Here is a 243,664-nt window from a genome sequence, read left to right on the forward strand (position 1 = left end):
CATTCGTTAATTTATTGTCTACTCCTTTTAAACACATGTCTTCTTTCATACACTCCAACCATCACTTCTTTGAACTTCCTCTGCTCTAGTTCCTTTCTAATTTCATCATTCTTCTGGTACTTAATATGACTTTCATCCCTCCTCCTCAGAAGTGTGTACCAAGCCAAATTGTATCTAAGTTGTCCAATGTTCAATGCTGATAACATTTCAAGAACCGACTTATGTACAATTTCTAAACACACTAAAATTTCTTGTCATACAATCGTAAATTCGCTCACATAGCACGTGAGAGTCAGAAGTACGGAACCGTTGGGGCGGAAATTGTTCCGGAACCAAAAGGAGTTAACAGGAACGCCATCGTTGGCGGCAATTTAAAGCAATCATTATTTGCAGCCAGCGAGGCGTGAACCTGCTAATGTCAGGGTTTCAAAACCTTTTAACTGGGAACGGCTAACGATCGCTTACGGGATCAACTGGTGCTATTACGATGCTGTTTTTAAGAGTTAAATGGTTTCGACAATTTCATCTGAAGCGTTTCCAATTCTGTGGCAGGTCCACCCACACATAATCTTTGAAGTTTAATGTTCATTTAACCAATATTAAAAAGTAGGAGGTTCTATGCTCGGTTGTACCTACGTATTGTGTTTCAACCGGCGAATAAACGGTTATCAATTCGTCGCGTATTTTTTTTTGTAAGAATACCTACGCATATTTTTTTACCAAGTGGTCCAATTTTGATAATTCCTTTTTTATTTAAAAAGTAAAAAGAGTTCAAACTCCTAAGGAAAGAAAAGATAGGAATAATTGATTGTTTACCATCGATCTCCTATTAAAAGTAGATGCACAATCAGCGACCAAAAAACGTCCCCACTCAATGAGTGCTAAACACAACTTCTTGGCACTCAATTCAAGTAGCCGCATTTGCAAATTTAACCTTAAACTCAATCATTAAGGTAGAATTTGCTCTAAATTTGGGATGTTATGGATGAATATTGGACTATATTTAAAAGCCTTTAAATATAGAGCTTGGTAAGAGGATCTCAAATATATGTTTTTGGAACGACGAAAATTTACCATCCCCCCCCCCCCTTTTCTGAAACTACTGAATCTAAAATTATCTTAATATCTCTAAATAAAAAAATATCTTAAGCTAACGTGGTAAATCATTCAATATTGTGCCTACCAACTTGCATATTATTACGAGTATAAAACCTATTCATCAAAATTAATGATACATTTTGTTAAATACTATACCTACTACTGTACTGTAAAAATAATTTGAGGTTTAGCTTTAGTTAATAATATTTAAAGATGCCCGAAAATTATATAATAATAATAAGTAACAATTTCAGCTGACCTATTTACTATTTTCGTCTTGATTATCATTATCAACCTATTGAAGTGGACAGCAAAGTAATACTATATTATGATATCTGTAAGCACCGGATGACATTTGTAATTTGTATCATAATATGGATGACATTTTGTCAATTGATTTGTTTATTATTTTGACGGGTTAATAATAAATACCAAAAGAGGAAATAGATCTACAGGTCAGTTTTAAAAAACGTCCGGAACCCTCGTCACGCGAGTTCAACTCGCACTTATCCGGTTATTTATAATAAGGAAAGTCTGCTCTTGTGAACTCGTTCTGTAATAATATTTATTGATCCACTTTACAAAATATTTTACAATCATTTCAAATACAATGAAACAGCGAAACTAAAATTAAAACTTATACTTGTCTACCTACTTAGTCTAGTCAATATACAATCAATCAGTCATGTTAGTTTAATTTAATTCTGTTTGTATTTACAATGTCAATAAAATTAATACTTAGTGCTACACTACGAGTAATTTAAAAATAAAACTAAGAACAATAGCTATATACTTATACATTGCATAAACCTACTACTATTCAAATAACTATACTTAAGCCATTCTCGGTGTGCACTGTTTAAAAACAAACTAACTAAAAACATTTGACGTTTGCTGTCAATTGTCATGTCATAATTGCTATATGGGCGCCGTCTTGATTTATCTGAAAAACACGGGTATTAATTTTATTTAGTTAGATTTAATCACTTAATTAGATTTTAATAAAATCTAAGTATTTTTAAATTTTAATGATACGGGGTACAAGAGTGGATCTGAAATGGACCATCTCCTTTAATTTAAGTAAATTACAATATTTGTAACTAGAGTTATTATCAATATTACATAAAAAAAAATTTAGTGGTCCATAATATACCTAGGCGAGTAAATAATAAATATAACTAACATTAAGATTTTTTTTAGCTGAGTTTAAATAATAAACAATGAAATAATACTTAAACACTTCTATGTAAAGAACATGTCCCAAAATGGGTCTTTATTATTTATATTTTATAAGCAGGTATTTTTTTTCAGCGATAGTATTTTTTACTATTAGAAGATACAAATTGCTATTCAGAAAATTATTTTCAGAATTTTTGGAACCTGCATTAATAACATAAATATTTTTTTTGTTTCCCTCCCTTGTTTACAAATTAAACATAGACAATACAGTAAAAGTGTTCAAAACAAGTGTTCAAAAATTCATGTCCGATGTAAGCTGTCAATATCATGTAATATTGTCAAATGCCAAAGACATAAGTTAAAAATAAATATTAATTTGTAGACAGAGAAGCAAACAAAAAAAAACCTTAAATTGCTTTAAAAACGCCATAAACGAACATTACTACCACTACTACGCGAAAATGACTGATAATCTGTCAGCGTATGAGTTACAAGCATGTTGCCATGATAAAAATTCTTAATTAATGTTGTCAGCTAATGAAAAAAATACATTTTTTCTAATTAATTAAAAATGTGGGTCCCAAAAATTTTTTATATTTTGGGTTTTAAGCCCTATATTTTACATTCTTTTAAGTTAAAAATAATTTGTTCTGCTTAGTTGACACTCAGAATAAAGGCCCAGCCTCCATACAAAATTCCTGGACATGTCCTTTGTATTTCTAATATGTTATATCTATGTAATATGTTATATTATTAGGTACATAATATAATTAACTCCATACTATAGTGGATAATGTATTAATAAAATGAAGTTAACTATACATTTTTGGAACAGAGGGCCTAGTGGCAGTTTGATACTGTTACTGTCACGTAACGTAAACGCGAATTTCTAAGGAATTGAAACAGCGCCATCTAGTGGCACTACTGCACAACTGTTTCAATTCCATATAAATTCGCGTTTACGTCAACGTGATGGTAACAGTATGAAAATATTGAAAACTCCCACCAAGCACACACTATACACCCGATACGGCTCTAATTCCATGGTTTACGATTACGCATAGTTAATTAGTTAGTGTTTTTGTTTTATCTTCACACAAATCGTACGTAAACGCAGCACATATCCTTCGGAGCATTTTCCTTCAATTTCAAAATTGGATCTACCGTTTAGTTCGGGTATATTTGTTGTAATTTGAATATCACTACATATTTCTTTCCACTGGTCAATGTTGTCACTAAACACTATTATATCACGGCAGGATTCTTGGTTTTTTAAATCGAAATTGGGCACTTGACTTCCTTTGATAGGATTCATCGTATTTCTTGCTTTAACACTCATTATTAATTGTAAACAAAAAATTATATTGACGGCACATAAATGCATTGTTGTATTGTTAACAAGGTTTTCCTTGCGTTCCGGTTGCGTAATTCTGTTTTCGTGTATTTATTAATGCTTTGACTAATTAAAAGTTCATATTTCACTACAAATTAATAGTAAAATCACTTGTTGGGCGATGTCACATGTAAACAATGTCGACTAGCCTCGAGATGAGACAGGAATACGAGTAGATACGAGAATCATAAAATATATACTGATGTATTATTATTGGTGCGTCACTAAAGATAAACGAAAATAATAACCTGAATGAAATAAGTGTTATTATACATCAGCGGACGCCCGCGACTTCGTCCGTTTGTCCCTTATGCTAGCCACTAATGATCAGGCGAACTCACATGCCTGCAGCGCTAACGGCTTGACCGCCGTTAAATCTGGTCGTGTGTTGATCGCTATCGGCATGATGTCATGTACATTGCGACCAATACACGGTCAGTTTTAACGGCTGTCAAGCCGTTAGCGCTGCAGGCATGTGAGTTTACTGGATCGTAAGTGGCTGACATTACACCTCCTTAATCTGGCCTCACGCAAAATCTGTTCTGAGGGCCTAGTGGCAGTTTGATACTGTTACTGTCACGTAACGTAAACGCGAATTTCTAAGGAATTGAAACAGCGCCATCTAGTGGCACTACTGCACAACTATTTCAATTCCATATTAATTTGCGTTTACGTCAACGTGATAGTAACTGTATGTATGAAAATATTGAAAACTCCCACTAGGCACACTGGTTGTAGGTTCCTTCTTGTCTTTAAAATTTTTACGTTAAGCGGATTACGTCGTGACCTTGTCGTAAGGGTAAGCGAGCGATTTTGGTAGCATGAAATTCTATTTTACAGAAATTTCGTGGGAACCATGGATTTTCCCGAGATAAAAATATGTGAACCAGTGTACGTATATTTTGAGATGCTACGGCGCGGCGTGAAACAGAAATAAACTTACACGCACACTTACATACAAACTTTAGCTTTAATTAATGTGATACGTACATAAATACTCGTACAATCAACAAAACAACCCTCTTTTGGGAGTTGGTTAAAAATACAATCTTATACATAAATAATTTAGAGGACAGTTAGGCTACACAGTTCAATATTCTATAAACGCTGTATCTATTCGGCCGGCATTTTATAAATCCCCGTAGTTCGGCGGTGGGCCGTTTTGCATTACCTAGTTCCAAATTCAAATAATGAGCGGCAAATGTACGAGCGAGTGTGAACTGCATAATGCATCGTCATGTTACCGTAATGAGGCCTTTATGTGGTTACCGGTGTGACGTATTCATACCTATGCTGCGACCGTTTGCGGGTTATTTTCATTTATGTATTTTTATATTCAACTACTTCCCTATCCCTACCCCTATAGAATCATCATCATCATCATCACATCAGCCGATGGACGTCCACTGCAGGGCATAGGCCTTTTGTAGGGACTTCCAAACATCATGATACTGAGCTGCCTGCATCCAGCGAATCCCTGCGACTCGCTTGATGTCGTCAGTCCACCTGGTTGGGGGCGGGCCTATAGAATAAATCTTAGAAATTGTTTTCGGAAATAGAAACTTTAATTTACACAAAATAAATTTATGAACGCCCGCGTAAATGTCAATTATTTGTCAGTATTTCTGAACGCACGTATAAATGACAATCATTACGGATGGACAAGATGCCGGATGGACAACAAATGTTTGACAGGTACTAAACAAAGTAACTTTTATGGGAAAAATATTGAACTTTCATAATAATTTATTCGTCGACTTTTTATTGTTTTTACGATGTATTTTGCTATACTTGACGGAGACAAATCCAACTAATCAAAAACCATGAAAATCGGTCCAGCAGATCAATTTCTCAGGTATGCAGGTTTCCTTACAATGTTTTCCCTTCACTGTGAGACACGTGATATAAAATACACACAACTGAAAATTTGGACCACAACTGAAAATTTGGGCCTCTGACCAAATTCGAACCCACGTCCCACATACTGGGCTATCACGGCACATTTGAATGCTTAACTATTAAATAACAAGGATCGGAATCTCACGTATTTATTTCTTTCCTTTCCTTTCTTGAAGATTACTGTTTGCCAACAAAGAAATTAGAAGTGAAGGTAGTAAACGCATGTAATTTCATAATTTATTTATTATTAATTTGTTTGTTTGGTAAACAATACTCATTAAGAAAGGCTGTATAGTATAGGTACCTAAATAATACCCATCGAATGCTTAGGTAGGTACGTACTTTAGTTTATATCTTCCAGTGAAAGTCCCATTAAAATCGGCTCAGCTGCTGAGATTAGCCCGGACAAACAGACAGACAAAATTTAAAAAATGCTTGATTAAATTTTTATGTCGTGTATATATCTATTACAATAAAAAACACAGTTATGTATATTTTGTTAAAATCACAAACAGACACTCGAGTTTTATTTTATATAATACAATTATTTTAATCTGTTATAAATATAATTATTTATATCCTATTAAATGTTTATGTTCTGTTCTTCCCTCAATATGGTGTGACCAGATAGCAGGAAGTACTCATAACAATATAAGCTGAGTCAGATCTGTTTTACTGGCACAACCAATGATTTTATACTAATACATATGCCATCAAAAACAACACTTGTAAAATATAGCAATTCTCGCAACTCTACCGTAAAAAGTTGTGAGATCCATGTAATACCAAGTCGGTATTTTTATTCAGTCCGTAATTATAAGGTCTTTTGTCTCAAGTTATTACGTAATTAGATAACCTAACAACATTTTAAAGTGACCATATCAATATTTAAAATCTTTTATCCTACTACTAATATAATAAACGCGAAAGTTTGTATGAATGTTTGTTTGGATGTTTGTTACTAAGACCACAACTACTGAAGCGATTTGGCTGAAATTTGGAATGGAAATAGTTTTTATTCTGGGTTAACACATAGGCTACTTTTTATCCCGGAAAATTCATGGTTCCCGAGGGATTTGTAAAAAAATTGAATTCCACGTGGACAAAGTCGCAGGCGACCACTAGTTTGCTTGCTTAGAGCGCTTGCCAAGACAATCTATTTTGAATCCGATATCAAGCCGTTATGTCAGCCACTGACGATCAAATAGCCGATAAAACTGATCGTGTGTTGGTCGCGATGTGTATGTCATCATGCCGATAGCGACTAACACACGACCAGTTTTGTCGGTATCAAGCCGTTAGCGCTGCAGGTACCTATGTGTGCTTATTGGATGGTGAGTGACTAGCATTATAAGCGAATAAATTAAATCATGTAGCGATTTCATACTGTTTCGTCATTTCGTACCTACTTTTGAGGTTATAATAGTATAACCTTATCTCGTTTGTTTCTTTATGAAACAATATTATTTGAGCAATGTTCCAGAAACGTTCTTATAGCGTGAATATACGAACACGGCGAAATAAACTCTTATCACACTCTAGATATTATATAAAGTTTTCGAAAAAGCACTTCGGGGAAATTAAGCGACTTTTCAATAATGGCTTTGTGTATCACCTAGCGGCACACGAAATTCCAGCAAAATAAGTAATTAGTCACCAAACGAGCGCGCCTCGGAGGCAACTTTAATTCGAATTTATGTACGTTAATTTACTTGTGAAATATTTATGAGCTTATTTAATACGCCCACGTGGTACAGTTGGTTCTATTTGTTACAAGCGGAAGAACGTGACTTCGTCCGCGTGGAATTTAGTTTTTCACAAATTCGTCGGGAATCATGGATTTTACGGGATAAAAAGTAAGTAGTAAGTAGCCTTTGTGTTAATCCAAACTATAATCTATCTCTATTTCAAATTTCGGGTAAATCGATTCATACCATCAAAATCATCAGTTTTTTCAAATCTCAGGAAACCACAGATTTTTTCGGAACAAAGAGTAGCCTATGTGTTAATCCAGAGTGAAATCTATTTCTATTCCCAATTTCAGATGATTTTGATGATATGAATGTTTGTTACTCTTCACGCCGCTACTACTGAACCGAAACACCTGAAATTTGAAGTAGAGATAGATTATAATAGTCTGGATGAACGCATAGGCTTTATTACTTTTCATGCCGGAAAAATCCATGGTTCGTGCGGGATTTGTGAAAAACTGAATTCCACGCGGGCGAAGTCCGGTAGTTTATTTATATTTTACAATTGGAACACAAAATTAACAGTGACCCTAAAGTTAGTGTACATTCGACTCGACTAACAACTCGACTGGCCAACAAAGTGATGACTTCAAAGTAAAGTCTATCTAGTCGAAACAGTGCCAACCTCTAAATGGAGTAAGTTTCCCGACTTAAGAGACTTGTTGAAATTGCTTGTAAATCGAAACCTAGTGATCGTTGGAAATCTTAACCGCAAGTATTTTGTTTCAATCTATTTTGTTTACCTTAATTTACTATGATAACTGTCGGATTGTATTGACGGGAGCTTTGTCATGACTTTAATATCGTTCATCATTAACAACCACGAGCTCGAGTCTCTTCTCAGAATGAGAGGAGTTAGGCCAATAGTCCACCACGCTGGCCCAATGCGGTAGACTTGGGCCAAAGATCGGAGGAAAAACAAAATCTGCTTCACTCATCATAATACTTCATTATACGGCAATATCATTTTTCATATGGCACCTCTAATTTACAACAAATTACCAGCAAAACTAGCTGATAGAAAAAGTGTTGCTTTATTTTAAACTAAACGAAAAACTAAAAAAGTGTATTACACTATCAAAGACTGACTTAACTGACAAAGGATAGTAATTATTCGTACATTTTGTTAACGGACATAATAATAAATATAGTTTTATTCATTGTATTACATAGTTATTAATTTTAACATCAAATAGTCATTATTTAAATTTAAATAATTATAGTGTATTTTAAAGATTGTAATTTAGTTATAAGATTTTTTTTCTAAAATTGCATGCTATTTTGTAGCAAATTGTATGCCAACATTTATTGTATCAAGATCTGTAATTAACAATTTGCAAATAAAGAATTTTGAATTTTTGAATTATGAATTTTGAATTCACATACGTAGAGAATTAAGAAAATTCTCAGATATGCAGGTTTCTTCTCGATGTTTTTCCTTCACCGTTTTAGAGATATTTAATTTATTTAAAAGCACATAGCCGAAAAATTTGGAGGTACATGACCCGGATGTCTCTGCCTTATTTTATGTCAAATGACAATTACAAAACTTGTCAATAAGTATAATGAATAAGCTAACCAAATGCCGAATCAGAATTGAGAATCTAAATAGCTTACCAAGGACTATTTCAGAATATTAATTGAACTGTTGAAACAAATAGCTGTATCGGTCACAAATCCATATAAAGTAACCCGAACTACGAGTACATTGAACGGGGCCTCGACCGCCATTTATTATCTAGAACATCTAGCTAGCTTTTCCCAAATTGTCCTCGCAAAGCGGCGACCGATAAAAAGGAAAAGGGTCCCTAAACTGGGGAAAACTGTAGTTAGCTTTAAGTGGAGTTAGTGAGCGTGGCTTTCGTTGAAAAAATATTTGGTATGAGTGATGTTTTTTGCGCCATGTCGTTAGAATAATGACCCTTCACCGGGGTTTTATGATGATTCACATATTACAGTGGTAAAACAACAGATGTCACCACTGATGTGAAGTGTAAAACCTTGTAAAACTATCACGCGCTAGTGTTTGTTTGATTGAACGCGCTAATCTCAGGAAGTACTGGTCCGATTTGAAAAATTATTTCAGTGTTAGATTGCCCATTTATCGAGGAAGGTTATAAGCTATATATCATCCCCGTGTTCCTACGGGAACGGAAACCACGCGGGTGAAACCGCACGGCGTCAGCTAGTAAGGAAATATAATAAAAACGCACCAATTCTCATGAAATGCAGATTTGCGTTCTATCTATTCTTCTTCTTACATTTTAATAACTTGAAAGTAGTAAGTAAGTACATAAAGCACACAAAGCGAAACGGAGAAAAATGAAAAACTCTCCCATAAGAAGTTTGCAGAGAGTTTCTTCGAGGGCCTTTTTAAAAGAACCGCTCATTTTCAACCGTCCACGGCTCTCTCTGACGGCATTTTACAAGTATGTTTTTTATATGTTTTTGTAGTGGTGTTTTCTTCAAGAATTTTTTTTATTATTATTTACAAATTAGCCCTTGACTACAATCTCACCTGATGGTAAGTGATGATGCAGTCTAAAATAGAAGCGGGCTAATTTGTTAGGAGAAGGATGAAAATCCACATCCCTTTCGGTTTCTACACGGCATCGTACCGAAACGCTAAATCGCTTGGCGGTACGTCTTTGTCGGTAGAGTAACTAACCGCGGCCGAAGCCTCCCACCAGCCAGACAGCCAGACCTGGACCAATTAAGAAAATCTCAATCGGACCGGCCTGGAATCGAACCCAAGACCTCCGTTTTGTAAATCCACCGCGCATATAATTTTTGTAAGTTATTTACCTTTATAATTGAATTATAGATGATTATAATTTCTTGGAAACGTAAAAAAAGTTAAAATTACGTTTAATAGATATTCTATTATACGTAATTTTAACTTTTTCATTTAAGGCATCCAGAATTAAAAAAAATTTAATTCCTTGTGAAGAACATACGACAAAACAAGTTTTTATTTAAATAAAACTCTTTATTCCCAAAAGTTAAATTAATTTACAGCGCTCTTTTCAAAAACAGTAATCAAAGAGTTACCTATAATAATTAATTTAATTGTAATCTTAAAACAAATTTAGTAAAATAACTGTCATTAAAAATATTAGTCAACTAAGCGAGCTAGAAGTACCTAACACCAATAAAAGGGCGGGGATCAAACCCACAACCTCTCCTTTACACACGAAATTTTCATCTAAACCTAGTCATGATACTAATTGCTATTATAATTGTGTAGGCGTATATGAAGACAAACATGCTTTTCATCGAGCCTTAGTGAAAGAAATTTTTCATATCAGATTATGAAATACCAACATCTACCCACGCGGGTATCACCCACGACATTTGCCTACGTCTCGCCAAGTGAAATGAGCCATGTAGCCATGTATAATAATATATCCAGGCTATTTATTAGACTAGACCAGTGGTTCCCAAACTTGTTTGGTTTCCGGCCCACTGCCCACAAACAAATACTGCCAAAGCCGGAAACCATCTTTTTGGTCATCTTAAAAATGGGGCATAAAATATTGGTAACGTTCAATTTCCCTATTCTTTGTTTTTTGATTGAATTGGACTGACTGAAAGTTTGTTTCAAAGTAGGTACCTACCTATTTATTTCATTTGTTTCATTAAAATATCATCATCAAAGACAACAATACATTATATATTACTGTAATTTCATAACTTTAACCAACTCTTAAATAATAAAAGATTAAGGGTTATATGGGCCGGTCTTATTATGCCGTTTCAAGGCCCACTGAATTCGCTCGCGACAGAGTATGAAACCCACCTTTGGGTCGTGACCCATACTCTGGGAACTCCTGGACTAGATTATTTTATACGCCTTATTGTGAATAACAAAGTATTGCTACTAGGGTATTTGTACTGCCCACGTATTTGTCAGAGAAGATTATTGCTATTTTATTTTATTACAACAGCATTTATATAGCAGCATAGTCACTCTTGCTTTGAAGGTGTATATTGTATACCTATATTTATAAGTATCAGGGAATTCTGCGCTAACAAGGGCATTTAAAATTTTTGCTGTGCGAATAGAAATGTGGATACTAATCGTTTATCGTGAATTGCCCGCATATCGCACTGTTTGCGGCGTCTTGCTGTTTTGAAAGGAGAAGAAGGAACGAGATAGTAAAGTCCAAGTTTAAATTATCATGTTATCAACAAATGGATTTAGGATTAGGATTGGCTTAGGATCCCAAAGTCAACCTTCACCCTCAAATGCCATTCCTCAAAAATATTTATATAGGTAGGTTTTTTAAAAGCTGGCAAGAATGTCAAAGAAATGATGCACAGATTATAAACTTAAAATACCCCTTATTTTAATATGGTTATTCTTTCATAAAATTACCCATGAACTTTTCAAGATGACGTCATGATAGCGGCTCCACGAAAGGTCATGTCTAAAGAGATTTTCTTAAATACTAGAGGGGCTTTTTACCTTTTACCTTTAAATCAAATAAAAATAAGTGTAAGTAAATTTATTTATTTACAAATTTTAAACAACTTTGATGATAACACATACACTATGTCATCCTCGATGTCCTTATCTAGTCTGTACACTATAATAATATACTTACATACGTTTCGCGCTATCTACTGCAGTCTATTTTAATGTCTTAGATTAATCGTGAAAGGAAAGTTACGAGCCATGAGAGCTACCAAGAAAGCAAATGGTTGGACGATATGTGAGTGCATCGGATTTGACGGATTTCTTCTTTCTACCAGTTGTACCACAACTAGTTGGAGTTGTGAAAGAAAAAAAGAAAACCTTTAGCATACAGCCCGCCAAACTTAGTATACCTGAAAATTTGTAAGTAGAAATAAAAGCTGAATGTTTCATATCCCGCCCCAAGACATGGAGCCAGGACCTCGTGAAATGAAGCCAAGTAGTCTAGCCACTCTACCAATTAGGCAGTCGAAAACTTAATATGTCAACATTATTCGTGTCTGCTTATCCTATATTGCCTCATATAAATTAACTAGACAGTTCATATCTTCGCTTATTCTCGTAGCTAGATGAGAAAATTTTCTTATAAGTTAATTACACTATCGTAGGCGGTTACTTCTATTAATAAGGAAATATCTAGAAAACAGAAAGCTACCACGGCTAGACTAGCGTAATAATTTTAGTCTAGGCGCCTGTAATGCGGATCGTCTACGTACTTTGTTGTATTTTTACATAATTCGTTGATACTGGCAGGACAGATATTCCTTTTTGATTTCTAGTAGCAAATTGTATGGATATGTTTGTAACTATATTAAAAAGCGATGGCGCTGTTTTTTTTAATTTTTAAAGCCGAAAAGGAAAAAGTATCAAATACTTGGACCTTGCTCAAAAGATTTCCGCCAATTTCGGACGGCCTCCGTGGCGCAGTGGTATGCCTCCGTGGCGCAGTGGTATGCGCGGTGGATTTACGAAACGGAGGTCCTGGGTTCGATCCCCGGCTGGGCAGATTAAGATTTTCTTAATTAGTACAGGTCTGGCTGGTGGGAGGCTTCGGCCGTGAATAGTTACCACCCTACCGGCAAAGTTGAACCGCCAAGCGATTTAGCGTTCCGGTACGATGCCGTGTAGAAACCTAAAGGGGTGTGGATTTTCATCCTCCTCCTAACAAGTTAGCCCGCTTCCATCTTAGATTGCATCATCACTTACCATCAGGTGAGATTGTAGTCAAGGGCTAACTTGTAAAAAACAATGACAATGACATTGACAATGGTCTTATAATGAAAAGCTTCGACCAACATCTTAAGAAGTTAAGAAGAACATCTTAACTTAACTGTTGGATCAAGAGTCGGATACAGAAGGTAGTGATTCTTGAGACGGCGCGTATTGTGAGGAGGTTCCTCACTCTGGAGCCCTGACCACCGGGCACTCAAATGTCCCGCAGCGGGAGGATTGATTTTTTAAAAAAAAAATTATTAGTGTTTTGTATTATATTTTTAACCGACTTCAAAAAGGAGGAGGTTCTAAAGTTGACCGGCATTTTTTATGTATGTACATCGATTACTCGAAGATGCCTGAACCGGTTTGAATTTTTTTTTTGTTTTAAATGTGGGGTAAAACCACATGTGGTTTTATATTCATCATGTCAGGATCTGATGATAGAAACCTGGAGAAATCGTAAGGAATGATGACTAATGTGTTCGTAATTATTTTTATTGAGTATTTTTAAGCACTACGATTTGACGAAGGTTTGGAATCAATTTCATGATGGAGCCAAAATACAGACGAGGGAACTCTTCAACGATTTACAGCAATTATCTTCTGTTTGGGCTTGATAAATTCGTATTGATGAGAAATTTCCACCTACATGGGTTGTGATTGTCAATAGGGGTCTGGTGATTAAGATCAAGGTCAATTAAGGGAACTCCTTAACGGTTTACAGTAGCTACCATGTGTTTGGGCTAATTTGTATTGATGAGAATAATCCACCTTGATGGGTTGTGATTAGGTGTCTGGTTATGAAGATAAGGGGGTGGTAGGGGGTTCATTATGTGTATGAAAGTATTTTTTACACGTACTACGTACGTACCTATCTATATATTTTACACTAAAAATGGAAAAATAATAAATATTTAAAAAAAAATACAAAAATAGTACAAATGCTGATAAAAATACAAATGCTGATCAGTTTGAAGACGGTGCTAAGCCAGTGTCGTATTCATTTAACGTACAAAACAATATAATGTTATTTTTCCCTTTTCGTGCGTAGATACGTTAATATTTTGATTTCGGTAGCATATAAAAAAAATAGACTACCTACGCATTAAGGGCATCAGTAAGTATTTTCGTTCTGATCACTGATTATCTCCGTAATTCAATTTCCTTCGTAATTGACATTTCAATTACCCACGGAGCGTTTCGCTTCCTCCTCCCTAATAGGCGCTGCTAAGTTAAGGAACACCTTTCCGGCATCCCAATCGCACTTCTTATAATTTGGGCTTTTACCTACAAATTGTCATTATTTATTTAACAGGGTTCAGTGTAAGTCCATTAAATATAATTTATTAACTTTAAACTAATATTAACTTTTATTGAATTTGTTAGTTTATTTGTATATAGTCTTCAAAGTTAAATTAGAAACGCATTTCAGGCGCTTGAAGTTTTAATTCAAAAATATCCTTCTGCCTCTAGCCCTAGTAGTTTGCGCTGGATATAATTTAATTTGTAATTTATTTTTTTGAAATAAGTACTCGTTATGTAAATCGAGTCAAAAACAAGACCAAATCTAGCACAATACTCAAATGGGGAAATCTTTAAAGAGAAAAACATAAACTCGATCACCTTTTGCGAAAGTTTCCCAAAAAATTAAAATCCTTTTTTGGGGAACTTTCGCATGGTCCCCGCAGCATTTTTTTTATCCTTTTCAAGCTAGCCCTAGACTACAATCTCACCTGATGGTAAGATATGATGAAATCAAAGTTGAAATTGGGTTAACTTGTTGGAAGGAGGATGAAATCCCCTTTCGGTTTCTACACGTCACTGTACCGGAAAGCTAAATCTCTAAGCGGTATGCCGTTAGAGTTTGTCTTAGAATCTACACACAAAAAAGCAGAAAATTCCATTATGGTAATTAGTTAATTGAATACTGACTACTTTATTATAGGCTATATTTTTAGGCGTAACAAAATTATAGTGCGTTAGTACACAGTAGCAATGTAAGAACATCAAGTCATAAGTAATGTAGAACAATTGGCTGTCATCCAAAACCATAAAATAAGAAGAATATTTACGAGCAAGCTTTCCCCCATCGTCTGCAAAACCCCTCGACCTGATACTGTAACTGGGTCAGTATAGGATCATTCCAGAATTAGATTAATATATAATATCTTTCCTTTTCTTTTATACTCGTATCTTTTGACAGATGACGTGTAAAATGTGGCTTGCTTACAAAGTTGTTCGGAAGCACCGTTGGTTTTATTAAGCGACTTCAAAGAAGTTGCCCTCTGAGTAAGGGTCTGAGAGGTAAATTATCCAGGAGTCAATAGCCCGTACCCTCCTATTGATTACAAAGCAACTTGACTTATGAGGGGATTCATGTAGAGCCGTAAAGGAAAAACTTGTAACAACTTTCTTAAACATTCTCCTCCGGGTTTCGAGGAGTTTTGAACTAAAAGTGTCTTGTACAGTTTTTAGTTGAAAACGACATTAACAGCAGACTTTTCATGCAAAGGAAATACAACTTGTTCTTAAATAAAAGACTTTAATAATGTTAGAGCAGAATATTCACTTTTTACGTGGGGTAGACACGGCTCTTCTTTCTGACGAGTTTCGAAAAGTGTATGCACAAATTTTGTCTTTGTCTTCTAAACTAATATTAGAAAGAGGTAAACTCTCTGGATCCACTGAACCGATTTTGAAAATTCTTTTACCAATAGAAAGCTACGTAGTTTGTGATTATCATAGGGTAAATTTTATCCTCGTAATCTCAAGGGTACGGAAACTCCGCGGCTGAAACCGTGAGGCGTCGGCTAGTTTGACATTAAGTAAGAAAGTGACTTGAACACAACTTACTTTTAGTCTATCCGACCGTAGAAATAAGTGAAACCGGCCCTTAATGTTCTCTGCAATCCATGTAAAGATCGAGTTCATCGGTCTAATTTCATTTTGGTCGTCGCCGTACCTGTGATAAAGGTCGATTTTCCAGACGGAATTTTGTTAGAGGTTATACCTATTACGTCGGACTGTCTTTCCGCTTCCGTCGACTTCGCGAGAAACTCTTATATTATCCTATTAATCACAAGTCTATTGAACTGTGTAGTGATAATTTGAAATATTGTCTTAGGTTCACGATAAAGACGCTTATTTATTGTTGCTGATCAATTTTGTGCGTATCATCACCTTATCCTGATAACTGTCTTTATAGACTATTGCATAAATTGAGTGGTTGAACCTTAAATATTTAGCCTAGGGCACGCCATTGACGATCAATTATTCTCACGTCTCTTCAGCACCCACGACTAAAACTGATAGTGATCGTGTATTGGTCGCTGCGTGCATGACGGCTCGATTTATGAAACGTCTTCGCTGCTGTTTGCGCTGCAGAAACGAGAGAATAATTGACCGTCAATGGCTGACTTAGGAACTGTGTTGACCTACGGATCCGAGACTGGTCACTAACTATGAGCCTTATTAGAAGGCTCAAAGTCACTAAGCGGGCGATGGAGCGAGCTATGCTTGGAGTTTCTATAGTTCTAGTTGAGAACGTTGCACTCGAAATTGTAGGCATTCACCTAGGACATATGGTCTAGTTAGGTAGGTCTAATTTTGAGAAAGAGGTGAACCACCGAATCCATGCGGCTGGGCCTATGCGGGAAACTTCGCGATGTCTTTTCGTCCGATAATCCTCAGTGTCTGAAGACAAAGTCTTCGAACAGTGCGTGTTTTCAGTGATGACTGATAGTATAGTTCTGAGACTTGGTCGCTAACTATGGGCCTTATTAAAGGCACTCAGCAGGCGATTGAGCGAGCTATGCTTGGAGTTTCTCTGTGTGATTGAATCATAAATGAGGAGATCCGCTGACGAACCAAGGTCACTGACATAGCTCAGCGAGTGGCAATGGGCAGGCCACGTAGTTCGAAGTGCCGATTTACGTTGGAGTCCTAAGGTGCTGGAATGGCGATCGGAAAGCGCAGTATTGATCGACCCCCTACTAGGTGGACCGAGAATATCAAGAGGGTTGCAGTGAGCCACTGGATGCTGGCGGCTCGAGGACGTTGTGCTTGGAAGTCCATGCGAGAGGCCTATGTCCAGCAGTGGTCTCTGTAACTGTAAATTAATATATTTTCACTCACTCTTCTTTTTCGTGATGATAAATAAAAGTAAGTAACTTGCAAGAAATTGCAAAATATTAAGTTTTACTACTACTGTATTTTTCGGGGTATCATAATATCTTTTAACTTTTTACCTAATACTCGTTCACCTGCGAGTAACTAGCCACGGCTGAAGCAGATCGACCGAACTTATACCTACGTATCTCTTGTAACAACAAAAATTACGATAATACAAAAAAAAAATAGATAACAGTAAAAGAACATACATTATCTATTCATACATATATGTCCATAAAACATTGTATTTGTTTTTAAATAAGAGGATCTTTTAAATATGACCAATATTCCCTTTCCCCTCCAACTAGTCGGGAAAGACTGTATAATATGAAATATGTTTTTCTAATCTTAACTATCTAGTTTACTTAATACTTAAATTCGATTGAATAAAACTTAAGATTGAATAGGATGTATGCTCACCAATCTTTGCCACCCGGTGACAAGCTTAAAAAAAAGATACTACCATACACGTACCAAAGAGGATACAGATGACTACAATTTTAACAGAACGTGCTAGCCACAACCAAACTATAAATCATTTGAATTTAGAACGACGCAGTCACTTCACACGCTTGACTGACGCCGAATCGCTGACGTACAATTTTTTTTGACATTTATTAACAAGTCGTGTAAAAGTTTCGCAGTGAAAATAAAATAGTAATAAATTAGCCAGGATGCAGTCTGTAGTAACATTCGAGAAACCATTACCACATTTAAGTCTGCCGGATTGGGATGCTCGGCTGTACGGGCTGCAGGTGATTTAGCATTAGTTTTACTTGGTTTTACAGATAGCTCTAGAGTTCTAGACTAGGTCTTACTCTTGGGGGGGTGCTACTACACGGCAGATTTCCATACGATTTTGTTTAAACTGTAGGACAATAAAATTCCTTGTAGTTTGTGTTATCGCCGCGTTGCAACGACTTGCGGTACGGACGGCTTCAGTGTGCTCGTGGCGTTCGAGCCGTCCACATCTCTTGTTGTGTAATTCTTTATGGGTTACTTGGGATAGGCGGGGAGAGTGACTTGAGTGGAAAAGGGGAGTGTTTGTTAACAGTCAAAGGATCCTTAAACCCTACACACAACGTTCACAAGTACGTGACTTCACTCAAGGTCATTCTCTGCCATTCTAGGGTTTTATTTTGGTTACAGTTTCATTTGTTAATTAAGTTGTCTTGACAAATGTTGAGAACCTTTGTTCGACATTAGTTTTCTTATTTTTGTAATTACTTTTGAGTCTGCTAAAATTTGTTTGTAAAATACTTAAACGAATAATGTATAGTGACATAATTATGCCTCTCTGATCAAGAGTTACATATTTGTTCCGTTTGCCGTGGAGGTTCTTGGGCTATGGAGTCGCAGTGCTAAAAATATTCACTGAATTATTTGTTCCAATAGTTGGCGGGCGTAAGGTGATATTACAAATTATTTGTAGACTGGGACTGACAATTAATTGTTTCTGCTAATGTCAGATTTACAAATTATCATATACTTATCGCGTCGCACGTATTTGCAACTTTGATACACTGTCCACGGCATAGACGTATTAAAAAGTCCAGACAGTGTCTCCAAAAGCAAGAAGTTTTGCAAGTTGCTGTACGACGTACGTATACAAGCCAACACGAACACAGATGGACATATGAAGAGAAAGCAGACCGTCATTAATTTCCTATATCTGGCAATACCCGTCTGCCTATTTTATTAGTCTATGGTCCACGGTAAAACTTCGTTCACGTCTAATAAACGATCTTACTTTTCACAAAGAGTTTACTAAATGTACTACCTACTTGAAAACTGTGAACAGCACTTCTGTATTGTCGAACTCAGAAAGCAATGTACAAAGTGCAAAGTTTTCTTTCGCCATGTCGATAATATTTTTACAACTATTCCCTAGTTATAGAGACAAAAACTACCTTAATGGAAACTTTTCCGTTCAAGTTTCCTCTATTTCCATGTTTCTTAAAAATCAATGTTTTAGGGTTCCGTCAAAAAAGAAAATAAACGGAATTACTAAGTGGAATTACTATGTTGGACATCTGTCTTTGTCTTTCCGTCTGTCTGTCAAAACTTTATCTCAGAATCGCGTAGAAGAATCTAACTGAAATTAACACCAAAATGTCTGCTTTGAAAAAAAAATATTTCTAATTAAATGTCAACGTAAAAAGAGATCGTTATAATATGCTGTAAAAAAGTTTATTTTGACACTCATGTAAATACTTACTTTCCGCGTTTTGACTGTAGGCCCTATGCATGCAGCATAGTTTAGGTACCCACTTTCCCACCGAACCAGGCCTTCTTACTAATCATCATTATTAGCCTATTCTAATGACCCAATGCAAGGCCAGGCCTCTCTCCATATAGGAGAGGGTATATGGAGCTTAGAACCACCAAGCTGCTCCAATAAGGATTGGCCAGCTTATTACTAATGCCCAAATATACCTAATTATTTGTAACCCTGTAACTTAGGTGATGCAATTATATTTTAGTGAAGTATTAGGAAATATTATAAAGAGGAAAGATTTTTGTTTTGTTTTTGTTTATTTAGTGTAGCGAATAGGCTCTGAAACTCCCACTTATCTTACCAATTTTTCAGCAATAGAAAGCTACATTATCAGCAAGTCACGTAGGGTAAATTTTATCCCCGTATTTCCGCAGCAACGGGAAATGAAACCGATGAATGATCAGAGGGCATATTCCGTAGCGATGTTTTGGATAACTCGCAAATGCGAGCTTCGAATTCAAATCTGTCTTTCTCTTTCTATAGTATCGTGACAGAGAGAGAGAAAGAGATAGAGGTGACTTCGAAACTCGCACTTTCGAGTTAAAGAAAACATCGTTACAGAATAGCCCTGCTGTTCTATATATTATTCCGTTATTCGTAGGCGAAACCACAATTAAAAATGGTAATCTAACGAAATTCAAGTTAAAGTATTGAAATAAACCGAATCGTGCTTGTGTTTCAAAACAAGAAACAAATTACTACTTCGGAATGAAAATCCCTTAATTAACTTTATTAGGATCAGCTTTGCGAGTAACACCACAAATTGTAGGGGCGCGTTTACATGAATTTTTGAATGAATTTTACGCAAAATATATCTTTTTATTTTGATTGATTATGATTAATTGATTGGACTTATGGATACGTATGAAAAACATTATCAAATTCCAGAGGATATCGCTATTTCGAGATCTAGACCAGACATTTTCCTTTTTTTCCAACCAAACTAAACGTAGTCTTGAAGAGCTTACTGTGCCGTGGGAGACTAACACCGAAGTGGTTTCGAAGGACAGTGTGAAAGTGAATAAATTGTATGACCTAACAAATGAACTAAAACTGGCTATGTGGTTAGTTTTTACACCGTAGAAGTAGGTGCGAGAGGATTGCCAGCAAAATCTCTCTATAGCTTGCTTAAAGACATCACTAGCAAGCAAGTTCTATATTAGAAAGGGTATCCAAAGCTGCTCTAGTAGGATCTTACCAAATTTGGCTAGGCAGGGAGAACAAAACTAGCGAAGAATGGGAGTGTTAGTTAAAAGTCAAAAGTCAAAATCAAAATTCATTTATTTCAATTGGGCTTAGTTTACAAGCACTTTTGAAAGGTCAAGAATTTGTCATAATTTAATTTAATTTAATGGTGATAATAATAGTCGAAAACTTAAAACTATAGTTACGAGGGTTCCAAACGCCCCTTGGTCCGAGAAGAGCCTCCAACAAACTCAAACGTTAACTGTCAAGCACGTTCTTAACCCTACACCATCGGTCACAAGTCCGGGGATCTACTCGGATTTTTCTCTCTGGCACACTGATGGGCCGGAAACCGCACGGTGAATCCATGGAATGCTAAAATATTTTGTCTCTACTTGACAGCAGGCTGGCAATATTAGGGTGATACCTAATGTTAAATTTTTATTCCAAGTCAAAGTCAAAATTCATTTATTTCAATTAGTCTACAAGCACTTTTGAAAGGTCGAGTATTTGATAATGGTGATAATTAGTCGAAAATTTAAAATAAAAGTTACGAGGCTTTCAAACGCGCCATTGTCCGAGAAATGTTAACTTTAGATTACATCAGGCAAAGCTATCAATAAGCATGTTTTGATATGCATTGTGGGTCGAAAAGAAACCACGTAGAGTCCAAAAGTAAAAATAATATCATCAACCATATTATCAAATGACTTTGATAATTTACTGAGTATTTTTGCAAATTGAGAAAAATAATCACGGTGTCTGTAAGGAGCTTATCCCTTAAAAATAATGAGAAACATGTTATTTGGTTCGCTCCCGGTAAATCCTGTAAACATTTCGCTTGTACGTTGTAATAACCGCGGCTTTACAACGTTTCACCAATACCCAATTTTATAATTTTATGGGCGATCTTGTTTTTGACCAAATTAGAAAAGTTTTACCTGTCCCTCGTAATACCAAATTGCCTGGTAAGCCCTTTATAGGTAGACTCCACGGGGAAGCAACGTTTTCTCAATTTTCATTCACTTTGAATAATGTGGCAGTAAGTCTTCCAGCAATTTTTGACTTATCTCGAGATCTTGAGTAATTGCCTCGTATTGTCCGAGGAATTTAGCAACTGGAGAATTTTTTTGTGTTAAAAATATTTCTGCCGCTTGCAATTAACTGGGCAAAACGATAATATGAAATGTAGAAAACAATTTTGAAAGTTTTAAAAATATCTTTAATTTACAAAGTTTTGTAAATATCCGGGGATGGGCATGCCCTTTTAAATTCCCGACACAAAAAAGGCTATGTTTTCTCTTGTCTCCTACTTAAATTATTCAAAATTATTACAGCTGTTCTTGTTCCAAACAATGATAATTTTATACTATAGATCGGTTAAGTCCCTACAAAATCACGGAAAAAAGTGCTCCGAACAATAGGTTACAAAACTGAGAGCACACATGCACAATTTTGTCTTGAATTCCATTAATTATTTATGTTTATATAGTTTTTACACTTCCTGAACACACAACTCGTTGTTGTAAACGATATTTAGGTAATATTTGTTTAACTAACGTTCGTTGTAGACCACAACTAACATTGAGATGTGGAAATTTCCTCTTTTGAGCGGCTTATTTTTCATGACCTAGTAACACATCTAACAGTATTTAACATCATTGGTTTCAAAGATATCAGAAACGCCAAAGAATATCTTAGCATTTCATGGATTCACTGTGAGAGAAAAACACCAAGCAAAGTCCAGGACTTGTGACTACTGGATGTAGGGTTAAGGAATATATATGCTTTTATAATAAGCGAAAAGTCTAGCAATAATTTACAAATCACATAAATCAAATTTAACAAATTGAATTTGCACACTTTACAAAATAATATCTACTGATACTTATGATTGGTTTTAAATTTCATAAGTCTAGACAAGATTTCTTTCAAACAAGTGTCCCGTCATTCTAAATTCAAAAACTTTTGTCTCCGACGACATAAAGGAACGGCGCTTTTTATTCAGAGTTGCGACGCTTCGTCGTAAATATTCATTTGAGCAAAGTTTATTTTCAATGAAAAGTTGAAATGATCCCGTTGGCATTCATATTACCGTGATATTGATCGGAGTACCAATACACGGTATGCAAATAAAATATTGTAACAGCGTGTTGTTGAAAATTATAAATTACACGAACATTTACGGTTATATTGTTCAACAAATTATCAATGTAGAATTTACATATTATTGATACAGAATTTGCATATATTTGGTTTATTTAGTTATGTGCCATGTAACTATTTAGTCATTTTAAATACTTACGTATACTATAACTGACTAGTTGGTCGACCGCGGCGATTCGCTGGATACAACTGGCTCAGTATCGTGATGTTTGGAAGTCCCTACCAAAGGCCTATATCCTGCAGTGGACGTGCGTCGGCTATGATGATGATGATGATGACTAGGCCTTGTTCAGTGGTTAACCTGTGTAACTTAGGATCACATGGTCCTGGGGTGCGATTCCGCTATTTCACACTCGTCGATGTAATATTCGCTTTTAACAAGTTTAATTCGAATTTGTAACTTTATTTCTATGGGATGCCAAAATTTAAATGTTAGTAACAACGAAGTTTCCATGGAAACCAACGATGTCGCAGCGCTGTAACTTTACAAAATGCGAGGCAGGACTCAGGAGCTTACCGAAAATGAATTTAAAATGTTCAAATAACATGTGCTCTTAAATTAATATATTCGAAGTAAATAATATTTCTTTTTTAAATATATCTTAAAATGTGAAAAAATCCTTATAATTATGAGGTAGCCAAACTTTGAAATTTTAAAATGCAAGGATTGATACAGGCGTATGTCAGGATAGTCGGAATTACTTGAGTTACTTTGTATGAAAACATAAAAAGTTTTTATTTTATAGTTAAAAAATATAAGTTAAGCAGTTCGGCTCCTACAAGTGGACTCGTCAACACCTTTAAGTTATGGGAAATACTTCCCAGCACCCTGTATATATAGTATGGTATTTCCTGTGAAATACGAAGACATATGGGTGGAATTGTGCAACTAGATTCGACAAAATAATAAATGTAAAACTAGCTCGTTCAAAATATTAGATGAGAGACTCAACTACACTGTGAAAACTAAATATTCTCAATCTATATTGACAGGTGACCGCTGACACAAGAAGGGCTGATGCTTTCGACCTTCGGCACAGTTCGCATCAGCTTCGCAATGAAACCACGATCAAGACCAATTGGGACAGCTACCACAATAATAACCGTCTTAGTGCAAGGTAAGGTTCCTCCAGGATAATTGTATTGACGCGGTATATCGACTATTTTAAATTTGTTTTAGCGGTGAGCCGATAGATGGCACTGTTGGTATTTAATATCGCGATATTGTGTGGTTCTTACAGTATATGGTATGGGTATATGTATATTGTAATTTTTTTTAACTTATAAATAAGATTCGCATTGGACCTTGTGCCTACTGTCTTGGTTGTTTTATATCGCTACTGTGCGATTCCCGTACAATATGCACTATATTGTATTGACGACCTCTTGGATTCAATTTTGAATGCCTTGGCTTACAAGAGAGATATACTTAGGTTTTTTTTTTGGGGTAGGTACATTCCGAACAAGAATTTTCAAAGATGGTTCAGGGATAGGGCTTGTTTGGTGGTATTGTTTGACCGTGAGTCTTCTCTGTCGACAAAAACAATATTAATAGGATAGGACAAACCTTAACTCTTACACTACCACTACAATCTTAAACTCTATTGTTTTTTATTTTGTAGAGTATACGAAATAGAACAATGGAAGTCAACCCTGCAAGAGTTATTAGATCGTATAGAGAAAGAGATGGGCGCTTTGAAGGAAGAGAAGGCGTCAACTGAACGAGAGCTCGAGCAGCTTAATTTGCCACTTCTAGTGTGTTCCGAATGCCTGTCAAACAGAGATGGCAGGAGAAGCAGTGAACTGACTTATGATTTGGCTGATACGGAGTTGAAGAAAGTAAGATTTGACAATCAAAAATTATTATATTTGTCGGCGTGAGTAAGTCATTCGATCGGTCGACTTACGTCGTCATGAGCCGAGATAGTGCAGTGTTCCGTGAATAAGGTGGGGAGCAGTGGGGGACCGAGTCCAGCTCATTCTTGTCGTGGTGTTTGATCCGTCCACACCTTTTGTTGGATATAATCCTTTATGGGTAAAACAGCAAAAAAATAAAGTTCCAATCAACAGTTAAAATATAGGCAAATTTTTGCTCAAGGTGATTGACATTAGCTTTACTTGTCTTGCCAGTTTTATATAAATAAAACACTCTCAATTAAGACATCAACATTCTCTTTCAGTGCGCTTTCATTTGAGACCCCATTGCAGACATTCGGTTATTCTTCCCTTCATCAAACATATCTAAGAACACTCGCACATAAGTCACCATTAATACAAAAACTAGATTGAAATTGCTTCATCCGTTCGGGAGCTATGGTGCCACAAAAGGGGTGTTATACATTTGACGTGTCTGTATATACACGTCAAATGTATAACACCCCTTTTTTTGCGTCGGGGGATAAAAATTGTAATTACAATGGTAAAGCTATACAGTGAATCGTATAGCAAAGGCCCCTGACATCGGTTAGCTAGAGACAGCTAAAGCCGCTTTGTACAATATTTCCCAATTAAACTCTGTGTGCGCTGTAGTCATTACCACTCACATAAATACAAATCTCATATCTCTTACTCAGTAAAAGGCACTCGTAATTTGTGGATACTGCAAATCCTTGAATAGTTTTGAATATTCAGTGTAGGTGGTACAATTTACTTATGAACGGCCTTATGATTAGTTATTGACGGCCTCCGTGGCGCAGTGGTATGCGCGGTGGATTTATAAAACGGAGGTCCTGGGTTCGATCCCCGGCTGGGCATATTGAGATTTTCTTAATTAGCCCAGGTCTGGCTGGTGGAAGGCTTCGGCCGTGGCTAGTTACCACCCTACCGGCAAAGACGTACCGCCAAGCGATTTAGCGTTCCGGTACGATGCCGTGTAGAAACCGAAAGGGGTGTGGATTTTCATCCTCCTCCTAACAAGTTAGCCCGCTTCCATCTTAGACTGCATCATCACTTACTATCAGGGGAGATTGTAATCAAGGGCTAACTTGTAAAGAATAAAAAAAAAATGAAGGGTAGGGATTGGAAAAGTAAAAGTTGTCTCATAAGTCATAAACAATATCTTTGTATTTTATTAATTCGAGAACAAGAAAATATCCGTACAGGATATACGATTAGTAAGCTATAATTTATTGTTTTCCGATAATTAACACCGTAAGAATACGAGGATAACATACAGCTTATAGCCTTTCTCGATAAATGGGCTATCTAACACTGAAAGAATTTTTCAAATCGGACCAGTAGTTCCTGAGATTAGCGCGTTCAATCAAACAAACAAACTATATAGATAAGACAAAAAATAAGTTTCTATTTTTACCGATCTCTAAATAAGTAATTATCTGAATTCTGAATAATCTGAAGTTGTTTTTTTTTATCCCAATAAAATGACAGGTAGGAAAACCGTCACTCAAACAATTTAGTGAGTGTAAGAGTGAGGCCACGCGGGTTCATAAATTATGACCTAAACATTGAAATATCATCAAATGAGATGTATTTTCATTTTCAGTCATTGTACCCTGACGGTAATAAAAGATTTTTTTTTAACTATTTTTGATTAACTATACAAATCCACGAATTTACTTTAATTCTTTCGAAATAATATTCATTCTCTCCCAAGAAATGCAACACCAATAAGGGCGGATTGATGACTTTTTCAATGCAATAGTCGATTTGACGTTTTCTGTCAATTGTCTTGTCATAGTTGATATAACTCAAAAACTTGGGTTTTAATTTTATTTATATCTTTTTATTTTGTTAGATTTATTCACTTATTAAGATTTTAATAAAATCCTTGTATTTTGTAAATTTTAATGATACAGGGTACACGAGTGGACCTGAAATGGACCATCTCCTTTATAAAACTGTTATATTTTGTGATTTCCAGGAACTGTGCGTCACTGAAAGCAATAAGAAATTATTGATTGACAGATGTCAGTCGGCCTGGGAGAAAATTAATAAATTGGAAGTGGTGAAATTCAAACTACAACTAGACCTTAACGATAAGAATGAAACGCTTCAAATTGACAAGGACATGCTTAGTTTGGACAAGGACTGTGCTAACATCACATATAAGACTGATTCTTTGAAAACTCCAAAGAGGTGAGTCAGTGACGTATATCAATCAATGTCAAATAAACAATCCTGTGATTGTAACACCACCAACTTCCCAACTCTGGGATGAATTTTAATTGACTCGGAGAGCAAATTAACCATCGGTTCTGGTCATTATCATTAACATCTGATAGTAGTCGTTAAGGAATGAAACATTATCACCTTAAACCAACCCAAATTGGAGCAGTGTTGTGGTTCTAAGCTCTTCCTTTTTCCTATAAGGGCTAGAAAATAAGCTGATAATAAGGTAGATAAGTGACGAACAAATAGCTTTATCCAAACAGTGTATTAGAAAATATTAATTTTCAGAATGATCACATACGATCAGTGGTTAGACAAGTGTGAAGCTACAAAAAAAATGGCGGAAGACGAACTTCAAGACACTCTGTTTCTTCGAGAGTCGCTGTTTGTCGCTCGTGGACGCGCGAGGAACACGCTGCGAGCTCAGACTGATGTGACGAACTACATGATGAGACGGCGGATTTATGACACGCAGAGGGCTAGGAATGAGTTGCAGTGGCAGAAAATGAAGGTATGTTCGGCGATGCTGTGAGTTAGGGAGATGCCTCATTAGTGTGTTGCGTTGCTTTGTCGCAACGGATCATCGCTGCCACACCTTCCACATTTTAGCGACCACTCTGGCGCAATGCTGTGTAAAACTTACCAACATTGAATGAGTAGGTATGTAAACATGCTAATTTTTTAAACCTGCCCTACTTCCAACTATGTTGGAAAATCGTACGATTCGAAAGTCGATAGGATGCCGACATAACCTGATTGTTTCCCTAGAACGTATAGTATTCATGAGAATTTCCCTAAGAAAAAAGTCTAGGAAAAACACTTGCGAGTTAAACCCTAAGTATGATAGACATTTCGCTAGTCTAATAAACGTTTCTCTAGTTTAAATATTTCGTAGTAAAACCTAAATAGCTGTTAGGAACGTCGCCTTAAAACTTACAATTATGTGTTTTTGTAAACTATATTTTTTTTGTGTAATTAACATTTTTCTCCCCAGATGGAAGAGAACATGGACAAACTCGCTACAGAGCTGAAGACTATCGGTGAACAGTTTGCTAACAAAGTAAACGCCTTGAAGGTGGCCGAAACGCGGCTAGAGACTCGTGGCTATCGCCCTGGAATTGAGCTGGCTTCCGATGAAGCCGATATAGGTTTGAAGGAAGAAGTGCGCAACTTGAGGGAAACTATTCGTCAGCTGCAAGAGAAACAAGATTGTGCCAAGTACGTATCTATTCACTGGTTTTTAATTTTAGGAAATATCATACTTATTAACAAAGATTGTAAACCTTACAGGATGGTTAGAGTAATCGAAACTTAATGGCAATAAAGATAAGTACAATCTGCTTCACAATATTGTATATAATGTTTGTATGGATTTTTATATTTGGTAGGAATGAGAATAAATCGTAAAATATTTATTTCTCACCTATCAATATCAACCCCCAAGCGTCAGTTCAAGCATGAAATGCATGATGAATTTAATATTCTTTGATATTGAGATTTGTCTCACATTTGTGTATTTACTTACCTCACATTTCTTTGAGACAATTAACATTTTATCATTTAGATATATAAGTTTCATGTTTGAACATATTACTAGTATCGCGTACATTTTTTTTTATTCTTTACAAGTTAGCCTTTGACCACAATCTCACCTGATGGTAAGTGATGATGCAATCTAAGTTGGAATCAGGCTAACTTGTTAGGAGGAGGATGGAAATCCACACTCCTTTCGGTTTCTACACGGCATCGTACCGGAACGCTAAATCGCTTGGCGGTACGTCTTTGCCGGTAGGGTGGTAACTAGCCACGGCCAAAGCCTCCTGCCAGCCAGACCTGGACCAATTAAGAAAATCTCTATCGACCCAACCGGGGATCGAACCCAGGACCTCTGTCTTGTAAATCCACCGCGCATACCACTGCACCACGGAGGCAGTCAAAATATGGTGGGCTGTGTTTAATTTTTTAATTTAGTACATTGTCTAAACAACAACACAACACACAAGCAATGTTTCGTTCTTAAACAACACACACGATTTATTCTTACACAAAATGGGCCGGGAACAAAATACACGAGCTAAATGACAATAAAACGTGATATACTCGTAGATCCTGTTTCCTAATTAAAAATCCCCATATTTCTAACGAGCTTTTAGGCTTATGTCCTTTTGTCGCGAGAATTAAGTGAAAGTCTGTCCGAATTCCGCCGGGACACTTTCATATATCTAAAATCCTATGACGCCATATTCGCTTACTTAGACAGACTTACTTCACTCTGTCAATAGATTGCAGATAATGATGCTGTAAATTTAAAATATAGCGTACGGATGAAAATAGTACTATGTTCTCTAAAGACATTATTTATGACAAGTACCTAGTTATAAATACAACCTAGCCTAGGACAATACGTAAACCTGCATAATTGGGTACGCCATTTTGCTAAGTTGTAGATTCTATGTAAAAAATGTCATCCGGTGGGTATCATACAGTAGTTAGATGGCATATTTCAAATTGATTTGATGTTTATTTAAACAAGTTTTAAACAAGTTAGTTTCAAGAGAACGTTATCATCACGGATCTAAATAGCATCACTTGCTAGTTTGGTGATGAAGATATTGCGTTTTTCTTTAGTTAAAATATTCTTTCGCTGAGCAGGATGTCTGATGCCCTTTTCCCTCAGACCAATTATTGTATAGGACCTGCCTCGCTAGACGTTATTTTTCTGCCATAGTATATGATCAACGATCTAATGCGATTATAAAAACTGTCTCTATAGAATCGATGTTAAATAGTTGTAATCGTGTTCGTCGGTTAAAGAGCTCCGTAAAAATAACTTTTTGTGTAATTGAATTGTGTAAAAAACGGTCAAAAACTTCTAGTTTATTATAAGATATATACCAAATCTACGCTAAGTTTCCCTCAGAAAATGACAGACAATTTTGTTCGTGACTATGAGTGCGATACAGGTCCTTCTATAATTGGTCTGAGCCTTTCCCCAATAATATTATCTGTAGTCAGAAGTACTACAATGTGGTGTATTCTATCCCGGCATTCAATTTACGCATGCCTACGACAAAATGTACGGGATACGTATTAACATTGATTCCAAGAGCTTTGCACCCACTTCCCTAATGAAATGCCTGGGACTGCGTCCTTTTTGGAATACATCCAAAACCTCGGGGCAGGCGAGTTTGCGACTAGTGTAATTGCGCTTTATTTGAGTGTACTGTTTGTTTCTTTTTGTTGCAATTAACTAATTCCACGCTTTAATTAAATGTTTTTTTTTTAGTTTATATGCGATCCTGATTCGTTGTGTAGATTCTAGAATCCTTCTCAGCGTACTCCGGAGACTGAAGTAGATATGAAACGTTTTCAGTTTTAGACAACTAAGTCCCGTATTAATAGAAGATTTTTTTTTTATTCTCTACAAGTTAGCACTTAACTACAATCACTGATGGTAAGCGATGATGCAATAAGAAAACCTCAATACATGTGCGTAGTGTTGAGTTTCTCACTACAATTGTCATCACAGTTGATGATTTTAAATGACTTGTACTTTTATTGCTACGGGCTTTAGTATTCAGGTCTTGTATCAACTTCTTTGTAATTATGGTATAGTGCGTTATTTTAAAGCAAGATGACTAACCAACTTTAAAAAAACGCACTATTCAAGACTTTGAATTCGTAAAGAAGTAAACAACTTATTTTACAACTTTGTTGACGTTTCTATCAGACCTCCGCGGTTTTACACACGCAGTTTCCGTTCTTACGGGGATGAAATATAATGATGCATTATATTTCATCCCCGTATAGGCTTTATTATTTATTTTATTATTTCAAGGCTAATAAAGGACTTTTACGGTGAAAGAATTGTTCACATCGGTCCAATAGTTTCAGAGCCGATCCAAACAAAAAAAATCCGCTTCATAATATTAGAGTACATTATGTTATTAGAACATAATATATACAAAATATTTATGTATGCATACTAATGTAGTAACATTAATTCTGAGCTTTGCACTTGTGTACGTAATGTAACGCCTGGGACTGTGTCCTTTTTGGAGTATGTCCAAAACTTCTTGCCAAAGGAGTCTGCGTCGAGTCGAGTGTAAGAGCAATGCGTCATTAGTGTGTTGCGTTGGGTCGACGCTGCGTCGTTTTAATACATTTTAAAAGACATGCCACAATATAGCGTTGCGGCCTCGCAGCGACTTTCACAAATAGAATAGAAATAATTTATTTGTCAGCACAACACTTGATTATAAAATAACTTAAAACTATTAACTACTACATAAAGTACACATCACCTAGTTGTCCTTAGGTTGCCTGAAAGAGATCGCTACTAAGCGATAAGGTCGCCTTTTGTATTCTACTTCCTCTTATGTTTCTGTTTTGCTTGTTCTTTTTTTTGTGTAAAAATAAAGAGTAATAATAATAATAACGACCCAGAATCGTGATGTTTGGAAGTCTCTACAAAAGTCCTCCGTCCGTCCGTCCTGCAGTGGACGTCCATCAGCTGATATGATGATGTTGATGATTAAAACTATACTTTCTTAGAATTATTTAATGTTCATCCTAGAAATTGTTAAAGGAGTTCCGTTGCTACGACGAGCAGTGTTTCACTTGTCCATCCATCCATCCATTGTTGAGACTGCTTAGGTGCATGTATCGTCCTTTTACTGTGACGTTGTGCGTCATAGCAACGCAGGTTTGGCATTCGATACGTAGATGAATTGCGACGATGCAACGCAACGCAATGATGAGGTATCTTCCTTAGCGGTTTCCTGTTTTATTTGCACATTGTTTAGGAATTGCTTTCTGCGATAATCCTAAATTCTTTTTATCATTGGAGGTTTTGCTAATTGAACGAGAGTCTGTCTTGTCTAGATATTTTATAAAAGTTAAATGTTTATCCTACCATTGGTAAGTTCGATAGGTACTACGAAGTTTGGACCGTGTTTGGTTTGGGAGGTAGAAAGTCGTAATGGACAAGTTTTTAACCGTCCCTCTGAACTCAAAATATAGTTACCTATAAAAGTATGAGCTGACAAACTCTTCATCTTTATTAACAATCCATATTCGGCTCACTGTTGAGCACGAGTCTCCTCTGAGATGATCTGAGATGGTCAAGGCTAATAGTTCACCACGCTGGCTCAATGCGGTTTGGCAGACTTCATACATGTAGAGAATTAAGAAATTTCTAAGGTATACAGGTTTCCTCGCCATGTTTTTTCTTCACCGTTTGACACATGATATTTAATTTCTTAAAATGCTCATAACTGAAAGTTGGAGGTGCATGCCCCGGACCGAATTCGAACCTATGCCTTCTAGAATCGGAGGCAGAGGTCATATACACTGATTGGCAGATTTCACACATATAGAGAGAATTGGGAAATTTCTCAGGTTTCCTCACAATGACCTTTTGAGACACTTGATATATTAATATTAATTTCTTGAAATTTATAAGTGATAAGTTGGAGGCATACTCAGGACCAGATTCGAACCTACGTCCTCTGAATTGAAAGTATATATCCGCTATCACTATTACGGTTCTATAACGTACAACTTGCTATTATAATCTTCGAAATCTCTTCCATATAACTAGTCAGAACAACAACAAAACTACGTTGTCTTGTGGGAAGATGCCTTTAATTAGTTTACACTTCGTTAGTAGCTGTACCAGGAAGCCAATCCTCTTTGTGGTATATTGTTGTACAGCGTAGAAACCGATTAGTCTATTAATATATTGCTTTTTAAATATTTGCCATTAGTAGGCCTTTTAAATATGGCCAACTATACTATGTGGCGCGCTGTAGCATGGAGCGGGTGACTATTGCCTTATGACGTTCTTAACATGTACTTTTATCGCGGCAAACTTTCAAGAGTGAAATGAACTGTCACCCGCACCATGCTACATATATCGACTCCGAAAGGGATAGCAACCGTATCGGAATGCGGATTGGCAAACTTCACACACGCAGAGAATCAATAAAAGTTTTCTCACAATGTTCCTTCACCGTTTGAGACACTTGATATTTTATTTCTTAAAATGCACATACTCAACTGAAAAGTTGTAGCCCCGGACCGGATTCGAACCTAAACCCTCCGGAATTGGAGGCTGAGGTCATATCGACTGGGCTATCACGACTCTACTACAGCAGTACAACTATAAAATTGCCATAAAACTCCTGAATCCATACGATAATATTTAACTAGAGATTTACATGATATACGAACGTACAGAATAATGGACGCAAATTCACAGAACCTAGAAAAAGTTTTGAGATAACAATAAACATTGCAGATAAACGACATTTACAGACAAAAATTCTGACGATAGACATGAAAATGACCTCTGATAATAAAGGGGTATGCCAAATCTAGGTCAATCTTTTCTAGCTCTTGTGAAAAAAACAACAGACATACTAATTTATAGAGTTAGGATTTCAGATGAGAAACCCATTTTTAAAACTGTTTTGTTTATTTCAAGACATTGTGTTAATATAGCAATTAATACCATAATATTGGTTAATAATTTATTATTTTATTATTTATTTATTATTTAATTAATTAGCACGGATAAATCCAGTTACACTAATTAAAAAAAATATAATGACGTCATGACAACTTGAAACATTTTATTACAATACCCGAAATCACCAAGGTCGCTCAAGGTTGTTGTAAAACTGAAGAAATACATAACCAAAATAAGAACGTACTTTATTTATTTTTAGTAACAAATAAGCACATAGGTAACTTAGCAAGAATGTAGTTTTCGACCCGAAATTAGTTTGGGATATTCCTTTGGGAGGTTCATGATTAATTGGGATGGTTGCAGGGGCGTAGCCAACACCGTATAAGACATACCTTTTAGTGTTTGGATAATGCTCCTGGGTTCTTGTATTTATATGCAAAATTAGCAAAATTATATTTGCAATCTTACTCAAATTCTTCGGCCTTAATGCTAGCTATTCATGATCACCCTCCGGATTCGGAGGGTGAGGGTTCGAACCTGGTCCGAGGCATGCACCTACAACTTTTCAGTTGTGTCCATTTTAAGAAACTGAATATCACGTGTCTCAAACGGTGAAGGAAAAACATCGTGAGGAAACCTGCATACCAGAGAATTTTCTCAATTCTCTGCGTGTGTGAAGTCTGCCAATCCGCATTGGGCCAGCGTGGTGGACTATTGGCCTAACCCCTCTCATTCTGAGAGGACACTGGAGCTCAGCAGTGTGCCTAATATGGGTTGATAATGATGATTCATGATCAAGTAACAAGTTAACGTCTGCAGGAAGTTTAGGGATAGGTATGGTGAATGAAAAAAAATATAACCATATATAAATATCACCATCAGTAACAGCCGATGGACGTCCATTGCTGGACATAAAGGCATGGATTTTTAAACACAACGGTCTCGCGTCACCAGCATCCAGCGGCTCCCTGCAACCCGCTTGTTGCCTCCGCATGTCCTCGGTCAAAACACTGCGATTTCTGGTGCAGGATAGCCATTTCAGCACATTTTCATTTAACACGTAAAGCAAGCTACGAGTACGTCCCTTCTAAGGTACTCCTATCTTAGGGTTGTTTTTATGGCCACGGGGGTAATAGACTTTGATCGAGTTGGCGCGGTAGTAATATTATAAGTGAGTAAATTAGTAATCTTATCGTCTATTAATGAAAACATTTTGGGGATCCATTGCTCAAGACCCTTAAAGAAAGAAAACCTCAATCGGCCCAGCCAGGTACCGGGCAAAAGTGCCCGCCAAGAAAAAAACTGATACGTATCGTTAGAACTGCCCATTTGGAGCAATAGTTAGTATGGCACAACACAAAGATTGTATTTCTAGTTTATTTTTCTTAGCGGGCACTTTTAAAAGTTGACAAAATGTATGGAAATAACGAATCATCGAACCTGTATAATTTGGTTCAGAGCCACCTGACAACTTTTATGCCATATTAGCTACTACTTCAAATGATTAGTTCTAACGATTCGTGCAATTTTTTTTCGTTGGCCGGCACTTTCAAAAAGGGCCCAAAATGAATGATCTCCTTTAGTGGTTTAAAATACTTAATGAAAAAATTAACAATCACACTGCCCGTCTTTACAATTTTCGAAAGTTTTCCTCAATTTCTCTAGTATGCCATCATCAGATCCTGACATGAAAAATATGGGACCACCCTGGAAATGTTCCCACGGAAATATCGCTAGACATACATAAAAAAATAAACATACATACAGCCGAACGTTTATAAAAAAAATAAAAAATCATGTAGTGATGCAGATGACGTAATTTATAATGAGGACTTAGCAAACGTCCACTATTTAACTCGTAAAAGTGTCAAATTTTGTTTCTTTTCCAGGGCAACGTACAACGCGCTAGAAGCGGCATCAATCAAGATTGCCATAGACCTTAACGATAAGGAACAGTCGTTAGAAACTGACACGCGCGCGCTTGAGATGCGAGCCGCCTTGGAGCCCAAACGTCCTACTGGGACTGATAAGAACCTGGTGCTAGCCAGCATGGCAGATGAAGTGCCGAAAATGGAACATTGATTTGAACACGAAAATTGCATCCGTTTGTTTGATATTTTATTATTTTGTTTAGTAAATTTTTATTTATTATTATATAGAAAGTATTTTATTGACTTATAATTCTTTACTATTATAAAGAGAAAAGAATTGATTGTTTGTTTGCATTAAATAGGCTCTGAAACTACTGTCTAGTAGTTTTAGAGCTTTTTTGATTGATTATATTTCGAAAATTATTCGAAAAAAAAAAACCATCAGTGAGTAACTTAAGCTGTACCTATTTTTAACCCCGTATTCCTTATGGGAAGGGGAACTGGTGAAATCGCATGGGGTCTGCTAGTTCTTTATACATAATACCTATAGGTTTTTAAGTATTGTCTATAAAAACGTAATGGATCAAGTCACATAGGAACTAAGTGTAATATTATCTGCCTTTTTATACGAGTAGGAGAGGGTATATGGATCATGGAACCACTCTCCATTGCTCAAACGCGGATGGGCGTAATTAGGATGACAAACTTACACTTCATTCATTAACAATCCATATTTATTTTGCTCATTGTGGAGCACGAGTCTCCTCTCAGAATGAGAGGGCTTAGACTGAAAGACGACCACGCTGGCACAATGCGGTAGACTTCACATACGTAAAGGATTGGTAGAAATTTTCAGGTATTCAAGTTTTTTTACTCATCGAGTTATTAATTAATTCATACTTATTATTTAGTCATATTTAATTTCTTAAGACACAACTGAAAACTTGAGGTGCGTGACCCGGACCTGATTCGAACCTACGCCCTCTGAATCGAAGGCAGGGGTTATAGCCACTGGGCTATAACTTTTACTTATATTTATTGTTAATTTTTTTATAAGACAGTTAACGTAGATCTCAGAATTAACTGTAGATATATTTTAATTTAAATGAACTGCAACGTCGTCATATCTTTAAATATTGCTTTCTGAGAATATTAAAATCTTAATATAGAAAGTAAATTAGGCTAAGTAGGCAGTGCCTTGGCAGACGTAACCTGCCTAAGTACGAGTCTTTCATAAATTTCTTATTTTCTGAATGCTACTCTAAATTTAAAACTTTTTAATTTAAGTACTACTTAAATACGCCAATCTTACTAAGAAGTGCCTAAATCAAAATCTTACTTACTTACTTGAAAAATTGTAAAGCTTGAACCTTTCAATAAATGGCTTTGGTTTGAAAGTACCAAACCCGCTATATGGGATATCAGAAATCATGTCTTTAGGCGTTCAGTAGAAGTAGCAAGGCAACCCTTCGCTAAAAACCCCTTTGAAACGGTAAAACTTTGGTTTATAATGGTATTGTTCGAAGGCCTGAAAATGAAAAACTTTCAACCTTTATAATTTGAAGTAGTCGAAGCTATCGCAGGCTCTTAGACTATAAGAAAACAAAAATCTTCGAATGCAGTTGTGGCGCCATCTGTGTTGCTTCCAAAGAATCACAACGCAAACGGCATTTTCATAATTTTACACTAGAGGACGCTAAGTATTCAAGATCGCTTTAGATTATAGCGATCTATACAGCTACTATCGAAGATGGAATGGAATATTAGATACATTCAAATATAAATTATTTAAGTATTTATTAATCTACAAAATACATTTATTGAAATTAAGCCTAACCATAATGCAACACAAACCCCGGTCGGATTTACTGTTTTTTTATACTGTAAATGCTATTCACCGTTATAGTAACTTAGTACGATGGGGGAAATCCACTGAAAATACTATACTTGGTGAGGTAATACCTAGAAACAGCAAGGAACTCGTTGGTTGGATGCATGATGCTCCTGGATAGTGGTCTTTACCCATGCCGTCATGATAGAGTACTTCAAATTATACGTGAAGCTATAAGCTCAAAAAGGTTTCTCCTAGAAAAATGAAGATAAAATATACTACGTTACTCGGTAATAAAATAGCTATCCATTTGTGAAAACATTTTTAAATCGGTAACAAACAAACTCACATTCGCATCTATAATAAATTATTATTATTATATTAGACACCTACATTGCGTGTTACTCGGTGAAAATGTAACTTTATAATGGTGAGAGAACTTTTAAATAGATCTAGTACCTAGTTTGTAGTTTAATCGTGGACAAAGAAACAATTAACAGAAAAAAAAGTTTATATTATAGAAACTTTTTGCGGAAAAATCTGTTACTCACACTCAATATCCTGTAAGTTAATTAAGAAAATGTCTCCTAAGTAATGGATAAACCATCATCTCCTGTGGTTTTCTGTCACAGTTCGTTTAATCAAATGGATAGCTTGTATAAAATGGCGACTCTACATCCAGAGATGATTCACATCATAATTGTCTTTCTTCAGCTGAACACTGCTTTGGTAAGTGATACTCCTACTGAAGTCCCTTATATTTTAAAGGGTCATGGCTAGGGTTGCCACCATTGTTAGTCTTTATTAACGAACCATATACGGCTCCTAATTTAGCACGAGTCTCCTCTCAGAATGAGAGGGTTAGTCCACCACACTGGGTCAATGCCCAATATAAGAAAAAGAAATTAACTATAACGTATCTCAAACGGTGAAGAAAAAACATCGTGAGGAAGCCTGCATATCACGGAATTTTCTTAATTCTTTGAGTGTGTGAAGTCTGCCATTCCGCATTGGGCCAGCGTTGTGGACTATTTGGCCATTCTGAGAGGAGACTCGAGCTCAGTAGTGAGCCGAATATGGGTTGATAATAATAATGATGATGATGATGATGATGACTCTTACAATAATCATGTGGCTTTATATTTATTACTACTGAAGCGATTTGGAATGGAAATAGATTTTACCTTTTATCCCGAAAAGATCCATGGTTTCTCGAGATTTGCAAAAACTGATGATTTTGATATAAATGTTTGTTACTCTTTCACGCCTTAACTACTGAACCGAATTAGCTGAATTTTGATATTGAGATATATTATAGCATGGATTAACACATAGGCTACTTTTTATCCCGGAGAAATCCATAGTTTTAGATCCATAGTTTTAGATTTGTGAAAAACTAAATTCCACGCGGATGAAGTCGCGGGCGACCGCTAGTGATTTTATAAATGGAACTATTTCAAATATGTCACATATCTGATAATAGAAACCTGTTATTCATTTACCGTAATATAAAATTACCATTTTATCGTAATCTAGCGGCTTCTATGAGATTCCATGTGATAAAATCCCCGCGATCGATACGACAAATAATTCATAATGAGCTCATTTGCATATGCCGGCAAAAGAATGAACGTAAATAACAAAATATCTTACACACAACAACCGGTATGTTTTATTGAGAGGAATATTTTGTAGGCATTATTGTCATCCTTTATTTGGTATACGATAAAATTAAGTCATTTCCACATAGCGGTTTGACGTATGCTACTCTTTTGGACATGTGTATTTACGAGCGTCTGATTTCATAGCCGGAAACTGTTGGTATATAAAAAAAAATCAATCATATCTACCGGGACATGTTTTCCGGCAGGTTTACGAATCTTTGTATTAGGAAGTATTTGGATCACAATTATTGTGATTTAAACAGATCGCCCGATAAGAAACCGCTTCCTAAATGCTAGTAGACGAACCCGTATCTCTATTCGGAAAGTCCGTCTTTGTTAGAACTACAACAACTGTGTTAGCTGACCATTGCTGTTGCAAAACTGTAATGTATTGAACAGTTGCGTGGAATGCGAGCTATGTATTACGAGAATGCATGTAATTATCGACGCCAAGTCACGTGGTGGTGAATTAATATCTACAGGTTATTTACATTTGACTTTTTGTTCTCCGATGCGGAAGTAAAAATCTCCTTTGTCCTAAAATAGGGTTATGCTACAACAACTTTTACTTGAAACACTTTGATTGTTCTTTCAAATTTAAATTCCTTTTTATTCAAATCAAAGTATGCTTTATTTTCAATCAGTAAGTAAGTAGATATTTCTTACTCATTTTTTCATAAAAATAAAGAAAAGCAATTTAGAAAATCACCCATTTTCTTACACATTCTTTTTGAGATTATAGTAGGTATGTGATGGTAGTTTAAATCTCACATAATTTGTTATAAATATTTTTAAAATAATATAAGTATTAAACTTCTAGGTTCCATCAGATCATAGACATACCTTAAGTTACATTTATAATTTTATAGCACAAAAACCGAAAAAAAAACAAAAATAATTAAAAATGTTATTATAGCAGCGAATTCGCTACATACGGTATTAAATTAACACCTAAATATCTAAAATAAATAAAGCTGTTACCTATTTAGCCAAATAGTTAGAATGTAAATTGTATTGTCATTTAATGAAGTTATAGAGTGCCCCCTAGAGTATCATCAATACACAGGCATACAAGCGCCCGGGGCTAGTCACGAAGGTTGGCCGGTCAGAGCGGATACTAAAGATTAATGTGGATTACTCAACGTAGGAGTATGTTTACAAATTTTAATTTTACAGCTAAAAAAAATAAATTAATAATAAAAATTAAATTAAAGATTATACACGTTAAATATAATATAAGTTAAATATGATATTTTTACTTCTAAAGGCATACGTATTAACTGTGTTTTGGCATATGTACTTAATTGATAACTAACCTTTTAATTATGTATTTGCTACAAAAATTCAATCATTAAATAACGTCCTGTGCCTTAAAATCATACGTAAAATAGCTGTGTATTAATCTGGGTACCACTAAAATCATTTATATCATGATCTCCGAAACTTATTATATTCGTATTATATTTTTAGTAATCTAGATATACTGCTATAGTAATATTCGTAAATTATCAAAATAGCAACTGGCCTGACGCCACTAATCTTCGAACACCTTTACATAAAAATATTTTACCATAGTGTACAGTAAGTATCGCTTGAATCAGTAGGTAATAATAAATGTGATGTGATGCAAAAAACTGGTTTCACACTAACGCAGTGCCATTCGTGATGACGTAAGGCATATTGATCATGTTACATAAGAAATTGACACAAATGGAGCCAAACGAAATACTGTGGCTGATTATTTATAACTTGGCACTGTATTCAATTGAACGTTCGAACGCTGATTTCTGGAAGAGAAGGCTTTATTTTTGAATCATTAGGTATACTATATTTAATAATCGGAACTTTCATCTTTCATCATTATCAACCTGCTGCTGACTCACTGCTGAGCTCGAATCGCCTCTCAGAATGAGAGGTGTTAGGCCACCATGCTGGCCCAATGCGGATTGGCAGACTTCACACACGCAGAGAATTAAGAAAATTCTCTGGTGTGCAGGTTTCCACACGACCTTTTCCTTCACCGTTTGTGACACGTGATATTTAATTTCTTAAAATGCGCACAACTAAAAAGTTGGAGGTGCATGCGCCGGACCGGATTCGAACCTACGCCCTTCGGAATCGGAGGCAGATTTTATATCCACTGGGCTATCACGGCTCACTTTTACTTTCATTCTTGAACATATTCTTTTCACTTTCATCTTTGAACACAGTAAATTAGATAGCTTACTTGTCTATAGTATGATTAGTGCAGCTTACGGCGTAACTATAGGTTTAGTTTTCTAATGAACATAATGTTGGCAACTGTTTAGTGTTTTCCTTTTGTTTGCATACCCGATTGCAAAGCATTTATTGAAGTAAGTAAGTCAATTAGGTATTTAAAAAGTGATATTGATTTCACTATTCAAATAATTGACACGCTTACAATGTAAGGGTGTTATTCAAATAATTCCCATGATCATTCTTGTACTATTAAATTTACTCCTAGCACTCGTTATGTCACGTATTTGATTTTTTTTTTAATTGCGAATTAATCAATTCATAGGTATATTGAAGAGAAAACTAAAAGGAAAAATAAATTGGTCATGTCTATACTAGCCCTCACGTGACTAGTACGTCAAGTAAGGTACCATGGGCTTAGAGAACTTTCGGCTTTCGCAAAGTACAAGATCCGTTTCCTGGGACTCCTTACCCATAGTATCGGCGCCCCACCCTGCGATCGTGCGAACATAGTAAACTCAGTCGATATTTAAGCACAAATCTTGTACAACTGACCGCGGATAGGCGAATTTTTCAACCACACAATAATTTATAACAATAATAAGGGCCGTGTGTGACAAGTCCCAAGTTTTCGTATTAATGTTTAGAGTGTGGTTCAATCGTGAATACCTTTTGATATCGGATTTAAACTATTTGATTTTGAGATCTATGAGCTGTGAAGCGGTGAGTGTCTGATGTTATTGACCGGTATCGCGAATGAGTGAGTGAATGCTATTATAGAACCCTAACGAAGTTGTTTCTTGGTACTTTAGAGATATTATAGAGACAGTGCTTAGTAAGTAGGCCGTTTCAAAGTCTACATCTAAAATAAGTTGCAATATTTTTTGCAGCAAATTTTTTTTGTTAGATTATCGTAAACATTTGGACGGATTTAGAAGAGATTCCACAGTTTTGACATTTTTTTAAAAATCTAAACTTCATCAAAACTTATTAGAAGATTGATAGGTATATAGGGTGTATAAAAATCCTTTCATTGAGATAGAAGTTTTGAGGAAAGCTAAATGCAAAAGCAACCTTTAGTTGCGTATTGAAATCAAATGATAAACAAACGAGAAATTCAAACGTTGTTTATTAAAACATTTCGATAAAGACAACTTGGTTTTAACTTAAAAGATACATATCTGGAAATTATGCGAGTTTTTGCGTACCGTACCTATTTACCGGTACCGCATATAAAGCCGCCTGGAATACGATTAGGGTAGGTAACTTGTAAGCCTCTTCCAAGTTAGTTCGATAACATCTAAGAGGCGCTACAGACCTTCAGTTTTTACTGTACAGTTTTATCTTCTCGAAATTTTTCTACAGTTAAAACTGTTGAACACTATGCACGGACGTTAATAATAATAATACGGCTAATCTTATGGTGAGATTAAACATGCATGCATGAGATATTATAGTGCACAAATGTGTGCGTAAGCACAGGTGCATTCTCTCTTCCCTCACTCTTGAAATCCGATGGGACTTTAAACCGATACGACCGGTGAGAGATCAGGCGCAGGACCGACTGCTTTACGTGCTCTCCGAGGCACGGGGGTGTACTAACTCCGCCAACTTCCCAACTCCAGGCTGTTATTAAGTTTTTCTTGTAAGAAAAATCCCAATAACCAATTTTTTTTTTGTTGGCCTGACCCGGGATTCGAAACCTGGACCTCATTGTCCGTAACTGAACCAGCTAACCACGTGATCAATGAGACAGTTGTAGTTGTACGGACGTATTAACTGACTCTTCGAATTAACAGTTCGACTGTTTAGTTAAAACTGCAAGTATGTAACGCTTAAGTAACGCACGGGTTAAAGTGCATTGTCAACATTAGTTATTCGATTTGATAACTGTAAGTAATTTTGACAAGTAATGTTTTATCATTTTGATTATATACTTATTCTCATACCTACCACATTTCCATTTAATATTTCATTAAAATCTGTAAAACATTCCTGATCCGTGATATTTACATTAATAGTTCAGGATGTTGGATTCCAGTTGAGATTAAATTGATTATATTTTTTAATTCTCCCTTATTTTTAGACACAAATGACATGCCGGTTGTAAATACTTCATATTAATATAATGCCGGTTCGTTTGTACGTATTTACGTCGTTGTTTCGTTAAGGTATGAAGGAAGTGAGAATATACCTAAGTGATTGTAAAATAGGAAGTGTTTTTGTCGTGCAGTACGTAGAGATTTCGAGAAGTTTGCTAGTTTCCTTACTATAACATGTTATTGTTTACAACACCATGTTCTGTTAACACCTCTATACAAGTATTCCAATTGAGTATTTGGACAAAGGATTTGGTAATTTCTAAATAACAAGAAATCAAGCTGTAATTTTTTTTTTTAATATTTTTTTCATTTTTAATTTTTTTTTACAGTTTTTCCTAATCATTTAAATGGACGCGAAGTTTAGGTAGGTAGACACGAAATATTAAGTCAAAAGTAATCAAAATCAATGATTTTAGTTAGTCTGTTTTAAATATTTTTTTGTCATTTTTTTGGGATTTTTTAATTTATTGTATTAATGAAATTTTTGCATTTTTTTTCAGATAAACCCAACATGTCTGCCAAAATCACCACCGCGTTTACCCTCTTTGCCGTGATACTTTCTTTTATAAACCTGGACCGAACAGACGCTAACCCTGCTATTGGTAAGCTATTATCATGATATTTTTTATAGAATCGTCTAAACAAAAATATTTGTTGAAACTAAAAGTTATAAGCTATAATTTATCCTTTTCAACTATGAACTATTTTTAGATTTGTTTAGTTTTATTTTAACTGTTGGTTAGTAACGATTTGTTGATCAATATTATTCTAATTGTACCGTTTAGTTGTTCCGCGCGTATCTTGTTTTAGCATTTTTATTTTTTTACTTCAAAAGTAAAAATATTTGAAAATCCCCTGCCAATCAAACGTGAGATTTAATTTGGGAATTTAATCGTTTCTAAACTGGCAAACTGGGTAATTTGCCTAGTTAAAAAACGTGACGTTGTTAACTCAAACAATCATACATTTATATAGATAAGACATACATAGAAAATCTGTTAATTTATCAGAGTTATTTTTGGAATAAGTAGATGACATCAATATTACTTTGCAAGATTAGTCCAGTCGTATTAGGTTGTTCTAGGTTAAAAATATTAGTGAGTTGAATTTTTGATACATACAAATATATATATACAACGTAACGGGATTCACGCGGGTGAAACCGCGAGAGGGCTAAGATATGATATAGCAATAATTACTAGCAGGAAGTATAAGTATAATGCTGTAATAGATATATCTATTACGGAAGGGTAACGAAGCAATAACTCGACAAATTCACGTGCTACCAGTATAATAATCACGAGTTCTACAAACAGGCTGCACGTGTTTTGTAATAGGAAGGAAACTTCAAACAAAACTTACAAAACCTGTCGCACTGACTGACTGTAAGTAAATAGTTACATACAGAGTTATGTTTAAACAAAAATACTGCGAAATCTTTTGGCCAATGTCCATGAGAAAAGTTTGAAGTTAATTTGCCAATATTTTATTGACTTGGGTAGGAAAAACATCGATTAAAAATAATTTTATCAATTTTAATAAGTAAATATTTTTGATATCGTTTATTAAAATCCGTTTAGCAAATTGTAAGATTAACATAAACGGATGGGCCCACAAATATTAAAAAATATATAAGCGTAGATAATATCTATATGTACTTAATATCTGAATAAGCATTCATATTAAAATTATACAATTCGAATATATCTAACTACCTAAGTCTGTCTGTTATGTAACTTTACACTGCAAAAAGCTGAACCGATTCAAATTATATTTGGCAGTGATATGGCTATAAAAATCACATAAGTACAGAAAATTTGTATCATTATCAATCACGTTGAGCTCGAGTCTCGTCTCAGAATGAGAAGGGTTAGGACAATTGTCCACCACGCTGGCCCAATGCGGATTGGTAGACTTCACACACGCAGAGAATCAAAAAAATTCTCAGGTATGCAGCTTTCCTCACGATGTTTTTCCTTAATCGTTTCGAGACACGTCATACTTATTTATTTTTTTAAAATGCACACAACTGAAAAGTTAGAGGTGTTTTACCGTATCAAACCCACACGCTCTGAAATTGGAGTAGGTCAAATCCACTGCGCTATCACGGCTACGGCCATTAACAATTATTTTGTTCGTGGACCCAAGGATTAACCTTGTTGGTTGGATTTAGTATGCTTTTGGCGCAAATGTATACTCTGCCTTAAGGGACAATGCGAAGAGGCGCGTGCGAACAGCGCAAGGCAATGACCCCAATCCGCGATTTAGCCGGTTCACTTTCGCTGTATTGTTACGCAATTTCACCTTACGCTTACACTTGACCTCGCGACGTCGGAGCTTGAATGAGCAAGGAGTTTGTATCGTGGACGCTCAACGCGTAGATTAGGTAATAAGTATATATTTAGGAGCTTGGAGAGTTGCGCAAATTATTTGTGGACTAAGGTCAGTAACTGAAATCCTGTAGGTACATCTACCTACTATTTTTAAGTAAAAAAGTTAAAGTTCTTTACGCACGCTTGACTTAGGTGTACACTGGTGAATGCGTTACGAAAAAGTATAATCGGGTAAGACGGACGGACGTTAAGAGGGAGATATAATAAAGTTTACTTCAGTTGTGTGGTCTGATTTCTTTGACTTTGACTTCAATGATGATGACGAATATTAGAATAAGGACAATTTAAGAAAACTAAACCGGAGTTACTATTTTTGTTTTCACAATTTTACAAGATTGCTTTAAAAAATATATACGGTCGAATTGACAAACCTTCTCCTTTTTTGCTGTCGATTATAAAGTAAATCATCATTATCACTTATCACCCTATTTTACGTCCACTGCAAGGCCAGGTCACCCACCTTATAGGAGATGATATAGAACTTTAGCCCTGAGCCCATCACGCTGCTTCATTGCGGATTAGCGGGCTTAACGTTTGGCTTATTTATTAACGATCAGTATTCGTTGTAAATAATAATGACCGGGATCGACGGTTTAACGAACTCTGTCACAGAGCTGTCTAGCTCCGACTACCCAACACTGGGCTGAGAATCACGGGAGGGCAACCACTGCACTTTCTAGTTCGGGGTCGTCATTCCAGCACCTTGGGACTCCAACGTCCATTGGCTCTTCGAACAATGTGGCCTGCCCATTATCACTTCAGCTTTGCGATTCGCTGACCTTTTTGCTTATTCAACTTTTATTTAAAATTTAATAAATAAAAATTACTAGTTAACTGTCGTGTTAATACCAAAAATACTAACATGTTTTCTAAGCGTTTTACTTTATAACTCTTTGTAAACTTTTCCACAGCCACTGGATACGACCCTCTCCAAATCTGCATAGAAAATTGCGCGCAATGCAAGAAGATGCTGGGAGCGTGGTTCGACGGTTCCCTCTGCGCTGAATCCTGCCTCAAATTCAGGGGAAAAGTTATACCAGAGTGTGAAGACTTCGCCTCAATCGCCTCTTTCATACACAAAAATTAAAAGTACCCCAAACGTTTGTCTATGGAACATAGACGGAGAGATCAGTAGACCGTAGACAGAGAATCAAACATTTCGAACAAACAGAGAAATTCGTTGCACTCTCGAAATAGATACTAACTTACTAGTGGACTCGAATAAAGAAACAAGATGAGGCAATTCGATATTTGGTGTCATGGTTAAATATGTTAAAATGTTTTATTAGTGAAAAGTAAAACATGATTCAGTGTAGTGTGCCGGTATGGCAAAATCGTATATCTATTGACTTACGCTATGCCACTACTTGTCTATTTACTTATCTGTCTACGCTGTGACTTTTTTTATGGCTTTTGTTAAAACTTGACATTTATTATAAAAATATTATGATAACCGACAAATTATATAGGTTAACATAGCTTATTTTTTACATATTTGGACCTCATGACTATTGAAAAAAGAATATAAACTTTATTAATCTACTATATAGTTTACTTGGTAACGTTAGGTTCTAAAAAAAAAGATAAAAATTGTCTATAGGTTTCTCAGCCTACGCGTCAAACACATTTCATCTATGGAATACTCTTTTGTTTACGAAGTTTAATTTGCGAACTTCGAATGTAACGCCAAAGCATTTAATACTTTAATTGTAATAAGATTTTATTGTTATTTATATAGGGTGAATAATATTTTAAGTATTATAAATAAAAAAAAATCCATTTGAATAAACCTTTTATTATTAGTAATTGATTGTCTTAACCTAATAATTATTTTAATTTTTTATGCTATTACAAGATATTGTCATATTAAGTTTATTTGGAATCAGATGTAAGTAATATCAATAAAGAAATTATAATTATTTTATGTCAGGAAGACTCATTGTCTTTGGTTGTAGGTGTCAGTTGACAGTAATAGCGCGTATGTGTGCGTGTGTGTATGCGCTTGTGTTTGTAAACTAATGTGACGTCAGCAAAGCAAAACAAGTAAAATGTTATTTATAGTGATGCAGGACGCCGTCTTGAACCTGTTTACCAAATATGAGACGAATATCTAAGCAATCCATAGATTCACCGTTCAGGTGCCGGGTCCATCATACAATCAAAAATTTATTTAACTTAGGTAAGTATGAAAAATCGTATAATTTCGTATAATGGTTTCTTACATTCAATTTGGCTTTTTTATTATGAAAAGTATAAACCCAAACGCACAAATCGCAGATACACTGTTACTTCTGCAAAATTACACTGCTATTTTTACATATACTTTTAATGTATAAAAAAAAAAGTCAATTACCCAATTACAACAAAAACCAAACAGCCTTCCGAAAATAAAAGATCTAGAAACAATGTGTCACAAAATATGTGCCCTTAGTTATAAGTGTACAGTCTGTTATATCATATTGTCTATGATCAAGTAATAGTAATATCTCAGACCAATTATAGAAGGACCTGTATCGCACCCATAGTCACAAACAAAATTGTCTGTCATTTTCTGAAGAAAACATCCAATACTAAACTAGAAGTTTTTGCCCGTTTTTTACACAATTCAGTTACACAAAAAGGTATTTTTACGGAGCTCTTTAACCGACGAACACGATTACAACTATTTAACATCAATACTTTAGAGACAGTTTTTAGAATCGCATTAGATCGTTGATCATATACTTTGACAGAAAAGTAACGTCTAGCGAGGCAAGTCCTATACAATAATTGGTCTGAGAGTAATATTGGCATAGAGAGAGTATCTAATAGAGATGACATGGAAGTATAATACTGAGTGTAATGAATAAGATGTAGATTAAAAAAAAATTCTTTACCGAGTGAAAAGAACACGAGGAAAGTTATTTGTCCTTATCCTACTTTATTCTGCTTCCCACAGTTGGGAACCTTCAAGACAATATTATATTAAAAATAGTCCGGCCGCTCATTAGGTGTGAAATTACATGCGTTTTCTAAAGAATTGAAACAGCGCCCTCTGGTGGCACTACTGAACAACTGTTTCAATTCCATATATAAAAACATTGAAAACATAGACACTATGTTTTCAATGTAAGTATATACACATCGATATATGTACCATATGTATTTAATAGTAAATCTATTAAATGCTCCCTCTACGATTGTTAGTTTTATATCAGGAGATCAGTTGACAGGCACTTCTAGAGACTGGCTTTCAGATTCGGCGATAGATGGCGCCGTCGGCGGGGAGATTTCCACTGCAACAACACACAAATAAAAATAATAAAAAAAAACATACATACAGCCGAACGTAGAACCTCCTCCTTTTTGGAAGTCGGTTAACTACTGTCTACTAAATTTAAAAAACTGTCATCATCCCTATTACTATGACATTGATTTTAAGATTGATGTTATTGTTTTATTTAGTTAGTGTAAATAAACCAATAAATAAAATAAAACAATATTAGCAGGTACAGACAGACTGCAAACAGCAATTTCTGTTAATTATATTTAATATTATTATAATAATTCTGAGAGGAGACTCGAGCTCAGCAGTGAGCCGAATATGGGTTGATGATGAATGTTGATATTTAATATAAAAAGCATTCCGTTACCATTTGACGAGTCTGCGGAAAATTCTGGAATAGTTGTGTCCATTGGTATGTCTGCATTGGACTCCGTAGTTTCTAATGGTGGTAGCTGAAATTAAAGAAAAATTACTTTTCAGCATTCTGTTCCCAAGAATAAACTGTTTACAAGAAGTTCATAATTACTAACTAAATAAAAAGAAATAAACAAAATTAAAACCCAAGTGTTTGAGATAAAATAAAGATGGCGCCCTTAAAGCAACTATGAGATGACAATTGACAGCAAACGACAAATCGACTACTGCATTAAAAACGTCATCAATCCGCCATTATTACACATGTTAGGAGGTGGACGGAGATAATGAATATTATTTCGAAAGAATTAAAGCAAGTTCGTAGATTTTTATAATCAGAATTAGTAATAATGAAAAATAGATATCAACCATTTTAATGAAAAATAGATATCAACCTAAAGTTAACAATATTGCGTATTTATTCAATTTTTCCAAACGCCAAAACACTGTCTTCCATTTTGTGATGTCATAGTCTTAGTAAACAATAGTAGGAAATAGTAGTCTGGCACTGATATGACGTCGCTCGATCTCGGGTTGGCTCGTGCCGACGCTAGGTGGCGCGACTTGTTTCATAAGGAGTAGGGATTTAGAGAGGGCTAGCGATCAGTTGGCGGGCACGACTTGCGATATAAGGCACTCGTCGTCTGGTCGGCTTCAGTGTACTCGTGGCGTACGAGCCATCCACATTTCTTGTTGTGTAATGCTTTATGGGTTACTTGGGATTGGCGGGAGAGTGACTTGACTAGAAAAGTGGTGTTAGTTAACTGTCAAAGACGTCTTAAACCCTACACACGATGTTCACAAGTGCGTAACTCCACTCAAGGTCATTCTCTGCCATTCTAGGCTCTTATTTTGGTTGCAGTTTGATTTGTTAATTAAGTTGCCCTGACAAATGTTGTGAATCATAACCTTTGTTTGACATTGGTTTTTTTTATTTTTGTAATCCATTTCTGAGTCTGCTAAAACAATTTTTTTTTATACACATCAAATTTAAAGCATCTATATGATGCCAATCACATGTGATTTAATAGTTCAGATCTTATTCTGGTCTATTAAAAGTCATAGAGAATGTCAAATGCCTAGCCTGGTTTAAGAATAAAAACTCACTTCAGGTGCAGGCCTGGCAACTCTTCCTGTAGGGTATCTGACACTGAACGGGGCACACTGCTCGTAGTAACTGATCACAAAGTCCGGGAAGGCCTGTCCTAGCTCGTGTCCCAGGACTACATCCACCTCTGTGCAGTCGTGCCTGGAATTAAATAATGAAAGATTGATATTAATTCTGCTATGATGAGGGAAGCCTGGCCCTGTAGTGGGTAAATAAAATACGCTGAAATTTTTGATGATGTTGGATGATATATATACAGGTTTTTATTACATACAGGTACACACTGGTAAACCCGAAGGGGTTATGTTTTTCGTGCATATCTTGTATGTATGTAATATTCTTTATTACCTCATAACTTCCAAACCGCTGAACGGATTCACATAATTAAGATATTGTTAATAATAATAATAAGCCCTTTATTTTGTGTTAAGAAATTACAGTATTATATACATTACATTTTGTTTTAATTATTTTTTTTTTAAGAATGTCTCTTAACATAGTGTGCCTTTCGGCATAGGCCTCCTTCAGCGACTTCCACTGTTCTCTATCTAATGCTTTAAGTCATCCTCCCATCTACAGAAGATATTGTTAAATTCGTCTTAATAACCCAAGTGTTCTTAGATAGATAAAGTTAAAAAAACCAACATGACGACTGTGAGATGCTACAGACTCGAGATATTTTTTTTTTAAATATTGCGATATGGGTATCAAATTCTAGCGTTTATGAAGAGGACCTTAATGACATATATGGTATATTGTCATTGAGGTCAAAATATGCGAGGCAGTTGACCAGGTGCGACCATGTTAGGCAGTTGGGTTTTTATTTTCTTAATTATTTACTTGTTGTTTTATACAATCGAACTCTCACAGAAAATTCAAATAGAAAGATAGAGATAGCTAACTTAAATGAAACATACCACTTAACCAAGAAGTAAAGTGTGCCGTGGAACAGTTGCCCGGCGAGGATTTTCTCCGGCTGTAGTCCCCGAGACAGACCACGCGGTTTCTCAATCTCCTGAAAATTATATAAATACAATATATTAATAACTCCACGCATTTAAATTGTATATAAATATAATATAACAATAATAATTTATTTGCTGAATTGTCCGTCTTGCTTATTTTATGGCTATGCATGGTTCTGCTCCAAGATACAATTTAATAATAATAATAATAATAATAATAATAATAATAATAATAATAATAATAAGCCCTTTATTTTGTGTTAAGAAATTACAATTATATATACAATACATTTTGTTTTAATTTTTTTTTAAAGAATATCTCTTAACATAGTGTGCCTTTCGGCATAGGCCTCCTCCAGCGACTTCCACTGCTCTCTCTCTAATGCGACCCTTCTCCACTTTGGACCTGCTGTGAGCTTTAAGTCATACTCCCATCTAATGAACTGTTTACCCCGATTCCTTCTGCCATCTCTAGGGTACCATTCCGTCACCAGTCTGCTCCACTTCCCCGTAGTGTCCCTTAGCATGTGGCCTGTCCATCGCCACTTTTGCTGGTCGACACGAGTTAAAACATCGGTGACCCCAGTTTTAGTTCGAAGGTCAGTGTTTCTTACCCTATCCTTTTTCTTGTGGCCAGTCATGCTCCTCTCCATGGATCGTTGGCACCTGGCCAGTTTAGCCCTTTGAGCCATGGTGAGCGCCCAGGTTTCACAGCCGTATGTTAGGCATGGCAAGATACACGTGTTGAAGGCCTTCCTCTTAATTACCATGCTCAGTTCCTTGGATTTCATTATCTCCTTCAGGGACCAATATCTTTTCCAGCCAACGGCAATTCTCGTGCTGATTTCTTTAGTCATTTGGTCCCTGAAGGTAACAACTTGTCCAAGGTATGTGTATTCTTGCACATACAATAATGGGTTGTTATCAATGCCGATGTTGACCTCAGTACTGTTCGTCATTAGTTTGGTCTTCTTTGTGTTCATTTTGAGTCCGATTTTAATGCTCTCTTCATGTAGATTCGAAACCATGCACCCGAGTTTGATTGGATCTTCTTCAAATAGTACGAGGTCATCTGCGATCTGAGATGATTAAGTTTTTTACCATTAACATTGATTCCGAAGTCTTCCCATTCTAAGTTGCGGAATACGCTTTCCAACACGGCTGAAAACAGTTTGGGGGATAAAGGGTCCCCTTGTCTGACACCTCTTTCAATTTTAAACTCGTTTCCTAAGCTTTCTAGTTGGATTTTAGCTTTATTGTTGTTATAAATCATATTTATGATGTCAATGTATGCTGCGGGTACTCCTTGCTGATCTAAACTGTCTAAGAGGGATTCATGGCTTAAACTGTCGAAGGCTTTGGCGTAGTCGATAAACGCTATGTATATTTTTTTGTTATGCTCCGTGTATTTTTCGAGTATTTGTTTGACAGTGTGGATGTGGTCGATTGTAGAAAATCCTTTTCTGAAGCCCGCTTGTTCCACTGGCTGTTGTTCGTCCAGAGTTTTAGTGATTCTGTCAAGTATTATCTTCGCAAATACTTTGTACACATTAGACATCAGACTGATTGGCCTGTAGTTTTCCAAGTCGTTTTTATCACCCTTTTTATGCAGTAGAATAATGTGGGATTTGGTCCACTGCTCTGGAATTTTGCATTTTATTATGATTTCGTTGAATAGTTTTGTAAGGATAGGAACCAGTTCTTCCATTGTACCCTTTAGCAACTCGTTTGCTATTCTATCCGGCCCTGGAGATCTTTCTGCTTTTTGGCTTTTTATTGACTTTTCAACTTCGCATTGTAATATTTCAGGTATTGGTTCCTCAGGGTTTACCCGCGTCGGCTCCAAAAGTGTGCCACTCTGTTTGGTCTTTGCATTGTGACTTTGTGTTTGTGTGGCATAGAGCTGGCTGTAGAAGAGCGTGGCTAGGTCCTTGATATCCTTTCTTTTCGAAGTAGTTGTTGTTTTCCTTTTAAGCCTAGGTATCCATTCCTTCCCTGATTCTCTTAGTTCTTTCAGCGCCTTTTTCACTCCTCCCGTCCTCGTTATGTGGCGTTCTAAAGTCTTAAGTCTTATTCTTTTCCTATCCTTTCGTATATTTTCCCTTATTTTTTTTACTTTAGATCTGTTATCTTTTTAATTGATTCCTTTCGCTGTTTGCTTGATATTAGATCTTTTCGGTCCTTCAATAGATGTAGGGTGTAATCGCTTAGTTGGTATTTATTATTTTGTTGATTTCTGTAAATGTTGATTGTTTTAAGTCTATTTTCTAGAAGTTCATATTTTTTTAGTGGGTCTAATCCTTCGTTTGTAATTTGCTTTTTGATTTCTTCAAAGTGGTTTTCATCTACAAGGGTCGGAAGCACTTTCTGTTCATATCTATGATTTTTCATGTGATGTCTCGGTGTTTTGATCTGTTCCGTTCTTAATGAGCAGCGCACCATTCTATGGTTTGTGTTGAAATTTAGCTTGTTTATGACCTTTGTGTCAGTGAATGCTTTAGGGTGATTGCTTATAATATAATCAATTTCATTTTTATAGGAACCATCGGGTGAGATCCAAGTCCATTTATTTCGTGAGTTTTTCTTAAAAGTTGAGTTAAGAACTGTGAGATTATGTTCCATGAGAAATTCAACTAGTTTTTGGCCATTGCGACTTCTTTTTCCGTGTCCGAACTTTCCAAGCACATATTCTTCGTTATTTTGTCGGGCCCCAACTTGGGCATTGAAGTCACCCATAAGTAGGATGTGCTTATCTGCGTTGGTCCTTATTGCTCGTGACATCTCATCATAGAAAGACTCTAATACTGCCACATCAGATTGTTCGGTTGGCGCGTATGCTTGCATGATCGACCATTGCTTTTTGTATCCTGGTATTTCTATGTTGAGTATCGCTAGTCTGTCGGAAATTCCAATCAATTCTCGTATGTGTTTCTTCAGAGACTGTTTTATTAGGAAACCTACTCCCTTTTGACCGCCTGGTTCTCCTTTTTGGTATAATATGTACTTTTCATGTTCTTCTATCGTTTCGCCTGCTCTTCGCATTTCACTGATGCCTAGTATATTGTAGTTGATTTCTTCCAGAGCTTCTTCAAGTTCTAGAAGGCTTTCTTGGGTTCTAAGTGTTCTGGTGTTTAGGGTTGCGATTTGTAATGTTTCACATCTTTTGTTGTTTTTCCTAGCTGGAGGGTTTTGATCGGACATCCCACGGTGATCAGCCGGATTGGGATCTTTTGCTGCTTTGTTTGTTGTGTTTTTAGTTGTGTCGGTTATGATCTTCCGGTTCTTAGCGTGCAGATTTAGTTTTTTGGAGTTTGAGTTTCAGATAGTGTGTTTGTTCTGTAACGACTTGTGAATTCGAGTTTGTTTGCTCTGTTTATTTTGTTTGGAGCCGTTAGGCTATCTCCCTCTCTATTTAATTGTATGTTTTCTGGTGTTTTTGTGGGCGAGCGTTTTCGTTTATCTTGACTTTTCCCTGGCTTATTTTTTTTAATTATGAGTTTATCGTAGCGTATAATAGCCAAGTTTCCTTTCTTTATCTCGTCTTGTTGAGCTGCTTTTAGCTCTTTTCTGACTTGCAGGACATCCTTTGGGAAGTCTTCCGTAGCGTACACATTATCTGGAAAGTGTTTGTTGTTCTGTAGGATCGCAAGTCTTCTCCAGGTCAGGGTAAGTTTTATTAATATCGGTCTTTTTTTCTTGTTGTCTTTTCTTCCCAGCCTGAAAGTCTCGCTTATTTCCCATTTGTCAAAGTCTTCTATTTTCGCAGCCTTTGACATGTCGTTAAGGGTTTTCAGGACCACCTCCATAAGATTAGAGTGATTCTCTTCCCGCTCCTCAACGCCGTGGAGAATAATATTATTTTTCTTCGCAGTTTTTTCCAAGTTATGAAATTTTTCCTTCAAAAATAGCACAATAGCACAATCCAAGATACAATTTATCTCTATACCAAATTTTCTCCAAATCGGTTCAGTTAGTTTAACTGTGCAAATATAACAGAGAGTTTGCATTTATAATATGAAGTATAGATTTATAAACAACATACCTCAACTTTCTTCTTCTTCTCCCCCCGTTTGGCTCTCTTGCGTGTGGACTGCCCCTCATCTTCCACAGGTAGAGGAGCGGCCTCTCTCTCTCTTTTCAGACGTGCCTCTTCATATGCTGATATAAGTTCTGGACAGTCCAGATTATCTTCTGGCTCCCATGTGTTGTCTTCACTAAAACCATATTTAACATTGATTTATTTTTTCAACAATCACACCATAATTTGGTTTAGAGTAAATTCTTTGCAAATTCGCAAATTACGCGCTGCAGGTGAAATTGTTTTGTTTTGCGTAAAACGTTAAACAAAACTGTTAACATCACATCTCCACATATGTGTTGAGCTGAATGTGTCCAATATGAATCTTTTGACACCTCACTCATCAAAAATGGGTCAGTAGTTAAGGCTATGGTGGCACATACATACATACATAGACTGCCAAAATCATTACCCTATCTTTTGGCTTTGCTGTAGTCCAGTAAAAACAATACATATAAAATAAATTAGGTATAAAATGACATGAGTTTTTTTTACCTTCATTTCTAATTTGTTTGTTGAGAAACATTGAATATTGAATTTGGCTTTAATATAAAAAACACTTAAAGTTGTTTTATGTTTAAAGAGTAATGTGTATACTAAACAAGGGACTTACTCAGAATAACCTTTCCACTTCAGCAAATATTCCACTTTGCCATTCTTGATCCTTCGATCTAGAACTTTCTCCACAGAGAATTCTTCATGTCTGCCACTCGAAGGCCCAACACCTTCAGAAGGCCCAGCTGTGGTAGGCTTATCTGTCTCCATGGGTAGCACAGGCTCCATGGGCGTATCAGCAGGAGGAAATTCCAGTGAATCCATTGTTTAGCTAAAACATTAAATTAAAAATAGGCTGATAATGAATAGCTTATTTATAATGGCCCACTAAACGGAAAGTGCAGTGTTGGACGACCAACCACTAGGACTGATGAAATTGGGCGTCACAGAAGGCTACTGGACACAGGTGAATCATGACTGAAGTGTTCAAAAGTTTGAAAGAGGACTATGTTATGGAGTGAATGTCCATCGGCTGACAGTGTTTATGATGATAACTGTAGGCCCAGCCTCTCTGTGGCTATAATGTTTGACTATTATAACAATCAGTGTCAACTTAATTAATCACTCTTGGAATTAAGGAGCTCTCCAGAGCACAGGGTTTTACACCATCAACCCTCCAACTGCTATTACGAACTTATTGGAAAAAATAGAAAAGTCAGAAAATAAACTCATCCACAGACAACAGTAGTAGATTTAAGTAGGTACGTTAACTTTTTTAAAATAAGATAAGAATTTATCAATTTCGCTCTTGTATTCTGAGAATTTCGCAAATGACGCGCTGCCGGTGAAATTGTTTTGATAAGTAAAAACATAAACACAACATTTAAACCTAATGATTAGTTGACTAACCTGTTGGTAGTTAAATTACTTCCAATCTTTTGAAATATATATGTTAATTTAATAAGCTATATCCATAAAATAAGAAAATTCTTGAGAAAATGTATTTTACTTACAATATTTACCAATTGCAATTTTCCACAGACGACAAATGAAAGGCAATTTCCTGAGATGACAAGACCATAGACATAGACACAGATTAATAGATACTAGATTTAGAGTATTGGTGGTACTCTGTGGTGGTGTTCGACAACAATGTATTATGGCCTATAAAAACTAGTATCCAGGGCCGTAAAATAAATTAAAAAAAACAATGGTTCTTCTTTACATTGCTCAGACCATGTAAATAACAGGACCTGCCTCGCAAAGATCAAAAATCTATGATCTAACGCGTTTATAAAAACTGTTGCTATAGAATCGATGTTTCATTGTTGTAATCATTTTCGTCGTGTACCTATAGAGCTCCCTAAAAATGCCGGTTTGCGTAGTTAAATGGCATAAAAAACGGCCAAAAACTTGTAGTTTAGTAAAAGATGGAGTAATGTTTCATTTGAAAGTATTTAAAACTTAATTTTATCAAATTTGTAATAAAAACAATTAATAAAAGAATCGATTCTTTTGACGAAACAGCCAAACATCGATCAGTAATAGAATATTCTATGTATTTAATTTGTGGATAGTCTAAGCAATGTGTTTGAGCAATGTGTGTGAGTCCCCCTCAAAAACAATTTTGTTCGTGAATTTAAGTGCGATGCATCTCCATTTTCTAATTCCTGTATGCTTTGTTGACAAGAAAAGAAAGATCTCGTAGAATCCTTTAACGATAAGACAACTTGGGGCTTACTATGTAAGTTTTTTGGAGTCTAGTCTGATGACTGTTGACCTTAGACCATTAATAACTGGACGTGGTTCGCTAACCGTTACCCCTCTGGCAAAGATCAAAAATCTATGATCTAATGCGTTTATAAAATCTGTTGCTACAGAATCGATGTCTCATTGTTATAATCGTTTTCGTCGTGTAAGGAGCTCCCTAAAACTGCCGGTTTGTTTAGTTAAATGGCATAAAAAAACGGTCAAAAACTTGTAGTTTAGTAAAAGATGGAGTAACGTTTCATTTGAAAGTATTTAAACCTTAATTTTATCAAATTTTTAATAAAAACAATTTATAAAAATAATTGATTCTTTTGACGAAACAGCCAAACATCGATTAGTAATCGAATATTCTATGTATTTCATCTGTGGATAGTCTAAGTAATGTCACAGTAAATATGCAAGCAGTAGTTTGACTTCATACTAGACATAGATGATACATTATATATTGAGATAGATACGCAACTCTCATTTCAGTTAAAAAAGTTATGTACCGTGATCACTAGATGGCGCATTCTAATTAGATTTATTGGCTACGCATAGATGGCGTTCTCTCTACGAGTACAATCTATATTTTAGTTGTATGACTATTGCTGTTTGTTTTCCTTAATTCCTATATATTATTAATGAAAAAAATTTAACATAAACATAATATTTACAAAATCACCTATTTCACTATATAATACTAATATACCCAAATATTTAAAATTGCCAAATTTTATAAATATATAGAAATAAGGAAAACAAACTGCAATAATCCTTCAAATATTAAAGGATTTTTAATCAAAGAAAGAAAAGAAGATTCTTATTATTCAACGATTTATTTTTTCTTTTGTGATTATGAAAATATCTTAATGCACTTGCACCAACTATGAATATTGACGTTTATGATTATAAATAACCACTGATAACATCTACACACTGGTCACCTTTAAAAACACGTAAAATTGCTGCCGACATTTTCGCCACGCCGTTTCGCGACACACCGGGCCGCCTTCTGAGCATAATTCCAATGGTGGTCGAGCATGTTCCATGGTTAATTATTAACTATGCACACCAAATCCACAAGTAATACCCATTATAATCACTTATTTGTACCGATTACATCTTATTTTAATATTTTTCGTTCACCACTGTCACCAAGTTTCAAACAACATGTCACTATAGCAACAACAGAAAAAATTCAAAGACAGCTAAACTCATAAACTGTCAAATTTGAAACTATATTTTTTTAAACTTTTTAACTAGTCTGAACAGGAGTGATTTTAATCAAATAATGTGCTTCATGATCATGCGTGCCATCTATATTGTGCCTGAGAAAACTTCGCTTAAGTTTTTGTACCGTGAGCGCTGGAAGGCAGCACTTCATACAAAATATTTTACGTAAGCGAACTGTGCGGAAGTTTCACCCCCATGATACTAGAGGTCGAAACGCGAGCTATACCTCAATTTCAATTTCAATGGCACATTATGAAAGATGGCACTCTAGACATCTGTCGAGCGTGTCATCGCCCTGGGGAGTCCCTCAGGCATATTGTGTCCGGGTGTTCTCACCTTGCTAACGGCGAATACTTGCACAGACATAATCAAGTAGCCAAGATAATCCACCAACAGCTTGCTCTTCAATATGACCTTATCGATTTTGAGATGCCTTACTATAGGTACGACCCAGCGTCAGTTCTTGAAAATAGCAGTGCATTGCTCTACTGGGACCGAACGATTATCACTGACAGGTATATTGTAGCCAATAGACCTGATATAGTGCTAATCGATCGGTCAGTGCGTCGTGCAATAATTGTTGATATTACAGTTCCACATGACGATAATCTGGTTAAAGCCGAAAAGGAAAAAGTATCAAAATACTTGGACCTTGCTCACGAGATCACCGCCATGTGGAATGTTGAGTCAACTATTATTGTTCCGATAGTTGGTTCAGTCGATGGTCTTATAGCGAAAAGCTTCGACCAACACCTTAAGAAGCTTTCGCTTAACTGTTGGATCAAGAGTCGGATACAAAAAGCAGTGATTCTTGAGACGGCGCGTATTGTGAGGAGGTTCCTCACTCTGGAGCCCTGACCACCGGTTGCTTGGGCACTCAAATGTCCCGCAGCGGGAGGGTGATTTTTTTTTATAAATTTTTAATAATGTTTTGTATTTTATACTTATATTGTTAAAAATAAAAAAGAAGTAATAAATAAATGAGAGTAACTTAATTGCTAACATAGAAAAAAAAATTAAAACTGTTACTCTTATTAATTGAAAAACTTGTTTAATGTAAGGAATAATAAAGGCTTCGAAATTGAGAAAAACATAAGGGATTAAAGGGCTAACATAATCTACGGAACCCTACACTGCGCGTGGCCCGACACGCACTTGACCGGTTTCATATTTATATCATCAATTCATATTTTTTAGGGGGACAACTCAATAATTAAGGCGATTTTAGGGGTTTTTGACACAAACTTTAGGGATAAATATTTTGGAGAGTTGGTAACACTGGTCCAAACAAATTGTCAGTATCAATGTCAACTGTCATGTCTGCTTAACCTAACCTCTAAGTATATTTTTTATTTTTATAATTATTAAATATAATAAAAACTAAAACGTAAAGTACAAACACATTAACACAAAAACTTAATTATAATTAGTACTTTATTAGATTATTAATAAAGTTAATTTCGGTTTGTACATTCAGCTTATTGCATAGGCAGAAGGAATATCAAGTAATCTCAAGTTGCCCTGTCCAAGTATTAAGAGGCCCGAAGTTATAGAAAGTACCTAACCTAAATCAAAATGACTGAAGCCGCACCGTTTAACAGTAGTACAGCCTTTTGTGCTAAATGTGGCTCTATATTGCCTCTTATGGAAGAGTTTGGAACTGTTGAATGTTATACATGCAAATCGGTTTATGACCCTGTAGGTAAGTCGATTATCCAGGTTTTGACTGTAATAATATGATAGTTTAGGTTGCTGCTAGTTTCTCTGCTTCTTCTTTCCTGGGCCTTTTCCGCACTTGGCCACTAGGGGTTGGCCGTTGTCCGTAGGTCCACCTGGTGCTGATCCCCGCTGGAGTCACTCCAGCCAAGCGAGCTCGCTTCAGAAGCTTAGTAGGCTGCCCAGGTCGCTGAACGCCTCTTGGAGTGTTGCTGGGGATCCAATGTGTGCTATGCGTTGTTCAGATACACCTCCTGCTTTTAAGCATAACATGTATCGGGGTTCCTCCTTCCTCCATGCATGCTCTGCAAAGAGGACTGTTGGTTATACCTAGAACCGAAAGGTGTTTATTTAGTTAACAGTGCCTTGTCATTAGTTCCGTTACTGTTTTAAGTGTGCTACGATTGAGGCTTGGTAAAGCTTCTATTGTGTGTTTGCAGTAATTTGTGTTAGCCCATGCCGCTAGTTTATAAAGTGTAAGATTTTTTTTAGACTAGGAGTTATAAGATCTTGCATTTTTGGAACGCTTTGACATTATAACACCAAACTGCGCAATTGTCATTAACCTAGCTGGGATAAAACTATATGTCTCTATCTGTCTATTTAAAATTACAAACAGGCTCTTACAAAAGAATTTATTGTTTAGATGCCAACATTAATAATAACTTAAAATAGGAACAATGTAAAAAATAATTTAAGTTTCTAATTCGATTACTCCCAAGTTGCATGTTTATACAGTATACTTTAGTAACTATAGTATCTATATACCTGTAATTATTCAATAATGACATGATTATAATGATTTTTTTGTTTAAATATTTATTGTTTAATTTTCCAGCCTTTGGTAATATAAAATTTAACTACACTATACACTTCAACGCAATATCATCTATCAACACAGATAATGTATTGAATTTGGATAACCCTGAAGGGCCGGTGGTGGAGAGGAAATGTCCAAAGTGTGGTAACGACAAAATGTCCTATGCAACGTTGCAACTACGATCAGCTGATGAAGGGCAGACAGTGTTTTATACATGTATATCTTGCAAGTAAGTCATCAATACGGCATCAACCCATATTCGGCTCACTGCTGAGCTCGAGTCTCCTCTCAGAATGAGAGGGGTTAGGCCAGTAGTCCACCACGCTGGCCCAATGCGGATTGGCAGACTTCACACACGCAGAGAGTTAAGATAATTCTCTGGTATGCAGGTTTCCTCACGATGTTTTCCTCCACCGATTGAGACACGTGATATTTAATTTCTTAAAATGCACACAACTGAAAAGTTGGAGGTGCATGCCCCGGACCGGATTCGAACCCACACCCTCCGGAATCGGAGGCAGAGGTCATATCCACTGGGCTATCACAGCTCATCATAAGTCATCAATAGCCTTATATAATAGCCCTCTATAGGGCCAGGCCTATTTCCTTATAGGAGTAGAAATGGAGCTTATAACCACCATGCTGCCCAAGTTGACAGCCTCTGCGGTGCAGATGATTACAAGACTTGAGGATCTATATCCCTGGCTGGGCATGTCTGGCTTTAGCCGTGGCTAGTTACCACCCTATTGGCAAAGATGTACTGCCAAGCAATTTAGCATTTGGGTCGGTTAGTTGGGTTAGCAAAGTATAAGGTCTTTGCTCAGACGCCCTTGGAAGGAAAAACGAAATACAAAGACATAGGTTTAACAGTAGAATCTGATATATTTATTTTATACAACATTACTCTGACAGAGATTTATTTATTTCCAGGTACAAAGAAACGGAAAATTCATAACAAGTGCCATCTATTGCTGAATTTAATATATATACTGTATATTGTAAAAATAAATGACATGATGTGAAGGTGTTTTATGGATTTTAACTTTTTACATAAAAGGAAATAATGAAACAGTAGAGTGCGCTATACTAAGATGATCTCATAAAAAACATACTTACAGCCGAACGTAGAACATCTTCCTTTTTGGAAGTCGGTTAAAAATCGCTTAAATATAGCCAACAAAATGGCGGCACTTGATTAGTTCCGATTTTGGCCACGAGCAAACGAGCGCGCGACTAGACCTCTGTACTGTAGTCTGTAGCAATGTATCTTCATAGATAAAATTTATTTTGTTGCAGTAAAAAATATTGTCTGCTCAGATTTACTAGATATTCGATACATAATAAATTTTTAATTATAGATTTTTCTTGTTTTCTTTAAGGCTTTGCTCCAGAAATACCTACTAATAGATACCTTACATTAATCCCTAATAACTGACAATATTTAACTTTAATAAAATTCAGGTATTTTTATTAAATTCACAATATACTCGGCACTAACTAAATTAAATAAAAATGTCAAAATTCATTTAATTTCTGTCGTTTTAAAGATGCATATTCTTTACATCTAAGGGCGCTTTTAGTGTCACGCGGATTTGCTCACGCACGCGGGATTGGACCGCATGCGTAAAATTTCACGCTGCGGATCATACGCAGCATGAGTTTCAGTTTGCTACGGGCTGCGTAACGGTATAGACGTGTTCAAAAATGATCAATGTCAGAAGAATATCTATCGCTTACATACTTTACAAACGACGAAACAAGAAGACAAGAGTACATGTTGATCCCTTTCTTGAAAATAGGCTTCTTGCTGGGGCGTTTGTTACACACTTTGGAAAACTACAAAATAATGAACGTAAATTTAAAAATTACTTTCGAATGTCCATTCGTTCTTTTGATGAACTGTTGTGTAAAATTGAGAATAAGCTACAAAAACGCAGTTTACGAAGGATTACAATACAACCGATTGAGAGGCTCGCTATTACATTAAGGTAAGTTTTAAATTTTAAATATTTAATTTCCTGCTATGATTTAGTGGAAAGGGATTTGAACAGGTAGGATAAACGTACCAATCCCAAACCAGTAAAGGACTTTTTTGACTTCAAATTACTGTCATGTGTAAATTTACATGTGCAAAAAAAAATTTTGTCATGTACTCTGGTCAACTGCAAAAATGTTAAACAAAAATCAAATCAATGATTTTTTCGGTAGTTGACCATCGTGGTCAACTATTGAGACATCATACAACACATGTTCTAGTAATTATCCAGTCTAAATAAACGGTATAATAATGATTTTTTGTTTGAAATATCGTAAAGTAACGCGTCATTGGTTATTAATTGTTGAAATTTCATAAAATAAGATTATTTTACTCATAAAATGTCACCATTAACGTGGAATCATTCCTACCTTTCATCACACGCTACTTATTATAATATAGATAAAAGTTATAGGTTTGCACATGACAGTAATTTAAAGTCAAAAAAAGTCCTTAATTGGTTTGGGATTGGTACGTTCAACGTAGGTGGATACACAATCCTTTTTTTTATCTGATAAAGTACACATGGCCACAGATCAAGTTACCCAAAACCAGCATAAATGGAACTCGCGCCTTGCGTATTATCATACTTAGGTAACCCGTCGGAGTCCCGCTTATACTGGATTTGAGTAACTTGATCTGTGCCGTGTGTACAACCGCACTCATATGACTAAACATACAATTAATGAGAAACTGGAGAAAAAAAGTTAATCGTACTCATTTTAATAAAAAGAGTTTTATTCATAAATTAAAAAATCAAATTTTACATCATTCATTTCTTTGTAAATTTGTATCCTGAGCGTTGACATTTCTTTCGCCTGTAGACGATGTTGTTGCTGGGGTATAAATTACGTCATAAGACGTGATATTAAACAAGCCGCTTTCAGTCGAAATAAGAGTTTCATTGTCATTCACTGCAGCAGAACTAATAGCATTGTCGTTAAGACTCGAAGTATCCTGGATTATACTATTGGTTTGGTAATCTTGATTTATCGGTGACAAACTGTCAAGCTCAGTAAAAGCACTAGAACTTGTTGTAGGTATGGGACTGTAGTATGCAGGTTGTGTTTGACTTTCCATTTCCATAACTATATTTAACACTTTTGTTCTGAACATTAGTTTTTGATATCTAGTGAATCTTTTTAATGAAGGCTGCAGAGACTGAAAGAAAGCCAAATCCTCACTTTCTAGCTCCAGTTGATTAGACTTTAAGCATTCTAATAACTGTGCCTCAAATTCAGATGGTGCTTGCTTTTTAGATTTTACTTGTTTTTGTTTTGATGTTGGGTGAGAACTTTCTTGACGTGAAGTATCTGGTTGCGTGGACTCATTACGTGTTTCTAAATTACGTTGTGATGTTAGTTGAGAACTTTCTTGACGTGAAGTATCTGGTTGCGTGGACTCATTACGTGTTTCTAAATTACGTTGTGATGTTAGTTGAGAACTTTCTTGACGTGAAGTATCTGGTTGCGTGGACTCATTACGTGTTTCTAAATTACGTTGTGATGTTAGTTGAGAACTTTCTTGACGTGAAGTACCTGGTTGCGTGGACTCATTAGGTGTTTCTAAATTACTTTGTTCAGACATTTCTTCACAGAGTGACTCTTCTCCAGCAGTTTCCGTTGTACTGTCTAAGAAAGTCAAAATGTCATAGTAAGAATATTTCTTCTTCTTCTTACTCCCAGAGCCGGATGGCTGATTTTTTTCAGATATCTTGTCTTTATGGTAAGTGTCCCTTGCTGTTCGCCAGCGTTGTTGTATTTTCTTGTCTGAAATGACAAAATATAATAAGTAAGTGGCAAAAGTACACACAGTTTCAGATCAAGTTACCCAAAACCAGTACCAATAAACGGAACTTGCTAGGGCCTCGCCGGGCGGCGAGTCGTCTACGATAATAAACAACGCATGAGTCCTGTTTATACTGGTTTTGGGAAGCTTGATCTGTGGCCGTGTGTACAAATCTGATATTAGTTGGATATGATAACATTTTCGGCAAATCATAGAAATCTAACGTAGCTATAGTACTGTAGTTAAAACGAATTAAAAACTTCTAGCGCTAGCTACTTCCGTGCCCTTTCACGGGTATTTATTTTTCTTCTGAAGTAAAATTCGAGCGGTGCATGCTGTCTTATGTCTGATGTCAGCATTATTAATATATTATGTTATCATATTATTAATATATTGTTTTTGTTTTCAGATATTTGGCAACTGGTAATACATTCACTGATCTACACTATTCCTATATGATTGGAATTGCAACAATTAGCGAAATAGTAAGACAAGTTTGTTACATAATATGGATTGAACTAAAGTCTGAATGTATTCCACAGCTTAATGGGATCAAATGGAAAGAAATCGCAGAGGGATTTCTCACATATACAAATTTTCCTAATTGCTTGGGTGCTATTGATGGAAAACATATAAGAGTGATTCGGCCGCCGCACAGTGGATCACTATATTTTAATTATAAGAAATATTATTCTGTAGTGCTCCTCGCAATGTGTGATGCTGATTATAATTTTACATATATTAATGTCGGTACCAGTGGAAGCAACGCCGATTCAACCATCTTTAGAAGGAGTCAATTGTATACGAAACTGGAAAGTAACACGTTGGGTATCCCTGACCCGCAAGAGTTGCCTATTATTTGCCCCGAAGTAGCTTATCCATCTAGTGTAAGAGCAAAGTTGCCGTTCGTGATAGTGGGAGATGAGGCATTTGGTTTATCATCACATATGATGCGGCCTTATGCTCGTGATAATTTACCTTACAAAAAGAAAATATTTAATTACCGTCTGTCCAGAGCTAGAAGGTACATAGAATGCACTTTTGGAATTATGTCAAATAAATTTAGAATATTTCACAGATCCATGACTGTCAAGTTAGATCTAGCACAATCAATAGTCAAGACGGCATGTCTACTTCACAATTTCATAAGGAAACGGGATGGCTACATGGTCAGCCATACATTTGTCACAAATGGTTTTACGGGACCACTACCCAGGCAGCAGACTGAAAGTAGTAATACGTCGGCAAGTAATATCAGAGATATATTTGCAGATTACTTTATCAATGAAGGAAAAGTCTCCTGGCAACACCGATATATAATTAATTAACTAAACTCAAAAGGTTTTAGAAGGTTTTTGATGTTATTTGTGAATTAAATAATTATGCTTATATTAATAAAGTAATGATGCTTGTATAAATAAAATAATGAACCAAACACATACCCGCCACTTTTCTTTCCTCTTCGCTCAAATTTTCGTAGTTAGGTGCCAATTCCTTCAAAATATCTCTCCATGCAGCCTCCCTCGCGTCCCTGTTTTTGTATAATTCATTGCGTTTATCCCACAAAACGGGCCGCAGATGAACTTCAATGATTACTCGTTCTGTATCAATTTTCATTTCGGTAGTACAATACGGCGCGTGCGCCCCGCTCGACTCTAAAATGGGCACTGAAGTTGTAGGCAGCGCTTACGCATGCGGATACCCCGCACCGGGGTGACGCCCCGCACAGCGCCCCGCGTCCCGCGTGCGTTTATCACGCTTTACAATAGATACCTATATGAAATTGTTCTTTGCGGATGCTACGCATGCGGGCCAATCCCGCGTGCGTGAGCAAATCCGCGTGACACTAAAAGCGCCCTTAATTGTTAATGCATTTTGCCCTGTTTTGACGAAACTAAACTTTAAGTCATGCTGGATAAGGTTATTTTTACTTTAGTTGTGCTGTGTTTTTAGGTGTTTAAATCTCATGTTACGGAAATAACTGGCTCCGTATGGCGTGCCTACATGACAAATCAGAACTAAGTAGTAGTAAAAAATTCCTCAAACGCTCTCAAGTAGGACGGACGTGTTTTACATTTTATGGCACTTGCAGAATATTAACAAGAATACAAACAAAACTGGTTTCTAAAGAAATATCCACAGAAGCAACAATGGAGTGAAGAGCGCGACCACCGTATTTTATATGGCTATACAGGGTGCTTTATTTATTATTATGAGGTTTAAAGTTAAGAAACAAACTCGTAAATGACTACATTTCCCTTACACATTATATATGCTACGCCTTATAGATCTTTGGGTCTGTAGGTTTATTACGTTTCTGGAATGGTCACGTGCCAACTTGGAAAAAAGTGCAAGTTTATTTGTCTGTACTGGGCCTGTAGCCATGTGGCACGTCGATTCTCTTTCTACAAACGCTATCGCTTCGAAAACAAAAATGTATGGGAATTATAGATTCGATGGATAACTTGATCACGTGCCCGGTCGATAACAAATTATCAAATACATCTTTTAATTTTCGAAGTGTATGTAGAATGTGAATCGTGCCACAGACTCCGGTTACCCATATCTCAGTCTGGACCCCGTACTGGAACTAAAAATTTGGTGGTACGTCTTTGCAGTTAGGTTAACTCCTATGGTCCAGTAGCGAAGCAATGTGGCGGCTAGACGGGACTAATATTGTCTAGTGTTGCTCAGGGTTCATGGCAATCGGCGAACGTTATTTTCTTGGAAACTCTCAGCTGTTGCAATTGATCTTACGTCCTCCAATAGACCAAATTAAAAAAAATGTAATATAATTGAATACAATAAAACAACAGCCTGTATAGCGGGTACAAAACGGCCCTCTCATTCATGAGGAGCGCGACCCCAGGCGCACCGAGATACTTAGTTGTTACCTTAAGGACGACTGCAGACTCAACGTTTTTCCTGTCGGGATACGTGTATGATTTTATTTAATTGAATTACAAATTAGCTCTTAGGTACTTGATATTAACTGACTATACAGTCTAAGATGGAAGCGGGCTAAATTGGAAAAGGTTTACCTATCTATACTAATTATTTTAAAAAAGAAATTTTCGATTGTTTGTTTGTTTGCATTGAATGGGCTCCGAAACTACTAAACCGATTTGAAAAATTCTTTCACCGTTGGAAAGGTATACTATCCCCGAATGCTATAGGCTATATTTTATCCCTGTATTCCTACGGGTACGGGAATTACGCGGGTGAAATTGCGTGGTGTCTGCAAGTTTTAGTTATAAGTTTGACGGTTACTACGCGGTAGCGTACCGGGACGCTTGGAGCTTAGGTACTTACACTTGCGATGTGCCAGGGCTATTGTTTGCTTCCGTAATTATCACTATCAATTAATGTTAATGACTGAGACTGAGCTTCACGTGCTCTCCGGGGCAACATTTCAACTGTAGCTGAAAATTTCTTGAAAGAAAGAAAAATTAATATTTAGCAGTCCCATCCAGGACTCGAACGCAGATTATCTAATAATAATTTGTTTCCGTATAAGCTAAACACCTCACCAGAATGGTAGATAATTCCATTCAATTCAGAACAGTATCTGTTTTTCTTAACCCTATTTTTGAACTATGGCCAAGATAATACAAAAATTTAAGTCCACTTGAATATCCTACAGGGAAAGCAACGTTTGTGACATTCCTTAGGTTTCCATTCTAAACTTGGTAGGGCAGTATTTATTGATATTTCGCCCGGGGCACCGGCGAAGATTGAAAAATCCCGTTACAAAGTGCTTTGTCTTTACGTCGCTTTATTGAGAGGTACTGCATGCCTACGGGAGACGTCTGCGTCAAACGAAGAAAATGATGTACCTAAGTAGGTACATTTTTAGGGTTCCGTAGTCATCAAAGAACCTTTATAGTTTTGACATGACCGTCTGTATGTCTATGGTTTAGATCAGAGACTGTTACTAGGTACTAGAAAGCTGTAATCACATTAATATTATAAAGGCGAAAGTTTGTAAGTGTGTATGTTTGTTCCCACTTTGTGCTGCGGCTACTGAAGCAATTTGGCTGAAATTTAGAATTGAAATAGATTTTACTCTGGATTAACACGTAGGATACTTTTTATCCCGGAAAAATCCATGGTTTCTGTGTGATTTGTGAAAAACTGAATTCCACACGCAGGGCCGACCCGCCTATACGCCGGTCTTCGAAGTTCTCGAAGCGTTTGCGATCGTAGAAAGAGAAATCGTAGATACAGAAAGTCTAAAAGAGAACAGTCGTAGAACAAGATATCAGCTTGCCTCAAAAATATAAACCAGCTCTTGGAGTAGGTATCCATATAGATAAAACGGATAACTTAACCGATAACAAATATGCTGAAAGCTCATACAAATGTACTCGCTTTAAATTTCCCAAAGAATGAATGAATTTTCACACATTATTTATTTGTGTGTACGAAACTGGAATTGTTTTTGTGGGAAGCTTTGCTTTTATGATGTCATTGTTACTTTGTAACGTTTTAGGGTTTCCTTATCTATTATAACTGTATCACATTTTATAGGAGATTAACTAGGAGTATAAAGCTTCCGTGTATTAAAAGATAGGGCAAGTGTAGACAATGAAGTAGGTATGTAATATTATAAAGAGGTCAGATTCGAATAAACGAAAATGCCCGTTTTAATAGGAAAGTTGGTTTCTTTTTAAAAAGTCTGTGTCCTGATAGTTGTTGTTGTATCTTTATCATCATCATTGACGGTCTCCGTGGCGCAGTGGTATGCACGGTGGAATTACAAAACGGAGGTCCTGGGTTCGATCCCCGGCTGGGCAGATTGAGATTTTCTTAATTGGTCCAGGTCTGGCTAGTGGGAGGCTTCGGCTGTGGCTAGTTATCACCCTACCGGCAAAGACGTACCGAAAGGGGTGTGGATTTTCATCCTCCTCCTAACAGGTTAGCCCGCTTCCATCTTAGACAGCATCATCACTTACCATCAGGTGAGATTGTAGTCAAGGGCTAACTTGTAAAGAATAAAAAAAAAGCTTTCGATGATAAGAAATACTGTTAGATGTGTTACTAGCGCATGAAAAATGAGGCGCCCAAAAGAGGAAATTTACACACAACTCAATGTTACTTGTGGACAACAAAGAATGTTATTTAAACAAATAATACCTAAATGTCTATTCTACAATGTCGAGTTGTGTATTCAGGAAGTATAAAAACTATGTATAGGTACATACATAAATAATGAAATTAAAGACAAAATTTCAAATTGACTCATTGGATCTCCATTTTACCTACATATGTTCTCTAAAACCCATTACCGCGTTAAAACTGAAAAGCTTAGAAAATCATCATCATCGTCATTGAAAATTCTCTGTTCCCGGAAGATCATCAAGTGCAGTTAGCAGTCAAAAGTATGCAACATCATGGACCGTATTGTTAGGCACTGCCTGAATCAAGTGAAAAACGTTGCCGCATCTGCGTATAACAAGAAAAACTAGGTACGGTATATGTAGATAATATAGCCTATAGCCTTCCTCAACAAATGGCCTATCTGACACTGAAATATTTTTTCAAATCGGACCTGCAGTTCCTGAGATTAGCGCGTTTAATCAAAGAAACAAACAAACTCTTCAGCTTTATAATATTAGTATAGACTAGCGGACGCCCGCGATTTCGTCCTCTTTAATCCAGCCCTTACTGTGTATCGCTGTAAAAATGGAGTAACTTCTCCCGTTTTCCCAACATTTCCCTTCACTGCTCTGCTCCTATTAATTGTAGCGTGATGAAAAGTATACTATAACCTGCCCAGGAGTATGAAGAATAATTATACCAAGTTTCGTCAAAATCCATCGACTAGTTTTTGTTTCTATAACGAACATACAGACAGACAAAAATTTTACAGGTTGCATTTTTGGCATCAGTATCGATCACTAATCACCCCCTGATAGTTATTTTGGAAATATATTTCATGTACAGAATTGACTTCTCTACAGATTTAATATAAGTATAGATAAGTAGATTCCTACCTACTTCCGTGGTTTACAAAATATTGAACTGAGATTCGACATTTCTAGGTGGCCTATTAGGTAATTTCGAATCAATCAATCACCGGTGCTAAATAGAATGTTTAAGTTTAAAATACAGATTGAAATCGTAAAGTTCAAATAAAGGCCGAACAATTAAAACACGCACGAAACGATGCTGATCATGATAAGCTGATAAGATAGCAGATTTTAAACTTTTCTTAATGATATTGCGGGTAGGTACTACTTAATGTAATGCCGTCAAGGATATTTTATACTAGAGATTAGACACTAGCTCATCAAAACTGATGCGGACAAATGTGCATAATTGTCTTAATTTCATTTAGTCACTTATTAAGAAAGTTATTTAATTAAACACATAATACCTAAATATTGTCTACAATGTCAAGTAGTGTGTTTAGGAAATGTAACTATATATACATACATATTGTAAGTATACACAAAATTGTGCATGTGTGCGCTAAATTCAGATCACTTTTTGCAGTGATTTTGTATGCACGTAACATGTCTAAAATATAATCATTTACGAAACGGAACGCCGTCCGTTTAGGCTAACACATTGTTCATACAGCTATGGTTCCTCTTCCTGATGAACGATGGCGCCTTTTCCTGTGTGTAGAGGAAAGGAAGGGATTGTATTTCATTAATTTATTTAGTTTCTTTGGATCGATGGCAGATTAACTTGATAGGCTGAAAATCTTACTATTACTAAACCTACAATAAAACAAAGTAATCTCATAATGTGAATCGATGGAAATTTAGCTCTACTAGAAATTTATCAATCTATCTATAACCTAAGTACCTATATAGTGATGAATTGTTAAATATTGCTCCCTTAGAACCTTCGTAAGTTTAATTTTAATTTTTCGACTTTGCTTAACAGTTATCACCTTAACATAGGTCATAATCACACCATAACCTAATGTTTCAAAAAAATAAAAACATACGCGTTGAATTGAGAACCTACTCCTTTATTGGCAGTCGGTTAAAAAGCAAGCAAGCCTAGTTGAAACGAACTTTGTCTAATACTTCTAAGTTCTAAAATATCTATGCATTGAGCATATTTCAAAAGTTACCGGCGTTCATTCACAAGTGAGGTGAAAACATCCCGTTTCACATTCGGCACGCGCTACCGCCAAAGATTCTACGCATTTTTTTTCAATACACGGAAAGAGATAGATGCAACTTGTAATACTGACTTATTTAATTTTTTAAACTGATAGACAGAGATGGGAACATTTTTTTGACGTGATCGTGGCTCGAGATGCGACGGTAATTAATTTGATCAGTCGGTGTAAGTATCTCGTGCTACGTTGCGGTTAGTGGAGATGTTTGTCGATAGCTCTGCGGTATCGATATTTGGGTCACGATAAGAATGTTATTTGTAAAACATACCTTGCTTATAATTTAACCGAGCGACGTGTTGTCACAAGCTTTGTAACTGGTTTTGTTTATAATGGAAATTGTATTTTAGATACAAATGTCTTCGCTTTATTGTAATTGTGTTATGAATGAAATATAGATTGATACGAGATTAGATTATTATTTAAAGGTGATATTTTTAAATATTGAAATATTATTTCAACAAGTAACTATATAAAAGCTTGGAAAATACAAAATTTTACAATTAAGTACTTTAAATGGTTTACAAAATTAATTTTACAACTAGGTACTTTATTTGAATAAATATCAAACATTATTCATCCTTATGATTATTTAGGTAATATCAAAAATATTAGGTTTCTTTAAAGATTTTTTATAAAGTCTTGTGAATTTGTCGGCAAACATAATACTCAAAATCGGCAACAATAACATGTTCATCTCAATTTACAATCTTTCAATGTTAGGTCACATAATCGACATATGATATTACAGCTCACACACTATCGATATCGATACTTCACCTGTCACTAACCGCGGGGGCCGGGCGGCAGGTGCAAGCAGACGCGGCGGCGCGCCAGTCTCCCGCGGCTCTCGCATCGAACACACGTCGCGACATCGACAACTATCGACACACCCCGACACGTGCGTCGCACATCCCTATTTTGAAAGTTCCAATTTCAAAGTGTTGTCAAAGTGGCACGGGATTTTTTCTATACGCAAATCGGTAAGTCTTGATATTTTATATTCCGTTCGCGTTATTAATTTCGTATTGATTATTCTTAACGGAGAAATTTTAACTGTGTCAGTGTGGCATGTCTTATTAATTTTTTTTTCTTAAACTTTCGGCTCGTACGACTGTTTATAAAATTGTTTATGTATAACTGTGGGAACGTTGATATCGTTCGTAATGAAAGATAGGAGCTTCGATAGGCGGGCCGCTTGATGTCCATACAAAAGACATCAACGCTACGTCCGTGTCAATAATAGGACGAGGCGGCGTTTTACGTTTTTTTCTTTTATAACACTCACTTGGAAATTAGTTGTGTGACTTGCTGTTTTGATATTAGTATCGCACTTTGTTTATGGCACTTTCTTTCTAGAGTTTTATTACTTTTTATGTCATGTAGAGTCAGATTGATGTCATCGCAAGCCTATCCTACGTACATATAAATAAGTTAAAGTGTCTGTCTGTGATTTTAAAATAACTGTGTTACTCAAATGCGTATAGTTATTTACTCGATATTAAAATACAAATTAACTTTTTTAAAATTCATGTCCGTCTGTACGGTCGGGCTAATCTCTGGAACGGTTGAACCGATTTTAATTACACTTTGACTGGAAGATAGAGGATTTCACTGAAAGTACCATTAAAATTAGACCAGCTGTTTCAAATATTAGATATATATATATATAACAAATAGATATAATATCAAATAGATATATACACATAGAGACAAAATTAAATAAAAAGTGCTGTAATTTTTTTGCTGTGGTTTAAATAACTGGAAGTTGATCAGCGCTTGTGAAAACAAAGGTTATTATTGGTATTTGTATTTTTATGTATACAATATACATATAACTTTTATACAATAGCTTAAAATAAATTGTCTTTAAAAGTAAAAAAAAATCTTTAATTACTCAAAATAAACATCAATTTCTAATAAATGCTAACTAAGCAAATTAGTTTTCCAATCTTTATCAAGTCGCCTAAAGTGACATGAAAATCAGTAGTTAGTCATTTAGGTTTATAATTTTTTCATCATAATAATACTCGTAGGTACACTACCTAGGTATATTAAGATATTTTAGTGAACATTATACATTGAAGATCATAAACATTTTACAATATAATGAAATTCCGATACGAATATAATGAATTCTGTATAACTTACGACCAGACTATGAAGTTTGGAAATGAAATTCAAAGCCCATAAAATATTATAATTAGAGAAAGCTGGCACGATGGTAGGTCCTTGATTAGCGGTGAATACCTATTTTACATATTGATGATAATGTTCTAGCTTTTGAAGCTTTTGGTGGAATATGCCTTTGCCTAACACGTATAACCGATGGAGCGTAGTGGCCTACATTGAGTCTAGAACATGCGGAATGTAGATCCGAGCTTCTAGTACGAAGAGGTTACAATAGGAGTTTAAAACTAGCAGTTGATTATTTGCAAATACCTACTTCTGTAATGGTTTAGTTAGTTTGCTAAGTAGGTAGGTACTGTGTAACTTTTAGTTTTTATTAGCAAACTTTCGCGACTTCGCCCGAGTGGGAAATGTCAAATGTCCCTTGTTACTCTAAAGGATTGTGAAACTTTAAACACATTGTGACCTAAAACTTCCCGATGAAAAACAATTTATTAGTGAAAACCGCATGGATAGAAACCGTTCAATAAGTTTTGTTAGTTAAGTTTATAGCTTACAGACAAACAAACATGCTGATAATAAAGTGCTTCTGTAAGAGTTCTTTTATCCTTTTGAGGTAGAGTATTGAAGACCGGGGCTCGAAGATCCGATTTTGGAGTAGGACGCAATATGAATGTAAAATAAAGTTTTCATGATTATTTATATGAATAGATGCAAAATTTATCCTAGTTCTACAGTCAAATTAATTGAAATAATGATACATTTTCCCTTAAAACAATGTCATTCAAAGCGACAACTTTCGTTATATTAGAATTGATAAGTATTTCTCCAGCCTATTCATTAAAGAAGCCAACCAAATTGATTTAAGCCCATTTAATTGGACTTCTCAGCAAACGTGACATTAAGTGAGAGCCACTAAAAGGACTTTGAAAAATAAGATAAAAATGATTGAGGTACCTACTACCTACACATGTCGACAGAATGTTTAATGCAGTAAGTAGCTTGAAGCTACCTTTCCATTGTCCAAAGGAATGTGTTGATGTGAAAGGTAAACCATCAATCACTATTAAACTTCTTTTGTTACTGATGATAATTTTTAATGCTTTTTTAAATGACAAATTCTATTAATAATAGTTTTTATTGCCAATAAAGTGATATTGCGATCGGTACAGGGAAGATCATTTGCTGACCTAAATAATCAAGGGAATGATTTTCAGTCTCTAAGCTGTGCAGCCATTGCAGCTTAATTGGTAATTTGTGATGTGCATAGCGTGTGTTGTTTGACAAGAGTAAGCATGCATGTAGCACCCACAGTGCAGACAACGCTAAAGCTAACCGTATTAGCACCTCTCCTGGATCTCCCTCTGTCACAGCAGCACTAGGTACTTCAAATATTATAAAGCCAGCTTAGAGCACTCAGCAGCTGATAGAGATAACTATGTAGTATGTGACTGAATCAAAAATGAAGAGCTGTACTTAAATAAACCCAACCCCGAGATCGCTCAAAGTGTTGGCTATGGGTAAGGCACATGAGGAGGTTCGTAAAAGATCCAAAGTTAGGTCCAACATAGTTCAACTAATCACAAAGCTGTTGTTACAATGAGCGAAAAAAGAACTCACAAAGATCGAAGAGCCGATGGACGTTGGCATCCCAAGGTGTTATGGTCCAGTCGATGGATGTCTACTGCAGACCTGTGTCCTGCAGTGGACATCCATCTTTTGTAGGAACTTCCAAACATTAAGATCCTGAGCCGCCTGCATCCATCGAATCTCTGCGACTCGCAGTCGTCAGTCCATCTGAGGGGTCGATCAAAACTGCGTGTTCTAGTGCGAGGTCGCCATTCCAGCACCTTGAGACCCCAACGTCCATCGGCTCTTCAATGTGCCCCGCCCTTTACCATTTTAGCTTCGGAACTCGTTGAGCTATGCCGGTGACTTTGGTTCTTCTACGGATCTCCTCATTTCTAATTCGTTCACGCAGACATACTCCGAGTATAGCTCATTCCATAGCCTGCTGTATGACTGAGCTTTCTTATAAAGCCCATAGTTAGCGGCCAACCAACCATAGGTCATCACCGATAACACGCTCGGTTTAAAGACTTTCGTTATGGTGATCGCGCACTGTTGCTGTAGATCGATGTTTCGAAATTCTGTATCCTAAAAGCAGACGTCCATCGGATATAATGATAATGATCATTGTTTCTAAGTAATACCATTATTGATGGTGGTTTGCAATTCACTCGTGGTAAGACAGCTTTACTTCGCGGCGTATTTCATGTGATAACGTTCGTATCTTCGCAGCGAACCGACCGACCTACAGTTTATTTAAGTGATTGTCATGCGAGATGGTTGAACGTCTTTTGTCAATCAGTTCGGACTGTGGACGTCCAATGAATAACAGCGCTCCCACAGTCCCATTGATCTAAGCCTGTGTAGGTCACACTTTCGTCATTTTATAAAAGTTTAAAGTATGTCAATTTTGTACTCCTATGGCTATAGTATTGCGTATGGTTTTGACGGCCTCCGCGGCGCAGTGGTGTGCGCGGTGGATTTAAAAGACTGAGGTCCTGGGTTCGATCCCCGACTGGGCCGATTGAGGTTTTCTCATTTGATCCAGGTCTGGCTGGTGGGAGGCTTCGGCCGTAGCTAGTTACCACCCTGCCTTGTACAGGCCAGTGCTCAGTAGCAGCCCGGAGTTGGGGTTTTATGTGTTACACATACCTCCGAGAGATGTAGTTTTTTTTTTCATTGCGCTCTTTATCATTTAAATCTCATATTGATAGAGACTCAAACATCACCCTAAGCCGCTTTACCAGTTTTAGAGTAGCGTTGTGGGTGTAAGCTCCAAATCCCCTCTCCTTTAATAAGGCAAGTCTGATCTTAGAGTGGCCATTATAAGTTAGAAATAATGGTCTATTCACTATTTTGGTATTAAAATAAACATAAAACCAATTGAGAAATGTCATCTACCTACTGTATGATTTCCACCAGAAAGCACCAGATGACATTTGTTACATAGAATCTCAAACTTAATATATAATTGCGAAAGGCCTATTCATTCATCACGAAATCTCGAAAACCGCTTAACGTATAAAAATGGAATTTGGCAGAGAGGTAGTGTAGAGTTGTAGGTGCTAAGAACGAATTTTGCGATAGGGCCGAATTAAAGAAGTCGTCCGCTAGTTTCGTATAATGTCAACTAGCATACGTCTAAGATAATGAATTAGCCAGCAGGTTGATAATGAAGATGACTTTGACCTAGAATCTAGACAGTTATGTCTGAATGAAATATTTGAATGCCTCACTGATACTGGAATGTGTAACGAAATATTATCCGTGGACCTAATTAGCGCTAACCGAATTCATCGTGCCATAGTTCTGCTTGAAAACAATTAATTTAATCTGCTCATTATGTTACTAAAAATTCAGATGTTCTATTAGATAAGTGTAGTTTAGATTTGAGATTATGTATAACAGAAACAAGTTCACTTTAGGTGTCTAGATGATTATAACAAATCTTTGTAACTATTGTAATGGCATCGTAGCGCAGTGGGTAGTGAACCTATTTTCTGCATCCACGGTCGTGGATACGATTCCCACAACTGGAAATTAGTTGGGTGATAGTGACATGATGGTGATGTTTGTGTAATGGTACATGGGTGTATTCCAGAGTCTGAGTGTGTTTATACATTAATATTACCCGCGTGGTTCCCGTTCCCGTAGAAAAACAGGAATAATATATAGCCTATAAGCATTCCTCGGTAAATGGGCTATCTAACACTGAAAGAATTTTTCAAATCGGACCAGTAGTTCCTGAGATTAACGCGTTCAATCAAACTCGCGCGGAGACTCGTGCTCTACAGTGAGAGTCATTATGAGAGGAGTCTCATAATGAGATAAGATAAGGATAAGGATAAGGGGTTAGGCAATAACCCACCACACTGGCCCTAGTCTTGGCAGATTTTGCACACGTAGAGAATTAAGAAAATGCACAAGTATGTAGATTTTTCCTTCACCGTTCTATAAATAGTTACTATAAATAACTACGAAGTAAAAAGATATTTCGGACTTTAAAATTCACAAAAAAAATAATGAGTTTAGTGATCATTATTTTTTTACAAGTAGTACGAAAATTCAATGATCACTGTAGCAGTTATTAATGTAACGATTATGAGGCATGAGGCATAGCTAGTGGCAAGTGGGTTAACAGTATAGTCTAATTACTGTCTGTATCGTTCACGCACTGATCAGCAGAGATAACGCGAGTATGTGGATATGAGAATAATCACACTTTTAAGCGATGTAAACGCTGTATAGCTCAACTCATCCATTTTCTATCAAACTAATTTATTTTAAAACGATCATGGAAAAACGACAAAATGGCCGACAGTGATTACGACGTTCGGAAAAATTGATAAAATTCATAATATATCTCGGACCCTTATTCCATGTATTATATATACGAAATTAATATTCGTAGTAGATCAACTACCTTATTCATGGTTGTTTTGCTTAAAGATTTGATTAGTAGACGCTTTTCTTAGTGTTTTTATAGCTCGACTGTGAGTCTTTGTCTCTATCTATCTGTATCTATAATAGAAAGAAATATTCCAGATTCACAGAGCTATAAAGGCATTGTTACAATATTGCACTAGTGTTTCAAATCCATGTGGAGTTCTAAGTCATGAGCTTTTTTAGCAATTGATTCAAGTTTCTTTACTACAGGACTTCGAAATGCACACTTTCAGCTATTAACCTTTAACTACTTACTCTTAGCTGACGTGCTATTAGTAAAAAATTAAGACCTAGCCATATATACAAAAATATATCATTAAAATAGGCTGAGCCGTTTTCGGAGATGTGCGACTGACGTAACATGACTTATATTTTAGAAGAAATCATAAAACGTTGTATTTTAATTTAGAAAATGATATGAGAGTAGATAACGGATGTCTAAATTGTTTCGTTGCATTTTCGTTGGATTTACGACACAAGTATTCCTTTTGTGCTAACAACAAATAGCATCTAAATAGTGTCCTTAGCTTATGACGAGTAATTATGTATTTACTAAAATTAGCGTCCATTTAGCCAACCCTAGAATGGTTAACGTCATTTGTTATGTGCTAGGACTATTTTAAGTAAACGTTAAACTTTAACAATTGCTAACTGATTGTTATTTTTGAAGTTAATGGCCGTTATTAGTAATTTTCACTATACTTTAGTGCTAATTAGGTAATACAGAAATCTTGAATTGTGCTAAACAAATAGATTCAGAAAAGGCTGTCTCAAAGTGTTCCTTAAATGTAGAATTTTCATGATATACAGACGCCACGCGGTTTCACTCGCGTAGTTTCCATTTCGATAAAATATAGCTTATGTTACTCTGTTATGACGTAGCATTCTAATCATCATCATCAACATTATCAGCCGATGGATGTCCACTGCTGGACGTAGGCCCCTTGCATGGACCTCCAAGGTCTCGAGCCGCCAGCATCCAGCGGCCTCCTGCAATCCGCTCGATGTCTTCGATTCACCTAGTAGGGGCCATCACTACGCTTTCTGGTGCGGGGTCGCCATTCCAGCACCTTGGGACCCCAACGTCCATCGGCTCTTCGAACTATGTGGCCCGCTTACTGCCACTTCAGCTACGCAACTCGCTGAGCTATGTCAGTGACTTTGGTTCGTCTGCGGATCTCCTCATTTCTGATGCGATCACGCATAAAAACTCCAAGCATAGCTTATCTTTGTAGAGGAAATATACTGAAATTTTATATGAAATTGGTACACCTGGTTACGTGGGACTTAAATCAATTGATGGTACCATAATCTCTTACAGTTACTAGTATGTAATTATACAGTATCGCATTTTGAACGCCCATCAATGACTATTGTGAACCAAGATGTATCAGCCGTTTTTTTTCTAAGTATAAAATACATACGATTGTGCTTAGTAAGCTGCTTTTTTAATGTACCTTATTGGTCCAATGATGGTGATTTGAAATTTATAGTTTTTATCCGACTATACCAATTGTATAATGTTTCTAAAACAGCATTTCTTGTTAGCTTTTTTCGGTAGTATATATACCAAAAAGTTGTAACGACACTTTTTACCCGACTGCGTAAGAAAGAGGGTAAAGTGTTTGCTATAGTTGTAAGTTGTGACCTGAAGACAGCTGGTGAGCTCTAGGGTCCTCAAAAGGCCCCCCTGACCCCAAAAGGCCCCCCGACCCCAAAAGGACACCCAACTTCAAAAGGCCCCCCGACCCCAAAAGGCCCCTCCACCCCAAAATATAGCGGTAGCAATAGCGATGATAGCTATAGCGTGTCCCTTGACACCTCTCAAGTTTTTTTAAATTAAACTACATGTCATGCTAAAGTATTAATTAAAACAATATTTCCTACGTTCTAATAAAATAGAGGTCGCGATTGTCAAAATAATTAATATAAATAAAACGACCGGCCGATACAACTTAATATTGTTTTATCTCGTTGTCATCGTGAATCGAGATCGGCTTGCCTTCGTGAGGCACGCTCCGATCGATTAGACTGATCAATACTTAATACTTATCGATTCCAGTAACAGAAGACTTTCTGGAAAATTCCAGTAAATTATGTGGTTAGGGTTAAAGTTTCTGTTTCTATGATTAGGTAGTAAAAATAGTATAATAAAGTGCAGTTATGTCGAACTTTCTTAATATTAAGTTACATAGTCAAATTATACAAATTTTTATTAACAAATGCCACGCGGTTTCACCCGTGTAGTTCTCGTTCCCGTATGAATACGGGGTAAAATATAGTCTATAGCACTCGGGGATAGTCAAGCTTCCCAACAATGAAAGAATTTTTCAAATCCAACCAGCAGTTTAGGAGTCTATTCAATGCAAACCAACAAACAATTAAATATTTCCTCTCTATAAAATTTATTTAATGCGATAATACGTTTTATATTTGGGTAGTGGAGGAAACCTAATACCTTCCAAAGCCACCATAATCCAAACTCCATAAATGGCTACCGTTCTTACTTTTTTTTTCTAAGTGTGTAAGTGCCGTAGGCTCCTTAATGGGACCTCAGCGGCGTCACCGGGGGGTTTGGGCGAGCGCAGAAGCATCGCCTGATGGGGCCCGAGGGTAGAAGCAGAGTGGATCAGCGGAACGACTCTCTGAGGGCGCCTCCTCTGAGACTCGGACCTCGGCTTAGAGGGCCTTTCGGGCCCTGAGTGTATTAGTCCGGGCGCCCCCGAGATCGTGAGTTAAAAATCCCACGTCTGGGTGACGTCAGATATCGGGGATCTCGTCTTCGCCGGCGAAGACGCTGTGTAGCTTGTGTTTGTGTTGCCTGGGAAGCATTGTCGTTCGTTATGTCATCGTCAGGATCGTAAAGGACGTTTTTTGGGCGGTTAGATCTACAACCAGCGTGGTATCGGGGTTGTAGCTGGAACGACTCTCTAAGGGCGCCTCCTCTGAGACTCGGACCTCAGCTTAGAGGGCCGTTCGGGAAGGGTGTTTAGCCTAAGTGTATCAGCCCAGTACCTACCGGTCTTACTTACGGTAGAAGCATGGGCTGACAAACTGACAGCCTTCGTAAAATGAAGTACCTATGACCGGCTATCGCAGCGTTTATTTCAAGCGTTTTAAAAGTACAAAAGCGCCTAAGCGCTTTTTTGTTCAAACCACCAACACGTAATGGTACGAGCAGCTCGGATATAGTTACCAACATGTGATTAGATTGCTATCTTTTTAATCGTTCACAAAAATCGCTAGCCATCATGTGTGTGTGTAAAAAATGAAATTACATTTTATCTCGCCGCTAGATCGGTGAACTTTTTATTATATTATTTACATGTGTTCGATTTATTCACAATAATGGCTTACATCAATAAAAATTTGATGAGATGTTTTGATTTGCATTTGATGGATTGGAGGGAATTATAAAACCGTCTTGCAATATATATATATTTTTTATAAATTACATAACTGTTTTGTTTATTGACACTGACTAAATATGAAAGGTAAAACTAGGCCTTGTAATAATGGTTAGAGTCAGTCATTGATTGATAGAAAGAGCTTATTTTTTTATGAGGTAAAATTGGTGAGGAGGAGGATAATTATTAATAATCAGGGTCATTAATATTCCAAATGTTGCTATAAATAGACGCTTTTAGGATCACATCATGCTAGTTGTAGTCTTTATTTTAATCATTGTTTTTTTCTTTCTTTTGTGTGATGTGTAATCCAAATGTAATCTTTTTTCTTTCTTTCTTAATATAAATTATATAGCTTAATACTCAAAATACTTAACAAGTCAAAGATGCTAAAATAAATGCAACTGTAAAATATTTAATCACGAGATTTTAACTTAATTGAATATACTCACTCGTATATGAGTTTAAAATATAATTGGGAAATATTTTTTATAATTGATTTAATTATAGATAATTCATAATTGTGTCGATTAATATGAACATCTAAATGAATATGTGACATATATGACTATAACTTTTTTTTTCCTTAACATACAATTTCAAATCTTTTGATTGACTAAACTTTAGTGGCTAACCATTTGTATTAAGTATGATATTCACTAACTTTCTTGACAGACTATACAGAGATTTTATGCGACTAAGTTAAATACACACTAAGGTATATTAACTAAAGGCACAACGTTAGAATTTTTAATTTGTGCGACTCATACTAAAATGTCTGGTCTTAATCCGTACTCTCACTAGGAACGGTTAAGCCGGCGAGTTTGCACGGCTCGGCAGTTGGCTAGCGGAATTCCATATGATCATTATTAATTTATTAATGTAAACCGCTCTCTCCGCTTAGTGGAGCTAACGCCTGGCTGCATACGCGTGTCCTAGGATAAGTACGCCTGCGGACGGTGCGTTTTACGTACGTTTAGAAGCATTTATGTACTACAAAAAAAAAAGAATAACCGTAGCAAAACCTGGCTTTTTATCACAAACTAACTTGAATAATATTCATTTACATTACGAAAATCCCATTAAAATTACCAACTGTTTCGGATAATCGAGACACAAACACGCATATAGGTACACAGTATATAGTATACAGGGTAGAGGTCGAAAACAGAACCTCTTTGCTGAATTCAGTATTTTAAAAAGTCAGTAAAGTTGGTTTGTATAAATTAGCTCTACGATAGAAAAATACTATATTTTTTAAAAAAATTTAGCAACCCTATTATTTATAGAAAAATCCTAATATATATGCGGAGTAACCCACTATCATCATCATCATCATCATCTTCATCATTATCATGGCGATGGACGTCCACTGCTGGACATAGGCCTCTTGGACAAACTTCCATATAAACGATCTGGAGCCGCGAGCATCATTATATGTATGAATATATATTGGATCTTTAATGATTATTTTCTAAAATCGCCCCTTCTTCGAGAGGCCTAACGTAATCACTCACACACAACATCGCTTAGTTATAAGTTAAATATAACTGTTGAAGGCGCTCTTCACGATTTGCTTTTCCAAAACGAATGTAAGACAATGATGAGTTAATGGTTTCATTAAATGTGGTTAAAGGAAGTAGTTCGTAACCAACACATCTATACTTACTAATATTAGAGGTAAAGTATTTGAGTTTGTGAGGTTGTTGGAGGAAATATCTGGATTTACTAAACCGGTTTTGAAAAATACTTTACGAATAGAAAGCTACGTTTTCACCAAGTAACAAAGGTTATAGTATATCCCCGTATAATACTAGCTGACGCCCGCAACTTCGTCCGTCGATGAAAAAGAAGCCTATGTGTTAATCCAGAGTAAAATCTCCTCCTCATCAACCCATATTCGGCTCACTGCTGGGCTCGAGTCTCCTCTCAGAATGGGAGGGGTTAGGTCAATAGTCCACCACGCTGGCCCAATGCGGATTGGCAGATTTCACACACGCAGAGAATTCTCTGGTATGCAGGTTTCCTCACGATGTTTTCACCGTTTGAGACATGTGATATTTAATATCTTAAAATGCACACAACTGAAAAGTTGGAGGTGCATGCCCCGGACCGGATTCGAATCCACACCCTCCTTAATCGAAGGCAGAGGAGAGTAAAGTCTATTTCCATTTCAGCCAAATCGGTTCAGTAGCTGCAGAGTAAAGGAGGAACAAAAATACACACTTACACGCAAACTTTCGCCTTTATAATATTAGTGTGATACTAGCAGACGCCAGAGAAACTAAATAGAGACAGATAAGTCAAAAAGATGCCAATTATATGCATTTTAGCTGGTGGATTTGGTGGATACAATCTAAGTCAATTTTAAAATGATTGTCACCAAAATTAATCCGACCGGCACGAACAATCGGACTTCGTCAAAACGGCCGTCAGAACAAGTTCACAGAAGTATTATTTGCTGGTTGTAACTATCACAGATTATAAGAAAACGGTAGATGGAATACGGGCCTTAATAAATAGTATTCGTTAAAGGTGAATTTAAAATAGTATTTCAACAGTGAGACCTATTTTAGGATACGTAAAATTAAAATTTTGTTTGTGTTTATACATCTTGCAAGTTATGCGATTAATTTATTATTAATTAATTATGCTCGTAATAAATGAAGTTATACTCAAGTATTTCAACTTGGAGTATAAGAGAGACTCAAGAATGCATAAAATATCTAACCTAAACACTGCATAATACTGACTCTACAATTAAATGCACGTATCTTCTTTTATATATATATATAAAAGATATTTTGCAATACATTTAAACTTTAAAAATTATAATATATACTTATAAATAAAATAGAAGAGATCTCCAAGAACTCTACATATGTTAGAGTGTCTACAAACTTATAAACATAGTATGTAACAAAATATTATATTATGAACACTATGCCTTTAACTTTTAACTACATACATTCTTCTGCAGTTCTGTTTATGTTGAATAAAAAAAACATAAAGCAATAAAAATGCGATTACCTAACTTAATTTTAATTATACGAGTACTAACGGAGTTACTAAATACAGGCATATACGAGTTTCTATACGCAGTTATTTTAAAATGTTCCGTCTGTCTTTCCCATAGTCTGTGGCGACGTCGAAATAAAACAGTTATTAAAATCACTCAAAGGGAACGAATTGTCTAATTTGGTATAAATTTGGTGTTCCGAGTCCCAACCGTAAGTGGAACAAATGAAAATATTTGACAATAAAAACTTGAGCCACTGAACGCAAACAATAAGCTCATCAGGTTGAATCGTTTCTCATTTTCTTTGGTGTTGCGGCGGAAAATAAGTATACTTACATCAGTAAACACACTATACATATTCTTTATCTGTGCTACTATTACAGAGTTTGTAAGACACATACATTGTATAAAATAACAAAATTAGGATAATTTCTGGGTAAATAGATCTTTCACAATGCGTAACGTAGCTGCAATCAATCAACGTTTTTTTTTTAATTTTAAGTTGATAAAATCATCGTTTTAATACTTTCTTCGGGATAAGGAACTGGTGTCTGCAGTCGCCAGAATCTTAGATTAGTGGCAACCATTCGCTAAGGACCCTCAAAGTTTTATATTTAACGGTATGATTGATGGCATGATTCCTCCGTATCCGCCATCCGTAAACGCCACAGTATAGGCAAATAAATTAGTTAATAAATGACAAAGTTATGAGTTAACGAATATCAAACAAAAACATATTCGTCGAATCGATAACCTCCTATTTTTGAAGTCGGTCGGTTAACAAACTCTTCATAAAATGAGTGCCTGTAGCCAAGTGGTACGTCTACGCCTTTCTACAAACGCTAACGCTTAGAAAAGTAGAAAAATGTATGGGAATGACAGATCCGAGCGATAACTTGGTCACGTGACCTGTCGATCATGATCATCATCATCATATCAGCCGTCCACTGCAGGACATAGGCCTTTTGTAGGGATTTTCAAACATCACGATACTGAGCCACCTGCATCCAGCGAATCATTGCGACTCGCTTGATGTCTTCAGTCCACCTGGTGGAGGGTCGACCAACCATTCCAGCACTTTGGGACCCCAACGTACATCGGCTCTTCGAACTATGTGCCCCGCCCATTGCCACTAGGCTTCGTAACTCGTTGAGCTATGTCAGTGACATTGGTTCTTCTGCAGATCTCCTCATTTCTGATTCGATCACGCAGAGATACTCCTAACATAGCTCGTTCAATCGCCCGCTGTGTGACTCTGTGCTTATAAGGCCTGTCGATAGCAAATGTAATTTCCATATTTTTTTTATTTTTCGAAGCGTTTGCGATCGTAGAAAGAGAATCAACGTGCCACTTGGCTAAAGGCATGTCTAGCTATTGCAGACTCTAACTCCAATAAGACTGTCGCATAATTTGTCTCACAACTATATGGCGCTTACAACAAGCTGTCGTCTATTTATCTAATACCACCATCTTTCTTAAAGTTGACGTGCCGGACAGGCCACTGTTCATCAACTTTACGTATATGGACTTACGTTGAAGCATTTAGCAGGCAATTGAATCTATTTACATTGGATTTTACTGTTTTTACACGTTCCATCCTGCTTTATTTGTTTTATAGTATAAAGTTTAAATGCCTGTAAAATATATTCATATCTACTTATATTACTAATACGAAAGTGTGCTGTTTGTTTGTAACATTTTCACGGTTAAACCGCACAACCGATTTTGAAAATTCTTTCAGCAATGGAATGCTACATTATCAGCGAGTAACACACGGTAAATTTTGTCGACACATTCACATACAAACGGGAACTGCGCGGGTGTAAACGTGAGGCGTCAAGTAGTTAAAAGTAAAGTTATTGTGGTATTCTGTACTCATTTTAAGTATCAATGATTGAGTTATCTACATAACTGAAAAAATACTCTAAATAGTTCAAGTTATATATAAATAAATTTTTATTTATCATCCATAGTTAAAATCATCATCCTCTGTAAAAATAATTATAGTGAATATTTAATTAAATATTGTTGTCGCGATAAATATATTACAAGACTCCTGCTACCATGTAGAAGAAATACATAATAAATGTTATGTTGTTTTTATAAACCTGGATCAGTCTGATCCGAATTTCAACCTGATCTGGATTAATTTATTTATTAATATGATTGTTTAAATTTAATTCTATAATCAAAATTATGGATTTTGTTATTCTATATTAAATAAAATTATACCTATATAGCTTACTAAAATTATAGGCATAATTCATAGTAAACTACATTCATTAAACGCTCCATTAGTTTCTTAAAGGTCAATAGAATCAAGACAATAGCCAGATTTTGGATCTAAAAAACGTATGATCATTAAATCGGACACAAAAGTAACTTAGATTGATGTCCCAGTTTGATTTAGTTGACGAGATAGAGTGAGCTATTTAGAGCGAGTCACATCAATTATAGAGATTTACACTGCGTCTAAAGTAATTAATTTAAAACAAAATCTATTCCACTGAAAATATATAATAACTAGCGGACGCCCGCGACTACGTCCGCGTGAAATTGTTTTATACAAATCCATCGAAAACCATGGATTTTTCTGGGATGAAAAGTAGCCTATGTGTTAATTTATTTCCATTCCAAATCGGTTCAATAGCTGTGGCGTTAAAGAGTAACAAATTTCCAAACAAACATCCATACAAACATACATACAAACTTTCGCGTTTATAAAACTAGTAGGATGTTGGAGATGTAACGCATTGAAAGTTGATCTAAATTTGACACTTCAACTATTAAATGTACCATTCCATTTAACTCTATTTCACTAAAAATAAATAATGTTGACGTTAATTTTTTATGAAATACGGCTAAAGCTCTTGCCGTAAACGTTCTAAAACCTGGAATTTCGAAAATATTCGGGAAATAATCACGTATCACGTTCGTTTCAGCCTTGTTTTATATTAATTTAATATGAATAACTAACACTCACTATAGTTTAAATTTTAAAATGTTGACGTTTTTAAGCCTTGAAAGTTGATCTATACTTGACAATTACGTTAATTTAACTATTTTTACTAACTTAATTAATACTGCATTGATTAACAAAGTCGTAAATAAGTTTCTAGCTTATTTATTGGACCTCATAGAGTTGAAGCGTGTGTAATATATTAAGTCTTGACAAATCCTTTAAATTATCTAGAATCTGCTGAGAACGATGGTGATTCGTGGAATATAAGCGGTAGCTTAGAATATTATATGATCTTTAGACTAAAATGTAACATGATTGGTATTTTTTTTTAATTTTTCGTTATCGTAATAGGTTTATTAGGTTTTCTTAATCGTGCACTCTTGGCAGAGTGGTCGTGGTTGCAGCGATGAGCGGCGCCTTCTGTGCAATGCTCCGCCACTTTTGGCGATTGGCTGCATTTTGAGTACACTCCGCCAAAGATGATTGTGTAGCAGCCTTAACCAAATCCGTCCAGCGGGTTGGAGATCGGCCTCTGGATCTTTTGCTCTTTTGTTTTTTGGTATGCAGACGATACTACGCTTTTTGCACAAACTAAAGAGGATATAGAAGACCTGCTGACCCGTCTAGAAGTAATTAGCCTTGAATTTGGACTTGCCATTAACAGAGAGAAGACCAAAATAATGATTGTGGACCGCGCCAATCAGAACAGACCAGATATTGACAAAATAGCGAACTGTGAGGTTGTTCCAACCTACATCTATCTGGGTTCTACTATCTCTAATACATTAGGTTTTAAGTATATGCATTTAGAGATATGTACATTTCAAATTGTTTGACTTGTATATTTAAGTGCAGTGCACTTTCGTGTAGATCAAAGCCTAAAATAACTTGTGAATTAGGAATTTATCCCACGAAGAACGAATTAAAAAATATATTGTCTTTGAAATATAAGGGTTGTTATTACGTAAGTACTCGCTTTCTTATCGAACGTTTATACAATACCTGCAACAAATGATTACAAAAACTAGCCGTATATAAGTAGCACCAAAGGATGCTATCTGATTGGAAAAACATCATCTCTGGACACGTCCGGACGTCTTGAAAACGATGTTATAGATCGTGGGAAATCTGGACGAACGGCATGGCATGCGACTTAATAGTTACCACATTACCGACAAGTCGCTAGACAAAATGTTGTACGTGTTTAGGTAATTTGTAGCCTTAACTTTTGCAATTAATTGTATAGAATCAAATAAATAAATAATAATAGTTATTTATGTCGCTGTCATGTAATGAGGCACGAGTGATTTTTTCACAATCGATAATACGAGTGCTACAAAATAAAAAAATTAACAAAAATTGGTAAAAATATATGATTGGGGTTCGGCATGGGGCATGTAACTTCATATCTTTTCATAACCTCGTTATTGACACAAGTTGGGAAGAGGGTAGTTTACCAAAACTTGTTTGGTAATAACCAGATGTTTTTTTCACTGTTGTCTAATTAATATTTATAGAACTTAACAGCCACAATGTCCTACAAATTGCGTGGTACATTATCTCGTTTCGACGCTCAGACATTTTCATTTCCTGGTAACTCATTTAGTTAGGTTTTAAAACTTAATTGTAAAGACAATATAAGTGTGGGCAAGATTTCTATTAGACATCTATTTATTATGACTTGTTACTACTTCTACTTTGAACTTTAATCGCATTATTACCTATTGCCATTCGTATCAGAAAGAATCGGTTAAGATATCTTTAAAGAATTCTATAAAGTAACCGGTAGATAAATTTACTGACTATACTTTAAATTTAGTTGGTAAGTTATAAAAAAATAAACATTTATTTATTTAGTTGAAAAAGTAGAAACCTGAAACAAATATACGATAAATCGCCAATGGACCAAGACTGAAACACAAAAGTCGCAAAACAAAAAGTCGCTAATGTGATTTAATCGCGACAAAAAACTGAGGGAACTACAAGTTACATCGCTCGCTGGGAAGATTGTACTTCTATGCTGCGGAATATGTGCCGAACAACGGCAACCTTGGATGTGAACTGAGGTTGTAGTTCAAGTGTCTGTGTTGATATGCTGGCTAGAATTGCGTTTAATGTGAGGATTTCACCGCGTATTTCATTAGCCTGTATATTTAACATTCCTTTGAAATCTAATTTCTCTTAATCCGATAGTGTCGTATTAAACAGTTTACATTGTAATACTAGCGGACGCCCGCGACTTCGTTCGCGTGAAACTCGTTTTAAACTTTCAACTACCCCTACCCTACCCCTATAATATTGGTTTGTAGTACATGTACTTACATGTATCAGAGATGTCGCCGTATGTGAAAAAAGATTTTCTTTTGAAATTTTTCCTGAATTTTCTTTCCTATAAACCTCACGGAGCCCGAGACCTTTCCAACGAATGCAAAACCGTGGAAATCGGTTCATGCGTTCTGGAGTTATAGCGTCAGGAAGGAAAACCTGACTTATTTTTATATAGTAGAGAATTTCAGACTGTCCTTTGAGAAACACAATGTCACTGTATATTTGGCTTGGCTCCGCCTTCGAACTTATCAATACATTGTCATCATCATATCAGTCGATGGTAGTCCACTGCAGGACATAGGCCTTTTTGTAGCGACTTCCAAACATCACGATCCTGAGCCGCCTGCATCCAGCGAATCCCAGCGACTCGCTAAATATCGTCATTCCACCTGGTTAGGGGTCGACCAACACTGCGCTTTCTAGCACAGGGTTGCCATTCCAGCACCTTAGGACCCCAACTTCCATCGGATTTTTGAACTATATGCCCCGCCCATTGTCACTTCAGCTTAGCGATTCGTTGAGATATGTCGGTGACTTTGGTTCTTCTGCAGATCTCCTCATTTCTGATAGATAGACTATAATCTATGTTGAGTATTAGTATACCACATTACCTATTGTGCTGCTAGGATGCTATTACAATTAATTTAACCGAGTTGTTGTTGAATAAATTCTCAACATAGTTTATATCAAAGTTGCTTCTCGCCGTCTGTACGCTTAGGATTTTGATGCGGTATTCTTCTGTACTAATAATATAAAGCTGAAGAGTTTGTTTGTTTGCTTGAACGTGCTAATTTCTGGAACTACTGGTCCGATTTGAAAAATTATTTCAGTGTTAGATAGCTCATTTATCGAGGAAGGCTATAGGCTATATATTATCCCTGTATTTCTACAGGAACGGGAATCACGCGGGTAAAACCGCGCGGCGTCAGCTATTCATAAACAGATTCAAAGAGGAACGTTTGTAAGTAAAAATAAACATTGTTTACCATGCGGACGAAGTAGCAGGAATCCGTTAGTAAAGCATGAATAGACTTGGACTTTAGAAATGCACACAAAATTTGGTTAAACTCGCTAAAAGGTTCACAAGGAAGTTGTCAGTTGTCTAGCGACGTAGAAATCTCAGTACGAACGAGATGTGGGAAGATGCTATCATAAGGTATGCGAACCTAACTCGGCAGAAACCGTGTCCAATTATAAGTTGGAAATAGGCGAAATTTATTAGAAATTCGAGGTTGGACGTCCGAGGTCCAACGTTGATTTGCGATACGATGCTCTTTGCCATTACTATTATGTATATTCCGTGATTATGCTTATGTGAAGTGGAATTTCTATCCGTGAATTTATTAGAGCCGTGATAGTCCAGTGGATATGACCTCTGCCTCCGATTCCAGAGGGTGTGGGTTCGAATCCGGTCCGGTGCATGCACCTCCAACTTTTCAGTTGTGTGCATTTTAATAAATTCAATATCACGTGTCTCAAACGGTGAAGGAAAACATCGTGAGGAAACCTGCATACCAGAGAATTATCTTAATTCTCTGCATGTGTGAAGTCTGCCAATTCGCATTGGGCCAGCGTGGTGGACTATTGGCCTAACCGCTCTCATTCTGAGAGGAGACTCGAGCTCAGCAGTGAGCCGAATATGGGTTGATGACGAACGAACGAATTTATTACTTTAAATCGGTAGGACTACTCGTATGATCCCAACTGTGCTGCAAGCTCGTATCTTTTAAGAATTATGTAGCTTTTACGCATTGGCGTATCTAGGACATTAGACATTTCCTTTCTTCTTTCTGCTTTGATATAACGTAGTACGGCTCAACTCGTGATTCCTTCAGATTGTACACAATTTATTTATAACGACGGCGTGAGACGAACTTATATTCAAGAACTTCATTCACTCAGTATAGTGACTATAATTCATGGATAGATTCATAGAATAAACGGAGGAGTGGAGGTTGTCCTGCTCTATGTTATTCTGATATTTTCAGATTTTGCATGTATAACGCTTTTTCGTAAACATTAAAAAACAAAAATTGTAGTGAGTATTTTAATCAAATATCTTATTAATATCCTTCTTTTTAGACTGGCACATGATTTGATGCCTTTGCATTACGTGATGATGTCTGCCACTCTACTGTGTGAACCGCATACCTAAAAGAACTTTAGAAAGAGCCCCGCTGTTTTACCCGCGTAGTTCCCGTTCCCGTGAGAATACGGGGATAATATATAGCCTGTGACACTCACAAATAACGTGGCTTTCTAGTGGTAGAAGAATTGTCAAAATCGATTCAGTAGATCCATAGATACCCCTACAATACCACAAACTTTACTCTTTGTAATATTAGTAATACCCACCTATTTCGAAGGGAAATTGAAATGCGTATAAACCTGATCTCTTACATATTACCTATCTGGTAATACCTTATAGTATATTACAGATTATGTCCGAAATCGATCGTAATGTCGGCTCAAAGTGTAAAATAATATGAAGAAAATTGTTCTACCATTACAATTGATCAGACTGGGTAAAGTAGCAATCATCTTTATGGAACAATTTATTTAGACAGTAAGCAAATTCTACTGTAGTTTTATTAGTAAAATATACCTTATTACAATTGTAATATGTAACAATATTGAATGTAACAATGGTGGCATTATAACCGTGTAACTAGGTCCATCAGTTATTAGTACAGTTTATAGACACTTGTGGTATTTATTGTGTTATGAATTCAAATTGTTTTATTCAATTCAAATCGCAGTGGAGTAGCTATTGCTAACAAAATGACTGTTTATTATTGACTACGCTGTTCTATTACATATTTTATTAGCGGAAACCATAGCTTTTATTTATTCAACCAAGCTTTTGCCGTTGTCAACTCTGAATAAGGCTCCTAAGCAGTGGCGTAACGTGTCTTAGAGGCCTATTTGGGGGGCTCAAGAGACAGTAAATCCTGAAAATCCTGAAAACCCTTACTCTTTCACCATAAAGTAGGTATTGTTTTTTGTTACTTTTGTCATTTCTGCAGTTTATTTGTTAATTTTTGGTTTATTTTGAATATTGGATAGAAGCAGGCGTTACTTTGCGGAAGTTCATCATGATTATATAATGATTTATTTATTTTGCTATCATCCGCGAAAATTCGGCGAACCCATGCGACAACGTCACCCAGGTCCGACAAAATACTCTCTATTTTATTCTCTACAACGTGTAATTGCAAAGAATCTTTGCAATTGCACGTTGTAGAGTCAATATCTCCTGAGGATGCTCCGGTTTCGGGGTGAAACGTACGTAGAGAGTATTTTGTCGGACCTGGGTGACGTTGTCGCATGGGTTCGCCGAATTTTCGCGGATGATAGCAAAAAAAATAAATCATTATATAATTTTGGTTTATTTGTTAATTTTTGGTTTAGATAGTTTGGAATGTGCTATACTTGACACAAATTAGTATTTTTGAAATTTCGCTATTTTCTTATACTGCTGTTGCAAAAACTAATTCAGCGCGAGTCTACATAGCGAACGTAAAAGCGAAAATGTGAACCGTACGCAATCCGTTGTATTGCTGGAAGCGTACGCCGGTTTACATCTCACGACTACGATACGACCACGATAACGACGTTGTGTAGAAAGCTCATGATATTATCACTTTTCCTGAACATAACATGACTAATAGATTCCGATTCTTTCACATTTACCTCGAAGATAGAAAGAAACTCGATGCTTATCTCATTTTTTGTACCTATACCCATAGGTGGGTAATTGATTGAGTTTCAATAGCTCAAAGTTATCGCGGTCGGACTCATCACCGAGGGATGGTGGTTTGATTCCCGCACTGTTGGACTATTGTCGTACCTACTCCTAACTCTTTCCCGACTAGTTGGAGAGGATCGGGAATGTTTGTTATATTTAAAAAGATATGGCAAATATTCTTTAAGAAAAAATAGAAGATTACTGCAAAGAACACGTCTATGAAGAAAAATTAAAAAGACACGATGTAGATATTCCAGAACAGATGCGGGCTAGATCAATAGGTTCCAATACCTTCTAGGGTTTCTAAAACCATTTGTATGACCCACCACAGAACAAGGGTTGCCCAGTGCTCCTTAATGGATGTGTTAGACTCTATCGAAGCAAGAAAAGCTTTTTCATTGCCCATGCTCAGAGTTTGTACCGCGTAACATACAATCCAAAATAACATAGGCGAACAACTGAACCAATACAGTTAACAATGAATATAATGGGAACGCGGTGATAAATAGTCTATGATACCTGTTGATAATGTTCATTGGATAAAGAATTAAAATCGGTTTAATGTTTTAGCCGTGAACGCGTAATCTCACATGCCTGCAGCACTAAATGCACATGGCTTGACGTCCGATAAAATTGATCGTGTGTCGGTTGCCATCGGCTTTGTCTTGCACATCGCGACCAATACACGATCAGTTTTATCGGACGTCAAGTCGTCAGCGCTGCAGGCATGTGACTTGATCGTCAGTGTCTGGCATAATAAACAAACTCACTTTCGTATTCATAATAAATTATGGATATTTGGTATATAGATGGGCTTGTCGGCGGAGCTTTGCCAAATCAGACAGGCATATTAAAGGCGATTTAATCGCGCAATGTAAAAAGATCGGCCGATTGCGAGAGGCGGCGACGATATATGACCGTAGGATGGTCCGCCACCTTAACGGTAAGTGTGACGTTGGATGCTATGCGACACAGAAACGGACTTCTTTATACTACTCGTGTTAAATGTTCTTTTACCTACCTACTCGCATGTTGTCTTAGCCACGCGATTTTTGATGGAAAAGGACTTCTAACTATTCATTATCGTGTATTAATTTCATAATAAGGTATTTTACACATTCCTTTTTATTTATACTATACACATCCTTATATATAAATGTATATACCTAATTAGAAAGCTACCACTCGGTATAATGCTACAGCAAACTTTTAGCCAGAAGAAAAAAGAAAGAAAGAAAAGAAAACCTCAATGGCTGGGAACGAACTCAGGACCACCGTCTTGTAAATCCAGCGCACATACCACTGCGCCACTGAGGCCGTCAAAAAATATAGAGCTTAGAATCACTACGCTATTGCAATTCTTGATATGCATTCCGAGACATGGGGGTTTAACACCACTAAATTCTCAAAACTGGGCGGAAAATTCTTTCTAAAAATTTCCTAGACTAAAAGCTCAGTACTTCGCAGCCCAAGGATTCGAACCCAGGATCTCGTTATCCAAAGCAATATAGACTAACCACTGGACCGACGAGGCGTTAAATAATCTTGTAAAAGTTTATAGTATACAAAAGTATCAAAGATATTACGCAAAATGGTCTGAAAGTGTAAAATAACATCTCATTTCACATACGTGCCCCGATACGCGAAGTCTCGAGATTTTTATTTATAAACATGAGCATTTACTCTTTTTGGGTGCAATATTTTCGCTTTTATATACGTCCTGCTGAATACTGAGCACTTATTAGTGAAGCAAATCAGTCGGCGGGCCGTTCAATAAACAAAAGGGAACAGAAACGGCCGGATGTTTTTGTAAAATATCACAAAACGTATAAAAGGATATGTTCTTTGCAATATGCAGTAAGGAAATGTCCACATAAGTGTGATATTAGATGTCTTAAAGTTGTGCTGTGATAGCCCAGTGGATATGACCTCTACCTCCGATGCCGGAGGGTGTGGGTTCAAAGCCGGTCCGGTGCATGCACCTCCAACTTTTCAGTTGTGTGCATTTTCAAATTAAATATGACGTGTCTCAAACGATGAAGGAAATCATCGTGAGGAAACTTGCATACCAGAGAATTTTTTTAATTCTCTGTGTGTGTGAAGTCTGCCAATCCGCATTGGGCCAGCGTGATGGACTATTGGCCTAACCCCTCTCATTCTGAGAGGAGCCTCGAGCTTAGTAGTGAGCCGAATAAGTTGATTACGAACGAAAGCTGCCCAGGATTGCGTTTTTATTAACAACTTTTAACATTTTGTTCGGCATCCTACTCAGCAGAATCTGCCTTCGAGATCGGTGTTAGAGTCAGTACAAACAGACAAACCTCGTTTTAAAGTCCGACCGCTCAGAGATTGTGTTTATGAATGGTCGTGCGAATGGGACAAACCTGCTCAATTACAATTGCCTCGTTTTTTTTCTCTCGCTCCCATGTTACATTGATCACCTGTCAGGAACGCAGCCTCTGAGCGTCCGTCTTTAAAAGTAAAAAAGCAATTGTTTTGGGATTTGTATTATGTAGTGACAAATACACCTACAGATTTTATTTCTTAATGATTTTTCCTAAAGTAAGTAGAATAAAAGCTGGTAAAGAGGTTTTGATAAACACACTGAATCTATCAAATGAGCCTGCTTAAATCAACGCCTGATATTACGTCAGGTGTGAAAGGCCCCTAATACGGCCCTTATATAAAAAGTTTTAATGCGCAAAATCATTTTAAGGCTTTCGAGAAAATACCGTACAATAGGGCCCGAGGCGCAGCGTCATAAGTCGCAAACAATGGGCCATTTCAACATTTTTGACTGCAAGGTGCCTTCGCAATATACTCTGAGGTACAAGGTAATAAATGTCTGTAACTTGTACGAAATACGTGATTGTTATTTTTATTACTAAAATATAACCCTTTTCCGCTCGTTTTTAGTAAATAAATAAAAGCTTTACTTTGATTAAAGTAAGTAAAAAAAAATACAGGGCTTACAAGTTGTTTGTTAAATATGTGGGGCAATTTATTATTTAATTTACTATAATTTATTTATTTACATTTCTATTTATATTTTTAACAACGTTATATTTTTTTAATGTCTTAACAAAAAAAATGCATAAAAAAGATCCACCTTTCCGTTTGCGAGGCTTTTTATTGGAATCAAAAGCCTACAATAGTTATTGAATCTCCTCTTACTCTCCAGAGTAGGATGAACTGACTTCTGTATCCGACCCTTGACTCAACATCCAAGCGAAAGTTTCTTAAGGTATTGGTCGAATCTTTTCGATAAAGATGGTCTGAAATGACTATCGAAACACTAGAGGTCATTATTATCGTTCAGTCATTATTACTCTCGTTCAATAGCAGTAAAACACGAAAACCAAACAACCATAAACAACAACAAATCACATTGGAATAAGTTGTTTAATCAATTCCGTATAATCAAACCGCATTGAACTTTATCCTTTAGAGAGCGCACGTAATTAACTATGCGTGTCCTAACTCGAAGGCTTCTTCATCTTCACTTTCTATCAGAGCCATTCGGGTTAGGCGTGACATCCTAGTAGTGCTTTGCCTAGGCCGATGACAGATTTATTATCTTAGCCGTGGCTGCTTAGGAGTTTCCCTTTTCGTTAGAATTGACTTTCACGATTACTGATACAGCCTAATATAATAATGTGAGTTTGCTTCTTTCTTTATGAAGCTATTCGTTAACTGATCAACCGATTATCATGAGATTCAGGATAAGTGTACTGAGTACAACGTAAACGTTGTCAACAGAGGTCAGACCACACAGGAAATTGATCGGCCGTGGCTATTTGGTTGGTTTGGTTGGTACCAACCGACTAAGACGTATTAACAAGCATTACGATGTGTAGAAACCGTAAGGGGTGTGAATTTTTATCCTCCTCCCAACAAGCTAGCCCGCTTCGATCTTAGATTGCATCATCACTTATTGTGATTGTAGTCCCTGATTACAATCACAATAAGTAATAATGCTATCTTGTAAAGAACAAAAAAGAACACTCCATAAGAAGTTATCACTTCATAAAAAGAAAAACACTAAACAAGAAGGAATATTTAACTCTCAACAAGCCATAACAGGCGATGAAATGAGCTATGCTAGGAGTATCTCTGCGTGATCGAATCAGAAATGAGGAGATCCGCAGAAGAACCAAAGTCACCGACATAGCTCAACGTGTAGCGAAACTAAAGTGCCAATGGGCGGGCACATAGTTCGAAGAGACAATGGTCCAAGGTGCTAGAATGGCGGCCTGAAGAAAGCGCAGTGTTGGTCGACCTCCCACCAAGTGGACTGACGACATCAAGCGAGTCACAGGTATTCGCTGGATGCAGGCGGCTCAGTATCGTGATGTTTGGAAGTCCCTATAAAAGGCCTATGCCATGGACGTTGATCGGCTGACATGATGATGGTGATGATGAAGCCATAACATATTCTAAAGTACTTGTTTTGTTGTTGCAGATCTCGCACGCTGTACAGTGGTGTAGTGCAGTGGCTCGGAGGATATGTGTGGCTCAGAGCGCAGGTGACACTAGTGGTACATGTCAGTGAGTGGCGGACGATGATCGGACGGGGTTGGAACACGTGCCGTCGGAAAGTTAACGACTGGTGAGTCAAAACTCCATAATTGTCAATCTATGTTACCAGCAGCGTACACTAGATAGATGCAAATGTGTCTATTCTAAGGAATCAGTGCGAATATTGATGAAGAACTTTAAATCTAAAAATGTAGAGCCTCAATAGAGCAACGGTAAACATCACCGAGAGGTGGTGGTTCGATCCCCGCCTCGTTGGACTATTGTCGTACCCACTTCTAATACAGTCTTTCCTTTTTTTCTTTTTTTCTTTTATTTAGAGGGAATGGGAATATCGATCATATTTAAAAAATATGGTAAGTATTTTGGAACCCTAAAAATAGGGTATAGGGACAGGGGTACGATAGGGGTAAGGTAGGCGTAGGATAGGCATAGGGTAGGGTGGCAGTAGAATAGATTAGGGGTAAGGAACGAGTTGAATTCAAATAGAAGCTTGACCGGGCCCGCTAGTAATATAGTAATAATAGATTTTTACCAAGAATTCTCAGTAAAAATCCAGGATAAAAAACTCAGTAAGCACACCTTAGGGCCAGGCCACAACAGTGCGTTGCGGCGTCGCATCGTAAAAACAACATCGCACAGCTATGCGATGCGATGTCGCAACGCAAAAATTTCATCGCATACGACATCGTACGTAAAGACGCTAACCAACGTTTCAGTTTCTAGTGAGACATGGATCGCACTGCGCGTGTTCTACTTCTGCTTGCGTTAAGGCGTATTAAGAAAAAGAAACAGAAAAGAAAGTACTGGGTGCACCCATTACTGACAATTATGAATAAAGATGGAAACCACTTCAAAAGGAAATATGAGGCGCTAAAAGTGGACGAGGTTAAATTTTTCGATTACTTTAGGATGAGTGTAGGATGTTTTGAAGAGCTTCTTAGTTTGATAAAGCCTCATTTACAAAAGAAATACATATTTAGAAAACCCATCGAACCTCTGGAGATGCTGGGATTAACTATAAGGTAAGAAAAAAATAAACTATTTATACTATAATCATACTGTTTAATCATTTTCACAATTTAGTGTTATTCAAAACTCGTATTCCGATTGTGTGTCATTCGTCAAATTTGTTAGTTCCTCATCGAAATTAATTTGTTCTGGCTCATTTACATCATCATTCCTTGGCGTTTGTGGAGACGATTGCATAGGTGCCGGTGATGTTTCGCATCCGCTTTGGAAGGCACTGCGTTGAATGGATGTTTGGTAGCCACTCTGCATAGACATTTGAGCTGTTTGATAGCCAGTCTGAACAGTTGTTTGAGATGTTTGATAGTTTGCTTGGACGGATGTTTGTGAAGTTTGATAGTGGCTGGGATAGTATGATGGTTGGTGTAAATCAGTTAATATCTGTAGGACACGACTTTGGAAAATTATTGTTTGATTATCATTCAATTTTTCCAATGATGGCAAAATTCCTTTAAAAAAAGATAAATGTCTACTTTCAGGTGTTTTTAAAGCAGCTATAATATTCTTCTCAAATTCGTCTTCGTCAATTTTTCTTTTACGCGATGCAGGCTGGTAACGTGGCATGACAGGTTGCTGGCTTTGTTGGGTTGAGGTGCTTGGTCTTATTTCTTCATCGTCAAGACTTGATGTTGTTTTATTTTGAAAATTCTTTTTCAGAAATAGGAGCTGGTCGTATAGATGATATTGTTTAATTTTTTTGGCCCCAGCTCCGGATTTACATTGCTCGTTTAATTTTTTTTCGTATTTTGTAAAATTATCCTTGATTCCTCTCCATTTTTTTATGACATCGTTACCTAAAAAAATATGAAGAATAATGATTTATTTTGTTTTTTTTTTTTCAGGTACCTGGCGACGGGAAATACTTTTAAAGATATGCATTTCACATATTATCGTGGAAAATCTACAATAACAGAAATAGTAAAATTTGTTTGTCGTATTTTATGGAACATTCTTAAAAGGTTGGAATTACCAAAAATTACAACAGAGCTGATGGAACAAATTGCTCAAGAGTATGAAAAAAAGACCAACTTTCCTAATTGTATAGGAGCGCTAGATGGAAAACACATTCGTATATTGAGCCCGGATCACAGTGGATCCCTATTTTTCAATTATAAAAATTATAATTCCATTGTTCTATTAGCACTTGTTGATACGAATTACAAATTTATATATGTCGATATAGGTGCATATGGTAAGGAATGTGACTCCACTGTTTTTCAAAATTCAAAACTATACGACTTATTAAAAAAAGGTCAATTATCTATACCTCCGCCAAAACCGTTACCTGGCTTTCAAAAAGAAATTCCTTTTGTCTTCGTGGCGGATGAAGGATTACCACTGACAAAAAATATAATGCGCCCATATTCTGGGAAGTTTTTATCGATAGAAAAACGAGTTTTTAATTATCGTTTGAGCCGAGCCAGACGATATGTTGAGAGCGCTTTTGGCATACTCGCAAATAAATGGCGCATATTTCACCGACCCATTAATGTTTCTTACGATTTCACAATAGACATTATAAAAGCATGCTGTGTATTACACAACTTTGTATTGAATCGAGATGGCGCACAAACGTTTGAAGAAATGATTATTGACGATTCTTTGCAAATTTTACACGAAACAACACATGAAAGTAGAACAGAAGCTAACATAATCAGAAACGAATTTTGTAATTATTTTAATAGTAATATTGGAGCTCTAAGTTGGCAGTTAACGAAAATATAAATGTTTATAAGTACTTACCGATTTTTGATTTTTCAACAGTATTTAACTCCTCAAAATTTGAATATAAACTTGTACACACTTCCCTCCATGCTTCTGTTTTTAAATTTTTGTCTTTGAATTGTGATATAGTTTTGTCCCAAAGGACGGGACGTTCGTAAATTAAAGATATCAGGTGGTCGACATCGTACTCCGCCATATCGCTTAAAAAACACGTGCAGGTCGTTCAAAGTATGGACACCGACTAAACGGCAACGCGTTGTCGCATCGCAGATTTGTACGTTGCGCAGCGCATCGGAAATTTCCACGATGCGTTGTGCGGCGTCGTTGATTTTTGCGATGCGACGCCGCAACGCACAGTTGTGGCCTGGCCCTTAAGACTAAGTCAGGGAAGCCTGATCATGTAGTATGCAGTTGAAATAGTCAAAGTAATAATTCTCCACTAAAAACTATATATTACACTGAAAGTACATGCAACTGAAAGAGTGTTAGTAGAAAAGTCCCACGTAATGCGTTTTTCCTTACGAAGATATGTTCCCAAATAAACATATTTTAAACGGCGCACCTTGGTATTGTATCTAGCCTTTATTCGCCGCGGGTTGTTATTGAACAATGATTGCTTGAACTCATAACCTGACCCATGACCGACCCATGACAATGAACTGCGCTATGTGGTATAGCTTTCGATTGTGATCTTATTGGTTTTAGAATGGTAACTAAAAAAGGAAGGTTCTAATTTCGAATGTTATGTTCGTCATTCTTAAAGACGTGGAGTCCTCAGACCTGTAGGTTCAACATGCGACTAACGACATATATCGTGTGAGAAATAGCAACCAATAGCGGCACAACCGGAAATATCGCTATATCTGTCATTGCGTTGGGGCGAAAGAGATGCCGCTGGGGCTACTCCACCGCCATTGGTTGACATTTGTCTATTTCTCTTCACGAGATATGTCATTGGTCGCATGCTAGGTTGGGTGGACGCAAAACATATTTAAAATAAATATTTCTTTTTTTTAAAACCGCAAATAGTTAGTCATCATTGTTATAATGCGAAAGTTTGTTTGTAAGTGTGTATGTTTGTTCTTCCTTGTCGCTCCGGCGACTGAAGCGATTTGGCTGAAATTCAGAATGGAAACATTTTTTTATCTGGTTTAAGACATAAGCTGCTTTTTACCCGGAAAAGTCTATGGTTCCCGCGGGATTTGTGAAATCTGGATTCTATGCAGACGAAGTCGCAGGCGTCCGCTAGTTTGAAATACTTCATGCTCCTCTAGATACTCGTAGACTTGCGAACTACCTATAAGTAAGTTGCATAATTGTCTTTACCGCCTATTTAACTTACTTATCACCATATTCAATAGCCCAAGTATAAGTCAGTCCACAACAAAACCGTAGGTAGATCGCACCTAGTCAATGGTCCCCCGTGGCCGATCCTGTGATTAGGTTTTGAAATGTGGCCACGGTAATAACAGGTGTGCAGGGCATAAAGTCTCTCTACTTGCTCTTTGTCGTTCGACTCGGAATTATTCTAAACTCCGTCGAGATTGCAGTGCGCGGCAGTTAAATTGCATTGTTATTGTTATGGGCCATTCAGTTCGTATTGATGACCTAACTAGTGGTTAACTTGTACTACGGAACATGAGCTGTAAGCAATCTTAAACATATTCTTGTGTCTGAACAACTCCCAGTTTGCTTCGATTTTAAAAATTCATATTTTCTTATCTCACTCAAATAATAAGGCTTGGTTCGATTTGTTTATTGGAAATGTAAATTGGAAACAATCAAACAGCTGAAAAACATTCAATCTATACTATAGTCAGATCGGGTAGGTATTTTAAACAATGTAAATAAACAAAAACATATGATTCAGGGGTGCTCAACATTTTACTAAAGCATTATTCACGAATATTGTCATGAAATAAAACTTCCTTTGATAGACAATTTTTTTTATATTTTATGTTCCTATAAACTGTTATTTATCGAACAGATAATGTTTCACTTATATTTAGGGTTCCGTGGTCAATAAAGAACCCTTATAGTTTTGTTTTTTTATTATGTATAAGCAAGCACCGCTTAGCTGTACGCTAGATTGTAAGCTATGAGGCAGCCTTTGGTAGAACGCGCTTGCCTAGAAGATGCCTATTCACTCTTGACTTGAAGATACCCATACCCATGTCCGTCTGTCCTTCTATCTGTAACTCAATTACTAATAGAAAACTGTAGCTTGACTATGAAAATTATGTACGCGATTATAGGCGTAAATTAAAAACTTGACAAGTAGTTTTTACTCGTTTTCTCGTAGTGTGGGTTATTGTTAGATATACGTTTTTATGTAGAATTTGATGAGTTTGTTAAGACACTACTTTTCAATTTAGGCCTCTATTTGTAAAATATTAAGATTTAAAGTGCTAATTTAATTTCGTACTAAACTAAATAAAATTAAAAACAGTAAACGAACAACAAATAACAATAATAAACAATAACAACGAAACGAGAACAAAACGAAATAAGGGAAGAAAATACGCACAACAAACTGGATTTAGTTAACGAATACTGTGAAGTAGGAGTATTAGTCACAGACAAAAAATAAAGTAGTGTTCTGTGCTGTGAAGTGTGAACTGTCAAATCTCAAATCTTCTTTCACTTAATACAAAATCAAAAAAATAATCATAGTTTAAGGTAATTCTGCAATAAATGAAAATATTTTATTCACATTATAATAAAAGAAAACATCATTTGAATTACAACTTCTTTCTTCTTTTGATATGATAATACGATAATACGATTTATAAAATTAATTAAAGCTCTTATTTAATTTTATAAATGCATTTTAATACCCATAAAACTCAATCTTTGTTTTTCAAAATGGTTTGTGACTCATGTCTGCTTGGGGTATTTAAGGTTCTTTTTATGTCGTTTGTGTTGTATTTCTGCAAACTCTATTTAATTAACATAGAGGAATTAGACATGGAAATGCATCGCACCCAAATGCAGAAACAAAATTGTCTGTCGTTTTTAGAGGGGGACGAGGTAAACTCACACATCGAAAAAATTTAACAAGAATAAATAATAATTATAATCTGTACACAGAATATTCAATTAATGGATCAATGTTTTGCTGTTCGTTCGTTCGTTAGAAGAATAGAATCGATTTTTCTTTTATATATTGTTTTAATTTATTATTAATTATAATTATGTTTTTGACGACCTCCGTGGCGCAGTGGTATGCGCGGTGGATTTACAAGACGGAGGTCCTGGGTTGGATTCCCGGCTGGGCCGATTGAGGTTTTCTTAATTGGTTCAGGTCTGGCTGGTAGAAGGCTTCGACCGCGAAGGCGTACCGACAAGCGATTTAGCGTTCCGGTACGATGTCGTGTAGAAACTGAAAGGGGTGTGAATTTTCATCCTCCTCCTAACAAGTTAGCCCGCTTCGATCTTAGATTGCATCATCAGTTACTGACTGAACATCAGTTACTGAGTGAGACTGAAATCAAGGGCTACCATGTAAAGAATAACAAAAATAAAATAGAAATATTTTCAAATTAAACGTCACGTCATCTTTTAGTGAATTAGAAGTTGTTGACCGTTTTTCATGCCATTGACTGACTGACTACTTACTACACAAACCGGAATTATTAGGGAGCTTTTTAGACGACGAAAACGATTACAACAATGAAACATCGATACAATCGATAACGCGTTAGATCGTTGGTTGTTTGACAGAGAGGTAACGTCTTGCGGGGCAGGTCTTTCTATAATTGGTCCGTGATAATTAATTTGTTGTATGTGAATCCGGACTCAAAAGGGCTAGAACCCAGAGCTGTAAAGCTTATTATTAAAAATAAAATGTATGTGAATCGAAACGAAAAGTGTCGCTTAAAAGAACCTTTTTGAGTAGTATTATTGTTGTGTAAAAAACCTAAAGTTGTGGACTATAATATTATAAAGAGGTAAAGTTTGTAAGTTTGTAAGTTTGTAACAATTTTTTGAAATGGGGTAATCTTCGGAACTACTGGTCCGATTTTAAAAATTCTTTCACTAGTAACATGCTACGTTATCGGGGAGTGCTATAGGCTATATTTTATATTTCTATCATATATAACTACTGAGATATCGCGGGTTTTCTCTTACAGGTCAGACCGAAAAACTTACTTATTCGCATGCGTTGCCTCAACCATTGCGTATAACTGAAATAAATGTATGGAGGCTTTTTGAACCTTTAAAAGTTCTACAAAAAAGTCCGCGACACCATATATCTATCTTTTATATTTTAGCAGATATAGTACCTTTAGTACTTTAATAAATAATTTAAATTTTAAACTAAGGTTTACGTCATTATTTACACAACTAAACTTAAATCCTTATCTAAATAAATGATTTAATAATCACAAGGATATTATAGAGATAAGATTTGCCCTTTACAGTATGTTAATTAGTTATATAGTTTCGGAGATAATACAAATTTTCTGAAAGTCGCAGAAATGCCGCTATATGACGCCCCGCGGTTTCAATTACGTGGTTTCCGTTCCCGTATGAATATGAGGACCAAACATAGCCTATGACACTCGCAAATAATGTAGCTTTCTATTGGTAAAAGAATTTTCCAAATCGGTCCAGTAGATCCAGAGATTACCTCCGACAACCACACAAACTTTACCTCTTTATAGTATTAGCATAGAAGTAGCTTGGGAAATTATAGTCTTTTGGTCATTGCACCACGCACAAAAGGCTGGACCAATTTTGCTGAGGGTAGGGATAGGCTAGAGGTAGAGAAGGGGTAATTTAGGGAAAATGTAGGGTAGGGTAGGGTACGGATAAGGTAGGGGTAGTGTAGGGTAGGGGCAAGGTAGAGGTAGGGGAAGGATATGGAACGTATAGGGTAGGGGAGGAGTAAGATAAGGGTAGGGTAGGGTAGGGGTAGGGTACGGGTAGGGTAGGGTTAGGGTAGGGATAAGGTAGGGGTAGGGAAGGGTTAGGGTTAGCGGTAGGGTAGGAGTAAGGTAGGGGTAGGGTAGGGGTAGATTAGGGGTAGGGTAGGATAGGGTATGGATAGGTTACGGGTAGGGTTAGGGTAGGGTAAGGTGGAGGGAGGGAAGGGTTAGCGTTAGCGGTAGGGTAGGAGTAAGGTAGGGGTAGGGTAGGGTAGGGTAGGGTTGGGTAGGTTTACGAGCAGGGTAAGGTAGAGGTAGAGAAGTTTACATCAATTTTTACGCGGACGAAGTCGCGGGCGTCCGCTAGTATTATATATGACACTAATATTATAAAGGCGAAAGTTTGTGTGCAAGTGTGGGTGTAAGCGTGTATGTTTGTTCCTCCTACTTTAGCTACTGAAGCGATTTAGCTGAAATTGGTATGGAAATAGATTTTACTCCAGATTAACACAATATGGGCTACATTTCATCCCGGAAAAATCGATGGTTCCCGCGGGATTTGTGAAAAACTGAATTCCACGCGCACGAAGTCGCGGGCGTCGGCTAGTACGATATACATATAAATCAGTTACAAAAGTCTTATATTGCGGAAATCTTTTAAAAGCATTTACAGCACTGCAGAGACCTTTTAAAAACTTATAATATGATTAAACTAAAATGTAAGGGAAATTAACAATTAAAATAATTATAATGGCAAAGTCAAGAATCTCATAAGCTAAGGTATAATAAGTCGATCAATAACACTTATTTTTTATAGACATAGGATTTGAATCTAGGATCTACCAGCTACCAAGACAAACGCTAGACAATCTAAGCAATATCTTGATAGTTGCGAAACTTAAAAGTTTTGCTTCTTTGATCTACTAGATAATATTAACAAGTGCTTGCCTTAGGTTTGCCAAAATCTTTATTCTACGAGCTCTGGTTCTTTCAAAGTTAAATAAAACGCAGGAGTTCTTGAAATGGTACGTGACGGCACTCTAAAGGATAAGGAACGAACGTGAAAACGAAACTTAAGGTTGCCGGTTTATCCTTTGTTATAATATAAATATGAAACATGCCTGAAGTTAATGAATTCGCTACATATTATAAAATCGATTTTCGCATTCTTCACAACGTTACCTAAAAGCACTACTCACACGTTGCCAAAAGCAGATTTCATTAAAGATAAAACTTGTATAGTTAGCCGATGAAATATTTTTTGTAATTTTGGGTTGTTTATTGCTGTATAAGTTTCGATAAACACCTTTACGGTTTTTGTTTGGGGTGTATATGTAGAGTAATTTTCGATTTTTGCTTTTTCTTTCTGGTACAACATTTTTTAACGACAAAGTTATTAATGAGACGCCTGTACACTACAGCGCCGAAGAGCATAACGCCATCATTAGCGTTATTGTGTAACGATGTTTTTATAACTCGACAGAGTGAGCTTCGAGTTTGTATCTATCGTTCTTTGTTTATAGTATCGAGTTAGATAGAGACAAATAGACGTGAGTTCGAAGCTCATACTGTCGAGTTATAAAACATCGTTGCAGAATAGCGCTGCTTTTCTGCGTCTGAATCCCAGTCAAGTTTGTATAGGATTATCTCTAAAGAGTTTTTAATCTATGGTGCACCTGTATTGGGATACATACTAGTGGTACACAAATTCTCTTATTTCTGTTAGGGGAATGGGGTTTAGGGCTTAGACACATCAAACTTCTCCAATGCGGATTGACGAGCTTTAGGACCTAATATAATTAACATTATGACCTCCGCCTTCGATTCGAAGGGCGAAGGTTCGAAGCCGGCTCGGCACCTCTTACTTTTAGTTACCTATCCGTTAACGTACTCTCCGAGGTATGCTCAACCCAAGGTTCGAACCTAGAACTTAAAAATTCGTAGGTAGGTACCATACGATCCTTCAGTAACAGGTATATTGAGAAAAAGTACCTGGTTTACAATTTTGATTAATGAAAGCTCTGGTATGGACGTTTATAATTAAAGCAAAAACTTGCGAAGCGGCAGAGATTTCTAAGGGCTTCCAGTATTTTTGTACGAAGTTTCCTGTTATTTTGCACGCAATAAAGATGACCTATCAATCATGTGATTAAAGAGAACGGTTTTTCAAAAGTGAAGACAAATTGTTTGGTTTTATATATTTAATGCTCGTATACTATTAGGTACGAGTATATGAGGGTTATTCTGTAACGATGTTTTAATAAATATAGTTACAGAATTGCTCTCCTGTTCTTGTTTCAGTCTTCATAATTCCGTAGGGATATTTTTGTAATCAAAAAATGAAAAAATAATTATGAAATAAGTAAACGGCATTATTTACATAATAATTTACATTATAAATTAAATTGTTGAAAATATTTTTATTTATTTTATTAATTTCTTTTTCACAACCCCTGCAGAATATTTGGGGTTAAAAAGTAGTTAACGTGTGAAGATAAGATGTAGCAAAGGTATAATCTATTTTCTTTCTAAATATCAGCAAAATCGGTTCAGGAATTGTGACGTGAAAGAGTAACAAACTTACATACTTACATAGTTACGCAGTCGTCTTTATAATATTAGTTTCTTATACAGTTGTAACTTATAAACAGTTGCAGTTCCCACCGTCAAAACTAAACATAGTAAAGAGTTCTAAAAGATACACAAATAAAAGAAATCTATACTAATATTATAAAGCCGAAGAGTTTGTTTGCTTGTTAGTTTGCTTGAACGCGCTAGGCTCAGGAACTACTGGTCCGATTTGTAAAATTCTTTCAGTGTTAGATAGCCCATTTATATAGGCTATATATTTTCCCTGTATTCCTACGGGAACGGGATCCACGCGGGTAAAACCGCGCGGCGTCAGCTAATAAATTAATAATTCTTCGTTTAGAAACATAATTATTATCACGACTACCACATAGCCTGTGAGATATCACCTTAACGTCGACAACGACATATTATTACTGAGTTTAAATTTATCGTCTCACATTCATAAGATTGTTCGTAACGATAAAACCACTGCTTAAATGCATCAATGTGTGTGGTAAAAGTATTTTTTCAATGAAAACTTAATGTACAATTTTCACTTTGAGTACGGTCGTATATTTTTATGTACCCACAGACTACACGTATAATTTTTACATTATGCACGTAGTTATCAATTAAGCTCGGAATAAAATAGAGGTTTCCTTGTAAAATCGAGGTTGCTTTAACAATATTAAAGAATTATGCAAATTTTTACACATAAAATGTATGGTTATAGGTATATAAAATATAATCTAGCCTTCTCTGATTTCAGCGTTTGATATTTTGTAAACAAGATACCAAAGATGGACTTGGGAATGATAATACATTAACTATACGATAAGTTTGATTGGTATAATAATTCTTTGCAATTTGGGGCATCAAAAATACAAAAATCTTCAAGATTTTTGAGGTTTGAACCTATTAAAGCTCGGTATCCTAAAAAAGTCTCCTAAACAGGATCAAGCGTTGACAAAAATTTAAAAAGCCTTGCTATTCTGGTATTTTGCACTCGTCGATGAACTTTTCGCCTGTAACACATCTTGTTCGAATTTGAACTTTATGTTTGTGTACTTTCTCGTCACTAACAACGAAGTTGCCATGAAAACGAACAATGTAACGACGCTGTAACTTTACCGAATTCACGTACTGGATTGGGAAAACCAAAAAAGTCTGTACTACTAGTACAAAAAAATAGTTGGTTTCACGGCGACAATGGCGAAGTTTTTAATTTTCTCGTCTGGCTATATCTACTATAGATTAACTTTTAAAGGGGAAAAATTCTGTCATACATGATTTTTACGAAACTTTGACCGTTTACACAACGCACGCAGCGTAACCTCTCAGGAAATACCTCGATTTTGAAACATTCTTCATTGGTGCTCTGCTCCTATTGGTTTTAGCGTGGCCTATATCCCATAGCCTTGCTCAATATAATAATTGCTGGGCTATATAACACTAAAAGAATTTTTCAAATCGGACCAGTAATTTCCGAAATTAAAGCGTTCAAGCAAACAAACCAACTCTTCAGCTTTATAACATTTAGTATAGATATTTCAGTTAGGTACATACGTATGTATCTATGTATTGAAATGCTATAGGAGTTCAAAATTTCTGCACGATAGGTGGCGAGCTAATCAAGCGCGATGCGTTCTCGCTGCCGCGCATTCCTCACTGTAATAATGCACTTTCGTTCCGAGCAAAAAATCATACGATTTTTCATCGCACGATCGCTTGCGGCTTGCGGTCGGGTGTATTAAGAGCGGCCATTACAATACTGAATCGTATCGGAAGTGCCTTCCATATTGAAATGTTATGGCGACCTCGGCTGCCGCGGTTTAAATACAATACAGGCAGAAAATTGCTACTTGATGAACGCTAATTGACTTGAAAATTGACTCGAAAATTTTAGAGCAAATAAGGAAGAGTAAGAGAACACAAAAAAATCCATTACAGTCTTAATATTTGTCTGATCACACTTTTTTAAATGCTAAAGGTCATTTGGTAACTCACGAGTAAAATACTCGTAGTATCTGTCTAAACGCGATAAATTAAAAAAAATAATCATCGTATTTTCATACGGATTTCTTCAATAGGTACACACAAAAATACAGGGAAAGAATTGCTACTTGATGAACGCTAACTGAAAAAATTGTATCCTAATATAGAGCAAATAAAGAAGAGTAAGAGAATACAAAAAAAACATAGACTTTAAATATTTGTCTACCTGTTTGTTTGATTATACTAAAAGTGAAATTTTAAACGCTGTAGATCATTTGGTATTTTACGAGTAAAGTAGTATCTCTGTACGCGATAAACTAATTAATGTTTCAGCATAAAGTACGACTAAATTGCACTGAAGGTAGTGTATTTTGTAGAAAAATCAATATAACTTTAAAACCGTAAAATTTGGGCTATTATATATTCAGTTATTTTAGTAGGCCTTGATGTCAGCTATCACCTTGTAGAGTATATCGTAATATTTTCGGGACATCCTGTGTATAGATGTCTAAAAATGTCATACTGATAGTGATTAGAAACGTTTTAAAGGGCAATTTTAGTGTTGTCTAGATTATTTCCGCAAGCAAAACTCGTTGATCTAACAAAGACTTCTTTTAGCATTTATAATATACGAAATATATTTACATAACTGCTTGATTATTAAATAGGAGTTTCAAGATGTAAAATGGTCACTAATTTCTAATTATACCACATTCTACAGGGAAAGTGCATCTAGCATTAAGAAACCGCATGTCCATACTCCATACCAGCTTTCAATAATATAATAGCAATACTTATAAAACTGAGCCAGCATAATTGCCTTCTGGACGGATATCTTACAGTTTAATACTAGAGAACTCATGCTATAAAGATAGGTAACATGCAATTTTACATATAACATGTTATCTTTAAACAGTGTTTAAGTGATTTACTCTTCACGCATACGCTTCGCTCATCCACAGGATTGATGGACATAAAATGCATACTATAAAATATTATTCAATGGTTTAGGAATACTTACCACTATCATCAGCCGATTGTTTCGTGTTTGCCCAGTGGATTAATTCGGAGGGCGTATAGGTTCGTATCCGGTCTGGGGCATGCACTTCCAACTTTTCAGTTATGTGCAATTTAAGAAATTAAATATCTCATGTCGCAAACGTGAAGAAAAAACATCGTGAGGACACCTTGAATACTGTCAGCACTATAGGGCCTTAATGTCGACAAACATGAAATTTGGTAGAGAGGTGGGTTTTAGTCGGTAAACGTTCGTTACAAGCCAATTTTGCTGCAAGGCCGGATTAAGGAGTACAAAGATTTTGGCAGGGAGGTTACCTATTAGTTAACGTTTGCTGTGAATGGTTTTTGCGATAGCGATTTTTACGCGGACGAAGTCCCGGGAATCCGCTAGTCTTATATAAAAATCCAAAACGACTTTAATTGGCAAAATAAATTTTAACTTTTAAAAAAATGTTCATTTTCTTGCCAACTCTTCTCTGACGATCCTGCGCCTTCCGAACCAGTGATAGAGTCTTTACAGATAGTTAAACTTGAATTCAAAAGTGATTGTAAACGAAATTACGGTTAAATAATGGACAAAGAGCTGACAAGTCTGCCCACATACACCCGCAATCGTTTACAATTTCCGCTTCAAAGAATCTATAACTGCAAAGCTGTTTCAATAAAGACATTATCGCAACAGAGCATGCAATTTCTCATTCTTATCAATACGAGTGATTAAAGGGAAATAAAGTGGGCCTGTAGCCAAATGGTACGTCGATTCTCTTTCTACGATCGCAAACGCTTCGAAAATTCAAAAATTTATGGGAATGATGTTTGCTATCGTCAGGTCACGTGATCAAGTTATCGATCGGATCTGTCATTCCCATAAACTTTTCTAGTTTACGAAGCGTTAGCGTTTGTAGAAAGAGATTTGACGTGCCTTTTGGTTACAGGCCCTGTGCAAGTTACTGCTCGAGTAGGTGGAGATTTGACGTGCCTTTTGGTTACAGGAACTGTGCAAGTTACTTACTATTATACTTAACAATTTGAAGTTCAATCTCTAGCAAACTAATTTTGACATAATTGCTAGTATAAAAATAAAATACCTAAATATTTTATTTTTATTTGCAAATATGTAACAAAATGTTACCTCAAATAGACTAAAATATTTACCTTTTTGCTTTAACGTAACTTTAAGGAAAAATTTAACCTACTTCAAAACCCAAAACAGTAGAGATTTAATGATTGTTAATGAATTAAAACGAGAAGATATATCAATAAAATAACTTTATTAGCAAATATGTAACAAAATGTTACCTCAAATAGACTAAAATATTTACCTTTTCGCTTTAACGTAACTTTAAGGAAAAATTGAACCTACTTCAAAACCCAAAACAGTAGAGATTTAATGATTGTTAATGATATAAAACGAGAAGATATATCAATAAAATAACTTAAATGTCATCGTATATCGAACTTAATATCAAAATAACTCAAACTACAATAATCTCTTAAATAGCATTATAATTATGTTTTCAAGAGTAGTAAATTATACTTACTCAGTAGGAAATGCGTTTACCTCAATTTGTTAGATATTACTTATAAGATTTGTAAGTAATTGTAAATTATTGTAATTGGCGAATGCGGCAAATTATAGCGAGGGATTTATATTTATAGCTAAGCTACTGATAAATTAGCTGATTTCTTACTTGTTGGTCGAATAAGTATAAATAACTTGAGACCCATGTTGACTTCGCATGCATATTAGATACTATATATTTTAGATCAACAAAATTTAAATTAATATAGCGAAGACCAGTTTTTTTTCGAGTATGTACATTTTAATAATTAAATTAAAACTAAGAATTAACAGTTAAATAAGTTCAAAAATTTAAAAAAATTGTCACTGTAAGGCAACTTTAAAATTCGTTTTACCATAATAAATCAAACTTTTTGACGGCCTCCGTGGCGCAGTGGTATGCGCGATGGATTTATAAAACGGAGGTTCTTGGTTTGATCCCCGGCTGGGCAGATGGAGATTGTGGTTAGTTACTACCCTACCGGCAAAGACGTACCGCCAAGCGATTTAGCGTTCCGGTACGTCATGTGGAAACCGAAAGGAGAGTGGGTTTTCATCCTCCGCCTAACTAGTTAGCCCGCTTCCATCTTAGACTGCATCGTCACCTACCATCAGGTGAGATTGTAGTCAAGGGCTAACTTGTAAAAAATAAAAAAAAAACTATTTTTGACCAATGACAGACCTCCCTCTATATAGGGGAAGTTAAGACCCACCTCGCTGCTACAATGTGTAGTGTGTGTGTGTGTGTGGTGGGCATTCATGAGCCTTAGCAACCCAATAACCTTGTCCAACAAGCATGGTGACCGTAAACGAGTCAATGACACAGTCGACAGTCAGCGCAGTTTTCGCTGACTCGTCGAGAAAGCTTCCGTCAAACTAGTTTACCGGTCATTCCGATATTTTCACTTATGTAAATACTGCGGCCACCCCGCGACGCGATGAGCTAGTATCCGGTTACGTGGACGTACGAAATTCCTTTACTCGTTACTTAACATATTTTAGAATATCCATATAACGGCAAATCACAGCCACATTTCTTATTTACAACCTTTTTATCGACTTCAAAAGAGTTCTCAATATGACGCGTATTTTTTAGTTTGTTATCTTATCCATAACTTTGTATATATTTTAATCGAAATGCTTACAGATTATTTAGATTGTTCATAAAAGTTAAAATGACCATCGGAACAATGACATAGAACTCCACATGACATGATATCCCCTTAGTACTGTGATTCCTTTTGATGATCAAGATTTTTCCTTTGCAGTTTACTGCAGTTTGTTGTACAATAATCATACCTACTAACAAACTAATTGATCGACCAGCACTACAATATCACGTCTTATTGCCTAAACAATATACTTATGCTTATGATGCAAATGAGGAATTTTTAATCCAGAATCGTAAATAGTAAAATGGGGGTCTAAAGAAAGATTCCCTGACAATTATTAAAACCTATAACCACAACACAACTCATAAGGACATTTAGAAAGAGGATTGCAATTGAATAATATACGAACGTCTTTTTACGTGCCTGGAACGTGATATCCTAGAATTTAGGGTTGCGGGAGTCAATTTCGTAATTAATATTCCCCAAAATTTGACCTGCTCAGGAATGTATTCGAGATTCGACTTGTAAAACAGTTGGTAATGTACATTTTTTCTTTTTCAGGTCCAAAATGGCGACGAATCACGCGCCGCACATATCACGGACGTCTGTCGTTTGTGTATTATTGGCTTTAATAAGTGTAAGTAGTGCTAAAAACTTAATACATGAAAATCATAATACATGACTATTAAATGAGTGAATGATTCAATGAAGGAAATAACGAATGTAACTTTGAAAAGTAGACCGTACTGGAAGTTCGAGACATTCTAGTAGAATGTCTTATTTCATCAGACGGAAAGACGCTTGTATTTTAGAACGATAGTATTACCTTCTCAACAACCAACATAGAAATTTATTAACATAGAAACTATACCCTATTGGTAAGATATACCTGCTATAAATAAATCTGTATGATACAATCACAATTAACGTAGGAGGTACTTGTTTAATACTCGAATTGTTGAAATTATCACCATTTTGAAATAACAACTTCGTTAAAATACCTATCTAATGTCCGCGTAGGCAGACGATAATTATGCGTAAAACGTCAAAGATGAAATAAGACATAATCTAGAATGTTCATCGTCGCATAAATATAAAGAAAACTTGTAAAACGAGACGAAGATTATCAATAAACTCGAGTTCAAACTCGAAGCGATAGTAATCTCGAACGATTGGTAGAAACGTAAGCTGCATTGAAAACAAAAGCTGATCTTATGCGTGTACAGGCGCATGCGAAATTCACTGAATAACTTTTCATTTATCAATCATTCATCAACCATTTTTCATTGAAAGGGTTTTTGAGAAATGATTGAATGATGGGTTATGTTTACCTCTCTTATGCAGCTATGTATGCGTTGTTTGTTATTGCTATTATTTTTACATGACTCACTATACTTGCATTTCACTACGATCTTACCTGATGAGGAGTATACTAATTTGATATGTGGTCATGTAGTTTAAAATGTTAACTCTTGCATAATAATGTATGTTAATTAGAACTAGTACGTGGGTCAACTTCATTAGGGAGTATTTGAGACCGTCTTCAGACGTATTTAAACTCAATGTCAATGCCAAAAAATTCTATCCAAGTGATTGAACCGGTCAGAGTTGAATTAATTTTACCTCTTTTAGGTATGCGTCTTATATCACCAATCTGCATCGTTACTTAATATCAAGGGAGATCTTCGTCTTTATCTGAATTATTATTATAAAAAGTTTGTGGTATTGTAGGGGTAATATCTGGATCTACTAAACCGATTTTGAAAATTCTTTTGCTAATCATAGGCTATTATCTAAGCATATCCCCGTGAATTTCACGGGATCGGGAACTACGCGGACGGTAGAACTTAAATATGTGAATTGATTATTTCTCTATACATTTTTTCTATCTATAAATCTCTGTTGGACAGAGAGCGATAGAGACTCGCACTGTTGAGTTATAAAAACATTACAGACGCTACTGTTTCAATAATTCCTAACACGCGATATAAAAATCGATAATTTCTGACGTTTCTCTACAACGCTTTTCCATTCGACTGTACACATAAGAGTAGCCGAACAAGTATGTTGAAAATATTTATTCAGAATGTCTGTATCCAACACTGCGTATTCATTTAGCGCCGTTTTTTATCGCCCGACCCGTTATTTTGTCTACAAGACACAAGTCTAGTTTCGATATCCCTCGCCCAAGAACGAGATTGTGTCACTAACTTATCGGATTATGCGAGTCATTTGTTTTTGTCATACTGCCGCGTCACTTCACAGAAACAATGCATACGGGTAGAAAGTTAATCATTAAATTGGGATTTCTGAGACTTTCATACAGTTTCATACTGGTATCTACAGTCGTCGAGTCAGTTCAAAGAAATACGTCATGAAAGCGGATGTGGATAGTCCGCAGTCAAAAAGTTAGTTAAGTTATCAACTTTATGTCTTTAAAATGTTTAGCTGTAAAGTTATAGCTAATATTAAATTGCAATAGGTATGGTATATATAGCAATAGGTAGGTATGGTATATCTTTCGATTAATATCAAAATTCAAGTCGAAAAATCAAGTGCCTAGTCACTTAACTTTGCGACAACCTTTCTCAAATATCGTTAAAGATTAAACCACGAAGTTAATTTTTTCGATTGGTCGACTGGTCATTCTTTTTTATGATACTTAGTAGAAAATATTAAATATTACGTTTTATACTTTTGAGGATTAAGAGTCTTGAAATGAGCTACCTCATAAGCGCCATAGTCCACTGTTATTAGCTTTTAATAACCAGTTGGGTAATTTAATAAAAATTACGACATACAAATAACTTACTTACACTCACATGTACTTTGTAATAAGAATAAAAAAAAATCAAGGGTCCAACTCGTTAGTAATTTTAGCTGAGTATTACAACAAATTATAACAATTCTTATAACAAATTCTCAAACTCAAAATGGACAGAGTTTTGATCCTAATTGTTGACGCTGTTCGAAAATCGCCCAGAACGAAGTGCGCAATGACTTTTATAGGATTGCTGGCGCACTACCACCACCTTTTTTTTTTACAAGTTAGCCCTTGACTGCAATCTCACCTGATGGTAAGTGATGATGCAATCTAAGATGGAAGCGAGCTAACTTGTTAGGGGGAAGACGAAAATCTAACCCCTTTCGGTTTCTACACGACGTCGTACTGGAACGCTAAATCGCTTGGCGTTACGTCTTTGTCGGTAGGGTGGTAACTAGCCACGGCCGAAGCCTCCCACCAGCCTAACCTGGACCAATTAAGAAAATCTCAATCGGCCCAGTCGGGGATCGAACCCAGGACCTCCATCTTGTAAATCCACCGCGCATACCACTGCGCCACGGAGGTCGTCAAAAATTTTAAGCCTTTTATAAACTGAGGAATGTCTGGTTTTTTTTATATATAGAATATGTATATTCATTATCATTAGCACAATTACGTCCCACTGTATGTCAAAAGTCCCGCATCTCATAGAAATAGGTATACCTAGAGCTCAGATCCACCTAGCTAATCTAATACTGGTTCTTTGCTCTGCAATGGTGCAGAGGTGCGCTCGTATTTGTTATTAGCCGATATAAGTGACACTCCATTCGTCTCCGCCTGCCACAAAAAGTCGTCCTAGAATCTGTACTCAGAATAGCGCCGTCCTTGAGGTCGTACGCCTATACTATCTAATAGCCGTTTTCAATAATCTATCTAGTTCTTACCTTTTCTAACGTTATTAAAACATTCAAATAAATTATATTATTGTTATTATTTATTCGAAATTTTGCTTAGAGTAGTATCAGTCAGAAATCAAATAAAAGTACAAAAAATACATGCAGATTTCCTATTAAAATGATAGGACTATTCTGAGTCAGCTCAGAGATAGATACAAATATACAACCACAACGTTGCAGCAACGTTGAAAAGACGAACGGGAGGTTAGCCTAGTCTACTGCTAAGAGGCTTAGCGTTCTACCATCTTAGACTAAATCTTCACAATCTACTATAATAAGTGACGCATACTGGAGTCAGTCAGTAATACATACGAGAACATAAAAAATCCCTCTTTAATACCACGGAATATATAAAAATACCCATAATACTATGAGCTATTTTTAAAAATTAAATATCACGTGTCTCAAACGATGAAGGAAAATCATCGTGAGGAAACCTGCATATCAGAGAATTTTCTTAATTCTCTGCGTGTGTGAAGTCTGCCAATCTGCATTGGGCCAGCGTGGTGGACTATTGGCCTAACCCCTCTTATTCTGAGACTCGCACTCAGCAGTGAGCCGAATATGGGTTGATAACGAATACTATGAGCCATGATAGCCTAGTGGATATTACCTTCATATATGGTTTGTTAATGATGATGGCTTCGCAGTTTGTTGTTCTGTGTTCAGTATAGCCAGAAGGTTTTTTTTTTTATAATTTAATTTGCCCTATTGCGAAAGCGGTCAAATATAGTCCATCGTCTCTTGTCATTGTCCATCATTTTTGTTAGTCAGTCAGTTCTAAAGTCAAGTCATGTCGTAGTAAGGCGAAGGCAATCTAACCAAAACTTTTGATAGAGTCCAAAATCGGAAATTAGAAAAATCGAGTAATTACCTACTCAAAACACTTTTGCTTAATTTACAGAACTATAATGAACTAATATTATAAAGGCGAAAGTTTGTGTCTAAGTGTGTAAGTATGTTTGTTCCTCTTTTACGCTGCGGCTACTGAAGCGATTTGGCTGAAATTTGGAATGAAAATAGATTTTACTCTGGATTAACACATAGGTTACTTTTTATCCCGGAAAGATCTATGGTTCCCGCGGGATTTGTGAAAAACTGAATTCCACGCGGGCGTCCGCTAGTAATGAATAAAAATCCACTCTACTGTAAGCAATAAAACTCAAAACTGAAACAAATCAATGAAAATAAAACAAGACCTACTTGTGATTCCTACGATTTTCCCGCCAAACTCCGATGAGACGGTTGCAAGTTACTAATATAAAATGACAGGACTATTCTCAGTCTTGTCATTTTCAAAGAACCGCAGCGTTGCAGCAACGTTGAACGGGAGCGTAGCGCAGCTGAAAGTCCGCTGCATCTGAAGAACAGCCTTTACATTCTGTATAGTTACAGCGATGGGACATCGCTCGTTTCCATGGCAACGTCGTTGTTATTGAAATTTTATTTTTGGCATCCCATAAAAATAAAGTTCAAATTGTATTATAAAATGTGATAGCCCAGTGGATATGACCTCTGCCTCCGATTCCGGAGGGTGTGGGTTCGAATCCGGTCCGGCTCCAATTTTTCAGTTGTGTGCATTTTAAGAAACTAAATATCACGTGTCTCAAACGGTGAAGGAAAACATCGTGAGGAACCCTGTACACCAGAGAATCTTAATTCTCTGCGTGTGTGAAGTCTGCCAATCCGCATTGGGCCAGCGTGGTGGACTATTGGCCTAACCTCTCTCATTCTGAGAGGAGACTCGAGCTCAGCAGTGAGCCGTGTATGGGTTTATAACGAACGATAGGCCAATATTACATCGACGAGTATAAAGAACAAGAATTGATCTGTGTACAACCGCATCGTTGCATCAACGTTGAACGGTGAACGGTAGAGTAGCCCAGCTGAAAGTCCGCTGCATCTGAAGAATAGTGTATAACCGCATCGTTGCATCAACGTTGAACGGTGAACGGTAGAGTAGCCCAGCTGAAAGTCCGCTACATCTGAAGAATAGTGTATAACCGCATCGTTGCATCAACGTTGAACGGTGAACGGGAGTGTAGCCCAGCTCAATGTCCGCTCCATTTGAGCGCGTTCGTGCGTCCGGTGGCCCACATAGCGCACATATTGCACGGCAAATGGACCGCGCAGCAAAAACCGCGTAGACGGATGGACGCGCCTCGCAGAATCGCACTAGGTTGCTGAGCTTGTTTGACTATGTGTATATTGAACAACCTTGACTGAAGTTCAATTTTAACCCGACTGCAATAAGGGTTGTGTTTTTCGCGCGTATCTTGTATGTATGTAATATACTTTATTACCTAATATCTTCCAAACTGCTGAACGGATTTACGTAATTAAGATATCGTTAGATTTGTCTTAATAACCCAAGTGTTCTTAGATAGGTGAATAAAAAAAAACGACGACTGTAAAACGCTATAGACTCGAAGTCAAAAAACGTCTTTATTTCAAATATTGCGATATGGTTATCAAATTCATGGGCTCATGAAGAGGATTTCAAAATGGTATAACATGGCTATATTAAACAAAACGTACAATTAGAAAAATGTTATTTATAAATCACTTTACAAAATTTAGGTGCGAGCAGGTTAGTCAGTCGGGTTTTATAATTTTATTATTTATTACGTGTACTGATTGTGTGATGAATAATAATTACCCGTCCTGTTTTTTTAAATATGATCAATTTCGTGGCATAGAGAAGCGTTTAACAGGCGCATTACAGTAATGATCGCAGATACCCTGTTGCTTTTACAAAATTGCTTTACTATTAGCATGCTCCAAATTCATATACAATTTAAAAAAAACTGTCATCATCCCTATTCTACTGCTAATAATGTAAGTAACGAATGACCTAAATGAAATAAAAGCATCTATAATCGTATATCAAAAAACGTAATCCAACATCCGATACCAATACATCGTGGACCCCCAAAGCCGCGCGTGATTGTGAGCTTTCGAAATGCTATAAAAATACTCGAGAGGATTACCGAGATACGTATCTAATGCGGTGGATCAGAAGCTTCGGGCCATCGTCATAACTATCCAATTAATTTACGAACGTTTTAACCTAATTAGAGTAGTAGGTAATACTAATAAAACTGGACAGAGGCTTTTCAATATACTGAAAAGCCTCTGTCTAGTTTTATTGAAATTTAACTTTGAACATTGAAAATTTACACAAATCTCGCCGGAACTATGAATTTGTTTCGACCATATCTACTGGGCTGGAATATCCATATATGATAGTGGAATTTGTCCACAACATATTAGATTTTTGAGTACATACTAAAATGCCTTGGTTCGTTCATTTAATTTTGCTCTATAGACATTATGGCTGCTAGATTCTGTTGTCTGGCTATCCACTATTTTGGTCTTTATTATCAACCTATTAAATAAACATCAAATCAATTGACAAGATTTAATTTGCCTACTGTGTGATATCTATTTGTAAGAACCGCATGACATTTTTACATACAATCTCAATTTCATATATGTCAACTAGCATTGTCGTCGTTATCAACCCATATACGGCTCACTGCTAAGCTCGAGTCTCCTCTCAGAATGAGAGGGGTTAGGCCAATAGTTCACCACGCTGGCCCAATGCGGATTAGCAGACTTCACACACGCAGAGAATTAAGAAATTTTCTGGTGTGCAGGTTTCCTCACGATGTTTTTTCCTTCACCGTTTGAGACACGTTATTTAATTTCTTAAAATGCAGACCAGATTCGAACCCACACCCTCCGGAATCGGAGGCAGAGGTCATATCCACTGGGCTATCACGTCAAAGATAATAAATAATCCAGCTGGTTAGATAGTAACTTTGGTCAGTTAACATTAAATTAATGAAGCTTTTCTATTACGTGTGATACATTCAACGGCCACATAGTATAAAACAAGAGCTCTTTTACTAAGAGCCCTAACTAACTAATCTAACGTGACGTGCATTTAGAAACACCGGTCATGCGATGTCGCGCGTTCGACACGTCCTGTGTAATGAGTTGTGAAAGCTCGCGACAATGGCTCCCAACCCTCGTGGGAGCGATTGTCGCCAGGCCAATTATCCGCGGCTAATTGTTACTTACATTCCACCTGCATGCTATACTAATAGCATTAACAACTGAGTCTTAGGGCCATAAATCATTTCTCTATATCTATCTCGCTTGCACTTATGGGTCTTATGGAGCCGTCTAGTGAAGGGTGTAACAATGAAAGACATATTATCGATAAGTAAAGTTTATTATCGTATCTTGTTCACAAAATTAAAAAAATTAACAATATTTGATTTAATATAATACATATTTCATATTATATAATTATTAACTAAATAAAATTAATCTTCATCTGAGTCTTCATCATCAGAATCTTCGTCTTCTGCCAAATTTATTATATATTAGTATCCATAGTGCGCAACGAGTAACACATGAATGTATTTATTTAATTGCAGTAAACACATTTATAGCAAAAAAAATACGCAATGCAATTACATTAGAAACCGACCAATCAGAATCGTCCAAATCATTATTGACTCATCATTAGCACGTGCGCAGGTAGCCGTTTATCGATAATTAGGGTGCGCAGGTAGGCGCGCTGCACATTCCTATCTTTTTTGACTTTTATGACCGGACGACTCAGATGATAATGCGCATACTATAACCGCTTTTAACTTAGTACAATAGCTTCGAGCAGTAACCGAATCGCTTGTTGGTACTTCGCATCAGTTTCGATATTTGTCTATTTATAATCGAACATTGCAAAGCAGGCATTTTGTTCTTAGAGGAGTTAATTTGGGGCAAAACCCACTTAGCTGTTTCAATGCAGGTTTAAGTTACTTACGTTCTAATCGCGCCATGGTTGGTTTATTTTTTGTATATAAATTTTTTTAGCGCGAGTCTCCTCTTAGAATGGAAGGGGTTAGGCAAATAGCCCAACACGCTGCTAATGCGGATAGGCAAACCTCACACACGTAGAGAATTGAAAAAACTCCAAGGGTTTCTTACGAAGTTTTTCGTTCACAGTTTGAGACACGAGATACCTATTTAATTTCTCAAGATGCACATAACTGAAAAGTTGGAGTTACGTGCCCCAGACCGGAAACGAACCTACGCCCTCCAAATCGAAGGCATATGTTATAACCACTGGGCTATTACGTTTCTCAACGTCGTCGTTCGCACAGACACCAAACCATAATATGCCTACTAATTCGTTTGCAAAAGAAAATGGTCTAATAGCAAATAATACTTTACTACAGAATACTCTACTTATTTTAACTGTACCAATAATTTCCGATGCCTGTTATCATCTGATATTGCTTGCTCGAGTGTGTCTAATTATTGACTATTACAAAGGGGAGGGGACTAGAAAACCGTTTACGATTAACATTCCGAGTATCGTATTTCATGTGTTTATGTCTCCAGTGACATAATAACGTGGTTAAGAACATATTAACCGGATATTTAAGCCTAAATAGCTTCGGATAAGGATCCAAAATGTCGATTATAGAGTCTGTTATAAAAGCTGAAAGTATGTCCATGATTCTATCATAGGTAGTACGGTGCATCGATCGATCGATTACATAGAGGTTCGATACGGTCGAAAAAGGCTTCTCAAGAGTAGTACAAAGCCAACAAAACACTATTTAAACCTGAAGCAGTGCCAGGGACGTAATTATCACTCACTCGACAAAAGGCTACGCCCAAACTGGGTATCCATAATTATCCACATTATATAATAAAATGTAACTTATATAATGATTATTATATTGTATAATGTAATATGTTTGGTATTGCTTGATTATTATATAAATCAAAAAAAATAAAGGTCTATTTGAGATCTAGTTATAAAGCCTCATAATCCATCAGTTGTCGTGTCTTAATTAATCATCGACAGCAATAAACGCCATCTCTCGCCTCATCAGGTGATCGCCAACCCTGAACGCCCTGATTTTATGTCACTGTTTACTTGAAATGTCAAGTTTATGCAGTCTCCTTCTATATTTAAAGCGGTCTCCTTAATAAGGTCTTTTGTTAACGTAAAATCTTTGTTCACGTCGTCTCGTGGTCATCATTTGTATACAAACGCTGTCCGGTTGTCGTGAGCTGTTTTCCGAACAGCAGGTAAATGGGATTCGTGCTTGAGAAGCGAAACTGTAATTGTATAAATTTTCCTAAAAATAAAGTACTTTCTGCAGTATTTTATTCCGGTTTTAGTTTTAGACAATAATATTTACACTACTAATACAAGCATGCAAGGAAGTACAAAATAGGATATTAGTATTACACTAAAAGGCGATAAACATAGGTGAATTTAAGCTCAAAATTAGTGCATATATTTTGATCTTACAGCGTATAGTTACACCGACGATGACCACTTCAATTGTTACTAAAATCCGGAGAATAAACATTTAATTTTGACATAAATCAAATAAGTGCCGTAGTTTGAAATGGCTTGCTTTATAACCGAACGGTCTTTCGTTCAATTCCTAAAGTAAAATTTTAAATTTTTTTTTTGATTAGCTCAAATCAAAGGCAGACTTCAGCCAAAGGCTTACTAGCCAAAACAATCCACTTAAACCCCTACTGCTACAACCGATTTAGCCTTTTAGATGCCTCGAGAACATTAGTCAGTCTTCTACGACATTTCAAACTTCATTTTCACTTAGTATCACGTGAGAAACTATGAATCTAGAGTATTGAATGAAAAATAACTCCATCAGGTAATAAATCAGAGACAATCAACAAATAAATTGTACCTAATTATGCGTATTATGTACAATCCAAGCTGCTCTTTGGCATAACATTCACAATTACACATACCTAATAACAATGATGAATCGTGTTACAATTCACTATGCTAATACACAACATTCCCAATCAACAAAGCGGCAATAATCGATCAATCTTACCTACAAGGTCAGTCAGTTTATAGGTCCGATAGCTGCAGCTTGTTGCGTACAATGAATAAAAGATGCAACAAGCAACAAGCAACAAGCAACAAACAGCGAAGCTCACGTGAGCCGAATGACGGAACTATAACGGTGAGATTCACCTATCCAGAATCTGATGAATATGCAGATCTCACGATGACGCCCTGTCGTGGAATGCTAACGGTTGAAACACTTCAACAATGCCGTGGTTCGGTGCCGCGTCTCAGCATCGGTTCGGTTTCAGTCAACGAAAGTACGAGTAACATGGGGCCGGTTCTTTATTTTATGCACACAAATAAGAAATCGCTTATGCCAAGTGGGCCCTACTTTACGGGCAATTTGAAGGGTCATGTCTGGGATGTTCAATATTTAACATTATTTGCCTATTTTAACACTTCATTTTTCTTTCTATACACAATGTTGAGCTAATACCTTTGCCAAGGTTGTGACAAACATGACAGAGTGGTGACATGCTTCTGCTGTTTGAGTTATGGTAGCTTCCTAAGAAAAGCTCAGTATGACGTATATTAAGGCTCAACACAGGAGCTCGTGATTCGAAACCATACAACCTAACCACGGGACCAACTAAGCAGTTTGTTTCGTACAATATTGCTCTCCCAAAAATATGGAGGGTAGGTAGAAAAAGACACCGAGCCAACCACACGACGCAAGTAAAACTTCATTAGCTCTCTCTCTGAACGTCCGTTCGTTTCGCCTGAAGCTTGGCAACTTTTTTGCAAGCGTTTGTAACACTTCCGACGGTCTGCGCAGCCGGGGGACGTGTAGCGATGAATTAAAAACCCACGTTTGATGATACCCACCTCACTTCCCCGCATGCACGATTTCACACCTTTCCCCCCGTCGCCCGCATATCATGGAAGTGTCATCAACGAACTTGTTAGACTATACACGTCTTTTCGTAACGAACTAACCAGCTTACTCCCCATGCGTATTGAATTTTTACTTCAATAACCCGGGAATTTGCATCAACTGAAAAGAACTAACAAAAATGGACCCAAAATCCGGCCATTTCCCACAAGTTATCCAGTTATCTCATAAGTTTGATCGTAAACTTAATAAACGTTCAAAGCGTGCGAGGTAAATGGAAGTTTTAGTTAATTTGTTTCTGTTATTTTGGGTTAAATGTTTAATTTGTTTGAACAAGCTTGTCGTTATAATAATTTTGCACGCGAGAATCTGTCAGGTTAATTAGTGCTAATGAATTTGTGAAGGGATATTTTATTTGATGATGGTTATAAATTCATTATTCTTTCGCTGTTTTATTACCATTTTGATGTTAATTCACATGTTCAAAATTAATTTTTAACCCCCGATACAAAAAGAGGGGTGTTATAAGTTTGACGTGTCTGTCTGTCAGTCTGTCTTTGGCACCATAGACAACAGACGGACGATGAAGCGATGAAGCGATTTCAACTTAGTTTTTTTTGTATGAAAGGTGACATTTGCGAGTGTTCTTAGACATGTTTGATTAAAATCGGTTGAGCCATTTACAAGTTCTGGGGGTTGAAATTGGGGAAGAACAACCGAATCCCAGCAAATATAAAACGATGACGACACTACTCTCAATTTAGGTAAAATAACCATTTATATTCATTCCGTCATAATAGAAAAACGTCGTATAAAGCTAAGACCATCTCGAATCTGTGATTTCAATCACGTCAGCGGTTAAACAAAAACAATCGCGACATAATAGGTCCATTAGTTTAGAACCTATGATGTAACAAATTGACACACACAGACAGTCATGTCAAACATTTAACCTCTTTTTCCGACAAGTTTAAAAATACTAGTGATACACATAAGTATGTTTTACAAAATACAAAATTTATGATCTCACTTAGAAACTGTTTTTACGTCGTTTATTTTTAGTTTGTTCCTATAATTTTTTTCTGCTCGAACCAAAAAGCGTAGGATGTTGAAAAAATTATTTCCGTACTAAGAACATATGAAATAATCAACCGAGTTCTTTAAACTAGCTAGTTATCTAATTGAGATAAGAATTCCAAATACAATTCTGTTAATGTTGTTCCAATTAATGAGATGTTAGATGTCAGATGAAATTAAACTATCGCTTAATTCAAATTAGGTAGATAAAGTTAGTGGAAAAATTTTCTTGTCTATTTATAGTCAAATATTTTTTCCCAAGGCAGAATTGTATTATTTAAATTTAGAATTTTGCCAAGGCCAAAAGAACCGTTTGTTTGCTCGCGATAAAAAAAAAATTCGCATGCGAAACATAAATACTTTAATTTACATAATAGAATAATAAGTTTACTATTGCAATAAGTAACTATTGCATTGCATGTGGATTTTTTTCAAAAACATCAAAAATTTAAATTAAATTTTATTAAAAATGTTTGTGCCTTGTGTCTTTGGTGTCGAGGGTATGGTCTGACCAAATGGTTTGTATCAGTTTTATTGCTTGTTTTATATATTACACTCTATACTCTACATACTCTATATAAAGCTGACGAGTTTGTTTGTTTGATTGAACGCGCTAATCTCAGGAACTATTGGTTCGATTTGAATAATTCTTTCAGTGTTAGATAGCCCATTTATCGAGGAAGACTATAAGCTATATTATCCCTGCATCCCTTTCAGGAACGAGAACCACGCGGGTGAAACCGCGCAGCGTCAGCTAGAACACAAGAAAGTTAAAAACAGTTTTTAAAAACATTTCACTCCGATACTACTGAATGAATTTAACTGAAACTTGGTAAACAGGTTATAGAAAGGGTGAAGTAGGGGTTCAAAGTTTGGGGGGCTACGACGTTCCTCTTCTTCGAAACATGTAAGACCTCGGCTTGTGAGTAAACCCTGAGAGAGATCATCTCTTTATTTGGATGCCATGTTCGTCGAATCTAAGAAATTAAGGCACACGACCTCCCTTCTGGAGGTTAGTGTTCTATGAGACCATAATGTGGTGGATATATCAAATCAAATCAAATCAAAATTCATTAATTCCAAATAGACTTAGTTTACAAGCTCTTTCGAAACGTCAGGTATAATATTATACTTAAGATAATGGTGATAATAATTATTCAAAAACTTAAAATTAAAGTTTCGAGAGTTTCAAAAGCGCCTCGGTCCGAGAAGAGCCCACAACAAACTCAGCCAGGTTTATTCTTTTTTAGTTTATCACCATTTAACAATAGGTATTCTAGTAGCCTGTCATGTAATACATTTCATTTCCAAGCAATTTTGTCGTTTACGTAATCATTAACAATATAATACTTTTCTATAAGCTTACGTTTAATAAAAACTTTGAACTTATTGAGCTCAGACCAATTACAGAGGGACCTGTATCGCACTCATAGTCACGAACAAAATTGTCTGTCATTTTCTGAGGAAAACGAGCTTAGATTTGGTATATATCTTATACTAAACTAGAAGTTTTTGCTCGTTTTTTACACAGTTCAAATACACAAAAAGGTATTTTTACGGAGCTCTTTAACCGACGAACACGATTACAACTATTTAACATTGATTCTAGAGAGACAGTTTTCATAATCGCATTAGATCGTTGATCATATACTTTAACAGAAAAGTAACGTCTAGCGAGGCAGGTCCTATTCAATAATTGGTCTGAGTTATTGAGAGACATGCCAGTGGTTTCATGTTGCAGTTTATTATAAAAACGTATGCAATTGCCCTCAAAAGAATTACTAACTTTTTGTAACCTAGTGTGGTGTGCAACAATTTTTATTTACAAACACTATCACTTTCGTTTCAAGAATCGGAACTGCTTAATATATATCGTCAGAATATAGTGAGAGTTAAGAAATCTAAGTCTAGCTTATAATTGTTCGTGTGTCGAGAACTTTCCTTTTCAAGAGATCTTATCCCAACTTATAGTTCTTGTTTGACGACAACATTTACTGTTTACTACTGTTATATGCAAATGAATTTCTATATTTTAAATGAGTGCATCGCGTTTTCAATAGAACAAAAACATCCAGTTTCCCTATGTGGACTTAATTAAATACAAAAGTTGGTAGTTAAGTTACTGTTTACTGCTTATTTTTCTTATAATCGCACATTTATCGATTTAAATTTTCCCACGGGTAATCTTTATTTGGGATATATAGTTTCCTATGACTATTTCAGGGTGCAATCCTTCTCTCGGCCCAAACTTGTCAAGTTCAGTTTTTTTAGGTAATAAACAAAACTATATTCGCATTTACAGAATGATATTACTTTGCTATAACAAATCAATGGCGGTGCAACCGAGAATACCGCTATCACTTTTATTGCATTAGTACGAAAGAGATGGGACATTTTGTCTATGTCGTATGTAGAGTGGTTTAAAAATGTACGGCCAATAATTCGTTGTGCGGTGCATGATCATAGTGCACGTTCTGCCTTTCCCGGAAAGCTACTACCGAAGCTAAGGACTCCAATCTCCAGACTAATTTAGAAAAAATATATAATATATAATATATATATATATAATAAATAATTATATATTTTTAAATTATATATATATATATAATTTAAAAATATATAATTATTTATTATACTAACACTAACTAACACTTCTTCTTGTTGTTTCCGCCCGCGTCACCACATGGCTCCACGGAAGACCAGCGCTGCGCTGGTACATCTATCACTAGCGTAGCACATGCTGAGTGGAGACCATTTTGGTACCACACACATCATTTTTTTTGGATTTAATTTAATCATTAGTTTAATATCTTTAAATTATTAGTTTACTATATTTTTAATACTTTTTTAATTTTTAAAATTTCTTTCTTTTGTTTTAGGTATTTGTTGTCATTTGTGTATTATGTGTGTGTGTCCAAATAAAATAATTTTCTTTCTTTCTTTCAAAAACATCCTTATTTGACACGATATCAATCACGAAATGAGTATAGAACCCAGGTTATATCGCTATAGCAAGGCTATATTAAACTGAACTAGAATGGCCCGGGCAGCAGTCTTATGGACAAGGAAATAATATCCAATAAGTAAATAATTTTATTTTATATCAAAATTCTGATTGTTTTCAATAATTATATTGAAATAGAAAAACGCCTAAACTCGCGTGATTATTGTCAGAGTATGCCGCCAATAATAAATTATCGGTTTAGTTAGTATCGCGCTCAAGCTCAAGACAAGGGCTTCTTATGACATAACAAGGGCCTCTCATGGGGTCGAAACTAAACGGGTATACCTACTCTGACATCAATCACGTGAGTTTAGTAGCTGTTTTTTCCATTTCAATATTAGCAAGCCTATAATTAGCTCGCTTAATGAAAGTAATCTCAAACCAGACTGGAATATTAATTCGGGCATGATTACGAAACAAATAGCGATAAGACAGATGTTGGCTGCCGGAGCACATGTAATTTATTACTTATTAGGGCGATGCCTCATTAGTATGTTATATAGCGGCGACGCGACGGATTGTATGATATAACTGCGTTGCAATGACGCACGAGCGCAAAAGAACGACGCACGCACTAATGTTTCGATACCTACATTGTAAAGACTGTCTCATCAATGTATCGGAACAAGTGAAGCACTATCTGTGTGTGAAAAACAATGTTTTTGACTGTTTGTATTTTTTTTTAATTCTATCAATAATATTTGCACACTATTTATTATATTTAGTTGTTTGTTATGTACAAAACAATTCTTGCAAAAAAATGGTTTGAATTTGAATTTTAATGTGGCATAACACATAAAATACATGGAAAACGACAGAGCGTCGACGCTGCGACGTCGCAACGGAACCAAAGACACTAATTGAACATCGTTCTTACCCATAATGTGAAATAGGCGAGCGGCGAGCGACGAATGAAAGAAACGCGGTGGTAATCACGAAATTACACGTTCGATTCACATGTTTAGGGCACGAACGCGAGCGCGGGTAATTGGACTTTTTTGTGTCATACAAATTGTTTTCCGTTTAGTTCTTTGTTAATAACATCATTTGGAAATTCTTGTGAATGTGGTACGGGCAATTTGTGGAAGTACACCGCTGTCTTCACACTTCACGCGATACCTAATTTAAAAAACAAAAAAAAATTCAAAATTGGATATTAAATAAACATTTTCTCTTTTTGAAGTCGATTAAAAAACAAACCTTATTATTCCTTAAATTTCAACGTTGAAAAATTACACTCGTTGAAATAACAAAACTAGAAAATCCCCGATGTAACAAACGAAAAAAAACCTTGGAATGGATAGATGGAACTGCTCATATCTTCACGTTCAAGGTACATTGCTAAGAACCTTCTAATAAAAATCACTTTTCTATTACACAACTACCGTTCAAATCAATGTATTCGTGTCCACGAGCTACGATGCTGTAGACAGTTACAATACCTTGGATGAAGCATTTTTTATGTATGAATACGTGTAACTTTATATTGAATAGTCCGATTTTGATATTTTTTTAATTAAAAGGATTCGAATTTTGTCCCATATACATTTGTATCATTCTTTACGAGTTAGCCCTTGACTACAATCTAAGATGGAAGCGGGCTAACATGTTAAGAGTTGGATGAAAATCCACACCCCTTTTGGTTTCGCTTGGCGGTACGTTTTGCCGGTAGGGTGGTAACCAGTCACGGCCGAAGCCTCCCACCAGCCAGACCTGGACCTCCGTCTTGTATATCTAACGCGCTTACCACTACAATACGGAGGCAGTCAAATTCGCTATCACCTCGTCCTACAAATACTTCCTTTTATAAACCTGAGGCTTATGCAAATTTATCTGCATATTAAAAACGGCATTTTCCTAAGACCGAAACAGCAATGACGCATTATTTCCCGGCAAAGTTCTACCACAAAAACCGTTACCAGTACTAAAATAAACTACACATGTGAAAGACATATAGATATTTGAATCGTAGAGGCATATTATGTAAATGCCGGTGGTTAAATTAAGACAATGGAAGTTTTTGTGTATATAATTGTGCGTCGTGTGTTGGGCCCGTATTCAATTAGCGCGGTGAGAAAATGACACATCTATTGGAGCCGCGGGCGGACGGCCTATCATTTTATCAGTCCCGGTGTAAAGTGTCACTAGATGTGTTATAGTCAATTTTTACCCAATTGTTAGGAAAATAGTAGTTTGTTGCATTAATACCAAAGAAGCTGAAAAGTAACATAAACCATCTGGAACCTATTGTAATAAAATTGTACATAATTATTGTGTGTCGTGTGTTGGGCCCGTATTTAATTAGCGCGGTGAGAAAATGACACGTCTATTGGAGCCGCGGGCGGACGGCCTATCATTTTATCAGTCCCGCTGTAAAGTTTCACTAGATGTGTCATAGTAATTTTTACCCCATTGTTAGGAAAATAGTAGTTTGTTGCATTAATACCAAAGAAGCTGAAAAGTAACATAAACCATCTGGAACCCATTGTAATAAAATTGTACATAATTATTGTGTGTCGTGTGTTGGGCCCGTATTCAATTAGCGCGGTGAGAAAATGACACATCTATTGGAGCCGCGGGCGGACGGCCTATCATTTTATCAGTCCCGATGTAAAGTGTCACTAGATGTGTTATAGTCAATTTTTACCCAATTGTTAGGAAAATAGTACTTTGTTGCATTAATATCAGAGTTGTTGAAAAGTAACATGAACGTAAAGGACTCCATTGTAATGAAACTGTATATAATTATTGTGTGTCGTGTAATTTGTTGCTAGTTGCGTCACAGTAATTTTTGGATGGTTACGCAAAAAGTAGTTAATTGCATAAAATCTCAGGAATTATTTAGACCACTGTAATGAAATTATGAAAAATCTTTAATAATTAATACAAGGGAAAGGTTTTGTTTGGATTTTTTTTAAATAAACGGCATAAGATGAAAATAATTCATTAAAACTGATTTTTGATAGTACCTTCTCCTTTTTGCAAGTCAAAGTAAAAGTATTGGTGGTATGGTAAAATAAATAAGTAATACCTTGTTAACTGGATAAAAATTACTAAAATGTACTTATAATATATGCCACATCAATTTTTTCTATGCTCCAAGCTCAATACCACCTGGCCAACTGTCCTAGCGTCATTGACCTTAACAATGTGAACAAAGTTATTGTATTACGCACGCAGAGGTCTAATCTCCAAAAAACTACAGCAAAAACATCAATTCAGAAATTGTTCCACTATTGAAGAGATTAACTTTTTATATAGACCGGCTATTTGTTCTATACAAAAGATTTTGGGAATTGTGATAGATTAAGTAAGAGTTACTTTTAAACATGTGAAAGGTTTACTCTATTTTTCTACTACGTTACCTACATTTTAAAACTATCTAACGAAAAGGAAGTCCATGCAGATAGGTCCTCAGAAGAGACGGTATTCTGCCACTTTTATTCATCAAGTCCTATTTATTCAACAAATATAAATAAGTGTAGTTGAGGTTCATTACGAATGTTATTTATAAAATAATAAGGAATAATAGATTTGGTTTACTATTATCCGCGAAATAGCGACGTCGGTCTCCCATATTCGACAAAAAACCTTCTACGTACCTATAGCTTGGATAGCAGAGCTTCATCAGGAGATATTGGTTCAATTTCGAAAATAGAACTATAAATGAATTATTCTATTAACTATGTCCATGTTAAAGAATATGACTAATATAGCGTAACAGTTTTTACTTCTTATTTTCGTACCTTTAGCCTATCTATCAGCATCAGCGTTAATATCTCTGTAGCAAGGCCGTTGTTTAAATTCAGAGACTGTCATTATAAAGATAATTCGGTTGACGTAACTAGGTTACTTTAAGAATTGAGATGTCAAGGGATTTACATAAATTAATAAGCTATTTATAGTTATTTTTTTACTTAGGTCAGTTTTAAATTAATCAATTCCGCCGTTTTGATATTTTGATCTTACGCTGTGTTTTGAGAATTTTTTTGAGATCGCAGCAGAGTATTAAGTTGCCATAAAAAAGCAGTGTCTACTACAAATGATTACTTACGAGTAAGTACCTACTTTGACATAAAGAAAAAGTTCTCTAGATGTCATCTAAAAGCCGTTTCATACAAAATGTATGGTTTAATTTCATAACTTTTGTTTCATTTACTTCTGATATTTTAAAAATATCAGAAATAAGCAAATTTAGGCTTATTGGATGGCTAGCGTAATAGTTATTAAGTAATTTATAGTAGAGACAAATAAAAGCTCATAAAAATAGGCCCAGCCATTCTCGAGTTTCTGGTTTAACAAACACAGCTGTAAGTAGATAGTTCATAATATTTTTAACACTGAGTTATGAGAAATGTTATAATCATTAGCAAATTAAATTCTATGATTGATTGTACAAATCGAAATCAAATCTCTCTCCAAATCTCAGCGGGGATTTGAATTAATTAATTAAAAAAAATCTTTAATTTAATCGACTTCGTTATGAAGTGAAATTATTAAATTAATCGTGTATAATTATTGCACGTAAGATTAATTAGTTATTCCACATTTTTTGAGGTGTGAAAATAGTTGTTAATGATCTTGTAGCTCGATGTCATTTTAAATGAGTTATCGTTAACGGATGCTAGATCCGCATTTCTTAGATGCGTGTGACGTCATTCGCATTTTTATATTACAACTATGCCTTTATTACAATCATATATTAATGTAAGGAAAGTTTAGAAATCTGTAAAATTCTTCATGTGTCGTCATTCGCAAGTGTTAGTAAAGATGAACGAATAGAGCCTAGCAAAAGGGTGAATTGGAAATATTGGACAGGGAAGGCCTAGGCGAACGTAGGTAAACCTAATCCAGGACATTCTCGATAAAGTCCAGGTCAAGAGTACCCTAAACCAACAAACTTGTATGAAATTATTGGTGAGAATGGAAGAAGCAAGGAATATAATTATGCAAGGATCATAGAAGGACGTAGCTACCCTTATGGGAATAAGGGTGATATGGCGAGATTGGGACTCTATTATCTATTAACATTACCAGACGTTTCAAATGTGAAATAAATGAATTTTAGCTTTGACTTTGACTTTTGTGTGAAATAAATGCATGTTTACAGTGCGTTTCATGTAGGATGGTGTGGGTGACAGTTCGTTTCACTCTTGAAAGTTTGCCGCGATTCACGATAATAGTACCTACGTATTATGAACGTCATACAGGCAACTGTCACCGTACCCATGGAGTCTGAAAAACACTTTAATTGTATTTAAACAGCCCCCCTAGCCAAGTGGTACGTCGATACTCTTTCTACGATTGCGAAACGCGTCGAAAACTAGAAAGATGTATGGGAATGACATTTGCTATCGACAGGTCACGTGATCAAGATCTGTCATTCCCATACATTTTTCTAATTTTCGAAGCGTTAGCGATCGTAGAAAGAAAATCGATGGCACTTGGCTAAGGAGGCTATCTTTCTAATTCTTTACGAATAAAAGTATCACGAGTGATGTTCATTACAATAAAATAAATCAAACGGAATCACGGATGAGTTATAGCACTGTATTTTAGTTCAGTAGTTTGTAAGTATACATAGAAATCTTTGCCTAAGACCATTTATTACGGAGAGCTCTTAACACATCGTACGTACAAGGTAATAAATCGCTTCTAAAACTTGATGATGACTAACTGAGGAAATTTGCATTCCACAAAGAATATTACACGACCCGACGAAAGTAAGCGTGACTCAACTTATACTATTGATTTTTATCGAGCTTTCTTTTGGTTATATTTGGATACGTTATTTATACTGTTATAATAAAGCATTAATCATAATGAGAAATGGCGGGACATTAGCGATTTCACCCGCGTAGTAGGTATTCATTCCAGTGGGAATATGGGGATAAAATATAGGTAGACTATGTTACTCCTTATAACACCAGTTATCTGCCATTAAATCATCATCACTGGGTGCCTTCTTCCAACTGAAGTTTGGCGGTCATGTAGAGAAAATTCTTCCGGTTTTTTGCTAAATTTTCAAGCTACCTATAACCTATGCATATAACTTAGTCCACTCTTTGACTTCGTCTGTTCACTTTCCTCACTGTCTTCGTATCTTACCTTACCTAGGAGACTCATAGGGGGACCCCCTATGAGTCTCCTCTCCTCCCTTTGCAGATACCCTAAAAATGCGCCGAAACTAAGCGAGACTCAACTTATAGGTACTATTGATTTTTATCAAGCTTTCTTTTGGTTATATTTGGATATGTTATTTATACTGTTATAATAAAGCATTAATCATAATGAGAAATGGCGGGACATTAGCGATTTCACCCGCATAGGTACTCTTCCTTGGAAATATGGGGACAAAATATGGCTTATCATATCATACTTCCACAAACATTTAGTGGAAAACTGTTAATTAAAAATGATGCCCGACCCAGAGATTTTATTCTATTAGATATTTTACGTGCCCACAAAATCACCGCAAAAAGTGATCCGAATATAGCTACTCTGCTGAGTGCACATACTTATATGCGTAATTTTGTGTTTTCTTACATTGTATATTTAGTCGTTTTTACACTTCCCGAATACACAACACGACATTGTGGACAATATTTACTTATTATTATTTGTTTAAATAACTTTTGTTCTTTATACGCGACTAAATGAAGTGAAGACAATTAGCCACTTTTGTTAGCCTCAGTTTCGACGAGCTAGTGACATAACTATCTAATAGTATAAAGTCTTTGGCCTGATCCGAAGCCATAGCTAGGCTAGCCACTTTTCTATTATAAGATTAGACATGACTGTGCGCAGGCCTATACAGCATAAAAAAGATTTAAGCCTAATAAAAATTACCAAGTACAAAATTAAAATGGCGCGCTTGTCTGACAATCTGACAAGTCGCGTGCGGAACGGAATGCGGTTCCTTATCTCGGTAGTTTACTACTGTCTAGGACGGATCAGAGGCGGAGCCACGGCTTTGTCAGAATCTGTAATGACGGCCTCCGTGGTTCTGCTGGTTCCGTGGTGCCTTCGCCTTCGGGTCCCATCAGGCGATGCTTCTGCGCTCGTCTGTAACCTCCGATGACGTCGCTGAGTCCCATCCCAGACTATGGCACTTACACAATCAGAAAATAAATCAAGATGGAGGTTTGGTTTTCGATCCTCGACTGGGCCGATTGAAATTTTTTTTATTTGCTAAAAGACTGGCTGGTGGGAGGCTTCGGCTGAGGATAATTACCACCCTACCGGCAAAGACGTATCGCCAAGCGATTAAGCGTTCCGGTATTGTGTCGTGTAGTATGTAGTAACCGAAATGTATTGATTTTTATTCTACTCCTAACAAGTTAGCCCGCTTTCATCTTAAATTGCATCATCACTTACCATCAGGTAAGTGAGAGAGTGTATTCAAGGGCTAATTTGTAAATAATAATAAAAAAACGACTTTACAAGAGTAAGCTACTTTGTTACTTTTGCTTGTTAAGCGGTTTTCGCTTTGATTATTTTTATTTATTCCATTCTTTAGTACTTTAGTAGTTTTTTAGTAGTTTTTATATGAACACCACAATTATAAAATAAAAGTGAATCAGATTTATATAACAAGAAAAAGAATACAAAAGGCGTATTTATCTCTACAAGTATTTATAAAAAAGACAACTTTGTCTTTTGTGATATGACATGGATTTAAAAAGTTATGGCATGTATAGTTCTTTTGATTCTAGAAGAGAGAACCACAACCTCTTGGTGATGTCCGGCCCCTTTACCGCTGAGCTATTGAGTCTGTTAGTTGTCTATAAAATGTGATAATCCGCTAACGCGTCGCTCATGGTAATCGCTTTTACGAGATTCTCATGGACCGTCGTTAATACTTATCGGAGGCTGTGTTGTCAGGCCGATGCTCACAACTCGGCTCTAATACATTACGAGCAATGTTAATATGAATGGAGAGGTGAAAGTGTGTTTGTTTTTCATTAGAGTCCGGTGGCGTGCTCAGTTTCTGATTGTACAAATTGATGATTCGTCAACGCGACACGGTTTGTGAAGGCTCTATGCCTTGGCTAACTGCTTTTGATTTCGGGTGGTCTTAGGTTATCGAGAAAAAAAAATTGAATATAAACTTTGTGTTCGAAATTAATTAAGTTTCTTCTGTTAGTAGTTTTGCGTTGTTCACTCGAATAAGAGGGGTTAGGCCAATAGTTCAACACGCTGGCCCAATGCAGATTGACAGACTTCACACTCGCAGAGAATTGAGAAAATTCTCAGGTATGCAGGTTCCTTTATGATCGTTTTCCTTCACCGTTTGAGACACGTCATATTAAATTTCTTAAAATGCACGTATCTGAAAAGTTGAATGTGCATGCCCCATGTGAATTTTTCGTGACATCATTCGGTAAATGGAATCCATCAACTCTGTTTTCTTTCTCACCCAAGGTGGGATCACATATTCCTTGGGTGCAGAAATAGATATGAATATTTTTGAATTACTGCTTGAGTATGCATGATTATTCTATTCGGAGTTCAGACGCATGTTGACTGAAATAAAAATCACTCCACCACCATTGTTCATATTTGTGTCCGACTCGTTATAGTTTAACCACCTATGGTCATGAATAAATATTTTGTTCCTAACCGGTTCGCTAAAGTAAACGCACCAGTGTGTCAGACCTTTGTGTGTAAGCAGACTTTTGTTACAGCGGTTTATAGATAGTGGATTCGAACTTTGACTGCAAAAGTAAACGCACCAGTGTGTATGAGGCGTTACGAAGCAGCTAACGAACGATTTGGTCGGCGCGTGCACGCCACAGTATTGGCGCACTAAGGCATATACAGTAACGCATATGTGCGTGAAGCTTTATTAATCAGACTTTTTGTGACAACGAGGGTAGGAAGCGGACCGCAACTTCGCAAAAGTAAACGCACCAGTGTGTGAGGCTTTAAGCAGACTTTTGTTACAGCGGTTTATAGGTAGCGGATTGCAACTTTGACCGCAAAAGTAAACGCACCAGTGTGCATGATGCGTTATGAAGCAGCTAACGAACGATTTGGTCGGCGCGTGCACGGCACAGTAATGGCGCACTACGGCAAATATACAGCAATCATCTCCACTGTTTCTATTACAAGCCGTTATTACCGCGCCGGGTGATGTTCACTTTATTATGATTTTCTATACGCATTTTCACTTGTCACCTGGATGCAGAAGTGGGTAATTTATGTAATGAATGATATTTATTAAGAAATACTCAATTGCTTTTCTGGTGAATTAGGTAAGCCGTAAGGTAAACCTTAAGGATTAGTGTTTTCCAAGTCTCTGTAGTTTGAAACAAACAATAAATCTCATACCTTTATACAAGCAAATATTGTAATATAATTACAATGTGAATCTCGAAAACGACTTTAACGATTTTCATGAGTATGCAGACAATTAGGTTTTATATTTAGAAAACCATGGGTATGGGTATTTAGCATGGGTGCGGTAACAGTCGCCTTTATGACGTTCATAATACGTACTATTATCGTGAATCGCGGCAAACTTTCAAGAGAGAAACGAACTGTAGTATATGGTGAACAAATTATAAAATTCACGAAAAATATTTTGCTTTGGTAACCAGATCGGTGACTTAACCTTACTTGAGTTCTTAGACCGTAAAGACGAGGCTTACAAAGGTTAAGCTTTTGAGAACTAACTGTCAGAAAAGGGTATTTGCTTATTTAGTCAGCTAAAAAAAAATATGGAATTTTGTAAAAATAAACATAATATTACTCTTAAAAAACAAACTCCACTGTGATCTAATTCAAAGAAGCTGATAAAATAGCTCAGAACGAATTTCTAAACGCTACTATGTAGTCTTAATAGCAGAAAATGACTGACTCACTTAAAGATCTGGGTTCAGACTAACATTAGGCGCATTCGAGTCAACTCCTATAATGCTTGCACATTACGAAGGTAAATATGTACTTACTACACTGTAAACAAAACAGCTACTCTTTTGACTTGACAATAAAACACTAAAGTCAAAATCAGGATATTCATACCAAGTAGATGCCTATTTTAGAATTCAAACTATCGTGAGTAGGCAGTTCGTGCCGCGTTGCAAGAACCAGCTCATGACTAAGGGCCCCGTATGGGTTCGAGACTAGTCGGGCATACTCCGACGTTTTATCACGTAGGCGTTTCATAATCAATTAAGTAGATACCTGTTGTATAGTACCATGCTTCTGCATGGACATTTTAATTTAGCCCGGAAAGAAATGAAAATGTGGATTTTAGTAGTTACAGAGATGTGATGATGAGATGAGATGAAAATTTGGATTTTAGTTTAATTTGACTTGCTTTTCATTGGTCAAACGTCTCTGAATCTAGACTTAGCTAAGGGACCGACCACCAAAGAACACCGACCTCGATTCAAAAAATATGGCAAAATGCAAAATCTCAGTAATAAGGTCATTTAGTCGATGCTTTGCAAATAAGTTAGTAAGTACAGAAATAAACGGTTATGGGAATTTTAGCTAAAACATTTAAAGGAGACTATTCTTCTTTCCGGATACAGGATTCGTAATAATGAAGTCGCAGACTTTTGCTAGTACATTATTACGAAAGGCAATGATGTAGGTACTGATTGTAACAACATTGTAACTAGGTATTTGTACAGACAATCCGATTTGTCTGTTAGTGGTTGATAAGATTTATAGTTTAGTTCTAGGCTAGGCTTACCACGGCGTGAACATATTAAACAAGGATAAAACTGGTCACGAAAGATTACTATCTAATTAGTTTTTTAATTACCTGTAATTAATAAATAATAAGGCCTAGACTTGTTACAATATGACTCAAACAACAAAATTCAAACTTACTTTATTTCAATTTGGCTTAGTTTACAAGCACTTTTGAAAAGTCAGGTTTATGTCATAATTTATTTTAATCTAATGGTGTTAATAATTGTAGAAATCTTAAAATTAAAGTTACGAGAGTTCCAAACGCGCCTTGATCCGAGAAGAGCCCGCAACAAACTTAGCCAAGGCTTATTTTACTTAGCTTATTTTTTTTTGTTTACCATCATTTTACAAACTTATTTCTACATTCTTTTGCGAATTTTCCCATGTCTCCCTGGTAGGTCAGGATACTCCCGGTCAAGTCATGACGTGTGGTATGCATATTTATAGTACACTACCTGTAACTGCGTGATCGCGTGCCAACAACTTAACTAGTTAGCATCGAGATTTCTATCTCGTACGATACTTTCTTACCGATTATTTCGATTGCGAATATTCATGATCGTAAAATTGAATTTGAATTCGTATTAGGAGATCGTTTTTTCTGCATCCTTAGTTATGGCTGGTGTCATATTGTTGAGCGGGGAAAAGTGCGGTTTCTAACGACCGAATGCGGATGCATGAACAAGCATTCTTTGTACTTGCCTACATTTTAGTTTGTGCGTATTTGATATTCGTTCTAGCTGAGGTTTCATTTGTGTTTAACCTCTGTCATTGTTTTCCAATATTTGTTTAACATCTACGGCCTCCGTGGCGCAGTGGTATGCGCGATGGATTTACAAGTCGGAGGTTCTGGGTTCAATCCCCGGCTGAGCCGATTGAGATTTTCTTAATTGGTCCAGGTCTGGCTGGTGGGAGGCTTCCGCCGTGGCTAGTTACCACCCCACCGGCAGACGTACCGGTACGATGCCGTGTAGACACCGAAAGGGTTGTGGATCTTAAGTTAGCCCGCTTCCATCTTAGATTGCATCATTACTTACCATCAGGTGAGATTGTAGTCAAGGGCTAACTTGTAAAGACTAAAAAAAATTTCTACTTAGACCGACCTCAATTTAAATGTTTAGTCCAAAGCTGAAGATCAGAAGATCACCCCATATTCGGCTCACTGCAGAGCTCGAATCTCCTCCCAGAGTGAAAAGGGTTAGGCCAATTGTCCACCACGCTGGCTCAATGCGGATTGGCAGGCTTCACACACGCAGAGAATCCAGAAAATTTCTCTGTTATGCAATTTTCCTCACGATGTTTTCCTTCACCGCTTGAGACACGTGATATTTTAATTTCTTAAAATGCACACAACTGAAAAGTTGGTTGCTAATGTGTGATTCGGCGGCAAAAATTTTACGTAGATAGTTTTTCATTTATATTAATTTTTTTACTGGTCATTATTGACGAGACAAAATAAAATATAGCTTATAATACTTCCATAATTCAGTTTACACAAGAGGCAAGAGGCCTATTCAGGTGAAACGTGATTTGTTTGAGAATATCTCAAAAATGACTTTATCACACTCTGAAATTCGATCATGTAGCGAAAATATCAGTAATTATTTCGCGTGATAAATAATACGGAGATAAAAATGCAATTCCGGCTCATCGAGATTGTTGCGTTTATTGCTTATAAAGCCTCGGGCACACGGATGCGATGGCTGCTCTTACACTTGCAATGCGCAGTACGCAATGCGCAGTACGCAAAGTCCACACCTCTTTCGGTTTCTACACGACATCGTACTGGAACGCTAAATCGCTTGGCGGTTGTCTTTGTCATTAGGGTGGTAACTAGCCACGGCCAATGCCTCCCATCAGCCGAACCTGGACCAGTTAAGAAAAGCTCAACTGGCCCATCTGGGGACCGAATCCAGGACCTCCGTTTTGTAAATCCACCGCGCATACCACTGCGCCACGGAGGAGGTGTTAATCCAGAGTTAAATCTATTTCCTGTCCACATTTCACCCAAATTGCTACAGTAGCCGCAGCGTAAAGGAAAAACAAACATACATTTACATACAAACTTTCGCCACAGTATATATCTACTATTATATCTACTGTGCTTTCGCCTTTATAATATTAATGTGATTTGAATTAGTAATCAAACCTAGAACCAACATTAGGTACAAAAACTCAGTACAAAATGTAAGTACGAAGTATAAAAGGTAAGCAGTGTACTTTAAACAGTGCTTATTAAACTTTGTTAGCAATTCTCTTCGGAGTAAGCACTTATTACGCATATACGATAATGGCATTTTCATCAATCTCACGGTTTTGCCAAAATGACCGTACGTGTAAAGAAATCTAAATACCCAAAGGCGCAAAAGTTTTTTTTACATTTAAATTTTATAATTACGTATTCGTGTAGCTACATTTCGAACCGTGTAGGGGTAAGTGAGACAATTAATAAACAAAATGGAGCAGCCAGTATACCCAAATACGCAGACAGACAAAAATTTAAATTGCACATCCTGTCGTCCCTTTCACTCTCGTCATATTCCATAAATCCATTTTGCTCCCCCCTCGGTCGTGCTCGTGGGAACGCACTTTGCAAACGTCTTTTACACTACATACGGTACCAACTTCCAACTCCAACTTAATGTCCAATATTTTTTACTCGATTTACTTACCAAGCGAAGTTTTCCTTGATTGTTTTCCATGTTTTGATGCCTTAGGAAGCAATTATGACAATTTTTCCTTCCGACTCCTTCCTCTCATAACTTTTAAACGTCTGTACCGATTTGAGCGAAAAGACGTAGCATATAAAAGAGCTTGATTAAAATTAAATTTCATAAAACATTTTAACCGTAGTTTTTTGGACTATTTTTAAAGTTTTCAAAAACTAATTAAAAAATTGTTATTGTTTTACTTTTAATCGGCTGAACCGATCGATTCTAAGCACTAATTAGCTCTTAACACGCTGCGTCAATTGACGATTTTGTCGAATGTCGAAGAAGATTTAATCGAAATATTATCCCAAAATATTTCATCAGTTCAGTGTGACTTTTGACCTTACACTATGTACACCTTAAAAAACAGCATTGAATATACGAATGTGGCTGATGATGTTACCTATTTGAGTCGTCGTCGTTGTCGTTATCAACCCATATTGGGCTCACTGCTGAGCTCGAGTATCCTCTAAGATGAGAGGGGTTAGGCCAATAGTTCACCACGCTGGCCTATTTTTGGAGAATTAATAAATTTCTCTAGTATGCAGGTTTCCTCACGATATTTTCCTTCACCTTTATACACCTATTTGAGTAATCACAGATATTATTATACCATAGACTTGAAGTTTTGCTATATTATTTATAAATGGAATGTAAGTCGTAGCTCAAGTTAGATCCGTATGTAACATGTTTTCTCGGAATGTGCGCTTGCGATGAATCAAATCGTTTTCTTTTGAAGATCAGCGATAACAGATGGGCCCATTTAAAATAATCCGGCACCTCGTGTTAACATTTTGTGCTTTAATTACATTTAATTAGATATATTAATTAGAGTGTAAATTACTTAAAGTACGAGCGATTATTTATTGTTTTATCTTGTGTTCCTGTGAACATTAAATAGCATTTAGAACTTTTAGTAAGTATAAGTAGTACCTATTATTTTAAACACGGAATTAAAAAGCGTCAGTTTTAGCGCTTTCTACGTCGTTTGGGTTTCAAAATATAATCTATCTAACAAGCTTACAATATACTGTTGCTTTAATATCGTGTAAGATATCCTTGAAACAGCAGGGTAATACGAAATTGAGATTCTATCTTACAAATGTGTTTCGGTTCCTACTGGTGGATATCTTATAGTATGTACTCGTAGATGACATTTTGTGAATTACTGTTTATTTTAATAGGTTGTTAATAAAGTCCAAAATAGTGAATAGGCCAGCAGATCACTGTTCCAGAAAGCAGTTAATAAGAATTAGCCTTAATGTTTACTGACCTCCGATATGAGATGGCACGAACAGCCCCCCTAGCCAAGTGGTAAGTCGATTCTCTTTCTACGATCGCTAACGCTTCGAAAACTAGAAAAATGCATGGGAATGACAGATATTGATCAGGTGACCTGTCGATAGCAAATGTCATTCTCAAACGTCTTTCTAGTTTTCGAAGCGTTAGCGATCGTAGAAAGAGAATCGATATGTTACTTGGCTAGGGGGGCAGAAGAGGAATCTTCTTGGCTTATTATATGCTTGATATTTGCCTAATACCAACCGATGAACCGATCTTAAAATATATTGAACAAACCATTACAGTTCTCAAATTCTCAACGAAACCGACTGACGCGATCGTGCTTCTTCCAGAATTTATTATTCTGGAGGCGAGTAGTGTAATATTATGAAGTCGATTGAAATATTATTATGATAATCTGTGTCTAGTGAAAGTTACTAACCGATATTACTGCATGACATGAAACTGCATCCATGAATATATTATGCATAATTTGTACGACGAATAGTTTAGATTGTGCGAAGTGAATAGTAGTCATAAAATGATTCGGATATTACTTTTTAATTATTATTTTAGCATTCTATTAACAAGGAATCCAACCGAGCTTCGCTAAGCGTGTTCACGTAGTATTTCCAAATGATGAATGCTTTTCAAAAAATAAAAAAACTTAACTAGTGAGTAAGTTTCATTGTTCTTAAATAGAGGTATATGCTAACAAATTGCATTCCTACAGTTTTCTCGACTGAAATCAGTTTGGCTGTCCAACGCGAAAACGAAGCCAGTACTAGTTTGGCTGGTGGAAGGCTTCGGCCGTGGCTAGTTACCACCCTACCGACAAAGATGAGCCGCTAAGCGATTCAGCGATCCGGTACGATGTCGTGTGGAAACCGAAAGGAGTGTAAATTTTATCCTACTCCTAAAAAGTTAGCCCGCTTCTATCTTAGATTACATCGTCACTTACCATCAGGTGAGATTGTAGTCAAGGTCAAGGGCTAACTTGTAGAGTATAAAAAAAGTACCAATTCTTGCACTATTCCACGTGGGCTTGATTATACGCATACGAGTATTTATTAGGTCAAGTTAGATCGAGTTGGTTTATTAAAAAAAAGTATCTCACAGTTGTCTTGATTTGCTATGCTATTAAAATCCTGTAATCCTGATTTTTACCTTCTTAAGAGGCCCATATAGTTAGCGACCAAGTCTCGGATACGCATCAGAAACCAAAACAAAACACCAGAATTCATCATCATCATCATTCGGCTCACTATTGATCACGAGTCTCCTCTGAATAAGATTTATTAGGCGTATTATCCACCATGCTGGCTCAATGCGTATATTGGCAAACATCACACACGAAGATAACTCAGAAAATTCTCAGGTATGCAGGTTTCCTCACGATGTTTTTTCTTCACCTGATGAATTTAATTTCTTAACTGAAAAGTTGGAGATGCATGACTGAATTCAAACTTACGCCTTCCGAATCGAAGGCAGAGGCTGGGATCCACTGGGCTCTCACGGCCCTAGAATTACTCATTTAAAAATATATTGTACCTACTTAGATAGATAGATAGATATTCTTTATTTGCACACCACAAAGACAAATACAAGTGAAATAAAAAAATATTAAGAAGAGATCAGCATACAAAAGGCAGCCTTATCGCTAAGTAGCGATTTTTTTCAGGCAACCTTCGGTTTAGGAAAACTTAAGGATATCAGCAGGTGGCGTAAAAAATAACCATAGTATTAGTAATACACATACATCTTACATATAAATAATTTACATCCTAATACATAAACGAAACTTAGATGATGTACCTGTAGATATATTTTTTTTTATAAAGAATATTTGCCATCTTTTATAATGTGACCAATATTCCATTCCCCTCCAACTAGTCAGGAAATACTGTGCTAGGAGTGGGTGCGACAATAGACCAACAGGGTGAATTGAACCACCACCCCTCGGTGATGAGTCCGACCACTCTTACCGTTGAGCTATTGAGGCTTAAATAGGTATTTTTTTATTTTATTCTTTACAAGTTAGCCCTTGACTACAATCTCACCTGATGGTAATTGATGATGCAGTCTAAGATGAAAGCGGGCTAACTTGTTAGGAGGAGGATGAAAATCCACACCCCTTTCGGTTTCTACACGGCATCGTACCGGAACGCTAAATCGCTTGGCGGTACGTCTTTGCCGGTAGGGTGGTAACTAGCCACGGCCGAAGCCTCCCACCAGCCAGACCTGGACAAATTAAGAAAATCTCAATCTGCCCAGCCGGTGATCGAACCCAGGACCTCCGTTTTGTATATCCACCCGCATACCACTGCGCCACGGAGGCCGTCAAACATAGTTTCATTATGCTATTTACATAGGTAGATAGCATAATGAAACTATTGAAAGTAATTGAACGCCATGCATTGTTCGCAGACGAAGGCGAAAGCGGGCGACCTGTGGCCGATGGAGCGGCCCGACGGCATGCCGGTGATACAGTCGCTGGAGGTCATGTGCGGGAAGGATCACATGGACGTGCATCTCACGTTCTCGCATCCGTTTGAAGGCATCGTTTCCTCTAAAGGTCAGTGGTTATTTGCAGCGGCGTACCTCGTAAGTTAGTAAAGGATAACAAAAAATAAAGCTGAAGAGTTTGTTGGTTTGGTTGAACTCGCTAATCTCAGGAACTACTGGTCCGATTAAAAAACCTTTCAGTGTTAGAAAGCCCATTTATCGAGGAGGCTACACTCGTATATTAACCCCGTATTCCTACGGGAACGAGAACCACGTTTTATCATTTAAACAAATAGCGCAAGAGCCCGTGATCCCCACATTCGTCCTAATTCGACCCCCTTCGTCATTTTATAAAAGCTGAAAGTTTGTCGTTGAAATTATATTCCCAGTCGTCAGTCACTTAGTTTCGCTGCAACCCTTCGAAAAACACTATAGAAATTGAAGCTTCAAGGGTGAATTGAATTGAAAATGAAGGCATGAAGCCAAGTGTTTGGCGAATGGGGTTAACATTTATCATATTAGGTATGCCGATATAAGTATACACTTCATATTTAGACGGTTAAGGGTCCTTGAAACCTGTTATCACCCAAAGCCACCACGGTCCAAAATCCATAGTTGGCTATGGTATGAGCATGAGCTGACAAACTATCAGCTTTTATAAAATGACGAAGGTCTGGCTGTCGCTTGCTCTCCGTCTAAAACCTTTAAATAACAAATTTAAGTAATATATTAAAATAGCAGTTAAACTTTGGCATAAGATAAAACCATAAGATTTCATCTTATTAGAAAGTGCGTACGTTTGTTACCAGTCCTTCATGCCTCGTAATTGCTTATTAACGCCCTGTTTCGCTCAGTTTCATTAATTATAACATAATTAGCCCGCTATAAAAGTTACTACCATACTTACTGTTATATGTGCAGAGGCCTAAACTAATATTAAAGATATTAAAACAACGTATGTACTGCGCACGCATTTGAATACCCAAAACCTAAATTCTTAGTAAAAGCTGGATATCTGATTATTCGCAAACTCGGGTTTCTTTTGGAGCATAAAGTCAACCAACTTAGTTTGAAAATAGGACTTACGTTGCAATTTCATTAAGTGATATAAAAAAAAGTATTTCATAATAGCGAATTTTCTGTAGAAAAAAACTTTCAAGTGCGAGTCGTATTAGCTTACCGAGGGGTTCCTACAATTTTTTCGTAAGACTTTTATGTTTGTTTTACAAAGGCAATTTTCTCAATTTTCCTCATGCTTGTGTAAGATGGCATTACATTGTAGATATAAGCATATGATTTTAATTTTCACTAGATACCTCCACGCGTTTCCGCGAGCGGTCTCGACAGACAGACTGACAGACGGCCAACAAAGCGATCCTTTAAGGATTCCGTATTAAATCCGGAAAAGGATTTCCTTTCAAGATATGGAACCCTCAACACATCGCGAGTTTTCTTTTCTAAAAGCGATTGATTTAACAAATACAGGGCTGACCGTTGAGTCGCAATTTTTTTTAAGTTACAACGCTGTGACATCTTTAGCATCCATTGCAACTTCGTTGTTATGACATTTTAATTGTTGCATCCTATAAACATAAAGTTCAAATTCGAATAAGACGTGTTATAGACGAACAGTTCGTCGACGAGTGTAAAGTAGTTCCCCTCTTACTTTATACAAACCGTAGGCTGTAGGAAGCCCTACAATGTGCGTGGCTCGACACGCGCTATGCTGTTTTTTGAGCTAACAACTGTAGATTTCGCGCACACACATATAATTTCCAGAGAAGCGCACAGAGTACACCTCACAATTATTCTCAGCCGTCGCGGGGGGTAATCAGAGCGCCGCTAATTGCTACGGTAATTGCCCGGCCCGGGTTTCACTCACAATTATGACGGAAAACTGAATTATTAATACAATCTGGCCCACTTGGAAATGGGCCACGTTTTGGTAAAAGCGAATAGCTAACTGTAATTTAAGTATACTGTAACATTATCGCGTATTTTTGTTTTATAACGCTTGCTTACATGACAACAAGCCATGAAATTAAATTAATTTTTCTAGAGAAATATTTTTAATTGTATTTCGTTTCATCAAGTTTTCAGTCCAATTATTTATTAAGTAGTCCCTTCATTGTACTGGTAACTCCACAGTTTTTTAAATTATTGTTTTAAAACGCTTGCTTACCATGACAACAAGCCATGAAATTAAATTATTTTTTATATTATTAATTGTATTTCGTTTCATCAGATTTTCAATCCAATTATTTATTAAGTAGTACCTTCATTGTCACTGGCAATTCCGCACTTTTTAAATATTAAGGTAATCTAAAAAATCACGTCTGCATCCCATGATGAAAAAAGTTTCTAATCGATATCATTGTTAAATTTATGAGGGTCTGGGGATTTAGAAAAAAATAAATTTAAATTTGTTTTATGCTGGTCCAAGGCTGTGAAACATCGACAATAAAAAAATCTTGTCGTTTTATCGAGGTACGTAAAACCCGATCAATTATGAAGCATCAGAATCTAGGTAATCTAAAAGCTATAAAATAACGCGACACTTCTCGTTGTTAACTTATAAAGCCATAGAAACTTCCTCGGTCATCAGGATACGATAAAAATAAGACATAATTTTGACTTATCTATTACGGAATTTATCCCGGAAAGTGAATAATTCGAATACTAAAGAAATATCTAAAAACTGTCGTAAAAATAAGTTTTGTGTGTCTATTAATAAACTAATGTATAAATAGTGTAATTTATTATGAATGAAGTGACACGTACAGTTATTCTAAATTAAATTCGCAATGTCCGGAAATGCAAATTTGACAGGACTATAATAAAAATCAACATGTCTGGTAAAGGAAAGTCTAGAAATTTAAAACTATTTATGTCTATTAACGACGCATTAACAGCACGTTAATGGATTATGATTTATTAAAAGCTTTAACTTTTTAAAAGCATTCTTTGATAATTTACAAAATAATACTAATTCTTTGATAATTTACAAAATAATATAAGCATACTAAGGATATATAATAAATAAATAAATAAATAAATAATTTCGTAAATTGTAATTTTTTAAATTAATAGTTATTGTTTTTTAATGTTTGAAGTTCCAAGGCGCATATCTCTATCATTCATAGCAGTCATTAGAATCTAAAACCAACCAGGCTAAGGTCAGTCCAGGTCAAAATCCTTTAAAACCATAACGTTGTCATAATAAGGTATCTACATCTAGCTACCACCACTATGTAAGGTAAGGTAAGTTAGCTACAGCTAAAGAAGTACCACCAGACCATCCCAAGACAATTAGGAAATCAAAAATCCTTTAGTTAACTGGTGCAGGGAATCGAAACCAATAGCCTAAAGGTAGCATTCGGTTCTTGGCTACCGCGACCCGCGACCACGACCCACGACCGCGAGCGGGTCGTACGACCCACTGCTTAGTATGAATTTATATCGCGGTCACGTGACGCGGTTTCGGGATTTGCAGAAGCAGTTGGTTGTACGACCAACGAACCGAATGCTACCTTAACAGTTATAAGCCATGCACACACGATGACACAGAGTTCATTAAAACCTATCGAATAAAAAAATATTTACAGTCCGCGCTTGGCCTAACAGTAATCTAATAAGTAATTTTATAGCGCTAATCAATTAAAATCGTAACAGAGAAATTGCATTAGAATACTTTTTTTACATTCCCACTTTTTTACTTAGCTAATAAAAAAGCTTTTAGGCGTAGGCAATTAATTCTTTTACGCGATTTCGTAACCATTTCTATGACCGTGACTACCTATAAATAATATTTGCAGTTTTAACTTGTTAGATTATACAAAAAAAAAAACATTTTTTTTGCTGCTTTAGTGAAATTGTTATTTATTTCGAACTATATAAAAAAATACAATAACAAAATTAATCTAAGTTATACTAATAAATATACAAATCATGTTCACGTGGAATGCTTGCAAGAATACTGACTGCTCCGCGTTGAACATCCGAAACAGCCAGTCAGTCACTGATCTTTTGCAACAATACTCTTTTCAACATAAAAATGAAACCGACTTCAAAGAAGTATTTCAGTTATTTTGATTTTAACACAAAATTACTAAACCAATTTTCATAAAAATGTAATGGGACTAATGGGGAAGTATCTTAAAAAAAAAAGAATTTTTAAAATTGGTTAGTAAATGACGAAGTTACGAGGTAACACACATTAAAAAATAATATACGCGTCGAATTGAGAACCTCCTCCTTTCTTTGAAGTCGGTTAAAAATGAGTCAGCCTTTCTGTCACCAGCCGCGATGAAATAATTCGGAGGTATTTTTTGTATTTATTGTATCTCAAACGGTGAAGGAAAAACATCGTGAGGAAACCTGAGACCATACCTGAGAATTTTCTCAATTCTCTGCGTGTGTGAAGTCTGTCAAACCGCATTGGGCCAGCGTGGTGGACTATTGGCCCATCCCCTGTCATTCTGAGAGGAGACTCGAGCTCAGTGAGCCGAATATGGGTTGATAATGATGATAATAATTGTAAACTAAATAAAATATTGAGTTGTGTGTTCACGAAGTGGAAAAACTATAAACATACAAAATTGTAAAACACACAACTGAAAAGTTGGAGGTGCCTGCCACGGACCGGATTCGAATCCACACCCTCCGGAATCGGAGCAATCTTAACCACTGGTCTTATTATCACGTTTCTTTTTGTAGACAATATTTAGGTATTTATTTATAGGCTGATAGTGATGATTCATAAACTATAGCAGAGATTTTTAATTCTATACTTTTTTATTATTTCAGGACAACACGGTGATCCTCGTTGCGTGTATGTGCCTCCGTCAACGGGACAGACGTTTTTCTCCTTTCGGATTGCATACGCTAAGTGTGGCACTAAACCTGGTAAGTTTAACTGTACTTAGTCATTTTAGAGTCTTTTACTTACAATTATTATAGCCCGCACAATCGCACATCTTCTGCAACTAATAAATTGGACACTGATCGTACCAGAGTCGCGATTCACTTTCGATTATATACAAATTAAAAAGTTGTCCAACTAAATGGTAAGCGTTTACAATTTAGTTGATCGATAGTCGACTAACTAAAAATTGTAAGTGAGCGGGCACCCTTTATGTCGTTAAAAACCTTACGTTTAATTATGTTCAATTTTAGTTTTTTGATATATCGGGTCGATCGCAAATATCTTTAAATTGTCTATAAAGAGTTATTTTTCGACGACGTTTAGTATGATGAACATGGGTTTTTTCCAGTGTCTGTGTGTTACTTGTCTTACATTATATAAGTATTTATATGTAGTATATAAATGTATATGAATATTATAATACCAACTATCTTAGTACCTATAACACAAGCTACTCTGTATGCTTACTTTGGGGCTAGATAGTGATGGCGATATATGTTTGTTGAAGTATATTTATTTATTTTTGGTTTGGTTACAGACTATTTTTACCAATTCGCAATCGTTTTCTTTCTGTACGTTCTTCTTTTCGATATTTTACCTTCTTCTAGTAAAATTGCCTTCTTCCTTCTGCTTTACATGCTTATAACAGTAAAGCGACTAGAATTTCTTTTGAATTATTAATAAGTAATTTATTTTTTATATTACTAATTTTGTTGTAAATCAATTAATTATTCGAATTTTGTTCGGATTTTTTGCAAGAATTAGTTAGTTTTATTTGGAGTTCATACCTGAAAAGGAAAAAAACTCAACCCCTTTAAATTTATATTACCAAACAAAAATTATAATGAAAATTCTTTGACGATGTTTAAAGACACGTGACATATCTATTAGTAAGTACATAGTCATTGACATTTATAATTGATGTCACCACTTCAGTGTGGTTATTCGGTATAATTAGACATGACAAGTTTATCGACCACGCCATTATTTTTTTTAGGATCATAATTTAAATACTTTCCATCATCTGTTATAAAAAAAGATTTCATTTCTAATATATGCAAGAATGCTTGTTGAATCAACAATAAAACACGATGTTAAGACAATATTGTCATTCCCGTTACAACTATAAATTGAAAACTATGAAGATGGAGAAAACTATTTATAAAAATTTACTCGACCAAGTCTCGGAACTTCCGAAACTTGGTCGCTAACTATGGGCCTCATAAGAAAGCTCAGCCAGTCTCTCAGTCGCCATTCCAGCACGTTGGGGTCCCAAAGTGCTGGAATGGCGACCCCGCACTAGAAAGCACAGTGTTGGTCGACCCCCCACCAGGTGGACTGACGACATCAAGCGAGTAGCAGGGATTCGCTTGATGCAGGTGGATTATTGAACAACATAATATAACCTACTTTTCATTCCAAAAATATCCATGGCGTGGGATTTGTGAAAAACTAAATTTCACGTAGACGAAGTCACGCGCGCCCACTAATCCTACTAACAATAAACGCGAAAGTTTGTATGGATGTTTGGATGTTTGTTACTCTTTAACGCCGCTACTACTGAAGTTATTGTGCTGAAATTTGGAATGGAAATAGATTTTGCTCTGGATTAACATACATTAGCCTATAAGTTAATCCAGATCTTTTTATCCCGAAAAAATCCATGGCTTTCCGAGATTTGCGAAAACTGATGATTTTGATGATATGAATGTTTGTTACTCTATCACGCCTCGACTACTTAACCGAATTAGCTGAAATTTGGTATTGAGATATATTATAGCATGGATTAACCAAAGGCTATTTTTTATCCCGGAAAAATCCATAGTTACCGGGGGATTTGTAAAAACTAAATTCCACGCGGACGAAGTCGCGGTCGTCCGCTAGTTAACAATAAATTAACAAAACATGATGTATCTTTGATTTTATAGTATGTTGTTTCGACTTATTAGAGCTTTCTATACTCCAGTTAGCAGCTCAAAAAGGAGAATGGCGAGATTGCATGTATATTGGGACTCCTCAATACAAACTCCTTTGTAAAAATTTTTACACACGAAAAGCCGAGATTTTTTTTGGTCTTGTTTTACCTTCCTCTGTCTCCTAATCCATGCAAGCAACTGGAACATTTGAACGTTTTTAAGACCATTAAAGTGACAAATTAAGCGCAACCGAAACTCTTTATCTCTTATCTTTCTGATCTAATCAATAGTTAAAATCTATTCTCGTATAAAATTTTAATTTAAGCCTTGAGTTTGTATACTTTTCTTTTATCCGAGTACAATCGAGATTTAAAGCAAAATAAAAATACTGATAGAGATCGTTACTAAGCGATAAAGACGCTTTTTGTATTCTTTTTCTTGTTATATAAATTTGATTCACTTTTATTTTAATTGTGGTGTTTTAAATAAAATAATACTCTTTAGAATAAATAAAAATATTAATCAATGCAAAAACCGCTTAGCATGCAAAAGTAACAAAATAGCTTACTCTTCTAAAGTCGTTTTTTAATTATCGTTTATAAGTTAGCCCTTGACTACAATCTCACCTGATGGTAAGTGATGATGCAATCTAAGATGGAAGCGGGCTAAATTTTTAGGAGGATGATGAAAAACCACACCCCTTTCGGTTTCGTACACGACATCGTCTTTGTCGGTAGGGTGGTAACTAGCCACGGCTGAAGTCTCCCACCAGCCAGATCTGAAACAATTGAGAAACCATCAATCGGCCCAGCTGGGGATCGAACCCAGGATCTCCGTCTTGTAAATCCACCGCGCATACCACTGCGCCACGGAGGCCGTCTAGATTTAAAATTCTATCCTTGTAAAATGTGTTTTCATCATTTAACAGATGCCTCTACAGGCAACTTGGGAGGCGTTCAGTGTTAATGTCAATTAGTTACTAAACATACAATCTTAGGTTCACAGTATTATGTTACGCTTTATAAATTAAACATTTTATAACACAAGCGCGTCCTAACTTTACCCGCTTTCTGGTGTAATTTGCGAGCATTTTGAAAAGTTTCATTTGGTATAACATATCTGATACTGTATCAGATAAATGGGCATCGGAAATTTACGCAAGTTTATGGTAAAGCATTGCACAAAAACCGAAGATTTCTTAAAGATATCCGAACCTTTTTTACCCGTATGTAGATTGGTATTTGCCTGTGTATAGGGTAAATATAGGATAGTTGTAACGCTTTTTGAAATAGCCAAATATTATAAAAGCGCAATAAAATTTAATTCGAACCAAATCCACCAATCGGTTGTCGCTTAAATGTATTTTCTCTCGCAGTTTACGACACTTTTGTTCTAGCCAAGTGCGATATTTTCGGAAGGGTAGATGGGGGTAAGATTAAATTAAAACAAAACACAACAAGTCTAATGTTTATACTAGTCGCAACATGCTAACTGAGTCATCTATCCTACTGGGGCGACTATCCCATATTTACCCTATCTATGTTTTTTTCGTGACTGAAATCGGTAGTGTCGTATTTGAGTTGATTAAGATGTTAACTTTTCGCTACATGCTAACTTAGTCATCTAGCCCACTGTGGCGACTATCCCAATTTACCCTGTTTTTTTTTTAATGTGACTGTAATTGGGAGTATAGTATTCGAGTTGATTAAGTTGAGATTAAAGAAGGATCTGTTTACCTCCAACTGCATCATAAATTCTATATATTTTGGTATCCTGTTTTTTGAATGATATACCTAATATGATGTCTGGACATATAATAATGAAGAGGTGACTCTTTACGTTTATTGCTTATAGTGTCCCTAAGTATAGTTGGCATAACCAATGTTACTTTTTGAAGGTCCAATTGCGAGACTCAAGCAATACAGGCCAGTTGTCTGAAAAATAAGTGGTAGGCCTAAACATTCTCTAGTTAATTAATGTTTGTTTGTCGATTATAATAGTGTATAAGTATATTAAAAATCCTAGGGGAACCTAAAGGGTTAAAATGAGGTTGTAGTTTTTTTAATAATTCGTTCACGTTTCAAGTTATCTTTTTGTAAAATGATGAGTGGAGTATTTATTACATATAAAACATGCAAAAATATTCACAGGAGGGGGTGAAATAGGGGTTGGATGTTTACATTGAGTTTCACGAGGTCACGCGGACAAAGACAGGCGTCCGCTAGTAGTATTATATTTAGTAGTAGTTGTATATGTTGATGCTTACTGGATTTACGAGTTTATTGGTAACATTGATGCATCAAAAAATCAAAAGTTGTTTGACTCATGTTTCCGGTATGAAACAGCGTGAAATGATCACAGCTCAAATGAAGTTGTAGAGACATTAAACGAAACGGTTATTTTTGTCATTACAAACGATAAGATCAAAATTTTAAAAAATGTCATTTTGACACGCGACAACGTTTTGGAGATCCGTAATATTATATGGAATATATTATTGTAATTAGTCTTATCTTGTTGATATAATTTCAATAAACTTAACGAGAAGACTTTACAACTGTCTATGCATATTATAAACCAAAGTCCTCTGCCTTCTGTCTGTCTGTTCACATAATTAAAGAGATACCTACATTATAAAATCAATTAGCAAAAAGTAAGCGGACTATTAGAAGCTAATAGACAAATAATAATCTATACTAATATTATACGAGGTAAATTTTGTGGTATTGTTATTGGGTTACCTCTGGATCTACATAACCGATTTTGACAATTCTTTTACCACTAGAAAGCCACGTTATTTGTGAGTGTTATTGGCTGTATTTTATCCCCGTATTCCCATGGGAATGGGAATTACGCTGGTGAGACTGCGGGGCTGCTAGTTAGTAGTAATCTGAATTTCCCCTTCGACAGAGATAGTCTTAAAAAACAAGGACACTTCAACATTTTGAATAAAATAAAACTTTTTTGCGTAAAAACTAATCCGTTTTAATATTAGGTACTCTGATGCTGATTAAAACACATTTTTTAAATAAAAACTTATCAAATCTAATAAATTTTAATATTCATTACGACTTTACAGACTTTTGGAGACAACTATTTAATATACTTAAATACATAGTTAAATCTTGATACTTGAAATGTTAATCAGCATCGTGCTTAACTTATTTAGTAACAGTGTCAACGGCTGTCATTCCTTTTAATGACGTCATAAACCCATTCACAAATTTGTCGGCTCACTTAAAAACTTGTACTAAAGTTACATCCCGTTGCGTTGTTTTAACTTGATTTATGATATTTTGTGTTTGTTTTTGTTTATGTTTTATTTTAACTCCAAAGTTTGTCATATACCGTTTCGGAATTTGGACAGGAGTTGTAATCTATCTATTTTCCATGTGATTATCAGTGAAGTAAATGTAAGATGTGGACATTTATTTTGCTGGTAAGCTTCTTCTTAGACTTGGTAAAGTTTGGAACAATTAATTTATTGAGCAAATTTTGTAAATCCATTAGTTTCTTATTATCAACAAAGTCCAGTGGTTTACGGCTTCAAAGAAATTATCTCAATTCTCTGCGTGTGTGAAGTCTGCCAATCCACATTGGGCCAGCGTGGTGGACTATTGGTCTAACCCCTCTCATTCTGAGAGGAGACTCGAGCTCAACAGTGACCCGAATATGGGTTGATAACTATGAAGAAAGCAAAGTTCAAAGCTCGTGACTGAAGCTAACCTCTGGACTATCGAGGTAGTAAGCTCAGTTAGCTTTGCAAAACTATCTCTGATAGATATACAGACGTTCTAATTTAAAGAAAGAAAGTTATTAATGATAAATTAATTAATTAAAAAATTTCATAAATAACGTTCACCATTGTTTTAAATTATAGCCTCCATGTATTTTTTACTATCTTCGTCAATTAAACCAAGTACAAAAGTTCAATGACATCCATTAATAGATAACTTAATCTATTGCGACTGTGATGTATTACGTAGTGTAGTTTCAAGTTAACAAATACTTTTCCCGTCGACATTGTAACGAATTATCGTACTAACTGGCAATCATAAGTACATTTGTTACACTAAGTAAATATACTGCAAGCTGAAATAGACTGTAATTTAAGTAATTAGCTATTAAAATAGCAGAGCAAAGATTTTGTTGCTTGATGTAGGCAAGGTTTAAGGTTTTGGTTACACTGGGAGACAAATGCGACGAAATTTTGGGCAACATATCGCTCTATATGAAGACAAAGTCGTGAATCGTTTTGGTTGTCACATTACTCATAGCTGAGTTACTTAAACCTTATTAGTTCAACGGTAAAGGAACCGGACTCATCACCTAGAAGTCGTGGTTCGATTTCTGTCCGCTGGTCTATTGTCATACCAAACTCCTAAAAGTCTTCTCAGGAGGGGAAAGGGAATATTGGACATATTTAAAAGATAGGGCAAATATTGTTTTTTTTTAAATAGGTGGTTATTAATTCTCAAGATAACAGATTTCACTAAACGAGATATTTAAAACATATTTACATACAACTTCTTTAAGTTTAACTAATATAAAACTATTTTTTAACATTAAAGTGGCTATAAATTTAAATAAAGATAATTAGTATATTTTATACTGATTGATGTTTAAGCTTTCATCTTTAAATTCTACAAAACGTTCTATCGCAGAAGATTTGTTTAAGTTGATTGTTAAATAATAATCCCTCGACCTATAAAGTTTTACTCCATTACATTTTACTTAGTCCTACTAGTATTGAGTAAACGTAACTTATATGTATACCTACTAATAGAAATGCTTAAGTAGTAATTAGTGCTGTGGTACCTACATATATTTACTTTGGCTAGTATACATGAATATTTTAATGACATAGTCATCCGGGATTAATAGTATGTCACCGCGACATAATTTGTCTCCTAGTGCAACCACAGCTTTATGGAAATGACCACCTACGAGCTTTAAGGCAAACGGTATAAATAGATATGCACAATAAAGGGATAGAAAGGTCATTTCTACATCGAATCGCAGTTACGTAAAGCATTTCAGGTGGCTCTAATTCAATGCCCGGGTTTAATCCGGTAATAAATAATTTGATATACCTATTGTATATATAGTTCGAAGAAGCGATAGACGTTGGGGTTCCAAAGTGCTGGAATAGCAACACCGCACTGCAAAACGCAGCGTTGATCGACCCCCCACCAGGTGGACTGACGACATCAAGCGAGTCGCAGGGATTTGCTGGATGCAGGCGGCTCAGGATCGTGATGTTTGGAAGTCTATACAAAAGGCCTATGCCCTGTTGTGGACGTCCATCGGCTGATATGATGATGATGATTGTATAAGAGATAACGAGAAGAAGATCACGAGAGACTGTAATAGCTAGACCTTCCTCTTTATATAAAAGCTGAAATTATGTCAGGCCATGCTCTTACTACAGGTTAAGTAAGGTAGCATGGAGATTGAATCGTGTCTCAGAGTTGTAGCAGGTTTCAAGTGTCCAGACAATTGTCCAAGTATAAAACAATATTTTTCATCATAGACTCTAGTTCTAAAATAATCTTAAAAATAACCTCAATTTTATCAAATACCAACCTCTATGATTTACGAGAAAAATTAGGTTTAAGCATATAACGAGAATGGATGTTTAAAAAAAAACCCATTTCTTGTTAGTTTATTTTCCGAGAAAACATAAACACAAATGACCTTTGGATTCATGCATACTTTAACTTAAATACTTTCTATGCTTTCTTGTTTATTTTTAATGTTTTTTACACTCTATCTAATGTGAAAAATATTTAAATATGTAGAAAATTCAAGGTGCTTCATATAATTGTAGTATGTATCGTCTATTGAGTATAGATAGTCGATCGTATCTAAGAACTTATCAAAGATCAGTCGGACACTTGGCGGACATTATTTATGTGACAAATACATAGAAGCCTCAAGTAAGACTGCATTCCCTCAGCCGTTTCCGGTGTAACCTTTACGTATGTAGGCAGGTATCAGTTAGGGTTGCCACATGTAATAAATGAATTTATTAACAACAATATTCTAATACTTGTAGGCCTTTGACGGCCTCTGTAGCGCAGTGGTATGCGCAGTGGACTTACAAGACGGAGATCCTGTGTTCGATCCCCGGCTGGAACGATTGAGGTCCAGGTCTGGCTGGTGGGAGGCTTTGGCCGTGGCTAGTTACCATCCTACCGACAAAGACGTACCGCCAAGCGATTTAGCGTTCAGGTACGACGGCCTGTGGAAACCGAAAGGGGTGTGGATTTCATCCTCCTCCTAACAAGTTGCCCGCTTCCATCTTAGATTTCATCATTACTTACCATGAGGTGAGATTGTAGTCAAGGGCTAACTTGTAAAGAATAAAAATAAAAAATCTTGTAGGCTTGTTTCATAGACATACCTATTATTGACTGTGTGTAATTTTTAAATATGTATAACGCTTATAATGAATGCTGCATATATAATGCTTCATGCTTCTTATAGAAATTATTTAAATTCCTGCCTAAAGACAACAAATCATCATATTACTTCGTATACCATTTTATTATCAAAAAACGTTTGTAAAAATATAGTATAGTAGTATAGTAGTATATAGCATTATTGTAGTATAGTAGTATATAGTATTGTTTGAAAAATTTACTACTGTCAGTGAAAATGTAGTTTTAGTAAAAGATTTATCTCACGACGTGAGTGAAAAAGCACTGCTGGATTCGAGTTAGAGGGCTGAACGGAACGTCTATTTAAAAACGTCTCCTATGATAATCGGTTGTTGGGACCGACCAAATTTTTGTGCCGAAAGAGCTCATACTTGAGGTGTGAAAACATCCGAGTGACGTAAAATATCGGGTATCTGGCGTAGTACTCGTGGTGGCAACCCTAGTGAGAGTAGGTTTATTGTGCTTTAACACCTATGCTACGTTTTTCATTCATGTGACAGGAACAGATGGGATTTTTGTTTCATACAACAGCGGGCAGGCGTTTGCTGTTTCATAATCACTTGTTGCACCTTTAGTACGATGTCTATAATCGAAGGAACGAATCGATAACTGTAACGTTGAAATAAAATGGACCTATGTAATTGTTTTACTATCAAAAAATATCATTCTTAACTGACATAAGAATACTCTTTGATGGTAGCAGAATCACATTTGGCTAAGTGATAAATAATCCTTACTTATTGATTGTTCCTTAATAATTGAATTATTAATTGCTCTTCGAAAAGTGTGTATTTAAAAACCAAAAACTCAATTTAAATTAGATAGATTATTGACGATCCGTAGATCTAAACACATAGGTATATAGAGACATGTGCAATACAGAACCTTTTGAAATTGGTTTAAAAAAATATTTTTTTAGGTGATGTACCTACCTACCTACCTACATAAATCTTCTTCCATGTCCATAATATTATTCTTTCATATATATATCCTTGCTTATTAATAATTGCACAACACAGAATGACTATAAAAAATATTATAAATTACAAAATATACAAAAAACTAAAATTTATTATGACTAACCATATTATATAATTATTGGGTGCGACGAACTCAACCTGAGATCTCTCGAATTCCCTTGTTCTTTCTCCCATTCAGATACTAAGGCTTATGTTATGTCAGTTACGATAACTATTTTTATTTGCGTCATCACGGAATCCTTCTTTATATTTGAAAATTACTGTAATCAAGATAAACAAACTCTAATGATCCCGAAGCATTAAAATAAAAGCGCTACGAGTTTACGGGCTAATAAAAACAATTCATTATTACATCGCTAAAACCGTGTGTAATTATCTGTGTAACCATTTAGCGATAAATCACCCGTCCAGGTTCCACGGTACGGGTATACGGTCTCATTTCAGTTTATAGGGTTCCGTATACAATTTTGGACTAATGCTAAGTTACACTTTTTTAAATATTGTGTCAAACTCGGTTATTAATTCGAGCCTGTATTAATGAATTTTTATCATTTGAAAATATGCCTGAATAGTCCTGTCATTTAAGCTTAAAATAGGTAAAAATCTCGGAATTCGAGATGTAAGTCTGTAAATACTTGTATAATGACACCCTAAAAGTTGTCTCAAAACCTACATAAAGTAGGGTGTACGCAACTACTTTTCATCCCGGAAAAATCCATGGTTCCCGCGGGATTTGTGATAAACTGAATTCCACGCGGAGTTGGTATTCTATTGAGCTACCACTGAGTAAAATTATTCTTTTTTCTATGTATTTAAATTAAAATTACTTTATTACATTATGCGCTACCACATATACACACTACACAATATAATCATCAAAACTTCATCAATTCGTGCCCTCTAAGGAAATAATACTGTAATATTGTCGGAGACAATTACAACAACTTACAACTTATGTCGATGTACGACCTTGCCTTATTTAATTTAATAACATTATTGCGTGGGGACGACACGACGTAACTTTAATCAAACAATGTGTTAACTTATGTATTTTATCTTAGGTATATCTAGTTATAAAATAAATTAAATCATAATTTCTGCGAGTAAATTTTAAAAATGTATACGGAACTCTCTGAAACGGCAGTCCTGCTCGCGTTCACCTTTTTTTTCTCGTTCCGATTCCTAGTTCTGTCCCCTAGTGTGGAGTAACGGGCGAACCGCGCCTTCTTCGTTGCGCGCTCATTGTTTCTCGGAATCGCTACCCGTCGCACCGCATAGCACCGCACTCGCCCATATTCCCGCAACAGCCCGGCATGGCGACGCCAATCCTGCATCCACTAACGCCGAGCGTATTTCCTTCCCCACGTGACCGGGTATTTACGACTTTAAGCGCACCCATCGCCCGTTGACACGCTGCGACAATGTAAATTCAATTTTATAGCTTAGAATATAGAGTTTAGATTTGACGGATGCGATGTCAGCTTCGAGATTGATGTCCTAATGAATGGCGGTAGCGACGAGATGTAAGTTATCAACGCTAAGGGTGATAATCGCTTGCGTGTCGTCTCTTGCTACTCGACTTCTGGACCGATCCGCGTTCTTTGGACGACTTCAACTTTTTGCACGAGTTCATCCGCTTATAGGTTTAGCAATAATAAGGATTTGTAAATTAAATCCTATTTATTTTCAATTTATGTTATTCACCTTCTCATTATTATTATTTTTTTATTTATAAAAAAAATAAACCCTCCCGCTGCGGGACATTTGAGTGCCCAAGCAACCGGTGGTCAGGGCTCCAGAGTGAGAAACCTCCTCACAATACGCGCCGTCTCAAGAATCACTGCCTTCTTGATCCAACAGTTAAGTGAAAGCTTCTTAAGATGTTGGTCGAAGCTTTTCGCTATAAGACCATTGACTGAAACAACCATATTATTATTATTATCAACCCATTTTCTGTTCACTGCTGAGCTCGAGTCTACTCTCAGAATGAGAGCGGTTAGGCCAATAACCACCAAGCTGCCCTATACGGAAGTCTGCCACTTCACAAACGCAGAGAATTAAGGAAATTATCTGGTATGCAGGTTTCCTCACGATGTTTTTCCTTCATCGTTTGAGACACGTAATATTTATTTTTTAAAAAAATGCATACAACTGAAAAGTTGGAGTTGCATGCCTCGGACTGGATTCGAACCCACACTCTCCGCAATCGGAGGCGGAGTATCCACTGGGCTATCAAGGCTCACCTATACCACAAATAATTATTTATTATTGCTAAATGACTTCTAACCTCGGGTATCTATTGGGTACATCAGGGCAAACATAATTTATGTTCGTAATGATTTTGGTCCCTTTTCGAAAGGAATTCTCTTTAAAATACATATTACGTTTATCTAGAAATGGAAGTATTTAACACAAACATCTCCCGCGGAGTCTCTAATAGCACAAAGTAATAGGGTGTTTAGTACACGCTTACTAATGGGCCGCTAAGTTTCCTTGCCACTAACGTAACCTGATTTAATTATATTATAAACTTCTCTTTGACAGTTTTTATAGTAGATTATTATGTTGTTATAATTTACTCTAAGTAAGGACTCTATGAAGAGTGTAAATTATAACTAAGTGAGTTACCTTACTTAGAACCAATGATATTAAATACTGTTAGATGTGTTACTAGCGCATGAAAAATGAGGCGCTCAAAAGAGGAAAATTATACACAACTCAATGTAAGTTGTGGTCAACAACGAACGGTTTTTAAACAAATAATACCTAAATATCGTCTATAATGGCGAGTTGTGTGTTCAAGTGTAAAAACTATATATACATAAATATATAAAGGAATTAAAGACAAAATTGTTCATGTGTGCGCTCGTAAGTAATGTAATGAACATATATTTTATTCCCGTATTCCCAAGGGAGCGGGAGGTACGCAGATAGAACCGCGTGGCGTCTGGGATGGGAATGGGATGGGTGCAGTGTTCCAGGCAGTCTCTTTTAATAGGCATCTTGTCGGAAATGTCTTAGCGCATATTAGCAGTGTCGAATCCTATTCTATTGGCCCATACAACTGTCAGTCCTTAGACTTTTGAAAATAGACTAAACCTCAGCTAAAGGTGGAGCTCTTGACGTCTACGGAGATCGCAATCAAACCAATTTGTCACCAAAATAAAATGAAATATTTATTTAGTTCTTTTAATTTTATGTATTGCAAAATATTTATATTGCTTATCATTCTTGTCACTATTGTGACAATTTTCTGTGCTCGATTACGTACTGTAAAAGAAAACTTTGAGCTGGTCTTTCGAAGATGCCTTATTGCATCAAGATCTAATCTTTGTTCATGACATAACTAAGATTTGTATGCCTAATCTATTCCTACACACTATATCTTTATGTCCTGCGCTGATGGCTAGTCTTGAAGAGAGATTGGCCATTGGCCAGGAGGACATACTTATTTATTTAATGTTGTGATGAACCATTATCTAATTGCCAATCAGTATTCGCCAATTATTGTCTGCTCTGAACACGAGGCATTAAGTTGCGCTACTATAATTATAATAGCTGTGCAGTTTGATGTCCTACAACGTCAGAGTAGACTAAAAAGGCGCATATCTACTATAGTGGTTTGTTACAACAGTCAATATAAATAACAAAAGATGTCCTCCCGATTGAATTTTGGCTAATCTCTTTACTCGTTATAAGCATGCTGGTGATCAATAAAAGTCACATTCTGTCTGCTGTATTGTATTTGTAACATTTTTCCAATTTTATCAATCGATAATTTCAAACGTGCGGATTTTGAAATAGCATTAACTTTTGTATGCTCGTTTTTTTCTCTCATGTCTCTGCGTTGAATACCCTAGACGGAAAACCCTAAGAAATAGCTTACAGGCTAACCTGGCTAGGCTAATCCTGGACTGTCCATATCCTCTCTTCTGTAAGGAGGAAGGCCTGGCCCTCTAGTAGTTAAAACTAGGTTGATAGTGATGTATGTAGTAGTGATGTATCGATGCTTCTTTTGCAGATCTTCACGGCCAGTTTTACGAGAACACGGTCGTGGTGCAATACGACAAAGATCTGCTCGAGGTGTGGGACGAGGCGAAGAGGTTGCGATGCGAATGGTTCAACGATTACGAGAAGACAGCCTCCAAGCCGCCAATGGTTATCGCTGATCTGGATGTCGTGCAGTTGGATTTCAGAGGTAAGACCTTAGATACCCTTTCCTTGGCTTAACGTGAGAACATTTAGATGAGCGCTTTTTTGCGGTGATAAATCAAAGCTTTATGATGGAATTCCCTACGTTTATAAAGATATTTGTATTTGCTAAACATAGATTTTATACTTCATACAAAAAAACAGCTACATACAGCTAAAAATCCATAGGAGTTAAGCAATCTCCCAATCAGTTAAGTCTGATCCGACATGATTTTGTTGAATTAATTAATTATTTTTAATTACGAATGCATTTTGCATTGGTAGACCTACCTATTCTAAAACAGACTTTGCTTGATCAGAAAAATGTTAAAACATTTTTTTTATAATGATAATAATTAACGGACCAAGCAAAGTGTAAATCTATAAGTGTCCTTAACTTTTTTTATTAAAATAAAAACTAATCGTGTTAACAGGTGACAATGTTGATTGCTGGATGGAGATCCAAGCTGGCAAGGGTCCATGGGCGCCGCCGGTGTCTGGCATCGTTCCTCTAGGCTCCACCTTGACTTTGGTGGTTGCCATCAATGATTACCGAGGTACGTACTTCATAATATTTGGTTTATTTTTAAGATTCCGAACGTACGTAGTACAAAAACGGAATCCTTATAATCCCCCTCGCGCACATTGTAAGGTCTGTCTGTTTTCTCCTAATGTACTGGACCAATCCGATTGATATTTGGTACATATATGAATTCTTATGACCAAAATACAGGAATGTATTGTGAATAGATAAAATTTGATTCGATTTGATTGCCATGAATTATGAAAGCTGAAACACTATTTGGACTGGTTTTACCACTAAAAGTGAATAAACGTATTTTCATTATATAATGATTTATTTATTTTGCTATCATCCGCGAAAATTCGGCGAACCCATGCGACAACGTCACCCAGGTCCGACAAAATACTCTCTACGTACGTTTCACCCCGAAACGTGACTTTGTTGACTCTACAACGTATCCCGGAGCATCCTCAGGAGATGTTGACTCTACAACGTGCAATTGCACGTTGTAGAGTCAACATCTCCTGATTTGCACCAAATTAAAACTTATAACTAGTTTAAAACATATAAAAAAGAACAAAAAGAAAAATTATATAACATTAAAGTACCTACAGTATTAAAACCAACAATCAAATTTATTCCCAAGTTTAATAACTATACTATTATTATTATATTTACTTACTATAACTACATAATAAATAAAAAAAGAAAAAGAATATTTATATAAAAATGTAATATGAATGAATAATTACTAAATTTGTACATTAATAAATATAATATTGATTACACATATAAGTTACACATAGTATAATATATAAATATTTGCTATAAGAAAGAAAACTCCGCCACATGATGCTGGAATTCCATCTGTTTGTCGAGGAGAAATCGGTTCAATAATTTTTTAAATTTAAATTTAGACTTGATTTTTTTTATAATACGAACTCTTATCGTGAATCGCGGCGAACTTACAAGAGTGAAATGAACTGTCACCCGCACCATCTTGCATGGAACGAACTGCAGTTTACACTACAGATTTAAGGAGTAAACAACTTAAGTGCTTTCTGTTCTGTGGTTTAGACTATCCGACACTTATCAGAGAGTTCTCTAGCTACATAACCGATGACGCCGCGCGGTTTCACCCGCGTGGTTCCCGTTCCCGTAAGAATATGGTGATAATACATAGCCTATAACCTTCCTCGATAAATGGGCTATCTAACACTGAAAGATTTTTTGAAATCGTTGCTGAGATTAGCGCGTTCAGTCAAACAAACAAACAAACTCTTCAGCTTTATAATATTAGTAGGTATAGATTACATTTTTTTACGCAAATACATTCAATTTAAATCTGATTGATTGAAGTAATTTTTCGACGCATTGTCAACATAACCCAAATGGTACTGACCTTATAGGTGTGACAATCTTAGAGATAACTGTAATCAGTAAATAGGTTTTAACGTTTATAGCAAACTAAGTACTTATGTTAACGTTAAAAACTAAGTGCCCTCTTGTATTATTTGAAGCTTTATCAGTGAGAAATTAAGAATGTCTTTAAAAAGCAATACAGTGTTGTGAATATAGGTTGTAGTAAAGCTTTAACATAGAGTTATTTCCTTAACAACCTTACAGATAACCTTGTGAGATATTCAATACGCACCTACTAATGGTCCCGTCATTAAGCAAACAATGCTTAACAAATCGTCTTTCAAAGAGATAAAGTAAGATTACTTTATTTGCTGTAGGGTAAGAGTTTATGAATATATTTCTCTTTTGCTTAACTTAATACTTTTCAACCGACTTCAAAAAAAGTTTTTTTTAATGTTTGTTACCTTATAACTTCGTCATTTAAAAACTAATCTTGATAACTATTTTTTTTTGTTTGAAAGAGTATACTTTGGTCTACTATTAGTACTGCTCGTAGAATAATCGCATTTAATTTTCATGAAAATCGGTTTTGTAATTTTGTGTCTTTAACGCCGCTACTACTGAAGCAATTTGGATGAAATTTGGAATGGAAATAGATTAAATATACATAGGGAACTTTATATCCCGAAAATATCCATGGTTTCCCGAGATTTGCAAAAACTGATGCTTTTGATGATATGAATGTTTGTGACTCTTTCACACCTCGACTACTGAACCGAATTAGCTCAAATTTGGTATCAAGATATATTATAGCCTGGATTAACACATAGGCTACTTTTTATCTCTGAAAAATCCATGGTTCCTGAGGGATTTGTGAAAAACTAAATTTCACTAGTCGCGGGCGTCTAATACAGAAACACTTCGAAGTCTTTTTTTTGCGAAAATTATTAATACTTGATCGATTGAAACTGTATATCATGCGCGTAAAACTGTACTTTTGTAATATTTTATTGGGCCAATATTGGATTCACGTATATGTGTTGAAAACTCACCTATCAAGTTTTGATAACCATTCAGACATTAAAACCCGCTTGCTTTTTACCATTGGAAACGGTAAAGAACATTAGCAAGGTTGCATAGAAAATATTAATATTAAACATTTAAATAAATTAAAAATCATTTCTCTACTAGGAACAGGTTTCTATATTCTAGATTATTTGTTTTTATAATTAGGGTTCTGTAGCCAAAGGGTAAAACGCGACATATTACTGGCTGTATCTGATAAACTGTGATAGTTAGATAGTTGACACAGACGATGTATTTCTGTTGTTGTGGATTTTTATCCTCCTCCTAACAAGTTAGCCCGCTTCCATCTTAGATTGCATCATCATTTACCATTAGGTGAGATTGTAGTCAAGGGCTAACTTTTAAATAATAAAAAAAAATACTTACGAATAAATCGAATAAAAACAATATTTAAGGATGCTCCCATACAACAAAAATGATTTTTTTGCCGTTTTTATAGAGAATGGTACGGAATACTTCATGCGCCAGTCCGACACGCACTTTGTCGGTTTTTTATAATGAGTAAAACAAGTCATTAATATCGAGAATTTTTGCGAAAAGCAGTTATTTATGATATTTTAAGAATAAATGTTGTCGATTTAAAATGCGTTTTGCGTCCGCAGCTTTTGTATTTACTGAGCTTTTTGTGGCCTCACAATTTGCAACTAGATATTTTTTTAATTAATTGATTTTCATAACTCAGGCAATATTATCTACTTAATAAATTAATAGATACCTATTTTTTGGACTGTACCTACACCGTATCTACCTAATTTATTCTTGGTAGGTTTTTATTGAACCTAATATCAGCCACTGACGATCAACTAAGATCACATGCCTGCAGCGCTATCGGCTTGACAGCCGATAAAACTGATTGTGTGTTAGCTTGGGTGATTGAGCTTACTTGATTGGCTAACATTACTGCAGGTTAAGTAGTTAAGGTTTCACGTCTAAACTACGTAACCTACAATTAGGTATACGTAAAAAACAAACAAACATACAAACTCACTTTCGAAATTACAAAATTAAGTAAGTAATATTGAATACTTATACCTCGAAAGTTTAAAGTCTTTATAATCTTACGAGGAAGCATATAAACAGCTGTTTACTACCGTTTTAGTGTTATCAATGCCAAGTAAAAAGAGCACTAAATCTAACTATTGCTAAATTAAACACAGTCCAAAACTTACCTATTATACTAACACATAATTGTATTTTTATAGTCCTGTAAGTTTGCAAAACCTATAGTTTACTTCAGTAGAACTTTGCAGTTTTACCCGCGTAGTTTTAATTCCCGTGGGAATCATTATCAACCCATATTCAGCTCACTGCTGAGCTTGAGAGGAGCACTGCTCCTCTCAGAATGAGAGGGGTTAGGCCAATAGTCCAACACGCTGGCTGGCTGGCTGGCTGGCGGATTAGCAGACTTCACACACGCAGAGTATCAATAAATTTCTCAGTTAAGCAGGTTTCCTCACGATGTTTTTCTTCACCGTTTGAGACACGTGATATTTAATTTCTTAAAATGCACACAACTGAAAAGTCGGAGATGCATGCTCCTGACGGGATTTGAACCTACACCCTTCGGAATCGGAGGCAGAGATCATGTCCATTGGGCTATCACGGCTTTATATCCCATGGGAATACCAGGAATAAAATATAGCTTAGCCTCTACTCTGCTCAACCGATTTAAAAATTATTTCTTCATTAGAAAGTTACATCTTCACCGAGTAATATAATTTATTTATCCCCGTATCCCCACGGGAACGCCAACTGCGCGGGCGAGACGTTACGATGTTAGCCTAAAAATAAAACCAAAAGTGTTCTTATTACGTGACACATTTTATTATCTATGCGATGCGAATTATTAGTTTTAATAGGTGCATTAATATTTGTTCATAATAACTTACAGAGTAAATTATAGTCGTAAATTCTAAGAGCATAGTTTATTCGTGGGCACTTACAAACGTTTGTGACTTATTACTGCTTTCTTCCGTTTTGCAATTCAGTGTTATTTTTTAAATCTTATGACCATTTATCGTGATATCGTGGACTAGTAGACGCCACGCGGTTTCACCCGCGTGGTTCCTGTTCCCGTAGAAATACGGGGATAAAATATAGCCTATAACCTTCCTCGATAAATGGGTTATCTAACACTGAAATAATTTTTCAAATCGGACTTAACTTGGTGCACGGCTCGGGTGTTAGGTTTATTTTTCTTACGTCGTCACGCTCAAAGCCCGCGATAAAAGCTATGCAATAGCTTAAAATCGGAATGAAACGGTCAAATGTTCCTAAATTTTCGTTTGCAGCATAAACTAAAAATAACAAATACATTATTCATAAAACCTGATAAGCTAAGGTGGACATGGCTTTCGCCAGACGGCAAGACAAAAAATTGACTACTTGCTCACAAATGCTCCGAAATATGTAGAAAACTATTCCACAGTTCGCAAATTATTACATCCAAGCGACCACAGATTGATAATATTAACATTAAAAACAAATAGTGTAAAACGATCTCGGGCACTCTGTAGATCACACGACTCTTGAAAAAGAGATCTCTAATTTACCGAACGATCTAAACATACCTGTGGAGACATACTATCATTTATTTGAAAAGGCACTTTTAAAAAGATTAAAACAATGCTCTTTATCAATGAAAGATATAACCCTTTATTCTATCAAATACTTGAAGTTTAAACTCAAGACGTTTGGTTTTATTAAAGAACAAATAAACGATCCGAGGCTACGAAGAATACATTAACAAAATAGGCTTTGATTAAATGTGGGACAACATTTTTTGTGCCGCATAACAGCTTGTTGTCAGACGACAAACGAAGACAATAGGATTTTTGTACATACATTTTGTATGAATAAAATAACAAAGTCAAGTTTACCGTTCATTTATATTGCTATTGAAGAATCCAGTAAGGCTGATCGTAGACGGCAGATTTTCTGTAAGATAAACACACCTGTAGGCCTAGCATGCGACCAAAGATATCTCGTGATAGAGAAATGTCGAGCCGAATAGCGGCTGAGTAGTCCCAGTTCTATCTCTTTCGTCAGAACGCATTGAAAGAGATAGCGGTTTTTGCGGTTGCGCCACGATTGGTTGTCGTTAGTCGCATGCTAGGCATACTCGGCAATTAATTTTGAATACAAACCTAACGATGTTATTCTTTCCATAGTAGGAAATTCGTGTGTCAATTTTTAGATAGACAATATCAGTTTTTTGCATCAACGTTTACTTACTACTACTTTTGTTCTGTGATTTTTACATTCAAGTCACAGAACAAAACTTTTCCCAATTTTGGTAGGTTTATACAAAAAAATGCTTCGTAGGGTTGAGTGAATAAACAACATCCAATCTGGCTGTTATGGACCTCCCAGTTCATAGGTTTTAGAACTGTGTTAAAATGAAACTCCTCTATTGGGAAAGGCAACTGCAGAGATACTGGTTGACAGTTTCTAGTATAAATCTATCTTCCGAAACGATGGTAAAGAGTCAAACTTGTCATTTTAAAATTGCTTGAACCTTACCTTACCTAGAAATAAATGATACCGAACTTGAATAATATTTTTCTTTAGTAAATCATAAAAAAATATTGACCGTGTATAAGCACCCTAAAGTTTTTTTCAGGTAGGTATTGATGAGCATTATCACGGATTTTAATGTAACGTTCCGTTACTCAATTGACGTCTATAAATTGGAGATTAGGGTGTGAAAAATTAACAGTCGTTTTATTTGCTTTTTGTGTGGTACAGGGTTTATCGTTGAGTCAACTCAGGGTCCTGTCATGTATTTAACATTTTCTCGGTTCCAACTTTCGATTAAACATAAAATATTACCGTGAGGCTTATGTTTAAAATCCTCGCAAGTTTATATCATACTAGCGGATGCCTGCGACTTCATCCGCGTGGAATTTAGTTTTTCACAATTCCCGCGGGAACCATAGATCTTTTCGGGATAAAAAGTAGTGTTAATCCACAGTAAAATCTATTTCCAATCTGAATTTCAGCCAAATCACTACAGTAGCCGTTGCGTAAAGGAGAAACAAACATACATACACACTTACACACACACAAAGTTTCGCCTTTATAATATTAGTGTGACTAGCTGCCGCCCGCGACTACGTCCGCCGTTAAACTTCCTTAATCCGGCCCTGTCTTAAAATCTATTCTTAGCGTACACCTATAAATTACCTACTAACACCTACTAACTATAAATTACCTTTCTGCCAAATTTCATCTTTGTATATCAAGCGGTTTTGGAGATTTTGTGATGACCTTTCGTATTTATATATGAAGACTAGCTGACTCTGCGCGGTTTCGCCCGCGTGGTTCCCGTTGCTGTAGAAATACGGGGATAGTATGTAGCCTATAGCCTTCCTCGATAAATGGGCTATCTAACACTGAAAATTTTTTTTTAATCGGACCAGTAGTTCCTGAGATTAGCGCGTTCAATCAAACAAACTCTTCAGCTTTATAATATCAGTATAGATAACATTATTAAGAAACTTCTTCTTGCGACTTCTTCTTGTTTATAAAAGTCTTCATGTGACTAGTTTTTGTTTATAAAAGTTATCTATTAAGTAATTAAAAAAAAACAATTAATTAATAAACTGCGATTTAATGTGATTTGAAGTGGCAAAGAAATGCGGTGTATAGGTTTCTAAAGATCTGGCCCTGTAGCCAAGTGGCCCATCGATTCTCTTTCTACAAACGATAACGCTTCGAAAACTAGAAAAATTTATGGGAATGTCAGATCTGATCGACAGCTTGATCACGTGATCTGTCGATAGTAAATGTCACCATAAGTAACCATTGGCACACAAATATAAATACACAAAACCTTTTTCTATGTATACTTATGTAGAATCTCTGAATAAATTATTCTCAAATCTATACTAATATTATAAAGCTGAAGAGTTTGTTTGTTTGTTTGTTTGATTGAACGCGCTAATCTCAGGAACTGCTGGTCCGATTTGAAAAATTCTTTCAGTGTTAGATAGCCTATTTATCGAGGAAGGCTATAGGCTACATTTTATCCCCGTATTCCTACGGGAACGAGAACCACGCGGGTGAAACCGCGCGGCATCTACTAGTAAACCATAAAAATTAGGAGTGTCGTAAAAGTAAATGGCCCAAAATGAAAACAATAAATTTTATTAAGTATTCCAATTTGTCTTCTAATTATACGAACTGCTGTGGAATGTATCACCTCCACCTACTCGAAATATCTACAGAATGATGAACGTAACTCGTTTAAATTTCGTGTACCTTAAATCAAAGCAGTATGAACCATTTTCCCGTAATATTTATTATAAAAAGCTTCGTGTTCAATGAAAGCCTTTTAAAGTTAAGTATCATCCTATTCAAATTACTATTGAAAGTAAATTTTGAGTACCGAAACTCTATGACTTTGGTGATTCGGATAACTTTCACTGGTGGTGAAGATGATATTGTAAAATGTTAATAGCACTTTAGTTAGTGAAGTATGCATATATTATTCAGTAATGCTTATAAACATTTTGTGAAGTTTCTATATCTACCTACTGATAAATTCTTACCTATTAATCTGTATCTTTATTTTCATTAATTTAAGTTATATACGGTGAAGGAAAAACTTCGAGAGGAAACCTGAATACCCGAGAATTTTCTTAATTCTCTACGTATGTGAAGTCTGTCAACTCACATTGGGCCAGCGTGGTGTACTATTAGTCTAACTCATTCTGAGAGGAGACTCGTTCTAAACAGTAAGCCGAATATGAGTTGATAATGATAATGATGAAGTCATATTGAAACAGTAAAAAATTTGCGATATGTCTTCTCTTTGTCTATGTAAAATTTGTTCTGTACGCACGTGTAATATTCTCAAAAGTGTAATAGAGAGACAAGCTGTATTTTACGTAATAAAGACAGCTTGCCTCTCTTTCTCTCTATCTATCGTATCTGTATTTAAGCATACAATCTTTGCCTAACTTCTTTAAAGTTAGGCAAAGATTATGCATAAACAAAGATACGCCGTTTTCTTGTTTTCTTTTCGTTTTCTCAAGATATATATATTATAATAATATAATTATAATTTATCACCATCAGGTAAAAATGCTGCCAAGCAATTTGCTTTAATTATACAAATATTTGATTGATTGTCATTATAATTTAAATTAATAATACGAATACAATTATAAAAAAGTAATTAATTTCATGAAACTGTGCTAATGCATTCAAATGCATTCAAATTTTAAGATTCTAGTAAAATTATTCATATCATAAAATACAAAAATTAAATATCATCGAATAAATTAATTTCTTCGGCATCCATTATATTTAGATAACAGTAAGTTTTAATTTGAATGAAAATTAAAATTATAATTTACTCTAACCTAATTTAAAGTCACCTTAGAAATATAAAATTCTGCAAATAAATAAAACTCAATTCATACAAAAATTTCTACATAGAGTTTATTTGTATTGATCGTTTCTGTGTTCTTGATTAACCATTAACTAATTTAGATAATAAAAAAAATTCTCATTCGGAATTCGAATCGTTTTGCATCGACCGCGAAGAACGAGTAATTAGATTATCTCGTAGATTGCCCGTATAATTCGATAAGCAAAGTGGGCAACTTGTAAAGAATTCGTAGTACGTAGAAGAGGGCATGGATACCCGCGACACCTCATAAAACCGTCTCTAACAGGGTAATAATAGTGTGCAAACACACGCTAACGGTACAAAGAATAGTAAAAAGTAAACTGGACAAATACGTACGAATGGGTTTGCTTAACGGGTCGTGGCTTGCTAGCTAGGGTTGTCAATGTAAAGAAAAATACTCTCGTTGATGCTAAATGTTAAGAAACTCAAAATGAACTAACAAGTTAAAATAATCAAAACCGATAGTTACTCCTGAATCTTCAATAATGTACTTAACTATAACCAATAAATGCTATTTCTTATTATATCGCAAACGACCAAGCTTAAGGTTATCGTGACATAGAGAGGACTTTAAAAATAGAAGCAGGTAAGTAGTCCGCTGGTAAGGTGGTTAACAATCAAATAAAAAATTAACAATAACTGTACATGCAAATTTTAGTTGGATATGCTAATGAAAGTAACTAATATAGCTATTCTGAACCTTTATGGGTAAGAGAGGAGGAGGGAAACACACGATAAAAGAAAAAGAGGGAGTAAATAACACTAATAAGGGCTCTTAGTTAGGAAAATACTATAAGCAAGTCATAATCGTACCCTGTTAATGGCATGAGCACATGGGGATTAAATGTCCATTGAAAACAACTGTATGCATTTACTTCTCTTTGACAACCCTATCCGTGGATTGTGGAAGGACTGGAAACGTGGATCGCTGAATCGAGTTTAAATTCAATATTTACAAGAAAGAGGTTTTATGAAGAGCCGGACATAATTAATACACTTTGATGTTTTTTCTATTAACTTTGTGCTTCGAATACATACTTCATGTTAATCACATTACTAAAACTGACGAATCATACTTGTCCATGAGTTACGGAAATTTAATTGACTGTGTAGGAGGTATTATTGGTTTTTTTCTGGTTTTTGCTTTGTGTGTCTCTTTATTCATTACTAACTATATTTTGACTTTGTTTTGGACTCAGGCGCTCGAGACTACATGAAAGTTGTGTAACTGAAATTTTCGGAAAACTTATTTTTCTTATTTATTTGCAAAATTTTCATTTTTTGAGAGTTTATCATAATTAGTTTAATCACCTTTAATTACGTTTTCCCTAATTATATCCAATAGTATTTTTTTTCCAACTTAAAAAAATCGAGTTTACTAAACTTGCTGCTACATAAAACTGAACCAAGCATATAGCAAGCAATCTAATAGCAGTTACATGTGTGCCTAGTGGGAGCTTTCAATATTTTCATACTGTTACTATCGCGTTGACGTAAACGCGAATTTATATGGAATTGAAACAGTTGCGCAGTAGTGCATCTAGATGGCGCTGTTTCAATTCCTTAGAAATTCGCGTTTACGCTAACGCGTAACGTTAACACAAATAAAAATAAAAACAGTATCAAACTGCCACTAGGCCCTCATGATATAGAATGGTGTTCTATATCGGTTGAATTACACAAAGGCGCGGCGGTTTCCCACGTCTCAATTAAATGATCAATTTGATTGATCGAAAGCACACTAACGTGAGAACATCTGTGCCGATGCCGAATTAAGATTAATTACTCACTATTTACTTAATAACGAACAGAATATTTTGTAAAAGTTTTAATAGAGTTTGTGGGTGTTTTACTGTTGGTTGTTGATGGTTATACCTTTGTGTTATTGACTTTTTAAACGTTGGTAATGTATACGTCAAAGGTAAGCCTTGCCTCAGCTAGAAACGTAAGCCTTGGCCTTCCTCTTCCAACAATTCCATACACACTCTCCTTATAAATCCCTTTTGTAAGTGAAATTTCAGTCAACATTTCTTGGAAGAGGTACAAAATCTTTACTCTTTAATAATTTACTCTTACCCATTCGCACGAGAGCTTTTTAACGGACGTTAAAAAAATGTAGTAGGCAAAGTTGTACATCTAGCTTAAAAACATGTTCATTTAATAAGAATCCCAAAGATAAGTAAGACTTTAGTAATATAATATGATTTTGATGAGGTTCATGATAATATGCAATGAATTAAACATTATCACACTTAGCCCACCAACACGCATTAAAGCAGCGTGGGGGTCTAAGCACCCCTCTCCTATAATGAGGGAGGCCTGACCCCATAGTGTGAACTACGCTGATATTGATGAAGACGTCCCAAACTATCAAATATGTGTTCACTTCACACTTTTCCGTGTAAAGTTCTACAACACACATCATTTTGAAAAGCGTTATTTGTTGACGCATTTCCGTGCGCTGCGGTTTGCGCATGTTTCCTTTTAATTACATTTCACTTAACGCTTAACTGGATATGCTGTGAGTACTTTACTTGTGCCAGTTACACGGCTGTTGTGGTGAGACGTGACTTTAAGGGACCTAGCTTACTAAGCGGCCATGACTATGACTTAGCCGTGGTCGTAAAAGCTACGGTTTAGCTGCGACCCCGACCACGATCGGTCGTGATGCTGCCAATTGTTGGGCTAGTGTAGTTGTCGTTCTACCCGCGCAATATTAGCTTTCCGGGCTACGTTTGACGTCACAGAATTAATGCGCGAACGTTCATCTATACTAATATAAAGAATAAAGAAGAGTTTTAAAAAATATAACAATTACGAGATTATTATCACAAATTAAAAATAATTTGATTAGAGTTTCTAGGCATCTATGCAAAAAATCTTCTTAGTTTTGTACAGCAGGCGAGTAGCCTATTCTTTGTAATTTATTTTTCAACAAAGTCCATTAAAGCGAGCAAATGTTTTATTTATTAATTGTATATTGATTGTTTCAGGCGAGTTCGACATGAGAGTGAAGTCTTGCGCCGCTTCGGACGGCTCCGGTCATATCATAGAGCTGTCGGACGAATACGGCTGCGTGCTGCGACCGAAGATGATATCTAGGTGACTTTTTGTTGATATCGTCTTTGGATCTAGGCCTGTTTTGGCCAGAAATACCTCTTTTTAACCGACTTAAAAAAATCGATGTTCTCAATTCGATGTTTTTTTAAAACGTTTGTTCCCTCATATAACTTCGTCATTTACTAACAAATTTTGTCGGACGAATAGTTACGGCTGCGTGGTGCGACCGAAGATGATATCTAGGTGACTTTTTGTTGCTATCGTATTTGGATCTTGGCCTGTGATAGCCAGAAATACCTCTTTTTAACCGACTTAAAAAAAATTCCATGTTCTCAATTCGATGTTTTTTTTTAATGTTACCTCATAACTTCGTCATTTACTAACCAATTTTGAAAATTCTTTTTTGTTTGAAAGAGTATATTCCAGATTGGTCTCATTTCATTTTCATAAAATCGATTCAGTAATTTTGTGTTAAAATCAAAATAACTGAAACAGGTCTTTGATGTCGGTTCCATTTTCATCAACTTCAAATCAAACAAACGGAGCGTTTGACAAAAATATTATTTAACAATTAGTTTGACGTTTAGTACATCAAGTAACATTGTGACGTCACAAAATGGACGACAACGTTTTTGATGTTTGGAATATTTACTATGGTAGAAGTCTGTCTTATTGTCATCATAAAATGAGGTAAGTCTGGCAATCACAGTCTCAACTTCTACTTGTATATAATCCTGACAGATGTCAAAGCAAACCTGGACGTAATGGAATAATTAACATCAATCTTACAATAAATGGATCTACCTCGTATAACTTCTATAAATAAATAGATCGAATTAAATTCATTTATTTCTAGTAGGCTTCTATACCAGCACTTTTGAAAAGTCAAATCTGTCTGTGAGTGTCACTGACAGACTTGACTTCTTCTATTAATTTTCGTCATCAAAACATTCACATAATAGAGAAATACCCTGACAGACTTGACTTCTTCCATTAATTTTTGTCATCAAAACATTAACTTAATAGAGAAATACCCTGACAGACTTGACTTCTTCCATTAATTTTCGTCATTAAAACATTAATTTAATAGAGAAATACCAATATTTTGATCAAGACAAATAATAACAACAGAAACCCAGTTTTACACCTTTAAAAAAGAATCCGATGAATTGAGAACCTCCTTCTCTTTTTGAAGTGGGTTAAAAAGTTTAAAAATAGCTACGTCTTTAATATTATCCAATAGTGAGATTATCATTCGATCCCAAAATTACTTAGCGTACTTACTTATACTACAGTTAAGTTAGATTTTTATTGTTTTTACTGAATATACCTATCTATTTAATTTTCGTGTGTACAAAATTTAGAATTTCTACAAACTACTTTGAATATAATCCTAAAAAACCAACATACTCGTACCTAATAGTAAATCTATGGTCAATAATTTTCACTTTTCGAAACGCCTAGCATATTAATCACTGGCTTCACATATAATTTACCTCGTTATAGGACTAACTGAATGGTCATTACAATTCCAGATTCCTCAAGGCGAAAGCGGTTGACGAACGCGCAACGGTGATCACATATGCATTCTTCCACGCATTCAAGTTCCCCGACGCTTTGAGTGTGCACATACGGTGTAAGGTGGAGATTTGTCGGCACGGGTGTCTGGACCACTGCCAGCTAGCGGGGATAGCTCCGCAACGACATGGTGCGTTGGATAGGAAGGATGATAGGGCCCATCAGGACCATAATGATATTGGGTAAGAGGTGTTTTAATTACTTTTGTAATCAGAAACAGATAGTAGACAGCCCACCTGGTACTGAGACATTTATAGTAATACTAGCTGACGTTCCCGTTTCCGTAGGAAAACGGAGATAATATATAGCCTTCCTTGATAAATGGGCTATCTAACACTGAAAGAATTTTTCAAATCGGACCAGTAGTTCCTGATATTAGCGTGTTCAAAGAAACAAACTCTCTAGCTTTATAATATTAGTATAGATTATGAAGAGGTAAGGTTTGTGGTACTGTAGGGTGTATCTGTGGACCGATTTTGAAAATTCTTTTAAACTACAGAGCCACGCTATTTGTAAGTGGCATGAGCTACATTTTATCCTCGTCATTTCACAGTAACGGGAAGTATGCGGGTGAAACCGTGGGCGTCGGCTAGTCGACTTTAAAATAGCAACCCTTTGTAGGATATACTAGAAACATGTTGTAAATGCATTGCTCTGTGCAACTTGGGGCATAGGTGTTTCTTTCCTTATGTGCTTGTAACCTTACTGACAATAATACCGTCAAACTGGCACAGCAATGCTGTTGGGGGCCTGAAATAAGCATGATAGTAATTAATAAAAAATAATAATTATGATTATAAAATAAAGGCAGTAGGTATTTTATATAATTTCACGTTGTATACGAAATAAATAAACTATTTCATTAATATTTTTGGGTAAAAAAAAATAATAATCATCATTAAATTACTAGTATTTCAAACGTAAATCTCAATAATTTTAATAAAATTTTCAGTGACAATGCTGTCGAAGAATCCGATCTGAGTCTGGCAGAAGATCACCAACGCCTTCCACTGGAAGAAGCCTTCGGTGATGAAGTATCAGGTGACGCGGTTCCAGCACCAGCGCCGCAGCGAGCGCCGGCTCCAGTGGTAGAGTCAGATACTGATCGAATGGCCGCTGTTGAAGAACTGGTTGAAGCTCTAGCTAGACCGTTCACTGTAAGTAGTATCAAAATTTTTAATTATTACGTATTTCCTTTCCATACGCTATATGAAAGAGGATAACGGTGCAAGAGAAACTACAAGTTGATGATTGAACGATACCTAGAAGTTAATGAAAGAGGATGACATGACACTTATCTAATTACAAGGGAGATGATAATGTATAAAAACTATTAAATAATAATTATATCCCTATATAAAATAAAAAGAAGAAATTAAAAGAATCATAAAACATCATTTATTTCGTCTTGTTTTTGCTGTCTAATATATTAGAAGACGTAAATATGTTCTTCTCTTTCTCGTTATTTGAAAAAAATAGTCTGTTATTACCATTTGTTTGAGGGAAAGAGTTAAAAATTAAAGTCAGGTAACAAGGTTTCTGCTTCTGTTTCCTTTTAATTAACAACAATTCTATTAGAATAGAAATCTTGAACTTAGACTGTAATCTTGTATGAATCAAAAGTAAATTTTTCGTTTCCATATTATAATCATAATAATTGTTGTGGTATCGTCGATAAAATAACGAATTAGCTGAATCAAATACAACAGTATTTTGCTATTTATCTCCTGAGGATAATACGATTTCAGTGTAAAATACATCGCTCATAATAACCCTGTACTCAGTAAAGTCTGCATATGTCTGATGATTGACTATAAACTATTTTAATATATATGACAAATAACTAATCTATTTGAATTTGTTTTTCAGGACCGTCCATCAGATCTTGGTGAACGCGAGCGTTTCCCTCATGGTCCAAGGAATTTAGATGTCAATCTCAAACCGGAGCCTTCAGGAGATGCGGTTGTCCCAGCGAATCCCCCAGGACCTGCCGTAGCGGGTCCAAGATCTTTACGGAAACGTCGTACAGTTCGTGAAGGTCGATCAGCCGACGTAGGAGTATCGGGTATCTACGATGTTGTGTCAGAAGCGGATCTCGCGTTTGGACCGTCAAGAGAACCTGTCACTGTCTTCAGTGGAAGAATAAGGGAAGAGGTGTGTGTTGCAAATCAATCATTCTCTTATATTATTATATTTTGATGAAAGAAAGGCGTTATATGTTATACGTTGATATGTGTGTCATCATTGTGAAATAGGTGGATAAATATAAAACAAATTGTAGGTCGAAACTTTTCCATAATAACGACTTATTGATACAAAAGTCTTCATGACTCACACTCACAGAACATAGAGGCGTATTCGTATTTTTCAAATACAAAAATACGCAATTGAAAATTACGCACGAAGAGGATGGCACGAAGAGGCACGAAGAGGATTAATTAGTTCTGGCGACTTTCATGATATTATCCAGCAAGAAAATATACGCAACAATTACTTGGACAATTTGAGGGACTGTGCCCTTGAAATCAAACTCCATAATTACTTATGTACTTACTGGTTTTAGTCCAATATTATCATTGTTGTCATAATTATGGTAATACCGTTAATCTTAGATCATTTTATATTCTCAAGATGAGTTACGTTGTTATAAGTTAAGTAATAGAAGTAGATAGACTAACTATTGTTATGCTAGTCTAGCGCAGATTTTATCTTCAATTCACAATGGCAAATATTTGCTTACATAATGCGTCTCGAGTACGCCACATTGTAAGTGACCACTCTCTCAGCTAAGGGCCGTTAGGCTATGCACACAATACACATACTTGCCTGTGAGATGCATTCAACAAGCTCAAATTACTGAATAAACTTACAACTATTTTGTCCCTTAACAACCTAATGGTACAAAATAGTTATAGCCAGTTTACTATTATTAGATACAAAGAATGCTAGTACCGAACTTACAGTTTTTATCTGCTTTGAATTTCCGTTCCATTTTAGCATAAATTATGGGTTTGTAAACAGTCACAAACCCTTAATTTGTTACGAAATCTAACACGGTTTGTGACTGTTTACAAAATATAAGGGAGTGAAGCATCAAGAACAGTCAGAGGACTTTTCCGCCTAGCCATGGGCAAGGAGAAGTTAGTTTAGAAAGCTGACTGCCGACGTTCAGTAATGGAGAGACATTTTAAGAAAAAGATTAGTCAATTGGACATTTTCCATCCACTTGCTTTATTGGCTTTGGATCTCGATTCTGGCAGATCTGCAATATAGTGGTTTTCTTCTAAGAAATTCTCAGTAAAATTTTCAGCTCGGTGTTGAGAAATTGGTGGTATAACTCCCCTAGAGAACACGGCAAGTCGTCAGTCACGGTCATCATCATTAACATCTGATAGTGATGATTAAAAATCAAATATTTTCACCCTCCAAAACCGTATTGGAGCAGTGTGGTGAATCTAAATTCCACATCCCCTTTCCTGTAGGAAAGCTTGACACTGAGATTGATAATAAAGAGGACTTGTAATTAATTGATTATATTGTATTAATACTTCGTTGAATGAATATTAAGTATCCTGAAGATTTATACTCATAACGTAAATTTTATTTCCAGGTTGTATACGGCATTTGCATGGGTGCTGTTAGCTTCGGAGCATTGTTTGCATCAGCGGCTGGTGCGGCAGCGGGAGCGGCTCTCGCTGCAGCCGTCCTACTGCAGAAGCTTCGCTCAAGGATGGCTTCACAAGCACCTCCACCCATGTCACCCGCCTCCGCGTCTCATTCTTTAGCTGCTTGGATGGCTTTAAGATTATTAGGATCCCCCCCACACCCTCATCATTCGCGTGAGGGGTAAATCATAAACGGCTATATTTATTAACATGGATTAAGATTTCAAAGTAATGTGAACTTTAAACAGTAGTAATTAGGTCCACTTTATGTTGAAGAAAATTGAGATTCAAATTTTAATCCGTGTTTATGAATATAGCCGTTAGTGTATAGTAACACATTTCCTTAAGACTGTTTTATTAGGATGTATGTCGTAACTAGTAGCTAAACAGTCCTTTATATTTACTGTTTATTTTTTCACATTACAATCTTTAAGAAAAGGAGTTAAAACATAACATTGTTTTTTTCTATAAAAATTCAGAACCGCTTTTGTTAATAAATTAACATGAACAAAAACGTTCTGAAACAGTACACTCTTTTTCTTAAATATTCGAGAAATGCTTTCGTTTAAATCATCTTATTATCTTAGTCTTTCTTTATAATATTTATTGTTTTCTTAGATTTCTAATATTAACTTATTTTAATCAAGAAAGTCTAAATATTTTATAGGCTAACTTGATCCCAGAATTTTAGTCTTCGTATTGGTCAGTCAAATGTATTTTACTTGTACGATAAGTTGTACCTAAATCAATTTAATTTTATTTTTAATAACATTTACGGTTTGGATTGTCTGCGAACGGTACGTGACGACAAAACGATAGCGACGCGACACGTAGTAGTGCGAACTACTAATTGATATGAACACGATACAGAGCTTTCACTATAATCGCGGCAGCATCGTGTCGCCGTCGCGCTGCGCCGCGAATACAACTGGGCCCCTAGCCAAGTGCAACCACGTCCGACAGCTATCGACGACTTGGTCACGTGACCAAGTTGTCGATCGGATCTGTCATTCCCATACATTTTGTTAGTTTTCGAAGCGTTTGTAAAAGAGAATCGACGTGCCACATGGCTGCAGGACGAATCGCGCGGGCGCGACGTCACATATTGTGTTATCTGAATTTTCATTTATCTATCAAAAAGGACTTGTGTACAACGCGCCTGGCGTGATATCAGTAGTCAATTAGATATGAGTTTCATTGCAAAAATGCAGAAAAAAGAAAAAGTAGAAAAGTTAATTAAATTATTTTCTGACTACCTTGCTGGTCCAGTGGGTCGCGAATGTAGCTTCGGATCGTAAGGAAGCAATCATGGGTCAAAATCAATCTGTGTCGAGTTTTTAAATGGTCAATACATGAACAGCGAGTCTATCTAAGCTATTATAGTGGGACTTTCACCGTCCCGTCGACGTCGCGTCGCCGTCTTGTCCACGACGCGTCGCAGTCCTATCCACGTCATGCTGCCGCCCCGTCCGCGTCGCATTGCCGTCTCGTTCCGTTCGCTGTATGCCCAAACCTTTAGATTAATGAAATTAATGGTTCTATATTTGCCTCGTAACAATCGATGGTGCTAAGTCGTGCTACGGACATGGTCCAAAACCTGATTGTATTCACTTCACTGTTGTGAGCGTTGTAAGTTTTATAATTAGGTAAGCATTGTACAGGTTACTATAATTATGTTATATTATACTATTTTAAACGGTGTTCTTTATATAGGTAGGAATAAACGTCGAGTCATGCCATTAGGATAAGTGTAGGTAAAATATTTTTTTGGATTTTTTATATTTTCAAGTAACCGCTTTTATTGGACAGACTTACAAATTTTACATATTTGTTACTTGCATTCGCATAAATACATAATGACGGCGTATATATTTTACGTTTAAATAGCTTTTATTGCTGAATCAAAACCGAAGATTCTCAAGATAAGTAGAAAAAAATTTTCTTAACTTAAATAAAAATAGCAGTTTAAAAATATTTAATGGTGACTATTTCACCAGGTAATAGAAGGTAATTTTATACATGACTTTTCTAAAAGAATAATTTATAATTTAGTTAGTTATGTGAAGTGACTCAAAAACATTTTTATAATAATGGTATAATATATTTATTGTTTGTGTAAACTAGGTAGATTTTTATTATAATTTTTTATTTAAGTCGTTTGTAAATGACCAGAACATAATAAAAAGTGAGGTTACAAAGAACAAGTTACTCGAGTAATATGATCTAGTAAGATTTAAGCCAAACTTTAAGCTCTTGGCCTCGGACCAATTACTATGGACTTGTATCACAAAATTGTCTGTCGTTTTTTGAAGGAAACGAGTTTTAAACTCACACATCGAAAATATTAACACCACATAAAATATTTTGTGTCTTTATACTACACAGAACTATAATTTTAAACCGTAATACATACACGTTTAATTTTAACTCGATGAAACATCGATACTCTAGAGGCAGTTTGTTTAGAAACGTAAGATCGTGATCATATACGACAGAGGACACATATATTTGACATATATTTGACAGAGGGGGTAACGTGTAGGAAAACAGGTCTTATGGTAATCGGTCTGAGCTCTTAGCTGATAAAATTTGGAATAAACTAATACTATGTTATTATGAGGAAATTCTTCTATTTGAAGTCCTGTATCATATAATGTGGCTTTGGTTCATCTGCGAATCCCTTTGTTTCTAATTCGATCAGCAGAGAAACTCCAAGCATATCTCGGTCCATCGCCCGCTGAGTTTACTCTAAGCCTTTTAGTAAGGAGAAAGTAAAATCATTAAAACTCGGTAATTATTTGAAAATGTATTCCTTAGTTTTAATTAATAAATAAATTTTATTGTAGCGCTTTGTACATTTATACTTAGTTTAATTATTTTTAATTAAGTTTCGAGATGCTAACATTATTGTAACATACAACAAACACCAATGAATACAATAATATATCATTTTAAAATAGATTCAACTTAGCCCTTAACTTACTATGAGATTGCATTCCAAAGTACGGAACACAATAACTTAGATTAAAATAGACCCAACGACTTATGTTTTAAAGCTTGATATTGTTTAAATAACTTTACACAGTGTTAAAATATTTATTTTTTAAATGATATCGTTATAGAACATATATACATTGAGATCTATTTTACTCTGATGTTATAATATTTCGCTACTTTAAACTCAGGACCGGTTTCACCACTCTGATAAGTGTCTGAAAGCCTAACCGTAAGTTTTGACATTTTTTTTTTACTTTATGTCAAGTAAGAAAGACAAAACTTGTGATTAAGCTATCTGCCACATAATCAGGGGTGAGACCGGCTCTTATTGATGCTTGCAATCAAGGAATTATTTATAGTTAAGTTTAAACTACTAATCAGTGACGTCACAAAGCGTATGTACGTTAGTGATTCCTATGTCATAAATTTGGGCTCCTTTTTGAAATTGCATTTATTTCGCATTTATACATTATTTTATTAAATTTTATTAATAATTTATAATACTTTCTACTGTATCCTAATTAATTATTATTGCTCAATATTAACTTTATAAATTATTATTTTTTATTTATAGCTTATACCTAGGGTTAATAACATATTTTTAGATTTTAATTTATTAGAGGGTTGAGAGACCGATATTGTTCGAATAAATATCAAATTATTATAATTATATAAATATTTTTTGCGTAATAGGGAAATTAATAAATAAGATCAAAGTGACGATTTTATGGATTCCAGTGTTCTTTGTGTACATTTGTATAATATTTGAATTACGATTACTTTTTAGAAATAACCCTTCTTGCAGTCGGGTAAAAATATAAGATTTTCACTCTTTCCTGATTAGCACCGCTGATTTCCTTCTTTTTACTCAAGACGGGGATTTTGCACATCACATCACATTAAGCAACATTTAATAAATTTTGCATATTTAATAAATTTTGCATTTTACATCTTAGTTATGTAACTAAGCAAAATTTAAAAACCACTGCCAAGAAGAGATAAGCTGCTGGTATAACATATGATAGCATTCTAAAAACTTTAACTGAATCTAGAAAGCTTAATAATATATCTATGTCAGTACACGTGATTTGGGCCTTGTACAAATCATCACCAAATGGCCATCGTTATATGACGATTTGGTGATGATTTTTAGTTTGAACACACGTGAAACTAACAATGTGTTAAAATTAACCATCTGTTAAACTAAAAAATTGATTTACATTCACTTATTAACTTAAAGATTTGCTTTACAAATCTACAATAATAGATTTAGAAGATCAATATCTCTAGGGGAATCTCTAAAGGAACTCTTGAATAAAAATACGTTATGCATCGGTCTTTCATACCAGTTAATTAAAATAAAAGATGATAATTGTTTAAATTATCATTATCATGCCACCCAAAAATCTTGCATTTATTTTAACTATTATTGCGTAAGTGACACGAAAATTTTTATTTTTGTGAAAATATGATTGTTTAAGTGCAATTTTTACATTTATTTCATATCGTTTAGTTCTGTAATCACTTGTACTAAGTTTCTGTCATAATTATGGTAATGGTTGATTTCCTTTTATGTATTTAAATACTTCGTAACATATTTTTTTTGAGTTTGGGGTGTTCAGAAAATATTATTTATTGTGAACGATTTGTTTATATTTAAATTTCCTGTATGATTGTGACAGCGCGTGTTTCAACGCACTTGTTAATTTTTAATGAAATTAAAGTTATGTTGATAATATTGCCAGTTTTTTTTTGTTACTTCCATTATCAAATCCGTAGCTCACACAATGCTCCTCGCGCTGCCGCGATGTTGTTCTGTCTGCCCACACCATAGAGGAATTAGATATAGAGATGCGTCGCAACCAAATTTTGCAACATCAGTCTGTTTTTTTTAGGGGGACGAGGGACGACCAATAAAATACTTACACAGACTAACTAACCAATACATTTTTTACATAGACTATCAATCGCATCGCATACACTCGTCGTTACACAGAATATTCGATTACTTGATCGATGTTTTGCTGTTCCGTCAGAAGGATCGATTCTTTTAAATTAACGTTTTTATTACAAACTAGCGGAGGCCTGCGACTTCATCCGTGTGGAATTCAATGTAAACTTTCATTAAGTATTCTCTATTTCACACCCTTTTCATTTTATTTTCGCAATAAAAAGTCCTATAACCTCCGTCTTAAACCGTGCCAAGTTTCATTAGAATTCATTTAGTAGTTTCAGCGTGAACGAACGTAACCTATCTATAAAATAAAAATATCATTGCTCGTAGTAGACAGATAAGCTCGTAGTAAGGGAATTATGAACGACAGTTCATACTGATAGACAATCTTCTTTTTGATCAAAACTGCCAGTTTAACATCACTTAAAACGTTTTACTGGTCCATATTTAGTAGATAATTTGTTATTTTTAGATCTACATAACACCTAAGCCGTGATAGCTCAGTGGATAGGACCTCTGCCTCCGATTCCGAAGGGCGTGGGTTCGAATTCGGTCCGGGGCATGCACCTCCAACTTTTCAGTTGTGTGCATTTTAAGAAATTAAATATCACGTGTCTCAAACGGTGAAGAAAAACATCGTGAGGTAACCTGCATACCAGAGAATTTTCTCAATTCTTTGCGTGTGTGAAGTCTGCCAATCCGCATATGGCCAGCGTGGTTGACTATTTGTCTAACCCCTCTCATTCTGAGAAGAGACTCGAGCTCAGCAGTGAGCCAAATATGGTTAGATAATGATAATGATGATAACACCTACCGTTTAGTTAAATGTTCGTTTAATGTTTTCACATTCAGTGACATCGGTAAATTCTTAGCGTTGAAAGATTTTTTTCGATGAAACTTTCACAGAGTTCTACAGAACTTCTATTCGTTAATACATACTTATATTGACTGTGGCTATTCTATTCTATCGCAGCTTGGAATCAAGGTTAGGCTTTCCTCCTTATGTTACCAATGCATACTGGGGTATTTCGGACCCATTATACGGCGTGGTGACTGCAGCTTAGAGAAATTAATAATAACAGACATCACTGACCGAAAAAGACCGAGGAACCGCACATCAACACGCCACCAATAGAAGCTGATGGAAGGCGTGGATCCGCAGGAGCCTGGAATCTTACCAGAACCACGATCTTCAGTAATGAAGGAAGTACTGTAGAGAGAGAGAGAGAGATACCTACTGTGTATTCCAAGTCTTTAACGTAAAAAAATCATCTTTTACCACATTTTATACTATATTTGGGTTCGTCAAAAATTTTGCTTTGTGGCTTCAAAAAGTCTTTCGCTAGAAATAAGCATGATTCGCAATTAAGGGAAAATAAAACAATTACTTTACAAATTGATGAAATTTTCAACTTTATTGGGCACTTTTTGGATAGGTCAGGTAAATAAAATTGGCTTATTATCTCAAATTGTTTAGATATAATTCAATATTACATATTTTGTTGGTGATATTATTCCCTAAAATTAACGCGAAAATTTTGAAACATGTTTACAATGAGGTGTCCATAAAACTTGACAACTATCTTCAACATCTCGTAGAACTATATTATCAAAAGTAAAACAAGACAACAAAAATAAAATAAAACAATAAAGAAGAAGAGGTACTCAGGTGGTAAAAATAAATAGTAACAGCTAATAAATAAATAATGACTATAACAATAACTTAACTAAAATAAATAATATTAATACTAATGACAAGTTACTTTAAACTATTTCTAGCGGTTTACCTAAATGATGCTATACCACGTATTCGATTTTCCGTTGCCCCTGTATCAAAAGCACATTCGAAAAGAGGTAACAGAAGATTGTACTTATGACGTTTTAATACTACATTTGGGTTTGTCAAAACTTTTGTCCGTTTCCATAACCATTTCAATCAATTAGCGGTAACTGCACAAAGTCAACAATTTGTTTAGGTACATTTACATATATGGGCTGAAGCGATTTTATCAAAAGTATTAATTTCGGATGATTTTGTTAAACTTTTTGGAGATTCAGTCCAGAAGTTTCTTGCTTTTATATTTTTCTGAAATAAGGTTACAGAAGTCATGTCTACGTTAAATTTTCATTATGGAGTCGCAAAATGCATTTTGTTATTCTTTTGTGCAATTACCTACTCCTACTTTTTGATCCATTCATTGAAATCAACTGCATCAACATTATAAATGCATTTTTATCATTAACTATATATACGAACTTAACTGAAGTCTCATAATGGCTTGAGTTTATATTTCACTCTTTATTTGTTTTCATTAATTCGTTTTTATTAAATTTATAAGAGAAATAAACTAAACGATTTCCAATTGTATAAATTATTTGAGCACATTAATAAATAATGTATTGGCATGGTCCTACTTCAGTCTCATTACACTACTATTTACAAATTTTATTAAAATAGATTTGTCAAAATGTTACGAGTAAAATCGACTTTTTGAAATAACGTGCGGTCCTGTCGTCGGGTGCGGCCTCGGTATCGTAGAAACAACGGCGGTTTTCTTCTTCAATTTTGATATAGGACGCAGTTTGAAAAATAATACTGCAGAGATCGCAGATGAGCATATTAATGTGATCAGGAGAGCTCCAAGTGTTGCAGCAAATCCTGGAGTTGTCATACAAACAAGGCCTGGTGTAGGTACAATTTTCGGCGCCATACTTTCTTCCGCGGAATCTAGATTGAGATCACCAGCAGACACTACTCGAATAACTCTGTTTACGCCGACTTCTTTTTCGGGCGAAGTAGCCCGTCGTTGCCTTCTCACTCTGCGTTCATCTCTCCTTATTTCTACACCAACTGGATATGATTGATGATCGATTTGAGGTGGTCCATATTCAGCATGCGGAGCAATTACGTTATGACCGCCGTCGGAGCACTGGTCGGGACAATGATATCTGCAAATCTGAATTGTACATTGGAAATGCACTTCCATTGAATCAGGGAACTTGAATGCCTGGAAGTGAGCATATGAAAGTACTGATGCGCTAGCTCCAAAGTTTTTGATCTTCGTAAACCTTGACATGAGTTTAGGTCTTGTTACACAGCCTCGCCTATCGACTAATTGTATAGGAGCGCGTTGACCATCATGAGCTACACAGTCACGAACTAACATATCGAATTTCGCATCGTCATCTTTGATCGCTAATACCATAGTCATTGTTTGTCCAATCTTGACGAGTCCCGATACTTCAGATGCCCAAGGTCCTTTTCCGACCTGGATTTGCATCCAGCAACCAACATTGTCGCCGGCGAAATCGGCTCTTACTACATCTAACATGTCTACTGGGAAAGGTCGGAATGTAACTGCTTTTTCGTACTGATCGTGCCACGTGCAGCGCAATTTTCGTGCTTGATCCCATACCTCTTGAACTTGGGGATCATATTGAATTACTATTACATTTTCAAAATAAGTTCCGGCTGCAGCAACGTCGCCTCGATACCGTGGGTCTCCACTGCCCGCAGTTCCACAAGCGTGTGCACCGATTTCAAACGAAGCTGATGTCCTGCCTAGATTAGGTGGAAGATGGACGCATTGGTGATTTGAATAATGTCCTTTTGAGAAGACGATACCGAAGAATGGTTTGTCGAAACTGAGAAAGACTCTCATTGCATTCTTTTCACACTTGACATCGAGTGAGAGAATCTTGGGCATGTCAGGTGCTGGGGCTGGCCAGACATCTCCTGTGGTGCTGAAAACCTTGTCGCTGGCCGCAGTTTGAGCATCAGTTGGAGGTGCTTGAGGCGGTGGAGGTCCACGGAATCCGGGTCCGAGTTCGTTTTTGTGGTGATTGACAGGCGGTCCAAGGGCGAAAGGCTTCGAGTGAATTTGATGATGATTAGGAATCCGAGGCATACCTGAAAAGAAAAATGAAAGTATAATAAAATAATCTATTATAAAAAATTCAGTACTCCAGTTTTATCGTATTACTCGTAACTGTGTAAAGCGCTGTCTGTTTAAATAAGATAAAGAATTATCTTACAAATGACTATTTAATCTTAAAAATGAATATTTTGGTCCTAACAATTTCATTTTACGTTTCGTTATATATTCCATTCTCTCGTCTTTACAATTTAAAAGTAAAAATATTTACACTATTTTACCAAACTGATTACTATAGATGATGATGACACTTATCATATTAGGAAAATAACATGAATAATTTAAAAAACTAAAAACCACGCTTGATACCCATATAATTGGGGTGCATTTCAAATAGCCTGTCCGCCATCTTGGACGTCCGCCATATCGGATTTCATTATCGGAGTCAGGTGACTATTTTTTTCGTATTCCTGACCGCAAACCCTTTCATTCATATCCATATCATGGGGGTGGATTTCAAACAGCCAGTCTGCCATCTTGGGGAGACCGCCATATTGGAAAGGCCGCCATATTGGTCACGCTGCCATATAGCATTTGTAACGACGTTTCTTAACTAGTCATGTATCGTTACCAGAACTCAGAGTGTGCATAATTTCATCCTAATCGAAAACCGGGTTAATTAAAGACTTAAGTTACCTATGGGATGGTGTGGCTGATGGTGTTGCGGATTTTGTCTCCTATTGTGAGGCGGCGGTACTGGAGGTGGTGGACCATTGTAAGCATGACTTGGTGTTTCCCTCTCCGATGACTCCATTGCTAGTTGGTCGCTGGATGACTCTGCCACGCTGTTCGTATCTGAACTCGGCCCACCGCCACCGCCGCTTTCGTTGGACGTCTGTTCGCTCAACGTTCCGCTCTGAAAAGTATATAGAAGTAAATTATGATATTGCTCCGGAAATAGAAAATTCAACAAAAATAAAAACCTAGAATTGTTTTGTGCGTCTTATTTTTAAATACTAATCTTTTTTCTTCTAATTACTATAATTAAGAGAAAGTAGGCAGTTTTTCTGAGGTTTTTAATTTTGATTGTGATTTATTGTATCCAAAGTTTTCTAATGATTTTTTTTGCAGAGAGAACAATAAAGTTACAAATCTTTTATAGGTATTTCGAATCTGTATTAAATAAAACAAGAGTTGTTTTATTCAATACAGATTCAAAATACTAAACTTATTGTTCTATACTTTTTATATATTAAAAATCGTGTCCATTACAAAGTCTATCCATTAAAAACATGTCCCAAATATATAACAAGCATCTGCCTTTTAAGACTCGTATATTATTCTGACATGAAAATTACATGGTTTGTGGCACCACCCGCTTTCACTAGCGCGTGGGCAATATTTTAAGTATTATTTAATTCGACACACTGACCGGTTTAAATCTATCTTTCCAAAAACCAGCTCCCGTTTCAAGATATACGAGTATGCGACAACTCCCGTGTTCTGGGTCGAACGAAATCTGACTAGATAACTCTGAGATTCCAATTTCCTCGACGTGAATAGAATCATCACGTGAAAGTTGCCAAGTTCTGGTTCACATTTGATTTAAATCATCGCTCAATTGACCGCCCTGCTCTCAGAAATGTTAAACTAGTTCCGCCGAGCTTACACGTCTTTTATCATTAATTATTTCTCGTTTCCCAGACGTAGCGTCGCAGTTTTTTGGGTGGTCGAATGCTATCTCAAAAAGATTTTTTTTAAACCGGTCACTATTTTTCAATCTGTCTTTTATTATTGGCTATCGGTGAGCCTAGAATTATCGAATCGTCGACGCTTTTAAATAACTCTCATTTGTTTCGCCTCAAGCAACAAAATTAGAAAGTATCGGTTCTGACTGCGATGTGTGGAGGCCATTTTATTTTCATCAATAAAGATTTATGAGCAAGCTTATAAAAGTCCATCCTCCCATGGTTGATTCCAGTAATTATTTTAGATTGGAATCTGGATGGACAGCGTGCCACAGTTTACCCTACGCACAATATTGTTACGTAATCTCGATACAAAAGAGAAAGTTGTAACGAAAAAGAAATTACATAGCAAGTTATTTAACTGGTCAATCATTTAATAGATCACGATACACAACTAGTCACTAGCACGTCATTTTTACATCGACAATAAGTTTTGTTCTTAACTGATACGTCATTGATAAAATTGGTCGTGCCAAAACGAAATTCCATGCTTTTTTCAACTCATACCCATATTGGATGCTTGTTGCATCATAATGTAATGAATAGATCTTAAATAACTAACTAACTAACCATAAATTTGTTTTAACAATGTTCTTTTAATTCAATATTTTGATTATTAATTTTTCAATAATACAACTTATGAAATCAATTAATTTACTTTTAATTTCCAACGCAAATACAACGAGTGTTGTTGCTTAAATTATTAGTGAATCTTTCCATAGATTTTTTTCAATAACATTTTTAATTTTAATTATAAATTGATTGAAAAAAGCTGTTTTGTTGTTGATTAGGGCCTATTTTGTTACCTGACTGCAAGAAGGGTTACGTTTTTTGCGCGTATCTTGTATGTATATATGTAATATATATACATCCAAGATATCTATCTTTTTTACCTCATATCTTTTATTACCTAATATCTTCCAAACCGCTGAACGGATTTACGTAATTAGGATATTGATAGATTCGTCTTAATAACTCAAGTGTTCTTAGATAGGCAAAGTTAAGAAAAACCAACACGACGACTGTAAGTCGCTATAGACTTTTTTTTCAATAACTGCGATATGGGTATCAAATTCAAGGGCCTCAATAGAATTTCAAAGTGGTATATCATGGTCATATTAAAAAAAAATTCAATCAGAAAAAACGTTATTTTTTAATAATCGCTATACAAAATACGCAAGGCGGATGACTAGGTACAAGCAGGTTAGGCAGTCGGGTTTTTATTTTTTTTAATTATTGACTTGTTAATAAATCTATACTAATATTATAAAACTTTGTTTGTTTGAACGCGCTAATCTCAGGAACTACTGGTCCGATTTGAAAAAATCTTTCAGTGTTAGATAGCCCATCTATCGAGGAAGGCTATAGGCCATATATTATCTCTGTATTCCTACGGGATCGGGAACCACACGGATGAAACCACGCGGCGTCAGCTAGTTACGTTTATAAATCTAGCGCCTCAAAGCAAATGCTCAGTTCGCTTACGCGAGTGGAACAAGATCCGCCTATGGCCGCCATTGACGGTCAATTATTCTCACGTTTCTGAAAAGCAAACGGCAGTACCCACGCGGCATACTATACAAGTCACGTACGCAGTGACCAACACACGATCAATTATAGTCGTGGGTGCTACAGAAACGTGAGAATAATTGACCGTTTGTGGCTAGCATTACGCGAGTGGAACAAGATCCGCTTATGAGTATTCAGGGGAGCGCCCGTCAAGTGCAGTGTGTCACTGCGCGGTCGTTGATCTCGTCGAACTAATTTTACTTTCATTAAATTGCTGAGACGCGGCTAATTCGTGACTTTCAGATGTTTGTTTAGTTTCGTTTTTTTTAACACCTTTGTACGCTCGATGGCTTTAGTTGTTATTAATTAGCGCCTTTATTCGAGTTCGTTCTTCATTTATTTATTTTCATTCAAGTGTTGATATTTTAAATGCTTAACCTGCATAGATTCACATTCGTAAATGGAATGTAAACATTTCGTTCGAATTTTTTATTGAATCAATGTGAAGATATTGAAGAATTAAATCTCTTGGATTTTTGAAAAGCAAAGCACCAATATTACTTGACAATCAGTACATGGAAGGCAATAACAATAAAGATTTAGTATGAATAACTATAATAATAAATTTTTTGAAGAAGTAAGTCCAAGGTTCGAAATGTTAACTTAATGAAAAATAATAATAAATAATTTAAATGATATTAATCAGACTATTTCAACGCATAGGTACATTTGTCAGTAAGGTATTTTTGCAAGATATTTTTTGACAAGTACGTTTTCTGAAAAAAGCTAGATCAACTTATCGCCCCTAAACCAAAAAGAACACTATACAAGAATTGCTCGTTTAAATTACTACATTAGATAAACAAAAGTGGATGTTAAATGAATTATAAAAGTTGTCCAGCATATAAATGAGTAGTAGGACAGTACCACAGATTAATCACGGATAGTGTATATATCCAATAGCTGGAGCGCATGGAATACGACGGTGTAGTAGCCCCACCAAATACAAAATTCAAAAACGTATACATTCTCGAGTCAGTAAGACACGAAGTGTCGCATCAGTAATTTTTAATACTATTAAAAAAAATGGAGTTTTATATTTTTAAACATTTTATAAACTGTTCACAAAAACTAAAGAAATAGAAAAATAGAGAACTTTTTATTGCTAATTATCGATTATTACGTTAATTTACATAATTGTTGTTAAATTTTGAAATACAAATTATGAAACATGTTTGTGTCAATATCAAATGGATGTCAAGGAGACGCGTTTGTTTTTTATTCAGCGGCTTCAACACGATTCTTGAAAAGACTCATTCTGTATGATATTTACTCTGTGGACAATACCTAGAATGACGAGCAGGATTTCAAGTTCAATGTGTGTCGGCGCTGTAGGTCGCGCTGTGACCGACCGACGGGAAAGCTGGCTTTTACTCTTACGACACCAGCCTGTCTATTGTCATAAATCGGCATTACTAAAGTGACAATACTTTAGGGCAACTTTGGTTTACGTTAAATTACTTATTTACCGAAAACCAGTGTAATCTATACTAATATTATAAAGAGGTAAAGTTTGTAAGTTTGTCACATTCTTTAAATGGGGTAATCTTCGGAACTACTGGTCCGATTTCAAAAATTCTTCACCAGTAGAATGCGCTTTCAATTACGTAGTTCCCGTTCCCGTGTGAATATAGGGATCAAACATAGCCTATGACACTCGCAAATAATGTCTTAATAATTCAAAATCAAATGATAAGTACTACACACTACAGCTACATATACAAACAAACTTTTGATCTTGAATTTCCATTAGATCATTTAAGGTTAATGTATTTTCTGTCCTCTATTTTCTGTCTTATGTGTTTAGGTATATCTGATTTTATTTATTTTCTTTTTTTGCATTGGTTGTCAGATTTGAATTGATCGCTCGTTAGCGTTAAAGCAGCCAATTGTATATTAGTATGAAATTCTTATCATTTCCTGTTTGTTTAGATTTATCATTTTATTTTTGATTCCTAATATATAATACTAGCTGAATCCGCGCGTATTCACCCACGTGGTTCCCGTTCCCGTAGGAATATGGGTATAATATATAGCTTATAGCCTTCCTCGATAAGTGGGCTATCTAACACTAATAGAATTTTTCAAATCGAACCAGTAGTTCCTTTGATTGCTTTATAATATTAGTATAGATTTCATTCATTAACTCATTCATATGTATTTTATCTTTTATCTTTTAGAAACGTATAAGCAAGGTGATAAAATTGAAAAATAACACGCACAGTATGATGATGATGATGATGTTGTTGATAAATAATATGATAATTACTATTGTATTCTGTTTGTATTTACTTCTAACAATCGAATCAGTTTAATTATTTGTATAACGACTTAGGTACTTGTGGAGAAAACACTCATTTACAAGGCACTAGAGCTATTGAGTGTACGCAACACAGATAATTACTGAAATCAGTGCAACAGTTTTTTTTACTTTTCTAAGTAAGCACTAAGAGTTGTTTACATCGTTCAGTTACAATGATACCATTTAAGCTAGTGGTTCTCACTCAACGGAGACAAAACAGGTAAATAGCGTACTTAGACGGAACTGGACGTGTCCGTCAGAGGAGGGAGTGGGTCAGTGCCCAATATGGGGGCTTTTGCCCGATGACCGTATTAGATGCCATCTCGTTCTATTTCCTAGCGGAAGACTTACGCCCTTCAATGAATTGATGAAAATGATGAAATGATTAACTAATTGCTGAATAGTGCTAGTAATCTGTCCTACTTTTAAGTTATAATATAAAAAATATCTAACATCCTCATTGGGATATTGTAAACAAATGAAATACAACAATAAGTTGTTCTATAACAATAAAAATTTTATTTATATTTTATGTTAATTTTAATAGTTTTGATGTTAATAATTTTGACCGCGCGTATCGTAAATGATACGACCCAATGAGCAATATACTTTGTTTTGAATAATAAGCAAAATTATGATTTACCAAAATATCATGGTAATTTTTAGATATTACTTTTTTTCTAACGTCTACTTTAACTTTTCTATTTAAGATTCCAACTCTTTTGTTTTGTTCTAAATTTTAATTCAAATAAATTTCTAGGTGTTAATTTTCATTCATTTCATAATTGAGATTTTTAGAGTTTGCTGATCTCTACATTTCTTTGCAAAAACAAAGATTAAGTACAAAGTTAGAGTTTCCAGACTTTTGAACTCGGTTATTATTTATATGAATTCAATAAAAGTCAGTTTCATTTCTAACCAAAATTGTAGTTGACATAATTTACACACTAATTTATTTATACATTATTTCTATTAAGGTTCATGCTCGGAACCCTAAAAATCTCGTAGCACAGTGGAAAACAGACAAGCCTCCTTGGCGCTCTAGTGATGTACCTTAAAAGGAGCTTGTGTCGATTAAAAACCATTAACTTTCAAGCGCCGCTCTACTTAGCCTTTGCTCGGCCTCTTGCCATGTATTAATTGAATTGGATTTAATTCTGTTCTTTTACAACACCTTACTTTTACGATATATTTTCGTCATATATTTTTTTAAGGGAATGTTAGAAAATTTTTATCTATGAATTTTTTGTCGAAAGGTATTATCTCTTATAACATTTAATGTGATAGTACTTTTACCTATTAACCTTTTGACTCCTAAATGGACGACCGGTCGCCCATCGTATCCGTTACGTGACATGTATATGTTCAACGCAGACGGGCTTTTGGATAAAATACTCGCGGGCAGCGAATGGTTAATGCTATTGTAATTGGTTATAGCTATAGTTGCTTGAAATGCTTGTAATATTTTACTGGAAACAATACTTTAATAGTATCACCCTAATTCAACTAATTAAATTTTGAATTTTACGTATTAAATAACAACTTGTGACGGAATTTCAAATTAAATTTAAGTTGTGTAATGAAGATATAACCGAGGCTTAGACAGTTGATAATTCTAAAACTGAGAGTTGAAATCAAATCTATCAAAGTAACAGCATAACAGTGTAATGTTATACCCGTGAACACCTACAGAGTCGATGCGAACACGCTAAATTTAACACCTAAAGTGAAAGTTTTTCTCTAAGCTTTTGTCATTCAAATTGTGTTAATCAATATTTTAAATATAAAATTTTATTTATACCCTACATAAAGTAGAAGATGTGGGGTGTAAAAAATATATTTAAACATTTTCATAACCAAGATTAGAAAAATAAAATGTGACAGTCTGTTGCTATAATAAAGCTAGCTAAACCAGCACGCAACAAACCTTAAACATATTTGAATGAAACCTAAAGGAATATAAAATTTTATCTTTACCCTTATACGTAGAAGATGTGGGGTGTAAAAAATATATTTAAACATTTTCATAACCAAGATTAGAAAAATAAAATGTGACAGTCTGTTGCTATAATAAAGCTAGCTAAACCAGCACGCAACAAACCTTAAACATATTTGAATGAAACCTAAAGGAATATAAAATTTTATCTTTACCCTTATACGTAGAAGATGTGGGGTGTAAAAAATATATTTAAACAATTTGCAATTATAAAGCTAGCTAAACCAGCACTCAACAGTTCTTAAACAAATTTGAAACCTAGAGAACTGAATAAAGCAGTAGCAGTTTGTCAAATAATTGCAAGGAAACAATGTTTGTGATTTAAATTATCTCACCATATGTAATACTAGAAGAATTCCTATAACGAGACTCCGTTTCTGCCGCATCGTGAACTGTAAACAAAAAACATAAAGATAAGATAATAGTCAAGATATTGAATTTAGTTGAAACAATACAATAAGGAACTTATGCTAACTTATTCTAATAACTATACAAATCATGCCCACGTAGAATGGTAGCAAGAATACTAGCTGCATTCCCAAGGCTGATCCTTTGCGCAAAAAATGAGCCAACCCTTCTGTCACCAGTCGAGGCAACTAGCCGCGGTGAAATGATTCGGTAAAATTTTTTGGCACTGCAACTCCATGGCCCAAGGGTCTCCACGGCAAAAGGTACAAATATGTAACTTTCTGACAGAGAGGCATACTTGAGCCACTTACCGGTTTCAGCTTGAAACTAAATAAATGTCTAATATGATGATGTCATAAATTGTGATGGGTAAATTGTGATGGGTAAATTAAAGATGTATTAGGAATGTACTTTAAATGTTTAATTAATATAACTACAAGAGACAAGAACAGTCACAGACATACTGATAGATTTAAAAAGCAATATCTCCTTGTTGCTAGAATGTGTGCCTTTAACTACGTGAAGAAAGTTCAAATGTTTAACTAGTATGTTCACATGGTTTAAAGGGAAAGTTCCAATAGGTCGTGTTTCCAACGGATGTGCTCGAAAACTGAATTTATTTAAAAAAAAAACTTTACACAACATCGACAACTTAAATCAACAACGTAAATTAAGATTTTGAATGTAAATATGATACCCGTAGCGGGTCATTTCAAAAAAACTTACGTAAAAATCAGTTTGGTTTTGAAACTATAAAACTATCCACCCAACACTTAATTACAATTTTTTTTAAGTTAATATACCGTCGTATCTTCTTTATAATACAACAATAAATCAGTGTGTCTGTTAATAAGAGAAAACCATTTCTAAAGAATAAGAATACGCGAAAGATTTTAAACTCGAAGATAAGTAAGAAACTAAGTTTGAGCATTGTAATGATAAAATAATTAAATACCTAATTGTGATGCGTAAGCAGATAGCGTGTTTCATATAAATATTTGAGAACTTCTCTAACAAGTTCACTGAAGCAAGTAATAACCTCAAAGTGGCGCTTCATTCTCCCATAGTCAACATAGTTGGTAGTTAATAACAAATATACATTTATTATACAGTTTCTCATAGTACAGCGACGTTGTCGACACACTGTAGCCTAGTACCCACGAGACAAATTCCTATTTGATTGTAACTAGGTAAATGCTATAACTAAGAACGTACTTACATTTTTTAGATTAACAACTTAAACAAACTATGACTTCTACATATACATTCTGTATTAATCCTATTTTACAATTGATGTTTAAGTACGCTAGACATACTCATATTGTGCATAAAGTTGGTCTTATGCAATATTTTCAACCAACAAGTTTCATGCAATTCAATAATACCTAATTGAATGAAACAAAATTTTTCGATAATACTCATACCCATGTGAATAAATAGTAATAAAGATGAATCAAAATCAGCAATATAATTAACAAAGCAGAAAAACATTGATGCAGTTGAAAGATCAGAGTTACCTATTACGAGTACGTATTCTGTGGCTTTAAAAAAATCTGTAGGTAAGTAGGTAGCATATATTTTATAGTTTATTCGTTAAAAATAATATAAACCTAATTCCTCTACTCACATAAGTTCATTGGAAGACGATAAACAGACATTAATAATGCTAAACTGTTGTCTTGTACCTACACTAATGTACAATTATAATTTCTAAGTAGATTCCTTGAGTCTGCAAACTATCTCCTGTCAAGAAATTAACAGGCCGAGGTACCATGGGCCTCCTCGTTGATAAAGCAACTAATATTATGGAAACAAGGGTCAAAGTTTACATCGGTCGAGACCCATGGTTATCATTTGTAAGATAGTTTGATTCCGTGACATATGAAAGCAAAAGTTTATAATTTTGCTTAGAAGAAAATTATATGCGAATTATGAATGCATGATGTATTTCTAATGTACTGTCGATTATTTTTAATTCTAATACAATTACTTTGTAAACTATTATTATTATTTTATATGTAGTTTAAATCTTTCTATTTGTTATCCTCGTTTTGTAATCACTTTGCTCTTTGTACTTTTATGGTACCTACGTAATTTTACGCATATTGTGTTTATGTTAAAAGATTATATGTGCTGTTATTTGAAATGTATTTTTGTAATATAGGTACATTTGTAAAAAGCGTTGTTAAACTAAATAAATTTAGTCGTAAATTACTTTATTTCCGACTTCGACATTCTATCTACTGTGCAGTGATTAGTAAGTAGATCAATTTTGATTATTACAGGAAGTATAAAACCACACGGACACGAAACTGCGGCATTTATCTCATCGATCTCATTAAAATATCCGATTTCACTCTCTTTTCGTGATTAATCAAAGATCCCGATTAACATATGTAAAACATGATTATAAAAGGTACAACAACAAAATGGTTACCAACCGCCTGCCAAACTTAATTGGCAACAGTTGAAAAGTGGAAAGTAAAGACAAGGGCACACCGATCGGCTTTAATCACCGAATATTTTGGGCGTTCCAGAAGAACGGGTTGTCTTCGTACAAGTGGGTCGTGGGACTACCAGGAGAAAGTATTTGTGAATTCCATATTGCCGGAACTCTTTGTGGAGAACATTTTTGTACTTTTTCTGTAGTTTATTACCGTGGAATGATATGCGGTCAATGTTGTGACGTATTTGTAAATGTAAGTGAATTTTATACGTGGTTCATCATTTACAACATAATGGAATTTCGCTTTGTATTCATCTACTCTTGTCAAAAATCACGCCTTTCATTATTACATTAATATTACATTTACATAAATTAAAAACTGGAGGATGACAGTTTGGAGAGAAACCGACATAGAGGCAGTGGCGTGCGCAAGGCCTTTGACTATGGTAGGCATTACACGTACATATCGTACAGTGCATATTCATACTGAGCCATCAGATTAGGCAAATCATTATAGCATCTATGGAGCAAGCCACTGTACAGAGGGTTTTCATTCGGTTCAATCTAGGTGATGATATCGCATGGATTCGCTAACTATATCAACTTACTAATAATGTAAATTACATTACATTTTAAACCTACATTGTTTTTAATTCTACTTTTATACGTCAATCGTCATCTTATTTATTAAAATACCTGTTAATTTTAAAGTTTTATAAAATAATATACCTAAATATCTTAATATATAAATGCTAAAGGTCATCACGAAATCTCAAAAACTGCTTGACGTACAAACATAAAATTTGGCAGGGAGGTAGTGTACAGTTAGTAGGTATCCACTAAAAACGGATTTTGCGATAAGGCCGGATTAAGGGGGTCTAAAGTCGCGGGCGTCCGCTAGTAATAAATATATATTTTATGTTAAGGGTACCAAAACTGTCAGGCTCAATATTAATTTATATCGTAACATGAAGCTATGACAGCATTGGCTGTGTGTGATCTTGTCGTTAATCATCCGAATTTGCATTGTCATCAATGGTAGTCAAGAGTGTGAGAACAGCTTTTGCATTCTCTAAAGTTTCAACGCTGTGTCGTTGGTTTCCATGGAAACTTCGTTGTTAATGACATTTTAATTTTGGCATCCCATATAAATAAAGTTCAGATTCGAACAAACTTGTTATAGGCGATTATTTCATCGACGAGTATAATATAGCGTAATTGCACCCTTGTTTTCAAAACATGCTGTATTGTACGCGTAGCTTTTATCGACTGCTCTTTTATAAAAGTTTTGGGGAGTAGTTCTATATCAAGAGAGCTACTCCCCAAAACTTTTATAGTGAACCCGTTATTAACTGAGTTGCCATCAATTTCCCCTTGTCTCTATGTCCCCTTTTTATATCTATTGAAATTTATGGCCTACTAGTCAGCTAGTTACCAGAAGGCTAATTTATTAACTTTAACGTATATTAGCGCTTGATGTCTAATATTTGAGGTATATTAGACATCAAGCGGGTTGCAGGGAGCCGCTGGATGCTCGCGGCTCGAGACCATTTTGTTTGGAAGTCCATGCAAGAGGCCTATGTCCAGCCGTGGACTTCCATTGGCTGTTAATGATGATGATGACGTGTATCGTGTATTAGTTGACATATACGAAGTTGAGATTCTAGTTACAAATGTCCTCCGGTGCCTACGGACGACCTTCGTGGATATCATACAATAGGTAGATGATATTTCTCAGTTGCTTTGATGTTTATTTTAATAAGTTGTTATTTAAGACCAAGTTAGTGAATAGGCCAGCTGACTGACTAGTTTGTGCGTTATCAACTGAGACAGTAAATGACAAAAGATAGATAATGATAATGACAACTCATCCCACTAATATTATAAACGCGAAAGTTTGTATGGATGTTTGTTTGGATGTACTCTTTAACGCCGCAACTAAAGAACCGATTTGGCTGAAATTTGGAATGGAAATAGATTTTTTTCTGGATTAACACATAGGCTACTTTGCATCCCGGAAAGTCCCGGATGGTTCCCAAGGGATTTGTAAAAAACTAAATTTCACGCGGAAAAACTCGCGGGCGTCCGCTAGTTTACAATAAATATAATAATTTGAGTGAGATTTAAGAAATCTCACCTTTTCACGCTTAATTGACACGCAATATTTCGATGTTTTGTACCGTATGGTACTGACTTATATATGTATTTGGATATTTTTCTAGTGAATACGTAATTGATTTCAATTTTACACATTTTAATACTTGTTCCTCTACTATCAATAGAACATTCTCGCGTGTTTTATCGATACTGGTTAGTTCTGCTGATTAGTTTCACTTTTACTGGTGAATTTTCATTCCCACATTTATCATCTCCATGTGTTGTAACTTTTTAAAACCTTTGAATAATTTTTAAAATTTAGAATATTTTATAACTGAGATTCGTGCATAATTTTTCTTTTTGAGAATACGATAGGTATCAGATATTTAGGTACACGGAAATCTTTAAAAGATATTTGGGGATTGTATAGTGTACTCCTAACATAGCTCGTTCCATCGCCCGCTCTGTGTCTCTGAGCTTTCTATTTTATCCCTGAGTGATCGAATCAGAAATGAGGAGATCCGCAGAAGAACCAAAGTCACTGACATGCGAAGCTGAAGTGGCAATGGGCGGGGTACATAGTTCGAAGAGCCGATGGACGTTGGGGTTCCAAAGTGCTGGAATGATGACCCCGCACTAGAAAGCGCAGTGTTGGTCGACCCCCCACCGGGTGGACTGTCGACATCAAACGAGTCACAGGGATTCGTGGGATGCAGGTTCAGTATCGTGATGTTTGGAAGTCCCTACAAAAGGCCTTTGTCCTGCAGTGGACGTCCATCGGCTGATATGATGATGATGTATAGTGTATATGGATCTGTTATATCCATTATCTACTCATCCATACACATTCTAAGTTCATCATTATCATTCTGAGTATATTTTAAGGCTCTTTATAGGGGGCCTCCTTATATAACTCTCTTATGATGGGATTTTATTATAGGCCAGCGTGGTTGACTTTAGCCTAACCCCTCTCATTCTGAAAGGAGACTCGTGCTCAACAATGGGTAATGGGTTGTTAATGGTGAGATAAAGATTCGATGTAGGTAACTTACGAGTATGTTAGTTTCTCAAAGATATTTCACAGCTTTCGTTTTTAGTTTACGACTTTACTCGTCACCATTATTTTAAAACTAAGCATGATTGACTGGTTTACTTCAATATCTCATTGACTTAAATTTTGAAAGTATTGATTATTTAATAAAAAGCCGTGATAGCCCTGTGGATATGACCTCTGCCTTCGATTCCGGAGGGCGTGGGTTCGAATCCGGTCCGGGGCATGCACCTCCAACTTTTCAGTTGTGTGCATTTTAAGAAATTAAATATCACGTGTCTTTATCGGTGAAGGAAAACATCGTGAGGAAACCTGCATACCAGAGAATTATCTTAATTCTCTGCGTGTGTGAAGTCTGCCAATCCGCATTGGGCCAGCGTGGTGGACTATTGGCCTTACCCCTCTCATTCTGAGAGGAGACTCGAGCTCAGCAGTGAGCCGAATATGGGTTGATGACGACGACGACGACGACGATTTTTGAATTAATAAATTTTTAATAAAGAAAGTGTTTCGCCATAACGTACGACTTATTGCATAATATAAACATTTTTCTTAATGGCTGCATGTTATGTTAACAAATTATGTGCTTTTACTTTTATAGATATTAAATATTTAAGCAGTTTCGCTTATTATACTGTTTAATATTCGCTGGTTTTCGACATAATGGTCAACTAAAGTGATCGCGGGTGGTAAATTATGAGCAATAACCGTTGGAATAATCACCATTATGAGAAGGTCGTTGACACTAAGAGAATACAAAAAAAAAATGTATTATGCCTTTTATGCCAAGCTTAAGCATTTCATCTATGTTCGTACAGATAGTGGTAGTCCTATATTAGGCTATTAGTCAATATAGCTTAAAACGGTAGGATTAAAAGTATTTAGATTCAGAAATGCTTACTTGCAATGTAGTGATTTCTAGATAATTTTTTTTAAAGCATTATTGATTTTGACGACCTCCGTGGCGCAGTAATATGCGCGGTGGATTTACCAAACGGTGGTTCTGGGTTCGTTCCCCGGTTGGGCCGATTGAGATTTTCTTAATTGGTCTAGGTCTGGCTGGTGGGAGGCTTCGACCGTGGTTAGTTACCACCCTACCGGCAAAGACATACCGTCAAGCGATTCAGCGTTCCGGTACGATGTCGTGTAGAAACCGAAAGGTGTGTGGATTTTCATTCTCCTCTAACAAGTTAGCCCGCTTTCATTTAAGACTGCATCATCACGATTAGAGAGATTGTAGTCAAGGGCTAACTTTTAAGAAATTTAAAAAAAGAAAAAAAAAAGTTTTCTATATTCTGAAGTTTTCCCTTCTTGTGCTTCTAGTGGTCTACAGGTTGGTACGTGGTTAAATAATTCAAATATTTCATCAGCTATTATAGATTTCTAAGATATTTTACGTTTTACCTACGTTTCTAACATGCTCATTGTTCATACGGATTTTTTTATTTATTATTGTATGTTATTCCATATTGACTACCTACTCGTAACAGTAAGCACCACAAACACACGAAATGGAAAGTAAGGTAACAATGTCATCTTAAAATAAAATCTAAAGTTGTAAAACATTGTAAATTAAGACTTAACTGTAATATGGTAATTTTATCGGTCATGCAACTTTGATCAAAATATATTTTCATTGATTCCATCGAGCACCGTTCAAAAATTCGACGCAAAAATTATTCCCGTTTAATATTACTGACAGTTATATCCCACAATTTGATATCACAAAGGCATTTAATATATTTCGAATATAGATTCAATTTCAATATACGTAAAATTTAATATCCAAATGCCATACCACGCGTTTAAGCGTTGCCTTTAAGCGTACACTCCGCTTCAAATAAACATGCATTCGCAGATTTAAAATGCTAAAAAAGGGCATTCAGTGAAATGGATAAAAGGAGATGGTCCATTTCAGGTCCACTTTTGTACCGCGTATCATTAAAATTTAAAAAATACAAGGATTTTATTAAAATTTATTAAAGAGAACTAAATAAAATAAAAACCTAAGTTTAGATGGCGCCCTTAAAGCAATTAAGACATGACAATTGACAGCAAACGTCAAATCGATTACTGCATTGAAAACGTCATCTATCCGCCATTGTTACCCTTATTGGTGTTGCATCTCTTGGGTGATATGAATATTATTTCGAATGAATTTTTTTTTTATTAAGAATGAATACAAAAATCAACTTAACTTATCCTAATAACTATACAAATCATGCCTACGTGGAATGGTGGCAAGAATACAGGCTGCGTTTCCGCGCTGCATTGTTAGAATTGTTTTCTTCTTTACTCGGGATATAATAAATATACTCATTGATACCAAAAACAAAGTATAATTTTCGACTATTAATGAAACTAAACATTAAAATTATTGGTTAAGTATCGAAATTAAAAGATACGTCTAAATGATGTTTTTTAGAACAAGAAAAAGGTAGAAAAAGGTGAGTATTAAATTTTATTCCAAGGCAACTGTACATATGAATTCAATAAAACGAATGATCTCGTCTGGTGACAAGCAATTTTAAATGCTCGTATCTAAAAATTAAGGTGCAAGTTGTAATAAATCAAGAAGGCGGGCTTAATCTTTCATTAAAGGCTTCGAATATTGTTGTGACGGTTTACGCTGATGTTTATAACGTGCGAGTAAAATTGCCTTGTTCCATTAAACGGTGCCCGTTGACATTTATTGTGAAATAAAAGATATGGAAATTGTGTACACCTGCCGCCAAAGAAAGTACTTGCCTGCGGATTGTATCGTATTGATTACAAGGGCTTAATTCATACGATGGATATAAATCTGTGTTGCCCACTGTACTCGTGTTGGTGAGAAAACATTGAGTTTAACAGTAAATAAACTCGTATCTGGATGATCTTTTTCAGCAATAAATACTTATGTATGCCTGATTAACAACGTGTTTTAAGCCAAAGGTACGATGATTGTAGTTTTAAAGGTTTTTTGTTTATAATGTCACAAATGCTCGTAAAGTATCGCTTATTTTACCCATTTCAATATCGTAATGTATCTCATTACGCACATGTAAAGTAAAATGCACTTGTGCCGTAATGTGATTTAAAAACTTTATAATCCGACTAAAAACGAACAGTACTTTTTGAAATCTTGGCAAAGAGATTTTATATCAGAAAAGTGCTGAACATTTTATGAATAAAATTAACTTTGTGAGAAAATATAATATATAATAAAAAAAAATATAATTTTGACAATAAATGTCATCTGTATCACAGAAACACAAAAATATTAATTTACTTTATTAGTAATACTGGCTGTTTTTGGTCTTAAAAATACAAACGCTGGTGTGCTCACTTCGTTATCTGTGCAAAAATTATAAATATTGATATATTTATAGACATTTACGTAACAAAGTATTTCTTACTTCCTACACGCTATATCCACTACGTTCAAGCTAGACAGGTCACAGACAGCCTTGATCTGTACTATATACTATATCTCCTCTCGGTGCAATGAACCGAGTCGAAAGTAAAAGTGCGCGCCAATGAGCGACATTGAAATACGTTTGCATCAATTGGGCCTCCGATTTGTTTACATTGTTACATACTTCGGACAATGTTTACTATTTTACAAATTTTATAATATGGTTTGGTTTAAGGGCAATAAGATCAGTCATCAACAACATCTTCCTTATCATCATCATCATCATCATCATCATCATCATCATCATCATCATCATCATCATCATCATCATCATCATCATCATCATCATCATCATCATCATCATCATCATCATCATCATCATCATCATCATCATCATCATCATCACCTGCCGAAGGATGTCCATAACTGGTCATTCGCCTCTTTAATTTTCAAAATGGCAGTCTCGAGCCATCTGCATCCAAGAACTCCTTAGGATTATACGAGTACCTACTGCAAACTGTAAAAACTCTTGTTATGTTTTTGCAACAATAAGTATAGCCTATGATTTTTTTTCAATTTTTAGTTTATCTCTCTGAATCTATACCAAAATTGATCAAAATTCATCGGCTTAGTTCCTCGTGAAAAGATTATAAACAAACTTACTTGCTTTTACATTTATAATATTAGTACTTATGAGATTTTGTGCACCAAAGTATAATTTATTATAATTTTGATTTAAGTGCGTCAAGTTGAAAATTACAGCCTAGGCGATATTGCAGCTCGAGCCAAAGGCGAGAGCTATAGTAAGGGAGCAGAGGCTGTAATTATCAAAGCGCGCGTTTGTCATACGATCTTATCTTACAAGTGACAACAATGCGTTGTCCAAGTTCCCAAGTTTCTGCGATGCTTTAGCCGAATTGGTAGTTTTTAACAACGTCGTTTTGTGTTCCGACTCTATAAGAACACCAATTAGGCGTATGATAATAATCTGACATATTGTAAGAGCAAACAAAACACTCTTAAATGAAAGCGTTCATGATGTTTACACTTTCACCGTTCGTGTAAAGAGGACCCGGCAGTGTAAGGTTTCGTACAACAACTCGTCACAGTACCTACCTATCTACTTAAACGTATAATACAGTCGGGTTAGTTACAAAGTTTTTTCATAGCGATGTGTATTGATATGAATATTAATGTTTTTATCGTTCGCGACTCACTATTATCAGTAATAACATTAGTTTCAAAATTGCCTGTAAACTAAATCTAATTAAAATAAATTAATTTTGACTTTGACTGTCTATGGCCGGCCGCTCTCGACTCGTTTTCCGTGTTCGCAAAACCGAATGCATGAAATGAATACAAAATACATTAAATGGCGCACATGTACTTACTTTTTTTCCGAACAAACAAATATCCGCGCGTATACGTAACGAATGCGAGTCCTCGCGGAAATATTCCGAATTAAGCAAAACGTAAAGCGCAACTTAACGCAATAACGCATTAGGGAAACGAATATGGAAAACAACTGTATGGGGCCGATCTACGCATTTTGTGTAAAATTGAGTTCATTGTCATTAATTTTATGAACTTGATTCGCTGACTATGGGCCTTATTAGAAGACTCAAAGTCACTCAGCGGGCGATGGAGATCTGCGTGATCGAATCAGGAACGAGGAGATCCGCAGACGCACCAAATTCACTGACATAGTTCAGCGAGTCGCGAAGCTGAAGTGGAAATGGGCAGGCCACATAGTTCGAAGAGCCGATGGACGTTGGATTCCCAAGGTGCTGAAATTTCGACCCCGCACCGAAAAGCGCAGCGTTGGTCGACCCCCCCTAAGTGGACCGAGGATGTCAAGCGGGTTGCAGGGAGCCACTGGATGCTGGCGGCTCGAGACCTTTGTGCTTGGCGGTCCATGCAAGAGGCTTATGTCTAGCAGTGGACGTCTATCGGCTGATAAGGTAAGGTAAGGTAAAGTAAATTTATGAAGAGCAACTTAGCAAAGTAATAACCCAATTTGACTAGTTCTCTTATTATTAAGTCATTAATATATAGTTTTTTGTTTTATTTAACGATGACATTATCTATTATCAATAAATAAATCTTTGAAAAATTATGATTTGACCAAACAAATAAGTAACTTCTTTTAAAATTTGAAAGCTTTTTAAACATAAATATTTAATCAAGTTGTAACATTTGCATTTATTGCTAACAAAAATAAAATATGCTCACAAGATAACCGTAAACAATATACATAATGTTATGTAAATTAGTTATTTAGTAATTTTACTTTCTATAAGGTTAAGCGAACAATACGTTAAATTTTTTTTTTATTGTTTACATGAAAATGAAAGTTGAATACATCACTATCCGGGGATATGAAATATTTTTAGGTTTTGTTTTTTATAAGATGTCCTCTCGGAGTTGGTTAATTAGTGGTGTTACACCCCATGCCTCTAAGTTCCATACGCATTTCTTTTAAGGAGAGTTAATAAATATACTGTATGAGCAGTGGTAGCCCAGTGGATATGACCTCTGCCTCCGACTCTGGAGGGTGTGGGTTCGAATCTGGTCCAGGGTATGCACGTTTCAGTTGGGTGCATTTTCAGAAACTAAATATCACGTGTCTCAAACGGTGAAGGAAAAACATCGTGAGGAAACCTGCATACCAGAGGATTTTCTTAATCTGCGTATGTGAAGTCTGCCAATCCGCATTGCGTCAGCGTGGTGGTCTATTGGCCTAACCCTTCTCATTCTGAGAGGAGACTCAAGCTCAGCAGTGAGATAATGATGATATACTAATAATGATGAAGATCTTAGACGTTATTAAATAACTTAATAGGTACGTAGTTAACCCGCCAACGCGGACGTCATTTTGACTTACACAGACTGGTCCCCAGGTGACCCTGGTCTCACAGACCGGGTTGGCACCAAAGCTCCAGAACCTGCACTTACTCTGACTTTGCAGATTAGTGAATAATGGGGAAATATGCGGCAGCGTCTCGAAATGACAACGAAACTCGTTGGCGATAGAAAAACTTATTTGATTTTATAAATCACCTGGTCTCACAGACAAATGCGTCACTGTTGGCGGGTTAAGGACTAACCTGTCGCTGAACTAAAAAAAAAAGATCCCGATTCACACACTCACACACTCGGCTATGTCATTCACACACAATCCCAGGAATTTAACAGTCATAACATTAATTATAGCAGACAATACGGCTTGGGAACACACATACATCGGCGTAAACCCACAGACCTCCTGACATACTTAGCGGATCTCCGATTAGAAAACCAAGTGGCCAAAGATATTAATGCAATAACATAGGTGACACGACTATTTGATAGTGCTCTACCGTTTATTTATGTTTTAGTGCTAAGGTCTATACTTACATTAGATATAACATAATACTTACGCGTTAGGCGTGAAGATCGATAAGAGGACTATTATTTGAATAATATTTGATTTGATTATTTGACTGACGGCCGCGTGGCGCAGTAGGTAGTGACCCTGCTTTCTGCATCCACGGCCGTGGGTTCGATTCCCACAACTGGAAAATATTTGTGTGATGAGCGTGGGTGTTTTCCAGTGTCTGTGTGTATTTATACATTATATAAGTATTTATATGTAGTATATAATTGTATATTAATATTGTAATATCAACTATCTTAGCACCCCATAACACAAGCTACTCTGTATGCTTACTTTGGGGCTAGATAGTGATGTGTATTGTTCAAGTATATTTATTTATTTATTATTTATTTATTTATTTTATTAGCTCTTATAGTCTTTCTACCTTTATTTTTTTATTAAAAGAATATTTTCCATATATTTCCAATAATCCCGTTCCCCGTTTGCTGTAGGAGTTTGAGTAGGACTATAGTCTAATGGACGGGGTTAATTTCTCAGCGTAGGTGCAGCCCTGTTAAGGGTTAAGGTTTATATCTACAGACATTTAGCGTGCCAGACACGTGCTTTGGCAGACAAAATTATATTTTTTTTCATTTATTTTTTTATTCTCTACTAGTTAGCCCTTGCTACAATCTCACCTGATGGTAAGTGATGACGCAATCTAAGATGGAAGCGGGCTAACTTGTTAGGAGCAGTATGAAATCCACACAATATTCTTCTATACCGATGAGCCGTGATAGCCCAGTGGATATGACCTCTGCCTCCGATTCCGGAGGGTGTGGGTTCGAATCCGGTCCGGGGCATGCACCTCCAACTTTTCAGTTGTGTGCATTTTAAGAAATTAAATATCACGTGTCTCAATCGGTGAAGGAAAACATCGAGAGGAAACCTACATACCAGAGAATTACCTTAATTCTCTGCGTGTGTGAAGTCTGCCAATCCGCATTGGGCTAGCGTGGTGGACTATTTCTCATTCTGAGAGGAGACTCGAGCTCAGCAGTGAGCCGAATATGGGTTGATGACGATTCTTCTATACAGTGTTTATTAACGTATTTATACCGTCCCATTTGTGCGCTCAGTGTTGTAGCCTATTCTTCGGATCACTTTTTACGATGATTTTAGTAAGGGATGTAAGTGATCTATAATATAAAATTATCATTGAATTATTATAAAGACTACGAGATTGTTTTATTTTTACTTTTGTCATTTCTGAAGTGAAAACTCTGCTGTTATTTCAGTGATCACTTCATAAGGAAAGGTAAACCGCATCGTAACGTAACGCGTTACGGCGTCAACCTGTCTGGCTTCCCTTGCACTCACGCATACGGCAACAGGTTCAAGTTATCACTTCTGTAAAGCATCCCGAGACGCAGATTTTTTAAAATGTTTTTATGTGATTGTAGATTACGTTTTAGTAAACTTTTCTTTCACACTTAAAGGGCCCCGTATTATTGATACGGCAGTAGCTACGCTACGCCTCTGATTTCGTTATATATTTATGTCAGTAATAAATAGGGTTGAGACACGCACGTTTGAAGATATTTTACTTTTACCTGGTTAATCTTACGTCGGTACCATTTTTTTTTCAAATTTTATATAATTTTATAGTAGTAAAAGATTTTAGTAAAAACATTTTTTATTATTAAATTGAATCTAAGATTTCCATACAATTGCATCGGTCGCATATACATTTGGTCGAACGATCTTACGTATGAAATAAATCACTGTTTCGATCGGTCAGTGAACGGCAAGAAAGAGTAGTCGAAAAACGAAAGTAGAATCGATCTAAAATCGGTACCGCCGAAACATCGGGTTTGCATCGGATTCTGGTCAGTCGGTCGGTAACTTTCACCGACTAATTAGTGATACGAGTATCGATGTTTTACACCGAGTCAATGTCGATATCGATGTTTATAAGTGTCTATTAACTATTATTAAGTTAGGTATTCGAGATACGACCACCCCTTGGAGTGGGCGCGGTCAGTTAGAGCTAATAGCTTTGAAGCTATTATACAGATTGTAGCTTTGGAGTTATTGCAACGTTAAAATGTACATAAATTTGCTTTTTCATGTAAAGTTTTATCGATAACTTGACTAGACGTGTTCTCACTAAGTATAAGTTGGTAATAAAATTCAAGTACAAGGCCTTTAAATAACATTGTACATACTCGAACCTACGTCTTGAAATGCACTTTTTATCAATAGTTTTGGTTTTATTTATTTTTTAAAATAATATTTCAAAATACTTTATATAAGTAGCAAAAAAAATTATAATTAAAAGTAGGTAATTAACCTACTGATTTTAGTTACAGAAAAGAAATATTTGACTCTCTATTATTTTGATTTCCTGATTAGCATACAATATTAAACGAAACAAAATTAATAATAAAATATTTTGTTGATAATAATTATTTACCACAAAAAATTAAAATAGTTCCATTATTCTGTATATAGGCAGGTATCTGAATAATAATGTACTAAGGATTACTGTCACCCAGTAAGACCGCTGATTGATCAACTTGTTCACGTACTAAGTATCATAACTATTACATTTATGCAAATACTCTTTGAAATTAACATAACAAATAATATTGTATTAAGCATAGCATTGCCATCGCAGTTATACAACAAAGTTATTATAATTACTTAATTGTGTTACTAAACAGAGCTTTTTACAGTTGGTATTTTTAAAAACTATCAAAATAATGTGTGTGTAAAAATAATTAACATTTCACTTTTAGTAACTAAATCCCGCAGTTTAAAATCCCTTTCTAAATTAAGCCAGGGCCTCTGGTAGATTATTAAATATTTTGTTTTTCAAAAAACGTTTAGCAGTTTAATATGGCTTATGAATGTTATAATTATTATTATGTTTAATTGAATATCAATTAGTTTTTTTTTATCATGTAGTATTATTTAAGAATTCTTATTTTAAAAAAAAGTTATTTTTAAAAATAAATATCGACAATCGATAACATGACGTCCCACCACTATATGGCGTGCGCGGGCGTCTTTACATGTGATAGGCGGGCGGACATGTGAGACATGCGCATATCAGAATTGACATGTACATGATTGAATGATAATTAGCTGTATCGAACACTTCAATCACATCTCTTATAACAGATATAGTATTACAACGAAGTCACGCACCACGCTATTGCATTATCTGTGACGTAACTAGTTTTTACATGCGATCTATACCTACCCTTAAAGTGAGAGGTCTTAGTTGTTGGTTACAACCAGGGGAGGAAGCCTCATAGAAGCCTTTTAGAGGGATTTTCATATTTATCACCAGTCCAGCTAATTGACTTGTACGTACAATGTACATTAGATAGGTACATATTATTTATTATTGGAATACGTTAAAGGACTTTCATGATTATCAGGCTAATTTATTAACATGTACAATAAATATAATTAATTATTTTTACAGCATATCTCCTCTCTAATGAATGAACCAAACTTTGACCTTTGACCTTTGACCATTATGCTCCAATGCGAATAATCAGGTCTAAAATAATCGACTTACGGTTTGTAATGATAACGTCTTCTTACTCATAAGTCACGTATAAAAACCATTTCAGTCGTTCTGTATTACCTAATGATGTGACACAATTCAATCGACATTTCAATTTAGAGTAAACTATCGACCAGTCAGCTCATTGTGCTCTGCATCATCAATAACACGGGCTGCGGCAAATTTCTCTGTCGTTTTTACGTTTGATAGGCGCGCGGATATGCGCAGATCAAAGGTGACGCGGACATGAGTGATTGATAAATAGCTGCATTGGACACTTCAATTGCTTATAATATAATCCCTCTAGCACTGGCATTCTACCGACTTCGTGAAGTGGTTACGTAGTTCATGCATTTACTATTTTTATTCGATTCGCTTTCTCTACTGCGCTGTGAAAAATCCTTTAAATTATGTACCAATTTAGTGCTCTACTGTACCACTATTTAGTGTACCACTTATTTGTCCCGTAGGATTTCAAATCATTTTATTTATATGCGCGACATTAATGTAGATTTTCTCAATTTATTATATCAGTTGTTAGGCTGGGCGACCATCTAAAACTTTTATTTCTCTATCTCTTGGATTTGTCCCTTTTGTGTTTTTTGTACACTGAAAACATAAATTATGTAAAATCATGATTCTTTTCCAGGAATAAGCTTAGCGATGAACAAAAAAACTCAGATTTGCATGTAAGGTAAAAAGTAAAAATTATAGAAAAATATATTTACATTCGTAAATCCTGTCTGGTAATATAACTACTTTAAATAACGTAAATAATATTATCGATAAGTAAGCGCGTTACATCACTAATATCATAATATTGTTGTACCGATTTAAATAATGTATACAGTGAATTTCGCGGGAAATTTTATATTTACATTATATATTATATTTTAATATACATTCGGATATGCGCATATTAAATGTAACATGAACGTAATCAAATAGATAGACTTGAATTATAATACTAGCATGTAATCATCAGTTTAAGAGCTTACCACAGAGAGAATGTAGAGATCGATTCGTGTAAGTATTTTTTTTAAGAACAATGCTCGTCCAAACAGGTGGCTCATCTAAATGGTGAGCCACCTGTTTTGGAACGATGAAATATATCGTAATATTTTCAACATAATTTTCATAAATTTTCATAAACTGAGCATCTTGCAGCAATGCAAGTTGGCGGTTTAAGGACAATAATGTTTGACTTTTATATTAGTAGATTTTAATCAACAATCGCTTTTAACTTGCTCTCCGAGGCACGGGGTGTAACACTACCAACTTCATAACTCTGGTCTGAGAATTTTTACTGAAAGTTACTTAAAAGAAAGAAAACCTCAGTACTTCATAGCCCGTCCCAGGACTTGTTATCCGAAGCCAAATATAAGCTTATAAAGGCAGTTACTTTATAAAACTTTTATCTTAAAAACCCCGAATATCTTAAATTCGGTTTCATTTAAAAATTTTGTTAACTCGTTATTGAGATTAATGTTCCGTAGGACGAGGCTGTATCGGAAAATCGAAAGTGGTATTAAAAGGGAACAAAAATACCTCGTGAAAGTGAAAGCGAAGCGTTTGTGACAACCCTAGCTCTCCGCGGGAGGTCGACTCTTCGTTATTTAATTCTCTATTTTTTATGTCATGGCCTGCGACAGTTAGACATACTTAATTTTAGGAAGGCTGAAATTGGTCAGTCTCCTACCATAGATAAGTACGGTAGTCTAGGTATGTAAGGTAGTCAGTTATGTGGAGTTAAGACTTTGTAAGGTATAGTCAAATGCAATTTTTATGACGTTTTCGAACATTGTGCGTTATGCTGCGCAATACAAGATTTTAGGTATAACCCATCACGCAGGGGCTCGTCGGCAGGGCATCACCCCGAATCCCACCCATCCGAAGTCGCGTCGCACGACACTCGCACCTTATTCCAGAGACATCACATCTGGACATTTGTAACCTGCTATAGTCGTGATCTTCACGACTATAGCAGGTTACAAATGTCCAGATCTTAAGTAGTCCAGGTATAACGCATTATTTAATATTTTCTACTCAACCTCATTCTTCAAAGAATTTTTTAGACCGCTAACTTTGTGGATACCCTTCGTTAAAAATATTTAACGTGTTTTACGAAGTATTGCTATCACGAAGTTTAGTGACTGACAAACAGAGAATTTCTCATTTAATGAAAATTCCATAAACCCACCGTCAAGCGAGTCGCAGGGAATCGCTTGATGCCGGTGGCTTAGGGTCGATTTGCTTGGGAGTCCCTCTAAAAGGCATAATGTCCGGCAGTGGACGTCCATCGGCTGATATGATGATGATGATGATGATTCACACGGAAACGGTAACTATGCCAGCGAAACCGGCGTCCGCTAGTAATAAATTAAACTGTCTCAAAAAGCTGCAGCTAACTAAATTACAGCCAATGTTTCTAATTAAAAGTTATCACATGCTAATAAAAAGCACGTGCGAAACATCGCCCGTTCCCATTCAAATTTCACTTTATATTTCAAATGAAGTGTACAAAAAGTTTCAGTTCTGTGTGAAATATGTCCACATAGTCGGCGTCTAACAAAAGATCATTTGTATGCGTCAATTAGAGGTTGTAGCTTTCCCTTTATATCGAGAAAAAATACTATGTAAGCGAAAGCGAAGCTCGATTTGTCTGAAAAGAGTTATTATTCATTAACTTTTTGTTGATAAGGTTAAGGTGTACGGTTGGACGTGTATTTATTATGGTAATTTTAATATCTACACTTACATTATACATATGTATGATTTGTATTTTTGTATGTAACGAATAAACTCGTACATTATCTGGGAGTATCATATATCTCCGTATTCCTAAAGGAATAGGATCTACGAAGGACCACTTTGTAACGGACAAAACAAAAACACAGAAATATTCGGTGAAAATGAGCTTTTCAGGACGTATATCGTTGCAAGGGATGTTGACAGTTGGGTAATTCGTAACGAACTGGGTTTATTAAAAAATCTGTCAAAACTGACAGTTGCCCTTGAACGTTATACGTCCCGTTGTTTGCTCGGCCTTTTTAATTTATTAAATACATACAATAAGGTCGGGATTTTCTTTATAAATATAATAATAATTTGCGTCGCTAACAACACGCATGAAACTGCGAGTTTCTGCTAGTACTCATTATCAAATATCAAACATTACATCTGTACATATTATATAATACAAACTCTTGCGTCTCGTCTGTCTGTCTGTTCGCGATATACTCAAAACTATTGAACAGTTTTCTATGTGGTTTTCACTATGTAGTGTATTATAATGAAGCGAGTCGCTGGTAATCGCTGGACGCTGGCGGCTTAGGATCGTTATGTTTGTAAGTCCCTACAAAAGACCTATGTCCTGCAGTGGTCGTCCTTCGGCTGATATGATAATGATGATGAATAGTAAAATGTATAGTACTTTTACTATGAACTGTCTGTCTGGTTGGTCTTCTAGCTAGTAGGAGTGGTACCACGAAGCCTGGATTCGTCTCATGAGTCAAACATAGATTTTGAGCTAATCTTTTTACAAAGGCCTCTTGCATGGACTTCCAAACAAAACGGTCTCGAGCTGCCAACATCCAGCGGCTCCCTGCAATCCGCTTGATGTCCTCAGTCCACCTAGTGGGGGTCGACCAACACTGCGCTTTCCGGTGCGGGGTCGCCACCTTGCATCTTGGGACCCCAACGTCCATCGGCTCTTTGAACTATGTGCTCTACCTAATGCCACTTCAGCTTCACGACATTTTACTAATGTCTGAATGAGCTTTATAAGTATCGTTGTGAATATTAATATTAATAGCTTCTTGTAAAGTAAATAGAATAGTAATAAATCATAAATAGGTTCTGCTATTTTTAGTGAAAAACCGACAAATCTGACCGTCAATGACAAAAAGCCCTTAGCATCTTTGTAACAGAACATTGAAATCGTCTTTTCCTATGGAGGAGTACTTTCGAAGTACTTCGAGAGTTATTAAATTTATTATTCATTCAATAACCTTAAACGCCTCCTCCTATTCAATATTTGTAAATACTCGTAGTAATAGTATAGTCTTTTGTAGTAAATGTAAACAAACTAACAGTGTGTATGTATAAAAAAGCCTCCTTTAAAGTCGATTAATATTATCTGGTTGAGGAATATTGGTGTTACTGACGTACTTTTTGTTTTTTTTAATTCTTAGTATTTTTCATAAAAGAAAAATAATTTATATACCTAAATAAACATAAATGTCGACGTTGATCTAATAGCGTTAATTTTGCGTTATTACATGTAACCTAACATATGTAAAACAAGTCGTGAGGACAATACAAGATCCTTATAGTTTTATATAGATTTAGACTTAACAATAGTGCATAACGTTCCGAAAGCTTTAGAAAATCACAGCCAACACTCTCTTAGTGCTTGTTAGGTTCCTATTATAGGTATCATTTGATTGCTTAGTTTTTTTATACCCTATGTATGTTGATCTCAATAATACATTGTTGTAGACAGGTAATACTTGTGAAATGTTCACTACGGCATCGAAAGAAAGCTGTCGCGACCGGCTCAGTATGTATGGAGGTAAAGTCCAGTACCTACTGTATGTGTATGGTGTATTTATAGTATGCGCGTTATCATCTGAGTCGTCCGGTCATAAAAGTCAAAAAAGATAGGAATGTGCAGCGCGCCTACCTGCGCACCCTAATTATCGATAAACGGCTACCTGCGCACGTGCTAATGATGAGTCAATAATGATTTGGACGATTCTGATTGGTCGGTTTCTAATGTAATTGCATTGCGTATTTTTTTTGCTATAAATGTGTTTACTGCAATTAAATAAATACATTCATGTGTTACTCGTTGCGCACTATGGATACTTTATTTTCTAACGTTGATCTGAAGAAATTACATGGCGATATTAGCCCTCAAGCTCGAACACTGATTCACAACGTATTCCTGTTTCTCAATGAATTGAAAAGTGATCCGAATAAAGTGGCTTCTCTAAATTTCAACAAACCACGTGAAATGGCCGCATTTGTTTGTGGTGTGAGCAGAGCGACAGTGGACCGAATCAAGACGGAAGTATCACAATCAGGCAGTACCTGTATACCAAGAACAAATTTTAAGAAACCACAAACCGTCACTAATATTGACGATTTTGATAAAAGTGTGTTGAAGCGAACTGTAGCTTCATTTTATGAGAATGGAGAGTATCCATCCGTGGCGAAAATTTTAGAAAAATTCCGTGAACAATTACCCGATTTTAAATGCGGCAACACTTCAATGAGAATACTACTGAAGGAGGTTGGGTTCCAGTATAAGAAAAATAGCGAAGGACGTAAATATTTAATGGAAAGAACTGATATTGTTTGTGCTAGAATGGACTTTTTAAGGAAATTGGATTTACTTAGAAGAACTAACGATCAGCGACCACGTTTCTATCTAGACGAAACATGGATTAATCAAAACCATGCAAGAAAGAGGATGTGGCTTGGAAGCAACGATGAAGGAGGTTTCAAGAATCAGCCTGTGGGAAAAGGCCAAAGATTAATAGTTTGCCATGCGGGTTCTGCAAGGACTGGCTTCGTTCCAGATGCGAAGCTAATATTTAAAGCGGTGAAATCAAAGGATGCTGATTACCACACAGAAATGGATGGCGAAACATATATGGCATGGTTTTCCGAATTCCTGAATCTACTTGAAGAGCCCTCAGTTATAATTGTCGATAACGCAAGCTATCATTCGATACAGTTGGAAAAGATACCCACAAGAAACACGAGGAAAGCTGAAATTCAAGAATGGTTGACAAAGAAAAAGATTCCATATTCCAGCAACGAAATTATTGAAGAATTAATAAGAAAAGTAAAAGCCAGTAACCCGCAGAAGGTCTACGCTTTAGACCATCTGGCAAATGAACGAGGTCATGAAGTAATAAGGCTCCCTCCATATCACTGTCAATATAACCCAATAGAATTAATTTGGGCACAAGTAAAGGGAGAAGTTGCGAAGAATAATAATACCTTCAAGATAGCAGATGTCGAAAATCACCTCCACCGAGCCATAGAAAATGTCACACGAGAAGACTGGGCCAAATGTGTTAGGCATGCCGAAGAACTTCAAAACAAAGATTTACAAAAAGCTCTAATTAGAGATCACGCGCCGCTTATAATAAATTTGGCAGAAGACGAAGATTCTGATGATGAAGACTCAGATGAAGATTAATTTTATTTAGTTAATAATTATATAATATGAAATATGTATTATATTAAATCAAATATTGTTAATTTTTTTAATTTTGTGAACAAGATACGATAATAAACTTTACTTATCGATAATATGTCTTTCATTGTTACACCCTTCACTAGACGGCTCCATAAGACCCATAAGTGCAAGCGAGATAGATATAGAGAAATGATTTATGGCCCTAAGACTCAGTTGTTAACGCGCGTACTATAGTAGTTGGGCTCTTTCTGATACAGCTCGAGCGAGCGAGCGAGAGTCAAAATCAAAATTCATTTATTTCAAGTAAGCTTAGCCACATAAAAAAAAAATTGTAAGTAGCTTGGCAAATTCGTTTGTAACACTCCCGATGGTCCGCGCGGGCCGGGGGGCGTGTAGCGATGAATGAAAAACCCACGACTGATGCACCTCACTTCCCCGCACGCACGATTTCACACCCGTGCAGTCTTTCCCCTCGTTGCCCGCATATCAAGGGAGTGTCATTAACGAACTTGCCAAGCTAGTTTACAAGCACTTTTGAAACGTCAACTTTGACTACTTAGTGTAAGATCCGGCGTAAAAATATATACCCTCATCTGTTATTTATTGGTGATAAGAAATAATTAATATTAAATAGGTGGAAGGTAGGTAGGAAAGTTTGTGTGTTTGTTCCTCCTCGCTGCGGCTACAACTGCGAAGCGAATTTAAGATTTGGTTGAAAGTTGGAATGGAAATAGATTTTACTCTGGATTACACATAGGCTACTTTTCATCCTGGGAAAATCTATGGTTTCTGCGTGATTTGTGAAAAACTCCCGCGGTCATCCGCCACAGTGACAGATAAAATTTACCTTTACACATTGCACTAATTCAACTAAGCAACCTATTGCTTAATTGAATTCGGGCCCAACGCATTTTTGTCACTCTCACCATTTGCTTTTAAAATGTATTTGGAATGTGAAACTTTAATTATAGATGTAATATTATTATACCCTGGATTACCTATCATACAGGCTACTTTTGAAAATATCATGGTTCCCGTGGGATTTGTAAAAAAGTACATTTCAAGCCGACGAAGTTTCATTGTCACGCAGCTGCGGGCGTCTGCTAAATTGAAATTTCATTTGGACTACTTATATCCCAGAAAACGTTACGAATTCCTTTGGGATAAGTGTTGAACGTTTGTGTGGAAAAAATATTATTACTTACTAAAAGTTGCGGGCTGTATTCTAAGTAGGCAACCTCTGTGCAATACAATCATTAATTTCTTAAAATGCTCATAACAGAAAAGTTGGAGGAGCATACCCCGGACCGGATTCGAAATTACACCCTCCGGAATCGTAGGCCGAGGTCATACCACTGGGCGATCATGGCTCTGTTTTAGGCTATCGGCCACATGTTAATAAGTGTATTGTGTGTGTTGATGACGCTATATCATGAGTAGACTAGACCTTGGGTCTAGTGTAGGGCGGAGCTGTGCCTTAAGAGCGGGAAGTCACACTCCTCACTAAGACACGGTCACTTTTTTCGGCTTCTTTCGGGACTGTTTGCCTTGGGGCATTCCTTCTAACACCTAAGTAGGTCACCCATTCAGATAATATTATATTAAAGAAATGAATGCATACTGGTGTAATTGTGTACTACAACTCTTACACTATTTTTTTTATTCTTTACAAGTTTATCCTTGACTACAATCTCACCTGATGGTAAGTAATGATGCAATCAAAAATGGAAGCGGGTCAACTTATTAGGAGTGGAATGAAAATCCAAACCCCTACACTTCTACACGACATCGTACCGGAACGCTAAATCGCTTATGGTACGACATTGCCGGTAGAGTGGTAACTAGCCACGGCCAAAGCCTCCCACCAAGAAAGAAAACCTCAATCGGCCCAGCCCTGGATCGAACCCGGGACCACCGTCTTGTGAAATCCACTGCACATACTCCACGAAGGCAGTCAAATGATAATACGAGTAACTGTAGATGTGCTTGTGTGAAGTGTGAGTTGGGCCTTAAGGATTGGTAAATCTTCACTAAGAGACCGGCTTTCACAGTCACATTTTTCAGCTCCTTTCAGGACTCTTTGCCTATAATTGCACTATAACTTAGCTGCATACTTTTATACCACAACTCTTTCACTGCAAAGTAGTCAACAGTACAGGGTACAGGGTCTAGTATTGATTAAAAACTGTACCGGCCATGGCTGTGCGTTATAAACAGACATAAATTAGGTCAGTAGGTGAGAGTTATTAAAGGACCACCGGGAAACTGGAGCTTACACATTTATCTAAGCAAATATAAGACTAGCAGAACCTCGCGGTTTCACCCGCCTATAGCTCCCATTTCCGTGGGGATACGGGGATAAAAAATAGCCTATGTTACTCCTTGATAATGTAGCTTTCTGCTGGTGAAAGAATTTTGCAAATCGGTCTAGTAGTTTTTGAGTTTATTCGTTACATACAAATATTTCCTCTTTATAATAAGTGTAGAAGAAGAAAGGCCTCGTCCTTCCACTTCCGTCTTTACTTTATGTGGCTTCGAATCAAAAGATCCTATGGTACCTTTTGAAGAAATTTTTAGACAAAACTTCAGCCCGGAGTTTGCAAATCAGTGGAATAATGTGACACCTTTGTGTCTTGCGTAATATCATGACCCTAAACGTTTCGTTATCTGATTTATATTTCAGTTTCTGATAGTGTTTAAAATGGAATGTTATCGTCCGCCAACCCGCATTGGCGTGGTGGCTTTAAACTCCATATCCTCTCTTCTATAATGAAGGGGCTTTGGCCTTTAATAGGGACGTCATATATGAGAAAAATTAAATTTGAATATGAAAATGAAAATAAAAGACTAACTGCTATATTATATGACGCTTATGATGCCTAGGCACTACCGAGGGATGTCAAACGAGTACAAGACTTCCTATCTCAGAAACCTGTATATTTTTTTATTTAAGTTAGAGCGTAATTAAGTTAAAAGGTTTTGAGTTTTTCCACGACGTTTACCATTGAATTATAATAATCTATGCTAATATTATAAAGCTGAAGAGTTTGTTTGTTTGAACGCGCTAATCTCAGTAACTACTAGTCCGATTTGAAAAATTCTTTCAGTGTTCGATAGCCCATTTATTGAGAAAGGCTATAGGCTATATTATCCCCGGATTCCACGCAAAGGCCGGCACGCGGCATCAGCTAGTTTTTTAAAATAAAAAACAATAACTATAAATTAATTGAAAAAAATAATGTTGACTTGACGGACTTTTTAATAAAATATATTCGCAGCAGCGTCGCCTTAAATACAAATCACAGGCCTCGGGGGTAGTGCCCACTGTCCCGTTTAATAAGCAAGAAATTATATATTCCGCTAGCCGGTACCCGGATTTTGCCTTCGTAGCATTTTATAATTCTTTCAGAAACATGACGGCCTCCGTGGCGCAGTGGTATGCGCGGTGGATTTACAAGACGGAAGTCCTGGGTTCGATCCCCGGCTGGGCAGATTGAGATTTTCTTAATTTGTCCAGGTCTGGCTGGGGAGGCTTCAGCCGTGGCTAGTTACCACCCTACCGGCAAAGACGTACCGCCAAGCGATTTAGCGTTCCGGTATGATGCCGTGTAGAAACCGAAGGGGTGTGGATTTTCATCCTCCTCCTAACAAGTTAGCCCGCTTCCATCTTAGACTGCATCATCACATACCATCAGGTGAGATTGTAGTCAAGGGCTAACTTGTAAATAATAATAATAAAAAAAACATGATATTCCAAAACCAATTTACTTGTTAATTAATCATGCTTTTAAAAAGTCTCAACTTATGTAATATCGTCAATTCAAGTGTTGTAGAACACTACAAACAATCTAGCACAACCTTGCTCGTTTTCACAACATGGACATTTTTGGATGATATCTACACATTCTACTAGCCTGGTTGTTGTTTTAGAAAGAAAATTTATGGGCTACCTAAAACAACAAAAATGCTATCTAATTTAAAATAATTGACAAGACTGGTGGAGAATTTTAATACTTTTGCTAAAAAACTCTTCTTAAAACCTATACAACACTAACTCTGTAGAGTTGGAACAGACAATTTGAATGGTCAAACGATAATATTTGTATGATCTATTAGGTCTGGTTAGCGTTGTCTGTTTTTTGTACGTATCAATTTATATAGCATTCTATTAACATATTCTATTAACACCAATATAATGTCGTGTTGCGTTAGTCACAACTTTCTCTGACTCCAGTTACCAACTTACCCGAATGAGTAAGTTCTTGTTGTGATGGATTATCGGTTCACTCAATTACGTTAACCCTTTCTTTTGTTTCTTTTGTGAGAGATTATTCACATTCAATCAGCTGATATACAGAGATTTTTATCGATAAACAACTTAATGTTTGATTGCGGTCTCATCAGAAGCCTTACCGTAGCATCGTACTGGAACGCTAAATCGCTTAGATACGATTGCGATTAGCCACTGCAAAAACCTTTTTAGAAGATACCAACCAATAGGGTTGATGACACTTAAATGGTCTTAAATTGTTAATAGATTAAAATATCATATTTTTTATCATAAAAATTTCTATATGTAAATATTTTTTGACAATACGAGCTAAAACGGCGATGATGGTCTATATTTCAACTGTTTCATGACCAAATCTTTTACAAACGGAGCGTTTGACAAAACTATTAGTTAACAATTAGTTTGACGTTTAGTACATCAAGTTACTTTGTGACATCACAAAATGGACGACAGCCTTTTTTGACGCTGTTCATCAAATCATGTTATGTCAAGCGAATAGCATGTGTTTAATGTTGATTTTTACCTGTAGGCGTTTAGATTCTTATGGCCCTTAAGTTAAACTGAACATCTCGTGATCCAAGTAGAGCCGTGAACTATATGATTAGCTACATTAATAACCCTAGGGAGAAAGCCCCACAAAAAACCGTCCGGGACGCTCGTGCTATCGGTCCGGACAACCGGAGATGAGTTTCTCCTATTAACGTAACGATTAAACAGCTATTAACCGAATGCCGACGTATGGCCGCCATGTTTCCTGTTTACTTGACTGATGGCTTGTCCGCAGTTGTTGATTTTACCCAATTACACTTAATTCAATTTGCTTTAGCTCGGTTTTTATCACTGTCACAGTGAGGTTAGAAAACTGCGCTTCGGTTTCTTTCACATGCTTACAGTGATTTAGAGCTTCATTTACGTATACATATGTGTACTCCTTTTTCCTACCTTAACAAACTTAATGTTATGAGTATATTTTAAAAATTACTAAATTTAACAAACTCTAGTTCTACAGGATAATTGCTGTGTTATATATTAGTGCTTCTACTAATCCACTAAAATTCGTTTAAAAAAAAAAACTAAAACACCAGGTGGACGGACGACATCAAGCGAGTCGCAGGTATTCGCTGGATGCCGGCGGCTCAGTATCGTGATGTTTGGAAGTCCCTACAAAATGCCTATGTTCTGCAGTGGACGTCCATCGGCTGACATGATGATGATGATGATGACAGTTGGACCAGGCCTAACTCCTAGAGGGGTATAGAGCTTAAGCCAACCACGCAGCTCCTACACCAGTTGGCGGGCTTAAATTGATTTTTTTACAAGGTAGCCCTTCATTACAATCTCACCTGATGGTAACTGATAACGCAGTCTTAGATGAACGCAGGCTAACATGTTAGGAGGAGAATGAAAATCCACTCCCCTTTCGGTTTCTACTCGACATCGTATCGGATTAGAGATTCATTTAGATCTAAATTAATTGCTAATAAACAATTTAACTGCATAACTTGTATTAGGAAGTGCTGGATTAAATTTGCGTAATCTAACATGTTTTGACCAAAACTTGATTAATAACAAGAATTTCTATGTTAACAAATCATCTAAAACATTTAGGTCACTAAACATCTCCCATAACACTAGAACAAGTTTAACACTACAAAGTTTAATTGGTTTTTGTATAATTGCCCAAGAAAATTGATAATTCGTTTATAATTCAATAATGTCCATTCGTTTGGAACTTGATAAGCGAGAAATTGGAAACAAAATCAACACTGTGAATAAGCATTGAAAACTTTACGGACGACAAGTAATCGAAATTTGTTACGATTACGTTAATGAATGTCAAATCGTAATTAATTACTGTATGAATTGTCAATAAAATGCTTTATTAAATGGAACATCAATTATGAATATTTAATTATTTATAAGTTCATTGTCAGGTTTAATTTTTGTATTATACCTAAATATGTATTGTTATTATTTCTCTTTTTATTTTATTTTTTGTGTCTGTATTAACTAACATACATTTTAAGCTATTGTTTTTTTTTTGTACACTAACAACTATGGCTCAAGGCCTGAAATAAACATATTTTTTTATATTATTAGTTAAATTTATAATGATTTCTAAAGAGCGACTGTTGAGGGTTGCCGGTTCTTCTCAACAGAACCTGCCTTCCGAACCTATGAGTCAAATTTGACTTTTCAAAAGTGCTAGTAAACGTATGCGTCCACTAATCCTCATCGTACGGATCACATCGAATGGATTTTATCCACCGTTAAATTTAAAAATGCTTTGATTTTAAATAAATGAATTTTGATTTTTATTTCTCAGATATATCGATCCTAAAATGTAAGTTGGTATGTATTATAAAAGCTATTATGTTTAATATATGGATAATGAAACACTAAGTAATATGCCAATGAGGCACGTATTCAGTATGCAGGACCTTATAAGACTGTGTCACGAGTAACAAATACGTAACACTATAATTATGTTACAGTATTATATGTAAGACCTATTACAATCATAACAGTCTTGATAGTTTAGTAGGCAGTTACCTTAAGGATGAATAAAAAAAATAAAAAAATCTTTTCTTTTTTAATTTTACTAATTTACAATTAAAATTTTTTGACATAAAAATGGAACCAACTTCAAAGACGTATTTCATTTAGGCATTTTGATTTTAACACAAAATTACTAAACCGAGTTTCATGAAGATGAAATGGGACCAATCTTTAAGTAAGTATACTTTTTCAAACAAAAAAATAATTTCAAAATTGGTTAATATATGACGAAGTTATGATGAGACAAACATAAAAAAGCATATGCGTCGAATTTAAAACTTGTTTGAAGTCGGTTAATTTAAAAATATTTTTTTTTATTAAGTACTAGCAGACACAGTAAAGGTTGCCAAAATTCATACTTACTAAAATACAACCTTCGCTATGAAAAAGTGGGGCTAGGGAGGAGGGGAATGTATGATAGATAAAAAAAATGTAAAAATCGGGCGAGCTGTTTCAGATAAGTGTGACAAACACCGTGGCATGATTTTTATACTATATTAGATAAAAAAAAATACAAGAGAAGCTTATTAGTTGGCTAAGTGTACCAACAACAACTCTAGTTTGCAAAAAAAGATACTTCATGATATCTCGGTATAAATCATTTACATTAATAAGTGCTATCAAACCAGTTATAAAACTGTCTCGTATTGTATTGTAGGCCAGTGATTTGCCTTTTTTATAGAGACAGAAAGTCTGTAGGTCAAATAATTAATATTAAAATATTCTAAGTAAAATATTAATTCGAGTGAAAATTTTCAAATGAGGTCAGGCCCGCGACTTTGATAACCTTGAAACCCCAATAAAATGATGTTTAGAAAACATTGTAATTCAAAAAATATTCGATTCATAAACACGTATGTATTAAGTTTTAAACTCAATTGAGTTTATAATAGGTAAATACGAGTATACCAATTATGACAGGCGTCCACTGATCCGCATCAAACGGATTTTTAATTTTACGTTAAATAAAATCCGTTTGATTACGATCCGTACGATGCGGAACAGTGGACGCACATGTATGATTATATATATTCTATACAAAGAATACTAAAATCCGTTTGATGCGATGCGTCCGACACGAACGCAAATGTGTGGACGCGCGCCTGTCATATAACGATACATTCCGGATTCAAAATAAAAATCTGAACTACGCAAGACCAACTCAAACGTATACGAGAATCAATGAAGTTTATAGCCACTCTGTAGTAAACCGTGCATATAAAGGGCAAATCGTGCCTCATTATCGTCATTACATTATCAACCAATGGTAGACGTCCATCGGCCTGACATAGGCCTTTTGTAGACCCAAACACTGTGATCCGAAACCATCTGTTGCCAACAGATTAGTCTGCAAACTAGATCACTATCTGGGTAGCATAGTATGAAAGATCGTTGCAAGTTGATCAACTCTGCAAAATTGGCGCTCCATACTGCTTTTCTTTAGGGTAAGTCACTGGATGCCCTGAACATATTATGTAGCATAGTAGAGCGCATTCTAGTACCTATATAAAGCATTTATTTAGAATTGTTTAAATAGCTAGTAAGCAAACACAGCTACAGTTGATTGCAGAGGCAATATGTAGCTTTCGAGAGACTGGACCTCACCACCACCACACATCACTATTAGACAAGTACCTGTAGTGCAAGTGTAGATTATGTAGTGGAGTGTGTATTTATGTATTTATGTATACTGTCCCTCTACTAAAGTGTTGATGAAGTTAATCTTAAAGTGTATCAACACTTTATGATTCATATGATAAGTGTGGAAATGCAATTATATAGATCAAGTGTAATGAATTATTCACGGGTCATCCAAATTCTAGGATTACGATAATTGTTCCTGTGAAATATAAATAATATATAACAGTAAACAAAATATAGTATTTAATAGAATAAGTAAAAACCAATTGCACATCATTTCATAATTATCATTTCAGCCATTAGTATCCACTAGACATAGGTCTTCTTTATCTTGAAACTCTGCATACCCTTTTTTGCTTGCTGGGAAATGCTTTTACGCATGCCTCCTGAAGGTGTCGTGGAAGAGACTCCTCCGCGGGACCAGGACCAGAATACCCCCTAAAACCCATCGCAACCCTCCACGTCTTAACAGAAGCAGCAACGGATCGAATGGGACAATCCACATTACTGTAAACTCTGCAGTCCTAACTCTGCCAACCTTATCAACTTCCTGTGGACATGTTGAAGTGCTTCATTCACCGAGTTAAGAGTTGATCTATTGACGTATGGTTACGGTTACGTTCATTGTCAATAGCCTCAGTATTATTTGTGATATATAGAAAATATTATCATTCAAGTGTAGTTGTCTAGACTACTTATGTAATGTTTAAATAAGTGATTACATTAACCACTGTATTACTAATATAGTCGGTCAACCAGTAAACCGTTGTTGTTGTCCGGTAATCCTTTGCTGTTATAGCGATAGAATAACATCTTTATGCTGTCGCCTGTACTCCTAACATGCTACTAACGACATTCTCAAATTATCTCATAAAGAGATATATCAATCTATAGATCAATTAAAACAATTTCTAAAAGTTGTTATGCAGAATTTGAGCTCCGAAATTGGTAGTCATTTCACGTATTTTACTTCTAGTGTCTATAGAACAGATCTATAGATATTACAGATTTATATTGTTTCTACACAATCAAAATATCAACGTATTGTAATTTTAATAAATACTGTTTAAAAATAAACATTAATAAAAAATTGTAAATTACCATACAGCGATTTTGTTAGAGTATATAAAATCATTTAAAATGATGGAAAAATATGGGGAAAATGGAGAAAGTTTAGTAAAATTATGTAAACACATTGAATAAGATTCACTTCATTAATGCAAGAGTGGGTTAGCGACTCTTTGACCTACTAAACTGACGATGCGCGCTCAATGAACATTATAGATATTCCGTTCCCGCCTTTTTATGACATACTACTGGACGCCAGCGACTTCGTCCGCATGGAAATTAATATAAACCTACAAGAAGCTTTACAAATAGTCAACTGACATTTCAAAAGTGGTTGTAAACTGAAATAAATGAATTTTGAATTTTGAGTTCTGTCACCATATTAGGGGTTGAATTTTAAAAATTCATGAATATATTTGGAATTTTTTTATATGATTTATGAACAAATTTTAAAACTGTACCTCTAAAAATAAAGGACTTTCTTTACAAACTTTCAACCCCTATTTTACCCCTTATATTTTTATTTTAGGGTTAAAAAGTACTGTATGAAATGCTTCAAAGTCCTATTTACCATTATACTAAAATTCATCTTGATCGGTTCAACAGTTTAGCCATAAAAAGGTTACAGTCAGACAGACAGACTTACTTTCGCAATCATAATATTAGTATAGATATCTCAAACTATGCAATTTTTCCAAGATTTTTTTCTTATATAAGAAACATAATTTCTTCTTTTTAATTGTATATTAATTAATTATTTTATTTTCAAATTAAAAAAAATATGTTATACTAAAAACAATTCATTAGGGACTTTAAGATTTATAAATCTAGTGAACCCAAAAGCAATGTAAATGAATAATTTTATTGAGGAAATTTATTTGACAGGACAGGACATTTCCTGTCGTCTGTGATAGTGGGTACACCCTACATCCAACAACAACAGCAACAGCAAGGATGAAATCCTAAACCTTCTAGATTTTAGTTCCTTTAACCCTGGACTAGAGGCTTATATAATATTAGGTAGTGTAAACAATATTAATAAAAAGGCGACATACCGTAAAAGCTTCCGAATTCAAAGCAACACACACAAGGTCACAGTTCTCACAGTTAATGCAACGTTCCCACAGATAAAAATCGAAATCGGCGTACACGTGCGGTTTAAGATTGGTTTCCGAGCGCGACGATGCGCGCGCGCCGGCTCGAGAGTGACAAGTGGTTACGACGCAGGTGTCAGGCTCCCTCTAACAAGGTCGGGCCCCCTCTCTACACCCATTTCACCCGGAGAAAGTCTGCCTACATACATACCAAATTTTCGAACTGATTGAGTCGGAATTAAAGGCCCGGTGATGAATGAACCGCGGGGTCAACGTTGAAGGTTACAGAAGTTCAACTTGCTCAATATCCCTCCGCATCGCGCCGGGATTAATTAGTGGGAGTGATTTGTACTTTATATCTACGTAGTACTCCTTAATCCTTTACATGTATTGACAGCTTGGCCCGAGGCTCGAGTCAAATTATTAGGAACTTTCTAACTCTAGCTTGGGAGAGATATGTGATCTTCAACACGACGTGTAACGTCGATTTTAAATTAATTTATAGTAGCTACATAAAAAACACTTACGTAATATTATTAATGAATCTCTTACTCCTTATATAAGCTTTATGCGATAGAAACAAAATGTTAATATTCATAAAGTTGTTTCCTGTAAAAGGGTTGTTACAATAACTAACAAAGAATATAAATTTAAGTCTTTTGAAGATCTGCTAACATTGCTGGTTCCTTATTATATCTCATAAAAAGGTGCCATTCCAACACAAGAGATGGTCACCGTGACGATGGAATATCTAAAAACTCTAGTTCCCGGGTACCTACTTTACTGGAAATAAAGCCCGTGAAGTTTTATATTTTAAGGACAAATAATCTACCCAGGGTCAAGGGACAATTTTGCAGATCCACTCGACCCCAACCAATGTCAACAATCATCATATAGGTAGTGCTTACAAGCTGTATACTTTTACTTCAGCTCTAGGTTTTATTTGTTACGAAAAAGTGTCATTGCTTCTAGACACTCACGAGATAATACAAAAATTTTGTCCAATCCTGTTTTGAATATTCAACAAAATAGCAGCGATCCTTTAACTGCGTTTGCACGTTTAGCATTGGAAATATCCTCGGAAATTTTAACAACACCCTTAGTTACTTGGATCGATAATTCCGGTTTAGGATTGGATACATTGCTAAAATGTCGAACTTTTCTGGCCATGTCTTTCTCAAAAACCGAGAAAATGTTGCAAACTTCATTAGTTTTCCACACTTAAAACGCAATAGTAAAGTATACTTGTAGTGCAAAGCACAGTTAGGCATTAGCATCAAAACAATAGTGGCATACACACCACTGAACACTGGGAATACAACCACATAAGGTAAAAGGCAGAACGACTCAATGAAATAAGAAGTAGGCAGTGCCTCATGCCTGCATTAGTTTACCTTCTATTGGAACATTGGAATCTGTATCGTTATTAGGTCCACAGAAGGTATTGTTAGCAAAACTGTTACAAAGAGATAGCAATGAGTAAAAGTACCTACCTTTTATTTTTTTATTACACAGAATTTGAGTGCATTAAAAAATTACTTATGGTATCGAGAATGCAGAAAAACATGTCAATGAATAGCTATTCAGATGAGTTTACAAATATCGTATATTTGTAAACTCAAAGTCAAATAAAATAATAGTCGAGAGATTTAAAAAGAGCTGAGAAATAAATAGAGATCAAAACAAGGCAAACAAGGTTACTGTTCATTGAAAATAACTAATTGCCAAAATTAAACATGGTGTTATAAAAGAATAGGAAGTAGATCATTTTTTTCTTTTCTAATTTTTAATTCTGCTTGACGAATCCCGATGAAATTCGTGCTGGTTTCAGTTCAGTTCAAGTGGACTTGTTTCAGTGAGATAGGACTTAAGAATCCGACATAAAGAATTCCATGCGAACAAAGTTAGCTCATCTGACAGTCAACAACTAAATAAATTAAATCTCAAACAAACCTTTTCTAGTTCAAGTTAATTCACATACAATTTCCTCCAGAAAACCAATTAAACAAGTCCAAAACGATTAACCTCAATAAACGAACGAAATTGAAAAGCGAACGCGCCGGTTATTTTGAAAAACCCCATAAATTAAACCGTCCGCACCTTAGCAATTACTTTCGACCAACTATTTTGGCGTAATAAAAATTGACGATTATTTTGCAGTGAAAAGGTTAAAGTCAGAAACAATTTCTGACACAGATACGTGGCTTATAAATGTCCAGAATAAATACCATGCGGTTTCTGGCCCTAAGGGCATTTTCGTTTCAGTCGAGCCGACTTTTTATACAAGTGACAGCAAATGTTTTATTTATTGGCAACAACTCTTTATGATGTTAATTGAAGTTCGTTTATAATATTGAAAATGATTGATTTTTTGTAAAATGTCTTCATCATCATTCTTTACCGAGGCCCGACACCGACGGCTGACGGTCTCCGTGGTGCAGTGGTATAACAAGACGGAGGTCCCGGGTTTGATCTCCAACTGGCCCGTTTGAGGTTTTCTTAATTGGTCCTGGTCTACCTACCCCAGGCTAGTTACCCCCCTACCGATGGGAGGTAACTAGCCACGGCCTATGCGATTTAGTGTTTCGGTACGATGACGTATAGACACCATTTCATCCTCCTCACAGCCCACTTCCATCTTAGATTGCATCATCACTTACCATCAGGTGAGATTATAGGCAAAAACTAACGTGTAAAGAATAAAAATAACTGATTCAGTACCTAAATAAAATTCTTTCAGTGTTAGATAGCCCATTTATTGAGGAAGGCTATAGGCTATATATTATCTCCGTATTCATACGGGAACGAGAACCACGCGGCGTCAGCTAGTAATAAATATTTCTCACTAAGAATTAGGTAAAAATATTGCTTTAACTGCGGTCTAGGTGCCAGGGCAACCTACGCAGGAGACATTTAGATAAGTGTAGTCCGTAGTCCAATAGCTCGGCAGACCAATACAACCGGAAGGATATCAGACATTGGACCAACGGCATTACATACTCTGTGAAGCAAGGGGCTCTCTGAAGTACCAACGGCAAGCGGCTTTGGAGGTTTTCAAAGCCATATTTGTAGGCCTAACTCGAATCTCTAACATCATTTTAAGTGGCTGAATTACGAGTAGCAAACCAACGATCAATGAGGCAGTTAAAAAATAAATCCAATGCTTCACTAAACCACATGAATGTGGCATGCCATCGTACAAAATAGTAACTTGTCTTCAAATCACGCCTATATTATATGGGCGTCTCCAGTGAATACGTCGGAACAATCGGCATTCGATCTATCAGGAGTCATTTGCGCGGTCAATGTTATCTGCGACACATCTCTGATCTCGTGATAAATGGTTGTGAGATGAAGCAAATATACAAAGTACGTCTCATTTGGGACGAGGAATTAGCTTTTGTTTTCTTTTGAAATGGATCTTTTATCTCTTTATCTCGCTTCTGTCACTTGCACAATGGGTGTTTTATATTCAAATTCAGAATGTTCTTTATGCGGGCTGGGTTTTACTTTTCTTGTTCAGTTATTTTCGTCGAATATTTTATTTGCGATATAACACTTATCTGATTTTTATAAATTTAGGTATACTTCTGTAATATTAGATATTAATTATTTCGTACTATCACGCGTAAATTATTAATTCCAAAAGGCCAGTCTGTGAGTCTAAGCCGAATGATAATTTTATACTATAGAACGATTACGTCCCTACAAAATCACCGCAAAAAGTGATCCGAACAATCCGAACAATAGGCTACAAAATTGAGCGCACACATGCACAATTTTGTCTTTAATTTCATTATTTGTTTATGTATATATAGTTTTTACACTTCCTAAACACACAACTCAACATTGTAGACGATATTTAGGTATTATTTGTTTAAATAACGTTTTTTGTTGTCCACAACTAACTTTGAAATGTGGAAATTTCCTCATTTTTCATGACCTAGTAACACATCTTACAGTATTTAACATCATTGGACTAAACCTTTGACTTTTGAATATAATATCAAGTATTCCAGTATACTGCGTGCAAATGTATTGCAGGTTGCAATAAGTTAGCGGTGTGTTTGATCACTTAAATCACTTGCAAATTATCAATTTTAATTAGAAGCAAAAGCATTTAAGGTTTTATTGAATGCAAAAAGCATGAACAAAGTGTTTATGTGAATGATCAAAAGATTTTCAAGATGCATCTAGCTGCGCTATATGATTCCTGTGGTAGATATTATCTATACCAAAAATCTCGTGTTGATAAATGATAGTGATGACTAATAAAAAGGATGTGTTCGAATGGTCGCACTCCCCTTATCTAGTTTCTACCAATTTTAATGGAAACTTGTAACTCGAATAAGGATTTTCCAGATTTGAGAATACGTCGTAAACGTCATTTGCCCCATAAATTAATTCCTATTTAATGTCCTCGTTAGCAACCCATTTTCAGCTCACTTTTGAGCACGAATCTCTTCTCAGAATGAGAAGAGTTAGGCCATTAGTCCACCACGCTTGCCCATTGCGGATTAGCAGACTTCACACACGTAGAGAATTGGGGAAATTCTCAGGTATGCAAGTTTCCTCACGAAGTTTTTCCTTCATCGTAGTAGTATATTTGTATTAAATAAATTGAAATGGCAGAAGACATTTCCGGGTTAGCTGGTTTCTAAATTAAAAATAGCTTACTATTCCAGGGTACACCGAATACCGATCTTTGTGCCAAATTTCATTCAGATTTCTTGAGCCGTATCTGGCTTATAGATGTGGAACGGACCAAGTTCGTATTAGATTAAAGTGTTTAGTCTATTTTAGATATCATCATCATTATCAACCCGTATTCGGCTCACTGGTGAGCTTGAGTCTCCTCACAGAATGAGAGGGGTTAGGCCAATTGTCCACCACGCACAAGTGGCGGTGGAAAATTTTAGATATAACAAAATGTATATGTATAATGTAAATGTATAATGGAAAATCTTAGATATAACAAAATGTATAATGTAAAATTCAAGTTACAATGCTAAAGTAAGCTTACTCAAGCATTGGAACTTGAATTTTGCGTACATTTTTTTCAAGTGAAATCATGTGGCTAATTCTTAGCAAGTTCGTCTAAAGTAATAAAACATACGAATGATTTTAATCTAAATTTTGCAAACCTGTTGCTTCATTAGGCTCGTAATTCACTTTCGATGTCCTAAATTTTGTTAATTATATTGTTTTTAGGCAAATAAAATGTTTAATTACCAAAACAAGATAGACGAGCCGCAAAAATTTCTTACGACCATTTTGAGTATTCTGTCAAACAATGCATCCGGTGGAGTGAAGGTGAAATCGAATTAGACGCTCGTGGGAAAAATTACACGAGACAAAAATAGCTAAGCGTGTATTTGTCTATAACCTTTCTTCTTTACAAACGCTATTTGCATATGAGTTTTCGTAGTCGCTTTCTCATTAAAACGTATTCTGTAGGTCAGTATTTAATTCACTTACCTTCATAGAGTTAATACATTGAGCTTCGTGAGTTAAGTGTTCTGAGCTCCATTTTTTTTTCCCTGGAGGAGGAAAAAATTCCTGCAGACTCCTACCTGTCGACAGGGCTATCTGACTTGCACGGACTAGAATAACCTCCTCTGTACTCCAAGGTACGGGACCGTAATGCATTACTCCATGCCCCCCTCTTACGAATTTTCTCTTTTCCTCTTGTCATCTTTCCCAATCTCTCTTCTCTGTGTCTCTCTTATCATCTGGGTCTAAACTCTATATCCCCTCTCCTATGAGGAAGGAGGCCTGCCTGTAATGGGACCTTAAAATAAACTGCACCTACGAGGTAATCATTTACAATTAAAAACATTCTTGCGATTATCAAAGTTCGCAGTGATGACCTACGTCGTAACTATCGCTTGATCGCTAGTATGAGCGTCATAGGTTAGAGTCACTCAGCAAAAATGGAGTGAGCTATGCTTGGAGTGTCGAATCAGCAGTAAGAAGATCCGCAGAAGTATCAAAGTCCGATATAGCTCAGCGAGATGTGAAGCAGTCCTAGCCTCTGCGCTATTTAAGCAATTACTTAGGGCATCTCATCCAGAGGGGCATCAAAGGCGACCGTGAAAAATATGAGCACACGAAAACTAAAGAGATTTTACAATCTGCGCGGTTTAAATTGACGTTGATTGGTAATACATAACTTACGATACGAATTAACATTTTTTGAATTAATTATTAATTCAGAAAGATTTTTTAGGATAACAAATTACCTTAATCCGGCACTGAGTTGAAGAAGTCTATTAGTTCGCGTGCGTGTTGCCAGTGGTGACCTATGGTTCCGAGACTTGGTCGCTAACTATGGGCCTCAAAAGAAGGCTCAGCGTCACACAGTGGACCGAGCTATGCTCGGAGTATCTCTGCGTGATCGAATCAGAAATGAGGAGATCCGCAGAAGAACCAAAGTCACTGACATAGCTCGAGTCGCGAAGCTGAAGTGGCAATGGGCGGGGCACATAGTTCGAAGAGCCGATGGACGTTGGGGTCCCAAGGTGCTGGAATGGCGACCCCGCACGACAAAGCGCAGTGTTGGTAGAGCCTCCACCAGGTGGACTGACGACATCAAGTGAGTCGCAGGGATTCGCTGGATGCAAGCGGCTCAGTATCATGATGTTTGGAAATCCCTACAAAAGGCCTATGTCCTGCAGTGGACGTCCAACGGCTGATATGATGATGATGATGATGATGATGATTAGTTCGAAAAGCCGAAAAATTTGATTTTGATTTTTATTTTGAATATTTATTTTAACGAAACTACGTCAACTTTTTACGTCATCTTGCATCATATGGCAATGAGTTTTGGTGATCAACTTATCTAATTGTTTTGTTAAAATAATGTTACCACTTATCACTATTACTTCTATACTAATAAGATGCAATGGAAAAATACATATTAGATTGTACTACAAGTATGTGTTTCACTCACTGTGTTACGTCAAAATAACCTAAAAAATGGATACATCCGTGCATAGTTCTTAAAGTAGTGTGAAAAGGAAATAAGGAAAGGCTTAAGTAAAGGAAATGAGCTGATTATATCAACCACACGTCAACTAATAACGAATGCATGCCATTGACAATTCATTCACTGTTGCATTGCACACAAAACTTTAAATTAATTTGACAGAAGTGAAAGTTGCGTCCTTTTTGCCTTCGAACAATAGTGATAGAGCTTGCCAGGAAGTACGCATTGCTTATTTTTGCCACCAAAAAGCATTACTGAGTTCTAGTGTAAATGACAAATCCAGCGTGAATGGTAAAAAAATAATTAGGTAAAATGAAATCTTTTTAACAAAAAAAATCAACCGACTGCAAAATTACGAAAATAAACTAAAAAGCGAAAAATAACATCGTATGCAGAGCAAGTACAAAACTTTTTAAGGTAAAAATGCAAGTGTAAGTTATCCTAAATAATTATAGATCAAATAATATAGAATTTTTTAAGCTAAAAATATAAGTGTGCAGGGACGGTATCCTAATTTATTATAGCAGCAGTACTGAACCCAGTTGCGCCGGCGCAGGCGTTTTTCAGCTCTGCGCAGAGGAAGTGAAACCTCAGGTTGCATGTCGGTCGGCAAGGTCGCCAGTAGGATGCGCGCAACTGGGCTGGCAGTGTCAGGCGCACCGATATACGCTCGACACAAAACTGTGCGATGCAACGGACAGAAAGGAAGCGTATACGGTAGGCGTTCACAGATCCGCATTGTACAAGTACGTTAATTTTACGGCAAGTAAAGTCCGTTCATTGCGATCCGTACGATGCGGGTCAGGTGACGCACTTGGATGACTTCCTATACAAAGAATATTAAAATTCGTTTGATGCTATGCGTTTGATACGTATGCGGATCAGTTGACGTTTACTCGTCCTATATTTTAACCCTAAATTAAACAGACCCTCTGTTTAATTTATGTTATAAGTATCAATGCATTGCATTTTGTTTTTGTCTTTGGTTTGAGTCACTGATTTTGTCATCGTAGTTCATAAACAAAACAGATTTACGGTTGGGGTTGTAATTATTTTTATTTTGTATATGCGTTGAACCAATTATGCCAACCAATTGAACCAAATATGCATTGATTTTCTGTTTATCATGAGTTGAACTAATTATTTGTTCGTCAGCTATTATTACTTTTTGAAAAACCTATGTAATTTTATTTGAAAGTTTTTTTTATTAATTTCTGGATTGACAATAATTAATCAATATTTGTATCTACTTTTTGAATGGTTAAAATAAATTATTAAGTATTAAGCAATATTGTTTTATTTTTCATTCATTTTAAAGATTAGAAGCAAAGTTGTTTAATTGACCATTTTGATTTGGCCGTAAATGGGTTAATATATTATTATGTTTAGGACATATATTTTACATTGCCTAGTGAACGAAGCGTTAGTGCACAGTTTTGTAGCGAATGTATATTACTAAGAACGTGCGTAAGGCGCGTGCGCTGCCCGGATACGACGTACGTTTCTAGGAGGTGACTATTTATCCTAGCTCACTAGATAACTGCGGGCTTTTCTACCGACTGATCGACTTTTACAATTTGTAAGGCCACGTAGAAAAAAGTAATATATTCTCTTGACTCCGTTTGAACTGCGTCAATTGGTAGCTTCTAGCTTAGGATTTATGTTTCCCTTGGCAATATTTTTTATGTGTTTGTATGTTTTCATTAATATTTTACGCTACAATGACAAATTGGTACGAGTAGTTGAATGTAGTCGTAAAATTAAATGTATCTATTTTAAAATTCATAAATCTTACCTTACCTTGTAGTTACTTCCAAGCGTTTTTACATTATTTTAGACAGATCCAGTAAGGGAAAAAATGTCCCTTATAATTTTTATGTGTCTGTATTGTATTCCACTGTGATGTCTATTTGCTGTCTGTCAGCTTAAATTAATACCATTGTATATCTCAACTCCAGGCTGCTATTATGATTTTTTTTGCAATCTCTAAAACGTATTTTTTTGTTGGCCTCACCTGGGTTTCGATCCTAGGACCTCATTATGCGTAGCTAAACCAGCTAACCAAGGGATCAATGACGCAGTCTTTCTCGACCTTAGAAGGAGGCTCAGCCTTTTAAAAAAAATATGAAAATGTTCGATGATGTCGAATAAAAACCAATTCTCAGTAACTTCAAATTCCTTTTTGAGTCCTTGAAACTGACAAAGTGAAAGTAAAAATAGAGAGTGTTTTACTTATGTCTAGAAATTTTAGAGCATTCATTTTATAATAGCCATATCTACGACTTTACGAGCAAGTCATACAAAGTACGGTAATCCAAGGTAATGGCTGTCAGTGCATGCAATATTACGTGTCCACAGAGGAAAGTCATTTTTTTTCATGACAAGTTACTATTCGACTATGATCTCACTTAATGGTGAGTGACATTGCAGTCTTGAATGAAAACCTTAGAGGATTTTTAGGTTGATTGAATTTTTTTAGGTAAATAGGCTAACACTTGAACTGAAGCTTCTATATCTTTACGATTATTATGGGTACCGTCTTAAGCCAGCGGATGCCCGCGACTTCCGCCCTTCTACTCCTCATTATCGAATTCGTTCCTAGAAGATGTCTACTCATCATCATCATCATCATCATATCAACCGATGGACAGGACATAGGTCTTTTGTTGAGTCTTCTGCATCCAGCGAATCCCTGCGACTCGCTTGATGTCGTCAGTCCACCTGGTGGGGGGTCGGCCAACACTGCGCTTACTAGTGCGGGGTCGTCATTCCAGCACTTTAAGACCCCAACGTCCCTCGGCTCTTCGAACTATGTGCCCGCCCATTGCCACTTCAGCTTCGCAACTCGTTGAGCTATGTCTTCTACTTATAAACGATGTCTCCTCTAAACTGTCGCATCAAAGTCAAGTGCCTCATATTGCTCCGACAGCAACAGTGGCATGCACTTCATATATGCAAAAACACACTGCCTATCCCGAGGACTCAACACCAATATGTATTGGAGAAGAAATTTGCCACTTTTCATAATTTGTATGTATATTAGAGGCACAATTATTCGCCCACTTTAATATACTCGCGTCATATTGAAATGGGCGGATAATTGTGCCTCTGAGTGTATAAAGCCTTGTATATATAATATAGGATTCCAATCCAATTGAAATATAGTGAAACAACTTGTGAGCAGAAATAAACGTGGTTGACAGTTGTTTTCTTCTTTATACTTTAATTGTCTTATTTCTTTCAAAAGCCTATTGTTCTTAATAGATGGAGTACAATATATTTTACTAATACAATCGTTTTC

The 243,664-nt window shown here is 35.9% G+C and overlaps 9 protein-coding genes across 11 annotated transcripts; 5 read left to right on the plus strand and 4 right to left on the minus strand.

Moving 5' to 3' along the window:
• Window positions 1–17,856: 17,856 nt before the first annotated feature.
• Window positions 17,857–35,547, plus strand: LOC112046937 (tektin-2). Its single transcript, XM_052884016.1, has 7 exons — window positions 17,857–17,937; window positions 23,805–23,929; window positions 24,434–24,650; window positions 26,692–26,906; window positions 27,228–27,450; window positions 27,934–28,157; window positions 35,301–35,547. Exons 1-7 carry the CDS (start codon window positions 17,857–17,859, stop codon window positions 35,491–35,493), a joined length of 1,278 nt encoding a protein of 425 aa, XP_052739976.1. The 3' UTR covers window positions 35,494–35,547.
• An 11,721-nt stretch (window positions 35,548–47,268) lies between these two features.
• Window positions 47,269–56,953, minus strand: LOC112046932 (chromobox protein homolog 3). 2 transcript variants are annotated; one of them, XM_024083787.2, is made up of 7 exons: window positions 56,828–56,953; window positions 55,933–56,145; window positions 55,284–55,455; window positions 51,194–51,291; window positions 50,276–50,417; window positions 49,122–49,206; window positions 47,269–48,764 (listed from the first exon to the last, which is right to left on the minus strand). In XM_024083787.2, the coding sequence occupies exons 2-7, from the start codon at window positions 56,136–56,138 to the stop codon at window positions 48,691–48,693; spliced, it is 777 nt and encodes a 258-aa protein (XP_023939555.2). In that variant the 5' UTR covers window positions 56,139–56,145; window positions 56,828–56,953; the 3' UTR covers window positions 47,269–48,690. The 2 variants fall into 2 exon arrangements, with proteins under 2 accessions (XP_023939555.2, XP_023939554.2); XM_024083786.2 differs by having other exon boundaries at window positions 56,724–56,871.
• A 3,158-nt stretch (window positions 56,954–60,111) lies between these two features.
• Window positions 60,112–62,694, plus strand: LOC112046933 (DNA-directed RNA polymerase I subunit RPA12). 2 transcript variants are annotated; one of them, XM_052884036.1, is made up of 4 exons: window positions 60,122–60,186; window positions 60,277–60,501; window positions 61,354–61,564; window positions 62,266–62,694. In XM_052884036.1, exons 2-4 carry the CDS (start codon window positions 60,375–60,377, stop codon window positions 62,288–62,290), a joined length of 363 nt encoding a protein of 120 aa, XP_052739996.1. In that variant the 5' UTR covers window positions 60,122–60,186; window positions 60,277–60,374; the 3' UTR covers window positions 62,291–62,694. The 2 variants fall into 2 exon arrangements, with proteins under 2 accessions (XP_052739995.1, XP_052739996.1); XM_052884035.1 differs by having other exon boundaries at window positions 60,112–60,501.
• A 213-nt stretch (window positions 62,695–62,907) lies between these two features.
• LOC128198470 (uncharacterized) lies at window positions 62,908–66,597 on the plus strand. The gene is made up of 2 exons (XM_052884038.1): window positions 62,908–63,323; window positions 65,568–66,597. Exons 1-2 carry the CDS (start codon window positions 63,040–63,042, stop codon window positions 66,484–66,486), a joined length of 1,203 nt encoding a protein of 400 aa, XP_052739998.1. The 5' UTR covers window positions 62,908–63,039; the 3' UTR covers window positions 66,487–66,597.
• LOC128198471 (uncharacterized) lies at window positions 64,085–66,805 on the minus strand. Its single transcript, XM_052884039.1, has 2 exons — window positions 66,601–66,805; window positions 64,085–65,139 (listed from the first exon to the last, which is right to left on the minus strand). The coding sequence occupies exons 1-2, from the start codon at window positions 66,773–66,775 to the stop codon at window positions 64,139–64,141; spliced, it is 1,176 nt and encodes a 391-aa protein (XP_052739999.1). The 5' UTR covers window positions 66,776–66,805; the 3' UTR covers window positions 64,085–64,138.
• A 6,313-nt stretch (window positions 66,806–73,118) lies between these two features.
• On the plus strand, window positions 73,119–188,465 carry LOC112046928 (uncharacterized). The gene is made up of 12 exons (XM_052883785.1): window positions 73,119–73,279; window positions 98,868–99,014; window positions 115,387–115,462; window positions 147,507–147,654; window positions 152,391–152,489; window positions 165,869–166,045; window positions 166,473–166,595; window positions 178,421–178,529; window positions 180,023–180,247; window positions 181,018–181,222; window positions 181,935–182,219; window positions 183,676–188,465. Exons 2-12 carry the CDS (start codon window positions 98,968–98,970, stop codon window positions 183,913–183,915), a joined length of 1,734 nt encoding a protein of 577 aa, XP_052739745.1. The 5' UTR covers window positions 73,119–73,279; window positions 98,868–98,967; the 3' UTR covers window positions 183,916–188,465.
• LOC128198400 (uncharacterized) lies at window positions 99,529–101,708 on the plus strand. Its single transcript, XM_052883786.1, has 2 exons — window positions 99,529–99,966; window positions 100,813–101,708. The coding sequence occupies exons 1-2, from the start codon at window positions 99,674–99,676 to the stop codon at window positions 101,693–101,695; spliced, it is 1,176 nt and encodes a 391-aa protein (XP_052739746.1). The 5' UTR covers window positions 99,529–99,673; the 3' UTR covers window positions 101,696–101,708.
• Window positions 99,986–102,061, minus strand: LOC128198401 (uncharacterized). Its single transcript, XM_052883787.1, has 2 exons — window positions 101,714–102,061; window positions 99,986–100,764 (listed from the first exon to the last, which is right to left on the minus strand). Exons 1-2 carry the CDS (start codon window positions 101,889–101,891, stop codon window positions 100,034–100,036), a joined length of 909 nt encoding a protein of 302 aa, XP_052739747.1. The 5' UTR covers window positions 101,892–102,061; the 3' UTR covers window positions 99,986–100,033.
• Window positions 188,466–190,078: 1,613 nt separating the features above from the next.
• LOC112046938 (uncharacterized) lies at window positions 190,079–233,482 on the minus strand. The gene is made up of 4 exons (XM_024083794.2): window positions 233,334–233,482; window positions 200,507–200,563; window positions 193,253–193,472; window positions 190,079–192,591 (listed from the first exon to the last, which is right to left on the minus strand). The coding sequence occupies exons 2-4, from the start codon at window positions 200,555–200,557 to the stop codon at window positions 191,153–191,155; spliced, it is 1,710 nt and encodes a 569-aa protein (XP_023939562.2). The 5' UTR covers window positions 200,558–200,563; window positions 233,334–233,482; the 3' UTR covers window positions 190,079–191,152.
• Between the last annotated feature and the right edge of the window lie 10,182 nt (window positions 233,483–243,664).

Source organism: Bicyclus anynana, chromosome 10, assembly GCF_947172395.1.
Source record: "Bicyclus anynana chromosome 10, ilBicAnyn1.1, whole genome shotgun sequence".
Lineage (NCBI taxonomy): Eukaryota > Metazoa > Arthropoda > Insecta > Lepidoptera > Nymphalidae > Bicyclus > Bicyclus anynana.

Bases quoted from the DNA above. Each gene is read 5' to 3' on its own strand.
- LOC112046937 (XM_052884016.1), top strand. From the start codon at position 17,857: ATGCAGTCTGTAGTAACATTCGAGAAACCATTACCACATTTAAGTCTG. The intron at 17,938-23,804 runs GTGATTTAGCAT...CTATATTGACAG, and splicing joins CTCGGCTGTACGGGCTGCAG to GTGACCGCTGACACAAGAAG. The intron at 26,907-27,227 runs GTGAGTCAGTGA...ATTAATTTTCAG, and splicing joins TCTTTGAAAACTCCAAAGAG to AATGATCACATACGATCAGT.
- LOC112046932 (XM_024083787.2), bottom strand. From the start codon at position 56,138: ATGGATTCACTGGAATTTCCTCCTGCTGATACGCCCATGGAGCCTGTG. The intron at 51,292-55,283 runs GTATGTTGTTTA...TATAATTTTCAG, and splicing joins AGAAGAAGAAGAAAGTTGAG to GAGATTGAGAAACCGCGTGG. The intron at 50,418-51,193 runs GTATGTTTCATT...ATTTAATTCCAG, and splicing joins CTTTACTTCTTGGTTAAGTG to GCACGACTGCACAGAGGTGG.
- LOC112046933 (XM_052884035.1), top strand. From the start codon at position 60,375: ATGACTGAAGCCGCACCGTTTAACAGTAGTACAGCCTTTTGTGCTAAA. The intron at 60,502-61,353 runs GTAAGTCGATTA...TTAATTTTCCAG, and splicing joins ATCGGTTTATGACCCTGTAG to CCTTTGGTAATATAAAATTT. The intron at 61,565-62,265 runs GTAAGTCATCAA...ATTTATTTCCAG, and splicing joins TATACATGTATATCTTGCAA to GTACAAAGAAACGGAAAATT.
- LOC128198470 (XM_052884038.1), top strand. From the start codon at position 63,040: ATGATCAATGTCAGAAGAATATCTATCGCTTACATACTTTACAAACGA. The intron at 63,324-65,567 runs GTAAGTTTTAAA...TTTTGTTTTCAG, and splicing joins AGGCTCGCTATTACATTAAG to ATATTTGGCAACTGGTAATA.
- LOC128198471 (XM_052884039.1), bottom strand. From the start codon at position 66,775: ATGAAAATTGATACAGAACGAGTAATCATTGAAGTTCATCTGCGGCCC. The intron at 65,140-66,600 runs GTATGTGTTTGG...TTGTCATTTCAG, and splicing joins AGAGGAAAGAAAAGTGGCGG to ACAAGAAAATACAACAACGC.
- LOC112046928 (XM_052883785.1), top strand. From the start codon at position 98,968: ATGATCGGACGGGGTTGGAACACGTGCCGTCGGAAAGTTAACGACTG. The intron at 99,015-115,386 runs GTGAGTCAAAAC...TTTCTTTTTCAG, and splicing joins CGTCGGAAAGTTAACGACTG to GTCCAAAATGGCGACGAATC. The intron at 152,490-165,868 runs GTAAGTTTAACT...CTTCTTTTGCAG, and splicing joins TAAGTGTGGCACTAAACCTG to ATCTTCACGGCCAGTTTTAC.
- LOC128198400 (XM_052883786.1), top strand. From the start codon at position 99,674: ATGGATCGCACTGCGCGTGTTCTACTTCTGCTTGCGTTAAGGCGTATT. The intron at 99,967-100,812 runs GTAAGAAAAAAA...TTTTTTTTTCAG, and splicing joins ATGCTGGGATTAACTATAAG to GTACCTGGCGACGGGAAATA.
- LOC128198401 (XM_052883787.1), bottom strand. From the start codon at position 101,891: ATGGCGGAGTACGATGTCGACCACCTGATATCTTTAATTTACGAACGT. The intron at 100,765-101,713 runs GTAAGTACTTAT...ATATTTTTTTAG, and splicing joins TGTTGAAAAATCAAAAATCG to GTAACGATGTCATAAAAAAA.
- LOC112046938 (XM_024083794.2), bottom strand. From the start codon at position 200,557: ATGCGGCAGAAACGGAGTCTCGTTATAGGAATTCTTCTAGTATTACAT. The intron at 193,473-200,506 runs GTGAGATAATTT...TATACTTTTCAG, and splicing joins TTCTTCTAGTATTACATATG to AGCGGAACGTTGAGCGAACA. The intron at 192,592-193,252 runs GTAACTTAAGTC...TTTTCTTTTCAG, and splicing joins TCAGCCACACCATCCCATAG to GTATGCCTCGGATTCCTAAT.